We start from the raw sequence: 256262 nt of genomic DNA on the forward strand, positions 1-256262 counted from the left end.
TTTGCTGGGTGGCATGATGCTCTATCAGCCTCTGGGATTCCATAGCAAGTTGGGACATGACATTTGGGCTGGGTTGGCTTGTAGTGCCTTCTTGAGCGCTTTCCCTTACATGTATAATACATTTGGTGGAGCCTCCCTTTGTAGTGGGATCTAGATGTAATTTGTAGGAGGCTGTCTTCCTGGATTCTCCCTTTTCCTCTGTGCCTGGCCTCGTTTGTCTGTTCTTGTTTTGCCCCTCTTTTTGTGTAAGACTTTGAGCTTTCATGAGTGTTCCCTCTGGTGTAGATGTTAGTTTGGTTGCCCAGTCCTCTGGTAATGCGATGACTCTTGACGTTCTTGTTTGGATATCCTGACTCTACCCCTGCTCTTCCTGGTTTGGGGATTGGTGGTGGTGTGTCTCCTATACTAACTATGGTACTTGGGCTGGAGTACATCTGCTCTCCACTTGATCTGTTTGATTGTAGTAGCTGGCTCTGTATATACTATACCAAAGTAAGGTATATTGTGCACAGAGTCCAGTGGATACCCAGAGTTATAGCAGAGGATAAATACCTTAGTCTCAAGTTGGAGTTAGCTTGGCTGAGCAGTAGGCTTATCTGAGGTCAGTGTTAAGCAATTCAATTCATGAGGCTTTATTCAGTACATATGATACAAATGACCATAAAAGCACATAAAACCTACATATTTAGACAACAAAATGCAGAGATTAACTAGAAATGCCAGTAATTAAAACATCATGCTTTTCCTGGCATAAATAGATTTACATAAAAAAGTAGCAATAAAAAAGCAATTATCAGGGGTATTCATATTACAAGTCAGCTTCATGGCTTCGTTAACATCATAGATACCATAGTTTTTAAACATCGGTTTTAAATAGGCCAGCCGGAAATTCATATAGAGGGTGCAAATAAGCAAAAAGCAGTGTGCCTTGTTTGGATTGACCATCACACAGGCAAGGACCTACTGGGTGCTTTTTGAGATGCGTAAAAGCCACCAGGTGATGGACCAGTCCGAGCCTAAGTCTAGTAAGGACAAATCTATGGGTTGGTCTAGTCACCTGACTCAAGTATAGCTGGAAACTAAGCATGGGCGGAAAATCCGTTTCGCTCGCGGATTTTGCGGATTTTCGGTAAATTCGCAATCCGCGAGATTCGCGAATCTCCCGCAAAATCCGCGAGCAGCGGATTTTATGGCCTGCTCGCACTGTTCGCGTGAGTTCGCGGCTTCCCAGTACAACTTCGAGCCCCGCGAATAAGCGCTAAATTGCAGAAATACGATCTTAGCAAAACTGAAACTACTTACCAGGTTCAAAAGTTCAGGCTCATCATTAGTAGCCATTTCCTGTAGTGCTTCCTGAGGGGCCCCTCTAGAGTTCAGTTGCAACTATTATGTGACCCTGCTCTGAACCTCAGAATAGTTACACATATGCCACAAAGGTCCTGAATTACAGCTAAGGGAGACAAGCAGGAGCCAGGCTGGAAGTTCAAATCCATTAATCAGCCCCTAATTCATTATTGTCAGTTGGGGCATAGCAGGTGTTGTAACTAATTTTGCAACAATGAAAGCACTTAGCAAGTGCAAAAGATCACTAATCAGGAAGCACTAAGGAAGCAGGTGCCAGCTAAAAAAATATTCTGTGACACATTAATCAGCCCCAAATTAATTCAGGTCACTTGAGGCAGGGAAGGTGTGCTTTGCTTTGCCACAATAATGTACACTGACTGGACAACCAGAGGGTGCTGTGATGAAACAGAGGGTGGCATGGGTGGGCCAGAGGGTGGCATGAGTAGTCAGAGAGTGGCAGTGGTGACAGAGAGTGGCAAACACAAAAAAAAAATCAACAAAAAAAAATCCGCAAATTCGCGAGAATTCGCGGATTTTGCGGATTGCGAGTTCGCAAATCCGCAAAATTCGCGAACGCGAGATTCGCAAAATTCGCCCATGCTTACTGGAAACCTTCACAGTCTATATATTTATTATAGAACTTGAGTGTGGACATAACAACATTGGTAATTGATCGCCTTTGTGATCTGTACAACAGAAATTTACTTTTCATCTCGATCTTTGAGATATCCCCTGCAGCACAGGGATCGGCTACTATGTTAAGACCATAGATTTCCTGAAAAGTATCTACAATATACTTTAACCAAGGAATCCTTGAATAATTATCCAGGTCAAGACAGTCATTGATTACAAGTTGGTTAAAAGCTGTTTCCTCCTTTAGCCAGATGGAACGCCAGATCATTAAGGGCCGCAAAGATATTAGATCTGATATATAATCGGCCCCAACTTCTCTGTGGATTAAATCGGTTGGGGCAGAGGTTGGGAGGCAGAGTAGCTTTTGAGGAAAATATTTTCCTCAGTTTGTAAACAGCCTACATTAAGTTATTCCCAGACCCCTGCCCCATATAATGCGATCGAGACACACCTTGCTCGATAGATCTGCATCATATCACCAATTCGTCTATCACCGATTTTTGAGGCGAATCTAAATACACCATAAGCGCTTTTGGCCATCTTCGCCTGTACATTTATAAATTCCTGTGACCAGCTTCTATCCCTCGAAAAGGTGACACCTAAATAACAGAATGTATCTACTTGTTGCACTCCCTCACCGTCTATAAAAAATACATGTTTTTTTTTTGCCTTGCCCCACAGATCATTGTATGGGTTTTATTCTTATTAATCAATAATTTCTTATCCTTAATAAAAACAGAAAACCGATCCATCAGACGCTGGAGGCCAATAGGGGTCCTGGACAATATAACGGCATCGTCTGCATAAAGCGGTACCGGGACATCTAACCCTTTAACCTGGGGCGCGTCCGCTCTGACTGTTTTTAAAATTGCATCCACTGCGTTGATAAAAAGAATAAAAAGCTGGGGGGCGAGGACGCAGCCTTGTCTTATTCCACACTTTACATTAAAATTAGGCGTACACTCCATCTTGCCCCGTAGCGGACACAAGTTTGTAATTTTTCATACAGTCGTGCTAAAAAGAAAATTATTTCTTCTGGTGCCCCAAGTTCTAACAATGTTGTCCATAGGGTGGGATGGTCCACCAGGTCGAAAGCACTGCTTAAATCTGCGAAGCAGAGATAAAGGGAGCCATGTTTGGCCTGGGTATATTTACCGATTAACAGATCCAGATTTATACATTGGTCTAAAGTACCACGCCCTTTCCTAAATCCATACTGGGTACTAGCCAGGATCCCCTTATCTTCGGCCCATTCTACCAACCTAACCAACAATACTCTACTCATGATTTTCACGAGGAATCAAGTAGGCTGATAGGGCGATAATTCTTTGCGTCTGACTTATCCCCCTTTTTATGGATCGGAATGATAATGGATTCCCCCCATGATGATGGGATCATGTTATTTACTGCCGCATTAAAAACAATAGTAAGTACGGGACCCCATAACAGCGGGAGAGCCTTATAAACATCAATTGGGACCCCATCGGGCCCCTGAGCTTTTCCCCCCTTACTGGCCCTAATCTCCTGTTCTACCTCGGCTAAGGTCAAATTAAGTGGGACAATAAGCCATGGCCTAGAGTTTGCATTATATGGGCCAATGGCTTTAAAAATAACCGAAAAGTGAGTTACCCAAGCCTCACTGTTGAAATGGGACATAAGTTGTGGGGTCTTATCGTCCTTAAGGAAGGGGGAATTAACTGTTGCCCAGAACAAGCAGCAGTTAGAAGTCTCGGCTGCCTGTGCTAAGTTGTCTCATGCTTCTTGTTGCAGCTCCCCTTTCCTCTTATTGAGGGCTAATTTATATTCATGTCTCAGTTGTATGACCTTCTTTTGATCCCTGGGTCTAGAGACTGAGGCCTGCTTTAATTGGGATAGTAAAGTTGTGCAGGCATGATTAAACCACCCCTTTTTGGGGGCGGTTTTCCCATTACCAGACCCAGTGAAAATGGTATCTATGGATTTATTAATACTAATATAATTCCCTAAAACGGATTCTGAGTCGTTTTCTGTGGTCAGGATGTCATTTATTTCCTCCACACATTCTGATATAATTGTTCTCATAACTGTCTCAGATTTCTCTCCTTTCCATCTCAGTCTAATACCACTCTGTCTATGTGGCTCGATGTTATCTAATAGTTCTTGAGATCCGTATAGCCCTACATTCCCAGATGACAGCCCTTAATATGATTCAGTTATGGTAACTTAATGTGGACTCGTCGATCCTCGGAGTCATACAGAGTGGCACAATATTTGAAGAGACCATGCCATGATCAATAGATCATGGCATGGTCAATAGAGGAATTGATATTTCTACCAGTATAGGTGGGAATTGTTTGGCCGCAGTCATCTTTAACAAACTGCATAAGCTCTGGGTCATAAATTGACATGATTTTATTTATCTACTCACCAAATATACTGTGCGGAAAGTGGGAGGCATTGTCACCCAAGTTACTTTGAACCCCACACACCCGGGATGCTGACATAGAACAGATAGGGGTTTTAAAGTCACCAAAACCTATAAAATCAAAAATAATGTTCTCCTCTGCTAGCAGCTTCTCAATAACATTTTCTAATTCATCAATAACTTTATGCCGCGTATTATCGAATATATTGTTATAATAGTTAATTAAAAAGACATCATGGGCTTCTTTCGCATGTATCCAAAGAATCTGGGAATGAGTCCCAACATTCAGATGTCTAACCACAGTAAGTGTTAAATTTAACCCCTTCTATGCTCATGACGAGCTCAGCTCGTCATGAGGTACACCTCTCGTACGCTCATGACTAGCTGCGCTCGTCATGATTGCATTGTTTTCTGAGTTCTTCAGCACAGCAGGGGAATTGCAGCAGCAATGATGGTGTTATAGAGACCAAAAACAGCAAGCCACCCTTTGCTCTACCATGCGACGAACTCTAAGCTTCTAGGTTATAGGAGGCAAACCCATCATAGCTAGTTTTTACTGTGCACCAGGTTTCTTAAAATCACAGGATATCTTGTAATCTAATAAAATCCGACCACCCCAACGTTCCCCTTTTAGAAGCCAACCTGGCTATATTCCAGCTGACAATGGCAGTGTTAAGCATTTACTGTACACAGGCAAGACATGATAGCACACATTCAAAGACTGAATCCAGACCAATTGTTTTTTAAAAGGTGTTACTTTGTTATTTTATTCTAGAACCAAGAATCACTTAGTGCAGGTACTTTTTACAGTGTGGTAAAAGTAGCAATACTTTTCAATGTTTTCTAAATGCAGTTGTATATTGTACAGTTCAAAGAATGTTTTTGTAAATGTCAGTCAAGCACAGTTATATGCTTTGTCAGTGATAAAGTCAGACAGTACAATGCAATAGACAAACTTACAATGCAATCCTTTGGAGGAAAACAATGTTAAACAGTTTGCAAGTATGTACTCTACTTACTTCCCCAGGCTTTGGAGGTAGGATAACACAGGGAAAGGCTCAAGACCAGGTAGGTACTGCACCACCAGCAGCACTGGGGCAGCCTGGTGCTGAGGTCACTGGGCCCAATTGTATCCAATGGAACTGGGGGATACCTCAAAGAGGCACGGTTTGCAGGTAGGTACCTGTGGTTTTTGGGCAAATGACTCAGGGCTTGTGGGCCACAAAGCAGCACCAAAGCTACACTACCAGCGGCACAGGGTCAGCCGGGTGCAGGGTGCAAATCAGCATCGGGCCCCTATGCTTTCCATTGGAGGTCATCGGTTTTGGAAAGAGGCTGTAGGTTTGGACCAGGAGGCTCGACGAAGGCGACCAATGGTGGGGCAGGAAAGTTAGATAGCTGGGGGACACCTGGGCGCCATCGGATGGGTTTCCCAAAGTTTACGGACAGAGGAAGCATGGGTGCCTTTTGGTGGCAAATGTTCTCCGTTGTTTTCGGTCACGGTCGGGATGGACCCTTTGAATAGAGGCTGCAGCTGTCGAGGGGGGTCCTGGAGAGGTCAGCCACCAATGCAGATGAGGTCAGGTTCACCAGGGAGACTTCACAGAATAGGTGAGTCACTAGAACGTGGGCGTCGGATGCAGAGTGTGCAGGGGTCGCTGATCCACTTTGTATCCGGAGTCTTTGAAGTTGGAATTTCTGTGTTGGACAATCTGGGTCCAGGGGAGAAAAGGGCCTTTATTTAAGTCAGCTCCGGACCCTGGAGAGGATCTGGCTGCAGGACACGCCGGTTTCTTCTAGCAGGATCGCGGGAGGAGGAGACACACCGGTAGGGCTGGGGCCAAGGCAGTTGTCATCTTCTTCTCCACTGCTGCAAAGCTCTTCAGTCCTTCTATGTAGGTCATCATAATCTGAGGAACACCTTTCTGGGGAGCAATTACATACTAAATTTAGGGGCATTACAGTCGTTGGAGGGCAGTAGCCAATGGCTTCTGTCCCTTAGGGTGATTACACCCTTCAAGTGCCCCATTCCTTTGGGGATAGGGTCACATCCCAGATCCTAATGGGCCTAATTCACCTTAGCTCCACAGGGGTGTGCCAGGCTTAGGTGGACACTCCTGCTCTGCTGACTAGTTTCCCCCCTGTCCTGCCGCAAATAGTGGGGCTGAGACAGGGGGGCGGGCATCTCGACTAGTTGGAGCTGCCCAAATTAGTATAACACAAGGTGAGAGCCAGGCTCTATTGGAAGTGGTATACAAGGCAGCGTTAGAGGCTGGAGAACTCCCTAATGCGAGAATCTATATTAGTGTAATTTCTAAAACCGCTGCTCTTGTCCTCATATGGAACAATTACATTGCTATCGGTGGACTGCAAGCTTCTCGGTAAAAACCTAGCCGATCGAAATACCGGGATCCTTCTGGCATTGGTGCACCCGGATCAGTGTGGGTTTGTGCTGGGTAGAAACACCTTCCACAATATCCGTAGGCTGTTTATGTCCAGAACAAGGTGCAGAACCGATTTCCTGATGCAGCCTGCCTGATCCTGGATCTGGAGAAAGCATTTGATACCTTGACGTGGACACAATTCCTCTACCCATGCTGCCAGCTCCCCAACGCAGCAATCCAGAACATGTTCTGGAATTGCCCTACTTTACAACCCTATTGGGGTAAAGCACATTACGAAAGATCACAGGGTTTACCGACATTGCCACTTGGGAAACAAGTGCACTAGGCATAACCCAACCATGACGATGTATGTTAGGAGTGCCTCATTGATGCCCTGAAGAAGTCCATTTGTTTGGACAAAACACATTGGCTCTTCATTTCAACTTGATCTGTTTTAATTTTTTGAATAAACTGAGAATTTGTAGAAACAACTCTGGACACGGATTTGATAATTTGCTGTGTGATTGCTTACTTTTTAGTGGTGCACCTTTTGCTCTTGTTAGACATTGTTAATTCCAGTATTGGATTGTCCCATGACAGTGAGTGTGCTAACTGTGTGCACACACAACCTTGGGTTCTTCCCAATATATGTATAATAAATAGAGATAGCAGGTTAGGTGCTAGTTCTTTGTAGGGTTCCACTGTCCAGGCTTGTATTTCCCAATTATTCACCTCTAATTTAATTGCAACTTAGAAAGCAAATAACCATTCCCAACTACCCATCTTGATGACATCACAGGCAAAGCCATCTTCCCAGGGGCGTACCATACTTCTTTTCAGAACACTTCTACTCTTATTAAACAGTAACATTTTATTCTTGTCTACCTGTAACCTTTGTCAAAATCTCTCGGGTTATGAGTCAATATAGCATATGTAACTCTATTATGACATTGATGCCGAATATAAATGTAAAATGGAAAACCTAATAAAAATGGTTTTAAAAAAAAAAAAGGTGAGAGCCTTTAAGGCTCACCGCCAAGTGTTGCTGTTGCTGTAAGGAGGAGGTGTGAAGCACCTTCACCCAGAGCAGGCTTTGTTTTCCGACCTCCGAGAGCACAAAGACTCTCACTTCACAAGGTTAGAACCTGCCCTCACTCCACAAGGTTAGAAACCTGTCTGTTGGTGGCTGGCTGTCAGGAACCAGTCAGCCAATGCACAAGTAGTTGGTCATTTTTCAGGAAGCATCTCTAAGGTAATCTCTGAGTACATTTTATAATAAATCCAAAACTGGAATCAGTGTGGGTTTATTATGCTGAGACGTTTGATACCAAACTTCTCAGTCTTCAGTAAAGCCATCCTGTAGCTGTGGAGTTCATTTTGACAAACTTCCAGCCATGCATCAGAAATCTGGCAAAAAGTGGGGGATTACTGCAACAGAAACCAACTTTCTTACAGTAATGCTATGCACTCGAACTGTATACTTATCATTTTGGTAACGATGTAATATTTTGAAGATAAGTTTAGGAAACTCCACTTTGCATTCTCGCTCTTGTAGTTTTATCAACTTCCCCGAGACATACCAGTACAGCTGAGTGAGTGCTTCCGAAATAAGTTTCACAGGCAGTTGTGTTTGTGAGATTTTGAGAACTTTATTCACAAAACTCTAAAGAACAAAAACATTAAAAGTACTCTTGAAAAAATAAGTCTGAATAGCAAACATATGATTAAAAAACCATATACACTCTTATACCTTTCTATATGAAAATATCTGTAAAACGCAAGCCGAAGCAGAGTGAACTCAAGCCCATGCCACGTGTAGTATAAATTACGATTCTTTCATAAATTAAATGTAAAAATTGTTTTCAGACCTGGTGTTGATTGTTTTTTTGTTTAACTCTTTATTCACAGCTGTATCATCAGAAACATGACAGTGCAATTATCTTCTGCGTTTCATCAGCTGGCATTTTCCAATTTTTCTCCCAGCCATACCTACCCACATTACCAGTTTTATTCCCAAGCATGGAACCATCGGTAATACAGGTAGTCCTTTATGTTCTGCAAAGCAGCTCTTTCACATGTCTGTGTTCGCAATCTATAATATCGTGGGACCTGGTGTTGATTGTTAACCAGAGTTTTTGGCAGTTAGGAATCTGACGTTAAGCTTGGCCCTAAATATAGATCTCAACTCAAATTAATCTGTTACCTTATAAAATGCATACCCTGGTACAAAACAATAGCTGTAAATGATGGCATTCATAGCTTGTTGCTATTAGCGGATATTTATGTCAGATCCATGTGTATATTATGCATGATGTAGAGAGCTGGCGAACTTAACTGTGCAGTGTTAACAAACATAGCTGTAGTGGTTGTATGTCACTACACTGAGTCACAGCATTAGGACTTACAACATTGTGTGTCACTACATTGGAAGTATGCGGGTGGAGCTAAGATATATAAATATATGTACATATATATATATGTACATTTCCCATATATATAGCCTTTCCCTCTTTACAGTCTGATTTGATTGCGCAGCTGTCACCAGACAATTCAGTGACTATAACTAGGAGAGGAGCTCTAGCTCCACCCGCATGTTGGGAGCCAGGAGTATCTGTTTTGATTGGGTAGGAGTTGTGTAATTACACAAAACAAATCCGTGCCCTCCAGACAGCTGTAATCATTTTGTTTATTTATTCAGCTGCCTGAGCTTTAACTTCCAGGGGCACTCACATGCCACTGTAATACTATTCAAGTGTCTTACATAACTAGATTATTTATGGTGTTTTTATCTGGTAGCCGCTCATATGGCAGTAGGGCAGTCATTAATGTACATGGATCTTTAGATCTGGTGCCTATTTTTTATGGTTCTTTATTTTTTAAATTATTTCTATATATCATGCTTCTTATTTACTATTTGTGTTTCCTTTTAATTTAAATATTCTTTAACACTACTACTTTCTATATTTTTCTCTTTTCATGGCCTAATCTATCTATCTATCTATCTATCTATCTATCTATCTATCTATATCTATACATATATATATTTATATAATATTTATGTACATACAATATAGATTGTGGTAGAGGAAGGCGTGAGCCGAAACGTGTCCCGCTTTTGTGTTGTAATAAATTGATTAATTCACCTGCGAGTACAGCATCTTCTTTTTTCTGGAACTAGAAGCGCGAGCCGTTATTGACTCGAGGACCCGCCGCCATGTTAAGCCGCACCCGTTCCTGAGTGCTGAATGCACATTCCGGTGGACTGGCGCTTATATACCTATATATATTTGTGTGAACAAGACTACGCTGGTAGTCGAAACGTTGCATTTTGGAAGGCACATGGAATAAATAACATCTTGCCTGGATTACGTGGGGTCTGTTTCTTCTTTCGCCGCTGCCTGTGGAGGTTTGAAGATTGTGCTCACATCTATATATATTTATGTACATACAATATAATGTCCCTTGAAATGTAGTGACTCTTGAAGTAAATGTTCTAAATATGTATTTCTGATGTATGGAATCCGGATGTTGTGCAACTGATGTAGAGGAACACCTGCATAGTACACATATATGCAAACAATAGGCATTTTTGTGTTAAGGGGAGAACACATTAACATATTTACAAATTTGTGTCGTTCTACATTTTACAAATCTTCCTATAGAAATAAATAAATGCCCCTACATTCTGCTCCTTGATACACATGTCCTGCAAATCTTGCCCAGACTGCAGCATAGTACTGCACTCTGTAACACTATGTCAAGTTAAATTGGTATCAGACGTTTTGTGAACACCCTCCAAGTTCATTGCTTGTGGATTGGCACCTAATGTGCATTGCAGCACACCTCTGCTTATCCATTTGGAACCTACGCGTGTTCACAGTTTGAAATCTGTACAATCATTGATGGGACCTGTGTGAATAATGTAGGGTAACCACACACTAGTCCTCTTTAGAAATGTTTGCATGAGTAAGCCACACTCACTTATCGCTTTCCTGGCAGCGACTCCTCTGGCACAGTATAAAGAAAATACTCCACTGATGATTCGGACCCATAATTTAATTTGCAAAGTCCGAGGGTCGCAATGCCCAGAGTATTCCTGCAACCCAGCAAGGGCTAGGAACAAGGACTATCTATAAAAACAACCTTCTACCGCCAGGCACAAACGTCACCCTAAGCCCTAACTGGCTTTAGCAAGCTTTACATTTTCACAAACCACTCCATCATTGTGCGTTACTTGCTTAGGAAATTACCAACAGTTTGCACTAAAGACATGGTGTGTCTGGTATTTTATTTCCATTCTTCCTAGACTTTATGCAGTTCCACTCTTTGTTCTTAACATTTCCACTGAGTAGGTTTTTGAAGGGGTCTGTTTTTAGTAGGGGTTAAATGTTGTAAATTGTCGCTTCTACTACCTCGGGTATTTTGGTGAACTGGTGTCTAATAAAAGGAAGAGCCTGTCCCAGCCCTTCCAGAAATGTGAAACAATAGCTAATTGCAAAAGAAACAAAGGTCCACGTCACAGAATAAGCAAACAACAATGCACCAAAAACTGCAGAGAAATATATTTTCTGTGGTAGTAAAAACCATCAGAACTGCAAGTGTGTAAAATATTAAGTTTTGGTGAACCCAATCAGCTAAATGGCACCGTCAAACTAGAAAATGCTTTTCCTGCATTGGCGCCAGTGAACCCGGACAGTGATGTCATCACTAAATAAAATGTACATTTTTCAACCAGACTAAATCCATTCAGTAGGACTTTCTCCCGTGTTGACTAATCAATCCACTGTTGATACACTTAAGGACTGAAATCAAACTTCCTGCCTGGTTGACATTCACAATCAGTAATTGAGATGACAAATTAGGTTGATTTAGGTGTGTTCATAGTCCTTTCTCACTGAGCAGTCTCACATAGATTTGCGTTGGCTTCTGAGTCTCTCAGGTGCTCGCTCATGGTACCGGACTGACTGATTTCCCGGAGTGTGTGCTTTAGCAGCTCAGCCACTGACGTCTTGAACTGTATCTTGAACATCTTGCTGATGAGGACGTAAAGGATAGGATTCAGGCAACTGTTGATGAATGCCAGGCTGGTGGCCAGCGGCATGCCTATCCGGACCAGTTGATGGAAATGGGCGCTGTGGTGGATGGCCAGCTCCAATATGTTGAATATGTGGTACGGTGTCCAGCAGATAAAGAAAGCTACCACAACAGCAAACACAGTCCAGAAAAACTTGCCAGAAGTCAGAATTGCCCCCTTCTTCACCTTGATGGCCATGGATGCGTAGCAAAGGATCATGGTCACCAAGGGAAAGACGTAACCAATGAGAAGCCGTGTCCAGCTCAGGATCGCGTGGGTCCTGATCACAATGTCTCTGTCATGGTGGAAATTGTTATAGCACACCATGCCATTATTACCTCTGGAAGCCGTGTCCCTGAAATACAAGGCAGGGCCAGCATTCACCGCTGAGAAGAGCCAGACGGCACTGCTGAGAAAGAGGGAGTTCTTTAGCGTTCTATGCTTCTGAGCGAAGTTGGGGTAGACAAGTTGGACCAAGCGATCCAGGCTGATCACAGTCAGGAAGAAGATACTGGCAAACATGTTCAACAAGGCGACAAACGAGTTGACTTTGCAAAGCAGTTTGCCAAAACACCAGTGGAAGTCAAGTGCCACATACGTAATGTGGAGGGGCAAGAAGAGCACAAATATTAGATCTGCAATGGCAAGGTTGAGGAACCAGAGCGTGCTGACCGTTTTCTCCCACTTGAACCCTGTAAACCAGATGACTAGGGCGTTGCCTGGCACACCCAGAATGAAAGCAACACTGTACAACACAATGGAAACTAGATGCAGCGCATGAGGCGAGGGGGTGTTTTGAGGCTCTTCCTCCCAATCATACTCGTAATCATAATAGTAGGACTCATTATCCAAGTCTGAGTAGGAGTGGTTCAGCATCCGTTCCAGTTCGGCCATTTTGATTTTCTTGCTTGAAAAACTGCAAGTGGAGAAAAAGACATGGGTTTAGAAAGCACAAATCACTACCTCTTTTTGCTGCCATGATTTTATGGGGAATGAGGCTTGATTCAAGTAGAGTTAAATCAAACCACAAGCAGGACAGTATTTTGAAAATTGGAAAACATTAATTCCCTACTTTATACACACACAGACTGCTCATAACAGTGGACAATATAATAATCTTACTTTTCTTAATGAAGGCATCATCTCTATATTTTTGTCTAACTGACAGGGAATACCTCAGGTTCAGAAAAGACAATAACACAATGACATAAGAAATGTTATCAATCGCTGGTGCCAGGATCAGTGGAAGAATTTTACTGCCACCAATCTAAATCCCACCAATAATGTAACGTGAAGTGTGGCCTTGAAGGTGGTTGGTGATGCCCTAAGAAGGATAGAAGTTTGTGACTCTTGACTGTTTGCACCCTTCAGATCTTTCAATGGCCTTTGATTCTGTCAATCATGGGATTTAACGCCTCCCCTTAGATCGTCCATAAGTTATTAGGAGAGAGTTCTGTATGGGTTTACATCATCTATCTCCAGAATGAAACTCTCTGTACAAAGTGAATCACCTAGTTGCCACATCTTCTGCGGTGTTCTCTAAACTTTGCATTTATCATCCGTGCTTTATAAAAGTTAAGTGGTGCCACTGTGTGACTTGACAGTCGAGCCAAAAGTTATCTTCCTCCATTAGACATATGACCCACAGGCATACATGAAGATCACCTTAAGTAATTATATCAACACCCTATAATCGCTCCTTTCCAAAAGTGAATCTTTGACTTAGGCTTCATTCCCACAAATAAAACAGTTTGCCAGCAGAATTTGGCTACACATCCCAAACTGGCTAACCCAAAGTCCCTTTTCAAACTCTTGGCCGCAAACATCATCATCATCATTGTCTACTACTGCTTTGATTCCTTCTGAAAAACAAAGTTATGGTATAAACCACAGACTTCGGATCCTGAGTTTAAATTGTTGTCATTTTCCAAGTAAATGGTGACGATCCACTAAACTCTATTCTTGTACCACTGACAACCACAATACATGTTTCAGTCCACAGCACCCTTGGATTATAGAAGTCCTACTATGTCACATACTCCTGCAATCTGCTCTGTCTCATTCTAGTAGCACAAGTTAAATTCAGTTACTGCTACACTATCCACAAAATAGAGCATCTCTATCAATCTTCATACTTTGGGAACAAATGATCCATTGTTGAGGGCTCAAAAGGTCACCAGAAGCAAATCCATTTCCAGATTGAAACCTCCAAAGCTCACACACAGTCTGACACAGCTGTCCGCACAGGGGAGGGGCTTTCATGCTCTACAGTGGAGTATTTTCTTTATTCTGTGCCAGAGGAGTCGCTGCCAGGAAACAACTGGAAGTAAAGCGCAATTGTATAAAATCCACTTTTTGGCAAACGAAAGCATTTCATTTACTCGCTAAAGTGGTGATGAGAATAAAAGATACTCGTATCTTTGTAGGTGAGCTTTTTCGGGTATCTTAGGGTTTGTACCTCTCAGACAGGACCTTTAAGACACTTTTAGAATTTTGGGTATCTTAAGTGTTATGCACTAAGCAAATGAAAGCAGTGGCATGATGCAAAATGATTGGGGTCGCTTCAGAATATGATGAAGGGACCTCCGAGTCCCCCATATAATAATCCTGCATTTGTAAAGCGCACAACTACCCGTAGTAGGTTTCCCGGAGCTGAGGGCCGTCGGGAAGATTAAACGAGCTATTGCCCAGAGTCGCATGCCCTTTATTGTCCTGGGACTCAGTGGGACCACCCTGAAGGTTTGGGCCCCCTACTAAAATGATGGGATACAGGGCCCTGCGTTACGTCCCTAAATGGGGAGGAGCCATAAGGACAATCAAAAATAACAAGAAGGCTCACTGTAAGTTTTTGGCATTGTCCACAAAAGGTCTTTTGACAACAGATAGCTAAAAGCTACCTGTAGGCATGACCAGGGCACAAGTCCTAAAAAAGAAGTGGGGGACCCTCCAAGTTAGGTGGTGTCACCGAAAGTGACGTCACTCTGCTTAGGAGGTCGAATACGGACTCACCTTGGTGATGAATGGATGGATGAGAGAGAGGTGATGTTGCTTCGAGAGGTGAGACTTGCTCGAATCGGTCGTAAACATGTTAACAGATCCAGAATAAACACGCCGGCTTGGCTTCACATTCTGTAACAGAGTTTAGGCCAGACTTCGGTAGCTGCAGGTCTCATGTCCCCGGCATGTGTACTGGGACCCAAGCGATCGGCACATCTGCACCACTAAAGGGTAGAAGGCATTCCCAATAACCTGCCAGTATCTCAAAGCACAGTCCAGCTTTTGGGCAGGGGGGACGTCGTCCACCTGGCAAAAACCCTGTAAAATAAGTGGGGGGATGCCGTCCACCCGCGTGGTACCTCGACTCGAGCCCTGGGCATGACCTAAAAATATAGGTGACAGTAATAGGTCAGTGTCAGCTGTTACTGAAGGTTGAACATAAGCGACTCCAGGGAGGAGCAAACACAAGTACAGGAAGGAAAGCCATTAAATAAGAAACTAGCAAATGAGTGTGACAAAAAAGACAACCAATAGTATGCAGTGGGCTGGCTCTAAGCCCAGAGTACGTTTTTGGTTGAGTCCAGAAGAGGTCTTAGACAACAACAACTAGATATAGAAATGTAGGTGGCAGTAATAGGTCGGTGTCAGGTATTACTTAGGGTAACGCAGCACTCTCCCACCCAATTCAATAAAAGAACACAAACAAAACACATACAACTGCGAAGCACCATGGAGTCCCAAGTCTGCAACATCTCAGCACTGCATAAGAATATACCTGAAAGGCACACCGTCGGAAAGGAATAAGGGCCAGCCAAATCAGAGCCGAAGGGACAACACACCCACAATGCAGCACACACATAAGATGCAGAGCACCCCAACATTCACAACAATGTGGTACGAACTGCAACACTTTCACAACAGAACAGAGGACACAACTGCTGCCACTTGTGTGTAGAACATGGCCATTCGCATTTGGCATAGCAGGAAACCGTGAGATGACAATGTACAACTCCAACCCCATATCCCTGATGGTGTAAAAAATGCCAAGTGTCCCGCTTCAAATAGGCGTCTCCTCATAAACAGTCACAATGCACATTGCCATGCAGCCTGACAGTAAACCTGTACAATGCGTGAACACACATGTGAACACAATGCCAATATGTATTTCCCCTTCATATTGCAGAGGGAGAATCAACACCTCCTGCAAAGCAGAGCCAAAAAATCAGCACTGATGATGAAGAGGACCTCCCCAACATCTACAGCAACGCACTGCAACAGCTCAGGGACAGCTCTGGCACCCCAACCCCAGGAGCAGGTCAGCCCAGCTGCATCCATGAGACCGCATCCCCTGCACAGGCCTTGGCAAGGACTGCCATAATTTATGTGGTTACCAATGACACAGCAAACACACTGCGGACTGTAGTCTTCCACTCCCTATGAATTTGTCAATCCCTAAAGGACTCTGGCTGGCCCTCCACGGGCCAACAATGTTAAGTGGGGTTTGCATGGCCCTGTACTGGTCCAGGTACAACACTCCACTGAATGTGAATAAACATTCCGATTCACACAGAAGTGCCATGGCCAAGATCAAACAGGAATGTAAGTATGGATGTATGTAGGGACGGCAATTCCACATAAAGGTACTCCCTGGGTACTGCTGTCAATGCACATGCATGGCCATGTCCCAGATAGGCATTGAGACACACATTGTCGTTCAAATCATCACTCATCACAGTTGAATACAAGTGAAGGTGCGTAGAATTTATTGAAAGCAACAAAAAAGAAGTATGCAGTTCCTAAAAAAGGACAACAGTGACTAATGTGAAAGACTGGCTGATGTACAGTAGCCCAGAAAGGAGGAAGGGGAATTCCTCTTTTCGGATGTAATGCCCTCACACACCCAGCCTGCTAGGTGTCATGCTTCATCATTGGGCGTGCTCCTCGTCAGGACGGCGGTGCAATTCCCAACGGCACCCTCAGTGGGGTCTCTTTGGCGGAGATCTTTAATCCTTTCCGATGGATGAGTGCATGTGTGGGGTCCTGAAAGGTGAAAGTGTAGTGTCTAAGTTTGTGATAGGTTAAAACAGGGAAACGTGGTCCCACTCGCCAGGTTGGTAAGATCTTTTGGGATGGAGGTGGTGTCATACGCCGATGACACCCAAATTCTGGTCTCGCTCTCCCACTCGGTGAGTACCTCCGTTCTCAGTTTTAGGAACTGCATGGAGGCAGTTTCACAGTAGATGATCTGTAATTCGCTAAAACTGAACGGAGAGAAAACCAAAGTCTTGATCTTTGAAGGAGACCAGGATGCCTGGTCAAATGACTGGTGGCCCCCATCCCTTGGAGACTGTCCGCGGCCCACTAAATCCGCTCGGAATCTGGGCGTGATGATTGACACTTCTCTTGCTATGGACCAGCAGGTAAACAGAACAATCTCTACCTGCTGGGGTGTCATAAAGACCCTGAGGAAAATCACTCATTATCTCTCTCTGAAAGCCCAGAAACAGACTGCAGTGGCCCTATTCACGTCCCGGTTAGATTACTGTAACACACTCTACTCGGGTATTAACCTAGGCCTAATACAACGTCTGCAGACTGTGCAAAATGCGGCAGCTAGGTTCATTCTTGATGTCCCCAGCCGCTCATCTGCCACCTTAGCCAGGAAGAGTCTGCATTGGCTCCCGATTCAGGCTAGGATCTCTTTTAAGATCCTATGCTTTGTCTACATGGCTCGGAAGATATACGATCTCTTCTAGTCTCCTACACTCCCTGTAGAGACCTACGCTCTTCCAGTAAAAATCTCCTGACTGTACCCCAGGCTCGGAAAGTCAGATGGAGCGGAAGGGCCTTTTCCGTTCTGGCCCCGAGGTTGTGGAACACTCTCCCTCTGGAATTAAAAGTACAACCCGCTATTGGTCCTTTTAGGAAGGCATTAAAAACATGGCTTTTCGCAGAGGCCTATCTGTAAGTTGGTTTCCGGTACATATGTTTTATATTATTTCTGTTAGGCGCCTTGATGCCCATGGGCTAAGTCTGCGCAATAAAAGATGTCCTTCATTCATTCATTCATTCATTCATTCATGGCCACTAATTTAATAATCCTGCCTCCTACCCTGGTTAAAAAGGTGGTGGCAACTAACCACTATGATGTGATGGGTAGTTGCACTAATGAGGTCAACATGTTTCTTGCCTAATAGTCCCAAGGAGTGGGATCCAGCGGCAATTCTTCAGGACCATAAGAGATTAAAAACAAGGTGTTGTGAACTACACTAGTAACTGATTATCAGGTGTATTAACCTAAGTATTACCAGTTCTGCAACACCAAGAGCGGGCAATGTTCCCCGGTGCTGGAAACAATCTAAAAGGGGTTCACTATTTGCAGCATCGGTCAATTGGCAACAAAAGAGAAGGTTGAAGTAACGTGTTGTTACTGGATCTCGCGCTCAGTAGGGGGAGGACATAACCCGTGTTTCCGGTTCCGGAATTTATTAGCATTTACGTGTCAGTACGGGCAAGATAAGTGCCACAACATGCAGACCAATGCAGCAGTATGTCAGAATGAGGAACGTCGCCAATCGCCGCTGTCCACTCCGGGGGAATGCCTCACCTTTCACAGGTGTGTGTTAAGCCGCGTTTTTGTCCGCTCATGTATTCTGAGTCCATGCGAATGCAGCCATGTCCACTGTTGTCCTGGGATATGTGACCAGTTCTCCAAGATGCAAAAAGGTGTTGGGACATGTGGAATGTGTACCAATCTGTTGTAGTGGCAGGTACGTAGTTACTCGTCCATGAAAGCGATTGCAGCTTCGTAGGCTAACATTTCCAACATGAGGTAGTTGTCGACTTCATCAAACAGGACGGCAAGCCCATACATCAGCGGGGCCGGACAGATGTGCTGCGTCCATCCCCTTTCACCACCCTGCACTACAGCCCAAAAGGGGAGCGGTTCAATGTGGTCACTTCACACAGGGATTTGTGCAATCTCCCGGGTCCGGCTGCCAGCATGTATGCCAAGTATCAGGGCATCCCATGAACAGGTATCACTGTGACACTCCTGGTCGTGTGCCAAAAGGGGGCGCACACACATGTCAAAATCTAGTTCATCTACCATCCTGTTGGATAGGCAGACATCCATGCACCACTCGAATATGCAGGAGCGACAATGCAACACAGGCTGAACGCAGGTGACGTTGGCAAGGCGGAAGCTTAGCCGGTAACTAATACGCATCACAGCCAATGGCAGTGCCCCCAGTAAATGCAGCATACGTGCACAGTACAGTTCCATGTGACAGTGGTTGTGCATGTATCCGGGATGTTCTGCCATTGCGTCAGTGGTTCTGGTTGATGCGGCACTGGTCTGTCCTGTGCCTGGTCTGTAGATGAAATGCCACAGCTCGGATCAATGAGTTGTTTTAGTGTGCAATGGTTGTATGCCTGAAATAGTGTGTGGCGTAAGTGTGAATACCATTCCATGCAAGATAACTTTGAGCAACGACTTCTGTCTGTGGGGTGTGGATACGTTGTACTTTTGTTGGGCTGTGCGTAGTGTGGGAGTCGGCATCATCCGCAATGGTATCAGTCAGGGGGTGCCAGGCACATGTTATTCCGAGGTCAGAGGTGCAGATGGGCTCCCACCTGATGGTTCAAACAAAGGAGCTTTCATCCCTAGTGTAAGTTTGGAATCTGCTTGCATTCATGAAATGTGAAGTGGCTTGTTGAGGGTGGGGTTTGGGGTGTGTGCGACTTTGTCATACATTTTTGACATGTCTTGCATGTGGCATATGAGCGGCATCACTGTGTGTTACGTTGCCTCACAGCTGATCCTCACGCCCCCCAAGCCTATTTACTTGTGTGCGCTGTGTGGTTGCATCACTTGCACTCCTAAAACACACCATTGCCATGCCTGTCTGCGCATCTCCACAAGCCTGACTAGGACACTGTGATGTTGGTCGCTGTTGGTGGTGGGCCATGAGAGTGTAGGCCTATGTATGGCCTGCAGGTAGTCGTCCTGTTTAACACCAGTGAAAGGCAGGTGTTAAAACCATGCTACTACCGCGCCTTATCTTCTGTTTTTGGATTGTATCGCAAATCTGTATGGCCATTGGGAATGTCGCGAAGTGGTGTTTTTGTGGTTTTTTGCACGAGAACGCATACTCTGCATATCATTAGCGTTGGTTGTCGCTATCATCCGTGGCAATGCTTTTTGTGGGTGCTATTGCAGGATTACTGCCGCTATGGGCAGTTTGCACCTGCTTGAGAATGGGGCGATGGTTCTTTCACCACTTTTGCTGCACTAAAGTGCCGATGACCCAGCGACGAGTCCTTGAGAATATGCCCCGAAGTGTTGCCTCTTGCCGTACTTGTTTTCTTTTACTGCGCTGTGTGCTACCGTGCTTTCTTTTCTACGTGTTGCCTGGTTCTTAGCTGTTTACACTATGGTTCAAACACACTGCTGTCTGGCTCTTACTGCCTAAGTTTTGCAAGGCAACCACGGCTATAGTTGCCCTTGTAGGCTCGCAAAGCCACCGGCAAGTTATTGTAGACAGCAGCAGAGGGAACCTACGCCTGTTTATCCTCACTGCTGGAGCAATTGCTAGGGAGAGAACGAGAAATCCAGGCCTGTCATTATTTCTTCATCGCATACCTCATTGGCCAGGACAAACTGCACAGATAAAATAAAACATTAAGTCCCTTCATATTACGTGCCTCATATTGCAGCAAGACCTGGCTAGAATATGGTGTGCAGATAAAGAATGGACGCTCCTCAAAGGGTGTTGTGTTTTACCTTTGTCATATCACCCTGTCAGGCAGAATTGAAACCCGGAGCACTGGACTTGGATAAAGAATGTTTTAAAATAATTCTTGTTGCTAAATGTATAGCTGATTGGAGAAAATATATAATACATGACTTCTACATTGCCTTTTTTCACCTCCCGTTTGAGGGAAACCGAATGCAACTTAAAGGAGAGCAAACACTGAAGGATTTTTAACAACTGTTGCTATTGCAGTTCAATATGCTAATGGTAACCCCAGTACCCTGTATGTATTTTTTTATTTTTTACTAAATACTGTAGGAGATACCTCATAAACAAAAGGAAATAAGAGAAACAAGGAACTGCATGATCCATGCAAAAGCATCTAAAGCAATTTCTTGAAAGAAAGTTGCTTACCTTGCAGACTTTGAGATTGTCACATCCGCTATGTATAAACTATTCTTTTTATTTTAGAGTGAACATTTATGTATGACTTTTATGAGAGAAAAGCACTCACTCTGACGATGACTCACAGTTTAAGCTTAAAATCTGAAACAAAACTATGCATAATGATAAATATCATCAAAAGAAAGTCCCTCAAAAATGCGGTTAAAAATGCAATAGTGTGCTGCTAATTTTCTTGATCTGTTCTGCAATATCCTTTCGCGGTGGTGGGTGGGTCTAGTGACTGTGCGGGGGTGGTGTGTGGGGGAGTACAATGGCTATTAAGAGGAGTTGCCCTTTCTTTGGACAATCAAGAAGGACATTGAAAGACATTCACTGTGTCCAATCTTTGACAAGAAAAAGAGAGAGGGGAGAGGCTAAGGAGAGCAGCAACATTCTAGTGACTAGTCGTATTGAAAAGAAAAGGAAAATCAAAGGCCTGTAGTACTTACAGCTTCAAACCATTTTCTAATAAACAGCCAAAAGAAACTTTACAATATGTCTGGATAGCAACACCAACCAAATATTGCTTACGTTTTTGTAAATTGTGTTAACATATTAAGAAAAAAATACTATTGTCATACTTTAGTTAGTGGGTTCTAATGAAAAGCAGTTAATCAGAACTGGCTTCTAGGGTCTCATGTATTAATTTTGGTGAATTTAGTGCCAGGGAAATTGATAGGGGGGAAATCATAGAATTATAAATTTGCTCAACACACCAGTCATGAATAAAGGTTAGCATGATAAGTTTATAATTTCTTATATAGCAACAATTATGATACTGTGTCTTATTTACTGACATCATGATGTATTTGTATTTGTGAATGTCATCATGGGAATTTTTTGTTAATTTAACTGATATCTCTTCCTTGAGTGTTGCCGATCACTACTGATATTCCTGTTTTGCAGCTTGAGTTAAAGACTGGTCACATCACTTCCTGTGACACCACTGGTGTAAGATGTCATGTGATGTGACTTCCTATAATACCATCACTAATGCTGCTTTGCTTTTAGGGCAAAGGTTTAGTATCTGATGGAGGGTGGGTGGGCTAGCCTTGGGCCTTGGGCATGCGCGAGCTGGGCCCAGGCTGGGGGTGCCAATATTCTCGAGGGGCACGGCAGCTAGGCCCATACTGGGGGTGCCAATATTCTCGAGGGGCACAGGAGAAGCTGCCTGACTTAATGTTTTACAAACAGGAGCTAGTCTGTCCTACTTTGTCTCAATTGATCCTGTTAAATAATTTGTAATCATAATAAACTTCAGCGTAATTGTTAACGCCCCACCAATCCCCTGCTCTCCCCTAATCTTCCTCACACCGACCGACCGCCCGCCCGCAACATCCAACAATAAACACAAACATTTTCTTTCCGCCCCGGTCGCAGACCTGGTCAATCCGATGTTCGGCCGGCCCTGGAGCTACCATCCTGCCTGCAAACTGACTTTCACTTGCGGTGGACACAGATCTGCCAGTCAGTGCACACAGGCCCCCGATTCTTTACCAGTGCCTTTCCTGTTGTGCAAGAATCGTGTCACGCAGCGCCATGTGCAGTGGTGACTCGGCTCACGAATGATGGTCTTTGACTGTTCGGTGCTCAGTTATTTTAAGACCGAAATAGAGCCAGCTCCACCATCCACCCATCGGAAACTGGCAGAGCCCGCGTGCACGGCTCCAGATGTTTTTTTTGGTCCGTTTCCTCATGCGCCAGCTGTGTTGTTTTGTTTTTCCTCAGTGGAACGGCAAACGACAAACCCAAATTTGTGCGTGCTGGATGTCTGGATCTTATTCAAGGTCCCACCCCTCTGAATCACAGGACGCCGCAGACATCAACAGGAACACGCTATCAGCTGAGAGGAATGCAGGATGGATTGGAGGTCGCGTCACCGCGTGGCTTCTGCGTTCAGGGGTCATAGTCATCAGGAAATTGAGAATAATTTATAAGTGAAGACAAGCGCTCTTATAAGTCACCCGCCGTCCCCACGGCGCAGCATCATCCCATCGAGCTATTGCTGCTGTCATAACTTGCATAATATGCAACTGGTGTGTGATTTACACGGGTCCCATGCTCGGAGCTTTAACGGCGTGCACGGGCACACTATATGGACAATACTAATACTCATCACTAATAGTCAGTGTGAATGATGCAAGAGAAGGTATACAAAAGGTACCGTGAATTGGCCCAATTACAGTTTGCACAGTGCCAATACCACAGCCTGTCCTCCTCTCTAGCCAGAGCCATAATATCCAGCGCCAGGGAGAGGAGGTGATAATGTTCTGTTCTAGTTGGCTGTAGAATTCATAACACTGGAGTACAAAGGTCACAGCCAGGGGGTGCAAAGCGCGTGTAACACATGTGACAGTGCAACTCTACTTTTTATGCTATGTGTTTTGGAATAGCACCTGACTCCCTGGGGAGGGTATCCTTACGCTGGAGCAGGAGTTGTATGGGCTGGGCCCGAGCCAGGGCTAAGTGAGGAGACAGGTCTACAGTTTCATGCAGAATTCAAGAACTGCGTTTCCTATTTGTCCCCTCTTTATGCATTTCCTCTTGATTGGCAGTTGCAGCCGAATTAACATGAAAACCATTTTCCTCTTGACTTAGAAACGGAAAGGATGTTAAGAAGCGTTCTTTCTCCAAACAACTTAAAAAGAGTGACAAAGTCACACTTCTCGTGTGTATTCAGAGACCTACGTTTGTACCTTGGAATGCTAGTTCCGGAACCTGGTCTGTGATCTGGGGGGGCCAAAAGTGTCCCCTGTTCATGTCCTGGGTGATCCACAAAGAGGTGGTGGGAACATAACGAGCTTTTCTCAATGTTTAGTATGATCAGACTTTTTCCTCTGTGTCAGGAGAGAGTCGGCCTACTGCTCCCTCTTGTAAAATTCTACATTGTATATAAACCCCTAGACCTTGTGCTGCTATTCTGTGTGCACGCCAGATGCACGTAAGTGTAAAAGATGAGTGACACTCTTGGTAGAGAGACTCTGTATGTGGTAAGAGTCGGAGGGCATCTTGATCCATTTTGGATAACTCCTAATTTAGGATGGAACAAATGGGGGGGTTGATCAATCTTCCACAGGCAGTGGAAGTGTATTGACGGCATTCCTGCGGCTGGAAACAGGCGATCCAGACACAGAAGTGAAGAAGAATGGAAAAAGGGTCGCGTTTAGAAAATCAGAGAGTGCCTTGTTAGAAACGGGCGGCTGATTATTTCTCCCTGAGAACTGCTTTTTAGGTCTCGCCTGTCGATGCGCATGCGCATCGAGCAAGCGAGACTATGGGGGCTCATCGACTCTTTATCCAACTTGCAAGGAATCGTGGCGATTCCTTGCAGTGCACGAGAAATTTAAGCTCAATGCGCATGCGCATTGAGCTTAAATGCGCGTGCACATGCCCCCAGCCGCCTGCCTTGCCTACTCTCTCTCACAGCCTCCCCCAGCTCCGCCCCCTCACTACTTGATTGCACGGCCGCTAGGCCGTGCCTCCCCTACTCTCCTCCCCCCTCCTCCTCTCCTCCCCTGCCTGCCTGCCGCTAGGCCGTGCCTCCCCTACTCTCCTCCCCCCTCCTCCTACTCTCCTCCCCTGCCTGCCTGCCGTGTCGCACCTCTCCCCTCTCCGCCCCCTCCCCTGCCCGCCGTGTTACGGTGAAAGGCTTGTTTGTTTATTTTACCCGCCGTGTCGCCGTGTCTCTGCTGCTTGCCCCTGTCCTGTCTCTCCTCCTCTCCCTCTCTATACCCTCCCCCTCCCCCCCACCACTCCCATCAAGTCCCTCTGGCCCTTCCCTCCTCCCCGGACCACACAGTCCAAGGATGCGCCAGCAGCAGCTCGGATTCCCGAAATACTTCCACTTTTTTCTCTTTAAACATAAAGCAGCTCGTGGCGTCCTTGGGGGTTTGGGGTCTTGGTGGAATTTTTCTCTTTAAACGCTGTCGTGTGAGCTTTTGTTATTCCGACCTCCCCCCGCCTGCTCCTTCCATGGCACAGGCCGAGGTCTCGAGCACAGGGAGGGGGGGCGAGGGCGGGTCCGACCAGGCCCTTACAGATGTTTAGAATGTTGTGCAAAACTAGAAATCGTGCAAAGGGGGTTATTGATTTAAACAAGTTTCAAGTCTATTTTTTTCCTCTCAAAGTTCGATACAAGATTTTATAAAAAGATAATCAAACACACCCCCTCCCCCCCACCACTCCCATCAAGTCCCTCTGGCCCTTCCCTCCTCCCCGGACCCCTCCTCCCCTGCCCCCTCCACCCTTTCTTGGTGCTCTGCAGCCCGCGGGGCCGACAGAGGTACCTCTTCTTTCGGTTTCCGCTCAACAACAAGGACCCGTTCCCTTCAGTCCCGGGCGCCGCTGCGTCTCTCCGTGTGATCTTGCTCCCGTGCCCCTTGCAGCTGGCAGTGCCAGGGTTTCTCCGTGCCTCTCTCGCGCCTGCTCTGCTCGCACCACAACAAAGGAGGCAGAGTTGTATGGATGTCTGGAGCGGCGGGCAGGGCAGGATGTGACCTCAGCTGCAGGCAGAGAGGAGACCCCCGTGCAGGGAAGCAGGAATCCTATTAGGGTGTTATCAGGGTCAATAGTACTTACTATCGACAGTGGTTGTAATTTAAACAGTCTATAAGCAGTCCTCTGAAGTCATTAGATGTAGCTCACTCACCCTCACCCTCACTCACCCTCACCCACACTCACCCTCACTCACCCTCAACCCCTCACCCTCACTCACCCTCACCCTCACTCACCCTCACTCACCCTCAACCCCTCACCCTCACTCACCCTCACCCACACTCACCCTCACCCACACTCACCCTCACCCCCTCACTCACCCTCACCCTCACTCACCCTCACCCTCACTCACCCTCAACCCCTCACCTACCCTCACCCTCACTCACCCTCAACCCCTCACCCACCCTCAACACCTCACCCTCACTCACCCTCAACACCTCACCCTCACTCACCCTCAACCCCTCACCCTCACTCACCCTCAACCCCTCACCCTCAACCCCTCACTCACCCTCACTCTCACTCATCCTCACTCACCCTCAACCCCTCACCCTCACTCACCCTCACTCACCCTCAACCCCTCACCCTCACTCACCCTCACCCTCACCTTCACTCACCCTCAACCCCTCACCCTCACTCACCCTCAACCCCTCACCCTCACCCACCTTCACTCACCCTCACCCTCACTCACCCTCACTCACCCTCACTCACACTCACCCTCACTCACCCTCACTCACACTCACCCTCACCCACCCTCAACCCCTCATCCTCACTCACCCTCAACCCCTCACCCTCACTCACCCTCAACCCCTCACCCTCACTCACCCCCACTCACCCTCAACCCCTCACCCTCAACCCCTCACCCTCACTCACTCTCAACCCCTCACCCACCCTCAACCCCTCACCCTCAATCCCTCACCCTCACTCACCCACACTCACCCACACTCACCCACACTCACCCTCACTCACACTCACCCACCCTCACTCACCCTCACCCTCACTCACCTTCACCCTCACTCACCCTCAACCCCTCACCCTCACTCACCCCCACTCACCCTCAACCCCTCACCCTCAACCCCTCACCCTCCCTCACCCTCATTCACCCTCAACCCCTCACCCTCACTCACCCTCAACCCCTCACCCTCACTCACCCTCACTCACCCTCAACCCCTCACCCTCAATCCCTCACCCTCACCCACACTCACCCACACTCACCCACACTCACCCCCACTCACCCTCACTCACCCTCACCCTCACTCACCCTCACCCTCACTCACCCTCACTCACCCTCACCCTCACTCACCCTCAACCCCTCACCCTCAACCCCTCACCCACCCTCAACCCCTCACCCTCACTCACCCTCAACCCCTCACCCTCAACCCCTCACTCACCCTCACTCACCCTCACCCTCAACCCCTCAGCCTCACCCTCACACACCCTCAACCCCTCACCCTCACTCACCCTCAACCTCATGCTAAAGATTTACAAAAAAACCCATTAACAATTCTAAAAGCACTAACTCTAATGCTGCGAGACCTATTGCATTTCTAATGCTTGTTGATAGATGGTTGGGCTGGAGGTGTTACTGCAGTTCCTGTTGTTCAAAGTGAGGATGTTTGTAGGCAGGGTCGTCCTTTTTGTCTGTGTTTTTGGTCTCATGCTCCACTGTGCTCTTGTTTTGGATACCCCTGCTTGGAACCAGCACCAGGTCTACTTGCTGTGAGAGATATCACATCCCACAAAGGCTGTGTCTGGTTACAGCCAGAATTTTTTTTTGAAAGAGAACCAACCAAAACCAGGTCTGTAACCTTCGCCATTGGAAACACACCCGTGTCTCAACAATGAGTTTAAAGGTGGAGAAGTGTGGCTCAATGGTTAGAAGAGGCAGACCATGAAGCAGAGGTCAGACCTGGGACAAGGGTTCAATTCCCGACACGGCAGGGTCTTGAGCCCAAAATGTCCACGGACTTGATAATTCTCGCTTTGGTGCCTGCTCGAATCACAGGTTCACACTCTGCAACTCCGGGCAAAAGCTTGCTTAATCTCTACTATGGCCCCCCGCAGCGGGATGCCTGGCTTTCACCTTGGGGGTGCCCAGTACGGGTTATCTCACAGGGAAAAACCAGGACAGGTTCCCAAAGCAAATGCTCAGAGACCGTTGGTGATAATGCGCTATATAAATATAAATTACAATTACAATTACAAAATCACCCTGCTTTGTTACAGCTCCAAGTTTTGCTTGCCCAAAGGAGGGAGTGCACTGCTGAGTACTTCAAGACTACTGTGCAATTAGGACTTATGTCTGGAAGACAGCCAAACGCACAAGGGTGAGGGTACCTCACCTGAAGTCTGAACCTTGCTGTAGACGTTGAGGGTCTGCCAAAGCATCTCAATACCTGCCTAGTGGCTCAGAAAGTGAAGGCGAGTGCCTGCAGGAGAGACTGTACAAGAAAAGAGACTCGGGCCCGATGTAGATGGCAAATACCGGTCAAACACGGCCGAATTCGTCCGTTTCCGACCGGTATTTGGCATCTTGAGATGTAGGGGGCCAGATTTTACAGATTCTGTAAATTTACCGAATCAGTAAATTTACAGAATCTGTAAAATACCGAATCGGTATTTTTACCGATTCGGTAATTCCCAGATGTAGGTGGGACTCTTCTGAGTCCCAAAGGCCCTACAAATTCGGTATTTTACCACCCAATCCAATTGGGTGTTAAAATACCGAATTCAGGTGTGCATGCACATGTGTGCATGCACACCTAGCCATGTGACAGACAGACATGCCCTTAGGGCATGTCTGTGTGCCACATGGCGCACATGCCTATTTTTGGGGTGCCAGAGGGTGTCAAAGTGACACCCCCTGCACCCTTGTGAAATTCGGTATTTACCGATTCGGTAAATACCGATTCGGTAATGCCCATTCATTCCTATGGGCTTCAAAGCCCATAGGAATGAATGGGCATTACCGATTCAGTATTTACCGAATCGGTAAATACCGAATTCTTCCGATTCGGTATTCCAGCACATCTGGAATACCTACATACCCACCCCTTAGATTTACCGATTTCTAATTACCGAATCGGTAACATTCGGTAATTAAAAATCGGTAAATCTATTCTACCTACATCTAGCCCTCAGTGTGTTACCTGCATGTGAAACACACAGAAGTAGCCAGATTCTAAATATGGTTATTCACTGCAATGATGAGCATAAGTGGGAAACAAATATTGTTTATTAGTGTTGCTCCATCATAGAAGAATTCCCAGCTGCTCCGACAGGGTTCTAAGAAGAGCAGAGGGCACAGCTCTGGCAGGGTGGAAGAGGGAAGGTACAGAGGGTGACGGGGTCAGATGGCCGGAGGTTAGATTTTTTTATATGTATTTCTATTGTGACAGAGTGACAAGGCCATATGGCTCTCATATTACTCCTGTGCCCCTATAGATCAGTTGATTTTGGGAGTCATGCTTAACATACAATTATATATGTGTAAAAAGTGAATAACTTGGATTGTGGGATCATAAACAACTCCAGCTTTGCTCTTATTGTATATGTAATGTCACTCAGAACCGCTTGATGAAAAATATCCCCATTTTTCATGTTACCCATATATTTTATATTTGCACTGTTCATATGAGCATATGTTCTCTTTCTAAATATATTCAGTGAAAAACCACAGTTAAAAGCAAAATCTTAAAGTCCTGAAATTAACCCGTTATTGTCCACTATTCGAACCATAATTTGGTTCACATTGCACTGCTAATGACTTCACACAGGACAATACTAATGACACCTCAAATGATAATATCGATGACATCACTTTTTATAACATCATCAGTACAACTGATCAAAAACTTGCACTAGTTCCTGCTCTTCAGAGAGACTGAGGACCTGATTTGTTAAGATTCCCATTAAGAAATCGTAAATTACATCAAATAATGATTTGCAGTTTTTTAATAGGATTCTACTAAAATGCATTCGATAGAATTGGGTGCAATTTGCACACCGACTTCTACCGAATGCATTGGTATTTTGATCAATCTATGACTGATTAAAGTCACAGGCATGGTGGCCTGCTGGGGGTGAGTAAGCGACTATGTCTGTGATTGCTTTTAAATAAAGCAAACTTTAAAAAAATAAAGTCTGTTTTCCTAAAAAGAAAACGGACTGCATTAAAAAAAAGTAATACTTTTATTAAAAAAATTACAAGCAGGCAGTGGTTGCAAGCAGGCCTGCTTGTAAGAAATGTTTCTGTTTACATTCACACAGGAGAAGGTGCCCCTTTGGGACCTCTTCCAGTTTGCGAATGCTTACCACCACTTTTGATTTGGTAGTAAAATATGAATGTTTAGCTACTCGATTTTGGTTGCCAATCATTAATACATAAGCTAAAGAATCTGTATTTGGAAGCGACATCCTTTATATCCCCTTCCAAATACTGATTCTGTAAATCAAATTATGGGTTTGGTAGATTTAAATTAAGCAATTTTACAGTCACAAAGGCTCAAATTTGACCTTTGCGACCACAACATTGCTTGATACATCAGGCCCTAAGTGTGAAATTGAGTCTGAGATGTCTCTATAACCCATCTAACATTTCTGATGCACGGCAGGCGTGTAACACAGACCCTGCAGCCCCTGTGGAGCAGAGGGGAGCCCAGCACTGCAGGAAGCCAACACCCCTTCAAGGTGGCACCATTCAGCCCAAGGACAATGAACATCCGTGAGATATGGGAGACTTGGAGGCCCCTCATCACATTCTGCAGGCAGTCCCCATCATTTTTGTGTTACACCACTGATTCCCACTGGTGGGATTCATTAGCTTGAATAGATAATGAAACCAACTACCCCCTGATCTAAAGCATGCCATCCTAGTTTTTACAGTGAAAGAGATATCCACGGAAGCCTTCACAATTTGACTTAGTTCATATTTTCTTCAGACAAGGTACCATTTATGATACCCTCAAAACTGGAGAGATTTGACAACTCCGGAAAAACCTAAGCTAGATCTGAGGACCTTGTAAACTATGGATCAATTATGTCCTATCTTTCTTGGGAAAGATCACTGAGAAGACCATCACAAAGGAGCATCATAAGTAAGCACAAGAGCACACCCTCCACCGGAACTACTAGCCAACATTCCAGCCACAATGCAGCACAGAAAAGCAAATGATCTAAGTGGTTAATGATGGCTTTATTATCTTGACATTTCTATAACACTCAGCACAATTGACTAGTAGCCCTAGAAGAATGCTTGTATGTTGAATGGGGTTAGATGATCCCCCACGATAATATTTTGAATTCAAAGGAATACAGTCAATCTGGTTCCCTGTCAGACTCCATCCCCATTACTAGTAGCATCCCCCAATGTTTCATCCTTTCAACACTAATTTTCAACATGTACACCAAACCCTTTGAGCTATTTTAGCTGAAACAAATAAATATCAGAATCCACCAATATGCAGCTATTCTTCAAAGTCTCCTCAGGCCAGGATGTTGATCAACTAAAAGACTGCCCTGCACCTTCCAAGTCTAGATGTCCAAATACTACCTTAACCTGAATTCCACCAAGACAGAATTCCTACTTGTCACCATCAACAGACTAATTAAACAACAGGGGGTGGTGATGGACAGAGTTTCTGAATTAAGCAGAATACTCTCACCCAGTCAAGAGATCAGGGCTTGATCCAACACCGTTTTTTAGCTCACTGCACCATCCCAGCTCAGAACCTGGCTATATGGAAATTAGTCTGTCCCTGGCCCAGTGCATCATGGGAACAGGGCAGACAAAACTACAAAGCCAATTCTTTCACTGGGAAGGAAACAAGCTTCCGGGGACCGGTTTCTGGCATTACAGCCGTCTTCGGCCCGGCATGCTTGAATCCTGATGGTGCAATGAGCAAGGGACTCACGTCTGAGTATACCCTTCCACGCTTATGGTGGACAAAATAATTAAACAACAGGGGGTGGTGATGGACAGAGTTTCTGAATTAAGCAGAATACTCTCACCCAGTCAAGAGATCAGGGCTTGATCCAACACTGTTTTTTAGCTCACTGTACCATCCCAGCTCAGAACCTGGCTATATGCAAATTAGTCTGTCCCTGGCCCAGTGCATCATGGGAACAGGGCAGACCAAACTACCAAGCCAATTCTTTCACTGGGAAGGAAACAAGCTTCCGGGGACCGGTTTCTGGCATTACAGCCGTCTTCGGCCCGGCTTGCTTGAATCCTGATGGTGCAATGAGCAAGGGACTCACGTCTGAGTATACCATTCCACGCTTATGGTGGACAAAATAATTAAACAACAGGGGGTGGTGATGGACAGAGTTTCTGAATTAAGCAGAATACTCTCACCCAGTCAAGAGATCAGGGCTTGATCCAACACCGTTTTTTAGCTCACTGCACCATCCCAGCTCAGAACCTGGCTATATGCAAATTAGTCTGTCCCTGGCCCAGTGCATCATGGGAACAGGGCAGACCAAACTACCAAGCCAATTCTTTCACTGGGAAGGAAACAAGCTTCCGGGGACCGGTTTCTGGCATTACAGCCGTCTTCGGCCTGCTTGAATCCTGATGGTGCAATGAGCAAGGGACTCACGTCTGAGTATACCCTTCCACGCTTATGGTGGACAAAATAATTAAACAACAGGGGGTGGTGATGGACACAGTTTCTGAATTAAGCAGAATACTCTCACCCAGTCAAGAGATCAGGGCTTGAACACCGTTTTTTAGCTCACTGCACCATCCCAGCTCAGAACCTGGCTATATGCAAATTAGTCTGTCCCTGGCCCAGTGCATCATGGGAACAGGGCAGACCAAACTACCAAGCCAATTCTTTCACTGGGAAGGAAACAAGCTTCCGGGGGCCTGTTTCTGGCATTACAGCCGTCTTCGGCCCGGCTTGCTTGAATCCTGATGGTGCAATGAGCAAGGGACTCACGTCTGAGTATACCCTTCCACGCTTATGGTGGACAAAATAATTAAACAACAGGGGGTGGTGATGGACAGAGTTTCTTAATTAAGCAGAATACTCTCACCCAGTCAAGAGATCAGGGCTTGATCCAACACCATTTTTAGCTCACTGCACCATCCCAGCTCAGAACCTGGCTATATGCAAATTAGTCTGTCCCTGGCCCAGTGCATCATGGGAACAGGGCAGACCAAACTACCAAGCCAATTCTTTCACTGGGAAGGAAAAAAGCTTCCGGGGGCTGGTTTCTGGCATTACAGCCGTCTTCGGCCCGGCTTGCTTGAATCCTGATGGTGCAATGAGCAAGGGACTCACGTCTGAGTATACCCTTTCACGCTTACGGTATCGATAATATTTTGAATTCAAAGGAATACAGTCAATCTGGTTCAGATGGGCAGATCCCTGTCAGACTCCATCCCCATTACTAGTAGCATCCCCCAATGTTTCATCCTTTCAACACTAATTTTCAACATGTACACCAAACCCTTTGAGCTATTTTAGCTGAAACAAATAAATATCAGAATCCACCAATATGCAGCTATTCTTCAAAGTCTCCTCAGGCCAAGATGTTGATCAACTAAAAGACTGCCCTGCACCTTCCAAGTCTAGATGTCCAAATACTACCTTAACCTGAATTCCACCAAGACAGAATTCTACTTGTCACCATCAACAGACAACATTGGATGCTAGAACAGCTAGTAAAGACAAAACTATACAAAATATTCCAATATTGATTTGGTAGTGCAACATGCCATGGCTTCCATATGGATGCCAACATTTTATCCAAGGCGCCGATGCAATAGAAGGCTAAGATTACATGAAGGCATCGGACTCTTCTCCGCGCAGTGAAACCTTCCTAACCTGCAACAACCCTACGACTTCAGAACAGTAGTTTAAACACTAGCCCTATTCTACCTCAACAGTGGGAAGGCTCTCTTGACTGGCATTGTTGAAACCCATCTAACAACAAGGAAACCTTGTTCCCTTGGGGATTGGTGGTGTGAGAGAACAGATAATCTGATATTCCCCAGGTGCAATGGTCTCTTGCACAAACCTGTCAATAATTATAAAAGAAACAGAGAAAGAAAGTTTTGGCCAAAAGTTGTAAAGTTTTGTTCGGACCACATAGCACCAGTGGCGGCTGGTGACATTTGAAAGTAGTGGGGCGTAAAAGTTTGAGGTGAGTGCTCAGTGGCGAGTGAGCCTAGTGAGTGAGTCTGACTGCCATAAGGTGGGTTTGTGGGGTCCTTCTCGCCATTTTTGTAATCAAACTGACTATCCCCAGAGCTAAACTAACCCAGCCTATCAGTATTCAGATGGTGATTAAGCCGATGTGTAATATCTGAAAAAACTCCAGGTGACAATGGTGAACACTGCACAGAGATGGTACCCTGACTACCGAAGCGCACACGGTAATGGATAGACACACAATGCATGCACATGTGAGGTATTTGGCCACTGTGGGTAACATCAAAAGGAATGGGGGCGATTGACAGCCTGAAAACAGGCAACATATGCAGGGAACAAGCCCCAAGGCATCCTATGTGACCCAAGAACACCACCCAGCATGGATGCAGCAATAATGTAGTACACATGCAAAATTAGTAGCAGATGAAGAGAGCAGTGCCTGAATAAACAAAAAACAGTAATAAACACATTCATGAACGAAATTAATGAATTTACCAACCATGAAAGAAACACTAAAATGCTAATTTAAAGGGTACGACTCCAGTCCATAGCATCCGAGCACCTCGCAGAACATGTCACTACCAGTGACATCACACAGCTGGGTCCTTACCAAGGCTGCACACGCACACCCCACCTCTTAAAGTTCAATAATCTGCATAAACTAGAATCATTGAGGGAAAACAAACCATGTGACAACACCATGTTAATTTTTAAATAATTCTCTCTGTGGTATTTTAGAACAAGTCCTTGCGTGCAGGTTTGTGTAACTGTGCAGTTTTGTTTACATTCCACTCGCAAAAGAAACGGAACTAATAAGCTCTCTGATTTGTACATTTAACTTCCACACACCTGTGGCACAGTATGACCCCAACTCCCAGTGCACCAAGCATATCAAGGTGTCCTGCAGCACCTTGATCTCCTGGGCCAGAGTGGCGAAGAGCACCTGCAGCACGGGAACCATGTTCAGAGCAAATAAAAGACACGAGCGAGCAATGAGTTTACCGCTGCAGTAGTTCTAATTAACTGCGCTGTAAGACTGTGCGGGTGAGAAAGCAATATTAGAGGGGGCAAGAGAGCAAACAAGGGTTGTATCCTGAACAATGCGAGCCTGTGCAAAAACAGTTTTCTGCAGGTGCATTTATGTGATTTATGCTCTAATCACAAACCCTTTTTTATGATCAGCGCTGGTGTGCAGATTACCTTTTCATCAGTTAGTTAACATTTCAAACGGTTTCTAACTGAGAATATACTTAAAAAATAGAAATACCTGTTTTCTGCCATATTCTCAGTAAGGAAACACTATCATGAAAATTGCACTAACGGACAAATTGCCGGGGCAAAAATCATAGGAACTCCGCTGCAAGTGTGGCACGAGAGGAATTCAAAGCTATTGTTGCCCACGCGCACTCTAGTCTCTTCATGGTCTGGCCTCCCAGAGGTGTTTGGTAGTAAGAATGGAGTGTGACCGGAGACAGCTGCACAGGTGAGGGGAACATCAGCTGTCATGAACGAAGGAATCGGCACAGCCAGTTTGAACGTCAGGCCAGCTCCAAGGGCGGCAGAAGTTTAACCACGTACAGTACACATATTTATATACCCTTATTACAGCAATTTTTATACTGCAAAGTAAACAGCATTACAGCCCAATCCCACCCAACAGGGATTTGAAACGGTAAACAGTACACTTTTGATGTGGTTTTTTTACCTTCTATTTTTACACACGGGCGGCTGCCTGCTTCAGCGTCTCTGAGGCCATTAGGCCAACACTGACAGTGCTGCCTTGCTGCGGGCTTGCTGTGAGGCCAGGCCCGGCCTGAGCGTGGCATGTAGTCAGAGAGATGACGAGTGACATGGTGGTGGTCAGATTGGGAATGAGGAATAAATACCACCACTCGTCTCAACTGCACCTGCACCATCCACACTTCGATCTTCGTCGTCCTGGAGGCAAATATACGCAGGAGCTGGAAGTAGATTTAAACTCCAGCGCGGCAACAGGAGTAGGGGTCCATCACTGCAAGGCATCATATTAAAGCCCTGCAGTGATTGGTCACGAACATTGGAGCCTCAAAAGATCTCTCCTATCCTCGCGTTGCCTTCTGTTCACCAGAGATCTGGCAGTCAGCCTCCAACCCACGCACGGTAGCACCATCATCCTCGTTAACTCAGCCAATCCTGGCGCAGCATAACATCGCCACTGCGCCAGGATTGGCTAAAGTGCAGGGCTAAAACTGCCCATAATGAGACCCGGCTCCCCCGGGTCTCTGTCTGTGTGACAGCTAAGGGAGGAGGAGGAGGGAAGGGGCTATTGCCTGTGTGCGCATGCGTGGGCAAGTCATAATAATGACTTGTCCTAAATGCGCACACTGCTGCCTGCCACAAACGCTGATATTCACAGTGAGTCACACGCTGCACTGCCGCAGGCCCGCCCCCCACGATCGCGATGATGTCACGATTTGTGACTCCGGCCTCAATTATGACTGCACTGTCGTTTATTCTGTGCGCGCTCATAATTGTACTTTATACTTTTTCCTTTTTGTGCTGTGTGCAGTGTGTCAGACCAGTGACAGCAGTGACGGTCGTCCATGGCTAGTGGGGCTACGCCCCAACGCCCCCAATGGACGAACCGCCACTGCATAGCACATACATAAATATGAACAACAATTATACATCTCAAGATCGTTTGAAAAGGGGTGCTCCAAGAGTGAAAAAGGGAACATGGTGGAGTGCTCATGTGTATCACACATGCATAATTGTGTAAGGAAGATGAAACAAGTCCACAAAAATATAGCTGCTGGTGGATAATTATGTGTAAAGAGATAATGTTAGCTATTCTCTCCAGTCTGAAGGAATCACGGGGTAAGCAGTACATTAGGTATTGTATGTCGATGTTTCAACTCTCTGGGAGACAGAGACCTAATCGGGTCAACATCAGGACAAGTGTCAGGGGACGCAATAGGAGCTACCCTTGTGGTAGATTTATTATTTATTTATTTAGTATTTTTTAGAGCGCGCAGCTACCTCCAACGGAGGTGTCCCGGCGCTGAAGACATTATCTCAGGAGGGGTCAGGGGAGTATGAAAGGAAGATTAGGAATTAGATCTGGGAAAAAAAACAGGTCTTTAGTTTTTTCCGGAATAGGGGTTCTGACGTCAGAAATCTTAACTCTGTGGGCAACTGATTCCAGAGTTTGGATGTGGCAACTGCAAGGGCCCTTCCTCCCGTGCGTGCAAGACGAAAACGGGGGCATATCATGAGGCGGAGATGGTTAGATCTGAGGTTTCGTGGTGCTTGTGAAAACCACATTCTGCGACGTAGGTATGTAGGGCCTCGGTCATTGAGAGTTCTAAAAGCCAGAGTTTAGGCTTTAAATTGGATGCGCAGTCTTATTGGGAGCCAGTGAAGTTTGATCAGGTGGGGTGAAATGGAGTGACGATAAGGGATATTGCAAATCAGCCTGGCCGCTGCGTTTTGGACTCTCAGTAGTTGGTTAATGAGGTAGGTAGGAGCACCTACATACAAGCTGTTAGCGTAGTCCAGGTGGGCGGTGATCAGGGCATGCACTACTGTTTACTAGAATAATTAGACACTGTAAGAAGTCCATACGGGAAGGTATACAAGTTGTGCCCCAATAGTCAGCCAAGCATGTTGAGATGCCAGCGGGTCGACAACCATGCCATAGAGGTCAGCAAAGCAGCAAAAGAAAACCTGGCAAAAATCCATAGGAATAGCATGAGCTACCAACTTTCAGCTAGCGGTGGCAATCATGAAGCTGAAAAATCTGGACGATAGTGTGAAATTGAATGCATACAAGTCCACAATGAACGGGAAAATGAGGAGCATATTAGGCCTGCTGTTACAAGGAATCATGGGAGGGCAGGCGTGAAACTGGATCGCATGCCGGCATGAATATTTGCAAGACCAGAGACCAATTTGACATCACCGAAGATGGTCCTTCATCTGGGGGCTAAAGTCATCACTGGTCTTACAAAATTCAACAGGATCACTCTAGCTCTCGAAGGGAACAGCGCTGGCTGTCCCTCGTATTGTATCAAGACATCCTGCATCCTTCTACAAAGTGATCAGCTTGGCTTTCTCACTTACATGGCAACCTCCGGAGACCACTCAAGACATAACAAGGGAAGAATCCAAAGAGGGCAAGGAGAAAACATACCCAGGAGTCTGATTGCCATCCCAGTTGGATGCACCAAGCCACAGCCCTTCTCGCTTCAGGAAAAAACAAAGTGTGCACCTCTTCAGACAACATTTTGTTGCAGGATCAACTCTGCAGTGCTTCCTCCCTTCTTCCTCATCCTCTGCTTACACTGTACCTTAACTTCACGCTGCGCCGCTCCATGCTGTGCACTCCCCTTGGGATCTCCATGTTACAAGGAGACATCATCTCTTCCTTCGGTGGTCAATGCCCCTACCTAATCTTAGCAGCACCAGCCAGGATTCCCCTCTCATCACCTCTCCCTTCCTCAGTCCTTGCTCTTGTGCCCTTCGACCTCGTTTACAGAGTTTGCTGCTTTGTAGATAGATCTGTGCCTTAGAAATGACTCCATAAATGGACAGATAATGGCTTCTAGGCGGTTAAAGGAGATCCAGTTTGTGCTCAACAAACTCACTCCTTCTTTCTTACCCAGCCAGACCCTAACACTCAGCCATTTTGAGCTTGCTGCTAAATTGTGGGTACTCGAAGCTTTTCAAAATCTTATCACTGTTGCATAAATGTGCAATAATCTGCAGCCTACCAAATGATTGCTTACCACTGGTAGTGGTAAGGTTATCACGGTTAGTGCGAAGATCAAGTGTAACCACAGCACGAGGGCCAACATGAAGCAAACCTGATTTATATAGCCCATCTTATTGTGTACAAGCTTTTTCAGCCATAATGAGGTCAAAGCATTACAACAATTGTCATCACCATTTAGAACCATTCATAGAGGGCAGACCACAAACTGGCATGTGTTTTGGAAGTTAAAGGTCGGGTGTCCTAGCCTACCACATCCACATTGTCTATCCTTTAAAAGCGAAACAACAAGATGATTTAATTTTTAGGCGGTGCTGATATCCCATTTGTATTACTGTGTTTGTGATAGGACTTGTTTGAATATGAATTTGACCTGGGTTATTCAGATTAAATATAAACAGTATAATCAACTCTATTGCAAGGCGTTTTCGTATTGCTAGACTGATGTCTATTAGATTGTTCCACACAGACGTTTGAACGTGTTAAAATCATCCAGCTCCGATGCCTTGTGGACACGTGTAATATATGTGCAGCTTGCATCTCTCTCTGTCTCCCGCATTCACTTCCATCTGTATCCCTTTTGTTCTTGTGTGGATACAGAGATGCTTTTTGTTTCCTCAGTGAGTGTTTCCCGAACGTCTGGAAATAATTTTGAAATGCGCTGATGAAGTCGGTCACAAAATCAAAGGTACGGCGGCCAGTGGTTCTGTAGTATGATCTGCCTCAGGCAGGCTGGGACACCCCCCTGCAGTTCTGTGTGGTCTAAACCACAACTCCTCCCCTTCCTTGCCTATCTTTAGATCAGCTTCCCCTGCTGATGATGGTGCAGATTGGGGTGACCTACAGGTGGGAAGGTGGGGGAAGATGGTGTGTGTGTGTATGTGTGTGTGTGTGAAGCTAAGTGTCACTTGCTTGCCAAGTCTTCCAAAAAATGAGACCTTCTCTATGTACTACTACTGATTATTTACACAGTAGCCTGTCAGCCAAAGCACACATTGTGTTTCTGTGTTTTTAGGTCTCGCCTACGCAGTGAGCATGCGCTACTTAGGCAAAAAGACCTTTTCCGATCGCTTAGGCTTTTCAGCCAAAAACGTTCCACTGCCTTCAATGGCAACGCGGGCACGTGTGGTGTTTCACTTGCGGGAGCGGGCAGCGCCATATGGAAGCAATTATCGCTCCTGGCGCCGCACGCTCCCGCAAGTGAAACGCTTTCACTCGCCCCCTCCTCTCGCCCCTCCCCCTGCTGGAAACGTTTGCTGTTGCGATAACCGGCTGCTCATAACATCTGTGTTGCTGATTTTAGCATTAGGGAACCCAGTTTGAGCTCCGACTTCGACTCAACATCCTGAGATTCTGGGCAAATCACTTAACCTTCCAGGGATAAACACAGGTCTTGTGTAACGTAACCTGCAGCTAATGTAAATCGCTTTTATGCCTTTGGAACAAGTTTGCGCTATATAGGTAAAAAAAAAACAGTGTTGTACCAATAGCACTTCCTGCCTACGTTATGGCCGCGTGAAGCTACCATTAGCATGCTTCACCAGATAACCTTACTTGATTGTTCAGGAGCATTCACAGAGATCTCTCTGTCTGCTGTCCAAAGGCGCTAAGGTAATAGCCCGCCTGGCCCCAGAGACAAAGACCAGCAGTTCTAAGATGCGTCTGAGTGACAAGTCGCGAAGGGGACCGTTGTTTAATTGGTCAGGGCATTCCACAGCCCTTGTTCCTTGGGTCACAGGAGATAGTTATCTCTGCCTCTTGCTCTGCATTCAGAAAAAAAATCCTACTGGTAATAACATAAACAAAAAAAATAAGAGGAGTCGGACACATAGTGTAGACTCTTCCTGTTGCTGCGATCTTATCTACATTGTTTTACATCAGCTGTAAAAGCCGAAGAATTTACGAGCATTTCTCCCCAAACAATAACAAGCAGAACTATTTATTGTGCCAGCTATCTCCAGGGAGAGGAAGAACTGGTGCCAGTGCGGGCAGTTCACAGATCTCTAACCCTGGGACACGCACTCCTGAGGAAACAGCTGGAGTATTTACATGAGGGTGTAAATATTTCAATTTCTCTCCAGTAGGAATACAGCTAGCGGTAAGAATAATACATATCACAAAGAGGAATTCTAGAGAAATGCTCATGGAGGAACAGACACCTACATGCAGGCACGTGGAGGAATATGCACAGCTTCATGCATGAGCACACAGCCACATCCCGTTACAGGTAGGAATGTTGTATTTTATTGCTTATTTCTATGGCGCTTTACGCAAGGTAAGATTCTACCAAAGTTCGGGGATGCAGACAGAAGAAATGGGATCTCATACAGGGAACAGTAGATACGGAATGCAAGAACATTGAGGAAAAGCACAGTTGTACTCACGCTTGTGGTGAAATACTTAAGTGCAGAAGAAGCACCAATAGGGAACAAATTTAAAGACAATCTGGCATAGTATCAGGCCAGTATAGTAACTGGTTCCGCCACATTAAAAGCAATAGATGTAAGCTGACAGGCCCAGCAAGTAAAAGGGACAGGCACATATAGGCACATTTAGAGAGTGGATCACTGAAATAATATCGAGGGACAAAATATCGACTTGCCAAAATATCGTGGACAAAATATCGACAGTCAAAATATCGAGTTTGTATCTACAAACAGGTAAGTACAAAAATATCGAGTACAAAATATCGTTAACAATAATATAGATGTAAAAAATATCGACTTTATTAAAAACAGTGTTAAATTAAATTAATATTAAATTTTAATTACTAAAATATACTTAAAACGACTTAAATTAAATTATAATAATTAAATAATAAATGAAAATAATAAAAATAATTTTTTACAATCTTATTTGTTGACCCTGAACCCTAAAAATACCCCTTTTCCCAAAAACCCCAAACTGACCCTGAACCCTAAAAATACCCCTTTACCCAAAAACCCAAAACTGACCCTGAACCCTAAAAATACCCCTTTACCCAAAAACTGAAAACTGACCCTGAACCCTAAAAATGCCCCTTTACCCAAAAACTGAAAACTGACCCTGAACCCTAAAAATACCCCTTTACCCAAAAACTGAAAACTGACCCTGAACCCTAAAAATACCCCTTTACCCATGAACTGAAAACTGACCCTGAACCCTAAAAATACCCCTTTACCCATGAACTGAAAACTGACCCTGAACCCTAAAAATACCCCTTTACCCATGAACTGAAAACTGACCCTGAACCCTAAAAATACCCCTTTACCCTAAAACTGAAAACTGACCCTGAACCCTAAAAATGCCCCTTTACCCAAAAACTGAAAACTGACCCTGAACCCTAAAAAAATGCTCCTTTACCCAAAATTTATCAATATTATTTAATTACCAATTAATTATTAATTACCAATAACAATAAAGTAAATATATTAGAACATTAGCTGTAATTATTTTAATAATTAATATTATTTTTTCCAAATTAATTACTTAAAAATAACACAAAATTATATATATTAAAAATTTACTCTAATTAATGTAATTAACTAATTACAATTAATTAATTAACAATTATTTACTAATACAAAATATGTTCAAAATTATATTAATTAATTAACGAATTAATATTAATTAATTATCAATTAATTATTAATTAAAAATATTAACAAACATATATTAATTAATTAATTATTATTAAATTACTTCCCACCCTATTCCCCTATAAACCCACAACCCGCTACAGAATTACATTACGCAATTATTATAAAAACAAAATTCATTTAATAAAATATTTTATAACATTAATACACACTATTCACACATATTATTACATAAAAATACACTATAAAATATTATATATTATTAAAAAATCGATATTTTTGCTATCTATATTTTATACAGTCGATATTACTTCACTTACCTGAAAAACGATATTTTTGTAGTCGATATTATATCCAGTCGATATTTTGTCCAGTCTATATTTAAAACTCGATATTATGTCCAGTCGATATTTTGGAGTCGATATTTTGTCTCTATACCTTAGAGAGTGGCATGTAGGGAGAGGTTACCAAATGACTCCATCTCACGAGTGCCCACCTTTTGCACCCCATGACTTGTACAAATCATTGTTTTCTGGTGTAAAAATCAGCTGGTTTTATTTGAGCTAAATGAACACTGCAATTTCCAGAATTCACTGATGTTGTAAATTTAAGGCTGCTGGTGAAATACAGGTGTGCCTTCATGATGTAAGAGTCGTATGGGGACTTTAAATTGGAGTAGCAGGCACTCTGACTGCCTCAAAATGAGAAAAGTACATGTTCTAGCAGACACATCGGCAGGGACAGGCCTTAGTGACAGTGGCTTGCAGCACACGTTGCAGGTTTTCTAGACACCTTCTTTTTTTTGTTCTCCTTTCTGTAGTACTGTGCAATGAGGAGAGAGGAAAGTTAGCAAATTCTTGTTCATTAGGCACTTCACCGTGGTGCAGGTGTTTTCCAGCTCTCTCCCTCGTATTTCTCTCCAGATCAAATATCAGTCCTGTGTTTCTCACTCCCTTGTGTGCTGCACCCTCTCCTATGTGCTTCTACCTCTGCTGTCTCTGCCCTAATCCTAGCCTGTGGTGCACACCTGGCTACAGAGCTCTGTCGAATCACCTCGGTCCTGTTCAAGCCATACAGTACTGCCGATCCAGTACCAGCCCCGGAAATGGCTCTGTCAACACACCTCAGTATATTTGCTTTTCCAGTACTGGCATAGACCCATCACCCTGCAAATATACCTCACCTCCGATCGGCAGCAGCATCTTACTATCCACCAAGGCTCACCAGCATCTCCGCTGGTGCACCTCAGTCCTGGCACAGAGCACCGTCTGCGTTTCATTGCAGAGGCTCACACGGTGTTCTGGTGCTAGCTTCCTCTCCTGAGTACAGGGTGCAACACTGCCCATTACCGCCCTGGGGGACCGGTATACAGCTCCGCCGATGCACCTTATTCTAAGCCCCCCTCACCCCATTCTGTTATTAAACTGCGTCTTCGCCGCCTTGAGTCCTATTTTGTGTGCATTGTAAACAGTATTCATCCATTCACACATTCATTCAGTGGGATGAATGTCGGCCCAGCCTTTGTAGCTTGACAGCGCTTTCACTTGGGGTGGAAGTGAAGAAGGGGCAGGGGGTAAAAGGTCTTGAGGGGCTTTCAGCTGAAGGTGAGCATGCATCGCCCACCCCTCATCACCGCTCTACCCCCGCTCCCTTCATGAGGGGCGGCATCGCGTCGGTGTCCTGATTATTGGCGGATAAAGGCGACTAGGCCTCTTCGTGGTGGGGTGTTTATTCACGCCCATAACTCGCCTCTCTCGTGCCACACACGACTGCGTGTGTGAATACATGAATATGAGATGTGACTAATAACCATCCATCCATCCATCCATCCTCCAGAGTGAGCTCTCCCTCCTCCACCAGCGCCTTTGCCGAAAGGAGCTGTGGAGCAAGGCGGTGCACTCGGCCACTGGTTGCATAGCTCCCAGCGTACAGTTGATCTTGTTTCTAAGCGCTTCCATTTTTAACCCCTTCACTGCGGCGGCTATTCCGCCGCAGTGCTAAGGGGGCGGGGCGGAAGAGCGGCGGGCGCATGCTGGTGACGGAACCGCTCCGTCACCAGCGTCGGTTGCGCTGTGCTTATGACGGAGCGGTTCCGTCATGGCCCTGCCCGCTCAATAGAACGCTCAGCGCAGGCGCGGAATTTGCGCCGCGCATGAGCGGCGGGCGGGCCATGACGGAACCGCTCCGTCATCAGCACAGCGCCACCGCAGCTGATGACGGAGCGGTTCCGTCATCAGCGCACAAGGGGTTAATACATAAACAAACAGATGAAGGGGGTGAGGGAATTGGCCCAAGATCTTTCTGTGGGTCAAGTGGGGAAACTGAGATTGTAACTTCGGCCCTAGCGTGCTGTAACTTCGGTCCTTGCGCGCGCTGAAACGCCAAATGCGTTTCAGCGCACGCAATGACATTCATTTTATTTGTTTATTTGTTTACATTACTCCGGTCGGCCATCACCGGAGTTTACTACCCCCCAACCCAACCCTCCTTCTCCCCGGCCCACTGCCCCATGGCACTCCCGCAATGGCCCGCTACTGACTTGAATGGCTGCTGTGAGACAGGTCTAATTTTAGCATGGTGGACTGTTTATTTTACCTTTATAAGTTGCAGCATAAACAACATAAAAAGCTGGTGACAGAAGTCAAGGGAATAATTAATGGAGCCTTAAAGTACAAGACTCAAAATTATTACCCACACTGTTTCTTTGAATTACTATGTTGGACTTTTGCAGGGTCATCCCAGAACTTTTTGCCTTCCTCCTGGTATTTTTTCTGACCTGGTGTTGGTAGTTTTAGGACTCTGGGCACTTTATCCCTGCTGTCCAGTGTTAAAGTGCATGTGCTCTCTATGGTAAACGTGGTAAGATTGGTCTACACCTATTTGGCTTATTTAATTTACCTATCAGTTCCTGTGGTATCTCATATACCAGAGGCTAGTAAATTAAATTCTACTGGTGGGCGTGCAGGGCTGCTTACATCACCCACCAAAGTAGCCTTTCAAACCTTTCTCAGGACTCTGCCATTGCAGTGCTTACATGTGCAGTTTACTGCCGCTGTGACGTGGCACATGAAGTGGGAGCCACGTCTGTGACTCCCCTTTTACTACATAGTCTAGTCTAATCTGGACACTTGTATTGCGCACATATCACGTCCAAGGGAGTCTCATGGCGCATGCAGACAGTCCTGAAAAAGAAAATGAGCCAAGAATAGATCTAGCAGAAGAGCCAGGTTTTCAGTTTTTTTCGAAAGTTCATATGTTCTACAATTGTGCGAAGGCTCAGAGGTAGTTTGTTCCAAAGGGATGGTGCCATAAAAGAAAAGGCACGACCACCATTTCTGGCAGTTTGAATTCTGAGAGGCGTGAGCAGTAACTTAGTGCTCGATCTCAGCTGTCGGCCAGGCATATACCATGTAAGTTTTTGAGTCCAGTATTTTGGTCCCCGTCCGTACATGTGTTTGTGAACCAGACATAGGGTCTTGAAAATAGTTCTTTTTTTTACAGGGAGCCAATGTAGGATTCTCAGACACGGCAATGAGGGGGATCTTCTGGGTAGGCCTAAGATCAGACGAGCAGCCGTATTTTGTAAAACCTGCAGTTTCCTGATATGGCACTCGTTAATGGCAAGGAGAAGTGAATTGCCATAGTCTAATCTATTTACAATTAGGCCCTGGACCAGAATTTTACGTGCTTCGGCTAGTATCCATTTAAAGACCCTGCGTAGACTCTGCATAATTCCGAAGCAGGTGCCCACAGTATGGCTAACTTGGTCCCTCATGGATAACTTGTTGTCCATGTGGAACCCTAAATTGCAGACTGATTCCTTTGGGACAGGACACTCCCCCAGTTCCGAAGGCCACTAGTCCTGGGTCCAGTGCTCACTTGCTCTCCCAAATAACATAACCTCAGATTTAGTGCCATTAAGCTGAAGGTGGTTTTGGCCCATCCAGTTTTTTACCTCTACCATACAATTTGTGAAACGCCTTTTAGTCTCGTTTGCGTCAGGGCCAAGTGTGACCAGTATCTGCGTATCATCCGCGTATGACAACACGTCAAAACCGCATGCCCTGATCACCTTGGCCAGGGGGGCCATGTAAACATTAAAAAGCGAGGGGCTCAAAATAGAGCCCTGAGGCACACCTCTTATGACGGGCCGGGTACTGGCCAAGATTTTATCTACTTGTACTGTAGTTGTTCGGTTCGTCAAATAAGTGACAAACCATCTCAAAACCAGCCCTCTGACACCACACTCCCACAGCCTTCTGATCAAGATCTGGTGGGAGATGGTGTCAAAGGCGGCCGACAGATCTAAAAGGACAAGAATAGAAGATTGACGTTTGTCCAAGGCAAGCCTAATGTTGTCGGCAACCTCGATCAGTGCTGTTTCCGTGCTGTGGGCAGCACGGAAACCTGATAGATCGAGTAGGTTATTCGTTTCCAAGTAGTTTACCAGTTGTTCATTTACAAATGCTTCCAACACTTTCCCTGAGTATGGCAACAAGGAAATGGGACGATAGTTTAAAAAAGCATTTGCATCTGCGCCGGGTTTTTTAAATATAGGTTTAACTCTTACACCCTTCCAAATTTTTGGAACCTCCGCTTCTTTCAGGGATTTATTTAAAAGGCCAGAAAGAGAATCCACCAGCGCTGGGGCAAGGATGGCTAATAGTTTGGAAGTTAATTGATCACTGGGGGAGCCTGATTTAATTTTCCGTCCTACTAGCATGGTTTTTCATTGTCAAACAATTCAAAAGTGGCCCAACTCGGGGAAGAATCATTTATATATACAGATTCATTCATATCTAGGTCCTGTTCTAAATACTGAAAGGATGCATTGTCCAATTCGAAGGAATTGCATAAGTTTGTAATTTTATCATCTAGGTATTTAGAGAGCTCTTCCGTCCATTCTTCAGTCTTTGGTGTTAATTGTGGACTTTTAAAGGAAGTAAATTCCATTAAGATATGGTGAAGCTCCTTAGACGAGTTCTCAGCGTTGATTATCCCTTCAGCTAAGTGCGTTCTCTTTACTGTTCTTATTTCCCTCATATATTTAGTGTGTAGGGTTTGATAGGTTTTACGGTCATTTAAATTTTTACTTTTCTGCCAGGTTTTCTCAGCATTTCTTGTCAAGGTTTTAAGATTTTTAGTTGGTCTGTAAACCAGGGCGAAAATCTCTCCCTACAATTGACCATTCGTAAAGAGGCGATCTTGTCCAGTGCCTTGTCGACGGCAGACTCCAGATGCATAGCTGCTAGATTGACATTTGCCATCAGGTCTATTTGATCTATCACAAAATTATCAGAGAAGGCAGCAAGAGTGATCTTTTTCATGTTTCTGCAAGCTTTTTTGTCTTTATTACTAGTCATTTCTAGTATACAGTTATTTATAGCGAATTTCACCAAGTAGTGGTCAGTCCACAATAATGGAGTAGGGGGGGGCCGTCAAGATATTAGGAGAATTAGCAAAAAGGAGATCCAGCATATGGCCAGCTTGGTGGGTGGGACCTGTAATCTTTTGAATCAGATTGAGGGTGCTCATAGAAGAGATTAGTTTTTCTGTCTCAGCATTTGACTGGTCATCAGCGTGATAATTAAAATCACCCAGTAACAAAAAATTGTCCGCTGTCAATACATGAGGGGCTATAGTTTCTAATAAGGTATTGGCGAAATCTCCTTTATTCCCCGGGGGTCGATATAACAATGCCCCTTTCCATATTTATTTTCCCAGACCATTCACTCTAAAAACTATGATCTCAGACTCATTAACCACAAGGCTTTCTATAATATGAACATTCATACTCTCCTTTGCTGCTATCAATACTCCTCCACCCCTTCCCCCTATTCTATCAGACCTGACTATAGCATACTGATGAGGGAAGGCTATATGAAGGTCGGGAATAGCATGCTCATGTAGCCATGTCTCAGATATGAAACACAGATCTGGCTTTTCAGAGTCAAGAAGGCTCCATATCTCCAGAGCGTGTCTTGGGATAGATCTCGCGTTGAAGTTTATAGCCGTACATTTTACCTGTGCTGAGCTAGTGGAAACGGTCTGAGCTTCGCCCCTCTCAGTGCATCTCTTCACTGATGGCTCTATGTTAACAACACAAGAGGCCTTGCAGAGGTCTGCTAATAGTGCCTCTGATGCCACAATAAGGGGAGAGTTTAATTCTAAAAGTTCGTTCCGTGCATACCTGATATGAGGTGATGTAGTAGCAGCCATTTTCGAAGGGTGATGATGACTGGGGAAGGTAAAAACCACCCGAAATTACGATATTGGTGTGGCAGCTGGCAGCGTTCTGGCGCGGACGGGCGCAGACGGGCTCGCCTTTGGTGCGCCGCTGCGCGCATCCGCGCCTCCCTCGAAGTTAAGTAGGGAAGGGGGCCGGATCAGCTAGAGCGCTGACAGTCTCTTCTGTATTGGAATGCGGAAGTGAGTATAATGCCTGTGCGACCCTCCGCAACAAACGTCATACGCCGCGGCGGACTGGGGTCTAGGCAAGGTGAATGCACTTGCTAAATCAGTGACATTAAACAGTTTAAAAGTAGATTCAAACAAACATTGCGGCGCAACTAAAATTCAATAACATAAGAGGTTTATCAGGCATATAAGACCCTAGCTAACCCTATGGGCAGGTTGCAGTGTAGATAAAAGGTAGGACATGTGCCTTAATTGTGTGGCATAGCCTGGCAGTGACAAACAGCCTATTTGGTTTCTCAGTACTGTGAGGCTGCCCTCTCATAGGAATGCATTGGGGATTCCCTGCTATGTGGTTCAGTGGTTATTCCTGACATGAGAGGACCAGCGTGATCAAGTTTGGTATGTTTGGTATAGTGGTGATAATTGCTGCGTATTGGTGTTCACGCTATTTTAGAAATGTTACTTTTACAAGTGGGCATTTCTGTAAGCTATGTGTCTTTGTGCCTTCCTGTTATGTATTGCATGTCTGGCTTGGGATGACAGGGGCTGGGAAGATGCAGTGACTCCAGAGGGGCTGGGTGAGTCAGCGCTAGGCTGAATAGGCCAATCTGCATTTGGAGTAGTGGGCGGAGTAGCACCTGACCCTGAATAAGACTGTGCCTGCCTTACACAATGCTGGCTCTGCCCCCTGTGGTGTGTCCGGGGCCAGAGCCTACACTGACAATGGGAACTGTTGTGCATTTATTAAGTGCCCCCAGAACTGGTATGAACTAGGTCCAGTGCCCTAGGCCAGGACAGAAAAACGACTTGAACTGGTATAAATATTGGGGCTGTGACCCCATGTAAGGGGCTCTTGTGCTTACTTGGAATTTGTAGCTGAAGGACTGTTGCCTGGTTGTGGGCGGGGTCCCTTACCAGGAGGAAATCAAGCCTTGCAGCCTCTCCTTAGCTGTGGGCCACCGAAGGTTAGCCACTGAAGAGTGGAGGGCGCGTTGGCTCTCGAGCCCGAGGAGTGGGCTCAGTCCTCCCCCCTACGGCGGGCGTGGAGGTTAATGCTGCCAGAAGTCAGGTAAAGCCAGCCTGGCTGTGGGCGGAGCTTCCCTTCGGGTGAAGAAGCCAGCCAGGAGTTGTGCCTGGTTGTCGGCGTAGTACCACAAAGAAGACGCGCTCCATAGAGGCTAGCCCACCCCGTTTCCACAGTGAGGGAGATTTGGCCACCAAAGAGAGCTGCCAGAGGTGTGGCTGAATCCAGAACCTCACGGGCCCCACAAGAATGTGCCCACGGAGACCGGAGAGGCCCCGGTATGTAGGGCCTATGGGGTACACTGTTTTTGCCAGTATTGTCACAGCTGCGCCGCAGGGTTGCGGGCAGATGCAATGTCGGAGGTATTTTACACAGGAGAGACAAGGGTGAGTTGCACCCTTGCCACCCCCATTGCATCACGGGCTTGTTAGGGGCATTGTTCTTGCTGCAACTGCAGCCAGGGGGCTAGTGAAAGCCTTGTGAAGGGACATGTGGTTGGAAGAGCCCTCTCTTTGGAAAAGGGCAGTGATTAGGCTCACAGAGTGGGGTAAAACCTTGACAGAGGCCCCCAAGCCTGAGTGGAGGAAGGAACCTCCACCGAATCACTGCGCAGTCCTGTGGGTGCGCGCAGAGGCGCTGGTGTTACCGATTGGGGGGACCAGTGGGCTCCCAGGGATATTGTTGCACGTAAGCAATTACACTTTCGCCTGAGAAGGGCTAATAAGACGTGCCCTGTGGCAGGTGTTGCTGTGGGGCACTATTGCTAATTAGGATGTATGCCTAAAATACTATGCTAAGTGTACTCCTACCAGTGGTTACTGGGTGGGGACAACTGTGACGTTTGTGACTACGTTGGTGCCCTATTGCTGATTCTAATGCATAATGTGTTTGTGCTAAGGATGCCCTTACCAGGAGTTACTGGTTGTTTTCTCTAACAGTGAATTATGAGGGTTATGACAGTGGCCCAATTCGCCCTGTGGTGTTTATAATCCCTGTAAAGTCATACCAAGTGCCAGGTGACACGGTGTATATATGTGACTACGTTCTAATGTGTTTTATGAGTAATACTAAGGCTATTTTTGATATAACATTCTCTGCAGTTTCTTTTGTGGTGTGCCTAATGTGTCGCTGCTGTTTCTGTGTCTTGCACAAATGCTTTGCACATTGTCTCTGGGATGAGCCTGACTGCTCTGCCAAGCTACCAAGGGGGTGAGCAAGGGTTATTTTCAGCGTTTAACTCCATTGCCCTGACTGGCGTGGTGATTTCTGCCTGGCTTAGGCACTTGCCCTAGCCAACCAGAAATCCCATTTCTAACAGACTACAATTGCCTCTCAACTCTGTTCTGCAGATACAGCCTTTGTGTAGGACGATGCTCCTGACAGCGTGGCAGTCTCCAGCCTAGAGCACCCACAACAGAGGCACAAAGAGGTGTGAACTGGCTGCACCTGGCCATGAACAGCCACAAAGACAGTACCAGGAAGAGACAAAGGGGTGGTTTTACCTAAAAGACTCTTCTCCCTCTGAACAACAAAGACTGCAACCCATTTAGCCCCACCATTCACCAAGTTGTAGTGCTACAGGAAGACTGTAGCCCCGCCCACGAAAAGGACCAAACCAAATTTCAAGGGGAGCCTAGACTAATTTTTCCTCATTGTCTAGGTCTCCTCCCTCCTCCATCGCTTGTGAAACACTTCCACTCTGCAGGCAAAGATCACCCCCTTCTTTGACAGAAGAACAGGCCCACAAGCCCCCATCACTATGCTATGCTTATACATACAATACATATACAACATTGGCAACATACATAAACACTCACAATGTGCAGTTGGAAGGGGTTCGGTGATAGGGTAATCTCACTGCGCATTGGCCAAATAACACATTTTGTGAGTGAGTTAAAAAACCTTTAATAACAGAATAGTGAGAGTAGATCTTTAAATGAAACCTCTTTTTCGATGCCAACTCACCTTCTATAGCATGTAAAACCTTTGCCAAGGTTAGGATACTCCAGACTATATTTACAATGACTGCACTAGCTTTGGCACACAGCAGGTTAATGTTTCAATTATGTGTACGCTTCAGAATCAGATTTTGTTTAATTTTTATTTTTTTTCAGAGTTTTAGATAGCGCAAACTTCACTTGAAGGTATCAGGTAACAGAACCCTTTACATGAGCACCAGTTGCGTTACATAAGGACACATTAATGTTTTTGTTAGACACAGGGAGATTACGTGATTTGCCCAGAATCACAGGATATTGAGCGTCGTTGCTGAAACTCGGACCTGGTTCCCCTGATTTGAGGTCAACCACCCTAGCCGTTAGGCCACATCCTCTCCCCTGTCCCTCTCACATGTTTAAGCTGTCTGTCCCAGATATGGAGCTCTATGTCTAATGTTGTTTCTTTTTACAGCTTATATCATATGAACGCTTGCTATCTAAGAAAGACATCTCACACTATACTCCTAAAACCCTGCATGAAATATTGACCTTGACCTACTTCAGCTTGATTACCCCCTTTCTTTTTCCAGATTGACCCTCGTCTTACCTTCCATCCTTTGCATGCCTTTTATCAGCCTCATCTCAATCTCAAGCATGTCTGCCTTAATCCTTCTTATTGTAATTCTGTAATTAGTTGATACCTCATTTCATATATCACAACCTATCCTCGTTAAAACCCTATCTCTGCAATCTAATATCACCTAATCTCCGCCAACCTCTCTAGCTCACCAACCATTCACCCAAAAACCAAATAGCCCCCACTAATGATACCACCTAACTGGTATTAAGGGTGGGCGTAAAATCAGTTTCGCAGGTGAATTTGCTGATTTTCCGCGATTTTGCGATCCGCGAATCTCGCGAAATCGCTGTAAAATCCGCGAATCAGCGGGGACGAATTTTCAGCCAAGCAAGGGTTACAGCAGCAGGTGCAAAAGTTGAACCTAATTTCTTTGTAACCTTTTACAAAAGGGTTACAAACAAATTAACTTCTTCAACTTGGACATCTGCTGCTAATTGCTTCCTGGTGCCTCGTTGCCTACTTGCAACTATTCTCTGACCCTGCTCTGACCCTTGAAGCAGGGTCAGAGAATAGTTACAAGTAGGCAACGAGGCACCTGTCCAAGGAATTAAACCTCATCAGGAAGCACTTACAGATATAAAAAACAGGAAGAAGGGAGAGGATGGCAAATACACCCATTTTGAGTTGATTTGTCAGGAGGGGTTAAACTAAAAGAGACCTTTACAGCACAATTTTCATATGCATTTTGCTAAAAATAAAAAGCTGTATGTTCTGTAGGGGCAACTCAGGAATCAGGCCCTTCAGAGATCCGGCCTCTCTTTCTTTCTCTCGTTCTCTCTCTCCCTCTCTCTTTCCCTCTCTTTCTCTCTATCTATCTATCTATCTATCTATCTATCTATCTATCTATCTATCTATCTATCTCTCTCTCCCTCTCCCATAAACGACTGCATGGGTAACTTCGCTATGCAAGCGGCTCGCGAAGACGCAAAAAGCCCCGCGAACACGCAAAAAACCCTGCGAACTTGCAAAAAACCCCGCGAACACGCAAAAAAACAAAAATCCGCAAATTCGCAAAATTCGCCCATGCTTAACTGGTATTAATATAATCGATCGCTACATAACTGGAGTAAATGCATGGAAATGTTTTCTTTAGAGCACATGACTAATCGCAATAACTACCAGATTAACCGCTAACCATGGGTTTTGGAGTAGCGTGCTAGTTTCTGTAAAACACTTCAACATCTCATCTGGAGTAGTAAGCTCCATCTAAGTACAATTACAATTACACTCAACAAGAGATAACAAATAGCAACAATTTATTAATAAGACAATTCATAAAGTGCCATCTAGCTTACAGGTGGCGGGGCACTATACAGGCAGACATATAAGAGGTGTTTTTTGGGTTGGTGGCTAAAAAAACCCAGAAAGAACTAGGGGCTGCTTTCGAAAGCCAGGACACAAATAATACCGTCACAATTTCAGGGTCATAGTCTCAGGTAAGGCTATGACCTAAGAATTATCTTTTTGCCTAACATAGGTATGCCATTATGAGTTGTCACTAAATTCCAATGGGGTTGGTAAAAATAATAACTCTCTCCATCAAAACACTATACATCTACTTACCTTCATTCAGAGATTTTGCCTGTTAAAGGTCCAGTGTATAATGTGGAATTACTAGGGGAATGGGGGCTGGAATTACTGAAATTATTCACACAAACCCTAGCCCTAACAGTTCAAGTTTAGTGTAATCAAAAACTCTCCATCTTGAAAATGCCCAAAGTGGGTAGAGTCTGCCCCAGGAACTTTTTCTCCATTGGTTAGGGTGTGACCAGTAGTCCTTTCCACTCACTAGCTAGTGCCAGGCATAAATGTGGCACATTCAGGCACCCACTTTAGAAAACAAATGGACCTATGGAAAATCACAAGAGGACTGGGCTTGCTGTCTGTGACCTGAGAGGAGCTGTGAGGGACTGGATCTGCTCACTCTTGTACCCAAGACTAAGACGTGCACTTTAAGGGTCAGGTGGCCTACCTCATTTTGCGTCTACAGAGAGATAAGCTGCAAAGTGCTTTTTCTTGGAAGAACCTAGCTGAGCAGTTGCAACTGGACCTGAGGTGGATTCTTCTGTTGGCCTCTCTCTGACATCCTGGGACGCTCTTATTGCCTCCCTGAGGTCATGGCGAGCTTTAAAGGTGTACTCCTGTGGTGGTTTTCAAATTAAACAACTAAATCAGAAGGTAAACATTTTGACCAGGACGAATCTGGTTGGTGTGCCCGACCAGCGCTCCATCACTGTCTGCCTCAAATTGCAAGAAGGCCCAGTCTATTGTGGCCAGTGACAATCATTAGCACTTTGTATTTTTTGGTGCAATTTCTACTTAAAACTTTTACAAATTCTTAACTATAGTTCCCCTTATTGGATTACTGTCATTTTGTTGATTACATTTTACTCTATGTTTCTAATTTGGTTTGGAATTTTTATTCTTTTGCATTTTGACTTTATTACTGTTTTGGCACTGCATAACTACTTTACAAATTGCCCTAAGTTAAGCTTGCCTTCTTTGTGTAATAACTACCAGGGGGTTGATCTCAGGTTAGTTTAGTGATTTGGAGGATATGCCCTGACAAGGGTTGTGATTATTCATTGAATGGGCAGTCACCCACCCCAAATAATGATACAATTTCTTACAACTACCCTAGCACTGGAACCAAACCTACCACAAGAATGGTGGGCATGAACCTGTGCACAACTATCTCCTACTCTCCTTTTCCTTCTGCGTGTTTACATTGATACAGTATCAGCCATCTCTGTCGATCACACAAACCAAAAACACCCACCACATAGGGCACATTACATTCACACACCCTTCCAATACAATTCTTTAACACATTAGAAGTTTAAGTGCCCAGTCAATCACTTTTTTCATTCTAAGATGCAGCATCAAATGATGCAATAAGAGCACAACCTGGATCATCACACATGATGCCAAAACAAAGGCGGATTGTGGTCAGAGAGGGTGATCATTGCAATTTCAACTGTGGATAGGTGTTCTACATATCTTTGCATATTAATAGGTAGTGAGGTCTGGAGTGTAATCTATATGGGTGTGAGTAAAATGTACATTACATGCCAATTGGTTTACTGAAGGATCAAGGTCTGCTTGGTTATCTAAGATTGTCACTCTGTTCTTGTTATAGCTTGCTGTTGCCCATAAGGCCTTACAAATCCATTCTGCCAATAGCCTAACTAAAACTTTCTAATCAAGACAGGCTTAATAGATGAACGTTACTACCAACTTTCAACTTTTTGATTTGTGTGAGAATTTTCTATTTGTTAGTAGGATGCCTCATCCTCTTTCTGTTCCGGGTTTTGCATAAAGGAGAAATTAGGAAATTATACACAGTTTCTGCAAATCCTAGTGACACCATTTAAAAGGCTGGGGTATAGGAGGTATTGGCATTTCCCACATTTTCACCCCTCTGAGACCTACCACAGTAGAGCTCTAGCAGGGCTGTCGATTTTGCAAGAAAGTCAAAGATAAAACCATCCAATGTGATGACCGTAAAGAACCTAATGTGAACGGTGTATGAGGTTGCTACAGGACCTTATCAGTGGGATTTCCCACTACAGATAACAGAAACAATACAAATGAAATCTATAGATCACCAGAAAGTACGTGGCTGGTGTCACACAGGCACCAGCACCTACAGTGCTGTCTGAGAGCAAGCAAGGTCTGTTCTACTGAGGAGCAGTTATTTTTGCTCAAATCTGATTTGTTAAATTTTTCAACTTTTAGGATCGACTGGCTCAGACAGTGGGTGCTGTCAAACTACCAAGGAGTATGATTATAAGTGGCAGCTCTTAGCGGGATCAAGGAGTCCAGAGATTTGGGCACAAAGCACCAAGAACACCTCTCATACCCCTCACCAGAGACTGAAGGAAGACTGCCAAGAATCCTCAACCTCCAAGTGAAGGTTAACTGAGTGGCAAATCAGTTAATTGAGCACACCCCTTCTTAGAAACACACATCATGGTGGTTGTTCTGATCAGCTTTATGAGACCTTGTCCTGTCCTAGTAACCACAAGTCTACGCCTGCCATGGTATCAGGATTTGCCAGTCACCAACCTCAAAGGTCTCAGAACTAGAAGAAGTGTCCACAGGCGACACTCGGGGGCTCTTTGCCTTGCTTTACATTACAGAAACCCAGCATGCATTTAGCTCTTTCATTAACTGGAAGCAGAATGCTCAAAGGGGTCCACTCTAGTCCTTATGTTTTCTCTTGTGATTGTGGGTTAAAACTCCAGCAGCCCCCAGATTTAGACTACAGTCTACCATCATTGTGTACTGTGACCTCCCCTTCCTGGATGTTTACTTGGTACCACTAGCACACTGCAAAACATTTAAGTTTAGAGGTAAGAAAAATATCTAACTGTAAACTAAGAGGTAGAACATGGTCCTCACATCCCATAACTTTTAACTACAAACATTTTACCATGCTAAAATATTGTTTTCGTCCTCCATGTTTACAATAACCATCCTATATGTTATTGGTGGGGTTTATAATAATCTTAGGGCCTGTTAGACGAGGACCTGGAGGGTCGGCCGAGGATAGGGGGAGAGGCCTCCGGAGAGGGCCGTCTCCAGCGATCGTACAGACAAGTAACTTCCCCCCCACAGATGGACACCACACAAGGATGAGGTCAACACTCTTTATATACGATTCTTGAAGCAAGGTTATCAGCGATACAGTGAGGTCGGGACACGAGGGTCCTCTCAATTCTAGTCTCTGAGGGGAAAAGGGTAGCGGGACAGTCTTGGTACCGGTCTGGTACGGAGGTGGTAAGATGGATAGCTCACAATCCTCGAGCTCGGAGTCCTGGAAGGTCGGGCCTCGGCAGCGCCGGCAGGCTAGGATGATAGTTCACTTGAGAAGGGCCGCGGCAGCGCCGGCAGGCAAAGGCGATGGTTCACACAAGGATGGGCCGCGGCAGCGCCAGCAGGTCCCGACGAAGGTGTAGGTTGCAGAGGGCCGCGGCAACGCCAGCAGGCAGGAGCGATGGTTCACGAGGATGGGCCGCGGCAGCGCCAGCAGGTCCCGATGAAGGTGTAGGTTGCAGAGGGCCGTGGCAACGCCAGCAGGCAAGAACGAAGGTTCACGAGGATGGGCCGCGGCAGCGCCAGCAGGTCCCGACGAAGGTGTAGGTTGCAGAGGGCCGCGGCAGCGCAAACAGTCAGGAACGATGATTCACAAGGCAGGGCTGCGGCAGCGCCAGCAGTCCGTCAAGGATGAGTTCTTCTAGGTGTCTCTCGACTCCAGGATACAACTGCCTTCCTGCTCTGGAGCTGCCCCAGTTATAGGTCTGGCGCCCTTTGATGTCCGGACCCTCGCACTTGGAGGTCGGGAGGTCCGGGATGAGGGAGTCCAGACACCCAGCAGGGGGGTGGAGCCAGCGCCCGGGGAGGCTGGGGGTGATCGGCACCTGGCGGGGGAGAGCCATCGACACTCTCTTCTCCCATTGACCTGCCAAGTGGTCTCTTCACCTCCTGGGTGGATGGTGGTGCCTCGATGTCGGGGCCTGGCCAGGCCCAGGGCTGGGGTCGAGCTGAGGCCACGCGGCCTCGTGGTGCAGTGTCCAAGATGGCGGCTGGGCCGGGGCAATGCTGCTGAGGACGGCCCGGGCCGGCCGATGTTGGGGTGTTCGGGGGCAGGCGTCCCGTTGGAGCGGGCTGTGGGTTGCTTCTGTGGATTGCCGGGGTGGTTCTTCTGGTGACACCGGTAGAGCCGGTGCTCGGGCCTTATCATGCGGGGGAGGGAGCGGCCCCTTCACGAGGCCTGTCCAACAGGGCCTGATTCAAGTTTCAATGGTCCTGGAGCTGTCGGCACGCCACCGCCCCAGGACCGCGGAAAAGCCCCCTTTCTTTCTTCGCCGCCAGCAGTTACATGGAGGAAAAACCTCCATGACCCCGCTGGCAGTGAGGAAGGTTGTAATATGCCTCAGGACACCACCAAGCATATTGCAGCCCTCAGACTACCGCGAATGCGGCAGTGCAATGGCAGTCTGACCGCCAAAGTCCTAGTAGGGTGGCCGGACCGCCGGTGTGGCAGTGGCTAGACTGCCATGCCCAGAACGGCCAGACTCATAATTAGGGCCTTAGTGATCGTGAGGAGTTTTTAGGAGTTGCTGTAAGCATAAAAATACTTTTCAGTAGTAAATTACTTGTATGAACACAGTTCAAAATAACAGTGTAACTCGTACTGGTTTTGGTTACAGTTTTAAGAAAGCAGTTTTCAACACATTGCCGGTATAGAACATTCAATTGAATGGATTTTTTAAGTAAAATGCAGCTAATTACTTTTCAGATTACCCTTGCTAACACAGGACTGGATCATGGATTCAGTCCTGGGACATTTCCTGAAAACAGGTGAGTAAATGCGTTTTGGTTAAAGGTGCGATTTTTAAGGAATATTAATGCATTTCAAAAATTGACACTAAGAAACTTTTTCACATAGAATCACCAATGTTATCCTATGGGAGGAAATTCACTTAGCAGGTAAGTTAGGTTATTGTTACTTTTTCTTACTCAGTGCTGGATCCTGGATTCAGCACTGGGACATTTCCTGAAAACAGTTGAGAAAATGCATTTTGGTTATTCGGCTGATTTTTAAGGAATATTTGCAGATTTCAAAAGTTGACAATTCGAAACTTTTTGGGAGAAAAAGTGTCAATGTTATCCTATGAGGAAAATGTAGTTATCGGTTTCAAGGTAAGTTATCAGTCTTTTGAGTTATGGTTCTGGGGTTAGACTCAGGGGTCTCCCAGGGTCAGTGATGCACTGTTGTTGCATCCTCAGCGGCACTCGGGCGGCCAGGTGCAAAGTGTTGAGGCCCAATGTTATCCAATGGAGGATGGGGGACTACGGTTGGTGGCGGCTGACAAGCAGGCCACAGGGTTGTGGGAGCAAAGCTCCTAGGGTTAAGCTCAGGGCATGTTGGGGACCAAGTTAACACCAAAGGGGCATCCTCAGTGACACTAGGGCAGCAGGGTGCAGGGTGCTGTTTTGAGATCAGTACACTGTTGATTTCAATGGGAATTCTCCAGGACAAAGAAACACTGCAGGCTCGGGGACGAGTATCTTCCAGGAGTGACCACCACTTCGAGGGGTAAGTTGGGATGTAGCGGGATGGTTAGGCACCGCTGGGTTGGGCACACAAGGCCGTGGGGCTGCGGGTGCAGAGGTGCCTTTGGACATCAGATTTTCTTACCCGCTCTGGTGGCGGTGGAGGAGGGCCCTCTTGATTGAGGCTGCAGGCGTCATCTGGAGGCTTGAGGTAGGTCAGGGGTTGCTGGATCTCGGGTCAGGATCGCCATGAGGACTTCCTTGTGGTGTTTGTTCACTCAAACACGGGCCGGGCTCGGCGGGCACAGAGTGTGCTGGATTCGCGGTTTCTGGCCGGGACCAGAAGCTGCAGTTCAAACACGTCCAGTGTTCATGGGAGAAACAGTTTGGAAAGTGAATGCAGGCAGGTCCTCCAGGGTTTTTAAGGTTGCTGGCCGCTGGACATGCCGGGATTTCGCAGGAGCAGGTTCGAGGGGAGACAAGCCTGTAGGGCTGGGGCCAAGTCAGTGGGTGTCAACCTCTTGTTAGCTCTGCACGGCTTCTTGTCCTTCTTCTTTTCCTGTTGTTGCTGGATCTGAGGAAGGAAGGGTCAGGGTGCACCTAAATACTCCATTCAGGGGTGTTACATGTAGGTTAAGGTGTGGGACCAATGTGGTACTTCTCTGGGGTGGGTACATCCCCTATTCTGTCACTCTCCAGTGGGAGGGGGGGCAGGACCCTGTCCCTGGTTGGCTGAGTCCCCCAATCCTCAAGATGACGGGGACTCGAGGTTGTGCTTCACCTCGCCTCCCCCACCCTAGGGGTGGAGTTAGCAGAGGTGGGCACACCTCTCTTTCTCACTTTGTTTTTCCCGCTGGGTCTCCAGCCCAAAGTGGGGGGTAGAACCAGTGGGGACCAGTTGCTGAGTACAGCAAATGGTCTGGAGAGGCTCACAAAGGCGTTATGCCTTTGAAGCGTCTCCTTCGTGAACCCTGACCATCCTGGGGGAGGAGGCTTGGCACCTCGTCCTAGGATGTGCATTGTTTCAGGCCCCCAAGAGCGGCAAGCTCTCGACCCAGAGGTCCAGAAACATGTCTGTAGGTGGCAGCCTCGGCAGCCACTCAGTCAGGTCACTGGGAGTTGGTCGAGTTTCAGGGGGCATCTCTAAGATGTCCTCTGTCATGCATTTTACATTAAATCCTACACTGGCATCAGTGTGGGTTTAATGTGCTGAGAATTTTGATACCAAACTTCTCAGTCTTCAGTGTAGCCATTATGGTGTTGTGGAGTTCGTAATGACAACCTCCCAGCACCATATACTCTTAATGGCAGCACAGCACTTACAGATACCAGGAATGGACCTGGTTACTGTAGGGGTACAGGGCTCATGCACCTGTACCCTCACCACTGGCATATGGCACCCAGCTAGAGGGGTGACTGATATATGCCAGGGCAGTGTTTTGTGGGCATGGCAAACAGGGATGTGTGCCATGTTGACCAAGACATGCAGCCTGCAAAGGCAGTGTGTGTGTGTCAGGGCACAGGGCCTCTAAGGGTGGCACAATACATGCTGAAGCCCTTAGGGGCCTTCTCTGGTCGCAGTGCCCTGGGTACCTAGGGTATCATTTACCAGGGGCTGACATGTGGCCAGAGATGCCAATTGGGTTTAGGCTTCAATGCAGTTTTAGGGAAGGAACACAGGCCCTGGGTACCTGATTGTCAGGAGCCCAGGGCACACTCAGTCAAAGCACATCAGCAGTGGGGGTATACCATGCAAGAAAGAGGGCACTTTCTCACAGTTGCTTTTTGAAAAGATCACAGTTCTCAATATTCTCAATTGCATTATGAGCAGCACAACATTTGTGATCAGTTTAAGATTGTTAACACAATTTTTTGTAACACAGGAGTGACTCTGTTTTCTTGTGTAATATTCTGTCGATTTGTGTTTTATTTGATTATATGAAGTAGTTATTCTTACTATGCAACTATCATACCTACTATATTGTATCTAATCTCAACCTTCTCCCCCCCTCTCCCTCACACACACACACACACACTTCGAGGTACACCCAAGCTACCCTGGAAAACGAAGGAGGCATAGTAATAGGAAAACATATACTTTACTAGAAACCATGACCAAGAAGTCTTGAGAATTAATGCCCAGCTTAGCAGGACACTGGTGGGGCAGGTGTAATCGTAAAAAAAGTCTAAAATGAAGGGGAACACAATAAAGAAAACCAGAACCAGAATAAACCAGGCGTAGAAGTCCTATTCAAACTGATGTGACAACACAGGAAACCAATGTAACATGCGAAGTTGCCAGGCAATGCAGACTTCATGCCAGAGCAAAGAAAGACCCGGAAGCTATCCTCAGTCCAGGAACAGCAATATTTCCAATATGTTCGCCATCTTGGAATGTGAAGCAGGTGCAGTGTTGCAATGAGGGGTAGGTTGGTGTTCCCATTTTGTGGAAAGTACTACAGAATGAATCATAGAATATCCGATACAGCAACACTTTGAGGATTTCTATGAAACAAAAATGTTTACTTACTAATTACAATGGAGGATTACAGTATTCTCACTTCAGTGTCTATTTTTCTACACAAAAAAACAAACTACTGGAATTGGCATGTGTCTAGGCACTCTCGGTTTTGGTAAATAAAAGAAGTAAGGCACAAATATCCCGGGTTGCCGAGAAAGATATAATTTTATTCAATTGGAAAAGATGTGTGATCGCTGAAAAAGTGAGTTGGAGCTGCAGATCTTTTTACAAGTAATCTCGTTTCCTTTTTCAATGCTCAGTGTTCCGAGGGCTCACTTAGTCCTGACCCTTACAGAAGGTAATTTTATGTATTTTAGTCTAGTCTAGGTTTTTTTTCTTTTGCTGCAGGCAGGATTTTTGAGCATGGGATACCGCAGATAGAAAAATATTTTGTTTTTTGCGGTTTAGTTGAGGCCAGGGCTGTGCAAAATTGCAAAGTAAGGGTGGAAAGGTTGTTTTTTTTCACAAAACGAAAGGGAGTGGAAAATTGTTCCTGTGGATGCAGCCATGTCCTGCTGTAGACCCCCATCGCTGCCAGAGTGTCATCTTCCTCGACACTGTCACTTTCAGGGTCCGGATCATTGGCAGAATAGCATAAACAAAAATCTCGTGTGCACAGAACATCCTACCAAAAATATCGAGGACAAAAATATTTAGAAGGTAACTGCAAATGTGTAAACAAAGATTGGCTCTACATCTATGCACCTTGAAGATGTATATATTGTCAAGGTTCATACATATGAAGTTATATACATCTACACTTTGTTTACCTATAGAAACTTACCTTCACAATATTTTTGTCCTTGACACAATATTTGGTCCCACAATACTTTTGTTTCCGATATTCTGTCTAAAAACCCCGTTTTCCACCCCTTCTGCTTGATCCGAGATGTTCCCTGTGTGGATGCCCTACGACCTGATCTGTGCCTTTAGCAACCCCTTGTCAGCCGCCCATGATGTCAACTTCCACCTTGTTCCTATAGGTGGATGCTTATAGGCTGGTAATGGCAAAATGTTTCCAGACATAATATGTCCCACAAGCTATGCCTATCTTTTAAAAGGGTTAAATTGTTCTATTTAGCAGGGAATTTAAGCTCTTTGCACATCTCTAGCTGAAATCAGATTACAATGCAAGGTCAGAATAGGGAGCACCTACAGAATAACGCAGGCGCCATTCTCTTATTTTTTTGACTAATCTAAGATGGCAGATGCTACTTAGTTCGAAAAAAATATAAAAAATCCAAGTGCACAAACGCGCCTTTAATGTAGCTGAGTGCCAATCAGCAAATGACAGTTGCCAGGCCCTACAAAAAAAAGGTAGGTTTAAAGTCCTGTAAATGTCTGCGAGAGGTGGGAAGAAGCAGAGGAACAGGTGAGGGGAAGCAATGGGGAAAGGGTGGGTGGATAAAATAAAGATAAAGCATGGTGTAAGAAGAAAGGTTGAAGGAGAGGAAGGTAGATAAGAAGGGAAAAAGCAACACAGAGGGTTGAGGGAGAACCACAAGGAAAAGAGAGAGAGAGAGAGCAGCACATGAGGAAGACAGCAATACTGAGACAAAAAAAAGCACATGAGTGAGAGATCTCAAAAACACATTTAAACTCTCATGGAATACTTAAATGTGAGCAGAGGAAAAATGCAAGTCAGCCAATCAAAAGGATGATAAAAATGCTATCATCCATGGGAGGGACTAACAAAAGAACAGGAAGGAATATGAGGGAAAGTCAATGAATACCCAGCAAGCAAAGCAAAAGCAGAGCAAAACAAAACAATGAAAGCTGTGGGTGTATTTGGGCTAATCCAAAAGGTATTTTGTAACCAGGCAACCAAGAGGTGTCAGGTAGGCAAGACCTACAAATGAACTGATGCTATTTCACTAAATAACTTGAATTAACAAGGTTCACCCGATTATAATGGGTAGAGCTACTACTCAAGAAGGCATTTGTTCGGTAGACTGGGGGTTAACAAAAGCCTGGTGTAGATCACACACTCAGCTCTACATCAGGTGTGTTAATACACTGTAATATCTTTCCAGTGCATGTGTGAACTTAATGCTTAAGAATGTCTCCCTAAATTTACGTAATTTATAGTAACACTATTACGCTTTTAAACGAGATAACCATTAAATAACCTCCCTTGGCCGTAACCCCTTGACCTGGGATTCCAAGGCTCCTATTGACCCCCTTCCCATGTTTCTTAGAGGCAGGCAGGCAGTCACACTATCGACCAATTCAATAGCTCTCTATTAATTGGCCCAAGAAGGATGACAGGCTGAGTCTACCCCACCTAGATTTAAAGCCGCACGAGGAACAATGATCTCTGCATTGCCCAGTCAACCCGGTGAACTGTCAGTCACTATTTTACGGGGCCATATCTTATTGCCCCCCCCCCCCCCCCCCTACCCCTCCCGATGCTGAACATGTGCTGACACCAGAAATCTAACCCGAGGGTGCGTCATCAATGCTTCTAAACCGTAGACGGACTTGGTTGGTGCTGGCTGCCACGCGCTACCATGCACGTGGCATGTTAAGTATAAAACCCGAATGAGAAGCCCATAGAGGTTATTTTCCCACCCGAGGCCCCGCCCGTCACCCCCATGAACTAGCTCTTTCTCCTTTTGTGTACGGAGCCTTGAGTCTGGCACTGGGCCCGCACAGGCCTCCACTGACAGCAGCCGGGCCGCCGGAGGTGGGTGTGAGGGGAGGCAGGTCTAAATGGAAGCATTTACATGCAATCCGTGCAAGACAGGCCCCGTTTGTTTAAACTTCCCTTCGCGGCCGCGCCATGTGTACTAAAACACAAGTGTTGCAACGAAAAGCCAGGCAATAAACTCACTGTCCCAGGAGGGGGCTTCAACTTCAGCTAGGAATAAAATGCCATTTCATACAATGCCTCATAACACACTCTTCCTGTTCCTGCGTGCTGTACCAGATAGGACTATTACCCACTTTTAAGTGATACTCAATATATCGATGTTGACACGAATGGCGTTGGCCATATAGGATTAAAGGTTTGAGGTATAAGGGGTTATGCAGGAAAATCCATCTTGGCTGCATTCGAAGCTGTTGCCATGCAAATCACCGAGTGTTTCAGCGGGGAGCGTTCAACTCACTCAGCCATCCTGCGTGCTATACAGTAATAAACAATAGATATTTTATGCTTCATTTAATTAATAAAACACACACTAGGTAAACAATGACACCATCGCCTGAGGTTCCTCTTAGGTCTGAACTAAAGACACCCAGCTATCTGTATCACCTGTCTTATTTAATAACAACAAATCTTTAAAAATATAAAGTTATGCACATATATAGATCCACTTTCAGTCAGCCTTCTTTGTCCACTGTTTTTTTCAATGTCATGCACATTTGATGCTCTCACAAAATTATAAAGTATATGGTTATGGGTCAGTCCACTTCAGCCATTGCCCCCCTTGAGCTCTGAGTGAAGGTATTTTGGCATCTGATCACATGTGCACAATCACCTAAACAGAAGTCCCCCTGCAGTGCTAGGGCTGGGTAGGCAATACTTTACCCTACCAATACTTTCGTCTTTGTATTCCTGTGTGTTTAAACTGTGTCTTCAGCTGCAGTACTTTTTTCTATTGAACTATGATTTCTTTTTATAGCCTAGCATTAGCCAACACCTTTTGATTTTACCAAAATTGTGTGTATAATATATGTACTTATAGTGGTTTGTGCCATCACTCTACATCCATTGGCCTGTCATTGTGTCATTCACATTTTTTTCCCACCGACTATAACATAGCATACAGCAGCGGATCAGACTACTTCAGCTATTTGCTAAATTCTCTGTGAGTGACTAACTTGCAAGGTCAGACCTATTTGTTTTGTAACTGCTTGTTTCAAACTAGGAACAATGATAACCTGACTGCTACTGTGGCGAGATTTACTTTCCATAAAGTTGCCTAAAGTAACAACAAAGTAACGCTCTATGCTGCTTCATCTTACTTCTTTGCGTCAAAGTGTGGTTTCATGGGTGGCACATGGGAGTTCCCAAAAAACTACCAATGGGTTTTGATGCAAATCTCCATCTCCTAGCATTTGCAGAAAGAGGTTTGCGCAAAAAATAACGCCTCCTCCAAGCAGACGTAACAGTGGAGCGAGTTTGAAAACTCCACATTTTTTCAACTTTCCACGTGTGCTGCACTGTACAGCACACATACAAAGTGGGAAAAGTAATAAAGCACAGTTTTTGTGCCTAATATGTCCCCTTCCAAGACAAAACCTATGCTTGACAGAACGCATACACCTTTGCTCTAAGGTGCAAGTGTGTGTATTGGCGCATGACAGCCTAAAGTGCGCAAGTGCCTGGAGAGAAGAAAGCAGAGCCATATCTTAGCACATGTGGCACTGTTCTCCTTTCTCTTTTTATGCAAGGCAGCTCTACAACTGTGGTTGCTGCACTGCATTGTGTAAAATGTTAGTTAATCTGCCACTTGAAGTGTGCTCAGTATTTCACAGTTTTCAGGGATTGTATAAATGCATGTTAAATACATTTTTGGTTTTCATTACCACTTACTCCAGGCTTTCTAATTTTACTTTTGTTAAAGTTACCAGGGTCAAAGTCCATATGAAGTCACTTCATGTGATGCCATCAGGGTCAAAAGGCATGTGATGTCAGTTCCGTAACCCCTAGAATTTTAGTGAATCTATGGCCGATGCGCTCTAGATACATTTGTTGTTTTTGTTTTTAACTGCGAACTTCAATGGGTGGGGGGGGGGGCTTGTGTACAAAAAATAAAGTAAACTACAGTCACTGAGAGACTCCAAATACCACTATCCATTCCACAGACCATAGTAATATTTAACTTAGTCTGCTTCAAATGTTTAAATGATGTGCAATGGCCCATCCAGATTGACAACAGTTTGCCCATTTGGCATGAAATCTTCACCCTGGCCCGTCCAACGTGCTAACAGACTCCTCCAATCTCCCCGTTGGTCATGTACTTTTCCAGCAACACATCTGCCCATTGGTCCAGCCTTTCAGTCCATTGGTCTATCCACTGCATTCATTGGCTCTATTAATTGGTCAGCTGACCTATCCAGCCTTACCAGTGATCTATCCCTCCGATCTGTGATTAACTAAGCTTCCCATTGGCCTATCTAGTGTGCCCAATTCCTATGGCAGTCTGTCCACTGGTGAACCAAGCCTATCTTTTAACTAGTACACCAATCCAGGGATCCATTTAGTGAGATCTTGAGCTCGTCTAGTTTGCCCTTTAAACAGCAAAATGAAACCCTGGGGAACTTAAATGATTTTGTGCAGCACTATGACAGTATTCCCAGTTCAAAACATAAAGTGCACCATCTCTCTTCCCAGGCTTTTCAATCTTTATCATGAGTTGAAAAAAGTATAAAAATCACATGTCTTCATGAACCCTAGCATATTATTAATAATGATGATATTTGTAAAGCGCACTGTTACCCTATCTCGGGGTGTCCTGGCGCTGAAGAACCCGTCCTGGCTTTCCCTGTGAGATGGTCCCTTCTGGGTATCTCCAAGGTGAAACCAGGCATCCCCGGCGTCTGTGGGGGGCCGTTGTAGAGATGAGGCAAGCTTAATGCCCAGAGTTGCCGAGTGTGATCCCTGGTTAGAGTAGGCACAAAGGCGAGAATTATCGAGTCCGTTGAACCTGGTCCACAACCCTGCCGCGTCGGGAATTGAACCCTGGTCCCAGGCCGTTCTCTGCTTCCGGGTCTGCTGCCTCTAACCATTGAGCCACACCACTCCACAATTAACATTGTTTTAACACAACCTAAGACTTGCAATAAGAAATATTGAAATGCATTCTCAAAAACAGTTTCAGCATTTTTTGTGTAATCAAATGGGCTACATATGAGCTATATATGCTTGTTCTGCACTTTATTTGAACTTTGCAAAGAAAGACAGAAAATCTACTTGCCCTCAATTTGCTTGATCATTAAATTCAGTGTTTACTTGTGATTTCCCAGGACTTCAAGACCTTGGGTGCTACAGCAAAGCTTACTGGAAACCAAAATCTTTTATTTGGGCACTGACTGCCCAAAGGATAAATCCGTCAAGCAGTCATCGCTCACCGAAGTGGTCCGAAGGGTTTACAAATTAGATGTATTATGACACGAAGTAGTAACCCTCACTAACAGATCACTATCCAGTCAGAGCTATAGCTTTTACTTAAAAAAACATTCAAAGGATTGTGAATTGCTGTAAAGCAGTAAATAAAAAAGCAATGGGTGGAATGCTTGAATTAATCTCAGCCACTGATAATTATTTGGGGCCCCATTCTAGTCCATCGTTATTTTGTCCACAATGCAACCCTCGGATTAGACCCAGCCATATACAAATCAGCTTTAGCCCTGCTTCAATAAGTACAGTTCAGCCCAAACTGTCAGGTCAGATCCTCTCTGAACCAGAACCCAAGAACCCAAGAATGACTTTGGGTTAATTGAGCCTCTTCAGTCAGGTGTAGCGTGGTTCCAGTGGCACTGTAACAATGTGCCCATTTCTTGGTATATATGACCCACTAGGGTATTGCACTAGAAATAAAAAGTTATAGGATGGAATGTTTGAATTAATCTAGTAATTACTAGGTCTTGTATCAGGCCATCATTATTTTGTCCACCATGTCACCTCAGATTAGACCCAGCCATATGCAAATCAGCCTTAGTCCTGCTCCAAGAAGAACAGACCATCCCAAATTGCCAGGCCGGGTCTTCTCTGCACCAGAACACAAGCAACCAAATACCGGCTTTGGACTATTTGGGCCTCTTGATTCAGGTGCAGGATGGGTCCAGTGGCCCTGTGAGCATTGCGGCTCATGTCTGGGCACATATGTCGCACTTGGTGTAGTCACAAGCCACGTATCCCAAGTGGGACTGAACTGTTACCAGGCATACCTAGGAACAAGGCCACCAATGTAGCTGAAACATTTTTTGTGAGTCCTTCCCTCCAGGGTAGACCTCTGCGCTGAAGGTGGTTTCCAGTCCAGGAAACAGGCAAAGATGAAACTGCTATGGGTTCTGAGATGCAAGCTCTAGGCGCAGCTCCCGCAGGAATCACCAACCTGTCATTTGAGGGGATGCCATTCATACTGCACATGGACTCCAGGCCTACCACGCAGAAGGATAATCCAAGAACTTGCTCTCGGCAGCAATGATAGTTCCCCGGTGTGGGACACTATAGATTTCACTATAGGATCAGCAGATATATTTTCCAATGGAAACACCCCTTAGATTATGGATCACCTGCCAGAAGCTGCCATTCTCTCCATAGCCTGGTGAGGAGACAGTATTGTAAATGTCAAAATGTTAATTGATACTTGTATAGCGCACTACTCACCCCCAAGGGTCTCAAGGCGCTTGTACGAATACCGCTGTGGAACCCATCCTGGCTTTCCCTGTGAGGCGTCCACTCCTGGGCACCCCCAGGGTGAGGCCAGGCATCCTTAGCGTTGTGGGGGCCGTTGTGGAGATTAAGCAAGCTATTACCCAGAGTTGCAGAGTGGGACTCCATGATTGGAATAGGCACGAGGCGAGAATGACCAGGTCCGTGGAATTTTGAGCCCAAGACCCGTCGAGGCGGGGAATAGAACCCTGGTCCCGGGCTAGACCTCTGCATCAGGGTCTGCCGCTCTAACCATTGAGCCACACTTCTCCAAAGGGTGGAGGAAGGTGAACAGGTTTGGACCGGGCAAGAAAAGCCGGGAGAGAAGATCCCGTTAGAGAGACCAGACACTGACCTCGAAGGGACAATAGATTCCTGTCGGGGATTGTGGTGCAGAGATGAGATGAGAAGGCGGGACACTGGGGGAGTGTAGCGGGGCACTCTCAGAGAGTAGGCCAAACAATGACGAGACCGAGGCTAAATCCTGATAGCAGTGATGTATCCTGTTTTGCTCCCTATGTTGATGGATTCTAATTACACCCGTAAGGGGATTTGTGTGGGATGGTCGGTGCTTGCTTTAGAATGGTCGGTGTTTGCTTTAGGATGGTCGGTGTTTGCTTTAGGATGGTCGGTGTTTGCTTTAGCTGCTCTCATGTTGCTGAGGACCGTATCACTTAACAGGTTGGTGTTGTCTGCCAGGCTCAGAAAATAGGCACATTCTAGCTGTTTACAGCTGTTACCAACCTGACAGGAAATTAATTTTAGTTTTTTTTTTTATCGTATGACCTTTGAATAAAACGTTAAATTCAAACAGAGCACAATTGGTAAACTGGAGGCAACTGGAGGTCGTTACAATGTTTTTACACTTCAACATTTCCAACTGCTAGCGTCACGGTTTTCTGTAGAAGCAATACCCAAACCCCTGTTTTGTCCGGCAAATGCATCCGCGCACCTTCACACCTCCCCCCCTCACCCCCCTACCCCCACATCCCGAAATGAACAAGGTCTATGTGTATGGAACCAAGACATCCCGTTTCCACGTTCCTCTAATTGGCAGAATGTCGGTCGTTTTCAAGCAGTGATTCCGAAAAAAAAAACCTTCAAATTATTATTGTTGTTATCCTAGCCAATTATTCTCAAAAAGCCCAAAACTAAAGTCCCCGGCTGTTATGGTCTAATCGAGCAGCATTTTGTAATATTTTGTGAAGGAAAGTAGCGCCAGCCAGCCCTCTTTGAGAGTGCATGCAGTCTGGACTTAAAACCATTCTTAGAGGCTGCAAGGACCGTAGTTGTTTGAAGTCCATTTCACAGGAAAAGCCAGGTCCCCACTCCTCAAAAGGAATCAAAATCAACTGGCAGTTCGAAATACTTCTAAATGACATGACGCAACAGACAAAAACATGCACGCCCCCGCAGAGCTTCCTAAATATCTTTCAGATGTCTCTGAAGTGTCTTTCAGATGGCTCCCAAATGTCTTCCAGGTGACCTTCGCCCTGTCCCTTCCTTGAACGTGCCGCGCGCTCGAAGCGTGTATGGAAAGAGTCCTGCACCCACCTCTTGTTCTGCCGCTGCTCCTGCTCCGAGGACTGAGTGAACCGAAGTGTGCCGCAGCCCGGCAAAGCGTGTACACAGCACACACCGGGTACGCCCCCCTGACACCCCACGGACTCCGCGGCCTGCCTCACACAGCCGCAGACAGGATGAAACGCTGCATTTTAAATCACAGCTGCAGCTATCTGTTGCTTTACGGGTCAGTTTCCACTTCGCATGAAAAACATGTAGGAGTCGTTTTTGTGGCGACTTTTCAAGGGACAGGCTTTCTGTTTAAGCATAAAAAACCCGCCCTGAATAATTACACCTCTTCTGCCTCTAGAGTTTCTGGGTGTGCCTGCTTTTGAAAAGGTTTGTATATTTGTGTCGTGGCGTGAATAGAAAAGCCACCACTCTACCACAGACGTATCACATTCGGTGGGAAGCTGGTCCCCACGCGCTAGCCCCTCTGTTCTTTACTCTTATAATCTGTAGACGTCTTTGTGGTCCCCAGCTCGCCCCTAGCCTGCTTTGTTCTGCTTTCCTCTGTGGAACTATTGCCTACGTTTCCATTCTTTTTCGTGGAGGGCTGAAGGAACTGTTTAAATGTTCACTACAATTTTCTCGAAGGATATTTTTTAATGGTTCTATATTGACTTCAGCCTCTCTACTCTCATAACAGCATAGCATGTGTATTGATACACTGCACATTCACACTTGGTGCAGAGTAACAGATGTTTATTGTCCCCTCTAGTTCTGGAAGTGCTCTTCCTTTGGAAGATGCAATCCTTTCACTTCTCAGTCCCCTTTTGAAACCTGACTTTCCTAATCATTCTGCCCTATCCAATACTGCTCCAGACTATCCATGTTTAGAGGACTGATCTCCTACTAAGGGTTGTGGTTTAACTCCTTCGCTGCGGCGACTATTCCGCCGCAGCGCTAACGGTCACAGGCGGGCGCGCGGCTCACCTGCGCTGGTGACAGAACCGTTCCATCACGGCTCGCGGGTGAGCTGTGCTTGTGACGGAACGGTTCCGTCACGGCCCCGCCCGCTTAATGAAACCCGCTGCGCAGGCGGGAAATCAGCGCGGCGGCCAGGCCGTGACAGAACCGTTCCGTCATGAGCACAGCCCACCCGAGGGGCGTGACGGAACGGTTCCGTCAGTAGCGTCGAAGTAGTTAAGACATTCAGGGCCAGATGTAGGTAGCCAAATACCGGTCGGTAACGGCCCAAAATCGGTAAAATCGGTCGTTACCGACCGGTATTGAGAAAAAGAGATGTAGGTGTCAAAAATATACCGAATCGGTAAATATGAATCGGTAAAATACCGATTCTGTATTTTCCGAATACATATTTACCGAATCCTAATTTAATGATACCTTATTTACCGAGTCCTTATTCACCGAATCAGTAAATAAGAAATCGGAAAAAATGCCCATCGAGATGTAGGAAAGCCCAAAAATACAGAATTCAATGAAATTCGGCATTTAAGAGTCGGTATTTACCATGGACTGAAAGCAGGTGGTAACCATGTGCATGCTACTTCCTACTTCCACAACAAGATCGCGGACATACACGACAGCTTCAGCACCCAACCGACGAACGCCACGACCGAACCAACGCCCCCCACCACCCTCCGCGCCTGGACCCACATCAGCACCGAAGACACCGTCCGCATGATGAACTCCATCCACTCCGGATCGCCGACCGACCCCTGCCCTCACCACATCTTCAACAAAGCCGACGATGTCATCGCACCCCACCTACGGGACATCATCAACACCTCCTTCACCACCGCCACTTTCCCAGAGAGCTGGAAGCATGCCGAACTCAGCGCGCTACTCAAGAAACCAACAGCGGACCCCACCGAACTCAAGAATTACCGTCCCATCTCGCTGCTCCCCTTTCCGGCCAAAGTCATCGAGAAGACCGTCAACAAGCAGCTGGCCGCCTTCCTCGAGACGAATGGATCCCTAGACCCCTCGCAGTCGGGCTTCCGGGCCAACCACAGCACCGAGACCGCCCTCATCGCTGCCACCGATGACATTCGAGCCCTGATGGACAATGGAGAAACAGCGGCCCTCATCCTCCTTGACCTCTCCGCGGCCTTCGACACCGTCTGCCACCGCTCCCTAGTGCAGCGCCTCAGCAACGTCGGAATCCAGGAGAAGGCACTAGAATGGATCGTCTCCTTCCTCGACGGTAGGACACAGAGAGTCCGCCTACCACCGTACAAATCAGAGTCCACCGAACTCATCTGCGGCGTACCCCAAGGTTCCTCGCTGAGCCCGACCCTCTTCAACGTCTACATGAGCCCCCTCGCTGCCATCGCACGCCAACACAACCTTAACATCATCTCCTACGCCGACGACACCCAGCTGATCCTCTCCCTGACCAACGACCCCGCCGCCGCCAGAGCCAACCTTCACGAAGGTATGAAAGAGGTAGCCGAGTGGATGTCGACCAGCCGCCTAAAGCTGAACTCGGACAAGACGGAAGTCCTCATCCTGGGATCCTCGCCCTCCGCCTGGGACGACTCCTGGTGGCCCCCCGCCCTGGGCACCGCACCCAAACCGACAGACCACGCACGCAACCTGGGCTTCATCCTGGACTCCTCCCTCTCCATGACCAGGCAAGTCAACGCCATCTCCTCGTCGTGCTTCAACATCCTGCGCATGCTACGGAAGATCTTCCGGTGGATCCCCACCGAGACCAGGAAGACGGTCACCCAGGCCCTCGTCACCAGCCGACTGGACTACGGCAACGCCCTCTACGCCGGAACCACCGCCAAGCTCCAGAAGAGACTCCAGCGGATCCAGAACGCCTCAGCCAGACTCATCCTCGACGTCCCACGACACAGCCACATCTCCAAACACCTGAGAGACCTGCACTGGCTCCCGGTCAACAAGAGAATCACCTTCCGTCTCCTCACCCACGCTCACAAAGCCCTTCACAAACAAGGCCCGAGCTACCTCAACAACCGCATCAACTTCTACGCTCCCAAACGACACCTCCGATCAGCCAAGCACGCCCTCGCCGCCGTCCCCCGCATCCGAAGAGCGACGACAGGAGGAAGGTCCTTCTCCTACCTGGCCGCCAAGACATGGAACTCCCTCCCGACCAACCTGCGCCTGACCCAAGACCACCTCGCCTTCAGGAAGAAGCTCAAGACCTGGCTGTTCGAGCAGTAGCAGCACCCCCCCCCCCCCCCCAGCGCCTTGAGACCCTCCGGGTAAGTAGTGCGCTCTACAAATGCCTATGATTGATTGATTGATTGCTATAAAAAAGGGCCCAAAATGCAACAGTGTTGCAAAAATGGCAGCACTCTATGTGATTGCGAGGAGGTGAAGGCTACAGGCTGCAGGTCTGAGGGTATGGCAAAGGGAGGAGCAGGTGTACAGGCAGAGGATCACTCTGTTCCAATTGACTGAGCCTGAGATACTCCAGAGGTACAGGCTGCACCCCACAAACATCATGGACCTAATAAGGGACCTCCACCCATACCTGGATCACCCAACACCCAGGGCCCACGCCATCCCACCCCATGTCCAGGTGCTGTGTAGGTTACACCTGCTGGCCTCTGGGAGCTACCAGAGTGTGATAGCTGCAGTAGGAGGTGTATCCCAGAGCTGTCTGTCCCGTTTTTTCAGGAAGTTCCTGGATGCCATGACGCAGAGAATGGGACATTACATCCAATTCCCTGGCACACCTGCGGAACTTGCTAAAACAAAAACTGACTTTTATGGACTGGCACACTTCCCGCATGTGATAGGCTGCATTGATGGCACCCACATTCCACTATGCCCACCTGCAGCCACCGAACACATATACAGAAACCGTAAGTCTACGCACTCCATCAATGTGCAGGTGATATGCAATGCAGGGAACATCATCACCGACATAGTTGCCAAATTCCCTGGGAGCAAGCACGACTTCTACATTTTCCAGAACAGCGGAATATACACACAGCTAGTTGCTGGAGATTTTGGAGATGGATATCTGCTAAGTAAAAAAGTGTAACACACCCTGAAATGAATGTCAGCTGAATGTGCAATGTGAATGTAACTCATGTACCTCACATTCCCTCCCAGGTGATAGTGCATATGCCCTGCGTTCCTTTGTGCTCACACCGTACCTCAACCCAACCAACAGAGCAGAAAGGCGATACAATGTGGCACACAGGTCTACTCGCAACATAGTGGAGCGAACATTTGGACTCCTCAAGAGCAGGTTCCGCTGCCTCCACAAGAGTGGAGGTGCACGACAGTACACCCCATCCTGTGTTGCAAGATAATAGTGACCTGTGCCATTTTGCACAATCTTGCTACCAAGGAAGGCACAGAGGTGGAGTTGACACATCAGGAGAACATCGATGATGACCAAGAACATGCAGAGCCCCAGGCAAGAGGACCAGCAGCACTAGATGGTAGATTTAGACTGACTGAAATTACACGATGATATTTCTAGGTAATGTATGACACATAGACAGGTGTAGTTTATGACAAGTGTAGTTTAATCTTCACTACATCATCATTGTCACATCTGAAGAGGATCCATTAATCTAAGTCAATGTCTCTGGCTGCTCCTGCTCAGTTGCCGTCACTGTGTGCAGTTGAGTCAATCTGCCGCATAGGTCAGTGCTTGCGTCCACGCACTACATTGCGGGATTGTTGTGCCTGGCCTTCAGATTCCCTGCTGGTGCCTTACTCAGCATGGCTGCGCCTGCTGCTCCTGCGCACCTCCGGTACAGGTGTGCTGGAGCCATTCCTGCTGGTTGACCCCTCTGTCTCCTCCACACCCGTGTCACCAGCATTGCCTGTGTTGGTGTTGAGCATCTGCTCCATCGCAGAGGTCACTCTTCCCATGCCCCGTGTCAAGTCTGTGCAGCAGTGCACTATTGCATCCTGCATGGAAATAGAGCGTCTGCACAGTAGTGCTGTATTAGTTGCAAACCTATTCATAGCCTTTGTTTGTTGGCGCATATACTGTCGTTCCCTGCCACGCTGTAGATGAACCCTGTCCAACTTATCCAACAGTACTCCCATGTATGTGGAGATGTCTGTAATCCCCTTTGAAATTTGCTCCAGACTCGATGCAATGTGGCCAAGCCCTTGTCCATGTTGGACATTTTGTTGTTCATGCAGCGAACCTGCCTATGCATGGCTAACAGTGCTTTGGCCTGCTGGCGCTGTACCTTTACCATTGTGCCCTCCAGGCCACAGAAGACACTCTCCCCTTCCTGCCCCTCCCCACCCTCACGTGCCCTCCTGCCAAGAACACTGGTGTGCGCAGCGCCTGCTGCAATCGGTGGTCTTGGCCTGTCAGCCACAGGTGGACTCTTTTGGGGGACATCATCCTCATCCTCAGAAACAGAGGTTTGCAGGATCCTCTGAGGGGGCTCCGCATGCCTACTTGCCCCTCCCAGCATGGACACCCTGGACATTGCAATGGGTGTGTTTGACAGGTCAGGAGATCCAAACAACAGAGGGGAAAGTGGGACAGGTGTTGTGGGTCAGTCTGGAGATGAGGCCTCGTGGGTGGTGTCGTTGCCTCCTTCTACCGCGCTGTGACCGGATTTTCTCTTCTCTTTCTCCCCTCTCTTAGTTGCTGGTGCCCTCTCCTCCCTTGGTGGTGCTGAACTGCGTGACAACTCTCCTGTGGAATGAAATTGACATAGGGTCAATGTTGTTGTTCATCTGTGTGCAGTTCCTAATTAAATAGTCTAGACACCTTTGCACAGTGCACATTGTGTGTTTGGTGATGTGTGTGGCATGCCTTGCTGAGTCATGTGTTGTATACTTTGCATCTATGTATTCATGACTACGTCTACCATGATGCATTGCTGCCACCAAGTCTGAGCTGTTATGCAGTGTGATATTTGTACACAGTGGGGTACGGGGTCAGGTTGATGGGTGTGGATAAGGGTACATGCCTCTTACCTTGTTTCTTTGTAGCTTTTGCTGTGCTATCTAGGTCTCCTATCCCATGGATGCATTCTGGCTCCATGGTGGTTTCCACTAGCTCCTCAATTGGTGTCAGCTTTGGTGCTTTGCTCCTGCCACCTCCAGTCACAGCAGCATCCTTTGTCTGGGCAGCAATCATTTTTTGTCACGATGCGCAGGTCATACCACCTCTTTTTTATGTCCTCAATCTCCCGGTGGGTCACACCAATGGCATTCTCTTTGGCCTGTATTGAAATCCAAATGTTCCTCTTCACAGTCTATGCAACATGTAGAGACTGTCTCCCAAAAATTTGGCTGTAGTGGCTTACAATTTCATCTACAGCCACCTGTAGTTCCTCTGGGCTAAACTTGATCTTCCTTTTTCTCTCCCCACCATCCTTTTGGCCTTCATGTGTCTCCATTCTGTTGCACTGCTTGCCTGTGGATTCTCTGCTCCTCTCACCTCTGCTGAATTGTTTGTTCTGTTGGTTTGCACCTGCATGGGTGTGGCCACTCCCAGGTACTGGGGTGGGGTGCTTCAATCTGATTGGTTGGATTCACAGGGCCTTGGTTGTGGGGTGTGTAGGCTGTCCCTGATTGGTTGGCAGGCTCACATGGCGTTTTTCAAACTCCCGATTCGGTAATTACCGAATCGGTAAATTCCGATTCGGTAAATTCCGATTCGGTTAATCCCATTCATTCTTATGAGTCAGGAGGCCCATAGAGATGCTTGGGTTTCAACGACTCGGAATTTACCGACTCGGATTTTTCCCTTCACAATCCGGCTTCCGAGCCAAACACAGCACCGAAACCGCCCTCATCGCTGCAACAGACGACATCCGAACACTACTGGACAACGGAGAAACAGTCGCTCTCATCTTACTTGACCTCTCCGCAGCCTTCGACACAGTCTGTCATAGCACCCTCATACAACGCCTCAGCAACGTCGGAATACAAGAAAAAGCATTGGACTGGATCATCTCGTTCCTCACCGGAAGAACACAGAGAGTCCGCCTCCCCCCTTTCAAATCAGAGGCCACCGAAGTCATCTGCGTCGTACCACAAGGATCATCACTCAGTCCCACCCTCTTCAACGTATATATGACTCCCCTCGCATCCATCGCACGCTAACACAACCTCAACATCATCTCCTACGCAGACGACACTTAGCTGATCCTCTCCCTCACCAAAGATCCAAACACCGCCAAAACCAACTTACACGAAGGAATGAAAGAAGTAGCAGAGTGGATGAAGAACAGCCGTTTAAAACTCAACTCGGACAAAACAGAAGTCCTCATCCTAGGGCCATCCCCCTCTGCCTGGGACGACTCATGGTGGCCTCCGGCCCTCGGAACCGCACCCATACCTACGGACCATGCACGTAACTTGGGCTTCATCCTGCATTCCTCCCTCTTGATGACCAGACAAGTCAACGTCATCTCATCATCTTGCTTCAACATCCTACGAATGCTCAAAAAAATGTTCAGTTGGATCCCCACCGAAACAAGAAAGACGGTCACCCACGCACTGGTCACAAGCCGACTGGATTACGGAAACACCCTCTACGCCGGAACCACAGCCAAACTACAGAAAAAACTCCAACGCATCCAAAACGCCTCAGCCAGACTCATTTTGGACATCCCTCGGCAAGCTCACATTTCCGGCCACCTGAAAGACCTCCATTGGCTCCCTGTCAACAAGAGAATAACGTTCCGTCTCCTCACCCACGCACACAAAGCCCTCTACGACCTAGGACCCGAATGCCTCAACATGCGTCTATCCTTCTACACCCCTTCCCGACAACTACGATCATCCAATCAAGCCCTCGCCGCAATTCCGCGCATCCACAGATCCACCATGGGGGGAAGATCCTTCTCCTACTTAGCGGCCAAAACCTGGAATTCTCTCCCCACCCACCTCCGCCTTACACAGAACCACCTCTCCTTCAGAAAGCAACTAAAAACTTGGATATTCGATAAGTAAACACACCTCCCTCCCCCAAGCGCCTTGAGACCCTCTGGGTGAGTAGTGCACTATACAAATTTTGGAACTTGAACTTGAACTTGATTCGGTAATTACCGATTTGGGTTACCAAGTCATACCGATTCGGTAACTTTTAGCGATTTTTTACCTACATACCATTTACCGATTCAGGAATACTGATTCGGTATGAGTCGGTATTTATGAATTGGTAAATGGAAATTACCTACATCTGGCCCCTAGTGTTTGTTTACCCATCTCTGGCTGATGTTTACACTTCTGGAGGTGGGGGTCTGAAGACAATGTAGAACAAGCAATGGTAAACCCAGTAGGTTTGGCCATAGTAAGCTGGTGCAATGGTTAATAACATATTTCAGTAACCTAGAAAGATGACCTCCCACGCTTGGGCATGTGTTTACATGCACAGTCAGCCATCCTTTGCTGAGTGTTGCTATTACTATAATAGAAAACATTCAAAGATCACCTCCCATGTGTGGCAAAACATGTACAAGCATGAATTGTATTCTTATGCAAAGGCTGCCATCTTGGAATACAACTGGTTGCACTTATAGCAATTCAAAGATGACTGCTTATTAACCCTGGACGGAGTTTGCGGAGTTGCACTACACGGAACACTGTGAAGTGCAAAAAAATTTAGCAGCACTACGTGGAGCTCCACAAGCGGCGGAGTACGATACAAAAATGCTGTTCGCGGTGATTGCACAGTGCCGGATGCTTGTCTGCACTGTGCAATCATCGCGAATGGCACCATGCACAGCGCAAGCGGTCCCTGCTTTCCTTTTCTGCCGCTCGAGTAGATTTTTACTCGAGCAGCACCTTTCTCAATGCAAACGAGCTGTTTCTCAACGCGAGCGGTCGCAAGCATACACGACCACTCGCAATGAGAAACCAGACCCCTCCTTGTTAAGAAATCTTGCTGGGAGGTTGATTTTCCACGCTCGCGCTCGCCAACTTGATGTTGGTGCTCGCAAATGAGGAAAAATCTCGCCGGGAGGCTGATTTTCCTCGCTCGAGATCGCCAACTTGACTTTGACGAACACGAGGGAGGTAAAAACTCCGCTCTGCAGAGTGGACTTTTTTTAACAACGCAGGAGTGCGGAAAACTCCGCGAGCGGAAAGGAGTTGACCACCCAGGGTTACTGCATATGCATGTGCATCCATTTGCACAAGTGAGCACTCATTGGCAGCCACATTCGAATGGTTTTTTAACTGCTTTTTCTGTATGTATGTGTGTTCTTATATAGCGCTCGATTTACCCTAGGGCATCTCGGCGCTTGCATTGGGAACCCGTCCTGGCTTTTTCCCTGTGAGATAACCCGTACTGGGCATCCCCAAGGTGAAAGCCAGGCATCCCGCTGCGGGGGGGGCCATTGTGGAGATTAAGCAAGCTTAATGCCCAGAGCTGCATAGAGTGAACCTGTACTTAGAGTGGGCACCGAAGTGAGAATTATCGAGTCCGTGGACAATTGGGCTCAAGACCCTGCCGCGTCGGGAATTGAACCCTGGTCCCGGGTCTGACCTCTGCTTCAGGGTATGCCTCCTCTAACCAGTGAGCCACACTTCTCCATAATAAATGATGGTAAAATAATGTTTTAAGATGGCTACTGATTACTGTGGCTTTTTCCATGGTGTAAGTACACAGCAGGTATAGAAAAAGTGGTATCACTCCTCACACAGTAGGCTGACCCATTGCCCTATGTTGTATGCTGTGGTGGGCGGAAGCAATTTCTGATTGACAATTTACCATAGCAGTAAATGGAGCCTGCTGGACAAAAGTGTCTTATGTGTATGTTATTATATAGCATTATTTTTAAAAGCAATAGGCTACGCCCAATGACTCCAAATGAGTACTCCATGTCTTTAAACACAATACTCCAGAAAAGCCACAAAGACTGGATAGACTACTCCATGAGGACTCTAGACCTTAGCACAGTTCTGCAGATAAGACCTCAACTCCTAGACTCCAGATAAACCATCCAGAACTGGACACAATACTTCAAGATGAGACCTCCAAACCGAGACACAATACTACAAGTAAGGCCAACAGTACTGGATAGAATACACCATATGAGGTCTCTTGACTTTGGCACAACACTCCAGATAATCCCACAGACTGGGACACAATACTCCAGATGAAATCTACAAACCAGCGATGTAGCAAAGGGCCATGGGTCCAAATGCATGCAATCCAAATGGGCCTTCTTGGACCTTGCATGTGAATGAAAAACAGGCATATGATAATCCCAGTCAATGTTAGAACTGGGATTTCTGGTTGGCTAAGGCTTTCGCCAAAGCCAGGCAGAAACCACCACTCTAGTCAGGGCAAGGGAGTTACACGCCAAAGATAACCCCTGCTCAGCCCCTTGGTAGCTTGTCACGAGCAGTCAGGCTTATCCCGGAGGCAATGTATAAAGCATTTGCACACGCACACAGCAACAACATCCCAGGCACACTACAAAAGGAACTCCACACAAGGTTATATAAAAATAACTTTTGTATTCTCAAAACTCATCAGATAGTAATCACACAATATATATTGTGCCAACTGGCACGGGCAATATTAACAAGGGATTATTTACACAGGACAGGGCCACGTCAGGATCACCATATAGCATAAATTGGTGCAAGTAAAAATAGATCATAAACATCATAAACCTACAACTAGTAGCCACTGGTAATCACTGTACTCCACGTGAACCTGTAACATAAATTACATTATGCACAGTCACATCAGGCGCAAATTACATCCTGCGCCAACCTCGCCAGCATAAACACATTATGCAATCTTCTCACCAGTCTAAACACATTAGACCCTGCCTCCTAAGCAAAACTCACATTAGAGGCGTAAAGCACAGAGTGAAGTACAATCTCACTAACACAAACCTACATAGGTAAAACAACCTCATAAGTCTAAACCATATCTAGAGGTGTCAGATACAGGGTGCGCAAAACATACTATACACGATACCTTTCCTAGCACCACATTTAGAGCACATCAATCATATTAGGGCCTTGCACCCTATCCATATACCAGCCCCCCTGGCCAACTGGCCATCCAAGAAAGGGCTCAAATGCCCTGTGTCCAGAATGTCAGGGCGCGCTGCCAATGCAGCACCAGTCAGGGGTGCGCCATCTGCGCAAACCTAAACGTTGCAGCTGCCCACTTCTTGTTGGGCAGCTGAGAACAAGAACAGGGTCTAAACGCTGCAGCTGGCACTAAGTGCTGCGCAGCTGTGTAAGGCCTGGAACCTCTGTGCCACTTCTGTCCCCTGAAAAGAAATGCCTTAACGGTGCAGCTGCCCACTACTTGCTGGGCAGCTGGGAAATAAACTGTGGCATTGGCCCTTGGAACAAAACTGCGCCTGTCGTTGGAGCCACCTGGCTCTAAAGAAAAACAGGGGCCTTGGAGCACTCTGGCTCTGGAATCAACTTTGTCCCCAGGAGCTCACTGGCTCCAGAAAGAAAACATGCCCCCATGGTGGAGCCTCCGGGGGCTCTAAAAGCAAATCCTGGGGGAAAGCATTGGCCTACTGGCCCTCGGGACCCCCACTGGGGCCCTTTACACAGATGTGCCCATGGTGGAGCAGCCCGCTGCAAGACGGGGCCGTTTGAGATAACACACAGGCATGGTGCATCGGATGGCACCAGGCAACATGGAGCCACCACTCACTGGGGCTCTGCAGAGGAGGGGCGCATCATGGGGTCAGCCCTCTGTCAAGCGGGGCTGCCTTCGAGGGAGGCACCGGCGTGGTGCTTCAATTCTTCCCTCCCCCCAGCCAGCTTCACTTACTGGCTCGCTGGGACTCCTCTTTACTGCTGGACTCTGGTCCAGCACCATTGCTCCCACCGTGCAGGGGAAAAGGCAGGCTACTTCTCCTCTGAGGAGCCCGCGAGGCTCCCCCTGCACACTCCTTCACCTGGTCCCTCGCCGGAGACACAGGACTTGGCAGGGGAGCCCGCGAGGCTCCAGACAGCTCTCCTTTTGTGGCGCGGGGCTTCCCTGTCCCTCTTGGGAGCCCGCGATGCTATCGGCGGCCACTGCTGCGTCTTCACTTCACCCGGGCGCCCTCTTGGGACCCGGGATTCCACGCGCAGCGAGCGGGACGTCCTTCCAGCGTGCGGAATTCCCGCCCTGCTCCAGGCGTCCGGCCGCATGACTTCCGCAAAAATAAACAGCGGGGTGGGCACCCGCTCGGCTCTAATAAACGGGGTGGGCACCCGTAGTGATTCAAAATGAAGAATCGGCCACCATGCAGGGTGGGCACCTGCGATACCTGGACAAAATGGGGGAATCCCTACGCCGGGATTCCCTCGGTGGCAATCGCAGCCCAGCACTGCCAGGGGGAGACAGAAGTGCTTCCTAAGTAAACAACGCACTCTCCATCAGCTGGGCAAAGGGTACAAGCAAAACAAAGCGCTCCTCAGGCAATCAAAGCGCTGTGCTGTAAGGGAGAGCACTCCCGAGGCACTACAGCAACAGAAGGGCCCTGTAGGAAGAGGGAACACAGTGCTCCCAAGGAAACATCAACCCTTGGCAAAGGCAGAACAAGGGGAACAAGGTCCAGGTAGTCCATTAGGCATCCAGGGGCAGGGCAGGGCCCAGGGAGGCAAGCCTTCCCCTGGGCCCCAGCAGCAGCACGCCCCTGGTTGTTTCAAGTGTCAGAACAAGAACATTTTCATGGGGTCACAACCCTTCTTTTATACACCATTTTCTTTGTTTCCAAAGGTGCAGGCAAGGGGCAAACCAGATGCAACTGGTTCTTGAGCACTTTGTTTTGCTCAGCCCCTCTGCCTATTCACAGGATGGGTCAGGGACATCAGACACACCACAGGGGGTGGAGCCAGCATTGTAGAGGGAAGGCCCAGCCCTATTCAGGTCCTAGGTGCACTCCTCCCTCCCATCAACATGCATATCTCCCCATTCACCACCCGGCAGACCCATCCTGACTCCTGGAGCCAGGCACACCAGCCAGCTCCAGCCAAGCACAAGCCAGACAGTCAATTCACATTCACTGCACAGACATGCCAACTTCTAGAAGTGGCACTTCCACACTAGACACATTAAATCTGTGCACATCATCGCGCTGCATTTAATCTCACGAGTTCGCACATACCAAACTCGACCCTGCACTACCCACACATCAGGAACTACCATGGACACACATATCCCCATGCATTCCTATGGGAGGGCAGGCCACTCTCACCACACATACACAGAGAGCGCACGCACTTTACACTGGACCACAGTGAAAAAGTGAGCAGAGGCCTAAAATCACCAACACCAGGTTACAAAAACAGGCTAGGCAAATGCAAAAAGTTTCGAGGTGAACCTGCCTAAGGGGCCAAGTCCAACACCAGTTAGGTCAGACCAATGTAAGTATTTTTTTGAGCTCCTTCTGTAGCCGTTTGATACCTATGCACACTTCACTAGCAAGCCCACGACTATAGTAATGGGGCACCGATTCTTTCCTTCAAGATGCCCACCCATGCATCAGGAGTGGTCAGCCATCTTGCATTGGTGCCCTGGTGCCCTGAGCTTAGACGGGTAGCCAGGGCGTGAGTGTCGCATGTTGCTATCACCTTCTGGTAATCCTTTGTGCAGACATAATGTTGAGAAATATGGGCAAATTTATGCAAGATTGTTTGCTGTGTGAAATTGATTGACATTTTGCATTTCTATCTCCATTTTGGCTATTTAAGATGTGTTATTTTGTCACATAAGCCAGTGTTAGGAGCAAATTGACCTCTCTATGCTGGGTCCTGCCATGAAGCCATTACATTCACTCCCCTTCCTTTAGTAATCTGATGCCTGTACTTGCCTATGTAGACACCTCTTCCAAAGTGTTCAGTCTGTACATCCAATTAAAAGCGGAGATGTTAGGGAGCCTTTTAGTGATACCTTCCTTCTATTTTTTTAGTTCATAGAGCCAAGGCGCTTAGGTGGATGCACATTTAATAAATAACAATATTAATATAATAATAATAATAATAATTATAATCTGTTGACGCTTGGCCATGTATGGGCCAAGGAGGGCCTTGAGCCAGACCCCCAGCCCCATTCATCCTTCACCATTCTTTCAACCAAGCCCATGTCGCTGCTCCTCACTGCTGCACCAAATACATTCTTTCTGAAGAACACTCTCTTAGTTCTTTAATGTTACCCACATCAAAGGGGTTTGCTGTCATCATTCCTAGGCTGCATTACGGGTTTGTTTGTGAGGCCAAGGATTCTATGTTAGAATGTAGGAGGTCACTTGTCTGAGCAATGACAGTTACTAGTGGACGGTTGCCAGAGGAAGCTGGTCCTCCGGTGTGGTCTCTGTTGAATTGAATACATATATGCTCATAGTATGTAAGGCTTAAGCATACTTACTTAAAGTTTCTATGATATAGAACAACATCCTGTCAACATCAGATAAGCCCCGACCTTCCCGCAATTCAGAAGAGCCTGAAAATTCATCTTTTTATATAACACTAGCTGTACCCGGCCACTCGTTGCTGTGGCTCTGTCTGGTTAAATGGAAGAGAAAGAAAAGAGTAAGCGCATATTTCTAATATGTTTAATTTCACAGTGCTTGTGGGTATACAATATGTTTTTGTGACTACTGTCTGTATGCATCCCTTGTAGTTGTTGCGCAGCAAGTAAATCGATAGAGTCTGATCAAAAACACACGCGTATTGTACACGCGCGTATTCGAATCCAACGTTGTGTATACATAAACACGCGCTAATGTTGCAAAGTGAACCAACTCCTCCCCCCACCCTCCACCCACTTCCCGGTCTGCCATCCTGACACCAACTGACCATCCTAATATATGTGGACAATTGTCTCTATGCGTCCTTTCTTATTGTTGCAAAGTGAACCAACTCCTCCCCCCTCCCTCCACCCACTTACCGGTCTGCCATCCTGACACCAACTGTCCATCCTAATATATGTAGACTATTGTCTCTATGCGTCCCTTGTATTTGTTGCGCAGCAACCTAATCGATAGGGTCTGTTCGGCCTTTCGATTAAAAACACGCGCGTATTGGACACGGGCGTATTCGAATCCAACGTTGTGTATATATAAACACGCGCTTAATCAAATCCAATGTTGTGTCTGCATTTCAAAGCAATCGGTGAAGAACTTTTGGGGATTTAAGATTTTGAACAAACAAACATTGACATTTTTATGTGTCTGTTCAGACTTTCGATTAAAAACACGCGCATATTCAACACGCGCGTATTCGAATCCAACGTTGTGTATATAAAAACACGCGCGTATTTGAATCCAACTTTGTTTCAAAATTTCAAAGCAATCGGTGAAGAACTTTCGGAGATTTACGATTTTGAACAAGCAAACATTTACATTTTCTATATATATAAAAACAACGGTATGTCTGTCTGTTTGTCCTTTATGCATTACTATACCATTTATACGATCGGCATAAAACTTTGGGAAGTTGTTGAGTACACTCCCGCAAAGGGTTCTGGCAAAAAAAAAAAATAATAATACAAAAAAAAATGTGTTAAAAGTTGTTGAGTACACTCCCGCGAAGGTTTCTGGCAAAAAAAAAAAATTGCTAAATATCGGCCTCCCAGGGCCCTCATAATCTTTCCAATACTGAACGTTTACAGTTTCTGGTGCGACTCGCTTTTGCAATGACCATCAACAAAGCACAAGGACAATCGCTGCTAGTGTGTGGACTAGATTTGGAGAATCCGTGCTTCTCACATGGACAACTGTATGTGGCCAGCTCACGCATCGGAAAACCTTCTGATTTATTTGTGTACACACCAGACAGAAAAACAAAAAATACCGTATATCCACAAGCACTCGAATAAATAAACCGAATTAAAACAACACTTTAAAATGTTTACCATATTAAAATGAATAAGGTTCAATAAAAATGACACAATGTAAATTGAATGTTATCATAACAAGTTTCCGTAAATTTCCTTTCTTCTGAGATCGCAGCAACGCGCGACGGGTAAGCTAGTTATTTATATAGATAGATTAATTAATTAATTAATGCTGGAGGGCAGGGTATCCACAAAACGAATACTATTACTATGTGACACTGTTTAAAAAAAAAACATGTTTGTTAATATGACGAAACCTGCGGAGAAATACATTTGTTACCAAAGTTTTACATGACCGACCTCTTGACCACTCAATGATACTTGTCAATCTATTTTGATCTATCATAAGATTCTCAATAGAATATAAACTTCAATTTTTTACTTTCAACACTTTACCAACATTGGACCAATTTCGTTTTTTGACCCTAACTGCATTTTCACACACCATTATTAATAATCAATGGAGGATCAGTATATTTCATTGCCCCTTTCTTTTTATGAACAGGAACGTTGATTCGTATTTTATTACCTACTTTCAGTGATTATGGAAAAACTATTTTTCTAAGAGTAAAATATTTCTTTTGATTGCTTTGGACTTCTTGAAAAAGTTTTTTCACCAAGTTGTCAACATCTTTCAGTACATCGTGCTTTACCCACTTTGACCTGTTGGAAGATTTGGAAGAGGGATTGTACGACTCATCATTTCGCATGATGCGAATCCTAATAACTAACGCTGAAAGAAAGGGACTGAAAATTAGAGAGGAAATTGCAAAATTGGAGAAGGAAATCTCTGAAATGAACCTAAAAGATAATACACAGAAGTACTATGAAATCCTGAAGAAAGAGTTAATGAATTATCAGATTTATCTTAAAGATAAAAAACAGAAAAAGATCACAAGGGATGACATTGATTACGAGAGAGGTAGGGTTTTCACGTTTGCTAAAAAATATGATGACGTGAACCATTAACAAAAAACTATAAACAAAACTGTGAAAACACCATTAAATGTTTCAACTAGCAACAGCTCCCTGTCATCCATTGAGAGTGACCCAGTGGAAGGCACCAGTAGTATGGTGGCAACTCCCCAAATCTCCCTTTTTTTACAAGAGGTTCAACGTTACTGGTTGGGGAATCGACGAAAAAATCTAAACGTAGAACCAGGCTGGGAGGGCACAAACGGAAAAGCAGGAGTGCAAACACGCCTACAAAGCAAATTGACAATGTCCAAGAAATAGATAATGTAATAGAAAATGTGAGTTCCATTGAAAATGTTACATGTCCTGCTATCAATGAATTAAACATTGTAAATTTATCATCTAAAAGTTTGATCGAAAAAGAGACATGTATTTTGCAAAAGGGCTTAAACTATTGTATAAGTAAAAACTGTAATTATGTTGAATTACATGCCGATTTGTACAAATTTGTGAGAAAACTAAAATTTAAAAAATACTTTGCAGAACATCAGTCTGTTGGCACTAATGTTCCAAGAAACACGAATGATGCTCATGGTTTGACTATCGGTGATTTAGATGGTATCCATTTGTAAGCTACTCTACATGAGGATGATCTAGATATCAACATTAGACAGATGGCAGATTTGCTAGATGTTCATGAGGATACAACAGTTGATAGTGGCTTGAGAAACAGATCTACTTTTTTACCACCAGGAGTACAGGATATACATTTGGAGGAATTTTTGGAGAAGGTAACATCTCAGCTACACCAATTAGAGGATAACCACAGTAGATATTCTCATTGTGTACATCACTACAACCTCTCTAAAGATGATATGGCCCTCCTAAAAAACCTACAAGAAGATAGGGAGCTTGTTGTGCGTGAGGCAGATAAGGGAAGAAATGTTGTGTTGATGGATCTCAAAGATTATCTGGGAGAAATAGATAGACAACTGAGTGACACAACCTGCTACGAACGCCTAAAGGAATGTCCCATCCCTAAAATTGAAAGCTCCATCAATGCCAGACTAAAAGATTGGCACGAAACAGGCCTGATCTCGGATAGAGAATGCAAATATTTACAAGCTAAGGACAGTAGACACCCTTGTATCTATATACTACACAAGTTACACAAGGGAGGGGTTTTCCCCCCGGGTAGACCTATAATTTCAGGGAATGGATGCCCTACAGAGCATCTTTCCGAGTATATAGATAGTTTTCCACAACCGTTAGTGCGTAATTTACCAGCCTATTTAAAAGATAGCAGGGCTGTTTTAAGTAAACTTGATGATTTTGAAAGGAATAGTGATGAACTAATGTTCGTAACCATGGACGTGGAAAGCCTATACACCTTTATTTATACGGACTGTGGTCTGAAGGCTTTGAGGCACTTTCTGTACAAAAGAAGTGCTTCTCATTTAGACCATTCAATGATGCTGCTTGACATGGCACACATGGTTTTAACTATGAATGTATTCTTGCACAATGGCACATGGTTCCTCCAAAAACGTGGAACGGCCATGGGATCCAGGTTTGCTCCGTCTTATGCGAACCTATTTATGGGTCTGTATGAGGCAGAGCATGCCTGGGGACCTGGGACCATGCAACGGATGAATAACATCATTTTCTATGCAAGGTACATAGATTATATTTTGCTGATTTGGAATGGAGGTGTAGAGGAATTGGTTGCTTTCCAATGTCATCTGAATAATAGCAAGTTTAATGTCAAACTAACTATGTCATACTCAAGGGAGAGCATTGATTTCTTAGATCTAAAATTATTTCACATGAATAAAAAGATACATAGTACTATGTTTAGAAAGCCCACTTCATGTAACAGTATATTACATGCTGAAAGTGCTCATCCAGCAAGTACCATCAAAGCTATCCCCTATGGGGAAATGGTTCGGGCGAGGCGCAATTGCAGCCTTGGCGAATCATTTAGGGACAATGTGAATCAAATAAAGAGCAACTTCACTAAAAGAGGCTATTCCAAAGAGAATATCACAAGAGCAGAGCAGAAAATACAAAAAGTGGATAGACAAAGTACTCTTATTCGGAAACCTAAGGACACATTTACATCACAGACCGAAAGTGTGTCCTTTATAACTCAATACAATGTGTATAACATCCTTCATCGTAATTGGCACCTATTACAATCAGCCAAACCGCCTGTGGGGACTATTGCTGCAAAACCAAAGATAGTGTATAAAAAAGGCAAAACTATTAAAAACATGCTTTGCCCAAGTTACGTTCAGGATTTGAAAAAAAGGCACAACAACATGGTTACCTGAGAAACCTAATGGTTTCTACACATGTGGGACCTGTAATGTATGTCAGTTTGGCCTACATAGAAAAACAAAATTCAAAAACAATACTGAGAAAGAGTTTTTTATAAACTCATTTATAAACTGTAACACCACCCATATTGTATACATCATTATCTGTGCCTGTAATAAAAGTTATATAGGCAGCAGCATTCGAAGTCTGAAAACTAGCATACAGGAGCATGTGAGGCCATAAAAAATAGGGATGAAAGATATCCTGTGTCTGTACACATTCATTAAAATCACCCAGAGGAATAAAAAATATGGTTCTATGGTATAGAACAGGTGAAACTGTTAGCGAGAGGTGGAGACAGAACCAAGGCGCTTAGACAGACTGAAGCTGGGTGGATTTGTCGTCTTCGTAGTATCTCAAATGGTCTTAACATCAATAAAGAACTGTATCATTTTTTGTAATAACCTCTTAAGTGCTGCGTCGGGGCGTTGGCCGACGGCAGCACTACCTCCCCAGTGCTGCGCACGCCCATTGGACGTCCATTCAGCACTAGTTCCAATGGACAGCGAGGCACTGGGGAGGGATATTTGCACTGCATCTAAGGTGATAATATCTTCAAAGTGAAAATAAAGAAAAAAATGCAATTTCCCTGTATATCAATGTAAAGGATAGATTTCTGTAAGTTTATGAAAAAGGCTAAATATGCCCGCTAGGCTTAGTGGACAATATAACAATCATTTACAAACAAAATTGGTCTACATTTGATTAGTTAATTTATTGATATATAAAGAGGCTGCCAACTCTAACTGTCTGGCTTTGTTGACCTTTTAGTAACATCACAAAGAAGAGCATTGTCCCATGAGTGCAAGTGGTTTTGCACTATTGCACTTGATAAATTGGCCTAGACTGGAAAATCATTTATCTCCTGGACATACCAGTTCTGTTCGCCAGGCCTGGTGGGCATTCAATTGAAAATTGCACTGCAATATATGGTGTAAATGTATATTTGCACCATATATCAGTATATGATATATGGTGATATATTGATAAAAAACTGATCAATATAATTGACATTGAACACAAAGTTTTGGCAATGTAATAATGTATATCTGAAATAGGATCTGACATATTGTCACTTGGTCTAACAAAATTGTTGAAATGCACTACATCGATGTGATTCTCTTTGGGATACTCATGTAAACTTGCACGTTTAAAAATGGCCTCTGGGAACGTGATGATCGTATAAGGATTTGTCCACGAACATTAGGGATTCAAAAGCGAGTAATTTTAAATATAGCATCTAGCATGTTATACACATATAATAGTCCTGTAATTGTATATTAACGATATAGATTTGAATTAACAACCATTCATACTATTGGGCTAGGGCAGATCTATACATCTGAAATACTCCCGCTACACCTAAAACATACATATTTATCTCCCCGTTCTAAAATGGCGCCGAAAACTGGAGGACCTGGTAGGATTATTTGGACATGGAAAATTGAGACTTGTAAATGACTCATAATACAAACTGGTTTTATCGTCTTGATTACACTTTTATATTATTAAAATCATAATGAGATTTGCTGAACAAAACACTGTTCAATTAAATACAAATAATGTTTAATATGATTTCTTTAAAAATAGATAGCGTTCTCATTTCTAATTAATTATATACATATGGAGTCCTTAAGTACGTAATTTTCAGTATGATATTTATCTAGAATATAACTTATATCTCGTAGTCTGATATTACTTAGGCAGCCTTTGTAAAGAATTGGTCCACTCCAAGATGTCGGCAGCGGTCAACTGTCCTTCCGCGTCCTCTGCACAAATTAGACACAGCTGTCTACTATTTGCGGGCTATTTAAACTTGCAATTCTCCGTCAGCATTTTTATCTACGAACTCGAAGCTCACACCGGGGTTGTGCTGATACTCTGCTTGTATACTAGTAAGTAATGAATGAGGGGGGTGGTTTACTTGTTAATAGCCCGGGTTGCCACATCTCCGTTTTCTCGATAATGTTTACGGCGTTGGATAAATAAGGGTTGGGGGACCTTCATGACCTGGGAAATTGACTTGTCAATCTGTTTTTGTTTTACCGCTTAAGACTGTCACCAGGCACTCTATTGGTGCGTAGTATACGGTATACCGCTCATCGCTGAAGTTCGTATGTGGCCATTTGCTGTCTGTACGTTAAGCAGGGGATTTTAACTAATTCACGCTGGGCCCCTGTGTTTCTTTCTGGGTGTAATTGAGCTACTAAAATAGCAGCCTCCGAAAAGCGGAATTGCCTCGCAAGTACTATGGAGGCTGTTTGATCATTGGCTAATATGGTCCCTGATACCTAGCTTGGACAGTGGGGGAATATCATGGCTTGGTTTTTGATAACCCTATGCCTAAGGACACCTGTATTTGTTCACACAATATAATTACCATATGTGATCTATGCTTTATTAAGCATGTGATCTAATATATTTATTTATTTTTGATTTTTCAATCAAGGCGAATACAGACGCAACAGTGATTGGATGCGAATATATGCATCTTTCAAAATTATCTTTCAAAATTATCCTTCCTGACCGCCAATAAAGACGAATATTTAATTTAAAGGATTGGCCTGTTCTATTAAAAATAAGGTATGTAGTTTATATGTGTTACATTGATTAACAGCACATCTATAGATGAGGAAATTGACACATAAATTCGATATATTTCCCTCTTGCAATAGGCGATTATTGTGACATATACTTGAAGTTTGAAATAACATAATTTTGGAAGACACTCGACAGAATCTCGTATCTTTCGATAAGATAAAGCACTGCACTTAATAATTCCTTATCAGGTGCAGATTGAGTCATAATATAGGAATGAAATGATCCTCTCCATCTTCGGTTCTAATGCCCCTGTAGAAATACAAATGGTCTTATGTATAAATGACATTGTTTTGCTCAAAAGGATTATCAATCTGATATGTTAACTGGCTGTACTAAGCATCATGTTATTCTTAGATCTCTTTCCCTCTTTTGATTCTTACAAGACACTTATTGATATCCTCTTGGAAGAAGACATAAATAGATGATAGACTGTAAATTTTGTCAGTAGGTGAATCATGTTTAATAATCTAGGTGTAAATGTAGTAAATTAGGTATTTGTAAATATTATGTATCATAAACTGTTTTTATATTGTATATAGTTTTGTATAATATATGTATTTTTGTGTACTCGTTTTTTGTAGCCCTGTAGAAGTCCTCTGGACGAAACGCGTTGGCTACGCCCTGTATGAAGATCTTGAATAAAAGAAAAAAAGAAAACTTTAAGTCCTACTGAATTGATTTCTTAAATCATCAATTTCGATTATTATTGTTACTGTTTATTTCGGGGGAGTGCTGAACCATTGTGTTTCATTGGGAGTCTAGGGGTATGTGACTTCAGGTTCTTGGCACCCAGAATTCTCTGAAAATAAATAGACCATAAAAAGTTGGATAAAGTGCAGTCATCTTTTGCCCTATACCCCTGTTGCTTTAGTGTTGTTAACCACTTTGATACCCACCCTGGGCAGAATTTGGAGGATGGTTTCCTACCTCTCAACAATTCAAAAGGTGAAACCCTTGTGGATAAATGAGAGGTTGTGCGATAGCACTATAACATAAAGAATTCTGCATTTTACACAATACATTTACTGGCAATGGCCCGTTGAATACAAATTACACAACGCCAGGTTCATGCATTCAACTAAATCATTTGTTTGTGAATGATATAGGGAGCGTCTAAGATGTTTGATGCCTCCTTGCTGCAGAAATCCTTCAAACTCTTCACTGACAAATTGTACCCAATAGTCGCATACCAGAAATGAGGGGAACCCCTCCTGTTAAAACACATCCTTCAAGAAGTCAATGATATTTTTTGACATGGGATCCCCAATGAAACAAAACCAAGGCCATTTTGCGGAGTAGTTTATTAAAACAAGCGCAAATCTAGAAGCAGATGGTAAAGTATTGAAAGGAACAATAACAACATTAGAACCAACATCATTGTCCCACAAGCCAATATTTTTTTATTTTGTTTTATTTGATCAAAAAGCTCTTTTTTTTAAATAATTTTGTATATAAATTCATTTGTATAAAGTATTGATAGGACCCACAAGATCAATCCCTACTTTGTCCCATGGTTTGGAGGGCAATGCAATAGGTTGCAAAGGTGGATTTCTAGTTTTGAAACCTTTCTCGCAACTATTACACAACACACAATCACCTCATCAATATGTTGGTTCATACTGGGCCACCAAAATGTTTCACGCACCCTATGTTTAGTAGGAGTTCTGCCTAAATGGCCCTCATGTGCACCACACATAATTCTCTGTTTCAAGATGCCTGGGATACAAACTTTTCACCTCGCATTAGACACTTTCACAAATGTTTGAAATTGATAAGGTACATTTTTCTCTTTAGATCACCCTTTCCTTACACGACTTGTACCAAAGACACATCTTTGTACAATTCTTCCCGCCAATCAATTTCACAAATTTCAATAATAGCAATTGATTAGGTTCAATTGATAAGGAACATTTTTCTCTTTAGGTCACCCTTTCCTTACATGACTTGAGAGAGACACATTTTTGTACAGTTCTTCCCTCCATTCAATTTGACTAACAGCACACATATTTTCTACGTTAATAACTGCTAAAAAAACATTTTTCCTGCTTGTCTTCCTGAATGTTTACTACATCCTCTTCTTAAACTGGAAATTTAGATGAATAATTTGTTTCCAGGGAGATATAAAACTTCAAAGTCCTATTGTAACAACTTAGTGGACAGCTTAGAAATACATGAAGTGTGGTCTTAAATCCTGTCTCCTGACAATATTTAAACTAGAGGGCCATGATCAGTAAGCAAGGTAAACCGGTTACCTCATACGTATGGGAGACTTTTTCTAATGGCCCACCAGCAAGCTAAGAACACTTTTTCAATAGCTGAAAATGTTATCTCAGGGAGGCGTGGCTTGCAGTAAGGAAGATGGCTGCTCACTGAACAAGCTCAGTGACGCCCAGGGCTAATCCCCTGTCATCCAACTTAATAGCCTGTTGTGGTGTCCTGACCCAGAGGAAAGTGCTGTAGAGCCTCTAGTGACAGCGTGGAGGGGCACAAGAGCCCAATAAGGATCCTGTGGTGCCGGCCTGAGGCTGCCTGGGCAGCTCAGCAAAGATGGCGGCTGCGGCCCTGCCGATCCGGGGGCTCGTCGCTTGGTGAGCGGCCCAGCCCCTTGCGCCTAGTCTTAAACTGTGGGTACCCAGGAGAGGTTGTTTTGGATGCGGATTGCTTCCCAGCAGGTTGGCAGACCCGAGACGCCGTGGTCGTAAACTGCTCAGCCTAGCCTGGCAGACCAAGTGGATCCCGGGCGGGTCCTGTAGCATTGATTAACGTGAGCCGATAGGGAGGAACTCACCACTGAGAGAAATTCAGAGGATCCTGCCTCATACGGTGGCTGTAGCAGCAGCCTACAGGCCATGGGGGAGGATCAACAGTGCTCGGAGAGGGCAGTGAGCGGGCGGCGGACCTGAGCCTGTGCCATGCGTGCACAGCGGAAGGTGACTCCGGTGCGGTGCGTGAAGTGACCCTGGTGAGGGAAACTATTGTCCACCTGCCAGAAGTGACGGATTGAGAGACGGAATATCTGGGTTCAGTGCCTGAGTGATTGAAGAAGGCCGGTGGGGCATGACGTGTACTGCTGCATCGCTTCCCCCTGGGGGGTTGGGGAAGGCCTCAAACTCCGGTGGCTGCAGGGACTAGATTACTGAGGGGGGTACCTGGGGCCACCCCTGAAGAACCTCCAGGCAAGTGGGATTGGAACTTAGGAAAACTGTGCAGATTGACTCTATGCCTAATGAATAAAGAGAGAACCTGATAAATCTTGTAGGAAAGATAGCGGAGAGAGGTTCTAAGCTCACCTGAGCCTGGAACTGAGAACAGTGCAGCTGAGGAGGTAGCCCTGGAACTGACAAATAGTCTGGACAAATACTCAAGGAGAATGTCCGCGTTCGGAGCGCTAACCCAGGGGGAGGGGGAGCAGTGTGGCCTCTGGAGGGCATCCGCAGGAAGAAGGGGAACTCTCCCTGCGCACTCTACTGGTTGCTCTAAAGTAGCAGTGGTGCTCCATCACCACTAGAGAACACAAAACAGACACTGTAACTGTGGATGACAATCAGCTCCGGGCTGACTTCCACAAAATCTCCGACAAGGTGGCTGTGGAGGAGACACATATACATTATCTGCTCTTTATGACAAAGCGCCTGGGAGAACAAGTTCAGAGCTTGACTAAGCAAAGTACAGTAATGGCTGCCTGGCTGGCGGACCAGGAAGGTCGAGCAAGGCGAAACAATATACGAGTGGTAGGCATCCCGGAGAGTTCCTAGGACCCCAGCACTGATTTGTTTCTTGAGGACCTGATTCTTAATAAATTGAAGCCAAAGCGCCTCTCAACCTTTTTCTCGGTGGAAGGAGTGCACCAGGTGTTGGGCATGCCTCCAAAACCAGGTGCTGTTCAGTGCACGATAATCGCTTGCATACTGAACTTCAGGGATCATGATACGATATTGCAGGTAGCTCAGTCACAAGGAGATCCATATCTAGACAACGTGGTGATCCGCTTTTTTCTGGACTTTACCTTACAGGTCCAGTGCCAGAGGAAGAATTCCGGCGTAGTGAAGAGAACACTATGGACCGCGGAACTGAAATACACAATGCTGTTCCCCTCCAAACTGAAAGTCATCACCGAAGGGAAAAAATAGCACTTTGTCACCCCTGAGGAGGCATGGGACTGGGTGGATGGCTCCAGAGTGGCAGGAAAGGGGGCCAATGGTGACTGGAAAAAGGATCGGCCCCGGGACTCCGGCGAGAAAAGGATAGCCCCCGTACGGTCGGCAGGACCTGGTTCCACCCCTTGCGGAGCCCGGGAGCACCGCTGAGGGCATACTTATTATGAAAAGAATGGCATATGCTGTAAATTGGGGTGTACCGTTCGAGATGGGTTAAAGGTGGGTGGGTGTAGGAGGAGGCTAAGTGGGATGGATAACCACCAACATTTTTGGGGCTGCAAATTTTGACGTGCTCCAGGTTAGGGACTGCACATTTAAATCATGGTTTATGGGGGATGTTTAAAACAACATTACTGATTATCTGTGTGGCTGGTGACCGGGCGGATGGGGCTCACCCCCACTATAGGATGTTCTGTTTGGGGTGACAAGCACTCTGCAAGTTGGGGATGTGGGGAGTTTGATGTCCACAAACCTGGGTAGCGGGGCGGGGGGAGTTAAGGGTTAATTTATGTTTCATAAAGGCTTTGCAGTACTATGCTTTTTACTCTTGTAATGGTGAATCTTGGGTGGGGCCTTGGCACACAGGATGCTCTCCGTGTATCATGGGAGGGAGAGGCCGTTCGCCAGAGGCTGATGGGGTACTCCATAGAGGATGTCATTCCTGCGAACTGATAATGTGGTCCTGGAATGTTAGCGGGCTGCGGAGTGGCATCAAACAAATGCTAGTTTTACAACATTTACATAGCCCTGATGTGGTGCTGTTGCAGGAGACTCATCTCCGGAGCCATGACTACAAAGCTTTAGATAGAATGGGATATGTATTGAAGGCCCATGCAGAGTATACCTCGGATTCGAATGGGGTGGGTATCCTGGTAAATAAATTGCTACCTTTCATTCCTCAGGGGGTGTGGCATGATGATTACTGTCGATTTGTGGTCCTGAGTGGGACGTGGGGGGGACTGCGCTAAATCTATGTTCGGTCTATGTGCCCCTGCGGCTCTTCGGGATGACTTTACCTACTGCCAACTGTGGAACCTCCCTCCTGGCATACTGCTGATGGCTTGCGATATGAGCACAGTTTTAGATATGGGCATAGATTGAACAGGTGGCACAGCGGGGACGGTGGGTTGGCGCCTGGCCCAGTTTGTGTCTGCAATGGGATTGGCAGATTTATGGAGGGAATACAACCCGGAGGGCTGCTAATACACTTATTTCTCAACACCACATGGTAGCTTTTTTTGAGAAAAGACTATTTGCTAATGCCCCGAACCCAGGTGCTGCTTTTTTGCTGAAAAGCACCTGGAAAGAGGAAAATCGGACCACTCCCCGGTAGAAGTCCGCTTGTCAGGCTCATCGGTCGGACACCAGATGCCGCCCGCTTGATGTTTGGTACCTGAATGACAGGGAGATAAGAGATAAAGTATGAACCTGCACTGAGTTGTACTTCAAAGAAAATCTGGAGTCCATTGACTCAGCGATGACCCTCTGGGTGGCTTTTAAACCTGTAATTGGGTGGGGGGGGGCAAGGCGATAATAGGGGCAAGAAGGACACTCTGCTGCAGTTTCAGTGATTGAAAGGGACATATTGGAGCTTGAAAGGGATGCACAGGAAGGGGGGAATTGAACAAACACAGACTACGACAGCTCCAACAGGACCTTCAGGCCCTTGTGGAGAATCTCGCAAGAAAGCATTCACTAGCTACACAACATCAATTATGCAACGTTGGGGACCAGTTATTAGCTTGGCTGGAAAGGTGTGACAAACAGAGGTTTTGGGTGTTGGCGATCCGAGACGAAAAAGGAGACACACACACACACACCACCAATGCAGTGATAGTGGAGGCCTTCGCAACCAACTATGAGATGTTACACGCCTCTCGAACATCCATGACCGTTGCAGACCGAACATCCATGACCGTTGCAGACTGCAGGGACTTTCTCCGAGACATGGCTCTCCCGGTGCTGTCGGAGGGGGACTGTGAGGCCTTGGAGCCAGACATGACCAAGGACGGGAGATCTCTGACTGAGCTTCAGTAGGGCGAGGCAAAAGGTCCAAATGGCCTCCCTTTCAGATTGTATAAGGGTTTAGGAGGAGTGGTGGTTGGGCTAATGCAAGCAATGATCCAGGAAGCGAACTCCGTTGGATGCCTCCCCATTGACCAAATAACAGCTACAATAGTGGTCATACAAAAGGAGGGTAAGCCCCTGACTGACTGTGGGCCGTACATACCGATATCATTGCTGAATGTGTAGGCCAAGGTATTGGCTAAAGCCCTAGCTACCAGACTGCAGGGGATCCTGCCCTCACTTGTCCACCCTAATCGGGGTTTGTCCCCAACAGCCCTCGGTTCAATCTGAGGTGCCTGAACGGGGTGTTAAATCTCACCGGGTCTCAAAAGGTTGAGAGGCGCTTTGGCTTCAATTTATTAAGGATCAGGTCCTCAAGAAACAAATCAGTGCTGGGGCCCTAGGAACTCTCCGGGCTGACTTCCACAAAATCTCCGACAAGGTGGCTGTGGAGGAGACACATATACATTATCTGCTCTTTATGACAAAGCGCCTGGGAGAACAAGTTCAGAACTTGACTAAGCAAAGTACAGTAATGGCTGCCTGGCTGGCGGACCAGGAAGGTCGAGCAAGGCGAAACAATATACGAGTGGTAGGCATCCCGGAGAGTTCCTAGGGCCCCAGCACTGATTTGTTTCTTGAGGACCTGATCCTTAATAAATTGAAGCCAAAGCGCCTCTCAACCTTTTTCTCGGTGGAAGGAGTGCACCAGGTGTTGGGCATGCCTCCAAAACCAGGTGCTGTTCAGTGCACGATAATCGCTTGCATACTGAACTTCAGGGATCATGATACGATATTGCAGGTAGCTCAGTCACAAAGAGATCCATATCTAGACAACGTGGTGATCCGCTTTTTTCTGGACTTTACCTTACAGGTCCAGTGCCAGAGGAAGAGTTCCGGCGTAGTGAAGAGAACACTATGGACCGCAGAACTGAAATACACAATGCTGTTCCCCTCCAAACTGAAAGTCATCACCGAAGGGAAAACATAGCACTTTGTCATCCCTGAGGAGGCATGGGACTGGGTGGATGGCTCCAGAGTGGCAGGAAAGGGGGCCAATGGTGACTGGAAAAAGTATCAGCCCAGGGACTCCGGCGAGAAAAGGATAGCCCCCTACGGTCGGCAGGACCTGGTTCCACCCCTTGCGGAGCCCGGGAGCACCGCTGAGGGCATACTTATTATGAAAAGAATGGCATATGCTGTAAATTGGGGTGTACCGTTCGAGATGGGTTAAAGGTGGGTGGGTGTAGGAGGAGGCTAAGTGGGATGGATGACCACCAAAATTGTTGGGGCTGCAAATTTTGACGTGCTCCAGGTTGGGGACTGCACATTTAAATCATGGTTTATGGGGGATGTTTAAAACAACATTACTGATTATCTGTGTGGCTGGTGACCGGGCGGATGGGGCTCACCCCCACTATAGGATGTTCTGTTTGGGGTGACAAGCACTCTGCAAGTTGGGGATGTGGGGAGTTTGATGTCCACAAACCTGGGTAGCGGGGCGGGGGGAGTTAAGGGTTAATTTATGTTTCATAAAGGCTTTGCAGTACTATGCTTTTTACTCTTGTAATGGTGAATCTTGGGGGGGGCCTTGGCACACAGGATGCTCTCCGTGTATCATGGGAGGGAGAGGCCGTTCGCCAGAGGCTGATGGGGTACTCCATAGAGGATGTCATTCCTGCGAACTGATAATGTGGTCCTGGAATGTTAGCGGGCTGCGGAGTGGCATCAAACAAATGCTAGTTTTACAACATTTACATAGCCCTGATGTGGTGCTGTTGCAGGAGACTCATCTCCGGAGCCATTACTACAAAGCTTTAGATAGAATGGGATATGTATTGAAGGCCCATGCAGAGTATACCTCGGATTCGAATGGGGTGGGTATCCTGGTAAATAAATTGCTACCTTTCATTCCTCAGGGGGTGTGGCATGATGATTACTGTCGATTTGTGGTCCTGAGTGGGACGTGGGGGGGGGGGGACTGCGCTAAATCTATGTTCGGTCTATGTGCCCCCGCGGCTCTTCGGGATGACTTTACCTACTGCCAACTGTGGAACCTCCCTCCTGGCATACTGCTGATGGCTTGCGATATGAGCGCAGTTTTAGATATGGGCATAGATTGAACAGGTGGCACAGCGGGGACGGTGGGGTGGCGCCTGGCCCAGTTTGTGTCTGCAATGGGATTGGCAGATTTATGGAGGGAATACAACCCGGAGGGCTGCTAATACACTTATTTCTCAACACCACATGGTAGCTTTATTTGAGAAAAGACTATTTGCTAATGCTCCGAACGCAGGTGCTGCTTTTTTTGCTGCAAAGCACCTGGAAAGAGGAAAATCGGACCACTCCCCGGTAGAAGTCCGCTTGTCAGGCTCATCGGTCGGACACCAGATGCCGCCCCGCTTGATGTTTGGTACCTGAATGACAGGGAGATAAGGGATAAAGTATGAACCTGCATTGAGTTGTACTTCAAAGAAAATCTGGAGTCCATTGACTCAGCGGTGACCCTCTGGGTGGCTTTTAAACCTGTAATTGGGTGAGGGGGGGGCAAGGCGATAATAGGGGGCAAGAAGGACACTCTGCTGCAGTTTCAGTGATTGAAAGGGACATATTGGAGCTTGAAAGGGATGCACAGGAAGGGGGGAATTGAACAAACACAGACTACGACAGCTCCAACAGGATCTTCAGACCCTTGTGGAGAATCTCGCAAGAAAGCATTCACTTGCTACACAACATCAATTATGCAACGTTGGGGACAAGTTATTAGCTTGGCTGGAAAGGTGTGACAAACATAGGTTTTGGGTGTTGGAGATCCGAGACGAAAAAGGAGACACACACACACACACACCACCAATGCAGTGATAGTGGAGGCCTTCGCAACCAACTATGAGATGTTACACGCCTCTCGAACATCCATGACCGTTGCAGACTGCAGGGACTTTCTCTGAGACATGGCTCTCCCGGTGCTGTCGGAGGGGGACTGTGAGGCCTTGGAGCCAGACGTGACCAAGGACGGGAGATCTCCGACTGAGCTTCAGTAGGGCGAGGCAAAAGGTCCAAATGGCCTCCCTTTCAGATTGTATAAGGGTTTAGGAGGAGTGGTGGTTGGGCTAATGCAAGCAATGATCCAGGAAGCGAACTCCGTTGGATGCCTCCCCATTGACCAAATAACGGCTACAATAGTGGTCATACAAAAGGAGGGTAAGCCCCTGACTGACTGTGGGCCGTACATACCGATATCATTGCTGAATGTGTAGGCCAAGGTATTGGCTAAAGCCCTAGCTACCAGACTGCAGGGGATCCTGCCCTCACTTGTCCACCCTAATCGGGGTTTGTCCCCAACAGCCCTCGGTTCAATCTGAGGTGCCTGAACGGTGTGTTAAATCTCACCGGGTCTCAAAAGGGAGGCGCAGTTAGTGGCAATGGCATTGGATGCAAGATTTGCACTCGACTCGGCGGAGTGAAATTACATGTTTGCGGTGCTGGAGAAACTAATTTTTGGCCCTACATTTAGGGCATGGTTTATATTGCGCTACCGGGCGCCTACCGCCAGAGTCAGGGTTAATGGCACAGTTTCAAGGAGCTTTGAACTACAGAGAGGCACGTAACAGGGGTGGCCATTGTCCCCCATGATGTTTGCAATGGCACTTAAACCCCTGGTGACATGGATTCAAAGAGACTCACTGATCTGGGGTATAGAGGCACCAGGGGGATGGGAGGAATGGACCTCCCTTTACACATATGCTGTTCTCTTGTACATTACACATCCTCAATCTTCTATTGTCTGAGTTATGCAGGTGTTTCATATTTTTGGTGATCATTCTGGGTATATGATCAATTGGTCGAAGTCTCTCTTTCTGTGGAGGCTCCCTGCCTGCCTCGGACTGTCTAGCCTTGGTGTCGGGAAAGGTTCCGGTATTTAGGGATTCGTATAATGGGGGACCCACTGGAGTTCCTATAGACACAGTTGGAAAGGCTTAGAGAACACATGACACATTGGGGATCCCTGTCACTGACTTTAGTGAGTAGAGCGACCCTTTTTAAGATGATGAGTCTGCAGAGACTACTCTATATCATGCAGAATATGCCCTACCGGATGCCACCAGCTGTAGTTAGGGGCATTGATCTGGAGATCTGTATATTGTTGTGGAAAGGAAGAGCCCCCAGGATAGCATTGGCCAAATATAGGGAGGGGTATACAGAACCAGACTGGGCACCGAAACCAGCCCTGGTAAACTGCTTGGCTGGCAACCCTGGGGAGAAGGGGGGTGTGGGCGAGCTATTTTCTAGGGCCGGTTTCGTTACAGGGGGCCGATATTGTTGGCCCAAGGGGCCAAAACCGACCCCCATCCTGGCAGCCCACCGGGTAAATGCCCGGTGCCCGCTATGGCCAGTACCTCCCTAACATTTAAAAATATTATTGGGCCTCCTAACTTCTTGGTCGTGAATGATTGGGTGTTTGCCGACCAACAAGACCTGGCTTACGGGGTGGACAGGGCGTTCAGGGTATGGGTACGGGGGGGGCTCCTGCAGGGTCAAGCAGGAGATAGCCGCCAGCCAGGCCATACATAAGTAGTAGTCAATGTGTGGAAGGAGGCTGCCCGGTTCATGGGCTGGAAGGGGAGACTCACTGGTCAGACACCACTTTGTTACAGTGCACTGCTGTCGGAAATAGGGGTACTGATAGGGTTCTGGAGGTGGGAGCTCATAGGTATAGAACATCTGAGGGTTATTTGAAGGAACCAGATTCTACATACCATTTCCTGACCTCCAAAGGGAATTCTACTTGGTGGAGACTTAGCGATTTAGAAACCTATAGCTAGGGCATGGTCTGCGATGCAGTCTGATGGAAGGGGACCAACTGTCTGAGTCCTCACTGCTGGAGGACCGTATAGTGACAGAATCACCTTTATTTATAGGAAAATAATAAATAATTCCCCAGATCAACTGAGCCCCCTAAGATCAGCATGAGAGGAAGTTCTGGGACTTCTTGACAATGATGACTGGGCAGAGGCCCTTCAGGGACTTCATGAGGAGGCTATCAGGGTGCGTTTCTGGCTAGTCCAATTACAAATATTCCACAGGGTGTATTATGCACAAACAGAATAGGAAAAGCGGAGTCCTTGCTGTGCAAGATGGACTGTGGGTGTTAGGGGTCCTTTATTCATACTCTTTGGGACTGCCCTTTGAAACAGGGATACTGGGCAAGGGCGTTGGCGACAATGAGCAGGGTAGCAGCGTTTGAAGTCCCACTAGATGCAAAATTGCTACTTCTAGGAACAAAAGGAGAGCTTGACTGCTACTGGCAGTGGGAGAGGCTACTGGCAGTGGGAGAGGCTAAGTGCAATATAGCGAGGGTGTGGGGATCCACAGCAACGCCGGTGGACACTGACTGGGAGATGGGATCAGACTGGTGTGAAATGGAGGAATGTGAGGTCTATAAAGCGAGTGGGTGACCTAAAAAATGGGAAAAGGTGTAAGGGGCTTGGAGAATGAACAGATGAGAAAGGCGATTGGAGAATTGTGGGAGGGATTACAGGCTGGGAGTAGGAAGATGCACAGCGAAAGCACTGTTGTGTTTGGCCGTGATCTAAGATCATATACAGATTAGAGGAGCCGTGTGCTCTGTTGGAGCCCATTGTATAAGCATTGTTACTCAAAAATGTTATTGTCATGTGATAGTCGAAGCCTGAGTTTTGGTTTAATAAAAAGATTTATTAACAAGCATTTACAATGCAATGGTTTTGCCTTTGTTAAAGTTAGAGCTATTGGCATTGCTCTTGACATTATTTATTTATTTATTTTTTAACATAAATAAATGGCATTGTCATTTACAATGCCAATAGCTTAATCTCTCGCAAATGCCACACACAAACACCCACAGAGAGCCCCCCACACACACAGAGCCCTCCACAGACACACCCACACAGAGCCCCCCACACACACAGCCACACAGAGCCCCCCACACACACCCACAAAGAGGCCCCCACACACTGCGAGCCCCCCCCACACACTGCGAGCCCCCCCCCACACACTGCAAGCCCCACACACACAGAATGTGTCCTGGGATAGTGCACTCCTCTTGGGGCACAACGGCGTCACAACAGCCCTTGTGCAATGTGTGCCCGCCCCACTGCACGCACATTTTTTCACACTCAGACGGACACACACACACAATACACACTCTCACACTGATACTCAACACGTAGACACATATGCAGAGAGACTGAGAGACATGCAGACGGACGAGCTGACACGCACAGGCACACTCACTCAGCCACACAATGCGTAGACAGATGTACACACATGAAGAAACCCGCACAGACACGCTCACAAACACACAGGCGCATACACATAGTACATACACACATAAGTATGTACACACATGTATTAGTATGCTCAAAAGTGTATACACAAACACCATTATTCACGGTGCATTCGTAGGTGGCTGGAGGGGTGGACGGCACGAACCTATCCTGACCTGCTTGCAATAAATAAATTAAAAAAAAAAAAAAAAGGAAAGTCAACTATTGGATTCAAATTTGTTTGAGGTGGACTAGCAAATCTGTAATCTCTGAACGCCTTAAAGACCACTCAATTGACAAATGCAGAATGTGACGTGGAAGTTATTGTAGAATTTTGGCAATCTGATGTTTAGACTGGGCATGCAGGCGGGACAAGGTAATCAAAGAAGCGCTACCTTCATGGATTAACACATAATTTGTATAGTTTTTAAAAGTGCCAAACAATTATCCCGTTTTCAGCAGTAAATATATTCTCAGCTTCGTCTGAGGCTTGCAGCCATGGCGGCTCTTAAAGAGATACACAGGAGGATATGATCTGCTTGTTAAAGCTCACACCCTGCGTACAGCTACAGCGCGTTTCCTTAGTCCGGGGTATGACTGTTTCAAACCAATGCCATCGCTGAATGGAATCTCATTCGTTTCTGCAGGTTTGTGCCGTCAGTAGAGTGACTGCAACTTTGAATGTTTTTTTTGTTTGATCATATGTAGGCTGTGTGTGGTGAGCCTGCTATTTTCAATTCTAGGCGCACTGTTTGGCTAACTTAGAGCATCTTAAGAGAAGCTGGTGAGAGGGTCTTGATAATCGAAAACAAAATAATAGTAATAAAAAATAGTAAATAAAAGGCACTCACTGCAAGATTAAGCTCTTAAGGTTTGAGGAGTTAATGCTGACATGATGGACTTACTTTCTAAGCACTGGTGTCATTGACCCATAGCCCCAGAAAGGTCATTGTAATGTAATTCTTTGTCACCATCTCAGCCTGAAATCGCATGATGTCCTTTTTCACTCTCTCCTGCCATTTCCCTGCAACTCCTCCATATTTACTGAGTGGCATGAGGTAGTCCATGCCGCAACTGAATACGCACAACTTGTCAGGTCCCAAAGCGTATCTTTACCTGTCAGGCAAAGACCCCAATGAGCAGAGAGGTGGTTCAACAGAAAGCAGACAACACAATGGAGAAGCAGCTGGTGAGTGTGCCACTATACATTATTATAAGGTGAGAAAGAATACCATAAATGCATTAAACTTATCTTCAATTGACAAACAATTGGCAACCGATAAACTCTTTCGGACGACAAAAGCAGAGATAAAGGACCTTGAAAGTGGGCACTGCTAAGGGTGCTGCTGGTCAAGTGGAAAATTAACTTTTGGGGCCCGTAAAAGACAAAACATTCCCTACCCCTAATTTTGACCACTTAAAGACAGTTCCTGCTTGTAGTGCACTCGCGTACAAAGAGGGCTGAGGATTTGATTGACAATTCAAGCAACTTGCAGATGTGCTGGTAATGTTGGCCAATGGCACTTTAACAGAGGAGAACTTTTAGTTTCACTTCATCATTTAGAACTAGAGCAAGCACCTTTATTGCCCACCTCTCCGGCTCTCCATATGAACATCGTCATACCAGCATGACTACCCTTATTACCATACTGCGTACTGTCAAGACCCAAGCTGCATACCCACAAATCGCGTTCACTTGATTGGCCTCTTCCACTGACAATACAATCCTAGGATGGACCTTCCCTATCCTCAAATGCACCTTCATGGTTAGAACTCTCTAGCTCCTTGCAGCCACCCAGTTGTCAAACCCACCAATCTATCTGTCCACACCAAATCGGATCATACCTTTACGTCAGGTAAACCACTCCACTGTCCAAAAATCAGGACTTTTTAAAACTTTTTTTCTTAGTCTGAGATTACTTACATTATGGACCAGTGACACTAGGAAGACAAAAGCTCGATACGAGCATATGAGCCACACTTGAACCGAAATCTACCATGTAATAGATGTAGGAGTTGAATACAACACTGAGGCATTGCACGAAATGGATTGCGTTAGTATGAGCACGTTCACTGTTTCTCTTAAGTCTTCTCCCCTTCCGTCAGCAGATAGGCTGTTAGAGGGGCCCCTATAGCCTCCTGGTGGGATGTCACCCGCAGCTCCTCTGCATACATTTCAATCTGGATAGATTTTTACGGGCTCAGAGGTCGGCCCATTTATTTGTACTTGGGCCACTGCACAATAGACTAATCCATTGTATGACATTTGTGGGCATGCCCATGAGTTGCAAAATCACAAACATATAATTGCACACTATAGATTCCAAGGTTTTGGGGGCATCCAATAGAACCGCATCAACTTCAAATTGAGGGTTGCGCTGGTGGAGCAGTGCGAAGATGGTGTACAAATTGTGCAATGGGGACCTCATCGGCGCAAATCTCAGCTGTTCTGCCAATATCAAGTTAGGGAGGGAAAGTCATTAGCCTGTTAGCGATAAGTTTCAATAGAATCTTTACATCTATGTTTATGAGTGACGGAGGCCATAGGACTCGCAGTGCTCTGGGGGCTATTTGCGGCTTGAGAAAAGTAAATATAAGCGCTTCTTGAAGTGTGGGTGGTACCAGTCGTGTGTTATATGCTTCCTCGTATAATGCAATCAAGTGTGGTGCTAGAAGGGGGGTACATTCCTTTTAGAATTCACTTGTTAAGCCACCCAGTCCTGGGGCCATGCCCATTCTAAGATTCGATATGGCCTCTCTCTTTAACCTCGTCTACTGTGATACGTTGTGCTCGAAATTCTCTTTGACCCTCCGACAGTCACGCCAGCGCAATCTCGTTTAGGTAGCTACTCAGGTCTTAAGTGAAGCTCCTGTCATGCGTTTGGTATAGATTAGTATAATTATCAGTGATGATCGCCAGTATGTTCTTGGTGTCATAGTATTCCGTGCTATTCGGAGAGGTAATTTTCAGTATGTTCATGTGCGCCAATGGTGTCTTGAGCTTTTGTTTTGTTTTTGTCTTTGAGTGGGAAGTGCTGTTCAGGTGTAAAATGATTTAGGATTGGAGTATCAGAAATACTTCAGCCAATCCAAAGGCGTCTCACAGCATTTCGAAATGTTGATTGGTTGTGACATTTTCACACGCCGTCTGCCCCGTCCTGGCTCCTACATGCTATGTGGGGCGCTTTTGTTTTGGGCGGACAGGTTTTAGCTGAAGTTTTATCTGAGGTGAGTCTGTTCGGTACCGGCTGGCGACAACCTGGGTTAGGTTGTGCCGTCCTTTGTAGGTTGCCGGTTGTTCTGGATGGGAGGGGAGCAGAAGAGTAGCCACAAAAGTAACACCCCCACTTTTAAACACATTCAGTGAGTGAGGCAGTCGTGCGAACCTGACTCTTTATTGGACGGTCACGGAGGTGGGGGTAGCCTTCAGTACTAGCAGCAAGTGCATTTCAAACATAGCTTAGCGGGAGGGGGGTGAGAACACGGACAGCGGGACGGGGGGCGGGAACATGGGGGAGCGTGCACTTCGTATTAATTAGTAGAGGTGGCATCTCCGTTCCACTCGGCCACCGGTCTGTTCACGTGGGGTCGGCTCTAAACACCAACAGGATCTCAGAAATGACGGCGGCTGCAATGAGGGCGGGTGCCATCAATGCCGGACCAGATTCAGGGGCGTTCCCGAGAACAGGCTTTCGGCTGACGTAGCCAAAAGCCAAAAATTCTCGGGAACGCCCCCAAATCTGGTCCGGCATTGACGGACAGGCCCGTCTTCCAATGGCTAGCCTACATTTATGGAGCTAGCCAATGGAAGACGGGGGCCGTTCCTGTCTCCCCTACTATAATCATTAGGTTTTTCGCCTGCGCGAAAAAGATGCGCAGAGCGCATCTTTCGCCAGGCAAAACCTAAAAAAAGGACATTTTATCACAGACCCTCTGAACATTCTGTAACCACATCCGAATGTGTTTTCCACTCTATCCTTCACCTGTGTGAGAACAGCTCTTAATCCAAAACTGGTTACATCAACTGTGATCGTATATTGTACTTTTGGATCAATAAGCTTCAAATTCCTTGACCCCACCAACTGAGACTTGAGCCACTCAAAAGCTTCTTGACACTCTTTGTCCCATACAAAGGTAGTGTTTTTCTTTAGCATGTTGGGCAATATTTTATTTTTGATGCAGAATCAGGTATGAATTGGGAATAAAACTCACAAAGAACAATGAAAGACTTGATTCTTGTTTTGTCACTAGATGGCAAGGCATCAATGATGGCTTTGACAAGCCCAGGCATTGTTTCCACACACTGCTTTGATACTACATGACCTAAATATTCTAGCTTATCTCTCAGAAACATACACTTTTCACATCTCAATACCACTCCTCTGTTTGGCATTTCTTATGGCCGGATGAGTCTCCTAAGCCTTTTCTTTCGGGCCTCCCAGTGAAATATCTCGGGATTTGGTTTGATTAAAAGCTTAGCTTCAGCAACTAAATCAACAAACTGACACATACCTGTTTCGGCCTCCTGAAGCTTTTAATTTTCTTTTACCTCTTCTACCCTTAGCAATGAAAGAAACAGTCATCCGAGCTCCTGTCAGCTCTCCCATAGATTATGCGAAAGCTCTGTATGAGGCCTGCCTGGCTATCTAATGGATCGACTCCAGGTGGTCCAGAATGCAGCTGCTTGTTTGCTTCTTGACCTCCCCAAACGTACCAGTGTCAGGCAGCACCTGCGCGATCTGTATTGGTTGCCGGTGAAGGCCAGGGTCACCTTTAAGGCTCTGGTAACGGTTCATGCTACGCTTTATGAGTATGGCCCGTCTATCTCAGGAAGTGCTTTCAGTTTTACATCCCTAACACACTATTGCGTTACTCTACCATGCTTATGATCTCCATCCCCAAATTTCATCTGAAAAGAAAGGGTGGCAGCTCCCTCGCCTATCTGGCAGCAGTATCTTTGAATTCTTTCCCTTTTGACCTGCGCAGCCTACAGAACCCTACACTCTTTAGGAAGAAACTCAAAACGTTCCTTTTTAATTGAGCTGGCTCTCCATTTTCTTAGGCGCTCTCCCCTCTTCTACTGACTCATGGGCTTGTGCCGGGACACTCGCTTGAGTAGCTGTGCTAGTTATAAAACTCGGATAACATAACATAACTCTTCTTTCCTGCATTATGCTCAACACTTTTGTTAATATATTGTCATGCTCTTTTCTTGTTGCCTCATAAATCAACATAGCGCCCTGAAATGTGGCAATCCCCTTTACAGCCTTAAACATTTGATACATTATCCTCTGAAAAATTGCAGATGCTGACGCCAGTCCAAATGGCTTCCTGCAACATGGAAATGTCCCTATTGGTGACACAAAAGCCATAAGATGTCTTGAATATGGACCAAAAACAATCTGATGATAAGCTGCTTCCAAGTCTTGTTTTGAAAACCATTTGGAACCACCAATCATGGTGACAAATTCAGTGATTTTTGGTAGAGGATGCAAATATACAAAAATGAGCTTATTCAGGCTTTATAGATCCACACACACTCTCAAATCACCATTCTTCTTATGTGACACAACCAAAGGTGACAACGATAAAGAGGGCTGAATTAGCTCAATAATCACCTTCTCACCCAACTCTGTGCGTTCCCTTTCCAACTTCTCTCTCATAATAAATACTCAATTTATGTTTGACTGGAAATACATCATCCTTGACTGTGATCTGATGGTTGAACCCTTTGAGGGTGCCCAACTGCCTAGAGAACACAGCAGGAAGTTGTTTCATAAGACCGTTTATGCAGTCACCTGACTCAACAACAGATACTGGATCTTTGGTACCTGGTGTTAACACCATTTGAAGCAAACCTTGGTGAAACCAACCTTACATTGACAAGCCTTTGATTGCTACATAAACCTTACCAAGTATTTTCCTGCCCCTGAATTCCAATGTCCTCAAAGTACCCTGCAACTCAATCTTCTGTCCTTCGTATGACACTGGCGACCTGCCCGGTGACTCCAATGGTCTATTATCCGACACTTCATTGAATAATCCTTAGGGTTATCATCGAGATCCTAGCCCCTGAATCAACCAGTAATGTTAACACTCTAGTCGCCAATGCCTATCTCAACGTATGGATCTACACATGTGGCAGAATCACTGCTTACCATAGAATATTTCCAAACCGCCATTACCAAGTCTCTAAGGCCATCTTGTATTTTTTCTATTTCCTCACATACCATATCAGAGACATTAGCCACAACTGCACCATTCACATGCATGCCGTTGTTTTGAAGAAGATTGCCGCAGTGTATACCCCTTTTTGCACACCCTGCAAAATGGCCAACTTTGTTGCACGCCCTACTTGTTACATTTTTTGCATGGCAAACTTTGGCACCCTTTGTATGGTTTGTTTGTTTGAAAAATTGCCTGTAATCAGCCAGTTCTGATTTGATAGATTTGTCCTTGATGTGAAAAACCTGGTATTCTGGCACAGTAATACTCCGAGTGTGGCCCTCCTGACATTTACATGCGGCCCCCTTGTCAACTTTTCTTGTTTACTGGATGTAGAAATAACATAAAAATATGTTAAATACACAGGCTAGCGTTTATTTAAAGGCCAATTGAAGTTTAAAGAAAGGAAATAATTAGGGTGTCCTGCACTGCTTAACTTTAGGAACACTCATTTTTAAAGACATCTTGCAGCAAAAGTGTAAATGTGGTTTTGTATAGTTGAGACATGACCCTTAGGTGTCGGAATACTTTACATAAGTACTAAGGTGCATGATTAGTATACAAGAGGGAGACCAATATAATGCAGAGATAGGATACGTTCTAGAATGATTAAACATGTCAGTTAATATAATGGAGTTAGAGAATATTTCACAGTATAATCCGACCCAACACTCTATACATGTTCTCATACTAAATGACAAATAGTTACAGTATGAGTATATATATGTCATTCTGCATTTCAAATAATAGTACACACATACCCAAGAACAGTTTATTCGTAGGCAGGTTCTGAAAATCCCTGAATAGCGATGGGTAATTTTGTGATGCCATTTGGAGCAAGGACTCGTAGAAAAGAGTCTTGCTCATAAGCAATCCACACGTTTAACTGACTAACATGTTATGAATTACTTTTTGTGTAAAAATAATGCCCACCACATGAACACGTGGGTTAGTGAAGCTTGCCTATGTTTTTGCTAACACTAATAACACAAACGAAGGACTAAACAGCTTTTATCGGGCAAATCTTTACTGTGCATGTATCAACTGCATCTACGCAATGTGATGAAATAACGCTTGGAGGGAAATTCTTGCGCATGAGCAGAAGGCACTAAAATGGAGTCTTCAAGACTTGCGTGCATGGCACATGCGTAGCTGAAGTGAAAGCAAGCTATTTTACTTATGCTAAAGCGGGGATAGAATGAATAAGTAAAGGGGAATATAGTAGAGATGGGTGGTATACAGTGAAGATATGTGATAACCAGTGAAGTGAGTAGAGGGTGCACAGCGAGTTATTGTCTAAGATCAACAAAGTCTTATACTGGTTGGGTGCTCTCACAGGTAGCGCCTCTGTCCGGTGTATACAGTGAAACCATTTATTTGTGAAAGTAACATTTGCCTTTTCTGACTTTATCACTACTGCGCATATGGGCCTCTCATGTATAACTGAAGTAAGCTGAACCATGTGCTAACTACGTATGACTACTGAGAGTCAACCCAGAAGGATGACATAGAGGTTGGAAGAAGGACAAGGTTGCAGAGTGTCCCAGCCTGAGAACAGGCGGTGAAAAGTTCAAATGAATGGATCTACATGTTAGATTTTTAACAGATGCTTCAGATGAAATGTGAATGCAGGTAGGGTGGGAAATAAAAGTTATGAATAAAAATTAAGAGGATGGGTTTGTGAACAACGGTCTAACTGAATAAAGTGACATGTAAGCATGGTGTGATGATCTTCCCCCCTTGTCTGACCAATTAGAGCATCGCGTGATGTTCTTCCCACCTCTGCCTGACCAATTAGATTTCAAATTTTTACGATATTGAAAAATTGGTGGGTGGAACATCCAGAACGAAAGGTATAACTAAGGTAACCTTAGTTAGTTAGTTAGGGCGAATTGCTGAATGCTGCAGAGGGGAGATGCTGTCGGTGTAGCGGGTGATGCTGATGTTGAGGGAGGTCCTGTGAGATGTTGAAGAAGAAGCCAAATGGAGAACTTTCTATCCTAATTTAATAGGTGTTAGATAAGAAGATTGTGTAAGAATCTTGAAGTGCAAGAGAGTGTCAGAGAGGGGTGTGGCAAATCGTCGGTTCTAGAGAGGTCAACTATCCTGTCCTGAATCCTGTCCTGAAGTCTTTGTCTCCTGAACTGTCCAGGGGGACCATTACCAGCCCTTTGGCCAGGGGGATGGTCTTCACACCATTCTTGGTAAATATAATTTTGTGTATTTGCAGATGTCCTTTTCTCTCTATCTTCTCCCTTTCTGAGTATAAGTCATTGCAAGAGTTCAAAGTGTGTGCTTGATGATTAATTGAATTTTCTCTCCTACGAATGAGGGTGTCTGTACTGTGTTTTCGAAGTGGTACACATGCATTTATTTAGATAAAAACGTTGCTGAGTCTGTTCTTATTTACTTCACAGTATAGAAAAGTTAAAGTTATGTTCATTATCTCCATCAATTAGTTCAACTAATGGTCCACAGACCAGAGGAAAGAACTTTTTGATCAGTGAAGGGTTAGTTAAGAATAAGGAATAAATAATCCTGGTATTGTGATCTCATATAAACTTTAACTCAAACAGTATTTTACTCAATTGTAGTGTGTTGTTTATGGGCCCAGGTGAGTACATGGTAGTAGAGTATCTGTTGTTGGTACGCCGCTGGATCAGTTTTCTGGTAGAAGAGTTATGGTTATTATTGACTAGTTTAGTGATAAATATTGATTATTGATTTATGTTTAACAAAAGAGTTAGCATCTTTTTTTAAAGTTGTCTGGAAATTCCCGGGGAATGAATAGCGGGTGGTGACAGAAGCCACACTGCAGTGAGGTTACTCGTCTGTTGGAATAGCAAAATTTGAGAAGCTAAGCAGGGCTGGCAGTGTTAAATTAGGGACTATTTTGTATAAAAGTTAAGTGTGAGTGATAGCAGAGAGTTTGCTGGTGAAACTTTGGCCTTATATCCTAGTAAGAGTAACACTGAAGGAGTAACAGGTTCTTCCAAGCTTGAATGACACATAAACAGAGGGTTTAACTTGCAGTAGAACAGAAGCAATTCTGAGACTCCAGAATAAGTTGAAATCTATCTTTTGTTTAGTGGAACAGACAGGGTAGTGAATGCTTTTATGTTGTTATTAACGAAGAATTTTATAAAAAGTATTAAGAAATATGTTTTTCGTATTACCTTGTGAAGGGAGGGTCAGTCGCCGGAGTTGCACTGACATCACAGAGAACCGAGCTGGGATTGGATGAAAAAGCGGGTGTGAGGGAGAAGCAGTTTGTAAAGGAGGGGTCAGTAGTGAGGAGTAATACTGACGTCACAAAAGGCCGTACTAGCATTGGTCATACCACGAGGGTGAGCCTGAGTTTGATTGGTTGAATAGATAGAAGCCGCGCTAGGATTGGTGGAAAGGGATTTTGTATGCTGGATCCTGATTTGAAAGCTGGTGTGAGTCGTGCAGATAGTAGATTTCAAGGGTTTGCAGAATACAATTTCACATATCGTTCATCTCTAGAATGTATGGAGAAAAGAAAAAAATGTTGTTAATAAAGAAAATTAAGAATTTCTTTAAGAAAGATAAGCTTGTATTGACTATAGAGGGAATTCCTATTCTGCCACCAAAAACATCCGCTTCTTTTATGATGATGGAAAGAGGATATCATACTTGTGTATATTTGGAAAACTGGATAGAATATACGAAAGGTGATGGAGTGCTAGCTTTTCCTGTAAATGGTACATTTAATGAGAGAATTTTTCAGAATTTGAGGATGAGAATGAATGATTTGGAACCAAGATCTAGGTTAACTCAGTATGAGGCTTTAGAAGAATGGGAGAGAGAGTGAGTCATACAAATGAGAGAAATGCCGAGGTGGGAGATATAAGGATTTTTCCCCAGATACTTGCGTGAGTCTCGTGAAGGTCAGATGAAGCAATGGAGGAGGGCTATGGTATCAGAAGGTTTATACCCAGTGTTAATGGCTGAGAAACAATTAGGAAGCAAGTGAAAAGAGAAAACAAAACATATAAATGTGACAGGATATGGTGAATCAGATGATGAATTGTTGGAGGATATGTTAATTACACCGTACCGAGAAGGACCCAGTAGAGTCACCCCAAGTGCACCGGTAACGGGAACACCCTTAATATCTCATATTTTACATGATACATCAGTTAATAGGGTGCTCCAAGAAAAAGAAAGAGAAGCAATAAATAAAAAAAGAGAGTAATTAATACACAAAAATAAGTCAATTGAATATAAACCCTGAAGCATAGACAGTACCAGTGACTATAGGTCCTGTTATCCCATTGTATGGGGATAAAATGAGTTTCTCAAAACCCCAAGCTGTAACAACTCCTTTGATTAATTCCAGAAAAGAGATAGTAATATCTGATGATCAGGTCAGTGAGTGCGTTTCAGTCATTTTATTAATGGATCTTCCAATAAAAAAAACTTTAAGTGAGACCCCAAAGAGAATTACACTCGGAAGTTCAAAAGAAAGAAGGTCTGTGGTACCTTTAGGAAGTAAAAGCTCTACAACAGTAACCCCAGAAGATTTGGAGAGATGGGCACAGGGAGTTTAAAAACAAAGCTCACCACCAAATATTTTAGATTTTAGATATTTACAAATTGAAAGTGGAGTTGGGAGACATGATAGCTGGAAATGTGGGAATAGATAAGTTGAATCTTTACAATGAGGAGGAGTTGATGTTTATATGTAGGAGCATATCAAGAAATGCAAAATAATGTCATGAGAAATTGACAGAGCTTGCTTCAGAAATTAGAGTGGATATAGGGAGATCAAAGTTGTTACAGAAACCATACAGAGTGGAGTTTACTGATAAGGATTTGGAGAGTATGAATGTGTCTGGAAGAAAACAACAGATAAAAGAGTTAATGAACATTTTGTAGAAGTGGGGAGACATTGACAAGTGGAGACCTAGGCGGACAAGAAAGAAAGAGGAAGCACAGGCAAAGGAAGAGTCATCTGCATTCTTGTTAAAAGAATCAGAAAAGCAGAAAGATTTTGTCCCATGAGAGAGGTTCCTGGTCGTGGATATGTTCATGTTCCATGGAGCAGACAGGATATTTTGTCATTTACGAACGATTTCCCTAAGTTGAGAGAAAAAACTGTTGAATGGTACAAACAGTTTCAAAGGTTTTGCTGAAGGATCTAGATAGTTTGTTTGACATAGTGGTACCTGCTGATGATGGACAGAGTGTTACAATTGATTGGCCAAGTGAGGAGTATCCAAGAGACTCAAAAACAGGAGCACCCTTAGATGAGGTGATGAAGAAATATCACCAAGTAATTACTTTTCTGAAAGGGAAAATACCTCCTAAAGAAACAGATTGGGTAAAGATAGATAGAACCACTCAAGAGTCAAATAAGTCTGTACATGCATATTATGAGCGGTTACAGGTGTTTAAGCAATATAGTGGTTTTGAGAACATTGGTAATAAGGATATGGGACATTTTGTGTATCTGTTTGTATATGGTTTGAAACCGGAGATTAGTCAGATGATTCAGCAGCACATGTTGTGCTGGCAAAGCAAGATGATAGATGAGATTTTGAAATATGCAAAATATTGCAGAGATGACATTGATGCAAGGCATAGAAAGCTGAAAGAGAAAAGTATGTGGGCACAAGTAAAATTGGCAGAACAGCAGGAAATTAAGATGAACACCCAGATTGATAGTCAGGTGAAAGAGCAGAATCAGAATGATCAAGTGGCGAATGGTGGTAAATTAAGAGGACAAATTAATAGAGAGGAAGCGATGAAGAAGTTTCCTTGTCATGCATACAAAAAGCTTGGACATTGGTAGAACGAGTGTTAGAGTATACAGAATAATAATGGGCCAAACCAAAATTTAAATTCACAGATGCAGAATTAAGTGGTTATGAATCAGCCACAGCAGGTAGTTAATCCACAGTATCAGGTGCCACCAGCTCCTATGACAAACTTTGCGAACCAACAAAAATACAGTGCAGATGCCGGATTTCAAGGAGGAAGTTGTAAGAAAAATTATGTGGTTTCACAATATCTTTGATAAAATAATGATAATGAAATGAATTATCTGCTATGACGGTGCCTGAGGGAGGAGGAAGAGGAGTGCGTACTTGGCGCATCCGTGCCGGTAGATCATTCAGGTCCATTTATTGATGAGAAAGTGGAAGGTAGTATTATCACTTTTCTATTGGATACTGGTACTACCCGTTCTACTGTGAGAACAGCAGACACCCCAAACCTACCCCTCTTGGGAGATTCCATCCAAGTCATAGGAGTTTCAAATCAACAAATTAGAACCCCGAACACAAATCCAATGGAAGTGAATATTGGAAATTTTAAAGGCATGCAAAGATTTGTAGTTTGTGATTCCAGTCCAGTAAACCTGTTGGGAAGGGATCTACTGTGCAAAATGAATTGCGCAATCTACTGCACAGTGGATGGTGTTGCTTTCAAAACCCCTGATGAAGATATTGTATATAAATTAATGCTTGGTAAACAAGGTACTGAAGTAGATGAGCTGTATTCATTAATGACCAAAAATGAATTACCAGAAGAACTAAGAACCACAGTGACCCCAGAAGTGTGGGGTTTTACAGGAAAAGAAATTGGGGGGATGTCAAACATAGATCCAGTAAAAGTGACAGTGAAAGAAGGTGCAGCTTATCCAAACACACGACAATACAAAATGAGCCCAGAAGTGAAAGCGAGAGTTGCTTCAGAATTTGACCGAATGATTAAACAAGGCATTTTAAAGGAAATAATGAGTAGTCCGTATAATTCGCCAATAATGGGACTTAAAAAGCCTAGCGGAAAATACAGGATAGTGCAGAATCTGAGAAAGATCAACAAAATTGTTGTGCCTTGTTGCCCCGTAGTGTCCAATCCAGCAATGATTCATTATCAGATACCCTGGAATGCAGGCTGGTTTACAGTAATTGATTTGTACCAAGCCTTTTTCTCTATTCCTTTGTACCCAGACAGCCAGTGTTTATTCACATTTAAGTTCGAAGACCGTATTTTGGCATGGTGCAGAGTTCCTCAAGGGTATACAGAGAGCCCCTCGATTTTTTATCAAATTCTGAAAAAGTGTCTAGAGAAATTAGTCATGCCCTGAAATTCAGTCCTGGTAAAGTACATTGATGACCTACTAGTGGCATCAAAATCACTGGAAGATAGTGTCACTGACTCAATTGCTTTACTGAACCATTTGGCCGACGGAGGACACAGGTGTCTCCAGAAAAATTACAGTTTTGTCAACAAGAAGTTAGTAATTTAGGCCACAAAATAGAAAGAGGAGTTAGAAAAGTGACCCCAGAAAGAATAAAGATAATCAAGCAAATGCAGTTACCGCAGACACAAAGGAAGATAACAATGTTTCTCGGAGTAGTTTAGTACTGTAGGCAGTGGATTGTAGGGTTTTCCATGCTTGCAAAACCATTGATTCAGTTAACCCGAAAAAGAGCAAAGGACCCAATTGACTGGAATGATAAGAGCGTGGAAACATTTGTGAAATTGTCTGGGTGAGGTCCCTACCTTAGGCATGCCTGATTATAGGAAATAATTTGCATTGTTCTGTTGTGAGATAGAAAGTTGTGCACTTTCAGTTTTGACTCAAAGACATGGATTAAGGTGATGTCCAGTGGCAAGTCTGCTACTTTGGATCCTGTGGCTTCAGCTTTACCTTGCTGCTTAAAAGCAGTAGCTACTATTTGTATGAGTCTAGAGCAAAGTGAGTCAGTTGTGATGGGACATCCAGTCAAGGTTTATGTCCCACATTCAGTTGAGATTCTTTTAACAAGAACTCAAACACAGTACCTTACCCCTAGTTGGATGACTAAGTATGAAAGAGTGATTCTGGGAGCAGAAAATGTGACAGTGATTAGATGTACAATGATGAATCCCGCCACATTATTACCAGATCCATGTTGTGAAGAAGTGAAGGATGAAGTGGATCATGATTGTTTGGATGTGACTGAGATGTGTACAAAATCCCGCCTGATATAAAGGAACAGCCCCTGAAAGAGGCAGACCATTAACTATTTGTTGATGGCTTCTGCATGAGAACAGGGGGAGGAGGACTCAGTGCAGCGTATGCTGTATGTAAGGTATCCGGGGTTATTGAAGCATCCTGTTTACCGGGAGTACAAGTAACCGAACTGGTGGCCTTAACAAGGCATGCAAAATTGGAACAAATTAGAGAATAACCAAATTTACCGATAATCAATATGGTTTCGGGGTTGTGCACGACTTCGGCTAGCTCTGGATGCAGAGGGGATTTCTGACTTCTTCAGGATATCCTATAAGAAATGGCAAAAATGAAAAAAAAATGTTGGAAGCAATACAATTGCCAGAAGAGATAGCAGTTGTCAAGTGTGCTGCCCAAGAGTCAGGAAATGGCTATGTGGCCGTAGGTAACAGTTACACTGACCAAATTGCTCACTATTGTGCAAGAAATAACATGGCATTAAACAGGAAAATTGAAACAAGTGAAATCAGTTGCCAACTTATGTTTTTCTCAACTCTAGAGACATGGGATAAGGTTAGACAATTGCAGGATGAAGTTGAGTTAAGCGAAAAGCATATCTGGATAAGATCAGGTTGTGAGGGCGAACATCCTTTACAACGCGGTAATGACAACGCAGTGCCATTACAACGCGGGTTTCACAAAGCAAGTCGTTACCACGACTTGCGTTGGAGGGCGCTCTAGGCTAGGGAATAGTGGATGTATTATTCCAGCACCTTCCCTACTGTACGTAGGCTGGTGTTGGATTAGTAAATTTTACTATTCCTAAATCCAGCACCCTACAGCACAAGTCGTGGTAACCACTTGCGTTGTAAAACCTGCGTTGTGATGGTCTGCGTTGTTTTATACCGTGTTGTACTGTCATACATCCGGTTGTGAGAGAAGGACAGAAGATGATGTATGAGTATACACGGATGGCAGACCAGTCATGCCAGACTCACACATGTTGGTAGGGATGCCATGATCAGACTATTCAGACGGAATTGGTACAATCCAAAGTTTAGGGTAGTTGCAGAGATTCTTTGCCAAAAATGCTTAATTTGTCAGCAGCAAAATCCAGGCAGGAAGACAGTGGGCAGTTGGGGAAAAATTTGAAAGGCATAAGGATCATTCACGAGATTACAGCTTGACTTCATAGAGTTGCCTCTGAGCAACGGAATGAAGTATGTCCTTGTCATAGTGTGCTTGTTTTTACAATGGGTGGAAGCATACCCCACAAGAAGAAATTATAGACTTACAGTTGCTAAAAAAACTGTTGAGGGAGTTCATACCTCTTTTTGGTTTTCCAGTCACTTTGGAATCAGATAGAGGACCTCATTTTAATAATGAAATAATTTGTCTAATCTGTGAAGCATTCAAAATTGAACAAAAACTGCACTGTTCATACCGCCCAGAGGCTTCTGGAGTGGTTGAGCAATTAAATGGCACAAACAAGTCAAGGTTAGGGAAAGTGTGTGCAACAGCATCAATGAAATGTCCAGATGCATTGACTCTTGTGTTGATTGGACCCCAAAGTATTCCTGACAGAAAAACAGGATTGAGTCCACATGAAGTTCTCATGAGAAGGGTAATGAGACAAGCATTTATTCCTGGATATATATTGATGAATATAACTGTTTTTTTAAAACAAACTTTATTGTCTTTTAAATGTTGTGCAGTAGAGCTGCTGACCAGCACAAGTAAATACAAAATAAGATCATTCTGATGCATCCTATTACATATCTTGCATGATCCCATAGTCATGAGTTTTAATTTTATCAATCGCATTCTCAGTCTCATAAAGATTCTGCAAACATTCATGAAGGCTCCCCCTCCCCATCCCCTCCCGCCCGAACCGCTGTCTCCCTACTACATCAATTGAGCACAGATAGGCGCCTCCCCTGTACTTGAGATGTGTGTGATGGTGCTTCGCCGGAGTCTCCTTGCCGTATCCCTGTCCTCTCCTGTGTAGTTCTATTATATGTGCCTATCGCTCGGGGTCTGTAGTGCTGTTCTGTCCTAACCTGGCTCCTGGGGGTTCTCTATTTGTGGTGGTCTCTCTGGGGTGGAAGCTTCAAATGCTCTGTCATCTCTCTTTAGGTCTTCCATCAACCCTTCCCACGCCCATGCTTGTTCCAGCTTGCCCACCCCCTGTCTCGCATTCCTAAGCAGGACCCTGCCCTCGCACACAGCCTATTTCACCAGCTCTCGCTTCCATCTGTGCACATTGGGGCCCGTTTTTTCCAGCTACTAGTAATTTCACGTTTCACGAGTATAATGGCAAGGTTTTGGAACCTGTCTGTGGTTCTGGTTTTGGCCGTATGGGGGAACAGGTTGAGCACTACGTAGGCTGGTATGCAGGGGACCACCCTTTCCGTTATTCTAGCTGTCTCCCGTGTAATATCCTGCCAGTACTGTGTTAAGGAGGTGCAACTCCACGTCATGTGAATAAAAGTCGCTCCTACTGTATTACATCTCGGGCATCTAGTGTCTGCGCCATCGAAATAGCGATTAATATGCTCTGGGGTTAGATATCCTTGGTGTAGTATATAGAAACGAATCAATCGAAAGCCAGCGATTTGAGATACTTTGGTGGTCCGTTCTAAAATATTGTCCCAGTCCTTGTCTTCTAGCGGTCTGTCAAATGATGAATATAACTGAGTATCTGGTATTGGACTATTGCAAAGGATTGGCTGACCTAGAACGTTCTGTCTCTCACCAGGTTGGAGAAGACGCAGTTGCCTGGCTGCTAATGCAAGCGCATGATTTGAATCCTGGACACCGGGTGGTAGTGAAGGAACATGCCAGAAAGTCGTGGTTAGCACCCAGGTGGGATAAACCATGTCAAGTCATACTGGTCACTACTACAGCAGTGAAGTGTGCAGGTTTACCTAATTGGATACATGCGAGTCATACCAAAAGAGTTCCAGGCCCCACTGAAGAAGAACAACAACTGACTGAACCAGATGAGACTGCTGAAGGCTAGGAAGTCAGAGAATCTAGAGTAATAGATTCTGAAGTGATAGACAAGGAACAATCAACCACAAGTCAGGGGGAATGGATACCAGTGATTGACATACCTGAAGCTGTTATTCAAACAAGAAGAAGAACAAGATTAGAGAGACAGGAAAGTAGGGAGGATCAGATAGGTATAGAAGAACACGCTGAGGAAGAAGTGAACAGAGCTGCTCGAAACCCTGAGCAGGACCAGACAGGGAAAGGAGAACATATTCAGACAAACAGAATGATACAAAGATCTGAGCTGGGACAGACAGGAAAAAAAAGAACACGTTCAGGCAGAAGAACAAATTGTAGTAAGACCTGAACAGGACCAGTTAGGAGAAGAAGAACACGTTTGGGCTACTGAAGAAGACGACCAATTTGAACCAACACCCGAACAGGACCAGATAGAGGAAGAAGAACAGGTTCAGGTGGATGAAATAAGACCTAAACAGGAACAAGTAGAAAGTGATTCGGAAGAAGTAGAACGGATTGTGCCTAGACACCCTGAAAATAAAAGAACTTTAGAAAAAGACAGAGAGGTTGAAAGTGCAGTTCAGATTAAAAGGGTCAGAAAAGGTGACAACTTGACAGGTAGAGTGAAAAGATTGAGATACTATCTGAGAAAAACAAGAGAAAGACCAGAGCAAGTGAATGAGGTTACTAGTCAAACTCAGTCTAAACAGTTGATTGTGAAAAACACTTGAAGAAGCCCAAGACTGAGAAATTTGAACAACAAATACAAGGGCCCTGAGTGGAATTTGAAAATTTAGACTTGAGTGAAGAGTCAGAAGAAGTAGATGCTGCACCGATTGATGAGGTGAAATTGAGGCCACCTTGAAAAAAAACAAGAGTTTGAACTTACAAGTGAAGAAAGGAAAAGAAGAGATTTCTTCTTAGACCAAAATGGCTAAAATTGAAGTCACTGAGCGACCAAAACGAAGTTTGTAAACGCAGGTGCGGTAGAGCTTTCATATGTACTATTTTGTTAGTGATCTCAGTATGGCTAATTCTAACAGTAGCAGTTCCATACTTTATGATAACAAATAAGAAGAATGATACAGATACTAATGGAAAAGCAGATACAGTAAAAGGAAATAGAGTAGAATTAGAAGCACCAGATGAGACAGATTTTTATCACATAGTATTAGATAATGATACATTTTTAAATATTTTCACAAAATTATTATTTCAGTATGTAGATACAGTGGAGGTTAGTGATTGTTACGTTTGTATGAAATTACCAGCTTCAGTTTCAGAGGGAGTTACAAACCATCATTAACCTTTAACATATGGTATTTCATGTAGTATACTAGCAAGTCTGTTTTATAGAACAGGAAAACTTCAGTATTATTATTCAAAGTTAGGTGTAGTATTTTCAGAACTTCCTATTCGAAAGAATACGAATCGCATACTTAGTAGTCCAGATGCACAGTTTATGGGTGAATATTTCCTAATAATGAAGTCAATAGATATAGTAAAGGCACACAAGAGTAACTTAACATGTACATTACGTGAAGAAGAGAACGTGTTTTTGAATTTAGTTGAAGCAAGGAGACAGGGTTTTAGAAAGAAAGCTGCTGAACAGAAAACCCATGTACCTTCATGGACGGAGAAAGAGGGAATTTATACAGCTGGCAAAGCTCATGCTGCGATGTCCCTAAACTTTGTGAAGAAAGGGAAAACCTGCCTCCATAGATTAAAGACAGACTATAATAACGTATTTATTGGTTCCAGTGAATGTAAACATAACTTCCTAATTTTGGGAGGTTGGGGACTAAAAGGGGGAATTGATCCAGTATTTTCTGTTGTTTACTACTTGTGTGGGAATAATCCTTACGATAAGTTGCCTGCAAGGTGGTACGGAAGCTGTTATTTTGGGATTGTATTTCCGAAGATATATCATGTAAAAAGAATCACTGAAAGCAATGAAGACATTAACTGACTTACACGGAGAAAGAGAGCTAGTTTCTCAGAAATAGTAGGTGACATATTTGGTGCTTTGATACCTTCAGTGGGAGTCATTCTGAATTCACACAGAATTTGTCAATTGTCAACAGTAGTTGTTCGTCTCTTGACTGATACTGCTGGGGTTTTCTTGATGATTAATACGGAGATGGTTGCGATTAGGTCTATGATTTTACAAAATCGACTTGCGCTTGATATCGTATTGGTAAAAGATGGCAGAGTCTGTAAGATACTGAAAGTGCAACATTGTTGCACTTACATACCTGATAAAAGTAAGTAAATCAGAGGGTATATTAAGAATATTACAAAACTTCATGAAGATTTGAAACCACCTGAGGTTTCCAGTGTATGGGAAAGACTAACAAAGAGTATTTCTTCAATAGGGACTTGGCTTTCTGATTTAGGGAAACGTGTTTTAGGTCAAATAATTCTTCCAGTAGTTGGAATAACGATAATAGTTTTAACAATAATGATTTGGTGTAAGTGTTGCAGAAACAGTGGAAATGGAAGGAAATATGAAGTTAATGGGAAAGAAAAGAAAGAGAGAATACAATGAAATACAGATGGAAGAGATGAAAGGAAGAAGATGAGAGATTTAGAAAATAAAGACGAGAATGAAAATGAGAAATACTGAAAGTTGGCATCTGGTTAGGGATGGGTAATTTTGTGATGGCTCAAAAATACCATCAGAGAGGGGATTGATGGCGCAAGGACGAGTAGAAAAGAGACCTCCTCGTAAGCAATCTGCTTGTTTAACTCACTAAAATGTTATTAATTACGTTTTGTGTAAAACTAATGTGCACCACATGAACACGCTGGTTAGTAAAGTTTGCCTATGTGTTTGCTAACACTGATAACATGAACGGAGGACTAAATAGCTTTTAAGGGGGAAATCTTTACTGCGCATGCTTCAACTGCATCTACGCAATGTGAAGAAATAACGCCTGGAGGGAAATTCTTGCACATGAGCAGAAGGCGCTAAAATTGAGTCTTAAAGACTCATGTGCATGGCACCTGCTTAGCTGAAGCGAGGACACGCTATTTTACTAATGCTAATGAGAGGAAAAGTTAAAAAGTATAGAGGAATAAAGTAAAGATGGGTGGTATACAGTGAAACCATTTATTTGTTAAAGTAACATTTATCTTTTCTGACTTTATTACTAGTGCGCATATGGGCCTCTCGTGTATAACTGAAGTAAGCTGAACCATGTGATAACTGCGCATGATTACTGAGAGTCAACCCGGAAGGATGACATAGAGGTTGGAAGAAGGACAAGGTCGCAGAGTGTTCCAGCCTGAGAACAGGCGTTGAAAAGTTCAAATTAATGGATCTACATGTTTTTAACAAATGTTGCAGATTAAATGTGAATGCAGTGGGAAATAAAAGTTATGAATAAAAATTAAGGGGATGGGTTTGTGAACAATGGTCTAACCGAAAAAAGTGACATGTAAGCATGGTGTGATGATCTTCCCCTCTTGCCTGACCAATTAGATTTCGATTTTGTAAGATATTGAAACTTTGGTGGGTGGAGCATCCAGAATGAAAGGTATAATTAAGGTAACTTTAGTTAGTTAGTTTGCACGAATTGTTGAATGCTGCGGAGGGGAGATGCTGTCGGTGTAGTGAGTGATGCTGAGGGAGGTGCTGTGAGATGTTGAAGAAGAAGCCGAATGCAGAACTTCCTATCCTAATTTAATTGGGGTTAGATAAGAAGATCGCTGTCGAATCTCGAGGAGGAAGAGAGTTCAGAGAGGGGTGCGGCGAAATCGTCGGTTCTAGAGAGGTCGACTATCCTGTCCTGAATCCTGTCCTGAAGTCTTTGTCTCCTGAACTATCCTGGGGAATCCTTACCAGCCCTTTAGCCAGGGAGTTGGTCTTCTTACCATTCTTGGTAAATATAATTTTGTATATTTGGAGATGCCCTTTTCTCTCTATCCTCTCCCATTCTGAGCATTAAGTCATTACAAGAGTTCGAAGTATGTGTTTGATGATTAATTGAATTTTCTCTCCTAAGAATGAGGGTGTCTGTACTGTGATTTTGAAGTGGTTCACATGCATTTATTTAGATAAAGACTTAAAACTTTCATGAGTTTGTGGGTATTTACTTCAAAGTATAGAAAAGTTAGAGTTATGTTCATTATCACCATCAATTAGTTCAACTAATGGTCCACCGACCAGAGGAAAGAACTTTTTGATCAGTGAAAGGTTAGTTAAGAATAAGGAATAACTCATCTTGGTATTGTGATCTCATTTAAACTTTGACTTTATCGGTTTACTCATTTGTAGTGTGTTGTTCATGGGCCCAAGTGAGTATAGGGTAGTAGAGTGTCTGTTGTTGGAACGCCACTGGATCAAACCCATGCATCACAGTTTGAGATTCTGGTAATCTCTGGCCTATAAAATAAGTACTAATTTAGAGGTGGTAATAATGGCATTTAAAAATCTAAGCAAATCGCTATGGATAAAAGTGCTATAAAGAGAAAATCTTATTATTAAGTTTGAGTTATTCCCTTCACCTGGAAAGTGTAATGATTTTGCTCCTGGAAGTATTTCTTTGTAATTGGAGCACAAAGGCGACAATCCATTTGCACGATATACATACGTTGTGGAGGTAGAAAAGACAACCATCAAATGCTAAATAGTAGGTAGTTCCTTTTTCAAAGAATTAAGGACCTGGTTTAGAGTTTAGTGGTCATTGCGTCCCCCTTATTACAGGTGCGTTATATCATAGATCACTTATAGTAAGGCGGACAAGATATGTACTAGTAAGAAGGTGAATGGTTGTGATGGAGTACCCAGCTGCCACATTCCAAATTAGGCCCTTAGTCTGAAAAAGACTCCACCTCCTTCTAGGATCTTCTCAGAGACAACAAAAGCAAACAAGGGAATCAAAATGAAATCTGTGCGGCCGCATTGGAATTCCATGCATGAACATACACTAATGGTACGGCAGTGGAGGCTCAATGTTGCATGACTCCTTGGCTGCAAATAGGAGGACCCATCCCCTCCTCCATACGCTGGCTGATGTAGAGGGGGCAGGATCATCCATATAACAGGGAGAGACACAGGGCCTTCGAAAGGAAGATGGCAGCCGGTGGGGTTTGCTTTGATCCTGCACTTTTCAATGCCCCATTATGCAAATGTATTTCTATATCTCATAAGCAGACTTTATCTTCTTTGTTGCCATATTCACGACGAGGAAGGCATTGACAGTCGCCAGTAGTTTGCCCCACCTGCTGAGCTGCCTCCAAATGTTTCTATTGTTGACAAGGTCTCCTTGCATCTGGAAATTAATATTTGGCCAAGCATGAAGTTTGTGACCCAGGCCCTTCAAAATATTCTCACAGTTCTGGTGGTACATGGTTCACTTATCCACACGCATCACTTTTGCCTTGAGGCAGCGGGAACATATTAATATTCCATGCACTCCAGACAGATCCCACAATTGACACCACAGTAAGCTAAACTAATGCTATCAATCTTAGGTCTGCCTAAGATATGGAGGGATATGAGGCAGGTGTCTTCAACGGAGGGTACCGGATCGATGTAGATTTCCAGGATATCCACATTAGGTAAATGTCGAAAGATTGAATCCAAATGCAATACAGCTGCATAATCAGTAAATAAGATGAAAAACATGCTATTATTCTTGATACTCGTGCTTTAGACTTCTGGGCTCAGCAGTGGCTGCAAAACAAATCTAACTATCGAAGGATGCCATTCAACCCCTGTGAGATTTCACACTGCCCGGATGGAATGTGAAAACGCTGCAGTTCAGACACAGCGAAAGACAGACAGACATTTCCCTGTGTTGTAAAATAATGATCAGTTGTGTTTATTCACTGAGGTGTCTCCTATTGAGATGCCAAAACTGACACCGCCTCGACATGTCTTCTGGCTGAAATTCCTCTGCCTAAATCCTGCTAAACTGATGTTATGTGACTGGTGTCTTGCCGCTAATTCTCTTTAGCTTTGTGCACGGGTGAGGAATGAAAACAGATTAATGCTGAGTGAGAAAGCGCGTGCAAAGCTAGCGCTTCAGTTAAAGGTCTTGAACAGGAAATTATAAAATACAATGCTTAGATTTCTGGAAGTTGTTTCACGTTCTTGGAAGTCTGAGTGCACGAATGCATAATAGTTTGTGGATCAATAACTTCTGTGGTCAAAATATTGGCAGGCAATGCAACAATAGAAGTCTAAGGTGTTGGGTGAAGTTGTCCTGCAACATGATTTACCATTAGGAGAGCAAATATTAGAGTAGAGCTAATTGTATAATAAGAATCGAGTTTAATCAGTGAGTGGAGGGAGGGACATAGAGAGATATGGACAGATAATACAACTGGATGCCAACCAGGTAAGAATAACTCGAAGATTTCAAAACTGGAAGTCCTTCTATAACCTACCCCAGCCTGCACCTGTCATGTTTGTTAATAATCAGTGAATATATCAATGCTTTAGCAGCGCAGAAAGGGATGAGGTCAGTATCGACATATATTCTTGATCTCACATCTACCTGCGATAGGGAAGGCTATAGGGAGGACTTGAAGACTATTCCTAGGTTTCTGGTTGATGAGGCATTTGTGAGCTTGTCTGGTGAGCAGCAGACAGAGCTAGGAGTGGGGGAGTTCTAGCAAGTATAGACCTCGGTTTCAGCAAAGTTCAACATGAAGGAGCACAAATCCATCCACTGATGAATGGCCGCAAGGCAGCATTATATCCAATATTATAGTTTGGGAGAAAAGTTTAGGAAGGCGAAGAAAATATAGGTGGCATCCGCATTTAAATGGTGGGAGAATCCAAACAAGAACAATATAGAGAGGCTTGGGGGATGTTTATTGGGAATGGTGTGGGTTTGGTTCTGATGGATTCTCAGTCCACAGTGAAAGAATGGTATGTAGTAGAAAGAGAACTAGCGGAGCTGTGAGTAGAGCCTGTACTGCCAATGGATGAAAGGGTGGTTAATAAGGTAATGCGTTTGAGAGTGTCAAAAGCGCTGAGAAATCCAAAAGTATGAGGATGAATGAGATTTGGTTCTGGATGCAGAGGTGATGAGTTAGTTATGGGTGTGAGAGCAGTTTCAGTGGAGTGGAGGGCATGGAATCAGATTGTAGGGGGTTGTTGGCATTGAGTTAGACAGTGTGACGATTAAAGATTTTGGAGAAGCAAAGAGACTGGATTGTAGGTAGAATGAGAGGTAGGGTCAGTTGTGGGTTTCAGTAGTAAAGGTAAGATCCCTGCTGTTGTAAAGCAAGGCATATAGATATCAAATTGTAGTTAATAGTTAAGTAGGGAAGGTAGGCAGAGTAGTACTTTAGTGGTGAGACCATGTTGTTTTACTGTTTTTGGAATAAAGAGGCCAGATGGGGTGCATTAAGGGTTATCAGATCGAATATGGGAAATTATTCCGTTTGGGATGTGAGTGTGAAATAAGCAGATATAGCTGTGAACCTTTAGGGCATGGCAGGGATTTAGGAGGGTGGAGGCGGAGAACTAAGTGCTTGCCTAGTAATTGGGATTTCTGAACAGAAACAGTTAAGTGAGAGACAGTTGCACGGGGAGGACCAAGAGGTTATTTTGGATCCAGGTGTTTGAGTGAGGCTGAAGAGAAGTTATGATGGTTTCAAAATATACAGATTTAACGTGGTCAAATGATAAGGGAAGTTTGCCAAGATATTATTTGTCAGCATGAATGTTTTCGCTAATCCTGTTCTTGTACCATTAATGGAAGAAAATAGTTATAATTGTTTGGATGGAACGGATGATGTGTGATGTGGTCCATGATTGAGGCCTTGATGTTTTTGGAGAGAATGTGCACAAAGAGTAGTTAAAGCATGAAGGAGGGTCTAATCAATTTTTGTGAGTGATGTATTTTGTAGTAATGGATGAAGGCTGTTGTACATTGTGTCAAAGAAAGCAGGGATTACAGTGGTAGAGTATTTTCTTTAGGGAAGAAGGCAAGGGGTTAGCAATGTGGGGTTGGGTCAGAGGGAATAGTGAATGATAAGAGAATGAGAGCATGATGAGAGAGAGATGGATTAATAATGTGCATGTGAGTGTGTGCTAGAGATCAATATCAATTCTAATGGTTTGCTTTGCTTACGTGTAGGTGTTGCATGGGAGTTGAGTAGGGACTGGTTAGACAAGAAGCTGCACCAATACGGTGTGCCACAGCTGATTGCTAAGGATGGTGATTCCAAGTTCTAGTCCATGCCTTTGAAGAAAGAACCCGATCTGCCTGGAGGCCAGTAGAGCGTTAGGACATCCACTGTGGAAGGGGCAATAATTGGCGTTAGATGGCATTCAAAATAGGGTGAAGGACAAATAGTTGTTATGACATAGGCAGCTTTGTGTGGTTTATTGTGGTGAATGCCTCCTCCACCATCTTCCCTCTGTTGCTGAGTTATGTGGTAAAGAGCGGCATTTTCCGTGTGGAGAGAACAGGCCTGGCAATGTCTTTGGGCTCAATTCAGGTTTCAGTGACAGCAGTGAAATGAAGTGGTCATGATGAATGTTGCAGATTGACAAGGTATTCCAATGGGTAACAGATATTCTGGAGTATTTGAAAGGATACAGCTCAGTGAGTTCAGATGTTAGTTTGATATTTAGTCTAGGACGGAGGTAAGGTGAGATGATTCTTGCTGACTGCATGGTGATGGTGGTAGGTATGGAAAGTTGGAGAGGTACACAGCGCAGGAGTGTAGTTATGTTATGTTAAAAGGATTTATACAGCGCATGCCTGCCCCAGCAACGGGGTGTCCCATCGCTACCCAGGTACAAGTTGCAGGAAGACAAGCAAAGGGAGAGAGGTTAAGCTGGGAATAACCAGGTTTTTATGGCCTTTCGGAAAGCGAGATGGTTCTAAATACCTCTAATGGATACAGGAAGAGAGTTCTAGAGTCCAGACGTCAACGCCTTAAAAGAACGGCTTCCGGCTCTTGCTTGTAGGACTCGGGGGTACAGGCTAAAAACTGATTGGCTGAACGCAATGTATGTCACAGTAAGTACAGTGCTAGTATATATGCTAGGAAAGGGCCTTGTGTTTGGTCCGAATTTTGTGAGCAAAGCACAATGTCTTAAATTGAGTTATTTTATCAACAGGCAGTCAGTGTAGCTTAGGTAAAAGCTTTGACACTGAGCAAGATTTATGAAGAGCAAACAGAGTGCGTGCTGCAGCGTTTTGTACCCTTTCAAGGTGCTGAATCCCAGATTTATTAACATCTTGCTAAAGGGAATTACTGGAGTCCACCCTGGATAAAATCGTGGCTTGGATAATAGTCTGGCGAGTTTGTGAGTCAAAGAAACCTAGAAGGGGCTTTAATCCTTGCAAAAGCCCAAAACAAGTCCCGCAACCGCTTTTGTTTGGGTTTCGAAGGATAGCCCACTGTCAATCCATATTCCCAAATTTTTCACTGCCTCCTTAGGCAGGGGTGCGGGCTGCAGCTCATCTGGCCACCATTGCTCCGACCACAAATTACTGTCTCTCCCAAATAGTAGTATTTCAGATTTGCTGGTGTTTAACTGCAGGCAGTGTACTGTCATCCAATCAGCAATGGCCAACATGTCCTCCTTAAATTTTACAAGGGTTTGTATTTCTTGGATAAAGAGATAACCAATTGGGTGTCATCCGTGTAGGACACTAATGACAACTCTCTGCTTTTTTGCTGTCGCCACAAGGGGTTGCAGATAGATATTAAAGAGCGTCAGGCTCATTAGTGATCCCTGCGGCACTCCGCAATGGATAGCATACTCCTGCGAATAGTGGGGTGGTACAGGGACCTGGAATGTTCTACCATCCAGAAAAGATCTGAACCAGGCCAAGGCCAAACCTCCAATCCCTATCCCCTCCAACAGGCGCAATAGGATCTCATGGGATAAGGTATCAAAAGCGGCGCTTAGGTCAAGATGAATTAGGGCTGCAGAGTTTCCGTCATCCAAACTGCTTCGAATTTGCACTGTCATTGCCAACAAAATGGATTTGGTACTGTGGAGTAATCTGAAACCGTTTTGTGAGGAGTACAGTATCTCATTGAGCTCTAAACAACTATGTGAGGATGGCAATCACATGAGATTCAGTAGCTTTGGCCAGGAAAGGGAGCAAAGATATAGGGCAATCATTTTCCCGGCTTGGATGGTTCCAAAGAGGTTTTTTTTTAAATAGCGGTGTTACTTTAGCATGCTTCCATATGAGTGGTATGGATGCTGAGGTCAGGGATAGATTAATCAACTCCCTACATAGTGGTAGAATATGTTTTTTAAATTTTCGGAGTTATGTGTTAGTGATGTGTGGTAGTTGAATGTGGGGTTACTATGGAAGTAAGAAGGAGAAGAATCATCCATAAAGTGAGTGGTAGGGGCATGATTCTCTGAGTGACAGTACTAACTTAAGACAAAACCCTAAACTTACTAACATTTTGGTATTCACAGAAGGCACTTACTCATTTTGGTATTCACAGAAAGCACTTACTCATTTCGGTATTCACAGAAGTTAGGAGTCCTAACTTTACTACTCCTAAACTGAGAAAAATCCTAAATTTAGGACTTTTGGTATTCACAGAAGGCATTTAGGAGTCCTAAATTAATGAGTCCTAACTTTACTACTCCTAAACTGAGAAAAATCCTAACTTTAAGACTTTCGGTATTCACAGAAGACATTTAGGAGTCCTAAAGTTAGGAGTCCTAACTTTACTACTCCTAAACTGAGAAAAATCCTAACTTTAAGACTTTCGTATTCACAGAAGGCATTTAGGAGTCCCAAAGTTAGGACTCCAAACTTTACTACTCCTAAACTGAGAAAAATCCTAACTTTAAGACTTTGGGTATTCACAGAAGGCATTTAGGAGTCCTAAAGTTAGGACTCCTAACTTCTGTGAATACCGAAATGAGTAAGTGCCTTCTGTGAATACCAAAAGGAGTAAGTGCCTTTGTGAGTTTGTCTTAAGTTAGTTCTGTGAATCGGGCCCAGTGTAACAAACTGCAGTGCAGCAAATTACAGCGTAACCAACTGTTATGCTGCAAATTACAGAGGAGCAAATCATAGTGGAGTAAACCACAGTAGAAAAAACACAGGAACAGATTCAAGAGGAGTAAATAACAGTGGAGCAAACAAGGTGAACATTTTACAGGGAAGCAAAATTAAAAATTACACAGGAGCGACTGCAGTGGAGCAAATTACCTAGGAGCAAACATGAGTGGAACAACTTGCCGGGCATCATTAACCAGCCACTATAGCAGCTGGAACTGGGGTGGGTGTCACTTGGTTGTTGTTTGTTCATAAAATATTTAAGTTTTTTAAAAATAATACAGTTCCTTTAACTTATATTATATACCCCCTGACTCCAAAAGGCTCATAAATAAGATCTGTTTCAGTAGACAGGAGAGTGGCAGGGTTGGAAAGAAGGATTGAGGATGAATTAATTCAAAGATGGATGAATGGAGAGGAGAATGGAATGGTGGATGGAGAGATGGTAGAATGGAGAAAGGATGGATCAAGGGCTGGATGGAAGGGGAGATGGAAGGAGATGAGGATTAAGAGGTGGATGGCGAGAAGGATAGGTGAAAGAAGGATGAATGGAGAGAAGAATGAATGGATGGAGTGAAAAGGTAGAATGGTGGATGAAGGAAGGTGGGCAGATGGTTGATGGAAGTGCAGCAGGAGTGTAAGAAGGATGAATGGATGATGGATGAAAAAAGGAAGGAAGGAAATATATAGGATGGCGAGAAGGAAAGATGAATGCAAAGGGAGAGAAGAAAGTATGAATAAATGCAAAGGAAAAAAGAAGGAATAATGTATACAAGTACAGAAACCATGGAAAGAAAGAAGGAAAGCAATTTGGAAAAAGACAAAAGGGATGGAGAGAAATAAGGATGCAAAATGAATGAACGATGCAGAGAAGGACGGATTGAAATTAAGAACTTCAGATTTCCTTCTAGGAGAGAAATCTTCTCAACAACTGCCCGGTTTGCTTGCATCATTCACTTGCTCAGACCTATTTGGGAGATTCTGGCTACTCCCTTACGAGCAAGTACAGTGGAACAAAAATGGTGAACCAAATTACCTAGGTGCAAATTGCAGAAGAACAAACACAGAGGAGTAAATTATTTTCGAGCTTATTACAGAGAAGCAAAGTTCAATGGAGCAAAGTGCACTTTGTGCGTGGTGGCTAGTACCCTTTGAAAGTGGTGGGGTGAGTTAAGTGCCCCACCACTTTCCAAAAAACAAAATAAAGTACCCCCTCCGTCCAAAACTACAAAGTAAAATGCCCCTACCTCCAAAAGCCCAAAATAAATACCACCCCCTCCAAAAGTCCAAAGTAAAACAACCACTCCCTTCAAAAGCCAAAGAAAACAACCGCAATAAAATTTTAAATAAATGAGCTAAATGGTACTTATCCAGGGCTGTAGGGTTTCCTCGGTGTTCCACTTCTGAATATGCAGTCTCCTGTGGAAGTCAAGCTCCCCTAACCAATCCAGATCCTGCTCTCAAGCTATTAATCAGCATGAGAGAAGAGCTTGGATTGGACGGAGCGGGCTGGCTGGACACTCCTTCAGGCCCTGGAGGCCTGTGCTTGGTCTTCAAGAAAGAAGGCCAAAGTGACATGCGCACTTTGAAGTGTCTGGTCAGCTGCCAATCGGCAGCAGAGGACACGCCTCGGGGTTCGTGGTAGATTGGCTGCTGCAGAGAACACAACAGTAAAACATAAAATGACAATTAAATATTTTTATTGCCATTTTATTCTTTCATGTGCAGCTTACAACGGGTGGCGGGCGACGCTCTCCTGCCCTCGTGAAGAAACCACTGCTGCTTCTTGGGGGTATAACTTTAAAAGAAACTCACTGGGAGGAGCATAATGGTGATGGTGACTGAACAAGAACATTGATATGAGCTATGTGATGAGCATAACTGATTCCATATCAGTGAGATCCTGAAAAGATGTAGCTGGTTTCGTTATCTGGAGGTCACCAAAGTAAGGGTTCAGGCCTTGGGCTCGAGGCCTACTTGAACGTGCCCAAACAGAGCCGATCTCAGGTACAACAGCCTTTACTTAGCTGCAGGACGTCTGGGCAGGGTCATCCAGTAAGGGGGTGCAAAATATCATCTGAAGAGAAAGAGAAAGGGCTGCAGGCTAAGAGTTGGTAGTGGGGAGTAGAGGTGGGCTTCCTCATGGTGAATTTCCATAGGCACTGGAAAACCTATCAGTAGGCACGAATTGGTTCTCCAAATTTCAGGGGTTTGCTTCTTGAAAATGAATGACCCTAGCCACAATTTTCTAGTGGCGTTTACACTCAAGGATAGAGGGGCAATGACTGGATTTAGTATTATGTAATTATCAGGTATTCAAACCACTACAAGAACTGTGGGAGATATGATGATGAGTTACGATGAAAAAATCCAGCACGATCAGCCATAGTCAGTGGAATACACCTAAGGGGCTAGGATTAAAAATTGAAGACCCCTAAGGTTTCTCTCAGAAAGGGAAGATACAGCTTCACACAAACACAACAAAGGTTGTGGGCCCTTTTTTAGAAGGGCTCACGTCCTCCGGGCCGGCGTATGGTCGGTAGGATCTGAACAGTGCCTCTGTATCTACAGAACCACCGTGATTTGATGGTGATACCTACGCCGCCACCAATGGAGTAATACTCCAGCACTATTCACTGGAGAGAAGACTAATTGTCTGTTCACTGCGGTGCCCTAGTAGGAGCTTAGAATCGTGAGCACCTCCAGCATTACATAGGGGTCAACAACCCCCTACACTTGCACTATTTTTAGATTACACTATTACCACCTTTCTCTGCACTGGTCCTGATGAACCGCATTGGATCTTCCTCACCACGATAGCGCGAAACATGTCGACCTGATCACACCTTATGTTACACAGGGTACATTATTACCCATATTGTAACACACAACCTCCTGGTTTTTTAACATGACAGGGGAACCCATACTTCACTAATAAAATTACTGCCATTTGGTATCCCCTAGCCATTTTTACCTACCCCCCCACCTACACTGCCACTCTAAAGCAGGACCCTCTTCACATACCTGCACTCATCATACGGCTGATCTTTTAAAAGATCTCTGATAAAGTGACCCTTCGGGGGACCTGTAGGGCATTGCAGTGCCGGCCAGACGAGGAGCACCGCCCGATGATGAAGCATGACATCCTTCGGGGTGTGTGAGGGCAACAAGAGACAAAAAATGTCTCCACCCCGTCCCTTCTTGCTTCACTTGAGAGGGTCCAAAACCATACCTAGCTTTCGCTTCCTTCTCTAGGATTTCTGTCCTCTCTCTTTACTTTATCTGATTGTGGGCATGAATTTCACAGTGCGCACTCGGATGGAACAGTGATCCCCCTTATTTGGTTGTAATACTAGAATCCGTAGCACGGGCACTGAACCTTAACCAGCTCCTGGTCCTCCCCTCTTTGTTTGACTTAGTTAACAATTAACTGCCAGCGCCGAGCACCAGAAAGCACCAGCTCAAATGAAGCACTATTCTACCAGACTTGTTTGCTCGCAGGCTGAGGCAGTGCAGGCTCACTAACAGCTGTAATTATTCAGTGTCTAATCCTTTCATGATGCAGTTGTTAAACTGGCATCTCAAGTTTGTCCCCTGAGGGGGAGGTCCTTGTGGCCTCTTCCACGGGCTCTCTCCTTGAGTCATCCTCCAAGCAGGTCCTCATCAGCTAGGCGACACGTTCTGGTCCTGTTCTGATTCCACAGAGCAGTGCTGCAGAATTTCGGAATTAAATAAAGGTGTATCCTAAGTACTGGCTCTAGAAAGTCAGGGCCCGATTCACAGAACTAACTTGAGACAAAATCCTAAACTTACTACTTTTGGTATTCACAGAAGGCATTTAGTAGTAGTAAAGTTAGGATTTTGTCTTAAGTTTGACTTAAGTCTGTCTTAAGTATGTCTTAAGTCAAACTTAAGACAAAATCCTAACTTTACTACTACTAAATGCCTTCTGTGAATACCAAAAGTAGTAAGTTTAAGATTTTGTCTTAAGTTAGTTCTGTGAATCGGGCCCTCAGTACTTATTCAGAGTTGGTGGTATGGACAGGAAGCCAGGACCCACTTAAAAGGTGTGGTATACCTTTAACATCAGTAAGTCCGGCTAACCAGAGCAGGGAACACCTTTAAAGGAAGCTCCCCGGGCCTCCTACTCTGAATGAATGCGGCAGCAGCAAATGGTAATTGGGATAAAGATTGAAGAACTATTGGCCCGATATTCATTTGGGGTGGGAATACACCTGGACAGAGCAGGTTCAGGCAGTGCCCAATTCGTTAAAAAAAAGTTGCCAGGGCAAAAATATTACGCAAAAGAGCAGTGGAGCTTGCACCATCACTGCTCTTGACATGGCTGCCAAATACCAGTGCACGCACTGTTACCCATCACACCCCTACAAATGCAACAGTTTGGAACATTCCAGGTCACCCAAAGCTCCAAGGATGACATTGCTATCATTATTATTTCTAATGTGTATTTATTTGTTAAACATTCTGCTGGTGTGCTCTGTTTAACAACAAACAGTGCAGCCATGTGGCAGAATGTCAGAAAAATGTACAGGTGTTGAGAAATAAATGCCGGTGATGAGCCATGGCAAACACCGGCACAAATTAAGCACTGGCGCCATGCAGCCGAGCTTATTTCAGAAAGCAACATTTCAAACTGAGGTCTTCACTGAATGTAGATTCCAGCCAAGTATCCTGACAAAGATGAAACTTCTGCAGGCTTCTGGGTGGAGGCAGATGGGCTACTACCAGGACAGGAAAGACATATTGGTCATAAACTTTATGCAGGGATAAACCATCCTGTGTGACTTGAAGCGTGTCCTTTCCAGGCACACCACATGTAAGCAAAATAACACAACATGCACTGAAGAGAAAGTGCATGTACCCCAGTTTCTTAGGACTGAATTATTTAGTTCAGCAGACTCTTTCCAAGGGGTAGAGGAAAATGTCTTGCAAGTATGAATGATCAATTAGTTGGTTCCACTGGCAGTCATCCAATAGCCTGGTGAGTTGAGAGTAGCCACCCTGGACTGTGTGAGGTGATACACTCAGGGACCTCCCCATATTACCTGAGACTTGTTCTCTGCCGAGGAGCAATCCAAAACAAGACAGAGTACTTCCAGAGTGCTCAACAATATCGATCCCCCTGGATGAAAAGCACAGTCAGCCAAAAAAGCCAAGAAAGTGCAGGTCTGACTAACTTTAAATGATCACATGGCACAGACACTGAAAAGTGCAGCTCTTGACCAAATGTCTCTCTCCGGTCCACGCAGGCTGTAATGCAGCTTGAATGGAGAACATGCAAAGTGTGCATTACGAACCACTCATTCCCTGCTCCTCTGTCATCGGGGCAGCCCCGCCCACAAAGCTGCCAGCAGCAGGAACAAATAAACTGATAAGAACCTCGAGTTATTATCATTTTATTTTTCCTTTCTTTCACTTCTGCAAGGCAGTGGGGCGACACTCCGCCGCCTCAACGGAGGATCCGCCACTGTTGGCAAAGCCGATGGGTCTTAAAGGGGAGACCTAGTGACTTTGCCAACGCTTGTTATATTGGTGGCATATACTTGCAATAAAAAAGTAAACACTGCACCCACTTCAATTGAAAGACCTATTGGCTTTGCCTGTGCTTGTCTCAATTATTGTGGCATTCTGAAGTCTTCCTTGCCCTCCAGTTTGGGAATGGTGCGCAAAAACAAAGACAAACAGCAATATGCAGCGCAGAGCAAACTAACTATTGTTTATCGTGAACATTTTCTATTTTTGCATGCAGATAATTAGGTCTATTAATGAAAATGATAAAGATCTCTTGCCTTTCCTACCTCTCGTTAAAGGTCCGGCCAGTAAAAAGGGTTCTAGCTGCTGTCCGTGGTTGACTCAGTGTTTCGCGCGCTCCAAGTACAATCCCTTCCTTGATGCCCAGAGAGCTGTCCTTTTATTCCTGCAGCCTCCCAAATCCTGCCCCTCCCATTCCTTCCTTCACTCCTTTCCGTTCTGTGTCAGTCACTTTCTAGGATGACGAATATCTATCCGCGTGAGGTCATTTCTGCTACAACAAAGGCCATAATGAGGAACTTGGCTAAGTATGTGGAAGTGCTGTCAGGAAGAATGTTATACACTTTCCACTAATCAGGGCCAGGATGTGGTGTATTATTTAGACTGACCCCTCGTCATGTAATTAGCAGAAGGGAAAGGCGACAATCCAAATATTTTCATATGAACTATAAATGTATTTTATCCTCCTACAAATGGCAACCCCTCCTAGTTCTGCTGGGCTATGGCAGCCGAATTCAGTGCTTAATTTGTGAAAGAATGAGTGCCGGTCCCCAAAGCTCTGCTAAGAAACCTGGGTCCACCACAGCAGAATGTGGGCGCTCCGAATACCAAGGCTGGTAGTTTAAATCCACCTCATAGCTATGCCATCCACTAACAGACACCAGGGGCGGCTCTAGGTTCATGGTGGCCCTGGGCAGGGAGCGTAGGTAGGGGGCCCGGGAAGAAGGGGTACGGACGGGGCGGAGCCCCGGGAGCTCAGGAAGGGGGTCAGGGTGTTTGGAAGTGGAACAGAGCCGGAGGCCACCTAAATCCCTGCCACTGGGGCCGCCACGCAAATCTGTATACATCCTCAGAGGATTATTATATGAAGGATATATATTGGTGTAGCGGCCCCTGGGGTTTGCCGGTGCACAGCTTGCACATGCCTAAGGCCGGCCATGCAGACACTCCCTGCCTCTTTATCTCACTGGTGCAGGTTCCTGCTTTCTTCCTTCCTGATGGTTTTTCAGTTCTTCCTCTTGCTGTGTGTTTCCAATTTGTGTGTTTTACTCTCTAGGTAAATGTCTGATGAGGAAAAATAAGGGCTGGTCTCCAAAAATACGTGATGGTGTCCCCACCTACAACCACCGCTGAAACTAGGTACTAGTGGCAGTGGACAGCTGTGTTCCAAGGTTGAAGGTCTCAGAGCCATCAACCTAATCTGGGCAGTTAACGTTTCTATTCATGAGATTTCTTGCAACAACCAAAGAAGTCTGGGATTTGTCATCTTGGTTTACTTCAAATGAACCATCTGACCGTAAGTATCTCATTGTAATGGGATATACAAGGCAAGCTCAAGACTGGGAGCATCGTAGTGTGGCGCGCTTAAACTAGAGCATCAGGTAGGATGTATGGGCCTGATTTACGGTTTGACGGATGGTACCCTGTCCCTCAGAATGGTGGAGGACTTTACCTCCGCCACCTTGACCGACTACTGCCCACCAAAGGTAGAGATGCCCACTGGACCAATGGTTAACGCTGTACGATGAAAAGAACCGCCGTTATGGCTCATCCTTTCAATGTTCAAAAGATTTTGTAGAAGGCTGTGGTCGGTTTTGACTGTTGTTCACGAAACGTTTCCAATGTTTTTGTTTTTAAAAACAAACTTCCAAAGCAGGGATTTGATTCTAAAAACAAAAAACTGATGATTGCAGACTGGGAGCTTTTCGTAGGGTCATTACTGATTTTTTTCTCTCCCTTGCCGCCACGTTTTCCCTACAGAGTACTACAGAGCATTTGGCGGGAAGCAGTGTTGAATAAGAAAGACACAGTGTGATGTTCATGGAGACAAATCTGCTAGACCATAATTGTTTATTCATCAGAGAGGACATACTGTCATGTACCACCACATCCAAGCGTACTTGCTTATCTCACACCCTTCAGAGAAAAGGAAAATAGGTAGGTGTATCTTTCAGTCTTTTTAATATGGATGTGTTATCAGAAAAGCTCTGCCACATATGTCTGAATAATTGTTAAAGAGACTGAGTGGGTGTCACATCCCCATCACAGAGGGACAACTGGGGGCCAGCACCGGACATGTATGGTGCCTGTTCCTCAGGTTTCAAAAAGCGTACATAATAATTACAACATGTGCTTCACTGACTGGGGATGAAACAGCAGTAGCAAAATGATCAACGCTCACTGTTTTTGGTCACAGAATAGTATAGGGCATGCCACCACACTTAAATTGGGAGATAGTCAGGACTGTCAACTTTAGAACTAGGTTGGAGTCTGGGCAAATCACTTAATCTCCCAATTTCCCAATGCTTACAAAAACATGGATGCGACCTTGGTGTAATGTAAAGGGTGCTCATGTAAAGCGCTCAAACATCTTTGGGTCGCTTTTGCACTATATAAAACTGGAAATAAAAACGTATCCCAGTGCTTTATAAGGACATAACCCTAGGATAATACATGATAAGGATCCATCCTCAAATCCTGTGTGCCCTAATTGCACTTTCAATCTGGCCAATGTAATCCTTGGTAGTTGATATCTGGGAGAATGTGCTGAACCACGTGGCAGATTTTTGGGCTTTAGGACGCAGCACCTCCGTCTCCGCCGACTCTTCTCATTTCACTAATCCGGATAAAATTGGCCACTGTGCCGCACTGATTCAGGCTGAGACTCGCCGGTCTGAAGCACAAACTGTCAACATTATTCGCTCACCTGTCTTGAGAAAGACAGGTGTATATGGGCTAGATGTAGGTAAAATAGATTTACCGATTTTTAATTACCGAATTTTACCGATTCGGTAATTAAAAATCGGTAAATCTAAGCTGTGGACATGTAGGTATTCCAGATGTGCTGGAATACCGAATCGGAAGTATTCGGTATTTACCGATTCGGTAAATACCGAATCGGTAATGCCCATTCCTTCCTATGGGCTTTGAAGACCATAGGAATGAATGGGCATTACTGGTTCGGTATTTACCGAATCAGGAAATTCCGATTTTCACAAGGGTGCAGGGGGTGTCACTTTGACACCCTCTGGCACCCCCTAAACAGGCTCGGGTGCCATGTGGCAGGCATACATGCCCTAAGGGCAGGTCTGCCTGTCACATGGCATAGGTGTGCATGCACACATGTGCATGCACACTAGAATCGGTATTTTACCATCAAATTGGATTTGATGGTAAAATACCGATTCTGTAAGGCCTCTGGGACTCAGAAGAGTCCCACCTACATATGGGAGCCTCAGATTCGGTAAATTTACAGAATTTTTATTTTACTGATTCGGTAAAATTACTGATTCGGTAATTTTACCGAATCGGTAAAAAAATGCCCCCTACATACCTGTCACCCATTTACCGATCGGTAACGGCCAAAATCGTCCGTTACCGATCGGTAAATGGCCTGAAACGGCCACCTACATCTGGCCTTATGTTTTTATATTTGTATATAGGAAATCCCTTTCAACTGTATATTTTCTCACTCATTGAGCACTATTCACCCAATGCCACTTAAACTGCACTTACCTTTGACGGTCTTATCATGCATTAAATGTTATCGTTGAATGAAGCAATTCAGACAAAATATGAATGCATTCTGATATAAATTGCATGAAACAATTTCTCGATCTCACGACCTTTTATTTTTTGAGCATTCATTTCTCAAATTATGGGCCTCATTATGATTGCGGTGAATCCGCATACTCCGGGCCGGCGGAAGCCACCGCCGTCCCGGAGTATGCGGATTCACCGCTGCAGCCACATAGAACACCCACCGCCAGATTAGGATGGCGGTGGGATTGTGGATGGACCAGCGGCGGACTGCAGGTCCATCCGCCACTGATCCGCGGGGAGGGGAGGGCTATTTGGTGACGGTGTCTGCAAGACACCGTCAGCCAAATTAGGATTTGCACGGAGACATGCTTTTCCGCCGTGGAAAAGCATGTGGACTTTGGCTTTTGGGGGCCCGTTGCGGGCCCCCAGGGTGTCGGGGGGTGGGGGGTGCACATGGGGGGTACCTATGGTACCCCCCAACATTTACATGCACAAAGCGGCAGGCACCGCGCGGTGCCTGCCTCTTTGTGCATGTAAATGTAATACATGCATTTTTAACATTACGGCAGGTGCAGCTTGAAGCTGCACCCGCCGCAGTGTTAAAAATAGAGGATGTGACCGCCACCCTGGCGGTCACATCCTAATCTGCATGGAGGGACCGCCGCTGCCCCTGCGGACGGTCCCTCCTTCTCTATGGTGGCGGACGGACTCAGGTCCGTCCGCCATCATAATCGGCCCCTTAGTGTGTACCAGAGAGCACCGAATCTTGATTGCATTAATAAGCAGTATCAAAGCAATGTGTCTTACCCAACAGAACCATTCTTTTGTTTAACCATTAACTACCCAGGTTCTGAGGGACACAGGGTGACCCCTTTTCTTTAATCACTCTCTGACCTGCCTAACTTGGGAGGTGTTTGTCTTCCCCTCCTTAATGCGACCTAGACTGCCCTTTCACCCTAGAGGAAATTGGTGACGCCATCTCCCGGATAGTGGCAGGAAAATCAACGGGTCCTGATGGGTTCCCAGAAGAATACTATGCTCCATATTGATCACACAATCTATACATGGAGCATGGTCTCCATTGACATGTCACACCATGGACAAGTAATGCATGTTCCTCCACATCATGTTATTATGCTCAGTACCGTGTAGCCATACAAAGTGATCTCAATTTAAACTGTGTGGTGTATAAAATGTAACATCCAAACATCTAACACCAAGCTTGTGGTGTGCACTTCAATGACCTTTTCATCTCTGTCCTACAGGTGACCAAGTATTGACTGCTGCAGATGACAATATCAACCCGCAGAGCCAGTCTCCCCTCGGAACATGGACTCTCGGATACAGACTCACTGAATTCCTCGAATGCAGACCCAGAAGCTGGCCCATCAGGCCTGCCAGGGCGCACCAGGTCCCAGGCTCCCACTGTCCCCACTACCCCCACCTCAGCAACAACAACTGCACTGACCCTTGTTGTAACGACCTGTGCGGCCACCACCACCACCAGTGCTTCCTGCAATGCTGTCTCTGCCTCAGAGAATACCCACACCGCCATACAATCTACAGAGGGCAGGGAGAGTCAGTAGGTACATCGAGTGGTGACACCACAGGTCCGGAACAGCAGGGCAGGTGGGAGGGCAACTGGGCAACAAATCCAACAGGGCACTGGGACCGAAGCCCTGGCCAATATTGCAAGAGTCCTTGGGCCTATGAACAAACCCAGGGACAAATGGGCCAGCTTATGGAAGAAGTGCTTGCGGTCAGCCTGCTGCTGAGGTCCATGGACATGCATATGGGCCAAATCGTGGACCGCTTGGGCCAGCTTGTGGGTGTTCTGAGGGACAGGCCTGCGGCCCAAAGGACAGCTCAACCTCCCGCCAGTGGCCCGCAGGATGACAGTCCCACCACCTCACCTGCGGCCACAGAGAGGGGTAAGCTGAAACAGGATGAGTCCTCATACACCCCGAGCCCACAGCAGAGGCCCCCTTGCCAAACGCTCAAGGGGCAGTCTGAGGAAAAGCATGGGAGGATCACGTGGCAAAGCACCAGCCAAATACCAGTCAAAGAGACAGCCATGATGGCACCTCTCTTCACCTTGCCATTGACTTTGTTGACTATCCTTACCCACACTGCCATGGCAATGGCAGGCGCCTGTTGGACTGTGTCACCACATCCATGTGGTGACTACAAGGCCTGGGCGGTAAATTCTGTTCCGCTCGCAGAATTTGCGGAATTTGAGTAATTTTGCGTTCCACGGAGAAAGCGAAATTGCCCAAAATTCTACGTTCCGTGAATTCGCGGAAATTTTTGCTTGTTCGCGTTCTCAAAATGCGTGTTCGCAAGATATTTCCCCCGAGCACGCAAAAAGCATCGCGAGCAAGCAATTCCACGTGTTCGCGGAATTTGTGCGTGTTCCCAGAGATTTTATACCATTTCGTGGAGCTTTGCGTAGCGTGACTACGCAAATTCCGCCCACCCCGAGTGACTACTCTATTGTCTCGTCCACCATTCCTGACAAGTTCCATGTTTATCACAGGATGTACAATGTTGAATCTGATTACAATGTACCAGGAGCACTGATTGTTTTGGGGCATTGAGAGGCTGAAGGGACATAGGAAAACACAAGAGAACAACATTCATTTGTCAGGTGATGGCATCACAGCCATTACACAACACTTGTGATCTTCAAACCTGCACGCATTACAATGAGCAATGATATTGACATAGACATCATGTAGCTTTGCATAACTACCCTGTCCCAGAAACATTTGCCCTCAGCACAGAGGCAGCAGTCACAAAGCTCCCCTAGGCCTTTTCAACCACAACTAAAACAGCAGACAATGGCACTGTTGTACAATGTCACTCACCTTCAAGGGAAGTAGCGGTGATGAGCTGTTGACTCAGGTCGACACCTTCCTCCTCTCCACTATCTTTGTCACTGGACATGTGTGGGTTAGCAGGTGGGGCCGCGGCTGCTCATCATCGTCCAGGATCAGGGTGATCTCTTTGAGCAAGGCCAGGTTATGGAGAATGCAGCATGCAACTACTATCTGACACACCTTTTGGAGAGAGTACATCAGTGCACCTCTGGTATTGTCCAGGCACCAAAATCTAGACTTCAGAAGATCGAAGGTGGGCTCCACTAAACGACGTGTCCTTCCATTGGCATCATTGTAGCGGACTTCACTTGTGGTCCTAGTATTCCTCAGTGGGCTCAGCAACCAAGGGCGGTTGGGATATGCAGAGTCACCTAGGTATGAGCTACACAGAGCCATTTTGTAACAATGACTGTGGAAGAGGACAGCATGTCACACATACGGCATACCGCACGCTACTGGATTCTGCGTACTTACCCACAATTCACGCACGTTCTGGATACAGACTTGCCATCAACTGTGGTACGATGCTGTTACGCAGGATGTAGGGGTCATGGGCTGATCCCGGATATTTGGCACAGACATGGGAGATTATCAGATCCGCCTGGTATACCAGTTGTACATTGATGAAATGGAAATGCTTCCTGTTCCTGTAGATGTACTCACATGCCTGTGGTGGAACCAGGCCAACAAGTGGGCAGTCAATGGCACCAACTACATTAGGGATGTGAGCAAGGTCACAAAAATCACCCTTCACAGCTGCCAATTCATGCCGTCTGGGAAAATGGGTGTAGTTGTCCTTGTAGGTCATCATAGCGCACAGGACATCACGTAGCACCATGCTGAACATTGGTTGAGACATCCCATCTGCTCTGGACACCGTGTACTGGAACGAACCTGTTGCAAAAAAATGCAGGGCCACCATCATCTTACAAGTTGGTGTCAAAGCAGTCGGATAGGTTCTATGAGGCCTCACCTGGGGCTCCAACTGACTACATAGGTCTTGAAGGGTAGGTCGATCCAAACGGAATGTACATATGATGTCCTCATCCTCCATGTCCGCAAGCAATTTGAATGGACGCTGCTCATTTGTTCGCCTCCTAGGTGAGATGAAAGGGGACACATGTCAATTCAATTCCCCTATGAGATGTGTCCAACATCTTACGTTTTGACTGACACAGCGCCAACAATCACTGGCCTGAAACTACAGCTTACAGCACAAGTAACATGTAGTGACACCGTGATCTAAAGTAATTGTACACTTATCCAGTATTTACACAGTGATTCCCCTCAAAACAAATTCTAACCATGTGCATGCCAAAAGGTACAGTCCAACATCTTGTGTCACCAGGCCTGACAGTAGTCGACACAGCACATGTGTGAAACAGCAACACTGTTGGCTTTTACGTACCTGCTGTACCTGCCAGTCCTTCTTGCATAATTCGGACAGGGCGTACATTAACAACACAATGAGCACAGTGTGTGCACAAAGAACTAGTATAAACATGAGTACAGCAATCTACACAGTAAAATAGGCACATTATGTAGTCAGACCTTCATTACTGTGTGTTGCTTAGCCATCTCACACATTGACATGTGTACATTATTGACAGTCCATCACACCACAGATCTGTGTACATGCACAACAATATTATAAGTATCATGTTTGGGAGTACATGCCAATGCATGTAATCCTGTGCACTGTCATGGCATGTATAGTCATCAGTGAGTTCAATGTCACAATAGCATTGAATTACAATATCTGGTGGCATAATTCATAGTAATTGTTTACTGTTCAAAGCTGAGAACTGGCCCCTGAGAATTGCTACAGCGGGCTGGTCCTTGGCACCAATGTCAAGCTGGCAAATCGCGGTAGCGACCGCCTGGCCCCTGCGATGTGTCACCGCCAATGCCCATGCCCATTCAACCAATAGGAACCGCAGCCGCGGTAGTGATATACACATTTGAAAATGGCGGTTGGCGTGCTCCGCCAGCACTATCACGGCCATATGCACTAATGTCACGCTGTCAAATCGCGGTAGAAACTACCTGGCCCCTGCGGTGTTCACAGCCAATGCCCATGTCCTTACTGCAAATGGGAGCCACGATCGCAGTAGACAATTGCACTTTTGAAAATCGTGGTAGGCTTGCTCTGCTACGGAGGGGACGGTCATTGGATGCAATTGAAAGATGCATGATTGCGGTAGGGACCGCCCGACCCCTGCGGTGTATCACCACCAATGTCCATGCCCTTTTAGCCAATGGGAACCGCGATCACGGTAGACAATTGCACTTTTAAAAATAGCGGTAGGCGTGCTCCGCTACCGCTGGGCTGGTCATTGGGTGCAATTGAAAGATGCACGATCGCAGTAGCTACTGCTTGGCCCCTGTGGTGTGTCACCGCCAATGCCCATGCCCTTACAGCCAATGGGAACCGCAATAGCGGTAGACAATTGCACTTTTGAAAATCACGGTAGGCGTGCTCCGCTACTGCGGGGCCAGTCATTGGTCACATTTGAAAAAAGCTGACCTGGAACACCAATTGCAGCAGCTGAGTACCACTGAAACAACCCCAGGGGGCTATATAAGTGCGGGAGAGAGCCATACATTTCTACCGCATCCAGACCCTGCTGACTGATACTCTTCACCAACAACTACTGCTATTCCTGTCTCATGGACCCAGTGATGACGAGGACTGAGAATTTAAGGGCCCGTCCCTTCACCACAGAGGAGCTGGAGGTCCTGGTGGATGAGGTGCTCTCACAGTATGGGAGGCTACATGGTGCTCATGATGTCATGGTAAGCGTTTCAGAGTGGAAAAAGGAGAGTGCAAAGAGTGCACCCATGAAGTTGATCTACTGCAGTATGTGCCTGAGCGTGTGGGTCTGTCTGATACACTGCCTAGCATGCTGACTTCAGGAAAATGGGGTTTGTAGCCTATCTTACACATATCCCGGACTGCATCTCAGGCTGGGAGGGACATGCAGTGTTTTTGCAGGCATACAGAGACACTGTTGGTTTGGACAGTAGAAGTCAGAACAGACATTGCCTGTACTAATGGATGTTTGAGTCCATGAGGTTTTCACATGATCATTTGTGACATTACAAAGACTTTTCGTCCAAAGGGCACTGATGGAAGTGTGTTTTACTTTGTATTGCCACCATGGATCTGTGAGCAGTATGCACAAGATTGAAATGCCTGAGGGTGACACTCTTGGTGGAAATTCTCAAATGATACCGCAGATTGTTAGACTCCTGAAACACCCCCCTTACATTCTTTACATGATGTGTACTGACTCACATGTGTAGGCACTGTTTACCATCTCATATTGTACATGCATGTGACTGTTCTGGTGGCCCACGTTTAACCTCAGTGGGAGTCCCCCTGGCCTGCACAGTTACTGCCCAATTTGACAGAGACCCATCACTGAATGGACAGAGTGAGACATATGTGTTGTCCACCACCCTGTTCCCCAATGAGCTATCTTAGGCCTGTGGTTTGCACAAGACAGACCTTGTGAGAAGAGTGTTAGAATGTAAGATCATGTCCCTAAATGTGACCTCCAGGACACAGGTAGGCATTCACAGGCCAAGGACCTGGAGGGTTGTGCAGTGTTGGACACAGGGAATTTGCCTCGAAAAATCATTTACAATGTAATGTATGTCTTGCTCACTCACAAACTGCATTGCAGATGTGGGCCTTCTTCACATTGCTTTCTGTGCTGGCATTCAGCATGTGCATGAGGTGGCTAGGTACTGTGTCCATCCTTATATCTGCATGCATTTAGGTACGATTGTCTTATGCTAATGTACTACGAGTCATGCTCTATGGCCTCTACCAAACATACATGAATAGCTGTGCTACGTTTGTGCATGCTCCTGTGGTGAGACACAATGGTCCATAACCCAGTGTTACTGAAATCTCCTCCTCTTGTCTCCCATGCCTGCAGCTTAAAGTCCACCAGAGTAAGGTCTTATAGAGGAGGGCCATTGCACACAAGGTGCGGGCTCTGGGTTTCTCCAACTGACGGCACACACACTGTCACAAGAGGTGGGATGACATTTGCCGGCTGAGCAAAAATGTGGCAGAGATGAAGCTGGGGCTGTTCCCTCGGACTGCCAGGTTAGCGTGAAGGAGCATGACACCACTAATGGCCCGCATCTTGGCAGTGACACAGCCAGAGCTGGATGGACATTTGAGGGGTCAGCAGCAGCAAGTTGATGGTGAGTATTCTGCGAAGTGTGACTTTGGGTGTGAGTGACTGCATGTACCCCAACCCTGGACCAGTGAGGAGCACTGTGATGTTTCTAGTGTGATGCCATGGCTTGCTGGTGGCCTCTGTGTTGAGTGCAACTGTCATGCATTTACACTACATGTACTTTCTCATGTCTTTTATGTTATGGCCCTTGACATTGCATGCTGAGATGTGGCCTTACGGCATCTGCTGCATTATGGGAGTCATGGACATCACTGAGCAGTGAATGGCAGTGTGCTTAATCTTAGTGTGCTTTCATCGATGTTTGCAGTGCCTGACCTCGAAATTGTGAGAACTACACATCTGACACCAATGTGCAACTGCAGTCGTGCTTCAAAGCACAACATGGTAGATTGCAGGTGCTTATGACCATTGAAAAAGACATTTGGGAGTATGTATCTGTGTTGTACCCTTAAAGTGAATGTGACAAATTGTTGAGATGTACATCTTTTTCCCCTACAGGCACGTAGGTATGCTTACAGGAATCTGTATGTAAGTTTACATGGAGGCACGGGAAAGCTATTTGGCTGTGTGAACATCACATGGGTCATTAATGCCAAGTATGCATTTTACCATGCATCTTTTGATTTTTGCATTAAGGTTGTACATGCAGACTGCACAGGGGTGTGTGCAACATGGGGGTATCATCATCTTGCCTTGTGCTTTGTTTGCATATGATGTTTATGAATATGGCCCTGAACTGAATCTACTGAGGGCACAGAAGGACAGGGGACGGACACCAGTGGTGAAACTTCTGGCATGACTGCTATACATGATCTCAATGACACTGATGTGACCAGCGCCTCGGAGCGGGACAGGAGTGTCCTTGAAGAATCACGCCCAGAAGCACCAACCTCAACGTCATCTGACGCCAGCTGTGACTCCTCGATGTTGGCGGGCACAGGGAGTGGGAAATCTGCCTCTTTTTCTACCACGCATCGTCCAGTGCCCACCCTCCTGGCTACTACCACAAGTGCTGTCCATGCCCGCGGCCCTAGGAAGGGTAGAGTGTTCTTCCCCCCAGCACCACTGCCCCTGCCCCTGTCTCCCCTGCTGCCCTCAGTGTTGAGGCAGTGTATCTTTTTCACCAGCTGTGTGTGCGTCAGAGTACTCTCCTGAATGCCTTTCAGGATCATGACAAGAAGTTGGCACAGGTAGATGTCTTCATTGAGGGCATTCATTCTGACGTGGATGGGCTACACAGAGCTGTCCATTCTTTGTCATCCACAGTGACGACAGTAATTCAGATGTCACAGGCTCAGAGTCCAGCTCCCGTCCCTTTCGGCAAGCCCCCTGCCAGTTGCAACATCTGACGAGAGTGACCACACACCACAACCCTTAGGCTCCAGGTACTCCACACGCAGCCTACAACAGCAGCACCCCAAGCGGCCCAGAACACAGACACCATCCCCCAAACAAACAAAAAAGTCACACAGGGGCGCAAAGGCAAAAGCCCTACAGGTGACACTCAGGGGCATCAAGCCAAGAAGCAGGCCTCAGGCTCACATGCCTCAAAATCTGCTCCATCCAAGGACACTCCTGTCCCAAAAGCAGCTCCCAAAGACAGACAAAAAGTTGCTGTGCCTGCTGTGAAACTGGTGCCTGCAAAGAGTCCACAGAAACAGCCCTCTAAGGCAGATTAACCCACAACCTCAACTCACACCCACATCCCTGTGAAGCTGGGACAGGAGGGCACTGTGGAGGGTGGTTCACCTGGTCAACAGGTGATGGAGGGGAAAGGCAAGGCCAGGCCAAGCGTACCACCAGATCCAGCAGATCCCCAGAGGGAGGGCCATCACCTGCACCTGATGCACCTTTGGTGGAGAGTGTGCCTGTTGTGCCCGCCCCACTTCCCATTCCTACCAAGATGGTTCTTGGCTGTTGAATCCCCAAGAAGTGGTGAGGCAGCCCTCCACATTCACCCTCAGACACTGTGTCTCACGGCAGCATGTCTCCGCCTCCACGTGCCACCACACCACCCAGTCCAAGCAGCCCTCCAGCTACCAAAGCCACTGATGCCTCTACCTCAGCTGTTCCTCACTCTCCCAGGTCCAGACCTCCAACTGGCCACGACAATCAGCCACCTCCCAGTTCAACTGACAGCCAAGTCTGAGAAGTCCCCCTCCCAAACCTATCTCTCCCACAGCGGTGCCTGGCCTTCTCATAGTTATCCCCCTAGCTGTGTTGCTTACCATGGCAGTACACTGTGTTACCCATTCCCTGTGCAGGTTCTCAGGCACACATGTGCTTCCTTTGTACTATGGACTGGCCAGTGACCTTGCTGTTTGTAACTTTGGATGCCCATTCCCTGTGCAAGTTCTCAGGTACACATGTACCTCCTTTGCACTATGGACTGTCCACTGGCCTTGCTGTTGTCTACTTTTGATGCCTATTGATGCCTATCTTGCTGATAAGTAATAACGGCAGTTACTCCTGTTGTCTGCTTTGTCAGTGTCCTTGCTAAATAAAAGTGTTTTCTGTATAGGTATGGTTGCATGTGACAAATGCTCTGTATGGCACTTTAACATTGCCAATTGCTTATTTTGCATTTTCCTGGGTTTGCCAGTGGTGAGAGGTACTTTAGTTCTTCTTCATTCTGAGGCTTGAGGGTGCAATGATGTGTGTTTGTGATGATCTACTATTATCATACTCATCATATGGTTATGATTGCTAAATTGTACACATGTCAGTTTATAATACAAAACCAGAACAGTGGTGAATTCTATCCACGGGATTACTTGTGGGCTGGCCAGGGTCCATCATATCTATGTGGTCTTCCTTGATGTGTGAAAAGCAGTGTTGATCTATGTTCATCTTGTGATGGCCTGTCTTCCTATTCACATGGGTACATTTGAATATGTGCACTTGAGTGGTCATAAAGTGTGAAGGGGTGACTTTGCCAGCAGTGTTGATGTGTGTGTGCCCCTGCAATGTCAACTGCACATATGTATGACCCAGGAGGTGAGTGCCTGTTTGTTTCAATTGTTTGCCATGTGCTTAAGATTGTGGGCAAATGTAGGAGTTGTGGGTTTGGCACTGTGCAGTGTGTTGGTGTGTCCTTGCACTCCTGGGGAACACCTACATGTTGTTGCTGCCAGTTGTCAGTATGCAGAGTATGTGAAGAGCCAAGTCTGGGTTGTGTTTTGCTAATCAGCGATGTGTCTTGTTACTGTTTGTGCACACTGTGCAGACCTGCTCAGCTGCACTGACATTTGTGAGTTTTGTCATGCATTGCTGGCACTTGACCCATTTGTGGCTCCAGTATGGTATGTGGTATGTGGAGTCATGCCATCCCCTGTATATGCTTCTGATGCCTACACATTAGAAGTCACTCCTCTATGTGTTTGTGTACTGTATACTCCTCACCTGTCCACTACTGAAGTACACACCACTTTAATCTTATGTCTTCCACCCCTTGGCTTGTCAGTGTATGAGCCTCCCCACTACTTCATAGTGTGACACTGTGCTGTGTGAGACTGATCTGTGTACAGGATCAATGTGCTACTCAGGACATTATCCCAATTAGTTATGTGTTATTTTCTTGTACTGGTTTGCTGTCATGGTTGCTCATGTGTAGTGCAAATGTTTGGGCAGCACAGTCCTCTGGTCATGCTGTTTGTACCTGGGTGTCCCTGAGTTGTGCATCTGTGGGTGATGGCTAGCTGTATGTGTGTTTGCTGAGTTACTGCTACCCTTCCTGAGTGTGATGTTCTCTGTGTGCTGTGCTGATTTGTATTGTGAGAGTACATGGTGTGGCACTCAGGTGTGTGTGCTACTGATTTGGTTGGTATGCACACACGACTTCTTGGGCATGCAGTGTTGTCAGTGTATGTTGTCTTGTACTTGCTTGTTGTGCATCCCCCTGATGTGCAGCTGAGTTTGCAATGTGATGGATTGGTATGTGCATCTGTTGTGTTTTTGTTGTGGATGTATGCAGTGTTTGGCCTGTGTTGGCTCATTAAACTGACAGATGCTATGTGTGTGTGGTGTTCTATTTGCACAATGTTGTGTGTGAGTAGTTGTTGCTGTGTGATACATTCAGATGTGTGTTGAAGGTGGGGTGCAATACTTGTGTGTCTGTCACATGAGGCAAGGTGGATTCTTGTTGATGGGCTTGGTTTGAGTACACATTGGTTGTTTGTCCTCCTATTTTTGACCTGTCATTTGTCAGGATTGTGCATGTGCATGCTTGTGGTACAATATGGCACCTTGTCCACTTTATGAGTGATGTGGTGTCTCTGCCTGTAATAGCTTATTGTCCCATTGATCCCAGTTAGTGTTCATGGTTGATTTTTGATGATGCACTTCTTGTTTGTGTTGAGGTATGTTGTCTGTGCATTGGCCCTGAGGGACAATGTTGTATATTTATGTTGTGTCTAGGATCACATTGCCTTTCCACTGTTTGGCTGTCCATGTGTAGGCTTGTTGGACTTCTGTGTATGTTGTTTGTGAGCTTTGTGTTTGGCTATTGGTTTTGTATCTGCATTGGCACAGGCATCCCTGAGTGTGAGTGTGATGTTTGTAGGTGCACCCCAGGGAGTGTTATTGGTTGTCACTGAACTCACAGGACAACATTTGCACCATTCTGATTGTTGCAGGTGTGAGGTGGTTAGAGGAGGGGTCTGTGTGAAGTTCCTACTTGTGTTTAACAGTCAGGGAGTGTGACAATGAGCAATGCGTGTTGTGATGATGACATACACATGATAAGTAAGTTGACACAGATGTGTGGCTGATTACTGTTTGACTCCAGACACTTCCTATCATCATGCATGGTTTGCCTTGATGTCTCCCTGTGTTGTTGCATGGAGGTCACTTTGGTTTAATTTCAGTCACTGTGCCACCCATGTCTGATATGATGACCTAAGGGTGGTGTGATATGTTCCTTCTCTTGCATATGATGTACACATGCTATGTGGCTTGTTCCATGGCTTTCCAGCACTGTCTAGCTTCACTTTTGACTGACCCATTTATTGGCCTCCTTTGCTGTTGACCTATGGTATGTGTATATGGCAGAGTGTCAGTGTGGGGTGTTTGTGAGGAACTAGACAGGCAGTGTGGACAGTTCAGTGGAGGTTCATATGCAGTGTGAGCCTTCATTTTGTTATTATACTCAGTTTGCTTCACATGAGTGGAAGGTAGGTGTGAGGAGGAGGGTTGTCCAGCCCCTGAGCTTCTGTGCTGGGTGTTCTTCTTCACCCCCACCTACAAAGACAGGCTCCCTTGTCCTTTGGTGTGTGAAGTGCAAGGTATGGCTGTACTGGACAGATTAATTATGCGTGGGGGCCACAGGAGGGGCACACAGCATGTTTTCCAAATGGGCGTGGAAAGCTTAGTTTATGCAGGGTGGGGGGCGCTCGGCCTGCCTACTACATTGTGCACAGGTTTTCCCGCGTCTTCACGGCTGCGGTGTTGTGACCGGTAGATTGCAGTGATGTTGCAGTTGATGGGTAACCCAGATGTGGAGGAGTGAGTTGTGACAGGTAGGACATGTGTAGGTACACTTGGGGATGTGTTCCTGTCCCCACCAGAGTGTCTGATGTGGACAGGTACCGTATATCAGCACAGAAGTTGTGTGTTGTGGTTGTGTGTGGAGTAGTGTATTTACGTACCTGCAGTGTTGTCTGCGGCTGTGCATTATTTGCTGGTAGTAGATGAGGTACAGCAGTGGAAAGGCTTGAAGAGCTGGATCCATTACGGTCTGGACTGGGTGAAGGGGACCGGGAGTCTGGTTTCGCTCTCTGCTGTCGTGCTTCAGCTGTCTCCGGGTGGGTGGATTCTCCGCTGTGGTGAGATGGGCTGTTTGGGGCATCGTGATTTGTACGGTGGACGGGACGTCATTCCGCATGGTGGTGGGTCTCTAGTGCTCCCTTTCTGTTGTGTTAAAGAAACAACACACTTGCCAGTGCTGAGAAGCTAATTTTTCAAAACACATCGATTAGAAAAAGCATACATGAAGAATAGCATGGACACTTGCTTTATAAATTGCAACTTTGCTTTTAATTTTTCTGAAGACTATTTTAGTTTTTAGTCATTTTTTCTTTTTGTGCATGGGAATACAAAAACAGGGGGAATTTTATGTACATTTATATACAAACATGAAAAAGACAAATTAGTATGTACAGTGATTCAAACAAACTCACACATAACACATTCTTGGCCATCCATTCATACTATACCACATCCATACTGGTCCCGGTGTCAAGAAAGAACCTATATATACAAAACAAAAAGAGTCTTTTTTGTCGTTTTTTTACACTTTTTACAGTTGTTCCTCGAAGTTGGAAAAAAGAAGAAAGCAAAATAGTCTTTCAGTCAGTTGTCAAAACACGTTCAATATAAATTCACAAGGGTGACCCTGGACCGGGTCGGTCGACGCGTTTCGAACCCTGTTAATGCCAGGGTTCTCCTCAGGACCAAAAAGTAACTACAAAGGAAAGGAAAACAATCATCACTCTAATGATCTAAGAGATGAACACCTTAATCGCTATCTAGCTTCCCTCAGCCTACCTCTACTGTTGGGTCATGGCTCCAACCGTGATTACAGACAATTGTATTCCAAATGAAGGTGGAGCGGGAGGTGCTGGAAAACATTAAAGACAAACAAAAAGTGCGCTAAGTATCAGTGTTGGTGTCACACATATCCATCCTCACGTTACTCTCTCGGTGTCAACCTGCGCGCTTACCTTAGCCGTAGTGCGTACTTGCTATGGATTCTGTCCCCATTGGATCGGGCTCTGTCGTGTGATTTCGGCGCCAAATGCTGGAAGAATCAAATTGGGAAACATGTGTTACCACTAGTTTGTTGGGCGTCTCCCTGATGGTGAGTAGTTACGTCCGCTGGCCCCCTTAGAGCCATTCTTACCGTGGCCGTGCTCCACGCTGGTACTAGAAGTCTACTGTGGTTCGTACTTTTCCGCTCCTTCCCCTTCAGTCTACAGAGGGTGAATGGAAACCCACAGTGATGTTGGTTGTGGGTGTGGCTTCGCTCTGGAGAATTGTGGGAAATGTAGTCCTGTTAGCAGTGTTTCAGAAACTGGAGGAGTGTGGGAGATGTAGTCCTATTAGCGGTGTTTCATATACTAGAGGATTTACGTATTGGATTTATAGATTTCCGAGATCTCATTCAATCCATTGACCGCTGTGTCGTATTTCATAATAAGCAGAGCTTCTCTTTGATTAAGTCGTGTCTCCAAATTGTCCCCTCTTGGATCATTTTCATTTTTCGACAGGACCGTCCACTTTAGTTTGTTTTTATTGTGGTTCTTGGCCAACCAATGGTGGACTAAGGGCGCGTTTTCAACTTCTCTGCATAATCTGGACTTGTGCTGAGTAATGCGTTGCCTGACTTCTTGCGTTGTTTTTCCAATGTATAACTTTGGACAGGGACACAATATCGCATACATGACATTCCTTGTCTTGCAATTAGTAAAAACTTCATGTTTCCAATTGATGTTATTGAATGAGAACACCGTCTCCTCTATAGTTTCGTCACAGCAGATGCAGGTTCCACATTTGTGGTGTCCTGTTGTCGGTGGAAATCCAAATAGACTTCTTAGAGTCGGGCCTTTCTCAATGGGTAGGGCTGCCCTCACAATGTGGTTTGCAACACTCTTTTCTTTTTTATATGCAAACAAAGGCGGATCTCTGAAATCCTCATGTAGATCTTTCACTAGGTGCCAATTCGATGTTATCAGTTTTTTGAGTTGGTTAGCCGCAGGACAGAAGGTAGACACGCAGACCACTCGTTTTTGCTCCACTCTTGTTTTCTTCTGCATTAATGTTTCACGTGGCGTCCACCATGCTCTTTTAAGTGAATTTTTTAATAGTTTTTTTGGATATCCTCGTTGGAGAAGCCTCTCCTTCAATAAATTAGCATGTTCAAAGTAATCTTTCCGTGAACAATTCCTGCGAATCCTGAGGAATTGTCCAAAGGGTAGATTTTGTCTCAAACTGCGCGGGTGATTGCTAGAGTACAACAATGCTTTGTTTCTATCCGTCGTTTTTCTGAACAAGGTGGTCTCAAGGCTTCCATTGTAAGGTTCAACTTTTACATCCAAGAATGTTATGGATTTATTTGATGACGTGCAGTTAAATTTGATATCGTTTGTGCGTGCGTTCAGCCAATCGACGAATTCATTAAGGGTTTCAGGGTTACCAGTCCAGATGAGAAACACATCATCTATATATCGCATATAGTGTGAAATCCGGTCCTTAAAGGGGTTGTCATTGTAGATGAACTTTTGTTCGTAGAGTCCCATGTACATTACAGCTAGTTCCGGGGCAAATGGACACCCCATGGCTACTCCCTTTACCTGGAAGAAATATTCGGAGTCGAAAGTAAAAAAATTCTTTTGTAGCGCAAAAGAGGCCAGTTCTAGGATGAATTCTGTGGGTACTTGAAATGGTCTGTCGCGTGTGTCCAGAAAGAATGACAATGTTTCAAGGGCTTGATCTTGGGGGATCTGGGTATACAGCGAAACGACGTCTAGCGTCACCATTAGTTGTTGGCTTTCATCAAAGGTTATCGTCTCGATCTTTTGGAGGAATGCAGTTGTATCTTTAAGGTGAGCTGGGACTGTTTCAATGAACGGTTTTAAGAAGAAATCAATGTACTTGGCCACCGGCTCAAGTAAGGATTCACACCATGTAGGACAAGGCCAACAGAAGGGCAGAGGACGCACACGACCAGTCCAGCCATGGGAAATGAGGACACGATCCCGGTTCTACAAGAACTAAATCTCCCATCTATATTCAATTTATCTGACAGAATCTTAACGGACTATAAATAGGGGGGTTATACCCAGACAAAGTTACGGGGACCTGGGTTGTCAATTGAAGTATGGGAAGGGGTCCCAGTAAGCATGAAACATTAACAAAGAATATACCAATAATCAAAAAGACAAATCATAAAGACACATTGTTTTATTCACAATGTGCTGGTATCATGAATTTACGTCACTTATAAACATTCATTAGTCAGTGACTATTTTGCAGTGCCCCAAAGGTTGGGAAAAGAGGGGAGGGGGTTAGTGATACGTGTAGGTAATAGGTGAGGGAAAAAGGGTTTGAAGTGACAGTAAAATCGATGAATAGGACAAATTCAATAGAGTTACATATTAATGTACCCAGAAAACGACCAATAGGTTCATATAAATTATTTTCCAAGCATCATACTCCAATTGTACAATTAATGAGAACAGTGGGGTGTGGAGTTGACAGCAGAAAACAGTGTGTTGTCGACGTTTCGACCCTCGTTCGCAGATATGGGTATTGATCTTGCCGTGGGGTCTTCCTCAGGACTGGGGAGGTGGGGACACGTGACCTATTTAATGTACAGATATATACGCATTATTTTCAGGGAATAGAAATCACCATATATTACTCAAGCTTAAAGTAGCACACCCACCAATGGATGAAGATAGCTGACAGTTAACAAAGTCTCATGAGATAAACATAGTGTACACAGTTTGTCGCCGAAGGCGCGACTTGTTGAACCAATGCATGTGTAAATAAACATGGATCAAGACGGTGGTTGCGTGGAAGAGTAGTCTGGAGATAGGTCGACCGGCACTAGGGCAGACCATCTGGTTACACCAGAGGGCTGTGCGGGAAATGGCCATAGTTAAATTAAACTAAACCCTGATTGAATGGGTCGGCATTGCATAAATATCACCTATCACATATCCCATAGTTGGCTACCAAATACTCTGGTGAGATTGAGTCGAATTGGGAGAAATTACAACTTACCACAACCGTGGTGTGTAACAAGACCCGTTTGTTAGAGGGTTGGTATTGCCCGTGGATCTGTAGATAAAATATATTGACAGTTTTTATACCTATGATCGTACTTAGTTTGTGAGAAAGTGCATAAGTGGCAACATATTTGGAAGCTTACCGAGGTATCACTCGGAACCGCCTTGTAAATTGAGGGTCCAACAAAGCTCCAAAATGGGCGGTGGCTCTGAATATGTAAAGAGGAAGGGCAGACTTTAAAACCTAATTATCCAGCCAAATAAGTTGTAACGTTTGGGCGGGGAGCCGGTCATAGACTTACCCGACAGCCGTATTTCATTGGCATTCGGCGTGGGGTAGCAGACACTCGCGCTGTTGCATCGAGTTAGTTGCAGGACTAAATCGAAAGACATAGAGAAAGTCGATCGTTACAGGTCTGTTGTATGGGACGCGGAGTAGATCGCGTGCAATCAGAGGCGCGCTGCTGCTTACCGGAATCTGGAATGAATCCGAAGCCGTTCACTGCTCGCATAAGGAATGGCGAAGCAGAGTTCCGCTTACTTGTATGTAACCATGGTTACACGTCACGTGGTACAGTGACATGGTGGAAAGACTGACTTGATCATGGAATAAAGCGGGGTCAGGCGATTACTTACAAAGCACATAAAATCTACACAGTAAAGCTCCGTTTTGCAAAGAGCTGAATAAAAGCTAAAAATTCAGAATTAACAGAGGGACATCGCCCCATGATGACGGAGCCAATACTGGCAGTCAGATAATTAACAATAGGATCGCACGTTTGTGAGGAGATGCATCAAGTGGGTGATGACTCTAGTTGCCCATGGATACATACATGTGAAACAAATGTAGACTATTACGTGATCATAGATAAGTGAACAATAACGTCGTAATCACAGCATAATAGATTGTATCATGAGTACCTCTGAGTAAATTCGTTGACACGGTGCTCAAATGCATGGCGTACCTCACTCAAGTGGGTAAAGGCCACTGTAGCTCTAGTGTTTGGTTACAAATAGACAAAGAAGTCAGACATTATGCAACATTGTGGACAGGGCGTACCTCGCACACGCGGGTAAAGGCCATATGCACTTTGTCGCTGCTATTAATGCAAAAATAGGAGAGTTAATGTCATAACTATGTGCGAAAAAGAAGGAGACCCAACAGATTGAACCATCTTTCTAGACAGATTAGGTAGTTGGAGGGGTGGAGTCACAGGCTCATAATTATCTCTAATTGGGAATACAGGCCATGAGCAATGGCATTGACAAAAAATCAGGGTAAAATGGCCAGTTGGGAGAAAGAACTGTCATGTTCGTTGAGCCCGGATTCAATGGAGTTGAAAGTGAATATCCACTTAAGTTCCCGGGTGTTAAGGATATTGGAGATATTACCACCCCGTGGACCCAATGTGGCTTTCTCGATGACTACCCACTTGAGGCTTTCAGGTGCATGGCCTGCTGAAGAGAAGTGGTCGACTAGAGGTGCTCCCTGGGTTTTGCATCGAATCCTGCTCATGTGCTGGAGTATCCTGGCTTTCACTCTTTGTTGGGTCTGCCCAATATAGATCAATTGACATGGGCATAGGACCTAAGCCACATTGGGTCCACGGGGTGGTAATATCTCGCACATAGTTATGACATTAACTCTCCTATTTTTGCATTAATAGCAGCGACAAAGTGCATTGTTAATTATCTGACTGCCAGTATTGGCTCCGTCATCATGGGGCGATGTCCCTCTGTTAATTCTGAATTTTTAGCTTTTATTCAGCTCTTTGCAAAACGGAGCTTTACTGTGTAGATTTTATGTGCTTTGTAAGTAATCGCCTGACCCCGCTTTATTCCATGATCAAGTCAGTCTTTCCACCATGTCACTGTACCACGTGACGTGTAACCATGGTTACATACAAGTAAGCGGAACTCTGCTTCGCCATTCCTTATGCGAGCAGTGAACGGCTTCGGATTCATTCCAGATTCCGGTAAGCAGCAGCGCGCCTCTGATTGCACGCGATCTACTCCGCGTCCCATACAACAGACCTGTAACGATCGACTTTCTCTATGTCTTTCGATTTAGTCCTGCAACTAACTCGATGCAACAGCGCGAGTGTCTGCTACCCCACGCCGAATGCCAATGAAATACGGCTGTCGGGTAAGTCTATGACCGGCTCCCCGCCCAAACGTTACAACTTATTTGGCTGGATAATTAGGTTTTAAAGTCTGCCCTTCCTCTTTACATATTCAGAGCCACCGCCCATTTTGGAGCTTTGTTGGACCCTCAATTTACAAGGCGGTTCCGAGTGATACCTCGGTAAGCTTCCAAATATGTTGCCACTTATGCACTTTCTCACAAACTAAGTACGATCATAGGTATAAAAACTGTCAATATATTTTATCTACAGATCCACGGGCAATACCAACCCTCTAACAAACGGGTCTTGTTACACACCACGGTTGTGGTAAGTTGTAATTTCTCCCAATTCGACTCAATCTCACCAGAGTATTTGGTAGCCAACTATGGGATATGTGATAGGTGATATTTATGCAATGCCGACCCATTCAATCAGGGTTTAGTTTAATTTAACTATGGCCATTTCCCGCACAGCCCTCTGGTGTAACCAGATGGTCTGCCCTAGTGCCGGTCGACCTATCTCCAGACTACTCTTCCACGCAACCACCGTCTTGATCCATGTTTATTTACACATGCATTGGTTCAACAAGTCGCGCCTTCGGCGACAAACTGTGTACACTATGTTTATCTCATGAGACTTTGTTAACTGTCAGCTATCTTCATCCATTGGTGGGTGTGCTACTTTAAGCTTGAGTAATATATGGTGATTTCTATTCCCTGAAAATAATGCGTATATATCTGTACATTAAATAGGTCACGTGTCCCCACCTCCCCAGTCCTGAGGAAGACCCCACGGCAAGATCAATACCCATATCTGCGAACGAGGGTCGAAACGTCGACAACACACTGTTTTCTGCTGTCAACTCCACACCCCACTGTTCTCATTAATTGTACAATTGGAGTATGATGCTTGGAAAATAATTTATATGAACCTATTGGTCGTTTTCTGGGTACATTAATATGTAACTCTATTGAATTTGTCCTATTCGTCGATTTTACTGTCACTTCAAACCCTTTTTCCCTCACCTATTACCTACACGTATCACTAACCCCCTCCCCTCTTTTCCCAACCTTTGGGGCACTGCAAAATAGTCACTGACTAATGAATGTTTATAAGTGACGTAAATTCATGATACCAGCACATTGTGAATAAAACAATGTGTCTTTAGAATCTTAACGGAAGCAGAAACATCCATTTTGACAAAAGGACTTGGTTTTGTTCCATCGAGACCCACAGATTTTGTCAAAATGAAGTTAGAGACGCTAGAATTCTGCCGCAAGATACGATTGAAAACATTCTTTTCGGATATAAGTGAAGATCATCAACCCGAAGTGACGGGTTTAAGAAAGAAATCCACTTTTTGCCCAGCCGGCTCAAAAATTCCGAAAGAGGTCATCACTTTTGAACGGACAGTCCTATCAGGAATATCAGCTTTTGAGAAAAAGAGGAACTTCGTTAAATACAATCTTGCGAAAGCAGAAAAGGATGCATTAATTACCTTGAAAAATGACAAAACAGTGGTTGTGAAACAAGCAGACAAGGGGGGAGCGGTGGTTGTCTGGGACGTCAATAAATACAAAACAGAAGTCTATCGCCAATTGAATGATAATACATGCTACAGACGCATTGCAAAAAATCCTACAAATGAACTTCAAAGTCAACTGTTCCAGATCATTCAAAAAGGATTCGACCAAGGCTTTGTGGGCCCTAAAGAACTGGCATTTTTACAGAATAAAAATCCGCGAACCCCAGTGTTCTACTTATTGCCTAAAATTCACAAGGATGAAAAAAAACCACCAGGACGTCCAATAGTTTCTGGATGTGAATCCTTACTTGAGCCGGTGGCCAAGTACATTGATTTCTTCTTAAAACCGTTCATTGAAACAGTCCCAGCTCACCTTAAAGATAAAACTGCATTCCTCCAAAAGATCGAGACGATAACCTTTGATGAAAGCAAACAACTAATGGTGACGCTAGACGTCGTTTCGCTGTATACCCAGATCCCCCAAGATCAAGCCCTTGAAACATTGTCATTCTTTCTGGACACACGCGACAGACCATTTCAAGTACCCACAGAATTCATCCTAGAACTGGCCTCTTTTGCGCTACAAAAGAATTTTTTTACTTTCGACTCCGAATATTTCTTCCAGGTAAAGGGAGTAGCCATGGGGTGTCCATTTGCCCCGGAACTAGCTGTAATGTACATGGGACTCTACGAACAAAAGTTCATCTACAATGACAACCCCTTTAAGGACCGGATTTCACACTATATGCGATATATAGATGATGTGTTTCTCATCTGGACTGGTAACCCTGAAACCCTTAATGAATTCGTCGATTGGCTGATCGCACGCACAAACGATATCAAATTTAACTGCACGTCATCAAATAAATCCATAACATTCTTGGATGTAAAAGTTGAACCTTACAATGGAAGCCTTGAGACCACCTTGTTCAGAAAAACGACGGATAGAAACAAAGCATTGTTGTACTCTAGCAATCACCCGCGCAGCTTGAGACAAAATCTACCCTTTGGACAATTCCTCAGGATTCGCAGGAATTGTTCACGGAAAGAAGATTACTTTGAACATGCTAATTTATTGAAGGAGAGGCTTCTCCAACGAGGATATCCAAAAAAACTAATAAAAAATTCACTTAAAAGAGCATGGTGGACGCCACGTGAAACACTAATGCAGAAGAAAACAAGAGTGGAGCAAAAACGAGTGGTCTGCGTGTCTACCTTCTGTCCTGCGGCTAACCAACTCAAAAAACTGATAACATCGAATTGGCACCTAGTGAAGGATCTACATGAGGATTTCAGAGATCCGCCTTTGTTTGCATATAAAAAAGAAAAGAGTGTTGCAAACCACATTGTGAGGGCAGCCCTACCCATTGAGAAAGGCCCGACTCTAAGAAGTCTATTTGGATTTCCACCGACAACAGGACACCACAAATGTGGAACCTGCATCTGCTGTGACAAAACTATAGAGGAGACGGTGTTCTCATTCAATAACATCAATTGGAAACATGAAGTTTTTACTAATTGCAAGACAAGGAATGTCGTGTATGCGATATTGTGTCCCTGTCCAAAGTTATACATTGGAAAAACAACGCAAGAAGTCAGGCAACCCATTACTCAGCACAAGTCCAGATTACGCAGAGAAGTTGAAAACGCGCCCTTAGTCCACCATTGGTTGGCCAAGAACCACGATAAAAACAAACTAAAGTGGACGGTCCTGTCGAAAAATGAAAATGATCCAAGAGGGGACAATTTGGAGACACGACTTAATCAAAGAGAAGCTCTGCTTATTATGAAATACGACACAGCGGTCAATGGATTGAATGAGATCTCGGAAATCTATAAATCCAATACGTAAATCCTCTAGTATATGAAACACCGCTAATAGGACTACATCTCCCACACTCCTCCAGTTTCTGAAACACCGCTAACAGGACTACATTTCCCACAATTCTCCAGAGCGAAGCCACACCCACAACCAACATCACTGTGGGTTTCCATTCACCCTCTGTAGACTGAAGGGGAAGGAGCGGAAAAGTACGAACCACAGAGACTTCTAGTACCAGCGTGGAGCACGGCCACGGTAAGAATGGCTCTAAGGGGGCCAGCGGACGTAACTACTCACCATCAGGGAGACGCCCAACAACCTAGTGGTAACACATGTTTCCCAATTCGATTCTTCCAGCATTTGGCGCCGAAATCACACGACAGAGCCCGATCCAATGGGGACAGAATCCATAGCAAGTACGCACTACGGCTAAGGTAAGCGCGCAGGTTGACACCGAGAGAGTAACGTGAGGATGGATATGTGTGACACCAACACTGATACTTAGCGCACTTTTTGTTTGTCTTTAATGTTTTCCAGCACCTCCCGCTCCACCTTCATTTGGAATACAATTGTCTGTAATCACGGTTGGAGCCATGACCCAACAGTAGAGGTAGGCTGAGGGAAGCTAGATAGCGATTAAGGTGTTCATCTCTTAGATCATTAGAGTGATGATTGTTTTCCTTTCCTTTGTAGTTACTTTTTGGTCCTGAGGAGAACCCTGGCATTAACACGGTTCGAAACGCGTTGACCGACCCGGTCCCGGGTCACCCTTGTGAATTTATATTGAACGTGTTTTGACAACTGACTGAAAGACTATTTTGCTTTCTTCTTTTTTCCAACTTCGAGGAACAACTGTAAAAAGTGTAAAAAAACGACAAAAAAGACTCTTTTTGTTTTGTATATATAGGTTCTTTCTTGACACCGGGACCAGTATGGATGTGGTATTGTATGAATGGATGGCCAAGAATGTGTTGTGTGTGAGTTTGTTTGAATCACTGTACATACTAATTTGTCTTTTTCATGTTTGTATATAAATGTACATAAAATTCCCCCTGTTTTTGTATTCCCATGCACAAAAAGAAAAAATGACTAAAAACTAAAATAGTCTTCAGAAAAATTAAAAGCAAAGTTGCAATTTATAAAGCAAGTGTCCATGCTATTCTTCATGTATGCTTTTTCTAATCAATGTGTTTTGAAAAATTAGCTTCTCAGCACTGGCAAGTGTGTTGTTTCTTTAGTTCATTTTGGCTCAGCCTTGCTCAGTGTAGGAGTCAAGACCCTTTTTGTTGTCTACCCTTTCTGTTGTGTGGCATTTAGAGCTCTGAGTGAATTTTCCTGATTCATTACCTTATATAGGTACAATTCACATTGCCCTTATATAGGAATAGAAATCAATCCCTTATTTAGGCATAGCCCATGCAGACCAAATACAGGCCCATACCAAACGTCAAAACGATTTCTTGGAAAATCGGCTTAAGCAGTTAGGGAACCTCCCCTTACTTGAATATTGATTTGTCCAAGAACTCATGTACTTTGCAAAGAACTATTCCCTAGGGGTTCTTTCCTGATGTTATTATGCCCGACTTTACGTCAATCTATGGCATTCCTAAACACCTTCAAGGTACAAATATACCTTCACTTGCTATGCCAAACTACGGTGGTTCGGAGCAGTTCCACTATCTACTTGCCCGATGGAGCTTGCTACAGCAAGTGCAGAAGGAAGCCGACCCTCCAGCTGATGCACTGATCAAGAAGCTGTCTCTCTCTCGTCGAGAATCCAGCTCCAGTGTTTCCAAGCTCCCCTTGCGGGGTGTTTGGGAAATCGAGTCCTGAGACAGAGATACCAGACCTCTTTCATTCTAAACCAAGGTATGGAGCTGACTAGAACCTGGAGAAACCTTTGGTCGATTCTTGGCAAAAACAACTAAACCTATATTACACCATACGTACTTCTTCCCACATACTAGACTTAGGTTAGGTACATTGAGGTAGGCGTATTTAGAAGCACCAGTTGAGTATTTTATTCAATGTTATTTATGCATGTATTTTTATACGCCTTAGAAACCAGACAATGCTTTTACAGTATTATTTTATAATACTATTCTCGCTGTACGCATTATACTTTGCAGTCTGCTTAACGATTGTAGCAGTTCACTTCTCTTGCATGAGAAAGAAGACTGTTTAATAAACCTTGTTATTGAAAACGTCTGTCTCCCTATTTCTCTGCAAACTCTATTGAAACGAAGCATGCACGATTGACTGAGTGAAATACTTATCTATTGGTTCCGCGACTCTAGAGATATATTTCTTATTCTTGGGAAACAAAGTTGTCATGTTTATGCGGTTGTCAGAAACGAATCCCTTCTTGTGAATTCGAGAAAGTTTCTAGTGACCTCTGAGCTAGCTGGCACTCACTATTAAGTCTAGTATATTCGATAGAGACCTAGTCGACCTCAGTCCTACGTCTAATCTATAGGATATATTATTCCAATGCGCAGAGCCTATTGGGAATATATGAACTACACTACACTCCGCCATGGTGGCGGGCGCAGATTTCTGGCAGTTCACGTCGCTCTTTGGTGGACAGGAAATGAGCTATAGTTGCCCATTGTAATATGGCGGCAGCGAAGACCGCTGCTGGAGTATGGAAAAAGTCATTTACCTCCACCGCCAGCACCACGGTTGTGCCTCTGCCCACCATCATAATGAGCCCCTTAGTTTGGTTTACCTTCAGATGTTTTGAATTCATGAAGGAGAAATACGCAGTTATCAGGCGTTGTAGGCCAAGCTCAGTTCTAGCGATCAACACTGCATTGTCTGCAAAAGCCAGTGTGGGTAGCAATTGGGAATCAAAGACAGGGACGTCCCGAGTGGCCACGGTAAGTGCATCCTCGACTCCATTTGTGTATAAGGAAAAGAGGAGTTACCTCCTTCCTGTTTGCCGAAGCACAGAACTGCTGTTCGTGTTGCTACCTGCTCCCAGAAACCTACACTGTCACCTGCAGCTTCTTGTGAACTCGCCCGCCAGTCTCCCGCTGCTCTGCCGCTTTTTGTCAACCTAAGCGGGAGCCGCCGAGTGGAGACCGGCGAGGGGCTGGACTGCATTTCCCAGCAGCCCTGCTGGGGTCCGCGATACCTGCAAGCGCCAGGAGGCGCATATAAACAACGTCACCACTGCTGTAAGTGGGTTACCTCCTTCCTGTTTGCCAAAGCACAGAACTGCTGTTCGTGTTGCTACCTGCTCCCAGAAACCTACACTGTCCCCTGCAGCTTCTTGTGAACCCGCCCGCCAGTCTCCCGCCGCTCTGCCGCTTTTTGTCAACCTAAGCGGGAGCTGCCGAGTGGAGACCGGCGAGGGGCTGGACTGCATTTCCCAGCAGCCCTGCTGGGGTCCGCGATACCTGCAAGCGCCAGGAGGCGCATATAAACAACGTCACCACTGCTGTAAGTGGGTTACCTCCTTCCTGTTTGCCGAAGCACAGAACTGCTGTTCGTGTTGCTACCTGTTCCCAGAAACCTACACTGTCCCCTGCAGCTTCTTGTGAACCCGCCCGCCAGTCTCCCGCCGCTCTGCCGCTTTTTGTCAACCTAAGCGGGAGCCGCCGAGTGGAGACCGGCGAGGGGCTGGACTGCATTTCCCAGCAGCCCTGCTGGGGTCCGCGATACCTGCAAGCGCCAGGAGGCGCATATAAACAACGTCACCACTGCTGTAAGTGGGTTACCTCCTTCCTGTTTGCCGAAGCACAGAACTGCTGTTCGTGTTGCTACCTGCTCCCAGAAACCTACACTGTCCCCTGCAGCTTCTTGTGAACTCGCCCGCCAGTCTCCCGCCGCTCTGCCGCTTTTTGTCAACCTAAGCGGGAGCCGCCGAGTGGAGACCGGCGAGGGGCTGGACTGCATTTCCCAGCAGCCCTGCTGGGGTCCGCGATACCTGCAAGCGCCAGGAGGCGCATATAAACAACGTCACCACTGCTGTAAGTGGGTTACCTCCTTCCTGTTTGCCGAAGCACAGAACTGCTGTTCGTGTTGCTACCTGTTCCCAGAAACCTACACTGTCCCCTGCAGCTTCTTGTGAACCCGCCCGCCAGTCTCCCGCGGCTCTGTCGCTTTTTGTCAACCTAAGCGGGAGCCGCCGAGTGGAGACCGGCAAGGGGCTGGACTGCATTTCCCAGCAGCCCTGCTGGGGTCCGTGATACCTGCAAGCGCCAGGAGGCGCATATAAACAACGTCACCACTGCTGTAAGTGGGTTACCTCCTTCCTGTTTGCCGAAGCACAGAACTGCTGTTCGTGTTGCTACCTGTTCCCAGAAACCTACACTGTCCCCTGCAGCTTCTTGTGAACCCGCCCGCCAGTCTCCCGCCGCTCTGCCGCTTTTTGTCAACCTAAGCGGGAGCCGCCGAGTGGAGACCGGCGAGGGGCTGGACTGCATTTCCCAGCAGCCCTGCTGGGGTCCGCGGTACCTGCAAGCGCCAGGAGGCGCATATAAACAACGTCACCACTCCCTCGCGGGACGCCCGGGGCAAAGCCCGGGCAAAGGGCGGGCCCTCTTAGGCCCTCAGAGGCCCGAGGAGACTGGGCTGGGCCAGACCTCTTGGCTGTTGTCTAACTGATGAGTAGGTAGTGCATTCTCTAACATCATTGGCGCTTCATTGTCACTCCATTACCATGGCTACAATTGCAAACTGTCCGGCTACTACTGGTTCTGATAAAATTGGGGGCGCGTCAAACCGAACCCTGGATAATTACTTTACTAAAGCCGTTTCCGAGGGATCTAAAGATCAATCCTTAGATGAGAGGCGGGCAGACCGCCGTCGTTCTATCGAACGCATCAAGAATAGGACTTTTTCTGAGCCCATTCCTGCTGTTACCCCGGTTAACGAGCATAATACCACCATCTTGGACGTTAAATCACCAGCTTCCAGTGTGCCCTTATTACTTAGGGAATGTTTAGCACCTGCTATTGGCTCAACATCAACACAATCAGAAATCTATACTGTCACTCATGACTCTCCTAGTATACTCAATTCATCAAAGGTCATGATTTCACCTACAGCTAGGCCGGGGAAGGTAGTAAGAGGTAAAAGTATGAGGCCCTTGCCACATAAAATCCATGGCCCTCCACCATCAAAAAAGAGACGGAAGAGGATGGACCCTACCAAGCCAAAATTGAGTCATACTGAGTTTGGGAAGAAGTCCAACCCTACTACTAACAAGGCCACGGGAGAATTAGCTGTTAAAGAAACAACAAGAACAGTACCAGTTCCTCTAACACCTGTACTATCATCTCCCCATCTAGTTACTGAGTTTGACACCGACCACGTTACAATGGTCGAAGGGTCTCAACCAGCCACCCCTAAAACTCTTCTGGATAGTATAGAACTCATTGTGCGGAGCTATACGTTGGCTATAGCTGAAAGGTTAAAGGGAGTAGAACTAAGGTTGGGGAAAATAGAGGTGGATTTGGCAACATATGGGAATTCTATCAGGTCATCAGGGCCAACATTAGCATCAAAACCTCCTAAAGCCTCCACTATGGTTTACACCTCCTCAACAGATGTAGTGGCTGTAACCCCCTCTAACTCCACCTTACATAACAACCTGAAACCAGCTACTCCGGTTGTTACCAACCACCCGCCTACAAGAGTACCATCTGTAAGCAAACATCCCCCCAACCCCAATTTAAAACAACCAAAAATAACAACGGCTACACCAACCATAACACCAAACTGTACCTCTGACATCACAGTTAATACTCAAGTAAGGGAAACAAGCATCCCTCCAAGTAGACCTACAAGATTGGAGGAGAATGAAATTAGCCATGTGAGAGGGGGCCAGGGTAGGAGACCACCCATCGAACTCCCGCCAGAAGCCGTACCATATGTGGTGGTACTTACTGGTGTTCCGGAACTGTCAAGTAGTAAACGGGAAGGTTTTTTCCAATTAAAAAATAAAATAATGCATTGGTTGTCATTATATAGACCTAAAGCCAGCAATATAAAAGGCGAAATAGTTCATGTCCGACGCCTGCCTTGGTTGGGTGGAAGATCCAAGGACATAGGGGGAGATATTGTACTTGTAAATTTTAGGGACAAAAAAGCTGTACAATACATTCTGAACTGGTCTTATGGCAATGAAAATAACTGTATTGTACCGTGCCCTTTGACATACTTTTACCCAAGATACACAGTATTCCCTCCCCAACTTGCAACTAACAAAGTCCCCTTTGTTAACTATTTTTCTAATATGGAGATTGCTAGGAATCCCGCTTATATGCACCAATTAGCTCCAACTCCTGTGACACTGGGGTGGAACACAATACCCCCCAGTCACAACACAGGGGAATACAGAAAAATGGCTCATTTGATGCCATTCAAACCTTTAGAGTTATCAAACAGGTTTGATGTATTTAGTGGTTTGGAGGAGTGCGACTGAAGATTAAAGATTAGGGAGGACGTTAAGGGGGATGTAAACACCACTTTTATTGAAGGGTCTAAGGAGGAAGAAGGGACCAGATCCCTAAAGGTAGGCAACCACATTACTGTAACTGGTGATGAGGCTAATAGCAGTCCGTCTTTATCTATACCTTCAGTGCCCTTCGGGTCAAATGAGGAACCTCCCCTATTTTCACTCGTTTCATGGAACATAGCAGGGGTGCGTGCTAAACTATGTGACCCTGATTGGAGCAATTATATGAATACTTTTGATATCTGTGTGTTGCAGGAAACTTGGGCCACGGTTCAGATGCACAGGGTTGGTTATAAATCTTACCAAGTAGAGGCCGTGCCTTCATTAAGAGGCCGTGCTTCTGGAGGTCTTATAATATGGATCAGTGTATCCATTAATATTGGTATAAAGATCCTTAATATTGATTCTCCAGATATTCTTGGTCTGGAAATAACCACAGTGGATAATAGGGTGATCTATCTCCTCAATGTGTATAATAGTCCTCACCCATCCCACAAGGAGTCACCATGTATCGGGAAGTTGGAGACTTTCATGGACACATTAAAACCAGACGCAAGTGTAATCCTATGTGGGGATAAGAACTGTAATTTTGAACCAATTGCAGGCATAGCACAATTGTTTGAAGACGAGGATGCTGCTAATGGGATACCTGCCCTGATTGAAAATGGAACGGTTGCTGGTACCACATTAGCTCTCCAGATCACAAGGTTGTTTACAGCCCATGGTCTGAGGGCATGCAATGGGCGTATGCAATCTGACAGTCCGAAAGCACCCACTTTTAAGAGGCGAGATTACGAAAGCAAATTAGACTATGTCATTGTCTCTTTCGATCTTTGGCCATTTACAACTGATTTAAAGGTTAAGGAGAGATTTGACAGTGACCACTATCCACTAGAAACTGGCTTTCTTCAAAGTTTAATAAAGGGGCCGGGAGATACTGAGGGAAGTCATAGCCTAGCACCTCTACCTATAACAGACAATATCATCCTTAGCAACAATCGTAGGGCTGTTAAATGGGCATACATATTGGAAAGAGAGGATCTACTGGCTAACATTTACTGTACCTTTGTAAATATATTTGAATCATATTGTCCATACAGATGTGATTCTAAAGAATTTATTAAATTACATAAATCCCTTTTTAGTAAATTACTAGAACTTCTTACAAAAAAAAACAAAAAAGGGACGGGTACGGCAAATGCAAAACCGGTAGGAAAACCTTGGTACAACAAGGAATGTCGTCTTGCTAAACTGCACTGATTGATGCTGTTAAAAGGAAAGGTCCAATAGAAATTAGAGATAAAAGGAAGTCATATAATAAAACAATAATAAAAGCAAAATCCTCTTGGGACGAGGAACTATGGTTTAGTATGTTAGTAGCAGCTAAAAATAAGGACCAGAGACAATTCTGGAAACTAGTGGCCAAGGGGAATAAACGCGAAAAAGGTTCTAGAGAGGTCTTCCTGGATGAGGACACGTGGGTCAAACATTTCACAACGTTGCATGCAGCCAAAACTTCTACTGAAGTTTTGATAGAAGAATCTATGGTTGCATTGTCAGAGAAGACCTACCCGTTGGTAGTTTTTGACTTACAGGAAACAGACACAGCAATTGCTACGGTAAAGCAAGGGAAGGCGCCCGGGCTTGATAAAATTCCAGGTGATCTTTATTTGTATAATGTTGATGTTTGGGCACCCTATCTAAATCACTTATTTACCATTATTGCGGCCGGTGATCAAATTCCGGACACATGGAATGGCGCAGAAATTATTACTATTTTTAAAAAGGAGGATCGTGGCGATCCAGCCAACTATCGTCCCATTAGCCTTTTAGATATAACACAAAAGATATATGCCAGGCATATTTTAAATCGAATAAATACGTGGTTGGAGGATGAATCAGTTTTATCCAAATATCAGGCGGGGTTTAGGGAAAAAACTGGAACCATTGACCAGGTATTAAGGCTATGCTGCTTGTACTGGAAATATGTCATCATTCGCAAAGGTCACTTGTATGTGACCTTTGTAGACCTGCGAGCAGCATTTGACCTAATTCCTCGAGATCTACTCTGAAAACTCTGGAAAGGCAGGGGCTCCCTGGTGAACTGTTAAAACTTGTGATGGGTCTGCACCAGGAGAACTATGCCAAGGTCAGGTGGGGTCCAAATGGGGAACTTACAGACCCAATCCCCATAAAAAGGGGAGTACGCCAGGGATGCGTACTGGCTCCCACACTTTTCTCCCTTTATGTTAACGATATTTCAGCCTATATGGAGAATTGTGATAATGATTCGCCTCGATTGGGAGGGGGAACGAGCAGCGTCCCTCCTCTTCGTGGACGACACGATTCTCATTTCACAAACACCACGGGGCCTCCAGACCTTACTAGATAGTTTCCAGCAATATTGCACTTTAAAAGGATTAGAAATTAATATAAAAAAACTAAATACATGGCACTAAACCCGTACAAAAGTTTTAAAAGAAACATAATGTTAAACGGCCATAAATTAGATTACGAACATAGTTTTACTTACTTGGGGGTTCTGCTAGATTAGTCAATGGGATGGAGCCCACAGTTAGAAAAATCAAAACTGGTGTTTAAACAAAATAGTTTTCCAATACTACAAAGATACAATAAAAGTGTGAATAAGGCAGTTACCCCAGCACTAGAGATTTTTAGATACAAGGTTCAATCAGCCGCCCTGTATGGGGCAGAAATATGGGTTCCAGTATGTAGGAAGACCTTTGAAACACAGGAGAATAAGTTTATCAGGGGACTATTAAAAGTTCCTAACAATACGCCACTGATACCTTTATTCCTTGACTTAAATATTAAACATACTGACCATCATGTAATGCTGAGACCACTGTTGCTATGGGTCAGACTATGGACAACCCCTGAATTGATTGATTACAAAAATGGCTTGAAAGAAGTCCTGGACCTAGATAGTGGCAGTAAAATCTTTTGGTTTAAACATGTAAAAGCTTGGTTAACTAAGCTAGGATTAACCCACTTTTGGAATGAGCCGGAATCCTTAACTTCTGCCTCTAAGAAAATAGTTAAACTGTCTTTTTGGTCCTACGTGAGCCATGACTCAGTGTATATAAGAACGCATGGTCCTCTTACCGAAAAATTTTTAATGGTAAAAAATGAGGCCTTTTTTTAACCATTTCTCGATGAGATCCAGCCACCTTTGGCCAAAACACTGTACTTAAAATTCAGATATGGAACTCTGAGGACAAAGGCCACTGAGAAAAGCTGGGGGAAGATAAACAACGACTACTGCACCTTGTGTACCAATAACCAAAGGGAGGACGTTTCACATATATTGCTCTTTTGTCCTAGATATGGTAACGCAAGGAAAAAATGGATAGCTCCCTTGTGTTACAACATTGGCTCCATCTCCCACAAGGAAGCTGGCAGAATCCTAAGTACGGATACCAGCCAAGTAATTGTGTTCGGAATCAGTAAATTTCTATTGGTTGTAAATTTTATTATACAGAAAGTATCTCTTTCTTTTTTAAAAAATGTTTATCCTACGGACCTGTTTAAACCACGAATCATGCCAAGTCAAGTTGTGTGATTTTAAATCTTTTTTTTTTTGCCTTGGCTGTTATAAATTCAATTTAATGCTTTTTTAACCTGAATTTTAAACTTCTTAAATATTTATTCAATTTCTATGATAAATCCCAACCATAATAGTGTGTCCTAACATGATGAAATGTAGAATTGATAATAAGGTGTCCTATTATGATGAAATGTAGTACTGACCATTGATTTTTGATGTGTTAATTGTATTTTACTGCTTATCTTTTATGTTGTAAAACAACGAAATAAAGATTAAAGAAAGAAGAAAGAAAGAAAAGAGGAATGGGGCAAGGACGCAGCCCTGCATTGCTCCCCTGGCAATTTTAAATGGATGTGTGCAGTATCCGTTTTTGGTATGGCAGACTGATGCCGCGGCGTTTGAGTACAGCTGTCTGATGAAAATTAATATAGCTGGGTCAACCCTATCCCCTCCATTATGTTCCATAACTTAGCATGGACCACACAGTCGAACATAGCCGACAGGTCCATGAATGCCATGTAGTTCTTTTCGTCATTCATTCTAGTGTATTTTTCTATAGTCAGTGCTAAATTCAAGCACTGATCAACAGTACCCCTTTCCTGCTGGAAACCATACTGGGCCTGGATTAAGATATTATTCTCCTTAGCCCACCCTTCTAGCTTAGAGAGGAGGAGGTGGCTCATGAGCTTCGATGTTGTATCCAGCAGGGAGATTGGTCTATAATTCTTTGTGTTAGTCCGGTCTCCTATTTTAGGTATCGCCTTGGCAGCGCATACGCTACATGCGCTGTCTCAGCGAATCATAAAGTAATCTATATGTTGCCTTAAACTCCATGTAATTTCTTTTTTCGATTGCTATTGATTTACTTGTGCTATTGGCATTGTTACCTTCCTTTCTGTTGGCTGTTGATCATTTGCTAACTTCCGTGTAGTCCCAAATCAGCGGCACCTAACTACAGTTTTAGTCCGCTTTGCTTGCACTTCTTTTAATTGCCTGTAGTGTGCCATCTGTTTCTCACGCTGTAGCCTGCGTCTGTAACTGGATGCTCTCCTGTTGTCGCCGCTCTCCCTGCAGTCATAAATCATTCTGGCTCCTTTCTTGTGCCCAGAGGTCAGCGCAGGTCACGGTGTTAGACAGTGATAATTAATAGCTTGGCGCGCCCTCCGAAACTCGCATCTGAAGAGCGGGTCGATGCTGTGATGTTCATGACGTGGGGGCCGTGGCCTGGCAGTGCTCGCAAATGTGGATTTTAATTCACTGCTTTTAAATTGGCATCTATCACACGTGGGTTTATTAGTGCATTCGCTTTAGATAAGGTGCTATTTTGCTGCATTCAATCTCATTGCCATGGGCGTGCACGCACATTACCTTTTGCAGTAAACATATGTACTACTTTAGAAAAACAGTGGGGGACTTGTCCAGTCTGGCAGGGGGGCAGCTGGGGTTGGGGGCGCTACCTTAGCACGCTATACCCTGACCCAAACGCACAGGAGGCGTCCCCAAACTACTGCCTTTGCCAGCGAAGAACATCACCTTCCTGAAGCAGCGATCATGGCTGAAATCATTTTATTTATCCAGAATATACAGTTAATTCACCTATCTACAAGTATTTACATGGTTAAAATAAAAGTTGACAAAAAAAGTCTCTGAAAAGAAGTTGAGGAAATAGATTTTAAAACCTTGAGTGCTCATGACGAGGTCAGCTCGTCATGAGCCACGGCGCTCCGGTGCTCATGACGAGCTGAACTCATCATGACCGCGCCCGTTAAATGGAACACTCGCATGCTGGGCTGGTTCCCCCTGCTGTGCTGAGCGTTCCATTGGAACTGGAGTGGTCATGACGAGCTCAGCTCTTCATGAGCACCGGAGCGCCGTGTCTCATGACGAGCAGACCTCGTCATGAGCACCGGGGCACTGTCCGCGGCCCCGCCCCCCAGCACAGCGGGGAAAACAGCCCTGCACGGAAGGGGTTAAGGCATCATTGATAGTGTCCTCAGTCGTACGAGTCCAGCTGTAAAAAAAACACAATGTCTCCTCTGAAATGTAATAAATTACATGCAACACCTTTGTACACATGGAACAGGTCCTGTTGCACCGACTGTCTCCGCAGCATGCGCTCTCACCTCCTCAGTTGCACACAGTTGTCTGGTGGGGCTAGAACCAGAGGCGGGCTGGCAGAGCGGGAAAGCTGCCCATTCAGGGTGGGCCTGAGGCCTCGGGAAGGTTGTTCGGGCTGGGAGAGAAGCAGTCACAAGTCAGGCAGGCGCTGCCTGGCCTGTGACTGACTCTGCCCCAGCCCTGCCGAGCACCCATGCTCGGCAGCTCCCAGGAGAATTCCGGTGGGCTTCAGTACCCTAAGTACCTCAGCCCAGGCTAAGACAGCTTCTCAGGCATACACAAAGACACTTCCCACTCACCTTCGCCTTACTCAGAACCACATAAGATTCAGAAAACAACTTAAAACTTGGATATTCGACAAGTAATTCCCCACCCTTCCTCTAGCGCCTTGAGACCCTATGGGTATGTAGCGCGCTATATAAATCTCTTGACTTGACTTGTGTGTGGCCTGACGTCCGTCTTATTACAACTGCCGCCAAGTACTTCACAGGTCTTTAAAAAAGACCATTATCTGTGTGGCCAGCAGCCGAAGGGAATGGTCGCCTGCTAGCGGCTCCCTGGCCCTCGCCTGACTATCCGCTATTTTCATCCGTTCCCGGGCACGAGTTTCTCTGGTGAGCGGGAGACTCGGTGAAGACTACTGGTGTGCACTTAGTGTTTTCCCGACAGATCCCTATATCGGCGCTGGGGTGGTAAGTGAGACCGGAGGGGAACCGTCCCCAGGCGACCTTGCCAAAATGGTGGCCTGAGGCCCGTATCAGCTCTGGACCCTGACGTCTAGGCGAGTCCTGCGCCCGGCCTGTGACCGAGGCTTGCCCTCCGGAGACTGCCGGAGGGGATGAGAAGTCTTCTCTTCCCGACAAAGTGGAGCGACGCCCTGCTGTGACCTGCACGGGGGCGCGACGTGAGGTGTGCAGTGTACTCCCACCGCACTTCGGCATGGTCTTTATTGTACGCCCCGGCTAACTTTCGGCCGCCCGGATATCGCCCCTGAAGCTCCGTTCTTGCCCTCGATTTCTTTTGCAGCCTCTCTCCGGCCGAGGGTTTTGCCTACCTTCAGGAGGTGCCCGAGACGCTAGTGGTGAGGAGTATACGCCACCGCGGCGCTCCTGGGCCCCAACACGCAACTCCATAGCCGGACCCCGTGGACTCCGCATTAGAGGCCGGACTGCGGCGCATTGTGTGCCTTCATTATTGGCCTCCCCTGGGCTGTCCTGTCTGCGGAGGGCTATGGGCCCCAGTGCACGTGTGTCCTGAGCAGACTTTGCCCTGGTCTCTCTACGTCCCTGGTAGGGCATACATCGTGGCTGGACTGTAGGTTGGGTTGCCACGGACCTCTGTGTGGACATCGGCTTATGAGACCCCAGATATACTATCAGGGTTGGCTGACAATCGGGGCCCGAGCTCAGCACCCCACATAGAAGCAGTGGTGGAGATTACACTCAACGGCCTCACACCGGGTGCTGCCCCCCCTGTCCCTCCGAGTGACGCCATCCCTTGAACTCTGCTGCCCTACTGCTGCGCCTGGTCGCCTCGGCGTCTCTTCTCCTAGTGGCGTCCAACGGGTTGCACCTGCCCGATCCTCAGACGTGATTCTCCAAGTGGGTGCCGCTTTTTTGACAGTGATTGTGGGCCCGGCACCAGGTCCCCTGCTGTGCTTCCTGATGGCTTCTAGTAAGGGAAATAAGGGCTCCACACAGAGGCAAATAAACAAGCTCTCTTGGGGTTCTAAGGGTTAGGCAAGACTTTACCGTCAGAGGTCCCCGCATAGGCTGTTTCCCCCACGCCCTCAACGAGGGCCCTCGCCCTGGAGGATGTCATGGAGGCAACCGCGGGTCCAATCCTCATTGGAGACTCGCATAGACTCCGTGAATATAGAAGTAACGTTGCTGCGTGCGGACCTCCACAAAATGGACTCCAAAGTGCAAGATGTCGAGATTAAAACCGCAGCCCTTGTTGATGACACCTCTACATTACAGCAGCAGGTGGCACAACTCCAGCAACAGCAGCGACAAATGGGGGACCTCCTGGATGACAATGAAGGGTGGGCGAGAGGGAACAACATCTGTATTTTGGGGGTCCCGGAGAGAATGGATGAGCCCGCACCTGACCTCTTTGTTGAGGATTTGATCCTGAAGCATCTCCAGCCAAAAAAATTGTCAAATTACTTCTCAATCGAGAGAGCCCACTGAGTCCCAGGAGGGAGGCAAAAGCCAGGGGCCATCCCTCGTCCCATCATTGCGAGGGTCTTCAATTTCAGGGACCGGGACGTCATCCTTCAGACTGCCAGGGCAGGATCCCCGCTCCGAATAGACAACGCCCACATCACATTCTTTCCCGACTTCACGGTAAAGGTACAAGCGAGGAGACGCAGTTTCCTGGAATTGAAAAAGGCTCTGCGAGACCAACAAATAAAATACTCCATGCTGTTCCCGGCCAAACTGCGTGTGGAGTCGGACGGCAAGGTTTGGTTCTTCCTATCGCTGAGTGAGGTATGGGACTGGCTGGAAGGTTGGCGCCAGGTGGGACGCTCTCCGGGCAGGCATGGAGCGTCTGATGCTCGCTCCGAGCGAGATCCGCAACCGGGGAGTCCCAAGCAGTTTACTGCGGACACCCAGGGTGATCAGTGAGATCTCTGGACTTCCTGCGCTGGGACTGATGGGACTCCAATTTTGCTGTCGTCAGATCCAGTATGTAGTATACTTGTAAATGTAAAATGTATGGTATGCTTCTTCACTTGGACAACAGTGGGCAGCCCGGTCGCTATTCCTTTCTATCTTGACTTGATTCTCTTTTTCTTCCCTCCGTTTCCCCCTCCTCCCTCCGCACCCCCTTCCCCTCCTCTCCCCCCTCCTTCTCCCCCCTCCCCCCTCTCCTCCTCCCTCCCTCCCCTCTCTCTTCTCTAGTGACCATTAGCTGTCTTGGTACTGATGAGTGCTCTCTATTGGGCTCCACTGTTGTATGTGCTCCTTGGGACTAAGGAGGGCATCGGTGCTCCTGGATTTGGCCTTATAGGTTTTCCGTAATGTGAAGACCCTTATTGTCTAGGGTTAAATGATTCTCGCCCTCATCGACGAGGGGCGCCCTGGGCCTGGGATAGATTTCCTAACCCTGTCCTCCCCCCTCTACCCCCCTTCCTCCCCCCTCCCCTTCTTTCTTTTCTTTGTGGGCTCTGGTTCGCCCTGGGGATGATACGCTCATTGTATGATGTTGATATGCACACCATTGTGAGCTCGCTCCTATGTGTTATATTTCTAAACCGATTTCTTCCACTCTCAGTCGAGTGGCATCACCGGCTCCCCGGGTCCCCCGTTTATTGTTGGGAGGGCGACAGGCACTCTGCCGAGTTAGGGTGTCAGCAGTTTCAAGTTCGCGGGCAGGGACGCAGGGTGGGGGGGTGGGAGGGACGTTGGGCTTGGGGTTGTTGTTTGCTTGGTCTTTGTTTAATGGATCATATCGCAATCTTGTATTCTACCTCCAATGGTGGTTTTTCCTTTCTTTGAGTGTTTGCAGAGTATGCAGAGTCTTCATTGATTTTGGACATGATACACGTCACCGTCCAGCATTTGTTGCTATCTTGTCTCTGAGGGCTGTCTGTCCTTGGCTCCTACTCGTACTACCTCTGGAGTTGCTTCTCGCTTCTCCGGATAGGCCCCCTGTCCGTCCTTTCATATATGACCCACCATGACGCAATCCCAAACTAGAACACTCACTCTCATGACGTGGAATGTTAACGGGCTCGGCAGTAAAATAAAGAGAGGGGTGGTGTTACATTATCTCAAGCGTCACGCCCCTGATTTGGTGTTGCTCCAAGAGACACACCTGATGGGCAACATGTGTCGTGCACTTCATCGTGGAGGGTACAATCTACTGGTCCATGCCGGATTCTCTTCTGGCTCTCGAGGCACTGGCATTCTTGTCAAGAAAAACCTCCCGCTTACCTGTAATAAGACTTGGGCTGACCCTCTGGGCCGCTTTGCGGTGGCCGAGGCCACATGGGACGGGAGACAGCTGAACGTTATCTCAGCCTACATCCCACCAGCCCTCAGCAAGGATGCCCTGACGACCTTAGAATGATTATTGTTGGACCTCCCCCAGGGCACACTGGTTTTGGGTGGGGACTTCAACATGACGATGGACGACGCGATAGATAGGCATCCCCAGCGTGCTTCACATAGGCAGGGTTCGGACCTTCTAGACTTTACACAGGCGATGGGTTTGGAGGACCTCTGGCGGACGTTTCACCCGGTACCCCCTATTTCACACACTACTCCAATGCTCACAATAGTATGTCTCGACTTGATTATATTTTTGGCCCCACAGCGGATATTGGCTTCTTTCGCGACCCAAAGGGACTTCCCCGGGGTATCTCGGATCATTCTCCGCTCGCAGTCGAGCTTACCTACCATCGGCAGGTGAACAGGGGACCCATAGTCATCAATCCGGGGTTCTTCAAAATCCCTGATATTAGGGATAGTCTTCTTGAACACACCAAATATTACTTTGCCGGGAACCTCAGCTCTGTTCAATGGGCAGTCGCGATTTGGGAAGCGTACCAGGCTGTTATTAATGGGAGGGAACTTACTCTTAAGTTTGGATACCAACACAAGCAGAATGAGCTGCTGCTCCAGACTGAAACCGACTTGCTCCGCCTAGAGTCTGACCTCAATACTAATCCCTCCGATGACACAGCTGCCCGGCTTCGACTTAAACAAAGTGAATACCAGACACTGGCCCTAGAAAAGGCTCAGGCTAAACTATTGCAAACTCGACACCGAGTTTATGAGCTGGGTGACAGGGCAGGTGAGATGCTTGCTTGGCTAGAACAACGAGAACAGGTTTCTAGATGGGTTCCGTTGCCGATCCGCCACGACGCATCACACATCACTGACCCGCTGGATATCGCTGAGGCCTTTGCAGATCACCTGGAAGGGATCTACACCTCTAAGGCCTACTACTCAGCAGACGAATCCCGGCTCCTTCTAGAGGAGATGCAGTTGCCCACTCTTTCTGATTTAGACAGAGACGAATTGGAGGCTGATCTCACAAATGAGGAGCTCATGAGCGCTCTGTTTGCTGTTAACTCCGGCAAGGCTATGGGGCCTAACGGTGTCCCCATTGAATTTCTCAAAGGGATGGCCCAGGAAGTGATTCCTCATCTAAAGGCTGTGTTTGAGGAGAGTCTTGACCGGGGCAGTCTGCCACTTGACCAACGACTCGCTTCCATTGCAGTCATCCACAAACCTAACAAGTCACCCACAGACTGCGGCTCCTATAGGCCGATCTCTCTCATTAACGCTGAGGTCAAGGTTTTGGCCAAACTTTTGGCTACCAGGCTCCTTACAGTTCTCCCCTCTTTGGTGCACGATGACCAATCGGGATTCCTTCCAGGCCAGAACACTGCCTTAAACCTCCCCAGGCTCCACAAAGTCTTGAGCAGACAAGCCATACATACAAGAGGATGCCGCCATTCTCTCTCTCGACGCCACCCTGGCATTTGATTCTATAGAGTGGTCTTACCTATTTGAGGTCCTGAAACACTATGGGTTGGGCCCTGTTTTCATCAAATGGGTTTGCTTACTGTATATTGATTTGTTAGGCCAGGTACGCGTTAATGCTCACACTTCCAGACAAATCCAACTGCATAGAGGTACCAGGCAGGGGTGTCCCCTCTCCCCCCTCCTGTTTGCTCTCACCTTGGAACCCCTAGCCCACTGGATCCGAACTGATGTCTCCATCAAGGGGCTTCGGTGGAATGCTGATACGCTTGATAAGATATCCCTATATGCAGATGACATTCTTGTCTATGTCTCCTCTCCTAGATCCTCCATAAATAGCCTGTTGCATGTCATTACAAGTTTTGGTAAATACTCTGGCTTTTCAATCAACTGGTCCAAATCGGTTCTATTTTGTCTCCATGGCCCCCCACCTGCCCTTCCGAGGGGGTTTTCAATTGCCGTGGCTGAGGATGGCTTCAAATATCTAGGTATTTTTGCTACCCCTGATCCCAAACTCTTCTACGATCGTAACCTCAAGGGCCCATTACAAAGGCTCCACAGCGACATATCTCACTGGCACGCACTGCCCTTGTCCCTCCCTGGCAGAGCGGCTCTTTTCAAAATGTTGTCTCTCCCACGTTTCCTGTATGTCCTCCACAATTGTCCATTCCCAATTGCTGATTCCTATTTCCGTGCGTTGGAGGGAGACTTGCGGCTCCTCCTTTGGGATGGTAAGGCGCCTCAAATTGCCCTGAATAAATTTACCCAAGGATGGTATGATGGTGGTATTGCCCTGCCAAACATGCACCTTTATTATTGGGCCTCCTAATTGGTGTCTACAAACTCCTGGATTCATGGTTCGCCTACAAACCCGGCCTTTCACTTAGAACGCTGCTAGACGGGAAGAGAGGGGTACCTGAGAGCCCTGTATGGTCAATTTCCCCGGAACCGGTATTTGGGACCCATGTAACACAATAGCCCTCTGGCACCGCGCTACCAAGAGCTTGGGATGGTCCGATGTGTTTACTAAGACTACCCCGCTCTGGGCCTCACAGAAACTGGGTTCCCTCTGCCACCATAAGGGGTTTGATAGATGGGACATGATTGGCATTTCCACCCTGGGTGACTTGATACACAGGGGGAAGCTACTGACTTTCGCCAAACTCCAACAGCGTCAAGCCCTTGCCCACACTGAGGCCTTTAGATACCTCCAAATCACACATGCTATCACTGCGAATGTGTCCGACCTTTCCTCCCTTCCTGAGGCATCACCACTTGAAGACAGGGTACTTTCGGAAACTCTTCTTACAAAGGCAATATCTAGCACGTACCGTAAATTGTGCAATAACTTGCCTGACTCCTTCCAGTCCCTAAGAGACAAGTGGCAGGGCGATGTAGGAAACCTGGAGAATGACGAATGGCAGTCGGCACTGATGTCCCCCAGGGAAATGGCGATAAATCACCGTTTCCGGTTGATCCAGTTGAAAATCCTACAAAGGACTTATATGTCCGCCCCTCTTCTTGCCAAACTAGGTAGGGGCCCGGATGATAGATGTCTTCGAGGCTGCGGCCTCCCTGGTTCCTTCTATCATATCCTGTGGGAGTGCCCTGTGATCCAGCAATTTTGGGACAGGGCGACCCGCAAAATGATGGACGCGGTGGGAAATCCCATCCCTCTCTCCCCTAAGGAGGCGATGCTCAACGTGTGGGGTGCCACTGACCTCACCGAGGTGGAGCTCCAGTGGGTGGCCTTGGGTTTCCTGTTGGTGAAACGAGCTGAGGCAATGCATTGGGGCGCCCCCCGAAAGCCTCTCCTGGTGGGTTGGGTGGCTGAAATGGATAGATGCATGCTGGTTGAAAAATCTGTATTTAAAATCAAGGGGTGCCCCAGGAAATGGGACAAGAAATGGGGGCACTGGAATGTCTACAGAGGCGAGATTTGTACTTCCCCCACTGTGGATATGGCTATGGATAAGGCTGGACCTCGACGAGGTAATGCTCCATAATGTACTTCTGTATATTGCCCTTTCATTTGATTCTGAATTGTATAGATTGTCTTACTGTATGTTGACTCTGCTTTGCTTTGTTTTTGTTTCTTTCTTAATAAACTATTAAATTAAAAAAAAAGACCATTATCTTGTGAACCGGACTTTGTTGTTGTTTCACCCCTGCTTAGAACCCCCGGACCTTCAATCTGCTGATTGCTGGAAGAATTAGGCCCCTCCCCTCCACAGAACGCTTGTACTGCCAGAACCGCTTTGGACTTATATGAATCTTTCAAGGAGAAAAGGGGAAGGAGCAAAGTCAGTGACAAGGTAAAATTGTGTTTTCGTGACTGCCGAGTGCAGACTTTGACATTGTTGGAATATTTCATGGCTGTTGCTGATGTTAATAGACCTTTGTCTTGAGCAAGATTTGTAATTTAAATATTTGTGTGACTGAAGTTAGAGTCTAAACATGCTTTCATTTTTCACTTAATGAACTGTAAATATGTGAACATTCATAAAGCAGCAATAATCAAAAGAGAATGGATGACTTGTCCTGTTAAATCAGGGTCTTTATTGGAATCATATAAAAACCCTCATAAAACGTACACAGGCCGGTGGCGGTGTATCTTGATTCTCCGACTAGGTGTAAAGTTCCAGCATCATCATATGGTTTTTGGATTGGTAGTATGCTGTCCTCCACCAGGAGGTAGACCAACTGATTTTCAGGAGTGTCCAGAGATTAGAAACAGTGAGAAAAGTGCAAGTGCTCAAGTGCAGTGAGTAAAATTCTCTACTTCATTTTGTAGCGCCGAAATTTTATTAAAATAATAGTGAAGTGAGAAAGTAAAAATGATTATGGTGCATTTACAGACCCAGTTACTAGTCTACCGCACTATTGGGTCGACATGTTTCAGCCTTCTTGTAAATTCGAAAGGCTTTCTTCAGGACAAAAGTGCTTAGGTAGCTTATTGCAGCCCCTAATTTTACCACCGACATTGTTAATTCAGATCCGTAGTATCTTTTGTGCATGTCATCATTTCTTCAGGATGCCGCCGAGCGGTAAAGGCCTTGCGGCAATGAAACAAGTCATTGCCTTGTTCTGGCTCTGCGCGGCGTCCCGTTGGGTGAACGGCATTCTGATTAAATGATGACGAACACAAAAGATACTACAGATCTGAATTAACAATGTCGGTTCACTTTCTCACTTCACTATTTTTGGAATACAATTTCGGCGCTACAAATCCAAAAACCCTGTGATGATGCTGGAACGTTACACCTAGGCGGAGATTCAAGATACACCGCCACCGGCCCGTGTACGTTGTATGAGGGTTTTTATATGATTCCAATAAAGACCCTGATTTAAAAGGACAAGTGATCCATTCTCTTTTGATTATTGCTGTAACCTCAGGAAGCAGAATGGATCAGAGCTTCTTTTTCCCTTTACTTTGATTACTACACATTCATAAAGCAGCTCCAACAATAATACATAAAAGAGCTCTTGGCATTATAAATGACAATGCCTTTTGTTTATGTGTTTTAAAAACCTGCACGCAGTACTACGTAAACACCCACTTTATACTTTGAGGGTTTGCTTAACACATCAATAAAAGACATTGGTATTTACAATGCCAATAGCTCAAATTCTAGCAAATGCGAGACCTATTGCAATGCAAATGCTTGTCATAGTTTGGGACAATGACACCCGTTGACCATGAGGGGGGGAGACCTACCAAAGCTACACTGTTCAGGAGGTTCGTTAAAAGGGGTGCCCATAGGTCTGGTTTATCCTGAAAGAAATCAATTGGGGCACCATCCGTTCCTGGGGCCTTTCCCATACTACATGACATCAACCCTTTTTTTACTTCAGTCAGTGAAAAAGAGGGAGGAGCATGGGAGTATAACTTTGTGGAAAAGGAAGGAGTTAGGGAGTGAGGACTTGGGGCAAAAATATTCTCGAAATGGGAAACCCATGCCTCCACATCTACATTCATGTCTATTGTGGGATCTCTGGGATTTTTAAAATGTGGTGCATTCACTAGCTTCCCGAAATCACGGCTGTTCCTCGTTCTGGCAGCCTCGTCGAGGTCCGCCCAAGTCTTCTCCTTAATCGCTTTTTCTATATTTAATTGCGCCAATTTATAGGCGGCACACAGTACTTTTATTTGGTCTGGAATTCTGGGTCAGGTTTTCAAAGTGTGAATCAAAGCCTTCCTTGCTTTTGTGCACGGAGAGTCAAACCAGCCCCTACCGTTCGCTATATTTGTCGCTTTTGTGTGTGTGTGAGGGTCAATTTTACCTTCTCTAAGATGCTGCAAAAGGCAGACACCATTTCCCTGCTTCAGCTTCTAGTTCTAAACATAATAATATGTTATCCCGTGTATTTGATATATTTTCTGGGATCATCTTTATTTTATCGATATGGGCCATTCTGGTGGTTGGGTGGGTCCCATATGAGTACCTTTAGTTGTAGGGATAAAATGGCATGGTCACTAAAAATCGAAAATCGATTTCCTGTCTTGCAGGCGATTTCCTGCACCGCCGCGGTCGCATCTGGCATTTTAATATTGCTGCGTGTGCTGCTGGCTGCAGCACCCGACGCAATGGTAAAATGCCATGTTGTGCATTTTCAGGCACAACGTGGCAGGCACCGCGCGGTGCCTACCACCTTGTGCATGGACATGTAGCGGGGTACCATAGGTACCCTCCAAGTGCACCCCCTCACTCCCCCGGGGGCCCGTAATGAGCCCCCAAAGCAAGTCCCTGCCAGCCTTTCCATGGCGGCATCGACTCAATGGAAAGTCCTTCAAATCCAAGCAGCATAATATGGATCATGGATGGCGGTGCCTGCTAGGCACCGCCACCATATATGAGCCCCAGCTCCACCCGGCCCGCAATCGTAAAGTTTGCCGACCAGCGGAAAAGCAGCGGACAGACTTTCCATCCGCCTCGATACCCACCACCATCGTGGTATGGCGGTGGGTAATTCACGTTACGATGGCCTGACGGTCAGCGATCGTTACGCCATCGTAATCACCCCCTTAATGTTATAATGAAACTGCAACACTTGACAGCTTCTTGAAATGTGTTACTTGTTGCAAAATGTATTTCTTTTCACCTCATACCATATGATTTCATTGTATTTAGATCGTTTTCCCTGCCGCGCTTATAATTAACAAATATATTAATAAGTATCGGCAGTAAACAGCTTGCTGAACCCCCTGCTCAATCTGTCTTTGAGCTCCGGAGTGGTGCCTCGGGAATGGAAACACGCACTCATTCTGCCGCTGATCAAAAAAACTCTGTTAGATCCTTTGCTGCTGGCTAACTATAGACCGATCTCCCTTCTCCCTGCTCTGGCGAAGGTGGTTGAGAAGCATGTTCAGTATACACATATTGAGAATAACAACATTCTCCATGACTCTCAATCCGGTTTCCGTGCTAATTATAGCACGGAGACAGCCCTCGTGGAGGTGACCGACGCCATCAGGGAGACGCTCGATCTAGGGGGCAAGGCTATGTTAGTCATGCTGGATTTGTCGGCGGCTTTCGACACCGTCCCTCATGCTGGTCTCCTATGAAGACTCAGGGAGATCGGACTGCGAGGGACGGTGTTGGACTGGTTTCAATCCTTTTTATCGGACCGCCGACAGGTGATCTGGGCTCCACCGTTCTCCGCTGAAATGCCATCGCTAGAGGTTGGGGTTCCTCAAGGGTCCATTCTGAGCCCCACCATTTTTAACATCTATATGGCACCTCTGGCATTGGTAGCGGAGGCTTATGGGGCCCGGGTCATCTCATACGCTGATGACACCCAGCTCCTGTTTACATGCAGCAAAGGAGAGGCTTTTGACGGCGACAGGATCAAAGACTGTCTGAGTGCAGTCTTTGCGTGGTTTCAGCGGCACAGCCTGAAATGCAACTTGGATAAGTCTGAGTTGCTTTTCTTTGGCTGTACCCCTGATCCGGGCTGGAAGTCCTGGTGGCCCCAGGACATGTTCCCCCCTGAGAAATCATCTTCCCAAGTGAAAAATCTTGGAGTGGTATTTGATGATGACCTCTCCTTCCGCCCCCATATTATGGGGATATCAGGGAAATGCTTCGGCATCCTTAAGATGCTGAGGAAGTTTCTTCCTTTGCTTTCCCTACAGTATCGGAAGACGGTAGTCCAGGCGCTAGTAGGGTCTCGGTTAGATTACGCTAATGCGCTTTTTGCTGGTCTGCCCAAGTACCTCCTGGCTAGACTGCAAATTGTCCAAAATTCGGCGGCCAGAGCAATATTTGGCCTGCCAAGGAGAGCAAGCGCCCAACTGCTTCTAACTAGGTTGCATTGGCTACCTATTTCCAAAAGAATCAGATTTAAAATCCTTACGCTGGCCTTCAAAGCCCTTCACTCTGTCGGTCCTAATTATATCAGGAAGCGCACTGCTTTCTATGTGCCGCGGAGGACGTTGCGGTCAGCCGATTTGGCTAAAATGGAGGTGCCTATCGCCAAACGAGTTCGGATGGGAGGACGGTCTTTCCAACATGTGGCAGCGCGCCTTTGGAACGAACTCCCTCTCTCCCTCCGCAAAGCTAAGAGTCTCCTAGCTTTCAGGAAAGAGCTGAAGACCATGCTCTTTTCCGCGTAATCACTGTGACTGTAGTGTTGCTGCCTCTGTGTTCTTGGGTTTCAGGTTCTCTTTGCCAAAGCGCCGGGACACCCCTTGGGGTAGCCGTGCGCTCTAAAAGTACGGCCTTAACATAACATAATAAAGGAAAATGCTTGCTATAAGCTCTGATTTCCATGAACTAGCCTGGCCATGCTAGATATCAATGTTTCATTTAATATTTAACAGCTGACATGGTAGGCTTGCCGAACGTTCTCATGAAAAGCTTCCTAGATGTATCTTTTGTCAAATTGTATAGCTGCTTTCAAACAACAATATGTCAACATGAATGTTTACTGTGGGAATCGCGGAAGAAGAAGACAGACCATCAGAAGATTCTTTCCCATTGGCCAGGGATGAGTCAACATTTTGAGTTTGCAACATGTTATGCGCTTTTCTATATAGTATGTGTTCATAGCTAAAGAATCAATGCATTCTATGCATACCTTCCCTGCCACTCTCCTTAGCACATTACTGTGCTACACTTGCCCAGATTGCTGTCAGCTACTGCCAACTGAGATTTTTCTTGTTTTATTTACCCTTTGTGAGGGGACTTTGCATCTTTATAATCATCATAGCAACTGTTGTGATTATTTCTTTTACCTATTTTTACAGCTATTAACCCCTTAGCTGCGGCGGCTATTCCGCCGCTGCGCTAGGGGGGAGAGGGGGCCGGGCGGCGCTCCCGTACTCGTGACAGAACCGCTCTGTCACGAGCCTCTGGTGGGCTGTACTTGTGACAGAGCGGTTCCGTCATGGCCCGCCCGCTCAATAAAACGTGCCGCGCAGGCGCGAAATCAGCACCGCGCAGGCACAGCGAGCGGGCCATGATGGAACCGCTCCGTCACCAGCACAGCCCACCCGAGGCTCGTGATGGAGCGGTTCCGTCACGAGCTTGGAACGGGTTAAGGAACTCAGCTAGTTTCCAGAACTACTCTTTATGGGGAGTACAATACTTCAAAGCTATTAGCTTTTTCCTAAATATACCTGGTCTTTTCCAAAATAACTTGTTATGGGTTCTTTCTAGGACATGTTAGGTCTTTTAGAGTAAGATAAGGACAAATTCCTTAATGAAACACAGTGTTATTTTGTATGCTGTCTCTAATATTTTGAAAAAAATATTTCTGTAAATAGACGTATCTGACTAACCTGAATAAAAGAGCAAAATACAAACTAATCTCTTCAATGAGAAATACAGCTTTTAAAACTTCATCAAACCTGACTCAACATATACTTCTATTAGTTGACAATTATTTTAGCAATGTATTCTGGTTGTGTTCCATTCTAACACGGTGGCAAAGATTCACCCACCAAAGGAAGAAATTTGGAGTTTCACTTATTAAGTATTAAACTGGAGCTGGTTATAAAAAAAATTATGAGACTTCCACGCTCACAAATCTATGACTACAAGAAAAATACCTATATGCTATATATATTTTCCATGAGCATCATCAAGGCAGCATTGCAATGACAAGTGGAAGTCAACTGAATATACATGATATTTCAAGTCTTTAACATGTACAAATATTATAGTATATTGGTTCCTTCAAATTATTGTTATAGTTTTGTAGTGACATTCTTCTCTTATATTTCAAGGTTCAATGACGTATGCTTCTGAAGCTCTCTTTATGCCTCTCCTTTTTGCCTAATACAAATTTTCCAATTTCTTTTTAGTGTTAGTGCCTTGTATATTTCTTAATGTTTTTCGTCCTGATATGAAATGCTCTAACTGAACACTCGATCTAGATTGTACAGTTTTTTTTTATTTCTTTTTATTAAAACAAACATCAGTATGAAAACATTACAGTGGATAAATTACATTAGCTGAGCAGACGACTCGGGGCAAGAGAAAATAGGAACTCAAATAAAAATGTCGGAACATCACAGGGAGGGGGAATCATCTGGCATTTCCACAAAGGGCGGCGTACAAATGTCTTCCCTATAGCTATTCCAAGGTCCCCAAATCTTTGACCATTTACAAGGGCGCCCCCTTGCAACGTACGTAGTTTTCTCCCTAAACATACTCCAATCTAGATTATTTTCCCATACTTCAAGCGAGGGGGCCCGCTCCGCACCCCACAACTGTGCAATGTCACGTTTAGCAATCATGTATCCCAATGTGGCCCATTGTGTCTGCGCACTATTTAAATCAGTAGGCTCCCATATGTTGAGCAAGCATCACCTATCCTCTGGGGAAAGATAGATCCCAAGCACCTCCTTGATTGTGTTATGAATGCTGTGCCAATACGCGCTTACAGAATCACACTCCCAAATGATGTGCATGAAGGTGGCAATAGAGCCACAATTTCGTTTACAAAGCCCCGTGTCTGAGAGACCCATATGCATCAGCCGAGGGCCCGTGAGGTATACTCTATGTAAAATTTTCAAATGTACCAGATGAAGTCGAGCAAGAATAGCAACCTCTTTAGGGGACGACACTGCCGATTGCCAGTCTTCATCGTCTAACTCGAGCCCATCCCTTATCCACTTATCTCTGAGTGCACCGAGAGAGTCGGTCCTGTTATTGATCAATTTCTTGTTAATAAGAGAGATCGTCTTATCAGACAAGTGGCCATCGAGTCCAGGGGAGAGGGCTCAGAGGGTTCTGCACCACTAGGTAGTACCGCCAAGAGAGAATGTCGAATCTGCAGGTATCGAAAATATTCAGAGGGCGCAAGCTTATATTCTTTCTGCAGTACTTCAAATGATTTAATCTACCCCTTCCCCCAGATATCCTTAACAGAGGAGATACCAATTAGATCCCACCTGTCAAAACCCTTCGTCTTCCAGAGCCAACCAAGACTCTCAAAATCCCACAGTGGGGTGGCCATGTTCACTCCCTCCTTCCAGCCCAGGGAACTCGTTGCCCCATGCCACACCTGTACTGAATGTTTAGTAGGTCCCTTCAAGTGCACTCTTTTCAGCCTAGAATATAAGGCTCTATTATAAGTATTACCGGGGAGCAACCACCTATCCATGGCATAGCCTGGATCATCAATTTGGCCATATGTACCGTGGTTAATTGCAGCCAGATGTGCCTCCCAGTAATATCGTTTGATGTCCGGGAGTGCAATGCCACCATCGTACCATGAAAGAGTCAATTTAGCCAATGCAATACGTGGCCGCCCCTCCCAGAGTAAACTTCGCTGCAGACCCTCTATCTCACCGAAATAGCTCGATGGCACCACATCTAAGGAGTTTTGTAAGGCGTAGAGAAAACGTGGGAGAGCCATCATTTTAAACAAAGTCGCCCTACCTAATAGTGAGAGAGGGAGCTTCTTCCAGTTAGATACGTCCTTTCCGAGTCGAGCAAAAGGGGGAAGCAGGTTTTGGGAATATCTAACTGACGGATCCAAAGAGACAAAAATTCCCAAATATTTGAATCCTTCCTCACTAACTTGTATAGGACAGTTCCCAGGAGGTACAGGGGGGTCCCCGCTCAATACGAATAGAATCGACGTACTCCAATTAATAGAGAGGCCTGAGCTACGCCCAAAAGAGGCAAGGACATCACACACCACCATGAGAGACTTGCGTGCGTAGGTCAAATACAACAAAATATTGACCGCGTATAGGGAAATGCGATCCTCCCATTCAGGGGACCACCGCAGCCCCTTTATTGAGGGTTACCAGCGTATCCATGCTGCCAAGGGCTCAATTGCAAGCGCAAAAAGAAGAGGGGATAAGGGGCAGCCCTGCCAGGTGCCATGCTCAAGTAGAAAGGTCTTCGAAACTTTATTATTCACAACTACTTGTGCCAGAGGTTCAGAATACAACAGACACACCCAGCCAATAAATCCAGGGCCAAACCCAAACTTGGCTAACACCGCCCACAAATAGGGCCATTCAACCTATTGGCCAATATCTTAGCCAGAATTTTAGGCTCTGCGTTCAGAAGGGAGATAGGCCTATATGGAGCGCAGCTGGTCTTGACCTTACCCTCCTTATGTATCACAACAATTGACCCTATCCTCTGGTCTCTCAGTAGGGTACCCTCCTCTCTGAACTCAAGAAACATTTTTCTCAAATAGGGTGCCAAGCGGTCCGGTTTAACCTTGTACAGCTCTATAGGGAGACCATTAGGGTCTGATGCCTTTACCAGAGCGTATAGAACGGATAGCCAATGCAACCTCATCTGCCGAGAGATCACTATCCATGAAAGTCTTATCTTCCGGAGAGAGATGTGGGAGCCGCAGATCACGAAGCAAATGATGTGAGTCAGTCTCCGGCCTAGTAGAGGCCGAAGTATAAACAGAGCGGAAGTGCTTGGCAAATTCTTCTCCTATACACTGGGGATCCACGAGTTCCTCTCCCTCCTCTGTCTTCAACTCAGGGACAAGACGGTCAGCCAATTCCTTCCTATCAAGCCACGCTACAAGTTTCCCCACTTTACCCCCCAGATCATAGAGCCTACCCTGCTGTTCCCTACCAATTGGCCTCGCCCTGTAGGAGACAAGCGCCCTATAGTCGTGTTGTTTAAGATTCAGATGGTGGAGCCTATCCTGCGTCACCCCTTGTGCCAATTCCCCCTCCAGTCGCTTGATTTCCGCCTCCAACTCCACCACCTACCTCTGCTTCTCTTTCTTAGCTCCCGTTATTAATGAGACGGCCTGCCCCCTAACAACAGTCTTAAATGCCTCCCACAGGGACATCGGTGAAGAAACAGACCCCTCATTAAGAACAAAGTATTCTTCTAACCTGACGAGGAGCTCCTTGCGAACCTTGGGGCATCCCAAATACCAAGGATTTATTGGGGCCAATCGCCCTGCGGAGCCACCATGTATGATAACACTGACCCACAATGGAGAGTGGTCCAAAATCCCCCTAGCCAAATGACTGATCTCCGCCACATACACAGTTTGGGCTGCAGGGACAAGGCAATAGACCAAGTGCGACAGACTTTTATGTGCCCCAGAATGGAACGTGTACTGTTTCTGAATAGGGTGACGTATCCTCCAACAATCCACTAGACCCATTGCCTCTATTAAGTCGGATAACCAGCTTACCGCATGACCCAGCACACGAGGGGGTAACTATCCATATCTCCTGAGACAACGGCATTAAAGTCGCCTCCTATCAGCAATAGACCCTCCGGGAGAGACAGGAGGACTGATCCCAGGTCAGCTAATGTTGAGGCCTGAAGCCCAGGTGAAGCATATACAGAAAGAAGGGTGATTTGGCGACCCTCCCACCGGCCCGACACTCCAACATATCTGCCTCTTTCATCCTCCCACACAGAGGTAACAGACAGCGGGAACGAGGTACGGATCAATACTCCCACCCCTCTCGAACCTGAAGTGAACCACGCATGTGCGATTAATTTGTACCCCATCCGATGTAAAGCCTTACATGAATTGCCTACCAGACTGGGTTTCTTGGAGTAATACTACATCTGGTACTCGTCTCTTTAGAAACTGAAGGACTACACTTCGTTTAATCTTGTCCCCTAGCCCAATGACATTCCAACTCAATACTTTTATTTCGCTACCCCCATCACCCACCCAGCCACGTCCATCTCCCACCACTCGCTGCCATTTTGACGAATACTTGATGCTGATGTAACTTACAAACCTAACATCACTAAACATAAAAACACCCCCCAACTGCCCCCCTTCCTGCTGCCCTGCCCACGGGCCACAAAACTACCTGATAAGAACTGCAGAGTGCCTGTCGCCCCAAACACTTCAAAGAAAGAAATATACAATGGAGGAGAATCCCGCTCCGCTACCCCCGCCCAGCACCCCACCCAACGACAAGTTAAACCCCCACGCTCCTGAGCCCGGGTCCGATCATCCCTCAGAGTTCAAGTCATTCAGGATATGTTCCGGCTCCATTCAGTAGTGGCACGATTCCCTGAGAGAGGCATACAAATGATGCAAGATGATTTTCAATCGCGTTCCAGTCCCGCCTCCTCCGCCGCACAGCCCGACAACTCCGCTTCATCACCAGGGAGAGTGTCTAGCCAGTCTGATACCATCTCAGGATTAGTAAAGAACCATACCTTTCCACGCGCCTCAACTCTCAAACGCGCGGGAAACATCATGGCATATTTCAGACCTCTATCACGTAGTCTCTTTTTGACTGCCAGAAAGTTCCGACGTTGCTTCTGCACAGTTTGCGTGAAGTCCGGGAAAAAGGAGAGGTCAGCGTTCTCAATTTGGACAGGGCCACAAACTCTGGCAGACTGCAGGATAAGGTCTCTGTCACGAAAGTTCAGAATCCTAGCGATCAGCGGGCGGGGCGGTGTCCCTGGTTTCGGAGTCCCTCCTGGCACCCTGTGCGCACGCTCCACGGTAAGGAACTTACTTAGGCCCCTGGGTTGAAGCTGGTTAAGGATAATTTCCTCCACAAATAGGTCAGGGGCAGGCCCGTCGGATCTTTCCGGAACACCTATTATACGTATGTTGTTCCTCCGCCCTCCTCTCGTATTCATCCAATTTGCATTCCGCTTGCTCATGGGAGGTACAGCGCACCCGGACTTCCTGTTGGAGCTGGGCAACATCATCAACCGGGCCGGAGGTTTTAATGTCCAAGGCTTTAACCTTCTCGTTCACCGTAGTCAGATCCGCCCATATAAGATTGACTTCTATAGACACCGTGTCCAGCTGAGCATCCATAGTCTCCATTTGTTGACCCAAGGAGGACTTAACACCTTCTATGGCACCCATAATGTCTTGTAGCGTGACTTCCCCCTCTTTGTTTGATCTAGCACATGAGGCCATCGTAGAAGACCCGATCCTGTAAGCAAGGTTTTAGGCAGGGTATACCGATCAAGCTTATTGGATTGAGTCAGTCTAGGGGCTCTCTGCGATTTCGGAGGGTTCTTCTCCCCATCTTGCCTGGCCGCCATTTATTCTGCCATCATCATACAGCCTGGCCCGCTCCACAAAGAATTCTCAGCCGGTTCAAATGGCGAGCTGCGCCACAGAGTGCACCGGGGGGCTAATCATACACCCCCACATACACCGATGCCATCACAGAACATAGAGAGTCATTCAGAGGGGGGGAGTTTTCGTCCCTGCAACACCGCCAGGAATCTTCCGCATCGTCACTCTGAGAAGATAACACTCCTGAGACTACCAAGTAGGCTTATATTCCATACAGGAGAGGGGCAGGGGGGTCCTCCGTACGTCCCACCTCGTGCCTTTTCAAAGAGGACCAGATCGGACACTTCCGATTTCGGGTCTCCGATGTTGTTCAACTCCGGGGCGGCCGGCCTCTGAACCCCAGCCCCCGGTCTTCGCTGTTGGTAGGCCCCAAACTTCAAGAGGGCACAACTCTCGACTGGAGCGTCACCGGAGCCCCGGTTAAAGCCTCAATTGCTCTGTTTCACCTCCACCACACTTTCCCGGGCTCAGGAGGCAGGATAATATTCAGGATTTCAGGGCCAGCGGACGGACTCGACGGAGCCGAGAGTCTACGCAGCCATCTTGTACAGGCTCATAGCTCCTCCTCTAGATTGTACAGTTGCAATAGTTATTGTGTATTTCCATACTGTAGTTTGCTTGTACTCGTTTTATTTGTTTGCCTAGCAGTTTTACAGCTCAGCTGTAGCAATGCATCATTAGTGGACAAAAATTACATAAGGGGCAAAAAGCAGAACAATAAATTACATTTCTATAGGGAAGAGGAAAGACATAGATTTAGCAACATGGATTAATCAGTTGTAAGAGCTAGACTGAAAGCTGTATTATTTCAGCAATAACCTGGAACTAGTCAAGTTTTCACATGCTCAATGAAGGTTAGGGAAGAGAAGTATAGATTGTTAAATCTGGTAGCCCCCCCTGGAGTAAATAGTCCTTTCTACTGCGTACTAATAATCATTAAGTAACTTCGTTGATGTCTTGGGGCCCTGTGTAGGTAATTTCATTTTACCGGTTCTTAAATACCGATTCATACCGAATCAGTATTTATGAATCGGAAAACTGTATGTAGCTAAAAAAAAGTTAAAAAATACCGAATCGGTAACATTCGGAATCCTGACTCTGTAAATACCGAATCGGTAATCTCCGAATCGATATCACCCATTCAACCCTATGGGCGTCCAGGCCCATAGGAATCAAAGGGAGATACCGAATCGGAGATTACTGAATTGGTATTTACCGAATCGGTAAAATCCGATCTCGAAAATTCGAATAGAAGACATGTGAGCCAGTCAACCAATCAGGGACACCCACCACACCCCACAACAAAGCAGCTGAGAAATCAACCAATCAGATGCAAGTACCACATCCCAGTACCTGGAGGTGGCCACACCCATGCAGGTGCAGAGCCACAGAACTGTTTGGAGAGCTGGAGGGGAGACAGAGGAGCAGGCTGCACTGAGCCCAGCAGAGCATCTCCATGGAATCCCAGGAAGGCCAGAAGGATGGAGGTGACAGAAAAAGGAAGCTAAAATTCAGCACAACTGAGCTCCAGGTGCTGGTGGAGGAGGTAGTGCAGCATTACAGCCAGATTTTTGGGAGACAGTCCCTGCAAGTAGCAGAGTCTGTCAAAAGGAACACCTGGCTGGCGATCCAGAGCAAAGTAAATGCCCTAGGGGTCACACATCGTGAAATTGAAGACATCAAAAAAAGGTGGTTTGATCTGAGGATCACCACCAAAAAGAAGATTGCAACCCAAAGGAAAGAATCCTCAGCCACAGGTGGAGGGAAGAGCCGTGCACCAAGCCTCACTGAACTGGAGTAGCTGGTGGAATCCACCATGGAGCAGGAATGCATACACGGGATTGGGGATGCTGACAACTCAGCCAGAGCTGCAAGAAAGAAAGGTAAGATGCATGGACATGAATCCCCACCCATTCCCTGGCCCCTTCCCCAATGTGGGTGACTCAATCACAATCCAGAACACATGTCAGTACTCACCAGCAATGCATCATGGTAGTCGTAGTCATAGGGACATTCATCAAAGCAACCAACACAGAATTCTGCATGCCATGCCACACTCCCCATACACAAGCAGTTGAGGCTTAGGAAATTGTGTGATAGGAATGTGTGTAATGAAGACACACAGGTGATCATTGTCCATGTCTGCCCACAGGAGAGTCATCGTGCAGTGCAGCGCAGGGAGGGGAGGCGAGTGCACCAGCAACGGCTGCGAGGGAGAAGCCTTCAGACACATCAGGACTCAGCACTGTCCCTGAGGACACTTCTACAGCGCAGGCACCCAGAGCATTGGAGGACGACACCACAGCACAGCCACTGTCATGTCTTCTGTTTGAGACACAGACTCCGGCAGCACCTGCAGGTGCCACAGCATTCACAACGGCCTTTCAGAAGCTCTCCCTGGTGAGGGGAACTGGGGCTGCGAGCTGCTGAAGACTTATACAAATTGCGATTTTAGGCAACTCGATCTCAGCATTACAAGCATCATATTTGGAGCATTTTTTAACTGCTTTTAAAACTGCCGTATTTTTACCTTTGCGGGCTGTGAGCATAAGGGGAATTGTGCTTTAGGTACTCTGACACTCTTCACACCTATTTATTCCTCTCCCTTCAGCCCAGCCGTTTTCTACCAACATTCGGCGGCGGTGGGCGCCATCTTGAGCGAGGCAGGTGAGGTCAGCGCTCTAGTCGCGCCGTCCTCCCGCCCTCCTTCCTTCCTATAAATGTGCAAGCCGGCCAGACGGCGCAGCGGGCTGGCGCAGCGGGCGCGCCGGTCGCGCGCCGAAGCCGCGCCTAAGCCAAGCCCGTCTGCGCCCGTCCGCGCCAGGATTGCGCCGGGCGCGGGCCATGCTGTCCAAAACCATCCAGCCTTCAGGTATGACTCCAACGAGCTTCTCTCAGTGCGCCAGAAAATGGCCAGCTATTGCTGTAAGGGTCACCTCCCCATTGATCATCTCTGGGGCCCATTTTCATGCCGCTTTTGCAGATGGTCATCCCTGGGATCCACTTGTGTAATCTCCAACCCACCCCCCCACCAGTACACAAGTTTATCACTTTTAAATGCGGACTTATCAATGCCAGGTCCTTAGCATGTCATGGCCAAGATACTCATGACCTCATACTTTCTTACGACCTGGAAGCCCTTTTCATCAACGAAACTTGGCTAAACGATGCGTCCAACCCAGACTTGGCAACCGCCCTCCCGCTCGACTTTACCATCCATAGACGGGATAGACCCTGCGGTAGGGGAGGGGGTATAGCTATCATCATCAAAAAACCCTTTATGTGCCACACATTTGATCTGGCCTTTCTCAAGGACTGTGAGGGCATATGCTTTGTGATCCAAATCACCTCCTCCTCCTCCTTTTCAGGAGGACTTGTCTATCGCCCCCCCGGAAACGCCACGCCATTCTTGGATTCCCTTGACGAGACTCTTGGATCACTTATGACCCATTATCCTACCTTCACCCTCCTCGGTGATTTTAATCTTCATTTGGAATCCTGCGCAGACCCTCACACTTCAAACTTCCAGCAATCACTTGATATTTTTGGCCTCTCTCAATTGGTCACACCCCCCACGCACAGGGCCGGTCACACGCTAGATGGCATCTGTACAAATTTAGATACTCTAGCTGTATCTCCCCCGATCCCACAAATATGGACTGATCACTGTTTCATCCCCTTTTCCATCAAGGCTAAACCCTTATCGCAACCGAACACTAAGTGCTCCCCCACCCCCTTCTCGACCAACTGGAAGAAAGTGGCCGAGCGCATTAAGTTGAACCCCCAGCCTCTTGCCTCCCCTCCCACTATCGTTGGAGACGTATCGCAAGACTCTAAAAACCTCCACGTGTGGATCGATAAAGTGGTCTTGGCTAATTCCAACCCAAACAATCAAAAATCAGTCCATCGCAAAAGAAAGCCTAATGCCCTCTGGTATACTCAGGCCCTTACCGAAATCCATTTTTTGTGCAGGGTCCTTGAAAGAAAGTGGAGGAAAACCTACGATCACACTTCCAAAACCCTATACATCCTGCAGAGGAAACAATACCTCTCCAACATAAAAAAAGCTAAAAAGGAGTTCTTTACCACAGCCATAGAGGAAGCTAAACAGAAACAATACACTATTTTTAATATAGTCAAGTCTTTCACCCACCCCAAGGCCCTTGCACTTGAAATCCCTCCATCCCAAACCCTTTGCGATCAAATAGCTGACTTTTTCATCGAGAAAATCAATAACATTCATAAGGACTTCCCCCCCCCCTCAATCCCCACACAAGATGCCGTCACCAATTTACCCTCTTTGGGTACTTCTCAACAGTCTCCCTGTTGCAAACACAGAAGGCTATCATGACCTGTAGATCGGGAGCCCCTACGGACTCCTGCCCCCGATCATCCTCCACCACCTCATCGAGGCCGTCAACCCTTCAATCAATACCATTGTCAATGAATCCCTCAGCTCAGGCATTGTCCCCGCTGAATGGAAGAAGGCCATTGTCAAGCCCCTAATGAAAAAACAAAACAAATCCCCGACAGACCTATCCAATATGCGCCCAATCTCCTTACTTCCGGCACTAGGCAAAATCACAGAGCAGCTAGTACACGAGGAGTTAAAAGCCTTTATGGAAAACAATCATATCCTGCACCCACAGCAATCAGGTTTCCGCCCAGCCATTCCACTGAAACTGCATTGATTGAGCTATCGGACACCATCAAGTTCCTGCAGGATGAGGGGAGACAAGCTGTACTCATCCTGCTCGACCTAACCGCAGCATTCAACACCATCTCACATGCCATCCTTATTAATAGAATGGCCGAGATTGGTTTAACGGGCACTGCACTAACATGGATAACATCATTCCTATCCAACAGATCTCAAACAGTTTCACTAGGCCCCTTCCTCTCTGGCGAAAGACCCACTACATCAGGTGTGCCCCAGGGGTCCATATTGAGCCAACTCTTTTTTAATATCTATATGGCCCCCCTTCTCACATTGATTGAATCCCACGGCATCCTCGTAACATCTTATGCTGACGACACCCAGCTTGTCGTCACCATAGATAAAAAACACTCCGATGCCGCCCTCAGATTTCAGAATTGCCTCTCCCAAGTCTTTTCTTGGCTTAACAATAACCATCTCAAGTGCAATAGTGCCAAAACGGAAATCATACCCTTAGGTAAAGACATCCTCTTTTCCCCAAAAGATTGGTGGCCCCAAAACTCTGAAGCTCCGCCGAGTGCGGTTTCCTCGGCCCACAATCTGGGTGTCCAATTTGATTCGTCTCTTAGTTTTGATGATCATGTGCGCATCACTGCGGGGTGCTGTTTCAGTCTCATCAGACAGCTGAAGAAATTCTTTGACTTTCTTCCCATCTCAGCCAGGAAATCAGTCGCGGTGGCTCTAATCCTTTCCCGGCTGGATTATTGTAATGGCCTCTTGGCAGGAATAAAGAAGTCTACCCTTAAGAAACTACAAAGCGTCCAACACGCGGCGGCTAGGCTAGTACTTAAACTCCCAAAAAGGTCCTCGGCCTCTGCAGCCCTTAACACTCTTCATTGGCTGCCCCTCCACAAAAGAATCCTCTTCAAACTCCTTGTCACAGTTTTCAAAGCCACCAGGAATACAGGCCCTTTTTACCTGGCTAAGCGCTTTTTGCGCTACACCCCATCGCGCGACTTGAGGTCATCAGGAGCCAATATGGTTAGGGTTCCCAGAATCAAGCTAAAAACGAAAGGTGGAAAAACCTTTTCATTCCTAGCGGCTAAGGCATGGAACGGCCTCCCCTTTAACCTCAGGCACGCTCCCACAGAAAGCCTTTTCAGGAAACTCCTGAAGACCTGGATATTCCCACAGTCTGATCTATCGGTTCTCGCAGCCATCTGATCTATGCTTCACCAAGCTGGTTCTTCTGTATGCTCAGCGCCAAGATGCTCCTTCCGGAGCGATAGTTGCGCTATATAAATCCCAATAAATATCAAATATCAAATATCAAGCTCAGGGTCCTCTGTGCATTTGAGGCCAAGGAGGCAGGACGTTCCACCACTCAGGTTCACACACCTAGCACTCCACCACTGGCTGGCAACGCAGGGCAACAGGGGTCATCAAGATCTGTGCGTGCAAGTGGCTGTGGTCGTAGGGCACGTGAGCGAGACGAGAAGCATGATATTCAGGGGGTCTTTGCTGGTTTGGAAAGCACTATGGTGAGGATCCAGCGCATGCAGGCCAAAGGGATCATGGCAGTGCACAGACAGGTGCGCATCCTGAACAGCAGGATGTCAAACATTGATCGGGGGATATGCTCCATGGCCCTAGGAATGGAGTCCATGGCAAAAGAAATGGAGTCCATGGCAGAGGGGGTGAGGGAAATGGGTGTCCGCATGGGTTCCCTCTGTGACAGGCTGGAGAGTGACCAGACAGAAAGGCGGAGGAATAGGCACAAACTTAAGCAGCTGAATAAGTCCATCAACCGTCTGGCAACTGCAACCACCCTGCTATGCCGCCGGTCAGTGAACATGCAGACTGACATTGTGCACTGCTGCAGTGACTTGTCCAGGGGCATGGGGAGAGTGACCTCTGCTATGGAGGTACTGCTGACACAGCAGACAGCCACTGCTGGTAACACGTGTGTCGGGGACACAGAGGAGTCCACAAGCAGGAGTGGATCCAGCACGCCTGTACAGGACGTTCATCGGAGCACCAGGCTCCATGCAGATGACTAAGCATGAGCGGAAAATCCGTTCCGCTTGCGGATTTTGCGGACTTTCCGTAAATTCGCAATCTGCGAACTCTCGTGAATTTAGCGAAAATCCGCAAATTCGCACGCAGCGGATTTTTTTTTCTTGGTGATACACTTTTGCGGCGCGCGGCGTTCACTTACCGTCTTTCAGCGTTTGCCGAGTGGTTTTTCTCGATATTTTGCGAGTGCTGCGCCATTTTGGATCTTGCTGCGGGATCCCGTGGGAGTTTGGCGAACGCGATTACGTTATCGCAGCTTGCCACCTTGCACAGCACGTATCGCAAGAGTTCGCAATTGCGAACACGTAGATGCGGCGAGTAGCAACAATCTCGCACTCGCGAAATTACAAAATTTGAAATTCTGCACAAGAAATCCACCAGCAAGCAGCATAAACCTTCTGAAAATGATGATTTTTATCAGAATAACTCCTCAGGTTGACATTTCCCTGCACTTTTTTTGCAAGTAGTCCATTTTAGGGGGGGGAGGAGGAAGGAAGTGCCCCACAGTCTCCAACTTCCTGTTCCTGTCTAGCAGGCTCCTCCCAGTGCTTTCTTCATGTGCTGGTCACTTTCATTCGGATTCTTGACCTGGAAGGATTACCTTTTGTGGATGCTGCTGGATATTTGGATTTGAGGCCTTTTTGACTTTCTTTTGGATTAGAAATTTCACAAGTAAGTTTGTTTGGGGCATTACAGTTGCTGCAACTACAATTTTAGAATTTTCGATTTTTGGGCTGTTGCTGGGGCCTTTTGACCAGGGGTAGTGAGTGGTGCATGGGCCTTGTCTTTCTGTGGGGTGTCTTGAATTTAAACATCATGGAGGGCATGGATGGCATGGGATTGTGCTGATTTTTCTGTGTTTTTAGATTTTTTGGGCTGTTGTTGTGGCCTTTTGACCAGGGGTAGTGAGTGGTGCATGGGCCTAGTCTTTCTGTGGGGTGTCTTGAATTTAAACATCATGGAGGGCATGGATGGCATGGGATTGTGCTAATTATTCTGTGTTTTTCGATTGTTTGGGCTGTTGTTGTGGCCTTTTGACCAGGGGTAGTGAGTGGTGCATGGGCCTAATCTTTCTGTGGGGTGTCTTGAATTTAAACATCATGGAGGGCATGGATGGCATGGGATTGTGCAGATTGTTCTGTGTTTTTCGATTTTTGGGCTGTTGTTGGGGCCTTTTGACCAGGGGTAGTGAGTGGTGCATGGGCCTAGTCTTACTGTGGGGTGTCTTGAATTTAAACATCATGGAGGGCATGGATGGCATGGGATTGTGCTGATTTTTCTGTATTTTTTGATTTTTTGGGGTGTTCATTGGGACAGGCCATGTGGGTGGGGGCCATTTTGAGTGCTGGTACAGGCAGGCCCTGGCCATGTGCTGGGAAGCAGGGGGCCATTTTGAATGCAGGCAGTGTTCTTAGGTCTGCAACCATTTTGCCTAGCTTTCAACCATTATGCCCAGGGGTAGTGAGTGGTGCATGGGCCTAGTCTTTCTGTGGGGTGTCTTGAATTTAAACATAATGGATGGCATGGAATTGTGCTGATTTTTCTGTGTTTTTTGATTTTTTGGGCTGTTGTTGTGGCCTTTTGACCAGGGGTAGTGCGTGGTGCATGGGCCTAGTCTTTCTGTGGGGTGTCTTGAATTTAAACATCATGGAGGGCATGGATAGCATGGGATTGTGCTGATTTTTCTGTTTTTTTTCGATTTTTGGGCTGTTGTTGGGGCCTTTTGACCAGGGGTAGTGAGTGGTGCATGGGCCTAGTCTTTCTGTGGGGTGTCTGGAATTTAAACATCATGGAGGGCATGGATGGCATGGGATTGTGCTGATTTTTCTGTATTTTTCGATTTTTTGGGGTGTTCATGGGGACAGGCCATGTGGGTGGGGGCCATTTTGAGTGCTGGTACAGGCAGGCCCTGGCCATGTGCTCGGAGGCAGGGGGCCATTTTGAATGCAGGCAGTGTTCTTAGGTCTGCAACCATTTTGCCTAGCTTTCAACCATTATGCCCAGGGGTAGTGAGTGGTGCATGGGCCTAGTCTTTCTATGGGGGTGTCTTGAATTTAAACATCATGGAGGGCATGGATGGCATGGGATTGTGCTGATTTTTCTGTGTTTTTTGATTTTTTGGGGTGTTCATGGGGACAGGCCATGTGGGTGGTGGCCATTTTGAGTGCTGGTACAGGCAGGCCCTGGCCATGTGCTGGGAGGCAGGGGGCCATTTTGAATGCAGGCAGTGTTCTTAGGTCTGCAACCATTTTGCCTAGCTTTCAACCATTATGCCCAGGGGTAGTGAGTGGTGCATGGGCCTAGTCTTTCTGTGGGGTGTCTTGAATTTAAACATCATGGATGGCATGGAATTGTGCTGATTTTTCTGTGTTTTTTGATTTTTTGGGCTGTTGTTGTGGCCTTTTGACCAGGGGTAGTGCGTGGTGCATGGGCCTAGTCTTTCTGTGGGGTGTCTTGAATTTAAACATCATGGAGGGCATGGATAGCATGGGATTGTGCTGATTTTTCTGTTTTTTTCGATTTTTGGGCTGTTGTTGGGGCCTTTTGACCAGGGGTAGTGAGTGGTGCATGGGCCTAGTCTTTCTGTGGGGTGTCTTGAATTTAAACATCATGGAGGGCATGGATGGCATGGGATTGTGCTGATTTTTCTGTATTTTTCGATTTTTTGGGGTGTTCATGGGGACAGGCCATGTGGGTGGGGGCCATTTTGAGTGCTGGTACAGGCAGGCCCTGGCCATGTGCTCGGAGGCAGGGGGCCATTTTGAATGCAGGCAGTGTTCTTAGGTCTGCAACCATTTTGCCTAGCTTTCAACCATTATGCCCAGGGGTAGTTAGTGGTGCATGGGCCTAGTCTTTCTATGGGGGTGTCTTGAATTTAAACATCATGGAGGGCATGGATGGCATGGGATTGTGCTGATTTTTCTGTGTTTTTTGATTTTTTGGGGTGTTCATGGGGACAGGCCATGTGGGTGGTGGCCATTTTGAGTGCTGGTACAGGCAGGCCCTGGCCATGTGCTGGGAGGCAGGGGGCCATTTTGAATGCAGGCAGTGTTCTTAGGTCTGCAACCATTTTGCCTAGCTTTCATCCATTATGCCCAGGGGTAGTGAGTGGTGCATGGGTCTAGTCTTTCTGTGGTGTCTTGAATTTAAACATCATGGAGGGCATGGATGGGATGGGATTGTGCTGTTTTTTTGTGTTTTTCGATTTTTTGGGCTGTTGTTGTGGCCTTTTGACCAGGGTAGTGAGTGGTGCATGGGCCTAGTCTTTCTGTGGGGTGTCATGAATTTAAACATCATGGAGGGCATGGATGGCTTGGGATTGTGCTGATTTTTCTGTGTTTTTCGATTTTTGGGCTGTTGTTGGGGCCTTTTGACCAGGGGTAGTGAGTGGTGCATGGGCCTAGTCTTTCTGTGGGGTGTCTTGAATTTAAACATCATGGAGGGCATGGATGGCATGGGATTGTGCTGATTTTTCTGTGTTTTTCGATTTTTTTGGGGTGTTCATGGGGACAGGCCATGTGGGTGGGGGTCATTTTGAGTGCTGGTACGGGCAGGCCCTGGCCATGTGCTGGGAGGCAGGGGGCCATTTTGAATGCAGGCAGTGTACTTAGGTCTGCAACCATTTTGCCCAGCTTTCAACCATTATGCCCAGGGGTAGTGAGTGGTGCATGGGCCTAGTCTTTCTGTGGGGTGTCTTGAATTTAAACATCATGGAGGGCATGGATGTCATGGGATTGTGCTGATTTTTCTGTGTTTTTTGATTTTTTGGGCTGTTGTGGCCTTTTGACCAGGGGTAGTGAGTGGTGCATGGGCCTAGTCTTTCTGTGGGGTGTCGTGAATTTAAACTTCATGGAGGGCATGGATGGCATTGGATTGTGCTGATTTTTCTGTGTTTTTCGATTTTTGGGCTGTTGTTGGGGCCTTTTGACCAGGGGTAGTGAGTGGTGCATGGGCCTAGTCTTTCTGTGGGGTGTCTTGAATTTAAACATCATGGAGGGCATGGATGGCACGGGCTTGTGCTGATTTTTCTGTGTTTTCCGATTTTTGGGCTATTGTTGGGGCCTTTTGACCAGGGGTAGTGAGTGGCGCATGGGCCTAATCTTTCTTTGGGGTGTCTTGAATTTAAACATCATGGAGGGCATGGATGGCATGGGATTGTGCTGATTGTTCTGTATTTTTCGATTTTTTGGGGTGTTCATGGGGACAGGCCATGTGGGTGGGGGCCATTTTGAGTGCTTGTACAGGCAGGCCCTGGCCATGTGCTGGGAGGCAGGGGGCCATTTTGAATGCAGGCAGTGTTCTTAGGTCTGCAACCATTTTGCCTAGCTTTCAACCATTAGGCCCAGGGGTAGTGAGTGGTGCATGGGCCAAGTCTTTCTGTGGGGTGTCTTGAATTTAAACATCATGGAGGGCATGGATGGCATGGGATTGTGCTGATTTTTCTGTGTTTCTTGATTTTTTGGGGTGTTCATGGGGACAGGCCATGTGGGTGGGGGCCATTTTGAGTGCTGGTACAGGCAGGCCCTGGCCATGTGCTGAGGGGCAGGGGGCCATTTTGAATGCAGGCAGTGTTCTTAGGCCTGCAACCATTTTGCCTAGCTTTCAACCATTATGCCCAGGGGTAGTGAGTGGTGCATGGGCCTAGTCTTTCTATGGGGTGTCTTGAATTTAAACATCATGGAGGGCATGGATGTCATGGGATTGTGCTGATTTTTCTGTGTTTTTCGATTTTTGGCCTGTTGTTGCGGCCTTTTGACCAGGGGTAGTGAGTGGTGCATGGGCCTAGTCTTTCTGTGGGGTGTCTTGAATTTAAACATCATGGAGGGCATGGATGGCATGGGATTGTGCTGATTTGTCTGTGTTTTTCGATTTTTGGGCTGTTGTTGGGGCCTTTTGACCAGGGGTAGTGAGTGGTGCATGGGCCTAGTCTTTCTGTGGGGTGTCTTGAATTTAAACATCATGGAGGGCATGGATGGCATGGGATTGTGCAGATTTTTCTGTGTTTTACGATTTTTTGGGGTGTTCATGGGGACAGGCCATGTGGGTGGGGGCCATTTTGAGTGCTGGTACAGGCAGGCCCTGGCCATGTGCTGGGAGGCAGGGGCCATTTTGAATGCAGGCAGTGTTCTTAGGTCTGCAACCATTTTGCCTAGCCTTCAACCATTATGCCCAGGGGTAGTGAGTGGTGCATGGGCCTAGTCTTTCTGTGGGGTGTCTTGAATTTAAATATCATGGAGGGCATGGATGGCATGGGATTGTGCTGATTTTTCTGTGTTTTTTGATTTTTGGGCTGTGTTGGGCCTTTTGACCAGGGGTAGTGAGTGGTGCATGGGCCTAGTCTTTCTGTGGGGTGTCTTGAATTTAAACATCATGGAGGGCATGAATGGCATGGGATTGTGCTGATTTTTCTGTGTTTTTCGATTTTTTGGGGTGTTCATGGGGACAGGCCATGTGGGTGGGCGCCATTTTGAGTGCTGGTACAGGCAGGCCCTGGCCATGTGCTGGGAGGCAGGGAGCCATTTTGAATGCAGGCAGTGTTCTTAGGTCTGCAACCATTTTGCCTAGCTTTCAACCATTATGCCCAGGGGTAGTGAGTGGTGCATGGGCCTAGTCTTTCTGTGGGGTGTCTTGAATTTAAACATCATGGAGGGCTTGGATGGCATGGGATTGTGCTGATTTTTATGTGGTTTTCGAGTTTCTGGGGTGTATAACTGAACTGATGTTCCTCTGTCTTCCTTTGCTTTTAGGTGCACAAGACTTAAGAGAACCACCAGTGCCAGGAAGAAGTCCTGCAGCGGTGTGTGTGTGCAGCATAACGTCACGCGACGTCACGTCTGGCCACAGACAACTCTGCAACTCGTGCAACTGCGGCCTGCTGTTCTGACCTCTGAAAAAGATGGCCCCAAAAAAAGTTCCCCGTAGCTCCTCTATCAAGAAAGTTGCCAGTAAGGAGCAGAAGAAGCAAGTTACCAAGGAGACTGGTGTTCCGCCCTCCACATTTTTTGGGAGTAAAAAAAAAAGTATGCCTGCAGCAGCAGCGGGATCTGCTGGGGACGAAGCTGGGAGCAGCACCCCCGCACCATTGGGCTCAGTGCCACCACCACCACGACCACGCCAACTTAAGTCCAAGCCCTTGAGTGCTGCAGAGGCACTTAGTCTAGTTGTTCAATCACCATCGACCAGTGATTTTGGCTCATCGCAAGAAAGTAGCAGCAATGTCCCTCAATCAACACAGGTTGTTGTAACTCATCTGACGAGTGTTGAACAACCACAGCCGCAACAACAACCACATGTGCAAGTACAAGCCCAAGTACTTGTGGAAGGAGAGGCAGCGCAAGGAGATGCGCAAGCAGAGGTGCATGGAGGGTCACAAGTGCCCACAATTGTTGTTCCTCCAGAAGTAGGGGCACATCAGGAAATCGACAATCAAGCCGGGGTATCATTTGAGGAAGCCACTCCTCCTGATGATCATTCATTGTCTTCCTCATCCCTAGCAAGGAAAAGATGAAGGGTGGTGTCTACATCTTCTTCAAGCCCACCTCCTTCTGATGATATGGATCTAACTTGGGAACCACCACTGCGGTCTGAGAGTGAGGCACACCATGATCTGACAAAGGTAGTTAAGCGTAAAAGGAAGGTCGTCGAAAGTCTCATAGTTATGGAGTGTTATGAGGCTCAACAAGAAGTGGCGGATACTACTGCTGATGAAGACTCTCACGACGACGACCCAGTCATCATAAAGATCACTGCAGCCCGAGCGGGCATGCAGCAAACAGACATTTTGACCCTAGCCCGAGAAGCTGCTGAGCGTGATGATGTTGTCGACGAGGAGGCAATGGAAACACCACAATCATTGGAGTTAACTAGTACACCAACACGTACCGCTTCCATATTTCTGCCTCGCCAGAAGGGACCTCCATCCACCGCGACCTCAATTAGTGGTGGTGAAAGTGCACAACGTACTAAAGTTCGGCAATCCACATCCTCCACTTCATCTGGCATTAGCAGCATGACCACCTCCACCAGTATCGCCGCCTCCTCCGGCCCCCACAGACATTTCAAGTCCGCAGTTTGGGACTTCTTTAGTGTTTTCCCAAAAAAGGAAAACTTCGCCATTTGTAGCATTTGTAAGCATGCAGTTAGTCGTGGTAAGTTTGGTACCAACTATGGTACCGGAGGCGGGAGAGGTCATCTTAAGAGACAGCACGCTGTCCAATGGTTTGCGCACCTAAAGGAGATCAAGGAAGCCCGAATTGCAAGTCAAGAAAACGTTGATGTTTCATCTGATGATGACGAGGAGGAAGAAGTGTCAAACACTTCACTTACACCCAGTACCCCTGTCAGCAGCACACCCCCTGTGAACCACACTAAGAGTGTGGGAGAGAGTGAGACACCAATGCGAAAAAATTCATCAGCGAGCGTAACTGGGTCAAAGAAGTCATCATCATCATCATCCCGTAAAATCATGGTCCAGGCCAACATTAGAAACATGTTGTTTTCAGAAGCGCCATATGATCGCAACCACCCACTGACGCGTCTGTATAACACTAAGCTGGCTAAAATGCTAGCTCTGGACCTTCTCCCTTTTTCTTTTGTAGAAGGGGTTGGTTTTCTAGAATTAGTGGCAGCGCTCAGCCCTAAATGGAAGGTTCCTAGCCGATTCTATTTTGCCAGAGTTGCGTTTCCAGCACTACATGAAGATGTGCTGGAGGTGATTGGGGCAGCTTTGCAGAAGAGTGCTGTTCACACTATACATCTGACAACAGACATGTGGACCAGTGGCGCAGGCGCTGGTTACATGTGCATCACTGCACACTGGGTCTCGTTTTCAGGGGTTAAAGCAAAGCTAAACGCAGGTGTTGACCCGGACCAAGTTTTTAAAGCTGCTCGGAAACATGCAACACTAGCCATTTTTGGCTTGGAGAAACGTCATACAGCACAAAACATTTTGAATGAGTTTAACACAAAGGTCTTTCACTGGCTGTCCCAAATAAAACGCCAGATTGGTTATGTTTCCACGGATAATGGCGCCAATGTAGTTAGGGCCATGGATCTGGGTCACTATTTCAGAGTGCCGTGTTTGGCGCACTGTATAAACCTGGTTGTCAAAAAATTCTTGAGTGAAGACAGTCCAGCGTGCGAGTTAGTGGCCACCTGCCGAAGAATGTGCAACCATTTCAGCCATTCTTTTAATGCCCGGAAGCATCTGAGGAGCTTGCTACATGAACGTCGAATGCCAGTGAAAGCACTCATCCAGGAGGTGCCAACACGTTGGAACTCAACCTTCTACATGCTTGAGCGTCTGTATGAGCAGTATACGGTACTCGATCACTATTTCTTAACACTGGGTACAGCTCAGAAGGACCTGAGGCTAGATGCGGCGCAATGGAAGCTCGTTAAAAGCCTGACAGACATGCTTCGTCCTTTTGAGGTCTTCACGCGTGCAGTCAGCAGGGAGGACTGTAATTTGGGAAAAGCTATCCCATTGTTGCGCATGCTGGAGCACCAACTGAAGGCGTTGTCTTCTATGTTTCAAAAAGATGAAGAAAAGAAAGATGCTTTTGTTTTGGCGGAGAAATTATTAGAGCGCCTACTTGGCGATGAACGTCTTAAAATGATTCACTCAGAACAGCATTACATTTGTGCTACTATTCTGGATCCACGCTACAAAAAGGTGCTGGCAGGCCGAGCATTCTTTCCTTTTGATGATGAAGATGTTACAAAGTACAAACGTTGGCTAGCTTTGTCAGCCATGAGGTTTGAAAGAGAACGGCAGCAAATTGAAGGAAAAGGCAGTACATCAGCATCAGCAGGCCATCCCCAGTCAAAAGAATCCACTTCTGCACCTGTGGCTGTTGCACAAGTGACCTCTCAGCCATTAAAGACACCGGCAACCGGATCATCTGCACCAGACACAACAGTAACATTGGGTGAAGAAGAGGATTGGCTAACTTGGCTTGGGTTTGGTTCTCAAAAGGTCTCAGCAAAAAGTAAGCAAAGTGAAGGAACCTTGGAGAACCTTGAGTCGATGGTGCAGGACTATCTGAATGACTCAACAGAGGTCTATGTTAATGCTGACCCATTGGCGTATTGGCATGGGAAAAAAGAATTGTGGGCACAGCTCTGCAACCTGGCTATAAACTACCTGTCTTGCCCACTCGCAAGCGTGTCTTCTGAACGTGTTTTCAGTGCTGCTGGTGGCATTGTAACTTCCAAACGGAGCCGCCTCTCGCCCAAAAATGTGGAGAGGTTAACAATGATCAAGATGAATCAGCACCTCATACCACCAGATTACAAAGTACGAGAACCCACACCGGATGAAGACGAGGAGGACAGCAACGTAGATGAGTGAATTTCTTCTCTGTTAGGTGACACTGACCTACTCCTGCCTGAATTCGCAGAGTATGAGGACGAACTCTTATTCTTATTCCCTGACACCGAGCCCTGAAAATGAGACAATGAATCAATACATTTCTTTTTCGTCCTTATTCACTTTTATTCCTGTGTGTCTGTCTTTCTTCGTTTTGCACAGTTAACATAATTAAAACTTTAATCACCTAATCACAAAAACAAGCCAATCAGCAGAACTGTCTTCACTTGTTTGCTTATTGATTTGAAGGTGCCGCAGTCTGCATTCCTCAGGTTCGCTCAATGTAGCGCTTTTGGGGGCCTGTTCGGGGGGCTTCCTGGTGTTTGTGGGTGGGTTTCGGGGTCTGGGAGCACTGCTGTGTATGGATACTTTTGATTGCAAGAGGTTTGAAGCAAATCCATGGTGGCAGAGGGGAGTTAGGGCCTAGCTGCAGAGCGCGCGTGGAGTGATTTTGGAAATTGCCATGAAAATGACTAAGTCCCCATTTTTATACTTTTGCTTTTTGGCTGTTTGGGGGTCTTCTACTAGTTTTTGCCTGGGTTGACGGCTCTGGGGCCATTGCTGGGAAGCTCTAATACCGGATAAAAGTGGTTTGGACCAAATCGGAGGCGAAATTGTTTTTGCGTTTTTGCTGACTTGCTTGCCTTTGAGGTGTTCTTTGGGGGGGTTCCGGGTGTTTGTGGGTGGGTTTTGGGGTCTGGGAGCACTGCTGGGACAGTCTAATTTTGATTGCATTGCCTTTTCAGGAAATCCGTGGTGGAAAACGGGAGTTATGACCTAGCTGCACAGCACGTTTGGACCGAAGGCCGATAAATATTGTAAGTATGAGATTTTCCTTTTTGGCTGTTTGGGGGTGTTGTGCTTTTTTGCGGGTGGGTTGGTGGGTCTTGGGGCATTGCTGGGAAGGTCTAATACCGGATAGAAGTGGTTTGGACAAAATCCATGCGGAAAAGCCTTTTGGCACTTTTTGTAACTTAGGGTTCGTTAGGGTTAGCCCTAGCAGCAGGATTGCATGTGTTTCGGGGTGTTCTAGATTTTTGCAACTGAGTTCTGGGGTCTTCTTAGAGCACTCGTGGGAATGTGTAATTTTGGTTGCAAGTGATTTGAAGAAAATCCATGGTGGGAAAGGGGGGATTTGGCATAGTTAAAGAAAGCGTTTGCCACTATTCTTAACTTAGGGCTCGTTAGGGTTAGCAGTATTTGTATTGCATGTGTTTGGGTGGGGGGCTGTTTGTGGGGGGTTTGCGAGTCTTGGAGCGATGCTGGGTATGGATACTTTTGCTTGCTTGCAAGTGGTTTGAATACAATCCACGGTGGGTAAGGGGGTATTTGGGCCTACTTTTACTTTCAAAGTACGTTTTGTCACCAGTTTTCTACTAGGCCTTGTACTGGAAACTCAAAGTGTGACTTTTTGCACTACACAGCGTACATACCTTATATTTATTTGTCAGTGGTGTTCTAATATCACTTCCTGTTTTTCCATCAATAATTACAGGCCGGGTTTCAGTCTGTGCAATGGGAAAAAAAGGATGAAGTCAGGCTTCACATTAGCGAGCCGCAATTCAGCATCTGCCAGGCAGGCAGTGGACAGGGTGTCTTCTGGTCACCAACATTGATGGACGGAGCGTCAGCTGGAATGGAGGAGTGCCGTTAATAAGAGGAATGGTTTGATGCGTGCAACTTACTTACCAAATTCAACAGGACAACTACAACAACATACAGATACAGTATCCATTCTTTTGTAATGTTTTTTTAAGTAATGTTATTGCTGTGAACTTCTATTAGTGTGACTCTGCATTTCTTGGATCTCTCTCTGCTTCTAAATTGATCCCTACAGCCATTCTATAGGTTTTACTTCGGCTATTTTTTAAACCTAATTTAATGTAAGAAGTATTTCTCTGAGTGCAGAGATAGGCAAGTGAAAACGCTGCAGCCCAGTACTGTCGCATTCTGTCATTCACGGTTGTCGAAAGTACTACTTACTTTTCAGTAACAATGCATGCAGTAGCGCATGCACTTCCTTTACGTCACTTAAAAGATTTATAGTTAGCTTTGTACCCAAAGATTTCTTTATCTTCAATTATTGTTTGTCCATGCTGTGCTTTTTTTTCTTCTCTCAACAAAACCTACTCAAAAAGAAACCCCCATTCCCATCCATTTTCCAAACCCTAACCCTCTTCCCCCGGGCTGTGTGGTTTTGATTGATGTGTGACTAAATGACATCAATAATTCCACAACTTGCTGGGGAGGATAAGGTCACAGCAACAGGCTGGTGACGGAATCCGAGGATATATTCTAGACTTACTCAGCTTCAGTGCTATTTCTTGTAGTAGTAGCCAATGTCAAAGAAATTCAACGCAAGTATTAGTTATACTTTCAATACTTTACCATTTGTTAGGCTACATTGTGGCACTGTTCTAGTGTACTGTCACCTGCTATATTCTCTATCGTACCGTTGTAATGCTCCAGTAAGGACAAACCAGGTTTCATTTTCTTTTTTTCCATAAGACCTCAAAACTTTTCTTTTCAAACAGGCCTTTCCTTTGTGATATGCTCCCACTTCTCTTTAGGTCCACCAGTCCTTGGTATGGTGGTCACTCTCCCCCATTGGTATCTTGCCCTCCATAGCGCCAAGAAACCGCTGGTGAATGCTGCGCTTAATAAATATTTTAAATTCAAAATTAAATTCAAATTCATAGGCATGCAACTGCCACTGTGTCACACCACTAGTACCACCGCAATGAGGACATTTCATCCGCCCAGGATTACCAACCTTAATCGCCATTTCCCATGGAGCCAGCCCTGGGCCTAGCCCTACTTTCAAACACAAATTACAGGTAAGATAAGCGTTTGGTGGGAGGTAGTATAATGGAGTATTAGGAGAGACGAGAGATTGACGGTAGTACTACTAAAGTCCTAGGACTCTTGAATCCACTTACTCTGTGAGAGGCACTTAGTGTTGAAAACATTTAGCCATTTACACTTAAAGGAAGAAAATGACACAGACTTAAGTTTCAGGAAAACAAACTTACTGTTAAACCCCCACCCACCAGACTCAAAAGCAGTAAAAAACAGGTATGCTCAGATAAAGTTTCAAAAAGTATATTTGTGTAGCCCAAACAAAATAATCTCCCGCAAGACCCTCCATAACCCCAACGATTGTCCTTCAAAAGTCCCAAAAACAACCCAACTCCCAATTCCCACCCCCCACCACCCCCCCAAAAGTCTCTAAAAAAGGGGCAAGGGACACTACGGCAGGATGCTGTTCACTTTAGCGGCCAGGGCATCATACTCCTTGCGGAGGGTGGCATGGTCGGAGCGGAGGCCCTCCACCAAGGTCTTATCTGTTAGGACCTCCTGCTCCAGGTAGGACACTCTGAGGCATAAGCGGTGCTGGCGTACCTTACAACTCCTGTGGGGGGCAGCTGCTGTCTTTGCTGCTCGGCGGTGGCGGTTGGCTTTGGTAGCCCGGCTCCGTACCGCTGGAGCACTGCGCTGGCTGGCAGCCCGTGGGGGCACGGAGGAGGATGCAGCTGTCCCAGTGGATGTTGTACCAGTAGACTGCGTGTCTTCCTCCTCCAGGGCCACCAGCCGCCGATATTCGGCGACAGTGGCCTCCAGCCTCCGTTGCCGGGCCATTCGAGCCCGCTCCTTCCTTGTTGGTTTTGTTGATTTGGAAGGAGCAACTATATGAAGAAAGAAAGACATAGCCTGTAACCAATGCTCCTTAAGATTAACACAAAATGATTGAGCAGAAAGTTGTGTCACAGTACAACTAGCAACTTGAAAGCACAGTACATAACTATTGAGGCCAGTATCTATCTAACCTCCCACTTCTTCATCCTTGCTCTAACATTAGTGGGAGTTTAAGAAACAAATTCTACGAGCACTATGGACTTCCATTACAGTCGACTATGACAGTACACCAGTCTTATTCTTCTTCTTCTCTCTTGTTTAGGAAAATTGGTACGTTATCTTATGCAAGCCGGCATAATGCCAGCGCAGTGAACTTGCACCCGAGAAAAACAGACGCACACCATGATGAGTGAGACAGACTTGCGTTACTGTACCGGTCCAGTACATGCAGGTGGTGAAGCTCTTACTTTTCTATTACGGGTGGCACTGAGAATACTCTGTTAAAAGGGCTACTGCTTAAATAATTTAACTTTCACCCTACAGTGCAAATGAGTACTAGAAAAGGAAAATGAAGAAGCTAAATCTGATTATCTATCACTTCACATGGGATGTATTTGATTACATATGGGATGACTTTAGGTGCTTTGCTTTTTATTGAGTGAACAGTGATACACCCACACATGAATGACGTACTACTACTAAACTAAACTTATTAACAGAGGTAGGGAGTGTCCACCGTACTAACCGGATATATGCTGTGCTTGCAGTTGCAATACAAACTACTGCTACTATTCATGGTAGTATTTGGACAAAATTACAACTTCTTTTCCTTGCCTTTCCTACACTGGAACGGACATACGGTGCGGTGTTACATGCTCTTCAAAGTAACACTTAGTTCATCCAGTGACCGTCTACTCTCTCCAGATATACATATGCTATCTAAGAGTCAGATAGTAGCATGATCCATTCAAAGTATATGCACACATACAGTTTCTGTTTCATCCACCCAGGCTGTTCTCCTTCCACCCATCCTTGCTTCATCATTCACCCAGCTATGCACCATACCATATTCTTTCCTTCCCAGCCACCTCGGGGACCAAGCAAACACATATCATTCTTCTTTGCCAGTCATCATTACATTTCTCGTCCTTCCACACTTACTTACACCCTTCTTTCGCTTTTCGCTCATCCCATCCATCAAGTTCATCTCAGATCTGATTGGGATTCTTCTCGCCAAAAACTTCACAGCTAAGTCGAAGTACATTTAGAGGAGGCTACTACCTGGTTGATTTATAATACACCTGTGCAGAAAGCACACTCTGCAGTCTTCAATCTCAATAAGTAAGGAATATATAGCTTACCTCTGCCCGCCACCACCGTGTGAACCCTCACAGGCACATTGGTGTCATCCGGCACTTGCATCGCCGCCTCCTCCCCAGAAGTGTTCTCCTCATCCAGCACCACCACCTCCGCGCTGGCCCCGCCACCAAATGTTCCACCTACAAAGTACATTTAAGAATGTTAGAATACACCACTCACTACTATATAATATTTGGTCTAGGAATAAAGAAATGTGAAAAAAACAGAAAACAATATAATAATTTGTGACTGTCTACTCTAAAGTAAAAATGTCCCTTTTTCCAGGGAAGGCTGTTGTCTTGCTGCACTTTTTGGCACAACTGATGGATGCTTGCTTTTTATTTTTAACATGCACCACTTTTTCTCCTAACAGACAGAAGCTTGACTTCTAAGAACACGAGCAAGATCAAATTCAAACCAGGTGAGAGCTCGGCTCGACCACAAGAAATGTGTTCAATTAATCGTCAGCACTAAGCACTTTTCCATTTTCAGTTAAACGTTTAGTTTTATGACAAACTTGATTTTAATAAATGTGTTTACTTTTAATAAAGCTTTTAAACTAAAATCGACTCTGTGGTTTTTGGTCCTCCAGACTAGAGTGGCTGAGCTAAAGGTTTTGCAATTTTTGCAAGCATGAGTCCGTGCCTCTGACACTTCTTGACTCTGACTCCGTACTCTTGTCCTGCGTTGGATAATCATCATTGGGGATCAATCATCAGTGACTTTGGGAGCTAAATGACTCTGCCACACTATCTAGTCAGTAAGGAGATTGGGGGTTCAACTACAAAGTCTGTTATCACTGAGGTATGTGGAAAGTCTAACAGCGCCTATTATAATTGATAAGCTAAGCAATGCATTATTTAGTGTCCATAGTTCTGTTTGTGCAGATTTGTCCCTGCAACAGTAGTAGAATGGATTGTCCTCCTATCCAAACCAAAAGTAAAGTAGTATCCTATTCTTTCTTGGTGGCCATTCACCTTTTTATTGTTGGCAATTGTCAAAGCATAAACATTTAGAAGACTTGAAAAGACATTATGGACAATCCCAGAGGACTGCACTCAGTGCATAGAGCTATTGCTGACTAGAATGGGAGTCCAATGGAATTGCCAAATGTGCAATCTTAGTTAGCTACACAGACAGACTAATAAGAATAATCTAGTAATACCACAGGGAGTCATAGTCGAGGCAGGATAAGAATTTAGATACAGTCTACAAGAAGATGAAAGACGATTTAGAAAAAATCGAATGAGGAACGCTAGGAAAAAATAGGTACTCTATATTAAAATTAAAACTTACCGGGGCCAGCAAAAGAGCCCTCGCCTGCCCGATCCTGGCCTGCATCCTGTTGAACAGCAGCCTCCTCCTCCTGTGTCCTCTTGCCCCTGGGGGCAGCTGATGTACAGCATGAAAGAAAGTAAGACCAGAAAACATGGATGATATTTGTCAACCAAATCAAACATTTCAAAAGAACAATAACAAAGTATTTTGGCGAAATAGCAAATAGACAACTATTCCACGGGATATATTGACCCATCTCATGTGGTCTACTACGTTATTAGTATTGCTTGATTTGCACGCGAAGTGACAGACAAAGTCCACCGTGATCGCAGATCAGCGACAACACTAAAAAGTTTCCTACTACATTAACCAGTCATTAAAATACTCAAACTATCAATCCACCACCACTATTTCTTCTTATCGCCATGTGTACAAAGGAAGGACTGGACTTGAGTCTGTAGGGGCTGATTTAGAAACCCCTTGCGGCTCTTTTGCTCCATTGTTGCGTGACTTTTGTGACGCAGCGGCAGAACAAAAGAGGCGCCAGGGTGCGGCGTATATTAACAACGTGACGCATATGGGAGATGCATCACGTTATAAAGCCCTGCGCCATCAGGGGGCGTTCCGGCGCAAGGGAGGGCGTTCCTGCGCAGGAACGCATCCTAAAAGAGGCTGAGGGAAATCTACAAGATTTCAATCAGTCACTTTGAGGACAATGATGCGTGACTCAAACCCTGCGCCTGCTAGAAGCAGACGTACGGCTTGACGCAGGATTGGGGAGATAGGGCACCCCAGAGCATTGCTGGAGCTGCGCCATCGTTGCGACGCAACTCCAGCAATGCGCCGCCCTCATGGCACAGATGCGTAATGCTTTGGTGACGTTTTGGGCCCATGGTGCGCCGCATTGTAAATACGGTGCACCATGGGTGGTGGTGGCGTGGCACACAATTACTGGCGCATCCCTGCTACTTTGCAGGGATGCACCGGTAATTAAAAATCTGACCATTAGTGTCTAGCATTACGCAGTTCTTTAAACTACACTCATACATAATTTCACAGGCCAATGAAATGAACAGAAAATCGAAAACAAATAAGCATAGTAGCAACGCTACTGAGAAGGAGAGCAGTGCACCTGAAATTCACAGAACAATTTGAAATATAATTTACCTACAATGTAATCAGCAGCATTAATGCTCTTGGTAATAAACTAAAATTTGCAATATAATAACACGCAGAGCAGGAGAAAACAGAGTAGTAAAGAAATAGCTACTACTACTCACCAAGCCCGGGGATCTCAAGCCCAAGCAGGTCGAGCAGATCGCGTTCCCGGTCCAGGAGATCCGTCCAACGGTGGGTGGCCTGGTTGTAGGTGCGCCGGACCCGAGAGTGTTGGTACATGGCTGTAACGGGGGTGAGGTCGGAAAGCATACCCCGGGGGAATGGTGGTATCCGTACCCCGCTGACCCTGAACCTCCTCCTTCGTTACAGACTGACCCCTGGAGGAACGATCAGTTCAACAGCAGCGTGGACGGCGATCACAGCGGCCCCTTTAACTGGGCGTTCGATTCCGAGAAGGAGGACCCACCCCCTGTGGACGTCAGCACTACCGGAATGGTCAAAGGCCAGGATGTGATGTACGGAGGGTGTGTTTACACCCCGGAGGAGCGGAAGGAGGAAGTCGAGACGGAGACAAGCGGAGAGAAGGATGGATCCGAGGAAGAAAAGACCCCTGAGGAACATCGAGGAGGCGAGGTGTAGCCGGTGAAGAGAGGAGAGCCAGGAGGCCAACGACCCCGTGAACCGCTGTGCCACACTCCCGAGGGAGAAGTGTGGCTGTCACAGGTACGGCGGCGTTGGGCAGCCTGGGTGGGGAGCCGGAGTGCTCACGTGTAAAATAGTGTAAAAAGCCCTTGTTTGTTTCATCCCTAACGTGTCTCCGACCCCCCCTTCCACTACCCGCTTCCTTCCCTGTACCTCACCTCCTATCCCGCCCTTCGTTCACCGTTGCACTAAGACTTATGAGCACTGCTGTACACTAGGGCTGTCCTCACTACCCCGGTCCCTGAAGGTGCAAAAACTGAGAAGAGCATACAGTAACGGCCTCCCTCTCTCTCTGGTCTCTTACATGTCACGGAGCTGGTCGGAGTCCCGCTAGAGCGTCCCCACATACCATCAAGAAACTGACGAAACAACAACCACGGATCCCAGCGCATTTCCCCGAGACCGCCTGACCCAGAGGAGGAGAAAGACATTTGTGTATAAAAGTACCTTAAAAATAAAACCCTCTTTGCCCGCAACACCTGGTGTCAAGGTCGTCCCTGTAACCCCGCCTACACTGGTGTCAGAAGTGGGATCTTCCCCAATGGACCCGGCCATGGCAATGGACCAGGTGATTCAAACCCTGATCGACGGGCAACAAAAGCTGGAGTGGGCCATTGGTCAACAGATCAACACAGCAGACGCCGAAAGGGAGCTGTTTCGTACAACTATTCAATCCAATTCAAAGACATTTATAAAGCGCGCTACTTACCCGGAGGGTCTCAAGGAGCTTGGGGGGGGGGGGGGGATACGCTAATGCTCGAACAGCCAGGTCTTGATCTTCTTCCTGAAGGAGAGGTGGTCTTGGGTCAGGCGCAGGTCGGCCGGGAGGGAGTTCCAGGTCTTGGCGGCCAGGTAGGAGAAGGATCTTCCTCCTGTTGTCGCTCTTCGGATGCGGGGGACGACGGCGAGGGCGTGGTTGGTCGATCGGAGGTGGCGTTTGGGAGCGTAGAAGTTGAGGCGGTTGTTGAGGTAACTCGGGCCTTGGTCGTGTAGGGCTTTGTGTGCATGGGTGAGGAGGCGGAAGGTGATTCTCTTGTTGACGGGGAGCCAGTGCAGGTCTCTCAGATGTCCGGAGATGTGGCTGCGTCGGGGGATGTCGAGGATGAGTCTGGCTGAGGCGTTCTGGATCCGCTGGAGTCTCTTCTGGAGCTTGGCGGTGGTTCCGTCGTAGAGGGCGTTGCCGTAGTCCAGTCGGCTGGTGACGAGGGCCTGGGTGACCGTCTTCCTGGTCTCGGTGGGGATCCACCGGAAGATCTTCCGTAGCATGCGCAGGGTATTGAAGCAGGACGAGGAGACGGCGTTGACTTGTCTGGTCATGGAGAGGGAGGAGTCCAGGATGAAGCCCAGGTTGCGTGCGTGGTCTGTCGGTTTGGGTGCGGTGCCCAGGGCGGGGGGCCACCAGGAGTCGTCCCAGGCGGAGGTCGAGGAGCCCAGGATGAGGACTTCCGTCTTGTCTGAGTTCAGTTTCAGGCAGCTGGTCGTCATCCACTCGGCTACGTCTTTCATCCCTTCGTGTAGGTTGGCTCTGGCGGTGGCGGGTCGTTGGTCAGGGAGAGGATCAGCTGGGTGTCGTCGGCGTAGGAGATGATGTTGAGGCCGTGTTGGCGTGCGATGGCCGCCAGGGGGCTCATGTAGACGTTGAAGAGGGTGGGGCTGAGCGAGGACCCTTGAGGGACGCCGCAGATGACTTCGGTGGCCTCTGACTTGTACGGTGGCAGGCGGACTCTCTGTGTCCTTCCGTCGAGGAAGGAGATGATCCATTCCAGTGCCTTCTCTTGGATTCCGACGTTGCTGAGGCGCTGCACTAGGGTGCGGTGGCAGACAGTGTCGAATGCTGCGGAGAGGTCTAGGAGGATGAGGGCCGCTGTTTCTCCGTTGTCCAGCAGGGCTCTGATGTCGTCGGTGGCAGCGATGAGGGCGGTCTCGGTGCTGTGGTTGGCTCGGAAGCCTGACTGTGAGGGGTCGAGGGATCCATTTGTCTCGAGGAAGGCGGCCAGCTGCTTGTTGACTGTCTTCTCAATGACTTTGGCTGGAAACGGGAGGAGCGAGATGGGGCGGTAATTCTTGAGTTCGGTGGGGTCCGCTGTTGGTTTCTTTAGTAGAGCGCTGAGTTCGGCGTGCTTCCAGCTCTCAGGGAAGGCGGTGGTGTCGAAGGAGGTGTTAAGGATGTCCCGCAGGTGGGGTGCGATGACCGCGTCGGCCTTGTTGAAGACGTGGTGAGGGCAGGGGTCGGTCGGAGATCCGGAGTGGATAGAGTTCATCGTGCTGATGGTGTCTTCGGTGTTGATCGGTGCCCAGGCGCTGAGGGTGGTGGTAGGGGGCGTTGGTGCGGTCGTGGGGAGCGTTGGTTGTGTGCTGAAGCTGTTGTGTATGTCCGCGATCTTGTTGTGGAAGTAGGAGGCGAGGGAGTTGCAGAGGTTTTGCGATGGGGTGATGTCGTTGGATCCGGCGTTGGGGTTGGAGAGCTCTTTCACGATGTTGAAGAGTTCCTTGCAGTTGTGTGCGTTGTTGTCCAGTCGGTCCTTGAATGCTGTTTTCTTGGTGGCGCGGATCAGTTGGTGGTGCTTTCGGGTGGCGAGCTTGAGGGTGGTCCTGTTGTCCGGTGTTGGCTCCCTTCTCCAGGCTATCTCGAGGGCTCGGCAGTTCTTCTTGGAGCTCTTGAGTTCGTCGGTGAACCATGGGGCCTTCTTGCTGCCGGGTCTGCTGGGCGGGGTCCTCAGTGGGGCGAGTTCGTCCGCGCAGTTGCTGATCCACTTTGTGAGGTTGTCGGCGGCCTGGCTGGGGTTCGCTGAGCTGGCGGGAGGGTGCTTGCTCAGGGAAGCGGCGAGTTGGTCGGCTGTGATCTTGTTCCAGCTTCTGCGGGGAACCTGTTGCTGGTGGTGGTGTGTCGTGGTTCTTCTGAAGCTGAAGTGGATGCAGCTGTGGTCCGTCCAGTGGAGTGCGGTGGCGTGGCTGAAGACGATGTCCTTGCTGGATGAGAAGACAGCGTCTAGTGTGTGTCCGGCGAGGTGGGTGGGGGTGGTCACCAGCTGCTTGAGTCCGAGGTTGGCGAGGTTGTCAAGCAGGGTGGTGGTGTTGCGGTCGTTGTTGTTCTCCAGGTGGAAGTTGGTGTCCCCGAGGAGGATGTAGTCAGCGGAGGGGAGGGCGTGCGGGCTGATGAAGTCGGCGATGTCTTCGCTGAATGGTGTGCGTGGTCCCGGGGGTCGGTAGATCAGGGTGCCTCTGAGGGTGGTCTTGGGGTCGGTGTGAATCTGGAAGTGGATGTGTTCGGCGGTTGTCAGGGTGTCGTTGGTGTTGGTCGAGATGCGGATGGTGTCTCTGTGGATGATGGCGATGCCTATAACCCAGCAAATGGACAGCATTCAAAAGACTGTACAAGCCCCAGGCACGGCAACAACGGCAGATAGAAGACCCCTAGGGCCACACCCCTCAGGAGTGGCATTACAAAAATACGTGGCGGGGGAAGACCCCGATGCTTTTCTCCTCAATTTCGAAAGGGCAGCTAGGGCTTGTGGGTGGCCAGAGGAGAAATGGCCTTTCTTTTTGGCCCCGTTACTGACAGGAGAGGCCCAAACAGCCTATCAGGTAGCCAACCATTCGGGCACCGCTTCCTACTATGAAGTCAAAGAGGTGATACTGGACCACTTAGGAATGGACGCAGAGGCCTACAGGCTCAGGTTTAAAAAAGAAAAGGGGAACACCGGTGAAAACCCAAAGACACTGTACCTGAGGATCAAGATGGCGGCTGAAAAATGGCTGAGACCAGGTAGCAGAAGCAAGGAAGAAGTTATGACCAGTATTATCTTGGAACAATTCATGGAGGCCTTGCCCTATGGCACCCAGAGGTGGTTGCGACAGCATCCAGGGCTGACAGCCGCTCAGGCTATCAAGATGGCGGCCAACTATACCAGGGCGGCCCCCCGGTCCTTCCCTTGGGATATGGACAAAGGCGGTAAGACCAGTGCCCCACCTCCAAAACAGGACAGAAGAAAGACAATACCCGAGCCCCTCAAACCTCGGCCCTACCGGCCGGAACCCCCCTGAAAGGGCCTCAATGCTTCAAATGTGGGGAATGGGGCCATATAGCACGGATGTGCCCCCACAGGAAACCAACGGAGGAGCCCATGGAGGTCGGCTACATACCCAGAGCCGTGATGTACACAGCGGAAATGGGACCCTCGTTTTACGTAAGAGTCCTAGTGAATCAGAAACCAGTGAAAGCCCTGTTGGATTCAGGTTGCAGACAATCTGTAATCCAAGAGCGATTGTTGCACCCAGCACAAATAGGCCATGAAGGAATAGTACACATTAGGTGTGTGCACGGGGACGTAAAACCCTACCCCCTGGCCAGCATCACCTTGCACCCAACGGGTAGGGATCCCTGCACGGTAAAAGTAGGAGTGGTGGGTTCTTTGCCTGAAGAGTTAATCATAGGAGTGGATAATCCAGACTTCCTGTCTATTTTCAAAAGAGAACTGAGAGACAGCCCTGTAGGGGCTTACCTGTCGATAGAACCCTGGGCCTTGGATAGGGGGTTCAAGTTCGCCCAGGCCAACGATCCCTCACTCATGAACGTGTGGGAGGCGGCTCACGTGGCACAAAACACGCAGACAACAGCATACCCCCGATTCAGGATAGAAAAAGACCTACTGTATAGGGAAGGAAAGGCGGGAGAACCAAGTCAACTAGTGGTACCCAAAGACTGCAGGGAGCAGATACTGTTTATGCACACACGCACTTAACAGCTGGGCATAGTGGGACCGAGAAAACGATCCAAAATATATTGCGTCTGTTCTACTGGCCAGGTATAAATAAAGAAGCAGAAACCTACTGCAGACAATGCGAGGTATGCCAAAAAAAGAACCTTACTAACCCCCCTGCAGTACCCCTACAACCTTTACCTGTCATAGGCAATCCCTGAGAAAGGGTGGGGATGGATCTCATTGGTCCTTTGCCGCGCACTGCCAGAGGACACACATATGCATTGGTAGTAGTTGACTACAACACAAGGTTCCCGGAAGCCTTCGCCATCAGTGCGCTTACCACCAAGAACGTGGCAGATAAATTGGTGGAGTTATTCTCGAGGGTGGGGTTTCCAAGGGAGATCCTCACCGATCAAGGAACCCCATTCGTGTCCCGTATGATGCAAGAAGTATGCAAGTTACTGGACCTACGCCACATCCGCACCAGCGCCTACCATCCCCAAACGGATGGCCTCATAGAGAGGTATAACAGAACATTGAAAACTACGTTAAAAAAACTGTTGAACACCGAAGCTAAGGATTGGGATATGGTGTTACCCTTGGCCCTCTATGTCGTAAGAGCCCAAGTCCAGAGCAGTTTGGGGTTTTCACCGTTCGAACTCCTGTACGGTAGACAGCCCAGATCCCTGCTGGAAATCACCAGGGAAGCATGGGAGGGTGAAGAAGCAGCAGAACAGAGATCTCTACTGGACTACACCCAGCAGTTGAGGTCTCGCCTGGGCAAGTTGCGGGACCTCGCCTATTCCAACCTAGAAAAAGCACAAAACAGCCAAAGAAATCAATACGATAAAGGAAAGAAATGGAGATCACTAGAGAAAGGCGATTGGGCGCTGGTACTCCTACCATCATCCAACCAAAAGTTCAGGAGCAAGTGGAAGGGGCCGTACAAAGTAATAGAAACCATAGGCTGCACAACATACCGGTTGCAACTGTCCCCATCTAGGAGACAAACCTTCCATATCAATCTCCTGAAAAAGTGTCTAGGACCCCCCCCAGCTCAGCCAATCTAGCCCTTCCGTCAAACAAACAACTGTCGACCTTGGAACAACTTCCAGTCAATCCGGAGATAAATGACAAAGAAAAACAGGAACTGATGAAAGTCCTACGCCCCTTTTCCCCATTGTTCTCCGATACCCCTGGATGCACCCATATGGCGGAGCATCAAATACAAACCAAAGAGGGACAAATCATCAAACAAAGGGCCTATCGTATTCCTGCGGCCAAAAGGGCCGACGTAAGAAAGGAAGTACAAGACATGCTCAGACTAGGGGTGATTCGGCCTTCGAGAAGTAACTGGGCATCCCCCATAGTCATGGTGCCAAAACCCGACGGGTCAACCCGTTTTTGCATGGACTTCAGGGCGTTGAACGCTATCTCCTCGTTTGATGCGTTTCCCATCCCAAGGGTGGATGAGCTCATAGAGCGAATAGGGGAAGCCCGCTATATCACGACTTTTGACCTGACCAAAGGGTATTGGCAGGTGCCTCTGCGGGAGGAGGATAGGCACAAGACGGCCTTCGCAACAGAGGACGGGCTATTTGAGTTCAACGTGCTACCTTTTGGGCTCCATGGAGCCCCTGCCACTTTCCAGAGGTTGATGAACACCGTATTGGCTCCCCATAACAAGTATAGCTCGGTATACTTAGACGACATAGTCGTCTTTAGTCCTACATGGGAATCACACTTGGGCCACGTTGACAGAGTCCTTCGTGCTCTGCAATCGGCCGGGCTACATGTGAATGCGCGGAAATCCAGAGCCGCCTATTCCAAGGTGAAGTACCTGGGGTTTATGCTGGGGGATGGAGTAATAGCCCCCCAGGATGAGAAGATAAAAGCCATCACCAAAACGCCATTCCCTACGACCAAGCGAGAACTAAGGGCGTTCTTGGGCCTTATCGGCTATTACAGGCGTTTTATCAAGAACTTTGCTGCCCTCTCAACCCCCTTGACGAACCTCCTACAGAAGCAGGTTCGGAATACCCTGCCATGCCCTCCCTCGGATGAGGCAAATACTGCTTTTCAGGCCCTGAAAGAGGCCATCACCTCAAGCCCTGTGTTGATTTCTCCCGACTTTGAGAAAACCTTCACCCTAGCAACAGACGCATCTGACACTGGCATAGGGGCGGTATTGTCTCAGGAGGGTTCCGACAGACTCGAACACCCCATCCTGTACGTGAGCCGAAAACTACACCCAAGGGAACAAAAGTATCCTACGGTGGAAAAGGAATGCCTGGCAATACGCTGGGCAGTGGACAAGCTCAGGTATTACCTGGAGGGTAAAGCCTTCACACTCTACTCCGATCACGCCCCTTTGCAATGGATGCATAAAAACCTATCCCATAATGCAAGGATCCTGAGGTGGTTTTTATTTCTCCAGCCATTCGCCTTCACAGTTAAACATAGGAAAGGGTGTGATAATGGCAACGCAGACTTCCTGTCCAGAATTCCAATTCTCCCCGAGCGGGCGAATCCAGGGGGGGAGGAGTGTAACGGGGGTGAGGTCAGAAAGCATACCCCGGGGGAATGGTGGTATCCGTACCCCGCTGACCCTGAACCTCCTCCTTCGTTACAGACTGACCCCTGGAGGAACGATCAGTTCAACAGCAGCGTGGAGGGCGATCACAGCGGCCCCTTTAACTGGGCGTTCAATTCCGAGAAGGAGGACCCGCCCCCTGTGGACGTCAGCACTACCGGAATGGTCAAAGGCCAGGATGTGATGTACGGAGGGTGTGTTTACACCCCGGAGGAGCGGAAGGAGGAAGTCGAGACGGAGACAAGCGGAGAGAAGGACGGATCCGAGGAAGAAAAGACCCCTGAGGAACATCGAGGAGGCGAGGTGGAGCCGGTGAAGAGAGGAGAGCCAGGAGGCCAACGACCCCGTGAACCGCCATGCCACACTCCCGAGGGAGGAGTGTGGCTGTCACAGGTACGGCGGCGTTGGGCAGCCTGGGTGGGGAGCCGGAGTGCTCACGTGTAAAATAGTGTAAAAAGCCCTTGTTTGTTTCATCCCTAACGTGTCTCCGACCCCCCCTTCCACTACCCGCTTCCTTCCCTGTACCTCACCTCCTATCCCGCCCTTCGTTCACCGTTGCACTAAGACTTATGAGCACTGCTGTACACTAGGGCTGTCCTCACTACCCCGGTCCCTGAAGGTGCAAAAACTGAGAAGAGCATACAGTAACGGCCTCCCTCTCTCTCTGGTCTCTTACATGTCACGGAGCTGGTCGGAGTCCCGCTAGAGCGTCCCCACATACCATCAAGAAACTGACGAAACAACAACCACGGATCCCAGCGCATTTCCCCGAGACCGCCTGACCCAGAGGAGGAGAAAGACATTTGTGTATAAAAGTACCTTAAAAATAAAACCCTCTTTGCCCGCAACACCTGGTGTCAAGATCGTCCCTGTAACCCCGCCTATAATGGCCCAGCACACCTTCTCCCACCGCTTCCGGCGCTCCTGGATCCCGTACCCGCGAGCGATCTTGCCGCCTGCCATGATGGTCCTGGGGAGGCGGCGCTGAACATAAAAAATTAGTGCGGCCACCTCCTCCGGGCTGAAGATCTCCCGGGGTGTGACCTGCTCCCCCCTCAAACGCCCGCACGGGAGCCGGGCACGGGGTGCGGGACCCTTCCCCTTCTCGGGATGCTTCCCGGCTCCCTTTACCATGGTCTGGGCAGAAAGGAAGCTAAATAATAAAGAAAATAGAATAGGGAAGAAGAAAAGAAAAGAGTTTAAAAAAGTAGTTTTAAATTAACCAAAAGTAGCAGAAAACACAAAAATATAGAGCTAGAAAAATAGAGGGATAGATAATAAGTAAAATAGATAAAAAAAACTTCAAACAAGCAAAGGATGGCAGAGATTCAGAGAGGATAGAAAAAGCATGCCCAGAACCATAGCAATGAATGAGAAACAAGATGGCCGCGCCCGTTCACGACCGCGTGGGTAAGTTCGCGCGAGATTTTCTCCACGAACACACGTGAAATTGTACTAGTGAGCCGCACACTTTGCGAGATTAGACATTGCGCCCGGAAACGGAAATACGTCATGCAAACAAGATGGCCACGCCCGTGAACGACCGTAAGGGTAACATCGCGCCGTTGCGCTACAAGCGGCTCGCTAAAACGCACAAAACCTTGTGAACTAACACGCCGCAAAAAAACAAATTGCATATTCGCACAAATTCGCGGCTTCCGAATTCGATCTCGCGCACGTTCGCGCCCCGCGAATCCCGCGAAATTGCAGATAAACGAGTTTTGCAAAACTGAAAGCACTCAGCAGGTGCAAAAGTTCAAACTCATCATTAGTAACCATTCCCTGTAGTGCTTCCTGACTGGGGCCCCTCCAGAGTTCAGTTGCTAGTTGCAAGAATTGTATGACCCTGCTCTGACCCTCAGAGCAGGTTCATAGAATAGCTACAAGTAGGCCACAAAGGTCCTGGAAAAAAAAATTGCACTGCAACAGAAAGCAAATTACAGATAAGGAAGCAGGTGCCAGACTGGAATTTTAAAACAGTCACACATTAATAAATCAACCCCAAATTAATGCATGTCAGTTGAAGCAGGGCAGGTGTGCTTGCTTTTCCCCCCATAATCTACAGTGATGATGGTGAACCAGAGGGTGGCATTGATGTACCAGAGGGTGGCATGTGAGAAACAGAGGGTGGCAGTGTTGAAACAGAGGGTGCTGTGAACCTGTGATGATGAACCAGACGTAGAAACAACATAGTCGCGACCGTTGCGTGCCGACAAGTAAGTTCGCAATTGCGAACTGGTACAAAACCCTTGCGAACTGGCAGAAACCCTTGCGAACACAAAAAAAACAAAAAAATCCGCAAATTCGCGAGAATTCGTGGATTTTGCGGATTGTGAGTTTGCAAATACGCAAATTCGCGAACGCCAGATTCGCAAAATTCGCCCATGCTTACAGATGACCCTGGCACCACTGCGCAAGTTGACCCCCTGCCCCGTAGCTCCCACAACATAATGCGTAAGTGCAAACATTAAATAATAATCCTGAACACAGGACAGGTCACAGTGATGTGAACTTTGGCCACCCAGTGTAAAAAGCGGATTTTATTTGGTTCAAGTGGTCTGGTATATGTGAAGTGAAGTAGTGCATATTAAACTGAGTGCTTCAAAACCTAAACATGCCTGTGTCTCCTCACTCTATTAGAAATATCTGGTTGTGATTTCTGCGTGTCTCAGTCTCACATCTGTTGCTGGCGCTGCTCCTGCTACATTGTGATCGGCTTGTTCTGTCCCATCATCTATGTCCTCATGATATGTGAGTTCTACCTCTGTGCCCTCCTTGGTGGTAAGATTGTGCAGCATGGCGCAGGTCACAATAATTTAGCAACAGATCATTGGAGTGTACTGCCGTGCACCTCAACTCTTATGGAGGCACCTAAATCTGCTTTTAAACAGTCCAAAAGTGCGTTCCACCACGCAACTTGTTGTTCTGTGTGCCACGTTGTAACGCCTTTCACCCCTGGTGGATGGATTCAGGTAGGGGGTGAGGACAAATGAACGCAGGGCATATTATGCACTGTCACCTGGGTGGAAAATGAAATTATGATTAGTTACATACTGATGATTGATCCTTCTGCATTGACTATCAGGGTGTCTCACACTTATTTACCGAGCAGGTATCCATCCCCGAAAACACCAGCCACAAGGCGTCTGTATATCCCACTATTCTGGAAGATGTAGGATTCGTGGCTACTCCCTGGAAATTTGGCGACAACGTCTGTAATTATGTTGGCAGCGTTGCAGATCACATGCACATTGATTGAATGCGTAGACTTCCGGTTTCTATAAATGTGTTCTGTTGCTGCAGGTGGGCATAGTGGGATGTGCGTCCCATCGATACAGCCTATGATGTGCGGGAACTGTGCAAATTGGTAGAAATTGGTTTTGGTCTTTGTTAGTTCAGCAGGTGTGTCAGGGAGCTCAATGTAGTGTCCCATCCTCTGCATCATGGCATCAAGGAATTTCCTGAAGAAACGTGACATGCAGCTCTGGGACACCCCACCTACCGCAGCAATCACATGCTGGTAGCTCCCAGAAGCAAGAAGGTGTAGGCAGCACAGCACCTGCACGTGGGGTGGGATGGCGTGTGCTCTTGGGGTTGGGTGTTCCAGATTGGGTGGAGGTCCCTGATCAAGTCCGGGATGGTTCTGGGGTGAAGTCTGTACCTTTGCAGGATCTCAGCTTCAGTCAGTTGGAAGAGGGTGATCCTCTGCCTATACACCTGCTCCTCCCTTAGCCAGACCCTCTCTCCTGCTGCCTGTATCCGTAGCCGCCTTGTCATTATGTAGAAAGCCGCCATTGTGGTCGCACTGTTGCATTTTGGGGCCTTCTTTTATATCCTGTACCTGGTTACCACCTGCTTTCAATCCATGGTAAATACGGACGCTTAAATACCGATTTTCATGGTATTCGGTATTTTTTGGGTTTCCTACATCTCAATATGCCATTTTTACCATTTCTTATTTACCGAATCGGTAAATAAGAATTCGGTATGTTCCGATTCGGAAAATTACCATTTCCTATTAAATTGTGTTATCCTACTGCATATTGTATTTTCACGGCCCAGCATGCAACAGCCTAATGCATCATTACCTATAAGACTATCCGAAAATAAAATATGGCCTGAATTGTTTCTGTCTCTTTGTCACTTTACCTGAGCATTGACAATTAGTAAAATGTGTTTGATTGATTCAATATCCCGGATGGACCCTACATTTCCTAAGTTGGAGCTGGATGTCCTTCCAGGTCTCTACCATTCAAAGTACTGCAATGTAATGCATCCTGAAACTTTTACACCATACAAACCCTAAATTAAATGGTCCATTAAAATCTTTCAGTAGTTTGTAAATGTATGGCCATAGTGCAATAAGCGTAGAGGGACCCAGTTGCAATAAAAAACTGGAAAATGCAATTACATGCTCGAAGCAGCTGCTTTTTTTACATCCTTGTTAAACTAGATACATTCCATAGATCTCATTATTTGTTTTCTTTGATTATCTCTTAAGCATCACAGTGGGAGAGAATGTCATGTCAAACGGAGCTTGCTTTAGTGCCCTCCAGGTAGGAGGAGCCAGATACCAGTCTAGCATTTTCCTATTCTTCATAAAGCACAAAATGGCCACTTACTTTGCCAATTTACTCAGTAGGAATAAACATCATTCCTGCCTCATTAATGACTGAGACACAGACTTTTATAGATTAAGTATTGGGATGAGGAGTTACAATCTATCAGTTACTGTTTGCTGTTGCAGTTTGGGTCACAAGCATCTAGTATAGAGAACAAGCATTTACAATGCAATGGTTTCGCCTTTGGAAAAGGTAGAGCTATTGGTATTGTAAATGACAACATTTGTATTTATGTGTTGGTTTTGAATACAGATAAATAAATGGCATTGTCATTTACATTGCCATTAGCTTTATCTCTCCCAAATGTGAGACCTATTGTACCCTACGGACGAGCTCAGCAGACAGCAATTACTACCACACACACACCCAGAGCCATACACACACACCCAGAGCCAGCCACACACACACACACACACACACACATAGAGCCACACACACACACACACACACACACACCCAGAGCCACACACACACACACACACACACACGCACACACACACCCAGAACCAAACACACACACACACACACACACACACACACACACCCAGAGCAACACACACACACACACACACACCCAGAGCCACACACACACACACACACACCCAGAGCCACACACACACCCAGAGCCACACACACACACACCAGAGCCACACACACACACACACTCTCACAAATGTGAGACCTATTGTACCCTACGGACGAGCTCAGCAGGCAGCAATTACTACCACACACACCCAGAGCCACACACACACACCCAGAGCCAGCAACACACACACACACCAACAGCCACACACACACACAAACACCCAGAGCCACACACACACATACCCAGAGCCACACACACACACACACACACACAGAGCCACACACACACACACACACACCCAGAGCTACACACACACACCCAGAGCCACACACACACACACACACACACCCAGAGCCACAAACACACGCACATCCAGAGCCACATGCACACACACCCAGAGCCACACACACCCAGAGCCACACACACACACACACACCCAGAGCCACACATACACACACACACACCCAGAGCCACACACACACACACACACACAGAGCTACACAAACACACCCAGAGCCACACCCACACACCCAGAGCCACACACACACACACCCAGAGCCACACACACCCACCCAGAACCACACACACCCACCCAGAGCCACACACACCCACCCAGAGCCACACACACCCACCCAGAGCCGCACACACACTCAGCGGGCAGGGAAGCAAGCACAGCGAGGGGGCAGGGAAGCAAGCACAGCGAGGGGGCAGGGAAGCAAGCACAGCGAGGGGGCAGGGAAGCAAGCACAGCGAGGGGGCAGGGAAGCAAGCACGGCGAGGTGGCAGGGAAGCAAGCACAGCCAGGTGGCAGGGAAGCAAGCACAGCCAGGTTGCAGGGGAGCAAGCACAGCCAGGGGAAGGGGGAACCAGGGGGCGGGGGAGCAAGCACAGCCAGGGGCGGGGAAGCAATCACAGCCAGGGGGCAGGGAAGCGAGCACGGGCAGGGGGCAGCGAAGCAAGCACAGCCAGGGGGCAGGGAAGCAAGCACAGCCATGTTTCCAGTGCTTGGCTATTATGAACAAACCATTGGTGGATTCCCAACCGGCAACCATCCACATCTATATTTCCAGCGGCTGATAAGGTGGGAGTTAAGTTAGCTCCCCTGCACCATGTGACTCCAGGCATCAACCCACCTAATCTCCTTGCTGGCCCTGGTACCTTGAAACACTAAGAGATGCTATGTCTGTGCTCTACAAATAGGAATTAATAATAAATTACGGTTGTTTTGTGTGCATACCTATAATCGACGAGTGATAGAAGGGGGGCAGAGCGTAGTGTACTTCCAACTGTCTATGCCTAGGTTACCTCTGTGTCTCTGCCCTATACACCTGGTACCAACGAGCAGTGTCTATGCCAACTGGCGGTGCTCAAGGCACGGTCAGCTGTCCCACTAGAGGAAACATTCTGAAACACATCACCATTACAGATTATGGAAATAAAACTGAACAAAGAGTCTGGGGAAGTGGCAGCTGAGGAGTGTGGGGTGGGGGGGTATCTGAAGCCTATTCAGCCCAATGGGTGTTGGCCCCTGCCTAACAGAGAGGCTTCAGAGGAAAATGGTGAATTGTAGAATGAGGACAATCAAGGCGCCAAAAAGCCATAGGAATGTTTAATTCGCAGCATCACATTTTCGGACTTGAAACATTATCACTTCCTTCCCTTTTATTTCACTCGCTCGGCTTCTTTCTCATCCCTGGGATTTTCTGTCACTGTTTTTAGTCTTTCGCGCCCCCCTTCTTACGCCCTTTTGCGTTTTCTGTCTCTTGTTCTACGTCAAAGTCTGATAAGGGAAAAATAAGAGAACAGGTCCCCAAATCTGAGCGCCAGGGGAACCTCACAGTTAAACACCGGCTCAAATTAGGTCCGGATGACAAGGTACTACGAGAAACTCACACTGCCTTCCTCAACCCCAGATCGCTCATTCGTGCCCCTCACAACCACCCTCAACGGGAACTCACCCTGTGACTGAGTTCAGAGCATGTACGAGGCTCATGCTGCGTGAAAGAAATGCAGAAAAACACAGCTTGAAAAAAGTAAATATTCCTAGGAAATGCAATATAAGATAAAACGTGAAATACTGCAGGGATTGCATCAGACAGGATTACCTTTCCGCAATAAAGTTTACGACATGACTTTAAGCCCGACTTGTAAATAGACTTTTAATCACGGGGTTGAGACCCAGCGTCCCCCCTCCCTCCCCGTGTGAATCAGTGGAGGGGCAGGCGCTGCGAAAGCGCAGACACACCGTGTGTCCCTCCTCACACCAGCTGGACGGACTCCCTGCCTGGAGCTGGGGCCCCTCCCTCCCTGGGCACAGGTAACGGTGCTCCGCCCCTACAGACAGCTCTGAGTGCCAGTCAATGAGGAGAGGGGCCCCTCCCTGGTGCCTCTATGACCTGCCAAGCCCACTCCGAGCACAGGAGCTGTGCCTCGGACACTCGCCCGCCGCCATGCGCGCTGCACTCACCTGTAAGTACCTGCTTGCCCTGAGGGGTTAATACTGTATAATACTCTGGCTCCCACCATGTGTATGTGTAGGTGTGTTTGCACGCGGGATTTGCATCACTTTAGGATGGTTCATGGTTTTAACGACATCTGCCTTTGGCCAAAAGAGGCAAAGATCTGATCCTGGCTCAGCGGAATCCGCTATTCATCCTTCCGAGGACGACACCGATAACTGGAGTACCATTAATCTCCGTTCAATCAATAAAACAACGGATTGGTAAAGCGCTTTTTATTACCCGTGAGGGTATCCAAGCGCTGTGTTACCGAGAATGATGCGAAACAGCGAGACGTGCAGACGGTGCAGCCGTAGACCCACTCGGTGCATGCATTGTCACTTTAAGGAGCCGCTGTGGAGGTCAGAGCTCACGTCGCAAGCTTCGATGAAAGGAGTGCCGCTGGTGACACATATTTTTGCCGGACGTGTCCAGCGGAAGGCTGAGTGGTCTCCCCCACTCTTGGGGGCCCATCTGGGGGAGGCTGGAGATGGCACAGCGTGCCCCTGTGCACAGACCTCTTCAGATCTCACGGATGAGCAGCGGGGCTCACACAGCTCCTGGTGAAAGGAGGTGTGAAGCGCTGTTCACCATTCCGGCTCACAAGTACTCCCGTGGTCGCTCTCTGTCTCCCCCCCCCCCCTTTCTTCATCTCATCCTATTTTTCTTTCTTTTTCTCTCCCCCTCAACCTCTCCAATGTGATCTTAGGGATTTTTGGGGGGCCCCGCCATGGCCTCCAGCTTGCTAACATGAACCATTTTTGTTATCCAATTTTCAAATACAGGAGCAATGGGGGATTTTCACCTTTGGAGAATTAGCGATTTTGCAACTATTGACCCAATAAAAACCAGTAACAGGCTGCGTGTCACCGGCGTGTGGAGAGAGAGAAGCCGCCCGGGCCACCGAAGCAGGAGAGAACGGGACTGAAGGGCAGGAAATAATAGCGAAACCCAGAGAACGAGCACGCGTGAGGAGCAGAAGTGCTGTGAGTCTGACACTGAGAGCGGGGTAGGGACAGGGCGGGCCAAAGATGGGAGAGGGTGCAAAGAAAGAACAACACTCTTGGAGCAAGTCGGGCGAACACGTTAAAAACAAGAAGCACGGGCACACGGACAGCGGGGGGGCGGGAACGGACAGTGGGAGGTGGGGCAGGAAGGCAAGGAAAAACAAGCACTCACCTGGACTTCCTCCGGCGGCGGTCGGCCGCGGAATGGCCAAAACAAACCTGGCCGACAAAAAAAAAATAAACCCCGCCCACGGCCGCATGACGTTGCAGAATGAGCCGCGATGACAATCAGAAAAGGGTGGAGAGGGAAGAAATCGCGGGAACGCCGACGAATCTGGTCCGGCCATGACGGATAGATCTCTGTTCCAATGGCTAGCCTCCATTATGGAGCTAGCCAATGGAACAGAGGGCGGATTCCCAAGCCGCATAGCATTCTCATTAGGTTTTCGCCTGCGCGAAAAGCTGCGCAGTGCGCAGCTTTCACTTAGGCGAAACCTAAAAATAAACGTTCTTGCACAAACCGGAGCAAAGGATGGAAAGATATTTTTCATGGCTTTCTTTGCTGCACCCAGGATAAGTATCTGAGAATATAACCATGGCTTGCTTTGGCGAATTAAGCAGATTTTTACTGTAAATTGTATGCATAATTAAAAAACAAACACTACAACATCTGGAACATAGACTCCCTCGAAAACTCCATCTAATTATGAATTGATCTGTCAACAGCCTCCTTTATAAAACACTTTTCGTTTGTCAATATTATTTATTTAGTGCCTGGTTGAGAGCACCTGAACTGGCTTCCTTAATCTACCAAGAATACTCATGAACTCCATTACCAACCAGACCAGCAATTCAGTGCTCTGACAGTGTCGCTGAATCGACATCTTAGTGCCAAAAGAAATTCAATTTTTAGCTGAAGCAACACCACTAGAGTAACGCCACCTGACAGGGGCATAGCTTCAGGGAGGATCTTTGGGGCATTACACCCCACTAATAAATGTATTTTCTGATAAATAGCTGGGTATTGGTCCTTTCATTCGTGAATGGGAAGGTGTTTGTTGGATTGCCCCAGGAATCTTTACATAGACAAAGACACACACATTCACTCTCTCCCTCTCTGATTTGAAAGTTCTCGAACATGTTGGTTATTTTACAAAATGTAGCATTTTTTCCCACACTTAGTACTCCTACCAATCCACATCTCTCTCCCTTTCCACTGCCCTCTAGGCCCCTCTCATGAACTCTGCTTGTTGTATAATGTATTTTTACATCGTATGCCAGCGTGATTGAAAATCTGAAGCCCACACTACCCCCCCACAATCTTACTGACAAAGCTACACCAGTGCCATCTGACCTACAAAATGAAGATTACTCGGAATCAAAGAGCAAAGTGCCACAACCCCCAGAAGCTCCTGGGCACAGGGGGTCTAGGTGCTGAAACTTTCTAAAATAATAACTGCCAATGTTCAAAGATACCTCAGATTTGTGTAGTCTTTATGCCTCCTCAAGCCTCTTTCATCCACCAGAGCCTCACACAACTACCAAGTGTAGTAAATGAGCCACATCCACTAAGCAGGAGAGATGTAAATGGGTGGTGTATAGTCGGTGGTACGCTGTTGCAAATATATCAAAAAAGCATGGCGTGATGGTACACTGTCAATTACAGACAGCATATTTTTAACTGAAATGGCTGCTAAATTTGCAAAGACATGACGTTTTACAGAAAAACCTATATTGAACACAACCGATAGATAGTGTGCGGGGTTTCAGCAAATATTTTTAATTTGTCCTACACAGAGTAAAATGCCTTGATTTGGCGTGATCATATCAAAATATTGACTCCATTGCACTTCAAGATTTACATAAAAATCTGCTTGATTTGTGCTTTTGTACCTGCTGATACATTTTGAAATATTTAGGGAGTTAAATTTACAGATATTTAAATTGTTGTGTGTGAGAAAAAATAGACATCCTACATCTTTCTATTGTCACTCCCTGTACACCAACAAGATTGTCACATAGTTCACATATTTCACTTTACAAAATCCTTTCAATTTGCATTTAGAGAAAGAAAAGTAAACCACAATCTTTTGTAATGACGGCAGGCACAGGGAGGAAACACTCCAAAGACTTAACTCTCAAAAACCAAAAAATAGAGTTTACATCTGACTATTGTTACTTGGGCATTACCATAGATGACAAATTGTCCTGGAAAGTGGCAGTCGAAGCAAGGAAACATTGCTTTAAGAGAGCTATAGCAGCCCTGGTGTCCTTCTCGCAAAAACTGGGAAAACGACCTCCCTTGGAATTACTGGCAATTTATAGAGCGAAATGTCAGTCAACAGCTCTATATGGGGCTGGCGTATGGGGTCACACAGATGTCTCTGCCCTACAGGTTGCAGAAAATGCTTTTTTGAGGTTCCTCCTGATGGCCCCAAAGCGATCCTCAACGTATGCATGCCATGCTGAACTAGGCGTCCCTTACGTTGAAGATCTGGCAAGAATACAACCTCTGCTCTTATGGCGCCGCATCTGGACCTCGGAAAAAAATGCCTTCACTAAGACGGTAGTGGTAGATGCTATGGCATTAGATCATGCTCTAAAAATAAAATGGCTAGCCTACATTAAGAACTTTTTCCTCGACCTAGGGCTGGAGAAATACTACTCTACTCCTGAAAAGATCTGTGAAATCTCGAAAAAGGAGCTAAAAGACCTGGCCCTGGGACACTTGGACAACCTAAGGCTTCTTTCCGAAGCAGGCAAACCCTCTGTCCAACATGCCATAATGGTCCAATCCACTTTTTCCATGCAGCCCTACCTAAATCTTGAAATAAGTATGTTTGATCGTTTCCTTCTGACAAGATTCAGATTAAACCTATTTGATAGACTAGCAGCATTCCCACTAATGAATGCTTGGGATTCAACCCTACCCCCCTGTCCTTGTGACGAAAAGTCAGCACAATCTACCCTACATGTAGCCATGTTCTGTAAATTTTATAACGAACATCGTAAACTGTGGTTACTGTCCCTGCTAAAATCATGGGGCTTTAGACAGTGCCGTCCTGCCATGCTGTGTCTACAGTTCCTAGACACAGAAGTCACCTGCTATCACGTTCTCAACTTTTTGAAATGCCTATTTAGACACAGAAAAAACCTGTAAAGTAACTTTCATTTATCATTGTACTATAAATGAACTGTGAAAATAATTGTAAATGTAAAACTGTACTGTACTGTAAAATTTTATGTTTACAACTTTTAAAGGAAGAAATTATTATGTATAAATATTGCTTTTGTGGATTTTTAACTTTGAAACTCCGAATAAAGAAATTTAATAATAATAATGTATTTTTACATCGTATGCCAGCGTGATTGAAAATCTGAAGCCCACACTACCCCCCCACAATCTTACTAACAAAGCTACACCAGTGCCATCTGATCTGACATACAAAATGAAGATTACTCGGAATCAAAGAGCAAAGTACCACAATCCCCAGAAGCTCCTGGGCACAGGGGGTCTAGGTGCTGAAACTTTCTAAAATAATAACTGCCAATGTTCAAAGATACCTCAGATTTGTGCAGTCTTTATGCCTCCTCAAGCCTCTTTCATCCACCAGAGCCTCACACAACTACCAAGTGTAACAAGCATTGGAAATGCAATAGGTCTCGCATTAGGAAAGTTTGAGCAATTGGTATTGTAAAGGACACTTTTTTTATTTGTGTTGGTTTTGAAAATAGCAAAAGTAATAGCTTTGTCAGTTACAATGTCAATAGTTTTAACTTTCGCAAATGTGACACCTATAGCATTTGTAATGCAATGTGTGTTGTCTTTACGTGACTTAGATGTATTGATATTGCAAATAACAATGGCTTTTAATTTTGTAAATAATTAATACTTAAATAAAATGTATTGTAATTTATAATGGCAATAGCTTAAACGTTTGTAAAATAATTTTGTGAAGATTATGTTCAGTGTATTTTATTGTGACGAAAATCCAAGAACATTGCTTTTTGCACCTGGTGGTGGATGTGGTGGTGGGTGTGGTGGATGTGGTGGTGGATGTGGATGTGGTGGATGTGGGTGTGGTGTATGTGGGTGTGGTGGATGTGGTGGTGGATGTGGTGGTGGATGTGGTGGTGGTGGGTGTGGTGGTGGATGTGGTGGTGGATGTGGTGGGGGATGTGGTGGTGGATGCGTTGGACATAGGGGGTGAGGTGAAACCCAAGGATAGGGCAGGGATGAAAGAAACATCAGTATGCACATGCGTGCACGGTCCACTCGCGCGAGCCACCTTCTGTGTGCACGGAGGTGACGTGCGCATGAACGCGCCTCAGAGAAATAGGAGGCCTCTTGGTTTCTGGTGCGACCACGGCTGGGCTAAGTAGATATACATATATATATTTTCTTGTGGAAGTACACATGGCATAAAAGTCAGCAAGACCTATTTTTGTCGTGGAATATTGGCATCTGTAATTTTTAGAAATGTAGTCGGGCGGTATGGGTAAAATACAAGTACTAGAACGTAAATGAAGGCTGGACGATTACAACAAATTGTACATGGGGGTGGGACAATTTGAGATTTCTCAATTTGTTGAAAACACTTCTTCTAAAATAAACACCCCTCCCCCCACCCCGTTGGCAGAGTTTGGTGACTGCACTCCAATAGTGTATTCAAACTGCTAACAAGTATTTAAGTGATTTCCGAAATAATTTAAGGACGATCGCCTACATCGGCAGTTTACGTCCTAAAATGTTAAATATCAAGATCCACTAAAGATATGTTGAACACGAACAACGAAGGGGTAAGTGTTACAAAAACATGAGTCGGCATTTTTTGTCCCACAGTTGGACCTTCCAAGGGGGAACAGCTGGGAACTCCAGCTAAAGTGACACATACTTAAGGCACCAGTGTCGCTGCAGGCTGATTATCAGAGGAGTGAGTCACCCCACACCTGCAGACACAAATGGTCAGAGTCAGAATACTGTATGAAAAATGTGGGCTTTTCTCTCCACGTGAATAAATCCGGGGTTAAGCTCCGTACATGCTTCGGCATTGACATGCTAATTGCTTAACTGGCTGACTGTTTTTGCATTTAAATTGGTAAAAACAGAGACATCTTCCACAGGAATTCGCGGCTCCCGGTGACACCACCAGTTATTGTTCTTGGGGCGGGAGCCATCGAAAAATCCTTTCAAATGCGGAGAGGGCAAAAATCCCGGACTATAAGTCATAAACAACAAACAAAGAAAGCTGTTAAACATGCCTCTGTGGCTCCTGTGAGGATTAAAAAAGAGAGTTCCAGACAATTCCCCGGATAACAAAATCACTTTGGAACTGATAGGTTTAACTGCGACATAGTTTAGCCACACATGAGACAAGGGGTGCACAGGCGGGAGTGAAGAGATAGCGGACACAGTTGTATGTAAAACAAGCGGAAGGGATAGCAGGCTTGTTCCCCTGGTTAGGTGTTGTCGCAACAGGCCTGCATTGCTGTGGGGAGGGGGGAGGAGAAATGCGACGCGGCAGGCAGGGGAGGGGGCGGAGCGGGGGTGTGGGAGGAGGGAGAGCGGATTAAGGAGAGCGGGAGGAGGCAGCGAGTGAAAACGGAGGGCATTGCTGTGGGGAGGGGGGAATGTTAAATATCAAGATCCACTAAAGATATGTTGAACACGAACAACGAAGGGGTAAGTGTTACAAAAACATGAGTCGGCATTTTTTGTCCCACAAACATGCCTCTGTGGCTCCTGTGAGGATTAAAAAAGAGAGTCCCTAGTACTCGTGAGTTGATAATGAAACAAAACTCCCACGCTAACCAGGACACGGCGGGCAGGGGAGGGGGCGGAGCGGGGAGAGGGGAGAGGTGCGACACGGCAGGCATGGAAGGAGAGTAGGAGGAGGAGGGGGGAGGAGAGTAGGGGAGGCACGGCCTAGCGGCCGTGCAATCAAGAAGTGAGGGGGTGGAGCTGGGGGAGGCTGTGAGAGAGAGAGTAGGCAAGGCAGGCGGCTGGGGGCATGTGCACGCGCTTTTAAGCTCAATGCGCATGCGCATTGAGCTTAAAAGTCACGGGCACTGCAGAATCGCCACGATTCCTTGCAAGTTAGGTAAAGAGTGGTTAAGCCCCCATAGTCTCGCAAGCTCGATGCGCATGCGCATCGACAGGCGAGACCTAATAAATGAGCCACATCCACTAAGCAGGAGAGATGTAAATGGGTGGTGTATAGTCGGTGGTACGCTGTTGCAAATATATCAAAAAAGCATGGCGTGATGGTACACTGTCAATTACAGACAGCATATTTTTAACTGAAATGGCTGCTAAATTTGCAAAGACATGACGTTTTACAGAAAAACCTATATTGAACACAACCGATAGATAGTGTGCGGGGTTTCAGCAAATATTTTTAATTTGTCCTACACAGAGTAAAATGCCTTGATTTGGTGTGATCATATCAAAATATTGACTCCATTGCACTTCAAGATTTACATAAAAATCTGCTTGATTTGTGCTTTTGTACCTGCTGATACATTTTGAAATATTTAGGGAGTTAAATTTACAGATATTTAAATTGTTGTGTGTGAGAAAAAATAGACATCCTACATCTTTCTATTGTCACTCCCTGTACACCAACAAGATTGTCACATGGTTCACATATTTCACTTTATAAAATCCTTTCAATTTGCATTTAGAGAAAGAAAAGTAAACAACAATCTGTGTTAAAAGAATATGCAGCAATTTGTCAGAAGACATAGCCTGACATTTGACCTTTGTCTTTAAATGCAGTGCAAATCTGACAAGATAAAATCAAAATTTAAAGGCATTTTTATTTCCTATTCACCTTCTGTATTCCAGCATGTTTTATGGGGATGGTGGTGCTGCAGAACCCACTGCATACCTTGTTCATGCGCCTTTGTATCTGCTGAGCTATCTTGAAGAGTCTCAATATGTGCCTGTTAGACCTGGCACCATTGGCGTGGGTCTCACTTACATTTTTTGCTGTTGCCTCTTGTGCTGTGGCACTCTGCCACTGCTTTTCAGTGCCTAAGTGCAAGTGCTCCAATGTTGTAAATTGTTGTAATGGATTCGCGACTCCATGATTGGCTTAATTGATTTACTTGTCAGACCCTAGTACAGTGCACCATGTGTGCCCAATGCCTGTAAATCAAATGCTGCTGGTGGGCTTGCAGCACTGGTTGTGCCACTCACAGACCAGCTTGTAAAATATGGCTCAGGCCTGCTATTGCAGAGCCTGTGTGCAGTCTGGGACTGCCATGTCGACTTGGCAAGTGCACCCACTTGCCAGTCCCTAAACCTTCCCTTTTCTACATATTAGTCACACGAAAGGTAGGCCCAAGGGCAGGGTGCATTTCTATGTAAAAGATAGGGCATGCTCTGATGTGAGTGGCATGTCCTGATAGTGAATTATAGCCAATTTTGTGTTTCACTATTAGAAGGCTACCTGTTCCTATAGGACAGAATGGGCAGTTTAATTATAACATCTTATAAGCTTAACTGACCCAGGGAACAAGTTAGAAATTCGAGTTTAGTATGCCTGAACTCAGAATGTTAAAATACATCTTTTAGTGTGGGTGATTCTTACATTATGTGTATGAAAATACCACTTTAGAAAGTAGGTATTTTCTTGCCTAACCATCCAGCATGCCTCTGCTAGGTTTGTGTATTCCATGTCCGGTTTGTGAGTGACAGAGGGCTGGAGAGGGCCTTGGCTCCAGCAGTCTGATGGGTCAGGGCTGGGCTGAATAGGACCTGCCTTGAATAGAGAATAGGGGGCAGAGATTTCCTTTCACTGGCCTGAGCCCTCATAGAATAGAGAGTAGAGGAGGAGATTTCCTTTGAGCTACCTGGACCAGGTCTGCTCTCAAACAATGCTGTCTCCACCTCCTGCCAGGAACCTGCACCCAGTAGGACATAACTGATTTTGGCTGGGCACAGACACCCTCTGCCTTCAGAGGACAAAGGATTTTGCAGGATAAATATTAGGGCCCAGACCCCAGAACTTCAGATCACTTCTGGGAATCAAGACAGACCTTTGTCAAGGAGAGAAACCAAGGAGACTGCCCCAGTGCTGGTTGCTGTCTGGGGTTGGCCTGCAGTGGTTACTTAATTCCCAGAAAAAGGGAAAAGGGAACTTTGTGTACTTTATCATCTTGAGGGAGATCTCCAATGGCTTGAAGCTGAGCTTGCCTCCAGTCTGAAGTCACAGGGACACCAAGAATTCACCACCAAGTTTAAGTTTTAAGTGTATTAATTTATGATCTTGGAACTCCAAAGAGATCCACATATAAATGAAATTTACAATTACAAAGCATTAAATTATGATATACAAATACTCTAAGTGTTATAAAACATCAAATAAAACCAAATTTAGTAATCATAACCTTCATAAAAATGTTGTAATACATATCTAAAAAAACACTTTAAAAATTTAAAAATTCTATGACAAAACATTTCATAAATGGAATCTGTTAGTGCAGAGGCTGAAAGAATAGATAATTGTAAACAGATTGGCCTCATTCATTTACGCAGATACAGTAATAGGGCAGGGCAGATAAATAGCACATGCTTAACAGCATGGATAGAATTATTTCACAGATTACAAACAGGAGAAGAACCATACCATTTAGATAGTATGTTGTTTAAAGGGAGTATACCCTGCCTCAATAATAACCAAAAGCGGCACACTCCATGGGGCAGGTTGCAAGAGATATAAGCCTTTACTTATCATACAGGAGTCAATGGCCGGGTGGGTACCTCTCTTAGAATACGGGCTTCCCTATCCCTGGTGAAACTTAATTTCCAGGTGGCCTGCTTCAAAGTGGCCTTTAATTGATATGGCGATAGAGTGAAAAGTACGGATTCATCCAGTTGTAGCAAGTCAACCGCAGTTCTAAAACTTTTAACAATTAATGACTGCATATTTAAGCTTCCTAATAATTCTTTCCGGATAAAAAATCTTAGTGTACCAGGATCACTCTTAACCAGGCTTGTAACCCATTGCACTATCCCTGCAAGGCCCTGTACCCAGCTACTTCTCAGACCAAATTCCAACCTTAGTGCAGTCATTGGGCAAGCAGAGTTGACTGAGGCTAAGCTCCTTAAAATGTTGCCTTCTGTTGTCTTTAAAAAGCCTTTTTTCCTAGGTCAAGTAGTTCAATACCATACAACAGGGAAGCACAATTATTAGCACAAAATACCTCTAATAAAAGTTCAAAATGTCTTCTTCAGTTGATCTGTAGAGGGAGCCCAAACTTTTCCCCTGTGTAATTGCTTAATAAATATTATTTTCTATATGGGCTTTATCACTTAGGTTGACGCACACTGTTTTTCCCAAGAAAACGTATGATTTTACAAGTTCTAGTTTTTGTCCACCTACAGACCAAACAAAATTCCCATACTTCAAATTGTTTCTTCCGTGCATGCACATTATTTTACTTTTAGATACATTTATCTTTAAATCGTGGGCCTCTGTATATTCGTGTAGCACCTGCAGATGACTATTTAATCCCCTTGGCGTCAGATCCAATATTAATATGTCGTCAGCATAAAGTAAGCAAGCAATCAGTTTTCCCCCCAGTAATGGGGCATTGACCTTACTTTGAGACAAAGCATGGGGAAGGTCAGATAAACGATCTACTTTATCAAATGCTGTGAGTAAGTCTATGAACGCTGTTTACACTCTTCCTCCTCTAACGTTAACATATTTTTTGTTTATTACCTGTAGTGCCGTTAGGTTATCGATAGTTCCATGCTTTGTCCTAAACCTGGTTTGTTCAAAAGGTAAGATTTTACCCGCATCCACCCAGTCATTAATTTGGATCAAGAGGCATTTATCAAAAACTTTACCCACTGCCTCTAAAAGTGCAATTTGACGGTAGTTATGTGGGGCGTATCGGTCTCCCTTCTTGAACAAGGGGACTAATATATTCCCCTTCAAAGAAGGGTAGACCATTTTATTTGCATAGCAATAATTGAACACCAGATAAAGGATTTTACTCCACATTGTACAATTTTATTTTAAAACTGTAATTGGTAACTCATCCGGGCCCATCGCCCCAAAGGATCGCATCCCCTTGATCGCCATTTCAATATCTTTTTCAGATGGTGAGCCATACGATGAAGGGTCTTCCTTTAGTGTGATACAGTCAATTGCGTTTGCATTACTTGCATATAAGTCCTGAATAAAGCTGTCCCATTTATGCTCCTCAATGGCAACTGGGAGTGGTCGTGATCTAGCTCCACATGCCTCCCCGATAAGAGACCAATACGTTCTTACTTGGCCTTGAAACACTGCCTCTCTCAGTTTAATCCAGATGTTAGCTTCCCTCTCTTTTCTTAGCTTAACCTTTACCCTAGTCCTCCTCCTCTTTAATAGTAATATTCTATGATATCTATCAGAGGACTTCACCACCAGCTCCCCTGAATTTTATTGCTGGGAATTCTGCCTGCAGAGAGGTGCCTGCTGCTGTTTCCGGGAACTCTAGAGACTGCGTGTCGCTGAGAGCTGGAAGGGTGATGCAACAAGGAAGAAGAGTGTCGCCATCGCAGATTTTTTCTGACCACTGCCGAAGAAGCGTGTGGCATCACCGGAGAAGCGCGTCGCTGCTGCAGAGGTTGGCGCTGCATCACCGGAGAAGTGTGTTGCAGGCCTGTTGCGGCTCAAGAACTCACTGAGTTTGCCGCAAGGTCGTTGGGCGAGCACGGTTTGCATCCAAGTTGTCGCATCGCATCAAAGACGCCATTTTGTCACATTGCACTGGATCGTCACATCGCATTGAGTGCTGCAGTAGGGAACCGACACATCACCTCCCCTGAAGCAAGGAACCAACGCATCACCTTCCCAGCGACTCTTTTGTTTCTTTTGTGTTATGCATCTAATGTACTTTGAGAGTAAAATGTTGCATTTACCATCTACATTAAACTAAGCTATTTCTACTATTTTAAAGTCATATCCTTGATATTGTATTGTGGATTTTTGTTGGTTGGTCTTGTGTTAATTCTAGTAAAGATTACTTATTTTTCTAAACTGGTGTGGTGTCCATTCGTAGTATTTTCACTCTATTACTGTATGTGTTCACAAATGCTTTACACAGTGCCTCTGAGATAAGCCTGTCTGCTCGTGCCAAGCTACCAAGAGGGTGAGCAGGGGTTATATTAGGAGTGTATCCCCCTTTCCCTGACTAAAAGCAAGTGTCAATATTTGGACAAAGGTGCAAACCATTGCCATCTAGAGAACCCCATTTCTAACAGTTCCAAAGAGTCAGGCTGATATCATTATGAATGACTTCGGAAACTTGAGCAGCAATTGCTATGGGTGGCTCCAGAGACTAGGGCTGACGACGTGGTGGCTTTATTTCTCTTGGTTAAGAACTGAAAGTCACCAAGACAACAAGTTGCTCAATCTAAGGAGTTTGCCAGGAATATGAAGAGTATCAAGTTATAGCTTGATCCAAGTATCCAGTATAGACAAAACATAATCGTCTTATGATATTTTGCTCTAATGGTGGCAAGTAGAGCTCTTTCACAGCCAGGGTGAGATGTACTGATTTTCCCACATTCAAGAGTTGCCTAACCCTTTGATTGTGGGTCTACTGCAGCTTCTACATCTCGTTCTTTTGTGCACATGTATATAGGAATTTTATGGATTTATATTTTTGTGCATCATTAATAATATGCAGTATGAATTTTCACACTGAATTTTACATCTACAAGTTGAATTAATACAATTGCTATTGAAACATGTTCTCTATGATCTGTAGAAGGATATATTCTAATGTGTTTTAGTTATGCCAAATTTTGTGTGAAACACCATTTTGATCAGAATGGAAGTCATTTCTGTCACTCCCTTGTGCATTCCCCCTGCACTTATCCTCTCCCTGCAGATTCTGCAGTACTCAGCCAAGCTGCAATATACTGGCTATTGCCACTGTTTGTTTTGGTCATGGTGAACTTTTTTCTACCTTTGATGTAATTGAAAATATGTTGCTATGGGGAGCAACCTTTACTTCACATCTTTTACTTCGCAGGTGTTTTACTTAGCATTTATTAGTACGCATTGTCTTTTACTTCGCATGCTTTTAATTAGCATGCCTTTACTTCGCAATGTTGTTTACTACGCATTATTTTACTTAGTTTTTTGTTATTTTAAAATAATGTTAAAGATGTAAAAGTATTTATGGTTGAAGGTGAAGAGAGGGACTACGAGGAGAGAGAGGTAAGTGGGGCAGTGTAGTTAGGGTAGTGTTGTAGTGCATTTGTAGTGTAGGGTAGTGTTTTAGGGTAGTGTTGTAGTGTATGTGTAGTGTAGGGGGTTGTGTTGTAGTGTATGTGTAGTGCAGGGGGTAGTGTTTTAGGGTTTAGGGTAGTGTTGTAGTGCATGTGTAGTGTAGGGGGTAATGTATTAGGGTTTAGGGTAGTGTTGTAGTGTACGTGTAGTGTAGGGTAGTGTTTTGGGATTTAGTGTAGTGTTGTAGTGTATGTGTAGTGTAGGGTAGTGTATTAGGGTTTAGGGTAGTGTTGTAGTGTATGTGTAGTGTAGGGGCTAGTGTATTAGGGTTTAGGGTAGTGTTGTAGTGTACGTGCAGTGTAGGGTAGTGTTTTGGGGGTAGGGGGTAGTTTGTAAAGGATTTTGGGGTATTGCTGTAGTTAACCGATATTTTGTAGGGGGTAGTGTTATAGGGCCCGATTCACAGAACTAACTTAAGACAAAATCCTAAACTTACTACTTTTGGTATTCACAGAAGTTAGAATTTTGTCTTAAGTTTGTCTTAAGACAGACTTAAGACAAAATCCCAACTTAAGTCTGTCTTAAGCCCGTTGCCTCTACCTCAGGCCCATCATCTTACAACTGGGGACGCAAACCACAAAGGAGGCGGTCTATCAATTGTACACACTGAACTCAGTTAAACCGATGGCCACAATTGGCAAATTCATTCAACAAACTCGTTCCAAGTTGTTGGCCATCACGAGCTAAACATCCAGAGCCTTACCCGATGCATGTCGTTCTGCAAGAAAATAGACTCTAACCCTCTTTGTTTACAAGCACCCAGATCTTGAGCATACAGAATTGTTTTAAAGAAGATGATTTCTCTGATCCTTTTTTAACTTTTGCAGCTTTGTACTTTGGTTTTAATGTAATGGTTTTGAGTAACCACACAATAAATTATTCATTTATTCATTCATTCTGTCTTAAGGCTATCTTGAGGGCCCGATTCACAGAATGAACTTAAGACTCAATCCTAAATTTACTACTATTTTGGTATTCACAGAATGAACTTACTGCTTTTGGTATTCACAGAAGTTAAGATTTTATCTTAAGTTTGTTTAAGACAAAGTTAAGACAGACTTAAGACAGACTTAAGACAGACTTAAGGTAGGATCTTGGGGTTTAGTATCGTCTCTAATCCAGCAACTGTGGGAGATTTGATTGAGGTAAATTTCGGGGTATCTTTATTTTGGGGAAACTTTTGCTCTCCCATCAGCATGCACAGTGTTTCTATAGTGGAACCTGATTTGATACGATATGCGTTATTACCAGTTCTATTGAATGCTTTCTTGTCTGGAGTCGCTGGCCCTTGCTCAGCACCCTTAGCTAGAACTCTTCTCTGATATGAAAAGGTGAGGTCCTGAACCAACCATACTCCAAGGTTTTGCACACCCTGTGCTGATATCAGACTCTTCCCAGTTCCTGGGGCCACTGGATCAAGATTGCTTCCTGTATTTTCTTTATTTCAGCATTATCTCCTTCAAGGTGTTGGAACCTTTCTTTCATCCATTGGTGAATGTGGGTCAGACATTCTATGATTTCTTTATGGCCTTCCCTTTTGTTTTCCAATTGAATGAGGATTTGTATTTTGTCTGTGTACATATAGAATTGTACTTGATGGAATAAAATATCCTGTGTCATGGGCCGCACATGTTCAAGAGTGGCATTTGGTGGCCTAATGCAAATGACAGGCCCCCTGTGAAGTGTGATGAGGTACCTGGAGTCTCCCACATCTAACTGATATTTATTGGCCTTGGGCTGAAAGGGGGGCCCGTAAAGGGTTTGGGACCCCTAAAGGTCTCAGGGCCCCCTGAACTGCAGTGGCGTCAAGGGTCCTATGTTACTCCCTTGGGAGCAGACAGAACAACAACTGTCGGCTAAGTCAAATGAGTACTTGTGCATGAAGAAAAACTACAGCAAGGATAAATCCATACAGAGTTTTAGAATTCCCACAGGCTACATAAACGATCTTCCACTTAGATTTGTTAAATGTATGTGTATCTTGTACGCATATTCTATAAATCTTCCATGGATTCTGCCTTCAACCTGCAATGTTGATTGTTCCTGCCTTAGGAGATTAGAGTGTGTGTTATCCCTTGAATGCTTAGGAGATTAGAGGGTGTATTATGCCATGGATGCTTAATTTCAGGTACATCCTGCCTCCAACTGATTGACCATAGTTGCCTTACTATTTAAATGTCAATGGATCGTCTACTAGAGGGTCCGACCTTCCTTTTTGTCAAATGTTTTGATCAAAATGCACACCTTTTATTCTTTGACCCTACAAAAATATGACGTTTGCTCAATATATTCCAAATAAAAATGAAGACGGTCCTCATTAAAGGTTTGAAAATGTGCATTATTAGATATCTAGAAAGACTTGGCCATGAGGGGCATACAGAGCACTTTTAGCAGAGTTGCTTTTTCTTTGCTCTTCCCTGTCTCATGTGCCCGCCATGGCCAGTCCGGCCCGGGCTGCGCGTGACACCAGTATTATCACATTTCCTCTATTTTATACAGAGACATGCAGTATTCTTATTTCTTATGCAATCCCAGAATAAAATAAGTTCCATGGGTTTTGAGGTTTAATCTCTAGCAACAGTAGTGGTATTTCTCAACAGTATTAGTCAGGAGTCAGAAGGAGGATGATGCACCAGGAAATATCAAAGAGGTAAGAAATATAATACTCTCTTTCAATTTAACCCATTTATTGCTCAGCATGCCTCTACCCTCCTATGGTAAGTATATATTATTATTTGGTTTTATTTTTATAGCATTACCCGATGTTAAATAACTGGATTTAGCTCTAGCACTTTGACGTGGCTGGTGATCACAAGATAGCGTTATAAAAACAATTAAATAAATGTAGTACAAAGATCTGCAGAGAAATAGCCTTGAGCCGCATCTTTATCATCCAATCCAAGGCCTTGTATGTGAGGGGAAAGTTAGGGGGAGTCAATGCAGGGTTCAACACTACTAGTTTATTGTTAAATGCTTCCAATTACATTTCTTTTTATAATCAATTTTCGTGATTTTTTGAGTAACATAAAAAACATTACAGCACAAGTAAGCATTAGCAAATTGGCACATTGGCAAATTATTTATATTGTTATGCGCAAACATACATGACACTCCATTATTAACGCATTATTTTATTCAATCTGAGTCTGAGAAGAGACAGAAAACCCTGTTATCCCAGTTGGTTCAACCACCTGCCCCAGACTTTTGAGTGTTTATCTGGACATCTTCTAGCCTCGAAGAAAGGCTTCTCTTGCGCTGCACACCAGTCTACGCCCCTCCCCATTTAGATATACCTGGAGAGACAGGTTGTTTCCATGCTGCGGCAATGTCTCATTTGGCCACCATGGTGGCAGTACCTAGGAAGAGCTTATCTACCCTGAACCCGTATAGGCCGTCCTTGACTCCCAGGAGGAGGTTCAGGAGGTTGTGTGGCATCTCCCAACCCAGGACACCTGTGAGTTCAGATTCCAGTGCCTCCCAATATGTGGTGAGGTGGGGCAGGAGCAGACCATGTGATAAAAGTCAGCTGGTTCTTGCCCACAGTGTGTGCAGGAAGCTGAAAATCTGCTGCTTTGCACGTGGAGGAGGCAGGAAACGGAGGAAACTACAGCCCCCATCATCCCTTGCACTCTGGGTGAGCATAAAACAGCACCACCGACCACAGCTTATTATAGCCGATAATCTGCCGGTTTTACACGTGGAGGAGGCAGGAAACGGAGGAAACTACAACCCCCATCATCCTTTGCTCTCTGGGTTTGCATAAAACGGCACCGTTAACCGCAGCGCGGAGACGGGCCCGGGTCAAGGGCGGGCTCATCTACGCCCATCTGAGCCCAGTAGAGGCTGGGCTGGGCCCCCCTCTACAGACTGTGTCTTCATAAGGTATAGTGCCTAGTCTTGGTATTATCATCTCCCCGTTATTTCTTGCCATTGTATCTAGCCTCTGGGTTTTGTTATCAGGATGAGCAGGCATGAGGGTCAGAGTACCCAGTTGGGTGGAAGTATTGTGGCGACACTTGACTCCTTTTTAACCAGGGCGACCTCAGTCCTAGTACATGAGATTGAGCTGACGGAACACCGCCTATATCTGGAGCCTATCCTCCAAAAAAGATCCTCTATGGGGGGGGCATGACATCACATATCGCCCTAAACCAACCTCTCCTCCGAATCCTACTAGATAAGTAAGCAGGAATAGAAACATTTACGGGATCTAAACCCCAACACCCAGTATTGACAAGTACCACAACAAGAGTATCCATGAGGGTTGTAGCCGCGAAGAAGCCCCTGGGAACCAACCCTGAACCTGCAGTAAAGAGGGAAACGGGCAGGGGTCCACAGAGACAGAATCAGCGAAAGCCCCTAGATTGACTAAAAACTGGGGAGAGCATCGTAACGGAATCAGAACAAGGTGGACTAAGCCTCCCGGAAACACCAAACCCAACTGGTGACAAAGGCTGCCTCATTAACTGGACTCAACTAGGCCGGGGAAGACTGGCAAAATGGAGTGTAATGTCACTCTTAGGAGTACTCTTTTGACTGTCACCATGTGACTTTTGATTGGGGCATGACACCAGGGTTGTTAGTCACATGTAGACCCACCAGAAGGCTGTGGCAATAGGGGTCAACAGAGAAGAGAAATCACTCAAACAGTAGACAATGACATGCAGTTTCACATTGGAACCATGCCACCGGAAGCTCTGGCTGTGGCTGTCTGATAAAAACGATTTACAAAAAGGGGGTGGTGATGAACAGAGTGTCTGAGTTAAACAGACCACTCTTACCCAGTCCAAAGATCAGGGCTTGATCCATCACCGTTATTTATCTCACTGCCCCATCCCAGCTCAGAACCTGGCTATATGCAAATCAGTCTGTCCCTGGCCCAGTGCATCATGGGAACAGGGCAGACTAAACTACCAAGCCAATTCTTCACCAGAAAGGAGACAAGCTACCGGGGACCGGTTTCTGGCATTTCAGCCTTCTTCGGCCCGGCTTGCTTGAATCCTGATGGAGCAGTGAGAAAGGGACTCATGTCTGAGTATACCCTGCCACACCTATAGTGGCCAAAAACGATTTACAAAAAGGGGGTGGTGATGAACAGAGTGTCTGAGTTAAACAGACCACTCTTACCCAGTCCAAAGATCAGGGCTTGATCCATCACCGTTATTTATCTCACTGCCCCATCCCAGCTCAGAACCTGGCTATATGCAAATCAGTCTGTCCCTGGCCCAGTGCATCATGGGAACAGGGCAGACTAAACTACCAAGCCAATTCTTCACCAGAAAGGAGACAAGCTACCGGGGACCGGTTTCTGGCATTTCAGCCTTCTTCGGCCCGGCTTGCTTGAATCCTGATGGAGCAGTGAGAAAGGGACTCATGTCTGAGTATACCCTGCCACACCTATAGTGGCCAAAAACGATTTACAAAAAGGGGGTGGTTTACAAAAAGGGGGTGGTGATGAACAGAGTGTCTGAGTTAAACAGACCACTCTTACCCAGTCCAAAGATCAGGGCTTGATCCATCACCGTTATTTATCTCACTGCCCCATCCCAGCTCAGAACCTGGCTATATGCAAATCAGTCTGTCCCTGGCCCAGTGCATCATGGGAACATGGCAGACTAAACTACCAAGCCAATTCTTCACCAGAAAGGAGACAAGCTACCGGGGACCGGTTTCTGGCATTTCAGCCTTCTTCGGCCCGGCTTGCTTGAATCCTGATGGAGCAGTGAGAAAGGGAGTCATGTCTGAGTATACCCTGCCACACCTATAGTGGCCAAAAACGATTTACAAAAAGGGGGTGGTGATGAACAGAGTGTCTGAGTTAAACAGACCACTCTTACCCAGTACAAAGATCAGGGCTTGATCCATCACCGTTATTTATCTCACTGCCCCATCCCAGCTCAGAACCTGGCTATATGCAAATCAGTCTGTCCCTGGCCCAGTGCATCATGGGAACAGGGCAGACTAAACTACCAAGCCAATTCTTCACCAGAAAGGAGACAAGCTACCGGGGACCGGTTTCTGGCATTTCAGCCTTCTTCGGCCCGGCTTGCTTGAATCCTGATGGAGCAGTGAGAAAGGGACTCATGTCTGAGTATACCCTGCCACACCTATAGTGGCCAAAAACGATTTACAAAAAGGGGGTGGTGATGAACAGAGTGTCTGAGTTAAACAGACCACTCTTACCCAGTCCAAAGATCAGGGCTTGATCCATCACCGTTATTTATCTCACTGCCCCATCCCAGCTCAGAACCTGGCTATATGCAAATCAGTCTGTCCCTGGCCCAGTGCATCATGGGAACAGGGCAGACTAAACTACCAAGCCAATTCTTCACCAGAAAGGAGACAAGCTACCGGGGACCGGTTTCTGGCATTTCAGCCTTCTTCGGCCCGGCTTGCTTGAATCCTGATGGAGCAGTGAGAAAGGGACTCATGTCTGAGTATACCCTGCCACACCTATAGTGGCCAAAAACGATTTACAAAAAGGGGGTGGTGATGAACAGAGTGTCTGAGTTAAACAGACCACTCTTACCCAGTCCAAAGATCAGGGCTTGATCCATCACCGTTATTTATCTCACTGCCCCATCCCAGCTCAGAACCTGGCTATATGCAAATCAGTCTGTCCCTGGCCCAGTGCATCATGGGAACAGGGCAGACTAAACTACCAAGCCAATTCTTCACCAGAAAGGAGACAAGCTACCGGGGACCGGTTTCTGGCATTTCAGCCTTCTTCGGCCCGGCTTGCTTGAATCCTGATGGAGCAGTGAGAAAGGGACTCATGTCTGAGTATACCCTGCCACACCTATAGTGGCCAAAAACGATTTACAAAAAGGGGGTGGTGATGAACAGAGTGTCTGAGTTAAACAGACCACTCTTACCCAGTCCAAAGATCAGGGCTTGATCCATCACCGTTATTTATCTCACTGCCCCATCCCAGCTCAGAACCTGGCTATATGCAAATCAGTCTGTCCCTGGCCCAGTGCATCATGGGAACAGGGCAGACTAAACTACCAAGCCAATTCTTCACCAGAAAGGAGACAAGCTACCGGGCGGGGACCGGTTTCTGGCATTTCAGCCTTCTTCGGCCCGGCTTGCTTGAATCCTGATGGAGCAGTGAGAAAGGGACTCATGTCTGAGTATACCCTGCCACACCTATAGTGGCCAAAAACGATTTACAAAAAGGGGGTGGTGATGAACAGAGTGTCTGAGTTAAACAGACCACTCTTACCCAGTCCAAAGATCAGGGCTTGATCCATCACCGTTATTTATCTCACTGCCCCATCCCAGCTCAGAACCTGGCTATATGCAAATCAGTCTGTCCCTGGCCCAGTGCATCATGGGAACAGGGCAGACTAAACTACCAAGCCAATTCTTCACCAGAAAGGAGACAAGCTACCGGGGACCGGTTTCTGGCATTTCAGCCTTCTTCGGCCCGGCTTGCTTGAATCCTGATGGAGCAGTGAGAAAGGGACTGGGACAGGAACAGACTGATTTGCATACAGTCAGGTTCTGAAACTGGGATGGTGCAGTGAGCTAAAAAACGGTGTTGGATCTAGCCCTGATCTTTTGACTGGGTGAGAGCTTTCTGTTTAATTCAGAGACTCTGTCCCTCACCACCCCTTTTTGTAAATATTTTTGTCCACCCTAAGCGTGGAAGGGTATTCTCAGATGTGAGACCCTTGCTCATTGCACCATCAGGATTCAAGCAAACCGGGCCGAAGACGGCTGTAATGCCAGAAACCGGTCCCCGGGAGCTTGTTTCCTTCCCAGTGTAAGAATTGGCTTCTGTAGTTTGGTTTGTCCTGTTCCCATCATGCACTGGGACAGGAAGAGACTGATTTGCATACAGTCAGGTTCTGAAACTGGGATGGTGCAGTGAGCTAAAAAACGGTGTTGGATCTAGCCCTGATCTTTTGACTGGGTGAGAGCTTTCTGTTTAATTCAGAGACTCTGTCCCTC

The 256262-nt window shown here is 46.1% G+C and overlaps 1 protein-coding gene across 4 annotated transcripts; it reads right to left on the bottom strand.

Moving 5' to 3' along the window:
* Positions 1-11036: 11036 nt before the first annotated feature.
* On the bottom strand, positions 11037-138854 carry CMKLR2 (chemerin chemokine-like receptor 2). Of its 4 annotated transcripts, XM_086955312.1 has the most exons (3): positions 138778-138854; positions 119183-119265; positions 11037-12755 (listed from the first exon to the last, which is right to left on the bottom strand). In XM_086955312.1, exon 3 carries the CDS (start codon positions 12731-12733, stop codon positions 11657-11659), a length of 1077 nt encoding a protein of 358 aa, XP_086811438.1. In that variant the 5' UTR covers positions 12734-12755; positions 119183-119265; positions 138778-138854; the 3' UTR covers positions 11037-11656. The 4 variants fall into 4 exon arrangements, with proteins under 4 accessions (XP_086811438.1, XP_086811440.1, XP_086811439.1 ...); XM_086955314.1 differs by lacking the exon at positions 119183-119265 and having other exon boundaries at positions 138778-138848; XM_086955313.1 differs by lacking the exons at positions 119183-119265; positions 138778-138854 and adding an exon at positions 70554-70708.
* Between the last annotated feature and the right edge of the window lie 117408 nt (positions 138855-256262).

The sequence above is a fragment of the Lissotriton vulgaris genome, chromosome 2_1 (assembly GCF_964263255.1).
Source record: "Lissotriton vulgaris chromosome 2_1, aLisVul1.2, whole genome shotgun sequence".
NCBI lineage: Eukaryota > Metazoa > Chordata > Amphibia > Caudata > Salamandridae > Lissotriton > Lissotriton vulgaris.

Coding starts and splice junctions, on each gene's coding strand:
- CMKLR2 (XM_086955312.1), bottom strand. CDS start 12,733: ATGGCCGAACTGGAACGGATGCTGAACCACTCCTACTCAGACTTGGAT.